At 34.8% G+C, this 274,245-nt stretch overlaps 35 protein-coding genes, 2 long non-coding RNA genes, 1 other non-coding gene and 5 pseudogenes across 60 annotated transcripts; 26 read left to right on the top strand and 17 right to left on the bottom strand.

Annotated features, from left to right (window-relative positions):
• Positions 1-7,553: 7,553 nt before the first annotated feature.
• Positions 7,554-9,340, bottom strand: LOC125219798 (adenylate isopentenyltransferase 5, chloroplastic pseudogene; annotated as a pseudogene). Its single transcript, XR_016130164.1, has 2 exons — positions 9,275-9,340; positions 7,554-9,160 (listed from the first exon to the last, which is right to left on the bottom strand). The product of XR_016130164.1 is annotated as an adenylate isopentenyltransferase 5, chloroplastic pseudogene (transcript).
• A 4,564-nt stretch (positions 9,341-13,904) lies between these two features.
• LOC125218035 (UPF0613 protein PB24D3.06c-like) lies at positions 13,905-16,387 on the top strand. Its single transcript, XM_048119632.2, has 9 exons — positions 13,905-14,145; positions 14,347-14,423; positions 14,593-14,698; positions 14,830-14,922; positions 15,199-15,264; positions 15,350-15,486; positions 15,595-15,703; positions 15,772-15,836; positions 15,934-16,387. The coding sequence occupies exons 1-9, from the start codon at positions 14,050-14,052 to the stop codon at positions 16,079-16,081; spliced, it is 897 nt and encodes a 298-aa protein (XP_047975589.1). The 5' UTR covers positions 13,905-14,049; the 3' UTR covers positions 16,082-16,387.
• A 3,804-nt stretch (positions 16,388-20,191) lies between these two features.
• On the top strand, positions 20,192-21,426 carry LOC125185692 (uncharacterized). Its single transcript, XR_007170211.2, has 3 exons — positions 20,192-20,335; positions 20,425-20,972; positions 21,124-21,426. It is a non-coding gene; the product is annotated as an uncharacterized LOC125185692 (long non-coding RNA).
• A 286-nt stretch (positions 21,427-21,712) lies between these two features.
• Positions 21,713-24,823, bottom strand: LOC125223995 (uncharacterized). 3 transcript variants are annotated; one of them, XM_048127323.2, is made up of 7 exons: positions 24,679-24,823; positions 24,575-24,603; positions 23,507-24,486; positions 23,112-23,302; positions 22,969-23,030; positions 22,737-22,850; positions 21,713-22,631 (listed from the first exon to the last, which is right to left on the bottom strand). In XM_048127323.2, the coding sequence occupies exons 1-7, from the start codon at positions 24,747-24,749 to the stop codon at positions 21,838-21,840; spliced, it is 2,241 nt and encodes a 746-aa protein (XP_047983280.1). In that variant the 5' UTR covers positions 24,750-24,823; the 3' UTR covers positions 21,713-21,837. The 3 variants fall into 3 exon arrangements, with proteins under 3 accessions (XP_047983280.1, XP_047983279.1, XP_047983281.1); XM_048127324.2 differs by having other exon boundaries at positions 22,054-22,156; positions 22,527-22,850; XM_048127322.2 differs by having other exon boundaries at positions 21,713-22,850.
• A 4,925-nt stretch (positions 24,824-29,748) lies between these two features.
• On the top strand, positions 29,749-32,332 carry LOC125224136 (uncharacterized). The gene is made up of 5 exons (XM_048127493.2): positions 29,749-30,072; positions 30,208-30,447; positions 30,528-30,771; positions 31,473-31,713; positions 31,796-32,332. The coding sequence occupies exons 2-5, from the start codon at positions 30,402-30,404 to the stop codon at positions 32,162-32,164; spliced, it is 900 nt and encodes a 299-aa protein (XP_047983450.1). The 5' UTR covers positions 29,749-30,072; positions 30,208-30,401; the 3' UTR covers positions 32,165-32,332.
• Positions 32,333-32,446: 114 nt separating this feature from the next.
• On the top strand, positions 32,447-34,847 carry LOC125224137 (UPF0613 protein PB24D3.06c-like). The gene is made up of 9 exons (XM_048127495.2): positions 32,447-32,744; positions 32,946-33,022; positions 33,192-33,297; positions 33,426-33,518; positions 33,792-33,857; positions 33,945-34,081; positions 34,191-34,299; positions 34,368-34,432; positions 34,529-34,847. Exons 1-9 carry the CDS (start codon positions 32,649-32,651, stop codon positions 34,674-34,676), a joined length of 897 nt encoding a protein of 298 aa, XP_047983452.1. The 5' UTR covers positions 32,447-32,648; the 3' UTR covers positions 34,677-34,847.
• A 1,775-nt stretch (positions 34,848-36,622) lies between these two features.
• Positions 36,623-40,534, top strand: LOC125219109 (uncharacterized). The gene is made up of 9 exons (XM_048120986.2): positions 36,623-37,067; positions 37,476-37,537; positions 38,388-38,442; positions 38,748-38,846; positions 39,038-39,124; positions 39,275-39,391; positions 39,519-39,611; positions 39,883-39,913; positions 40,207-40,534. Exons 1-9 carry the CDS (start codon positions 36,966-36,968, stop codon positions 40,392-40,394), a joined length of 834 nt encoding a protein of 277 aa, XP_047976943.1. The 5' UTR covers positions 36,623-36,965; the 3' UTR covers positions 40,395-40,534.
• A 3,571-nt stretch (positions 40,535-44,105) lies between these two features.
• LOC125218749 (putative E3 ubiquitin-protein ligase LUL4) lies at positions 44,106-48,333 on the top strand. The gene is made up of 3 exons (XM_048120490.2): positions 44,106-44,515; positions 47,356-47,860; positions 47,958-48,333. The coding sequence occupies exons 1-3, from the start codon at positions 44,127-44,129 to the stop codon at positions 48,069-48,071; spliced, it is 1,008 nt and encodes a 335-aa protein (XP_047976447.1). The 5' UTR covers positions 44,106-44,126; the 3' UTR covers positions 48,072-48,333.
• A 9,445-nt stretch (positions 48,334-57,778) lies between these two features.
• LOC125222964 (uncharacterized) lies at positions 57,779-60,138 on the top strand. Its single transcript, XM_048125881.2, has 3 exons — positions 57,779-58,101; positions 58,197-58,272; positions 58,349-60,138. Exons 1-3 carry the CDS (start codon positions 58,072-58,074, stop codon positions 59,767-59,769), a joined length of 1,527 nt encoding a protein of 508 aa, XP_047981838.1. The 5' UTR covers positions 57,779-58,071; the 3' UTR covers positions 59,770-60,138.
• Positions 60,139-75,521: 15,383 nt separating this feature from the next.
• Positions 75,522-76,780, bottom strand: MUTE (basic helix-loop-helix (bHLH) DNA-binding superfamily protein). The gene is made up of 3 exons (XM_048081924.2): positions 76,631-76,780; positions 76,142-76,525; positions 75,522-75,856 (listed from the first exon to the last, which is right to left on the bottom strand). Exons 1-3 carry the CDS (start codon positions 76,724-76,726, stop codon positions 75,749-75,751), a joined length of 588 nt encoding a protein of 195 aa, XP_047937881.1. The 5' UTR covers positions 76,727-76,780; the 3' UTR covers positions 75,522-75,748.
• A 1,159-nt stretch (positions 76,781-77,939) lies between these two features.
• On the bottom strand, positions 77,940-80,696 carry LOC125219924 (dual specificity protein phosphatase 1-like). Of its 5 annotated transcripts, none has more exons than XM_048122017.2 (6): positions 80,557-80,696; positions 79,833-79,982; positions 79,628-79,763; positions 79,224-79,344; positions 78,446-78,591; positions 77,940-78,347 (listed from the first exon to the last, which is right to left on the bottom strand). In XM_048122017.2, the coding sequence occupies exons 2-6, from the start codon at positions 79,932-79,934 to the stop codon at positions 78,289-78,291; spliced, it is 564 nt and encodes a 187-aa protein (XP_047977974.1). In that variant the 5' UTR covers positions 79,935-79,982; positions 80,557-80,696; the 3' UTR covers positions 77,940-78,288. The 5 variants fall into 5 exon arrangements, with proteins under 5 accessions (XP_047977974.1, XP_088913746.1, XP_047977975.1 ...); XM_089057620.1 differs by having other exon boundaries at positions 77,940-78,350; XM_048122018.2 differs by having other exon boundaries at positions 77,940-78,367.
• Positions 80,697-83,278: 2,582 nt separating this feature from the next.
• On the top strand, positions 83,279-85,455 carry LOC125217528 (uncharacterized). Its single transcript, XM_048119047.2, has 4 exons — positions 83,279-83,385; positions 83,842-83,930; positions 84,026-84,378; positions 84,508-85,455. Exons 2-4 carry the CDS (start codon positions 83,882-83,884, stop codon positions 85,198-85,200), a joined length of 1,095 nt encoding a protein of 364 aa, XP_047975004.1. The 5' UTR covers positions 83,279-83,385; positions 83,842-83,881; the 3' UTR covers positions 85,201-85,455.
• Positions 85,456-89,403: 3,948 nt separating this feature from the next.
• Positions 89,404-93,229, top strand: LOC148933127 (pectin acetylesterase 11-like; annotated as a pseudogene).
• Positions 93,230-93,232: 3 nt separating this feature from the next.
• LOC125221406 (glucose-1-phosphate adenylyltransferase large subunit 1, chloroplastic-like) lies at positions 93,233-95,354 on the top strand (the record flags this gene model as incomplete). The annotated part of the gene is made up of 12 exons (XM_089063459.1): positions 93,233-93,328; positions 93,457-93,540; positions 93,620-93,674; positions 93,770-93,845; positions 93,919-94,012; positions 94,084-94,193; positions 94,284-94,356; positions 94,432-94,512; positions 94,648-94,734; positions 94,845-94,949; positions 95,025-95,131; positions 95,210-95,354. Coding segments are annotated over 12 exons (1,098 nt in total), but the record flags the coding sequence as incomplete, so codon positions are not given.
• Positions 95,355-97,641: 2,287 nt separating this feature from the next.
• Positions 97,642-99,135, top strand: LOC125218965 (putative aspartic proteinase GIP2 pseudogene; annotated as a pseudogene).
• A 382-nt stretch (positions 99,136-99,517) lies between these two features.
• On the top strand, positions 99,518-101,067 carry NIP7;1 (NOD26-like intrinsic protein 7;1). Its single transcript, XM_048119597.2, has 5 exons — positions 99,518-99,704; positions 99,783-100,007; positions 100,217-100,414; positions 100,480-100,541; positions 100,623-101,067. Exons 1-5 carry the CDS (start codon positions 99,657-99,659, stop codon positions 100,816-100,818), a joined length of 729 nt encoding a protein of 242 aa, XP_047975554.1. The 5' UTR covers positions 99,518-99,656; the 3' UTR covers positions 100,819-101,067.
• An 11,764-nt stretch (positions 101,068-112,831) lies between these two features.
• Positions 112,832-115,349, top strand: AILP1 (aluminum induced protein with YGL and LRDR motifs). The gene is made up of 5 exons (XM_048125422.2): positions 112,832-113,120; positions 114,156-114,396; positions 114,494-114,614; positions 114,725-114,834; positions 115,027-115,349. The coding sequence occupies exons 1-5, from the start codon at positions 112,918-112,920 to the stop codon at positions 115,060-115,062; spliced, it is 711 nt and encodes a 236-aa protein (XP_047981379.1). The 5' UTR covers positions 112,832-112,917; the 3' UTR covers positions 115,063-115,349.
• Positions 115,350-118,330: 2,981 nt separating this feature from the next.
• LOC125223247 (nuclear transcription factor Y subunit C-3-like) lies at positions 118,331-121,441 on the top strand. 2 transcript variants are annotated; one of them, XM_048126303.2, is made up of 3 exons: positions 118,331-118,524; positions 120,102-120,910; positions 121,197-121,441. In XM_048126303.2, exon 2 carries the CDS (start codon positions 120,143-120,145, stop codon positions 120,902-120,904), a length of 762 nt encoding a protein of 253 aa, XP_047982260.1. In that variant the 5' UTR covers positions 118,331-118,524; positions 120,102-120,142; the 3' UTR covers positions 120,905-120,910; positions 121,197-121,441. The 2 variants fall into 2 exon arrangements, with proteins under 2 accessions (XP_047982260.1, XP_047982259.1); XM_048126302.2 differs by having other exon boundaries at positions 118,334-118,524; positions 121,194-121,441.
• Positions 121,442-121,876: 435 nt separating this feature from the next.
• Positions 121,877-125,246, bottom strand: LOC125219541 (pfkB-like carbohydrate kinase family protein). Of its 2 annotated transcripts, none has more exons than XM_089058150.1 (10): positions 125,067-125,246; positions 124,200-124,276; positions 124,037-124,092; positions 123,766-123,880; positions 123,274-123,336; positions 123,032-123,195; positions 122,743-122,804; positions 122,568-122,634; positions 122,206-122,388; positions 121,877-122,120 (listed from the first exon to the last, which is right to left on the bottom strand). In XM_089058150.1, exons 1-10 carry the CDS (start codon positions 125,158-125,160, stop codon positions 122,087-122,089), a joined length of 915 nt encoding a protein of 304 aa, XP_088914276.1. In that variant the 5' UTR covers positions 125,161-125,246; the 3' UTR covers positions 121,877-122,086. The 2 variants fall into 2 exon arrangements, with proteins under 2 accessions (XP_088914276.1, XP_047977508.2); XM_048121551.2 differs by having other exon boundaries at positions 123,983-124,092; positions 125,067-125,240.
• Positions 125,247-126,701: 1,455 nt separating this feature from the next.
• On the top strand, positions 126,702-129,521 carry TBL11 (TRICHOME BIREFRINGENCE-LIKE 11). The gene is made up of 4 exons (XM_048121937.2): positions 126,702-127,486; positions 128,122-128,511; positions 128,590-128,748; positions 128,829-129,521. Exons 1-4 carry the CDS (start codon positions 127,053-127,055, stop codon positions 129,193-129,195), a joined length of 1,350 nt encoding a protein of 449 aa, XP_047977894.2. The 5' UTR covers positions 126,702-127,052; the 3' UTR covers positions 129,196-129,521.
• A 715-nt stretch (positions 129,522-130,236) lies between these two features.
• On the top strand, positions 130,237-134,328 carry LOC125223467 (NEDD8-activating enzyme E1 catalytic subunit). The gene is made up of 9 exons (XM_048126630.2): positions 130,237-130,420; positions 130,673-130,836; positions 131,983-132,185; positions 132,619-132,851; positions 132,943-133,005; positions 133,099-133,155; positions 133,380-133,501; positions 133,602-133,719; positions 133,815-134,328. Exons 1-9 carry the CDS (start codon positions 130,325-130,327, stop codon positions 134,100-134,102), a joined length of 1,344 nt encoding a protein of 447 aa, XP_047982587.2. The 5' UTR covers positions 130,237-130,324; the 3' UTR covers positions 134,103-134,328.
• Positions 134,329-135,676: 1,348 nt separating this feature from the next.
• On the top strand, positions 135,677-136,598 carry LOC125223469 (uncharacterized). The gene is made up of 2 exons (XM_048126632.2): positions 135,677-135,951; positions 136,035-136,598. Exons 1-2 carry the CDS (start codon positions 135,823-135,825, stop codon positions 136,314-136,316), a joined length of 411 nt encoding a protein of 136 aa, XP_047982589.2. The 5' UTR covers positions 135,677-135,822; the 3' UTR covers positions 136,317-136,598.
• Positions 136,599-138,093: 1,495 nt separating this feature from the next.
• LOC148933128 (3-dehydrosphinganine reductase TSC10A-like) lies at positions 138,094-140,456 on the top strand. The gene is made up of 3 exons (XM_089062449.1): positions 138,094-138,692; positions 139,118-139,265; positions 139,866-140,456. The coding sequence occupies exons 1-3, from the start codon at positions 138,156-138,158 to the stop codon at positions 140,153-140,155; spliced, it is 975 nt and encodes a 324-aa protein (XP_088918575.1). The 5' UTR covers positions 138,094-138,155; the 3' UTR covers positions 140,156-140,456.
• Positions 140,457-140,703: 247 nt separating this feature from the next.
• On the bottom strand, positions 140,704-143,766 carry LOC148933129 (glucose-1-phosphate adenylyltransferase large subunit 3, chloroplastic/amyloplastic-like). The gene is made up of 15 exons (XM_089062448.1): positions 143,487-143,766; positions 143,305-143,418; positions 143,057-143,230; positions 142,895-142,987; positions 142,705-142,788; positions 142,569-142,624; positions 142,283-142,376; positions 142,100-142,212; positions 141,938-142,010; positions 141,782-141,862; positions 141,560-141,646; positions 141,345-141,449; positions 141,163-141,269; positions 141,023-141,083; positions 140,704-140,944 (listed from the first exon to the last, which is right to left on the bottom strand). The coding sequence occupies exons 1-15, from the start codon at positions 143,706-143,708 to the stop codon at positions 140,843-140,845; spliced, it is 1,566 nt and encodes a 521-aa protein (XP_088918574.1). The 5' UTR covers positions 143,709-143,766; the 3' UTR covers positions 140,704-140,842.
• A 1,901-nt stretch (positions 143,767-145,667) lies between these two features.
• Positions 145,668-149,055, bottom strand: LOC148933130 (pectin acetylesterase 11-like; annotated as a pseudogene).
• Positions 149,056-150,662: 1,607 nt separating this feature from the next.
• Positions 150,663-174,189, bottom strand: LOC148933131 (pectin acetylesterase 11-like). The gene is made up of 12 exons (XM_089063501.1): positions 173,605-174,189; positions 172,526-172,600; positions 172,059-172,172; positions 171,905-171,987; positions 171,422-171,563; positions 171,050-171,129; positions 152,091-152,177; positions 151,560-151,613; positions 151,411-151,485; positions 151,207-151,312; positions 150,965-151,122; positions 150,663-150,869 (listed from the first exon to the last, which is right to left on the bottom strand). Exons 3-12 carry the CDS (start codon positions 172,165-172,167, stop codon positions 150,663-150,665), a joined length of 1,101 nt encoding a protein of 366 aa, XP_088919627.1. The 5' UTR covers positions 172,168-172,172; positions 172,526-172,600; positions 173,605-174,189.
• LOC148933132 (glucose-1-phosphate adenylyltransferase large subunit 1, chloroplastic-like) lies at positions 157,197-163,326 on the bottom strand. The gene is made up of 9 exons (XM_089059611.1): positions 163,197-163,326; positions 163,026-163,136; positions 162,778-162,951; positions 162,616-162,708; positions 162,416-162,499; positions 162,197-162,336; positions 162,041-162,121; positions 161,720-161,824; positions 157,197-161,637 (listed from the first exon to the last, which is right to left on the bottom strand). Exons 1-6 carry the CDS (start codon positions 163,248-163,250, stop codon positions 162,271-162,273), a joined length of 582 nt encoding a protein of 193 aa, XP_088915737.1. The 5' UTR covers positions 163,251-163,326; the 3' UTR covers positions 157,197-161,637; positions 161,720-161,824; positions 162,041-162,121; positions 162,197-162,270.
• Positions 159,005-163,570, top strand: LOC148933133 (protein PUTATIVE RECOMBINATION INITIATION DEFECT 1-like). 3 transcript variants are annotated; one of them, XR_016130888.1, is made up of 4 exons: positions 159,005-159,451; positions 160,367-160,480; positions 161,408-161,466; positions 161,562-163,570. XR_016130888.1 is itself a non-coding variant. In XM_089059673.1 (3 exons), exons 1-3 carry the CDS (start codon positions 159,005-159,007, stop codon positions 160,564-160,566), a joined length of 564 nt encoding a protein of 187 aa, XP_088915799.1. In that variant the 3' UTR covers positions 160,567-163,570. The 3 variants fall into 3 exon arrangements, 2 of the variants coding, with proteins under 2 accessions (XP_088915799.1, XP_088915766.1); XM_089059673.1 differs by having other exon boundaries at positions 160,564-163,570; XM_089059640.1 differs by having other exon boundaries at positions 161,408-163,570.
• LOC148933134 (uncharacterized) lies at positions 165,138-167,283 on the bottom strand. Of its 2 annotated transcripts, none has more exons than XR_016130923.1 (3): positions 167,170-167,283; positions 165,457-165,614; positions 165,138-165,364 (listed from the first exon to the last, which is right to left on the bottom strand). It is a non-coding gene; the product is annotated as an uncharacterized LOC148933134 (long non-coding RNA). The 2 variants fall into 2 exon arrangements; XR_016130927.1 differs by having other exon boundaries at positions 167,174-167,233.
• Positions 174,190-174,947: 758 nt separating the features above from the next.
• Positions 174,948-180,862, top strand: PRD1 (putative recombination initiation defect 1). Its single transcript, XM_048122326.2, has 9 exons — positions 174,948-175,449; positions 176,389-176,498; positions 176,582-176,757; positions 177,190-177,507; positions 177,639-178,602; positions 178,690-179,401; positions 179,482-179,762; positions 179,845-180,508; positions 180,575-180,862. Exons 1-9 carry the CDS (start codon positions 175,003-175,005, stop codon positions 180,809-180,811), a joined length of 3,909 nt encoding a protein of 1,302 aa, XP_047978283.2. The 5' UTR covers positions 174,948-175,002; the 3' UTR covers positions 180,812-180,862.
• Positions 180,863-181,799: 937 nt separating this feature from the next.
• LOC125224391 (putative GPI-anchored protein At3g06035) lies at positions 181,800-183,177 on the top strand. Its single transcript, XM_048127789.2, has 2 exons — positions 181,800-181,967; positions 182,456-183,177. Exons 1-2 carry the CDS (start codon positions 181,895-181,897, stop codon positions 182,947-182,949), a joined length of 567 nt encoding a protein of 188 aa, XP_047983746.2. The 5' UTR covers positions 181,800-181,894; the 3' UTR covers positions 182,950-183,177.
• Positions 183,178-183,226: 49 nt separating this feature from the next.
• LOC125224390 (peroxisomal adenine nucleotide carrier 1-like) lies at positions 183,227-186,424 on the bottom strand. 2 transcript variants are annotated; one of them, XM_048127787.2, is made up of 7 exons: positions 186,295-186,424; positions 185,991-186,164; positions 185,182-185,413; positions 184,756-184,902; positions 184,507-184,667; positions 184,022-184,333; positions 183,227-183,535 (listed from the first exon to the last, which is right to left on the bottom strand). In XM_048127787.2, exons 2-6 carry the CDS (start codon positions 186,131-186,133, stop codon positions 184,057-184,059), a joined length of 960 nt encoding a protein of 319 aa, XP_047983744.2. In that variant the 5' UTR covers positions 186,134-186,164; positions 186,295-186,424; the 3' UTR covers positions 183,227-183,535; positions 184,022-184,056. The 2 variants fall into 2 exon arrangements, with proteins under 2 accessions (XP_047983744.2, XP_047983745.2); XM_048127788.2 differs by having other exon boundaries at positions 183,227-183,551.
• Positions 186,425-187,484: 1,060 nt separating this feature from the next.
• Positions 187,485-192,851, top strand: LOC125221402 (mitogen-activated protein kinase kinase kinase NPK1-like). The gene is made up of 17 exons (XM_089067117.1): positions 187,485-188,041; positions 188,147-188,185; positions 188,297-188,362; positions 188,446-188,556; positions 188,757-188,837; positions 188,917-188,994; positions 189,079-189,161; positions 189,458-189,539; positions 189,634-189,734; positions 189,891-189,930; positions 190,108-190,167; positions 190,255-190,304; positions 190,387-190,612; positions 190,731-190,958; positions 191,183-191,496; positions 191,579-191,646; positions 192,353-192,851. The coding sequence occupies exons 1-17, from the start codon at positions 187,604-187,606 to the stop codon at positions 192,451-192,453; spliced, it is 2,166 nt and encodes a 721-aa protein (XP_088923243.1). The 5' UTR covers positions 187,485-187,603; the 3' UTR covers positions 192,454-192,851.
• A 12,762-nt stretch (positions 192,852-205,613) lies between these two features.
• Positions 205,614-206,770, bottom strand: LOC125219700 (protein FANTASTIC FOUR 3-like). Its single transcript, XM_048121743.2, has one exon. The coding sequence runs from the start codon at positions 206,646-206,648 to the stop codon at positions 205,878-205,880; it is 771 nt and encodes a 256-aa protein (XP_047977700.2). The 5' UTR covers positions 206,649-206,770; the 3' UTR covers positions 205,614-205,877.
• An 11,755-nt stretch (positions 206,771-218,525) lies between these two features.
• On the top strand, positions 218,526-226,161 carry LOC125222251 (putative ATP-dependent DNA helicase CHR12). The gene is made up of 12 exons (XM_048124765.2): positions 218,526-218,946; positions 220,193-220,349; positions 220,703-220,767; positions 221,184-221,372; positions 221,507-221,656; positions 222,071-222,469; positions 223,133-223,392; positions 223,472-223,690; positions 223,976-224,183; positions 224,258-224,411; positions 224,577-225,179; positions 225,324-226,161. The coding sequence occupies exons 1-12, from the start codon at positions 218,686-218,688 to the stop codon at positions 225,950-225,952; spliced, it is 3,294 nt and encodes a 1,097-aa protein (XP_047980722.1). The 5' UTR covers positions 218,526-218,685; the 3' UTR covers positions 225,953-226,161.
• Positions 226,162-226,479: 318 nt separating this feature from the next.
• On the bottom strand, positions 226,480-230,164 carry LOC125222417 (RAN GTPase-activating protein 2-like). The gene is made up of 2 exons (XM_048125009.2): positions 229,988-230,164; positions 226,480-228,430 (listed from the first exon to the last, which is right to left on the bottom strand). Exon 2 carries the CDS (start codon positions 228,423-228,425, stop codon positions 226,797-226,799), a length of 1,629 nt encoding a protein of 542 aa, XP_047980966.1. The 5' UTR covers positions 228,426-228,430; positions 229,988-230,164; the 3' UTR covers positions 226,480-226,796.
• Positions 230,165-232,301: 2,137 nt separating this feature from the next.
• Positions 232,302-232,375, top strand: TRNAN-GUU (transfer RNA asparagine (anticodon GUU)). Its single transcript has one exon. It is a non-coding gene; the product is annotated as a tRNA-Asn (tRNA).
• A 1,510-nt stretch (positions 232,376-233,885) lies between these two features.
• LOC125224355 (uncharacterized) lies at positions 233,886-234,732 on the bottom strand. The gene has a single exon (XM_048127742.2). It carries the CDS (start codon positions 234,715-234,717, stop codon positions 234,055-234,057), a length of 663 nt encoding a protein of 220 aa, XP_047983699.2. The 5' UTR covers positions 234,718-234,732; the 3' UTR covers positions 233,886-234,054.
• Positions 234,733-240,739: 6,007 nt separating this feature from the next.
• Positions 240,740-246,100, top strand: LOC125222088 (cyclin-T1-3-like). Of its 9 annotated transcripts, XR_007176470.2 has the most exons (8): positions 240,740-240,928; positions 241,503-242,121; positions 242,279-242,360; positions 242,488-242,622; positions 242,990-243,165; positions 243,524-245,154; positions 245,251-245,329; positions 245,420-245,557. XR_007176470.2 is itself a non-coding variant. In XM_048124521.2 (7 exons), exons 2-7 carry the CDS (start codon positions 241,508-241,510, stop codon positions 245,802-245,804), a joined length of 1,185 nt encoding a protein of 394 aa, XP_047980478.1. In that variant the 5' UTR covers positions 240,742-240,928; positions 241,503-241,507; the 3' UTR covers positions 245,805-246,100. The 9 variants fall into 9 exon arrangements, 4 of the variants coding, with proteins under 4 accessions (XP_047980479.1, XP_088918698.1, XP_088918699.1 ...); XR_016134485.1 differs by adding an exon at positions 243,249-243,432 and having other exon boundaries at positions 243,524-245,559; XR_016134484.1 differs by having other exon boundaries at positions 245,251-245,559.
• Positions 246,101-246,452: 352 nt separating this feature from the next.
• On the bottom strand, positions 246,453-248,879 carry LOC125224280 (sugar transport protein 8-like). Its single transcript, XM_048127657.2, has 4 exons — positions 248,618-248,879; positions 248,223-248,542; positions 247,337-247,999; positions 246,453-247,028 (listed from the first exon to the last, which is right to left on the bottom strand). Exons 1-4 carry the CDS (start codon positions 248,727-248,729, stop codon positions 246,627-246,629), a joined length of 1,497 nt encoding a protein of 498 aa, XP_047983614.2. The 5' UTR covers positions 248,730-248,879; the 3' UTR covers positions 246,453-246,626.
• Positions 248,880-249,664: 785 nt separating this feature from the next.
• On the top strand, positions 249,665-251,948 carry LOC125224421 (sugar transport protein 8-like; annotated as a pseudogene). The gene is made up of 2 exons (XR_016137166.1): positions 249,665-250,076; positions 250,790-251,948. The product of XR_016137166.1 is annotated as a sugar transport protein 8-like (transcript).
• A 185-nt stretch (positions 251,949-252,133) lies between these two features.
• Positions 252,134-253,977, bottom strand: LOC125221533 (mavicyanin-like). The gene is made up of 2 exons (XM_048123648.2): positions 253,614-253,977; positions 252,134-252,703 (listed from the first exon to the last, which is right to left on the bottom strand). The coding sequence occupies exons 1-2, from the start codon at positions 253,777-253,779 to the stop codon at positions 252,351-252,353; spliced, it is 519 nt and encodes a 172-aa protein (XP_047979605.1). The 5' UTR covers positions 253,780-253,977; the 3' UTR covers positions 252,134-252,350.
• A 1,815-nt stretch (positions 253,978-255,792) lies between these two features.
• On the bottom strand, positions 255,793-259,660 carry LOC125221532 (sugar transport protein 13-like). The gene is made up of 5 exons (XM_048123647.2): positions 259,398-259,660; positions 258,676-258,998; positions 257,586-257,710; positions 256,783-257,074; positions 255,793-256,652 (listed from the first exon to the last, which is right to left on the bottom strand). Exons 1-5 carry the CDS (start codon positions 259,528-259,530, stop codon positions 255,969-255,971), a joined length of 1,557 nt encoding a protein of 518 aa, XP_047979604.1. The 5' UTR covers positions 259,531-259,660; the 3' UTR covers positions 255,793-255,968.
• Between the last annotated feature and the right edge of the window lie 14,585 nt (positions 259,661-274,245).

Genomic DNA, 274,245 nt, shown 5'->3' on the forward strand with positions numbered 1-274,245 from the left:
GTGCCTTTTTATGGTGAATTGAATCAATTGATTGTCTTGCTTTGATAGGGTTTATGTTTACCCTTTTCTTTGTTACATAATTGAGTTGAATTGAACGATGAATCGGTTTTGCAGCTTCAAGGAATGCACTCCGATGCATCTTGGTTAGAGAAGGCAAGCATATAGCGTGAGCCGAGAAGAAAGAAGAAATCAAGAAGTGTTTTTTATATTTTGGGTTTTTAGAATAACAATAATTAATTTGAAAATAATTAAAAATTCTAAATTAATGTTTAATTCGGTCAAAATCAGCTAAATAGCTGTTGACCGTTAGTTTTACACGGCACCGTCCAAAATGGACTGATTGCAGCCCGTTTTCAAATATGTTGGACCAAATAATTCAAAAGATAATGTTCTGGACCAAAATCGTAAAATCGTCATATGTTAAGGACCAAAAAGGGACTTTAATCTTTATCTTTCTGTTATGTGACTTTTAAGACTTTGTCGTGGACTCATGGCGTGTGGACAGTACATACACGATCAATAACAAAATTAATTTTTAATAAAATTTGAGGATATTGTGTACGGTTTGTGTTAAAATGACAACTCCTCTTAAAATGACATCGTGACACTACTTATACAGCAATATTATAAATGCTACACAGCAATATTCAATACGGTAGACAACAATCTATAGATTGCTGTCTAGCGTGTTGGATATGGATGTTCAAGAAAAATTGTTGTATAAGGTATTAAATATTGCTGCCCGTCTTTTTTTATCCTTGAAAAAAAAATTGGCTACGTGGCAGCTTATTATTCGTCCACATGTACAAATGATTGGCTAGGAATGGTGGTATGGTGTTATTTTAAGGGGTGGTGGCACCCTAACACTCCCCTATTGTATACACGTACAATTTATGTATATTTATTTTTTTCTCTATTTAAAATTATTACTGTAATTTTTTAATTCAGATAGCTACGCTACTCACTAAATCAATATCCACAAAATATTATTGCACATTCACTTTTGAGCAGAGACCATTTGCATGAGATAAAGACAGAGGAGAGAACAATGCAAAGAAAAAAAACAAATCATCGGCCTAAGCGGCAACAGAAGACGAGGATCAGTGACGTACCAACGAGTTCCAATTTCATGAATTCTATTTTCTAGATCTATCACTAAATAACGGCTATGAGTTTCGCCTTAGGACTTGTTTGTTTGGAATTCTCTTCTGAAAATTATAGTATTTCAAATAATATATATGGAGTAGTACTACTATATATTATCACTCCATTACAATTTAACTGAAAAAATCTGACTTTTATTATTATGTGTATCACTTAATCTAATTTAATACAAATTTAAAGTCCTATCAATTTATCTTAATTGTCATAAACATGTGATAGGTAATTGATAAAAAAAAATCACATTCTTATAAATCATAGATACCATATTCTTAGACACCATTACTTTCCTATGAAATAAATGGGCTATGCATACTTGTCCTAAGATGCTATCATTCAATATATGGCAACTTCCAAGCAACTCCACTGCTCTTATCACATGCAACAAACAGCAAACAATATCTTCAACAGTAAGACCCCATTTCCCCTAAGTTATGTGTCCACCTTTCAACCAGTGTGCTACTTCAAGGGGAATATTGTGATGGAGCTGTTTCAGTTAGTCACATCTTCATAAACTAAACTGCTTTTCTTGAATCATTATTGTACTTTTTTTGTAGGATAATGCAACAGATAACCACACCCCCACCACTATTGGATTATGTCTAAAAACAGGAGATGGGAGAAATAAATGTCCCAATGTTGTTAAGACAAGTGTTTGTTAGTCTTGGACAGTAACCACAACTTTCTAGTTCCTGTTTGAGCATGTGTACATGATAAATTTGAAAATTTATTTCAACAATGCAGTATTTGAGCTTATATTAGCTGGATGTATGTGTGTAATCAATGTGATGGGAAATTTTAATTTTATCATAAGGTCCACTGTTATCATGTCCTATAGTAGTTGAAGAGATATCTTATCTTTGATTCTTTTGCTTTAACTTGAGATAGCCTAATCTTCTTACTGTGCCTCTCTTTTTCCATGCTAAAATGGGACACATTTGTTTGGCAAGTGACAATGAAATTATGATATGACTAGGAATAGGGTACAAGCAAGGCTCTTTAGCTAGTTCATTTGAAGTTTCAACTAATACTAGGTCATGACTCATGTCAATTAACCTAACTCTTTTATAAATATCATATACTTAATAAACTTAGGCAATAAAACAACTCTAACAAGTACAACAATTTGATGCCTCGTCGCATCCGACCCTAAAGTGGGAAAGTCTGCCAACCTCATCCACCAAAGACGGTCAACAATGATTTGTCTACTCTAAGAAACTGTTCTTTGGCCCGTAGAACTTGGCACATGGTTAGAATTTTAGCTCTTTTAGAGTGACTATACAGTAAAACAATTTTCAATATATAGTATAATCGTAATCATAGAATAGAACTCAACGAATTTGAGAAGTTAGTAAGAAAATGAGACGAAGATATTAGTAGGACCTCAAGAAAGTTATTGAGGGCCAACACTCATCTAATCTTTAAACAAAGTGAAAAGAACCATGTTCAAAATAAGATAATGAGGTGGGGCTTAAGCTTTGAAATGATCACAAATGATTAATATCAAATTCTTTATAGGAAAAAGAAATAGAAAATTGGTAATAAAATCATTATGATATATGATTTTAATTTTATTTTTGTTAATTAGGTGTAAGAGCCACTTTTCTAGAGATATAGTTTGGAAGTTCACTCCAAAATAACAATGCATGATCAGTTGTGATTAGACAAAGATTGGCATACACTTGCCAACAAATTTGATAGAAACGAGTTAGGAAATGGTAGCCAACTTGAAACAGAGTGAAAATGACTATCTCCAAGAGAAGAGATAACTTGGTGGGGCTTTAGCATTGAAATAACACAATAATGATTAATTATCAATTTTTGGTAGAAAATCGAATTGTGGAAAAGTGGTTTAAATGTGTATTAAGATAGGGTTAGTGCACGTGATGTTTGTGTAATGTGAGGGTACAAACTGTCCCTACAATTTGAACTTCATTTGGAGTTCTTTTCAAACAGTTAGTTCAAACAAGTCTATTAAATTGGGAGAAGTTGTGGTTTTCATCATATCAAGAAAATGGGGAAGAGATTTGGGAAGTGGAGAAGAATGGTGAGAGAGATGAGAGCCAAATTCTACATCATTAGAGTTTGTGTTACTATGCTTCTTTGTTGGGACAAGTATTCTTAGTTAATGTAACTACTCATTTTTGTTGTTTTATAAGTTAAATACAGTTTGATCGATGTATCTTATTCTCCACTTAGAGAGCATGTGCGACGGTTGTGCCAAAGATTTACAATGTGTTCTTACAAAACGTGTCACACGTTGCACTGTGTAAGAACACAATCATATGCCAAAGAAACAAAATCACTCATTCAATGCAAAAACACCATCAAAAATATCACCAACAACACCCTACAAACATCATAAATTTGATTAATCAAAACACAAGTACACACAATAGCAAACTCCCAAACTCCCCACCCCTGATTTTAAGGGCTTCCGATACGTCCATTTCCCACACACTCACTTTGAGACAAACATGTGAGAATGAAATTTGTTGAGTCCCTTTCAATTGGAGTTTGGCACCAGGTGGGACACACTACAAATTGATGACTCTGCAGCATCCCCCGACGAAACCGGGCCCCGCGGCGAGCTGGCCTCGCCACCGCTCCAATCGCCCCCCGCCACCTGTCCACCACTATCCATCAAGATTGCTTCACCTCTATATATACACACACACATGAGTCATGACACACCCCTCATTATTTTCTCACATTCATCAACTAGTGGAATTCAATTTCTTTTCTCTGTTGCTACATTCATCATCTTAGTTCATTCACAACATTAATGGGCTTGGCGCGACAGAAGATCCGGGCATGGGAGAAGTGTTCGCGCTACTTCCAAGAGCAGAGGACGCGGCTTCACATCATGTGGAGGTGCTCGGTGATTCTCATACGGTTGAAGCTCGAAGGCGTGAGCTTCGAGGACTGACACAAGCAGAAATGTGTTGGGGCTGTGATGCATACAATGTGTTGCTCAATTGTAAAGTGAAATGGGAGTAATCTAGCTAGTAGTAAGTAGGAAATCATGAGTAGTACCAAAATTTTGTGCATTGAATAAGATTTGTATAATAGTTCTGGGAAATTCATGTGTCAGTGTCACTCTTGGATCTATCTCATCCAAGATCTGAATGAATTTCTGCAAAAATTGAATGATTTTAGTAGAAACCAGTCATTGAAACATCTCCACCAAAAATAATACTCCATCAATTCATCAAAATCAGAGTATTCCTATTGACTTGTAAACACAAACAACAGCAATTGAAATGATGAAAGATCATGACAAAAAATAAAATAAAAATTAAACCCATAGATCAAAATTCCACTTTTTATTTTACTGTCATCAAATATTCTTTCCTTTTTCATCAATCCCAGAATCACAACCTATATATACATGTTTTGTTGTACACAAGTCCATTTATTTAAAGTGAAAACTCTATTTTTATGCAAACAACAGATACAAAAAGGCATTATTAATATCACAATATAATAATTGGACTTATTACAATAGTATCTTTTCAACCTGCAGAACTATAGATTATGTTTTTAATGCTTCTATATCAAATGGACTCATGATCAGAATGAAGGCTTTTACTTCTTGAACTCAATAATTCTAACAAAACCTTAAACTATATGAAATCAGAGAAAAATGTTTAAAGAAACTCTATTCATCATGTAATGGCAATCCAAAAGATTAAATTTATTTAAAAGAACTTTAGGATTAGTTATATTCTTGATGATAGAAGCATTAACAAAAGCACAATTATCACAAATTCACGAAAATCTTTACAGATGACAATGGGATGAGAATCCAAGATTCCCACAGAAATCAATGTCTCCTTTTTCAATTAGGGATTATAGCAAATGGTGCAATGAGATTAAGCCACCACAAAGGTTGATTTTGACCACTAATTATGTGAACTTCTTTTCCACTAGTAGCATAAGAACAAATTATGTCTTTTTATCTTGTGCTGCTATATCACCCTTGTTAGTGAGTGGATATAATAAATAAATACATTAATCAAAGTTAAATCAAACTATTTTTAATTCAATTTAATCAGTTTGACAGGTGACAGCCATTATATAGTTCGCGCTGTATAATTATGTTTGATGAAAATATTGGACAATTAAACTTTAACAAATCTCCTAAATTTTAGTGAATCGAAATTTTAAGTTAGAATGTGGGCTAAAACTAAAAAATAACTAACTCCAACAATATATCTGAGCTTTAAAAGTGAGCTAGTTCGATAAAGTGTTAGTCCAACAGATTGGAAAAAAGTTTAGATTTGAGGGAGGGTGTAGGCAACTGAAATTAGAAATAAAATACTATAATGATCTCACATCGTTGTGAAGAGAGAACTAAATTGAAAAAATTCGACGATAAATATTGATGCTAAATTGCAACTTTTTTTAGATTATAAGGTTAAACAACTTGTAGGGGACTAACATGAAAGTCTCCAAATTATTTTTCAATTAAACTTTAAAGAAATAAGGAAATACAATATGTGTGTAGATGCATATAATGCTAGAATAATTTGGGCATTTCTTTTTGTGGATGGAACACTCACAATTACAATTGTTTTGTGTCTGTCCTTCGATTCCCATATTACCTTCACTTAATGGGCACAAAATTAATTGTTGTTACATGTTAGGTACCTAACAAAATATTCCATTTTTTCATCATTTGTATCAAAGGTCCATTTTATGTCCATTTCCGTACTATAGTAGTACCTGGGACTCGAAGTCGAATATTGTAGTACTATGATTTTACGAGTAATGTTGTCTTTTTTTTTTTATTACATATTCCATATACGTGGCTCAAATACTATATATACATAAAAATGAAATACAAACTAATGTGATTGTAATTTAAGGAAATAATTTCGATACTGGATATTTCAATTTTTTTTTTTTATAAATTAGTAATGATTGCTCTAGAATAAGAACAATTCTTAAGATAAGAAATTAAGAAGATTCGAGAGACACCCATTGGGAAGATTTCATCTTCAAATCTTGTTAATTATAGCCTTATAGGGCAAAGAATTGTGTGTGTGAGTCGAAGAATCAAAATTTCATCGCAAGCGCAAATAAAAATAAAAATAAAAAACAAAAACAAAATTCCATGGAAATTGGAATGGTAATCAAAGTAAAATAATTTAAAAGATGTTTATTCCTTCTTAATTAATTAATTGCTCATCAAATATAAGTTAAATTAAATATAATCTAATTATTATATCAGTTGATTTACTAAAAATGAGTGAAAGTTAAGAAAATAGACGTTCAGTCCTACTTACTGTAATTAATTAATTAGCCAATATAAGGGAAACTAGAATTATCTATATATCCGTTGATCTACTAAAAATGCATGATTGCATAAAAATTTATTTCTTACGTTCTGACAATAGTATATAGCTCGATCGATATGTGTGCGACGAAAATATTGTTGAGAACTCCTTCAAGTCTTGATCGAATGTCTTAGAAAATGTTTTTAAGATTTATGAAATTAATCAACAAAGACTAAATTAAATATCGAAACGAATGTATATTTTAAAAACGTGTTCCCTTCGCTTTTTTGGAAAAAGAATCCAACTTATTTTTTTTGTAATATTTGGCCTTCGGTGATTGGAACTCAAAAGAGAATCTTGAAATACCGAAAGACGATTGGAATAGATTTTGACAAGACATTTCAGCCGCTTGAAACTTAAAAATGGCTAAAATATTAGTAGTAGAAAAAATTAATGAGAGGATGCAGTAGCATAATTAATTTTTTGTAGACTTTGAGCCATGAAAAAAAAAGCAACAAATTAAAATAGAAATACTAAAAAAATTCAAAAAAAAAGTCAACAAAAATAAATATCAACATACTGGCGTAAAAATATGAAGTTTGGTCATTTTTATTCTGATCAATTACGTGACTTTAATTTTTTTTTTAATACACAATTACAAATACCCAATTTATTTGTATTTAGAGGAATTTGTTATATGGAAGCCGAAAATCAAAGTTTTTTTTTTTTTTAAATATTTGTTTATCACTAATAAAATAGCGCAACTTATGTTGAAAAGCAACTATTCTTTCCGCATGTACCTAAAGAATAATCTTACCGCCACGTCTCTCTGCATGTACCCAAAGAATAAACTTAGCGTCTCTTATGTTGATGAAAATCAACTATTCTTTCTGCATGATTCAATTACTACCAGTTAATAACTTAGTATTGTCTCCATGTTTAATTCATTTTAGAACTCTAGATATCCTTTATTCATTTCGTATCGTACTATTTAATAATATACTTTTGATGTGATAGAACTTGGGCAAAAGTCTAACTCCATAATATAAGGAATGTGATTCCCATAAAACTCTTCATGATTAAATTCTAACCTTCACCAATATGAAAATATTCACAGAACCACTGAGTCATTACATTCAAGATTTCAAGTCATACATATATTTATAAAATATATCCGATCGAGTTGTCATATCCGCGAATAATACAGCTCTTTACTAGAATACACAAATATACACCAAACATAATAATTAAAGAGAACCAAATAAACCGAAATTAAAAATAAAATTTTAGAAAAATAGTCACTTCCTCTTTTCCCCAAGATTTCCCAACTGTACGGCCGACCAAGATCGAACTGCTCAAACTGCAGATAGAGACAGCAACCTAGATTACGAAATTTCAGCCTAGCTAGATTCCACCCCAGCGGGCCCACAACCAGTGCCACGTAGATCTCGGAAAAAAATAATTCTAAGTACTAGAATTACTATCATACTTGTTCAATTTAAGATAGGCCAATTTTTTGAATGATAGTGCTAGATTTTAAGTGGAGCTATTAAATACTCCTTCGGTTTCGCGAATAGAAATTCCGATTCATTTATACTGTCCTACATTACACTAATTCATTCATTCTCAACTTTTTTTTCTCCTTTTTCTTAACATTTCTTTTAATTTGTACCGGAAAAAAAATGAGACTCTTATTCATAGATGGAAATATTTGAATCAGCTGAGAGAGTGTGACCATCTTAAATGGGACCGATAGAGTATTAGTATTTCTTTTTTCCTTTTTCGGGATGGGAGGGTCCCACTAGCGGCCGACGGCGGAAGTTATAAGTTGACCGGCGGCTGGCCGGTTTGGCCCAGCCGCAATCGCTGACACAAAGTCCACGTGATCCTCGCGCAGGAACTGCGCGACGATCCTGGCGCTCAGCCCCTCCACGGGCCTCTCCCCGTCGAGGCGGTGCATCCGCCGCTCGAGGTGCTCCGCCAGCCGCATAATGTTCTGCCGCTGGCGGCCCGCCAGAGCCCGGGTATTAAATTTTATCTGATCAATTCCCTTCTCGAGCAGCCTCTCCCTGTAGCCGCCGCCGCCGCCGCCACCCTCGCTCCTGAAGTACCCGTCGAGCTCCGGCACGCCGATGGCGCGCCGGGCCCCGCGGCTGTAGTCTCCAGCGGGGCTGAAGAATCCCCGCGCCTCCTCCACCAGGCCCGAGCCCACCATCCGGTCGACCCGACCCGACACCCGCGGGCCGAGCACGTGCGCCGCCACGTCGACCCACAGGAAGCAGTAGTCGTACCTCGACCGGAAGTAATGGTCGTCGACGACGAGCGCTTTGACGAAGGAGTTGGATCCCCCGGCGATGATGGGCATCCGCCCCCTCGCGGTGATGTCGTCGGCCGCCGCGGAGGCGTGGCGGACGAATTCGCGGGCCCCGAAGTCCGCTGCGGGGTCCGCGAATCCGAGGAGGTGGTGCGGCACGCCGCGGCGTTCGTCCTCGGTGACCTTGTTGGTGACGACGTCGAGCCCCGTGTAGACTTGCATTTTATCGGAGTTTATGACCTCGGCGTCGAACCGGGTCGCCAGGTCGATGGAGAGCCGGGACTTTCCGGTCCCGGTGGCCCCCACCACCACCACCGCCTTCTCCTTCTCCTTTCGCCGGTGGCGCGGAATGAGGTTGATCACCATCGGCGTTTGCTTGGAGAGTGAAATATTCATGCTTTACCTGTAGTAGTATTAGTTACTACTTTTATTTACATTAATAAACATTGAATTTAAGTAGTAGAAGGGAATGAAGTGAAACAATATTGTACTATAGTACTACTATTATTATATGCACCTTAGTGAGAGTGAGAGTGAGAGTGAGGTTTGTAGTATGAACAAGTGTAGTGGGATTATATTATATGTGTAGAATAGGTTCGAGTAGAGACGTATTTATAGTAAGGAAGAGGGGAATTGGAAGGCATGCATGATGTGCATGTAATGGGGTCAATTATAAACACGTCTCAACCGCATCTACTTGTATTCTCTCTGTCGTTTGAATCATTTTTTATTCCTTCGTTGTAGTATATTTTATTTTGTATATGTCCTATCATGGACATATATCATACATACATTGTTGTTGGAAAATTAAAATTTTGTGTTTTCCGTTAAGGAGAACTAATCATTGAAGTATCGGTTCCGCTATAGTTACGAACATTTAGCTAGGAATAGAAAAACAACTACTCTCTCCGTCCTCCGATACAAGGCTAAAAGCATCCACAATAGCATCGGATCAGCAATAGCCTAGCCAAAAACTCTTCTTGACACATCATCATGCTCTTCCCACAGCCTAGCCACTAACAATAGCCTAGCCAATGTCCTAGCCCAACAAATAAATTGACAAATACGATTTAATTCATTTTAATTGTTGGTGTTTATCAAATATTAAAAAAATGAAGTGCAATCAGTTGTAAATATAGAGTATAAATAAAAAAAATAGAAAAAAAAAATAATCGGACAGCGATCGGCTAGCCAGTTAGTCTACGCCCGACCTCTCATCCGCTCCGCGCTCGTCCTTACCGTTAGCCGATTGCAATAGTGGACTAGCCGTCCGCCCTAGTTGCTAGCCTGTGGCTAAGGCGGGCGCTAAGTTTAGAGTCTTAGTTTTTGTTGTTAGCTTAGTTGGGGCATGTTCTGGTGTCTCCTATTTTTAAGTCTCATTGTTTTGGTTTTTCGGGGGGGCGTTTAGGTTGTAGTGGCCTTAGTTGACCGTTTAGTTCTTTTAGCTTTGTATGGAGTATTTTATTTTCGATATATTTTGATATACTCTAGTACAGTAGAGTAGTAGTAATAAATTTTCATTGTTTAATCAAAGAATGTTTATTTATACATGTAATATTGTTATAACTTGTGATTTGTGTATAATCTAATTGGACGTCCCTATTTATATATATAATCATCATGTATTTGCTTATACAAAAAAATAAACTATAGAATTATACTTAGAATAGCTAGCTTAAATAGAAATTTCCTGAAAGGGCATTAATAGGCATATTAGCTTATGTTATATTTACTGGTTTACATACGAATAATTTTGTTTTAATTTGAAGATCTGTTACCCTACCTTAATGTTTGTGCTGTCCTCCTACCTATGGATACTTCTATTTTATGTAAGAATAAATCTAAGTATAGAAAAACGTTAAGCCCTAGTCTGTATATAGGAGTATTATACTATAAGTAGGTGGCAGGTGTCACGCAATAAACTAAGATTCCCTTAAATCTTCTTGCTCAAATTCTACAATTTTGAGAAGTTAAAATAGGGCTTTCATTTGTTAAGTTTTACCGAAATAGACCATTTCATTGTCGCACGCAATCCCAATTCAATTTTCAATCGTATTTGATCAATCATATGCAAAATTTACTTAAATAAGAAAAAAAATCTAAACTTTTTTTATGGATTACGATGTGGTAACAATAATACACCACAAAGTATCCACCAACTAAGCAGGAATTGACACAAAGATCTAAACACACGTACACAAAAGCATCGAATCACATAAATGTTTATTGAATAACTGCAAAAACAAGAGACATAAACTCACAGAAGCTCAACAAAATAACTAAACCATAGAAATACTTAACATCAAAGAAAATTAAAATAAACAAAGAATATCAACAAATAAATAAATAGGTAGATAATTAAACTGCTTATAATTAATTAATTAATTAATTAATTACCTTTATTTTGCAGTTTGTTAAGGTTTATCAATATCTTGCCATTTAACTATAAAAACTGATCACATTATCAGCAGAAGGTGGGCAAGTTGTTTTCCGAAAAGCAGCGCCGAGAATCATTTATAACCAATTATTAATTAGTTAATCACACTTTAATTATACTATATTAATCATAAGCCTCAACTTTTGCTCGACCATTATTTAGTTTTAGTTTCCTAATCAATAAAGTTGACTACTTAGGTTAATCTAAAAGTATTTTTCTGTCATTAGAAAGCTTAAATTGAATCACAAAAGAACTAAAGGTGCCTGGCTAGGGTAAATTGATTAATAAATGTTGTTAACCCTAAGAGAATGGGAATTACTAGATACTCTGCCATACACCAAACAAGGTAAATTGTGGATGAGAATCTTTAACTTATTTTATGAAAAAATGTGAGTTTTGTTATCGTTATTTATACAAAAGAAATTCTTAAAGTCATAGTAACTCATACGTTATCCAACATTAACAGAGTACAAAAAACAAAAGAAAAATATATATACACAGAAACAAACATTCTGTCCAAAATCATTACAGACTAAAAAAAAGAAGCGTACAAACATAAGAAGATAGAACTAAAATAACTAGCGCTAATCCTGTCCGTCGTTATCGGCCTACCTCATTCACAAAAGATGAGATGTCTTACAACAACCCCTAGTTAAGAAAAAAATAAATAAAACAACAATCACAAAACACACCACAAAACATCCATCAGTCGAATAAATAGTGATTCATATTTATTCTCGCAAGCATGTAATTTTCCCTAATTAAAGAGTAGTCCAGTGACTAGCATAGTAGTACTCAATATAAATATGAGATTATCTGAATTAACTAGAGAAGCTTCTGAAAATATATGATGAGTTGATGGTGATCACGTGAATTTTTTGTACGGAACGTTTCATAATATGCTTTCACACTAATTCTTTCTTTAAATAACTAAATAACATTTTTATGGGTATGGGTTGCATCAATAAATTAGTGCTTAAAGTTAATTAGCATAAATTCATCTATCATATCAGCACATCTCTTTATATAGGGTCAAAAGTTAGATTGAAATGTCAAGATCAAAAGGGATTGCAATAGTGCTTAATTAAGTATATATAATTAAGTTATTCTTTCGCTTAAGTATTTGTTGTTTAGGTAGTTAATTATATAACAGTCCTTAATTTTATTGGGATCATCGACTGCACATTAGTTTGATATGTGGGATAGGTTTGCACCCAACAAACCTCCCATCAAAGCGAGACCACATCGGGAACACATAATCGATACATCGAGAAATTACGAGCCCGACTCAAACTAGAGTCATCCAGGGCCCCACTCGATCATGGGTCATCCAGGCCTGACCCTTTGGTCACACAGGGCCCAACCCAAAGCCACCTTGGCTCTGATACCAGTTTGTTGGGATCATCGACTGCACATTAGTTTGATATTGTCCGTTTTAGGTGGAGCCAAGCCCGCACGGATTTGTTTTTGGGTCATCCCCAAAAGGCCTCAAACTAATTAGGGATGGATAGCACTTATATACTAATCCAACTTCCCTCACTCATGTGGGATAGATTTGCACCCAACAAATTTAGTATAATTAATTATTCTTCCTTTTAATAATTTATTGTTTAGGTAGTTAATTACCATCATAGTATATATATATGCTAGGAGTTTAAGCCCATTTACTAGGATTTTAAGTATATTTTAATACAGGTTGGCAATGGATGCAATATTATGCATGCGTCAATTAATCGTATAGCTAGTTATCACCATGTCGATGACCATGAATTTTGTCAATATGATAGTGATAAATAATTATGCATCTTATACAAATGTCATTATTAATTATTTTTAAGTCATTTTATTTATAATCTTTGGAATTAAGGTCATTTTTAGATATTTTAGGTAATGTTTGTAAAAATGACCCATGTATTTTTAGGAAGAATTATGTGGTAGAGATATATGCTAAAGCAATTTCTTTTTTCCATAGAGAAAATTAGTCATCTCAATCGGACTTTTTTTCCTAATAAAGCTTTATACCTTTGCTTTGATATTAATAAGCAATCATGATAAGAGTATCTGTTGGCGAAAAAACTTTTTTTTTTTTCTAAAATAAGGTAATGTAAAATTCTAATTATGACCCCCACTCCACATATGCACACTAATTATTTTACTACTTTAATTCCGAAATCAAGCATGCTGTCTTTTCACTAGATCATCATGCATTATTATTGTAATCTTGGCTGCTCCAATTGAATAATATTTCCATCATCTCAATGCTTATTCCATTCTGACTCCACGTCTTATTTTAGAACATAAATATGAAAGATAAAGCTTAGATTTAATTAATAGTATGAATTAATTAATTATAATTGGCCTGGGAATGACAATCATACTCCAATCATATACTATATATATGTAATATTTTCTCAGTATATATAATTTTGTGAGAGCGCATTTAATCGCTTGAGAAATATTCTAAATAATGTTGAGAGTTCTATGGTAAGTTCCTTAACTAATTATAATAAATTCTGTTAAGTTTGACTCAATTTTAGTTTTGACCATAACTTAAAAATATTCAAAAGTGTACAACAACCTTTTAAAATTGAACATTGATAATTTTCGATTTTTTTTTGCCGTTCAATTTTGCATGCAATCGTAGAATGAAGGGGATCTCTCCTACTAATAAATTGAATTAATAAACAATATGAAAGGATTAAACGGATCTACTTTGACAAGGAAATAACAGAAATAACGGAAATCACTCACCCAAAACAAACACTTAAAAAGGCAACAAGAAATGAAGACACCAATTAACACCAAGACACCTCCTCTCCACCCCAACCGCCGCCGTCAGCCGCTCCTCCACCGCCATGGCGCCCAACTCCCCAACCGGAGCCGCCGCAGCCGTTAACAATAAGTATAAGCTTAACGGGGTGATGTTCAAGTATGGCCCAAAACCGATTCAGGCAAGGAAATAAATAACATCTTAATTAATTGTTACTAAACCCTAGGAGTTTTTTTTATTTAAATATTACTCATATATTTTTGTTTAATTATTCATCCGGATCTAGTAATTAATGGAATAACTTTTCCAAAAAATAGGAAATACTCCATTTTTCTTTATGGTATTTTAATGATTGATTTAATTAGGTGAAATGTTGTTGCAGGTTGCATTTAAGGTAGGAAATTTCAAGCAGCAAGTTGTTTTTGTTGGTGGATTTAAAGAAGGAATTTTGGCAACTGAGTAAGGATATCCGCAACAGTGTGCTAAAAAATTTGTGTTTACATACATATAGTGCACAACATGCGTGTAACACGTAAAAACACAGCTTTGCACGACACAGCGATGTGTGTTGTGCAATTGCGCGAAATCCAACCAACCACACATCGTATCTTTAATTATAGTTTTGCAGATACTTGGAACCTCTGGCATTTGCTTTAGAGAAGGAGCATTGGTCGTTAGTTCAATTCCTATTTTCATCTTCCTACAGCGGATATGGCATCTCCACCTTGAAACAAGTTAAATAATTTGTTTCCGATGTCAAATTTGAGATTAATTAGTATATGAACATCTTGTGAGAAGATGATTAACTTTGTAGCCTTTTCTTGTTTCATAAATTAAATTTGGATTTGCTATATTTGTGGTGAAGGATGCCAACGAACTTGATCAACTCATAAGTTATTTAATCGACAATGAGGACTCTCATGGTGTCATCCTATTAGGACACGGTCATGGCTGTCAGGTTCGTTAGTTGATTTTTTGTCTTTTGTTAGTTTCTGTTTACATATTGTATATGTTGTTTCGATTGTCATCATTCTTGATGGACTCTGCTCGCTAATTCTTGCTTTGATCGAATTTTTGTGTTTTTTCAGTTTTTGTGTTGCTCTGCTGTGTTGATATTGTACTGTTTGGATGGTTATCATTAATCTTGGTGGATTCCTGGATTGTTTGGACAAAAAAAATATGGATGGAATATGAAGCAAAAATATGTTATAATAACGATTTTGAGGCTATGCAGGATATTGTATTTTACTTGGATAGTAATGCAGCATGGTCAAGAGCAGTTACAGCAGTCATTTTACAGGTCCATTTTTATACTCCCTCATAATTAATTTGTGTGCTAGTTTAAGTTTTGTTATCTCTTAATCTCATTATTAATTAATGTTTAGGCTCCAGTTAGCGACCGTGAATACTTCCAAGAGGCTGGCTCCATGATTGATCTAGCCACAACTATGATCAATCATGATCGACCGTACGATTTTATGCCGAGAAAAGCACATCCAGACGCTCCAATCACGGCCTATAGGTCAACAATTTTGACCTTTTTTATCATATTGTCCTTTAAATGTATACATGTATTTTTGACCTATCCTCTCGCTCAAATTAAATTGTCTACTCATGATGGCTCGCTCAGGTATCACTCTTTACACACGAGGAATGGTGAGGATGATATGTTCAGTTCCGACTTGAGTGATAAGGAATTGAAGGAGAAGCTCGGGCACATGTCCGCTACGCCTTCCTTGGTACACCCTCTTTCATTTTCTTGAATGTATTGTTGAGTTGTTGAGTCTGAAAGTACTATGTTTGAAAGGTCATCTACTCGATGGCGGGCGAGCACGTGCCACAACACGTGAACAAACAAGAATTTGGTGGCAGGCAAGATGTATTTTGTGTTTTAATTATGAGAGTTTTTTTTTTCAAAAAATTATTATAGTACTATATTTGATTTCGTGAGTGTTTTTTTTTTACGTAGATTATGTAGAGCATTGGGTGGAGCCGAGATGGTTGAGATTGAAAGTGCAAACCATTCTCTCTCTAACTGGATCAAGGAAGCCGTGCATGCTATAATGGAGTTCGTCAAGAGGGACGGACTCAAAGGTTGCGAAGATCCTTGGAGCTAAGCTCGTAAATGAGTCGAATCGAGTTGAGTCAAATTAAGTCCGACTTCGTATTTCTTTAATTTTACTCCACATGAGACATTATTTGGCACACACATTCTCTCACTATATTCTTTGCGCTAAAAGGCATGATGCCAAAAAAAATCCCCCAATATTTAATTCATTTTAGGCCTCAGCCCATATATATTGGGTTTCACCCGCTTTCCGAATAACAAAGTTTAGAAGGCTTATTTCATGGACCATTGGCCCATATATATTGCACTACCTAATTTGTATCGGTTATTTTTGGTTTAATTGCATTCATATATAAAATTTGGTCAAATAGGCTCTTTCCAAAATTTAATACTTCCTCCGTACCATATTACTTGAGTCATTTTCTTTCGATACGAGATTTAAGAAAGTTGTATTTAGTGAGTTAAATAAAGTATAAGAAAGAATAAAGTAAGAGAGAGAAGAGATGATTAAGTAATAAAGTAATTAAGTGTAATTAGATGTTTTGTTTTTAGGTAAAAAGAGGAAAAAAAGAGAAATGACTCAAGTAACTTGTGATAATCTAAATTAGCATATGACTGAAGTAAATTGGGACGGAGGGAGTATATAAATTATGTTGCTTCAAATATTCTTAAATTATTCCATGATAAAAAAAATTTAATGCAAATTTGATACTAAATTGGAAAGTGATCAAAACAAAAAATTCATCATAATACAAACACGGGCTAAATCCCGACCATAAAATTTGGTAATCTGATCGTTAATAATTATGCATCTTATATGAATATCATTATTTAAGTCATTATAATTATAAAATTTGGAATTAAGGTCATTTTTAGATATTTTAGGCCATGTTTGTAAAATGACTTACATTATGTCTAAAAATGACCTACATATTTCATATTTTTGATTCAGTGTTTGACAATAAGATAGAGTTGTGGGAGAGCTATATGCTAAAGCAATTTCTATTTTTCATTGAGAAAATTAGTCATCTCAATCGGACTTTTTTTCCTAGTAAAGCTTTATACCTTTGACATTAATAAGCAATCATGTTGGCGAAAAAACTTTTTTTTTTTAAATAAATCATCTTTATACAAACTTATGGACTATGATAATGTATTCTAACTATGACCCCCACTTCACATGTGTGCAAATAATTATTTTACCACTTTAATTCCGAAATCAAGCATGCTGTCTTTTCACTAGATCATCATGCATTATTAATGTAATCTTGGCTGTGGTCCAATTGAGTAATATTTCCATCATCTCAATGCTTATTCCATTCTGACTCCACGTCTTATTTTAGATCATAAATACTCCCTCCGTTCCATAGTAATAGAGGCATTTCATTTTGCATAGTAATAGAGGCATTTCATTTTGCGCACTTATTTTTAAAAAATAATTATAAATACTTAAAGTGGAGAAAAAGTAAAGTAAGAGAGAGAATATTGAAGATAAGACTCTTCTCTACATTATTCTCTCTCTTACTTTACTATATCTCCACTTTAACTATTTAATATCAATTTTTTTAAAATGAGTGTAGAAAATGAAATGTCTCTATTACTGTGGAACAGGGAAAGTATGAAAGATGTAGTTTAGATTTAATTAATAGTATGAATTAATTAATTGTAGTTGTTCTATAATTTAATTAGTTAATGTAATAATACGTAATGAGCCCATTGGCCTTGACATGACAATATTGCCCCAATCGATATAGTATATGTAACAATATATCTAAGTCAATGGAGATAATCCAAATAAGAATGTATCTAAATCAAAAATTGCAGCCTAAATTTTAGCTCTAAGATTAGGTAATCTAATGGTCAATAATTAACTAAAAAAACACTGAATCTCATTATTAATTACTTATAGGTCATTTTATAAAAACTGAGTTTGATGCCATTTTAAAATCATTTCAGATCATCCTTCATTAAAATTACCTAAAAATAAACTAACAATGACCTAAAAATAACATACGTATGATTTTATTCCGCGTTTATGTATTTAAATCTAGTTTGATAGCTCAAAACCCTATCTTTGTATATACTACAATTTTGCGAGAATACATTTAATCGCTTGAGAAATATGCTAAATATTGTTGAAGTTCTAGATAAGTTCCTTAACTAATTATAATAAATTCTGTTAAGTTTGACTCAGTTTCGGTTTGACCTTAATTTAAAAAATATTCAAAAGTGTAAAACAACATTTAAATTTGAACATTGATAATTTTCGATTTTTTTTTTTGCCGTTCAATTTTGCAATCGTAGAATGAAGGGGATCTCTCCTATATACTAATAAATTGAAGGGAAAAGATAAACTTACATGAATTCTACGTACATAACACTCTTAAATTTTTAATTAGACCGAACCGGTTTTATTTGAACCGGTTTAATTATTATTTATATTACTTATTTACTAAATTACCCTTTATTATATTTAATCTTGAAAAAATTAGTCTTGATATTTAAATATCACGTCCAACTAAATTGATCATATCCAATGTTCCTAATCTATTATATATATACATTTGCTCATATCACTCCCCTCCACGTCAATTTCTTTAAAAGTTTTCCTTTTCTTTTTTTCTTCTCAGTTTTATGATGGCACATTCATACTCTTCAAACTTTTTTTCAACCATTTCTCCCAATTTAATACTCTAATATTTTTTTTAATAAATGCTGTATGATATTAATTGCATAAACAAAAAAGCTTTTATTTAAATAAAATAAGAACTTTTTAATTAGCAAAAATTGTTATTGTATGCGCTATTAATGTTTTATAGAATCTTATTTAATATAAAAAGTAACAACAATAGATTATGTCGTTAGAATTAGCTAGGAACAGTTACATCTTTAAAGCAAGTGACTTAATAATTGTTATTTGTCCTGTAATAAGAATATGTTAGGATTTGATTACACGATATTTACACCCATATATGTATAGGTTTATGATTAACAAAAAAAAGAAAGAAATAGATTTCATCGCATAATCAAGACCAAATATCAAGCTTATGATTGGAATATCAATCGGCCATGATTAAATTCATTATACTATCTAGAAAAAAATACAAAAAATATTTGTAAAATCTTATACTATCAATCCTAAAAATTTAAGACTGAAAAAAAAAACAATCAAAATTCAAAACACGACATATAGCTAGTGGGACGCTGAAAATGAGATAAGGACGGACTCATGTGCCTTTTGAATTTGATGCTCAAAATTATCTATGCACACGACAAATATATTATACGGAGTGATCAATTGCTAACTAATCATTTAATTGCTAATTACGACTAATTTAAGGCCATAGAATTTTAGAAAACGTGTGGTCTACAATTTGCCACGTGTAATTTTCATTTTTATTAATAAAATCGAAAAAGATAAAAAAAAACTCCAAATTAGGGTTTTTGATGAAAATGTCAATATAGAGTTTCGAAAATATCAACACAGTATTTTGAGGATGTCAACACAATACTTTAAGAATGTTAACTCATTGCTTATATTGACATTCTACATGTATTATATTGACATATTTTATATAGTATATTGACATTTTGTTGTACGAAAAAATTAAAAATTTTGAATTTTTTTTTTTTAAATTTTGACGTCGGAACATATGCATGTAGGATATCGTTGGAATCCTTATAAAATTATCTTTGATTTGATATATGTTATATGAATTTAAAGTTTTGTGATTTCTTTTAAAAGTTAGTTATAACTAAACATGTAGTTAATTGACATTAATATCCCTATTGATATTTTTTGGAATTAATCATATGGCCTTATTGACGTTTTTTGTTGATAGTATTGACATTTAGCGATTAATGATCTAAGCCCTTAATTTGAATATCTAATGGCTATTATTTAGTTATAATTAACAATTAAGTTATGAGTTAGCAATATAACACTCCCATATACATACAATTAATAAACACCAATTAGAAATTTCACAAAGACGTATCACAATATTTACATTCAAATACACACGAATTTTTTGTGTAATGCCAATAGTAGTTTTTCAAGTAAACTGACAAAACTCACTATACAGGTGTCCATTTCCCATCTCTTTAAACTAATGCTGTTTCTTATCTTATGAATCTGAAATATGCCATCAAATCCTCTCTCACTCCTCACCCACATATATTCAACTCAAACAAAAATAACTAAAAACCGGATAAATATTTACATTCTATTCAAGAATAAAACAACAATTTCTTTTTTTTGGAGAGACATCGAAATGAATTCCTTCGCTACCGATCCGCTTTCGTAATTCCCGTTTCATTCATATATTCACTGAAAAATTTTCATCTTAATAATATTTTGTGACGCTTAATTAGTTACGTATTCTGTTTCAGATTGGATTACGAAGTGGCGGATCTGACGTGGGAAAACGGCCCGCTGGCCGCGTCGCGGGCTTTCAACAAGCTCGCGAATTGCGTGGGAAAAGTCTCACCTGCGCCCGGCCGACACGCTGGAGTCCATAGTTGGTCAGGGCACGTGCGGCCTCTCACGCGCGGCGGGCAAGCTCGTCCCGTGGCTCGACCACAGAGGCGGAGGTAAAAACACGTCCGCCTTTGCGGCCAGCATGGACGCGCTCGTGCCGTGCCACAAAGGGGGGAGCGACGGCCCCGAGAACTCCGCGGAGGTGCCGGGGTTCGGCGCGTGCACCGTGGGGTCGTGCAGCGGTGCCGGTGTGGGCCGGGGCTCGTGCACGTGTTACACGAGCGACACGTGCGGCGGCGGCGGCGGGAGTGACAGCGCACCGCTGACGATGGATTCATGCGAGAGAGACTTTGGCCTCACGTCCACCTCTCTCTGGTCGCCGGAAAATACCAGCTCCGGCGAAGATTACACCAGGACTTCCGGCGAGGAAAACGACACCATTTATTGCAGTAGATCACAGGTGGAATATTTTATTTTTGCATGCACTTTATGAAAATTTTATGTCATTTATTTTAAAATAAAATTTAATCAAAATAAATATACTGGGTACATTCGATAAAAAAAAATTTAAAAGTGAAGAGTGTTTTGTGATTTATTTTATTTTATTACAGGGTCAGGCAGGGAAAAAAGAAAACAGAAAATTTGGGAATTAGAAAATCCTCAATTTCAGCTAAAGTCAGGGCAGCTGCTAGGAGGAGTATATAAAAAGGATTTGCATTCAACTAACTTTTTAATCCACTTTCTGTTACTACATTTTATAGAACCTGAACGAATCAAAATGGACACACATTGAAGAACGATTGGAGTATAAAATTAATACTCCTTTTTGTAATTTCATTTGTTGACTTTTGTTATTTTCATATGATTTTGTAAATTTTAATTTTAATTTTAATAGTGGAACATTATGTATTTTACTTCTTGTTCTTTTCGTATATTTATATAAAAACAATCTAATTCATTTTTGCTTTAATCCTAAATTTCTGCAAGAAATTAATTTAATATTATAATACTCTAACTTAGAGTTGTTTGAATGCAATCTAAGAAACAAGTACACCCTGAATAAGATATATTTGCATGCTAAATAAGAATAGCAAGCAGATGGAATAAAATGAATAGGCAAACTATTTGATGGAGCTCTATCAAAATCATGGAACCATATTCTCTGTTTATCGCATTTAAAATGACAATTTATCCACAGAGTATGTAAAAATGAACATCAAACAAATGAATACTTAGATAAAAATACAAGATTTGATTGAATCCCTGATGTCCAAAGCAAGGCATTGAGAATGAGTCTGAGGCAACAATCAAAAGGAATTTCAAATTCAATTGAGTTGAACAAAGCTTTCAAAAAATGGAATCACCTTTGACATCCAGCAATCGACACCAAGATGGTTCAACTTTCCAGTGGAACGATCAAACATGACTAACTCATCATCCACGCTTGCAAAATACAATAGCTTACCATCCTGCGAAAACCATAACGGCTTGGAAACACCATGAACATGGAAAATAGATTCTCTTGTCCACGATCCAGCGCTCCTAATCCAAAGTTCATATTTCCAAGGTATTTCATCATCTAAATCTTCATCCCACCAGCATGCAAGAACACTTAACAACCCTTTATAGTCTAGAAAATAATGCCTGTTGCAATTTTTGTTAGGTAAGGATAAAGTGGATAGGGTTTCAGTATTAAAATCAAAGGAAAGGATAACTCCAGTCTTATTTAGAGATGCTCTGCAATAAAAAACCCCAGCTACGCAGACAGATTCATAACCACAGTACTTAAAGTCAGGGCATGGTATTCTCCTCCAGGAATTAAGTTTGAGCGAATACAAGTCAATGTAATAACTGACGTCCTCGGGTAACCGACCACCTCTTTCATTAGCACGAACAATATTCAACACTTTGTAATCTTCAAATCTATGGTCAGACCACACTCCATTTATATCAAATTCATGACTACTATGAGGACGGAGTTCTACAGAGGACTTAGGCAAGATTTTATACCCACCCGTTGTCGGGTTCCAAAGAGCTTGACCAACCGATCCCCTACGATGAAAATCTCCATCATGAAAATGAAGCACGCCATTACAACTAGCTCCAGTGAAGACATAATCTACAGTTGGAAAAGAGGGAGGATATATGAAATATTTGGGTGAGATGGTGTCATCCTCTTTAAGGGAAAATGCAACAAAATATTCCTCATTCTGATATTTATTACGATAAGAATCCCGATAGTTGACAAAAATGTCCGGCTTAGGCTTAGGCTTAGGCTTAGGGAAAATGTCGCATGAAGACAATGTTGTCTCGGATACGATGGGACCATTCTCACGGCCTACACAATAAAAATGAAAACATTATTATGATCCAAAATAAATATTCCTTGCATCTTTTTTTTTTCTCTTTGGTTCGTATGTTGCAATATAATTATTCAGAATGTTTGCAATACCTACCCAATTCATTTCCATTATTCCTCATAGGCGGGGCACCTTCAATTCTCGTATTCACCTCCACTCTAACAAAATAATAAATTCACAAAATTTTAATTTGTATAAACAAGTAAGAATATTTAATTTTTTTAAAAAAAAAATAGAACCTGGGAGCCAATTGAGCTCTGGACCCTGAAAAGGAAATGGCAGATCGAACACGGTTGCATAGAGGAAGTTGTCGAGTGGCGGATGTAACCAAGCGGAAAGCCATGCCATCCTTAAGTGAACAAAAAATAGGAGTCGACGAGGAGGAGGAGGAACACGCTGGGTTTACTTCTGATTTGATATTATTTCTCGACTTTGCAAAACAAAGAGAAACAAACAAGTAAGAAAGTTGAGACAATAGTTCATCTCCTGAAAGACACATATAAAGATAATAAATTACCAATAACTAACTAATCCCAATATCCAAAATTGATAAAGATAACTAAGTTATTTATTTCTTCATAGATTCATAGTATAATTACTCAATTTATATATAAGCAAATGAAAGGAATTGTACCTCCTCAATACATGAAATTCCATTGAGTTGAACAAAGTTCTCAACAAACGGAATCATCCCTGTATCAAAGTCTGACGGGCTATCCACACCGAGATGCTTCGACTTTCCAGTGGCACAATCAAACACCACCATGTCACGAGTCCGGCTTAGAAAATACAATAGCTTACCATCCTTTGAAAACCATAAAGGCTTCCGAACACCACGAGTATGGAAAACAGATTCTCTTGTCCACAATCCATCGTGCATAGCCCAAAGTTGATATTCCCTAAGTACATGACAAGCTGCATCTTTCGAGTATACAACACTTAATAACCCTTTATACTCTAGAATGTGAGGTTCATGGTAGGAGCGGCAACCCTTAGGCAAGGGTATGTTAGAAAAGGTTTGAGTAGAAATGTCAAAAGAACGGATAGCTCGAATTGCTGTAAAGTACAAAATCCCCGAAAGGCAAACACAAGTTGTACCAAAACCAAAGCAATGAGGGCATGGGCACGGTATTATCTTCCATGAATTAGTTTTGAGTGAATACAAGTGAATGAAATGAGAGGAGTCTGTTTTAGTTCCCAGCAACATATAAGTACGAACAAGATTAACCACTATGTAATCTTGAGATGTATGGTCATGCCACATTCCCGATGCTACAACTAAATAAGAAAGGCAGCGGGAGGGGTGCGCATAGGGCTCGGGGAGGATTTTATACTCGTGCGTTGTGGGGTTCCAAAGGACATGTTTCCCCTTCGGATAACGAAGATAAATTAGACCATCACAACTAGTCCAGAATAAGAAAGGATCTTCATCTTCTTCCAATTCCATTTTAAAGGAGGGAAGATATTTGTTATATTTGGGTGACCTGGTGATGCTGCCATCGTCTTCAAACAAATATGCACCAAACATCCCAAACTCTCTGTTATACCTCAAAAAATCAGGCTTTGCCTCTGACTCCGATATAAATTCTGTCTCCGCCCACTTGTACTTGTAACCTTCACAATAAAAACAAAGTTGTAGTATATCAAGTTTAATACAGTAGTAATTGGAGTAATTCATTTGGAAATTTCACGAATACATTACCCAATCGATTTCCATTGGTCCTCGCCTCTCTAATCAAAATAAAAATTTCATGACATTGCAACAAGTAACAATATTATTTTAATCAAATTATTTTGAAATAGAACCTGGGGATGAATTGAGCGCAAATTGTAGATCGAAGGCGTCGACTGGCGCATGTAACCAACCGGAACGCCATGACTTAGATGAACAAAAAATAGCTTGAGGTTTCTGTTTTATTTTCGTCAAACTTCCCTTAATTTTCTCTCTGAATTTACTGGAGTGATCTTCCGTATACTACAAAATCTATTGAAGTAGATCTTTCCATATATTTACTTTTTTTTCAAATTGAAGTATATCTTTCCATATATTTCCTTTTTCGGTTTGTCCTATACCACGTACTGTATTTCTTTTTTAGTTGTCGATATCACATTTAAAAATAAAAAAACTAATATAAATTATAAGTGCTCGTTTGATTAAAAATAAAAAAACTAATATAAATTATAAGTGCTCGTTTGATTAGAAAGATGAGATATAACAAGATTTGTTAAATATGATAAGAAATGCGGGCTTCGGGTCAAGATAAGCTTGGATGAAGATTTTTTCGTTGTTGTTTGGTAGACAAGAAATTATCTAGATTTTGTTTTAATAAATCATAATAAATGAGGTAGAAATGCTATCCGACCAAATTTGTGAGATAAGTACATATCTTTGTATTTTAAGGAAAAATTTGCAGGCTCGGATGGGCCATAGAGAAAACCACGGACTGACATAATAGGTTAACTATGATATCAAAACACTAAGAAATAGTCATATAATTATCTATATCTTGACATTACTAACTTATCAAACGGACCCTAATTATATTACAATATTTTTTCTTATGCACTTAATATACAAAATAACATCTTCTCAAATATCATATAATTACTAAATGTGTCATCTATTAGAGCATCCGCAATGGTCGGCTAGCGACCGGCTAGCCGATTCGTCGCGCTGGCCGATCGGCTAGCCGAACCATTGCAGTCGGCGAGAGCGAAATCGGCTAGCGCTTCGGCGTGGGCTGGCCGATCGCTCGGCGCTGGCCGAAGCGCTAGCTGATCGGCTAGCCGTAATTGTGGCGGCCCGATCGGCCAGCGCCCATTTTTGTTTTTTTTTAAAAAACCTATATAAACGCGATTTTCGTTTCATTTTCATTTGCACCACTTGTTTTAACGAGTTTTCTCTCTCTCTAACTTTCTGTACAAGAGTATCATCAAGCGATGGATCACAACAACGAGTCCAGTCCAGCGACGAGTGGATCTCAGACTCCCACGGTACCTGTGGGATCTGGATGGGGGCAGATGGGCCCGGGGTTTAACATCCCTTGGAATCAGATGAAGGATGATGGCCGGTGCGCCGGGGGGCGCGAGGGGTATGCCCGGCGGCGGGCAGTCAGCGCCCGGGTGGGGGGGGTATGCCCCAGATGCAGCAGCAGATGATGCTGCAGCAGATGATGGGATGATGTGGCAGGGCGAGGTGCCGGGGGGGATGCAGCACGGTATGCATCCCGGGATGCAAGGGGGGGTGGGGTTCAGGGGTCACCGGGAGGGGACACGGTATATCGGCCCTCGCTTGATTTTTTGACTGCTTCGTCTCACACGTCAACCCCATTGGAGACGCAGTTTACTGGCGATGACCTTCTGTCATTGCATGATATGGGGATCGATCTCGAGGATCCGGATACTCCCGTTCTGGCGAGGCGGGCCGCGCCGAAGAAGAAGACGAGGGGGAAAGGGAAGGCCAAGGCGGTCGGCGAGTCATCGCAGCCCGCTGTTGACCACACCCCTGGCCGGAGGAAGTGGACGGAGGATGAGTACGCCGGGGTGGCCAGGGGGTGGTTGGAGGTGCGCGACGATCCGCTGGTTGCGAACAACCAGCGGGTCGTCAACATGTGGTCGAAGATCAGAGCTGCCTATAGGAGGCACTGCCCGCACGGGAAGGACTTCAGCAACGAGGAGGTCCGGAAGGGGTGGGAGCGCACCAGGGCCGCGGTGGGCCGTTTTGCGAATTTGTACGCCAACGCCCTCCGTCAGCTCGGTAGTGGGCAGAATGAGGACGACGCCCGGAGGATAGCCGCGAGTCAGTTCCCCTTGGAGGGGAGGTATAAGGAGTTCACCTTCTGGGAGTGCTTCTTGTTGCTGAAGGACTCCGAGAAGTTCCGGGCCGGGTGCGACGCTGGGTGGCCGAAGAAGCAGCGACTGAACTATAGCGGCAGCAGCGGCGAATCCCACGACCTCCCCCCGGATGCTGAGCAGTTTCCATCCCCTCCTTCATTTGCTGGTCGCCCTCGCCCGGTTGGGCAGAAGCGGGCGCAACGGGCTGCGAGGGGCGGATCCCCCCTCTCGCCCCGATCGGTCCAGTCCTCCGCCCACCCACCCGCCCCACTCGAGTACACTCTCCATTCGCATAACCAAACGCGCGAGCAGATGTACAAGGTCTTCCAAGATTGGAAGGCCGCCACTGACCCCACGGAGAAGATGTTTCTTCACAAGATGCTCGAGAGCATGCGGGTTGATTTGGAAATCGCGCGGGCACGACTAGCGGGTTCCGACGTGGCCTCAGATACCACGGGTGGCGGCGGCAGCGGCAGCGGCGACGGCGAGGACGACGGCGACGAGGAGTAGAGAGTGGCGGGGCTCGTGTGTTGAAGCCCTTTTTTTTAAAAAAAAATCATGTACTTTTTTTTAAAAATCTTTGTACTTTTTTTTAAAAATCTTTGTACTTTTTTTTAATGGAGTGGATTATTTTTCCCGTATATGTCTCGTAAATTTAATTCCGTATTTTAATCGTAATTTTAATTCCGTAAAATGTAGTATATTTTGAATTATTTTTATTGCGACTGGCCTATGGCTGGCCTAAATCTGATGTGGCAGGTGGATTTTTTAGTGTTGCTGACGTGGCAGGGGAGAATATAGCTGGCCTATTGCTGGCCTAAGCACTATTGCGAATGCTCTTATAAGACGAAGGAAATACAACAAGTCACCAAAATTTATAAACAATTCTACCTTTATTTATTAATAATGTCTCGTCATACACAACATATCGTATTTTTATTATTATGAATTGTAGTACTAAAATAAAAACTCATTTATTGTAAATAATCTATATATAATACAAAAATACTGCAAAACACATATCAACAATATATAATTAAGAAAATATACACTCACAAAAAAATAAAAATACTATTGCCTTTGTCTCATTAAAATTAAACATTTATTTTTCGGTATGAGATTTTATTGTAATCTTTTTATTTAGTTATCTTTAGGGATGTCAATCGGGTCGGCCCATCGGGTTTCGGGCCAACCCTATTCAGGTTGCGGGTTAATCGGGTGCGGGCTAGTCGGGTTATGATTTCTTTCGGGTTATAAAAGTTCAACCCTAACCCTAAAAGCTCGGGTTTCGGGCTAGCCCATCGGGTTAATCGGGTTGCTATCGATAGAATTAACATGCGATCAATCCCATAAATAATGATGAAAATTAGTTATATTCATTAAATGTAAAATATTTAATAATGATAAATTTGAGATATATGCTTAAACTCAATTATAAACATAATCAAATACTAATATTTGAGATATTTCGTAAAATTTTAATGCATATTTTAGAAATTTAAATAATTTTTTAGTGAATTTAAAGTTTTTAGTTTATATATCAATTATTATATTAATAAAAATTCAATATATAATTTATATATTTAATATAAAATTGAAAGTTACTTTTTTTAGTTATCTATAATTAAGTCGAATTAGGAGCAAAAATTAGAATAATAAAAATTTTATCGGGTTTTCGGGCCAGCCCATCGGGTTTTCGGGTCTGGCCCTAATGGGTTGCGGGTTAAGCGGGTGCGGGCTAGTCGGGTTGTGATTTCTTTCGGGTTATAAAAGTTCAACCCAAACCCTATAAATTTGGCGGGCTATTCGGGCCAGCCCACGGATTGCGGGCTACATTGACATCCCTAGTTATCTTGCTTGGAAGAGGGGGTGATAGCGTCTTCAATTTAATGAATCTTGCTGAAGATCATCTCCAATATCTTTTATTTTAGTTAATTATCTTTATTTATGTCTTAGTTTGGAGATGAACTAAAATGGCATTGTAAATTTATTTATTTAGTTATTAATTCTTTGACGAGTGAAATTATAGCGCAGATTCTCAATTTTCATAATTTTAAACAAAAAAATAATTCTTTAACAAGTGGAATCATATAAAATTATAGTAGTGTTTAACGGTATTCATTAATGTTTCCCAAATCTATAGGCCTTCCATATATAATTATAACTATAGTGATAAGGATGCACTAATGTCCTTCTATCCTTGAGTCATTAGACATTTATAGGGATGGTAAAAAAACACCTTAAATACGGATTACTTTGCCTTTCTTTTATAGTTGCATGAGCTCATCAACCAAACACAAAATAAAACTCAATACTAATTCAATCAAAGACAAAGCCCATCTTACCCTATCCTATATTGTATCTCAATACTAATTAATTTAGTCAACCGAACACCATCATAGTATAATTTCGGATCTTGGTGTAGTTTATAATTTTGTAAAAGTAGTATAATTGAGGATCTTGGTGGATCTTGATCAAGAATGTCATTGAGCATAATGTCATAATAATTTAAATGATTATTCTGTAAATTCTTCTCCCTTGATGGTTGATTGTGCACAAACCATCAAATATAAATTAAATTATGAAAAAAAAAAGGTATGTTTTTGTTTAAAAAACAGAAAAAGGAGTAAAAACAGGGATATTCCCCACCGGCCACCACCAACCTATTATTCTATACTTCTAATCAAAAGAAAGAAAAAAGAAGTGGGGGTGGAGAGGGGTGAAACAAACTTAAATTATAACATAAATTAGTGTAACTATTATAAAATAAATCATTAAAAAGAATCCAGATTCGTTGATAAAATGGAGATGAATAATAATAATAATAATAATAATAATAATAATAATAATAATAATAATAATAATAATAATAATAAAGATACAGGATCGTAATAGTATGATTTCGCGATTTTATTGAAATTCGTTGCGTTATGGAAATAGAAAATAAATATTAAATACAAGCAAGCCAATATGGGCCTAGCCCAATTTAATTATCCGCCCTAAATCTCACTCCTTATTTATACCTAGATCTTACCTCCTCTCTCGCTCTCGCCATCTATCTCCTCCTCTCTCGCCATCAACCTCATCTACTCCTCTCATCTACATCTCTCCTCCTCCTCCTCCTCTCATCTACCTCTCTCCTCCTCCTCCTCCCATCTACCTCTCTCCTCCTCCTCCTCTCTCGCCATCTACCTCCTCCTCACTCGCAATCTATCTCCTCCTCAATTATTCAGATCTAGATCTATGTTTTGTCAATTGTTTTTTATTTATTTATTTAAAGTATGTGTTTTATATGATTTTACTTCCGACAGGACCGAAGATGGTTCTACGACGGCATTCATTCAACTGGGTAAAACTCGAAGTAAGGTAAAACTCGAAGTTTTCGCTGCTTATTGAAATTTCAACATATGAGAGTTGTCTGCTTATTGAAAATTTATTAAATGAAAATTTATAAAATGAGATTACATTGATTCTGAGTTTTCCGATTGATTTTCCTTCCAGCCCATAAGGATGGGCTTATGGGCTTATGGGCCCACCCCAGCCTATAAGCCCATCACGTATAATCCAGTCAATTCGCGCCCCTATTCCATTTCAATTCGATTAGCGCTTAACAAGTCAGTTCCTCACCAAGAAGAGCATCAATTGCTCTCAATTCGAAAATCTCTTCGCCTCACTCATTCCCCAATCACAACAACATGCAACTACGAGCAATGTCTGCTAAATTTTTCGTCAATGCTTCAGGTTTTTTTTATGTCATTTCTCAGTCTCTATCTCTCCCCCTCTCTATTTATTCCTAATTTTGGTTTGGTTGTAAATTACAGTGTTCTCTCCATGGAGAATGGGGCAGAATGCCCTATTCTCAAGCAAAGGGAAAGGGAGTAAAGGGGTTAACAACAAGAAGTCTGGTTCCAGAGGGAGAAATCCCCGCAGGACTGAGAAACGTGAATCTCGAGTTACACCTCGATCATTTGCAGAAAAAGTCCTGAGGAAAGAAAAGAAGGCCAAGGGCGCCACTACAAATGAAAAGATTTCCGAAGAAGAGAGGATGCTCCTTCAATACCGAAGGTACAATTTTTTTCATAATCTTGTTTTTGCATTTATACATAAATCTCTCATTTGCAGTCAAATCAACTTATGTCTTCTTGATAAATCTATGATCGTTGATTTGGTTCTTTCTTTAAATCAGATGTCATTCAATTTTTGTTCTTTCTTTAAATCAGATGTCATCCAATTGTGTATCCTCTTGATAAATCTTCTGAATCAGTCATTGAATTCTGTACCCTCCCTATGATCGTTGATTTGGTTCTTTCTTTAAATCAAATGTCATCCAATTGTGTGCTCTTGATAAATCTTCTGAATCAGTCATTGAATTCTGTACCCTCCCTATGATCGTTGATTTGGTTCTTTCTTTAAATCAGATGTCATTCAATTTTGGTTCTTTCTTTAAATCAAATGTCATCCAATTGTGTGCTCTTGATAAATCTTCTGAATCAGTCATTGAATTCTGTACCCTCTATATGAATCTTGTCCCTATTCTTGGCCCATATAAATCTTTGATCGTTGATGTGATTCTTTCCTTCAATCCGTTAAATCAACCTGATGTTATTCAATTGTGTAGCCTCCATTTAATTGTGTACTCTCTGAATAAATCTTGTCCCATGATTTTTTTGCATTTTGACAAATCTCTGGATAAATCTTGGTTGAATGTTGGTTGAATGTCTATTTATGATCTGTGAGTCACAGTCTTGCTTGTTTACTTCTAACAGGTTCTTCTGCAATCACGTTATATGCGGGTTTTGGAAGGAGCATAATGCTCTCTCATCTTTTACTAAGATGAAATCACATTGGATTGCTGTCCATTCTTACCTAGGGAAGAAACATTGCCCATTTTGTGGTAATGCTATCATAGATGAACTTCCTTGCGCCTCATTTGGGCTTCATTGCCCATTGTACAGCCACAACAGCCTCGATATGTTTTATAATTACCTGCGTGATGTCCGTAAGAAGGTGATGATTTAATATTATGCTTGTGGTTACAATGACAAAGGTACTAATTCATTTCTCTTTGATGTTGATGTGTTGCAAGCAGGAGCTGGAGGACCAGGGCCATGGGGAAGAGCAGGGCCATTGGGAGGAGAGGGCCTGGGCCAGGGCCACGGGGAGGAGCTGGGCCAGGGCCAGGGCCACGGGGAGGAGCAGGGCCAGGGCCAGGGCTACGGGGAGGAGCAGGGCCAGGGCCACGGGGAGGAGCAGGGCCAGGGCCACGGGGAGGAGCAGGGCCAGGGCCAGGGCTACGGGGAGGAGCAGGGCCAGGGCCAGGGCCACGGGGAGGAGCAGGGCCAGGGCCACGGGGAGGAGCAGGGCCAGGGCCACGGGGAGGAGCAGGGCCAGGGCCACGGGGAGGAGCAGTGCCAGGGCCAGGAAATTTGTCAAAAATAAGGGAAGGTTAACATGTTGAGTTTAGAAGTGTCTTGATGAGATACTTGATGAGATACTTGATGAGATACTTGATGAGATAAGGAATGTTAACATGCTGAGTTTAAACACATGTCTTGATGAAATACTTGATTACTAGCGTTTAGTAAATTGACTACTATTCCTTATTACATAAAATGGTTTTACTTCATGTCCTATTCTAAAATCAGCTAGTAATTTATATTTATTCTGTTTATATCTTGTTCATTGATTTTATATCCTCGTGAGTATGGGCTTTAATTCGTGAGTATGATATATTGATTTTATATCCTCGTGAGTATGTACTGAATTAATAAACAATATGAAAGGATTAAACGGATCTACTTTGACAAGGAAATAACAGAAATAACGGAAATCACTCACCCAAAACAAACACTTAAAAAGGCAACAAGAAATGAAGACACCAATTAACACCAAGACACCTCCTCTCCACCCCAACCGCCGCCGTCAGCCGCTCCTCCACCGCCATGGCGCCCAACTCCCCAACCGGAGCCGCCGCAGCCGTTAACAATAAGTATAAGCTTAACGGGGTGATGTTCAAGTATGGCCCAAAACCGATTCAGGCAAGGAAATAAATAACATCTTAATTAATTGTTACTAAACCCTAGGAGTTTTTTTTATTTAAATATTACTCATATATTTTTGTTTAATTATTCATCCGGATCTAGTAATTAATGGAATAACTTTTCCAAAAAATAGGAAATACTCCATTTTTCTTTATGGTATTTTAATGATTGATTTAATTAGGTGAAATGTTGTTGCAGGTTGCATTTAAGGTAGGAAATTTCAAGCAGCAAGTTGTTTTTGTTGGTGGATTTAAAGAAGGAATTTTGGCAACTGAGTAAGGATATCCGCAACAGTGTGCTAAAAAATTTGTGTTTACATACATATAGTGCACAACATGCGTGTAACACGTAAAAACACAGCTTTGCACGACACAGCGATGTGTGTTGTGCAATTGCGCGAAATCCAACCAACCACACATCGTATCTTTAATTATAGTTTTGCAGATACTTGGAACCTCTGGCATTTGCTTTAGAGAAGGAGCATTGGTCGTTAGTTCAATTCCTATTTTCATCTTCCTACAGCGGATATGGCATCTCCACCTTGAAACAAGTTAAATAATTTGTTTCCGATGTCAAATTTGAGATTAATTAGTATATGAACATCTTGTGAGAAGATGATTAACTTTGTAGCCTTTGCTTGTTTCATAAATTAAATTGGATTTGCATCTTGTGGTGAAGGATGCCAATGAACTTGATCAACTCATAAGTTATTTAATCGACAATGAGGACTCTCATGGTGTCATCCTACTAGGACACGGTCATGGCTGTCAGGTTCGTTAGTTGATTTTTGTCTTTTGTTAGTTTATGCTTTACACATTGTATATGTTGTTTCGATTGTCTTCATTCTTGATGGACTCTGCTCGCCAATTCTTGCTTTGATCGAATTTTTGTGTTTATTTAGTTTTTTTGTTGCTCTATTATGTTGATTTAGTTTGTACTGTTTGGATGGTTATCATTAATCGTGGTGGATTCTATTGTTTGGAAAAATATATGGATGGAATATGAAGCAAAAATATGTTATATAACGATTTTGAGGCTATGCAGGATATTGTATTTTACTTGGATAGTAATGCAGCATGGTCAAGAGCAGTTACAGCAGTCATTTTACAGGTCCATTTTTATACTCCCTCATAATTAATTTGTGCTAGTTTAGTTAAGTTTTGTTATCTCTTAATCTCGTTATTAATTAATGTTTAGGCTCCGGTTAGTGACCGTGAATACTTCCAAAAGGCTGGCTCCATGATTGATCTAGCCGCAACTATGATCAATCATGGTCGACCGTACGATTTTATGCCGAGAAAAGTACATCCAGACGCTCCAATCACGGCCTATAGGTCAACAATTTTGACCTTTTTGATCATATTGTCCATTAAATGTATACATGTATTTTTTTACCTATCCTCTCACTCGAATTAAATTGTCTCCTCATGATGGCTCGCTCAGGTATCACTCTTTATACGCGAGGAATGGTGAGGATGATATGTTTAGTTCCGACTTGAGTGATAAGGAGTTGAAGGAGAAGCTCGGGCACATGTCCAATACGCCTACCTTGGTACACCCTCTTTCGTTTTCTTGAATGTATTGTTGAGTTTTTGAGTCTGAAAGTACTATGTCTGCAAGGTCATCTACTCGATGGCGGATGAGCACGTGCCACAACACGTGAACAAACAAGAATTTGGTGGCAGGCAAGATTTTTTTTGTTTAATTATGAGAGATTTTTAAAAAAAAAATTATTATATTTGATTTTGTGAGTGATTTTTTTTTTTTTTTTTCGCGCGTAGATTATGTAGAGCATTGGGTGGAGCCGAGATGGTTGAGATTGAAAGTGGAAACCATTCTCTCTCTAACTGGACTAAGGAAGCCGTGCAGGCTATAATGGAGTTCGTCAAGAGGGACGGACTCAAAGGTTGCGAAGATCCTTGGAGCTAAGCTCGGAAATGGGTCGAATCGAGTTGAGTCGAATTAAGTCCGACTTCGTATTTCTTTAATTTTACTCTCCACATGTGATATGTACATTATTTGGCACACATTCTTTCTCTATATTCTTTGCCCTTCAATAGGCGTGATCTGGAAAAAAACCCCAGTATTTAATTCATTTTAGCCCTTAGCCCAACTATATTGGGCTTCGCCCTTTCCCAATAGCAAAGTTTAGAAGGCTTATTTCATGGACCATTGGCCCATATATATTGCACTACCTAATTTGTATTGGTTATTTTTTGTTTAATTATATTTAAAATTATGAAATTTGGTCAACACCTTTCAAAGTTTAAGTACTAAATTATAATGCTTCAAATATTCTTGAGTTGTTCCATGATACATTTTTACTGCAATTTCAATACTAAATTGGCATATACGGGTAAAATTTTGGTATTCCCATTGAATAACATAAATACTATACCATGTATTAATGTAATAACGTAAATGACTAAAAATAATACTAATACAGATCTGGTCAAATAAGAATAGAGATGCCCAAGATTTTCGGTTCCGGCGGTTAACCGCGGAACCGTGACTTTTTTCTTGAACCGGAACCGCCATATTTTGAACCGTGGGCTGGTTTCGGTTTCAAATTTTACGAACTGAAATCGTGTCGGAACCGTCGGTTCCGGACGGTTCCAAACCGGAACCGTGAAAAACCGTCGGAAAACCGTGAAACCGAGCCGGAACCGCGAAAAACCGCTGAAAACCGGTGGTTCAGAACCGTGCAAAACCGTAAAAAATCACCAGAAAACCGGCGGTTCCAAACCGGAACCGGAACCGGCGGTTCCGAACCGTGGGCACGTCTAAATAAGACATTTGAGAATTTTTTAAAACTTCGTCATTTAAAATTTGAAAAATACGGAATAAATTAGAATTTCATAAAACATTGTAATTTTATTTTTCTAATAAATGTTATTCTTGGGATACGGTGTGGGAGTAGGGGTGTAAATTCGGGTACCCGCGGGTACCCAAACCCGAAAATTCGGGTATTCGAACCCGAAATCTCAAAAATATCATACCCAATACCCGACCTGTAACCCAAATAATCAGGTACCCATAAACCCGAAATTATTATATTTAAAATTTATTCTTTTATATAAATTAAATTGTGACGAGAATAGAAACTATTAAAAATAACACAATACTTATAATATTTATTGATTATAATTCTATATTATATAAAATAGACATTAAACAAATAAACACTACTTAATTTTAAAATCAATTATTTTTTGGTATATATTGAAATATAAAAGAGATTAAAATATTTTTTTAAGATATTAAATGAAAGATTAAAATATTTTTTAAGACATTAAATGAACATGTAAATAAAATGGAGAAAGCATAATTAATTAACTATATATTTTCAAAAGATGACAAGTAAGAACATAAATAATGCAACAGAACCGAACACGAATATAAAGAAGTATTAAAATCGAGATAATAGAACAATAAAATGTCAAAGCAACCAAACATAATCTAAATAATGTCAAAGCAACCAAACTAATACAAATAGTAAACTAAGAACTTTATAACCCAAAATATTTATCACAAATACATAATTTATCGGGTTTAATCGGGTATTATTCAGGTAGTCTAAACCCGAAGAATCCTAACATTAACTACCCAAACTCGTACCCAAACCCATAATTTTGGGTTTCGGGTACCCAAAACCCGTCGGGTATTTAGACTGGGTCGGGAATACTATTACTAGATCTTATGCATATTAAAATTCACAATGAGCTTGAACTTTAAAAATGATGAGTGTGTAAATAAGTTAATATTTAAAATAATGTATTTTATATCAATGTCAGATCTAAGATAAGATTAGCCAAATTGCAGCAGTTTTTTAGTCTACGGATTATTTCAATATTTAAACAGTAAAGTCGGTGCACAGTGTAGAATTTGTTTGACGACAAAGCCATCAATTCACCAACTGCTAACACCAATTTTTTCCGCGCAGAATCATCAGAGGACCATTGTGTGTAAAACCTCCACGATCTTTCATACAAATGGGATAAATCCCCTTCACCTTCATCGTTTTCTTACTCACTAATCGTCTCATTTCTTCTCTATTCAATCAATCAATCCCCCAATTCAATCAATCTGGCAAATTTAGGGGGGATAAATTTGCGGCCTCGCTTACCATTTAAGCAAGCTCTGTCCTTTGACCCAGACGACGAAGAGTGCCGGCCGTGGCGCAGAAAGATCTTATTTTTATCGCCGCAATCGATTACTATGGCGTTCAAATTCAGTTGGGCTTCGCTGTGGAAGATTTCGCTACTTCTGTTGCTGATTGGGGCTATTTTAGTTGCTTGTTTTACTCTCCCTGTTGACAAGGTTGGCTTATTTTTCACTTATCCATCCAACATTAATGATCTGAGTATATTTTAGTTTAGTTCGCTTGACTCTGCTTATTTAGTTAGGGGGTTTGTCAACTGCTATTGATGTTGTAATGTGGGAAATCTTGGTTGCCTTTTTCGTGATTCATGTTTGTTTAGTGTTTACATTTGATTGATTTTGTTTTGTCATTTTCATGAACTGAGCTAACTATGTCAATGTCAGTTAGTTATAAGCTTCTCAATAACTGGAATGCGGCAAATTGTTTTTTTATTACTCCGTATTATATATTTATATGTGCTTCGAAATGTAGCAGCGAGCTTTCGTTCAAATGTGCGTTGGAAGTATGATAGTTTGTAAGTTATCTGTCATTGATCGATACCGGTTTTGCTTGATGATTTTGAACAGATACTGAAAGATTTCTTAGTATGGATAGAGCAAGATCTTGGTCCTTGGGGTCCCCTAGTGCTGTAAGTGCTGTTTTCATTTGTTCGTGTTGGGTGCATATTTTTATTTCGTGCCTGAATATGCAGGCATTTCCTTCATGCTTGTGAGTTGTCTTCTAATGTACTAGCATAGGACTAAATAACAAAGACAATTTACAGAAGATATGATTATTCAACTAGAATAAGAGCGAGCAAATTAAAAAATTGTTCTGGTTACATTAGTTCGGTCTAGGGTTATTTGCAGTTACAAAGAGTTGACTAGTCATTGTAATCCGATCATATTTCTATGTAGTATCTATACATACATATACACCTTACAGATGCTGGGTTGTTTTGTTGTCTAGTTGTTTATATGCTGAAGAAATACCATGCTTGATATGACTGAATTGACTTTTGTTACTCCAATTGGTTATTAAAGAAAATGTTGATGTAGTGGTTACTAGAATCATCAGAGACGAGGATCAGTAATGTAATGTCATGTTTCATTTCAAGTAAACTAGAGACTAACTTTGACCACCTAACCTAGATAACTAAGAAGGCTTAATAGCATAGCATATTTTTCCTTATACTTTTACTGATGAACTTCTCTGTGAATCAGTCAATTTTTGTATATGATTGTCTTCTTTATTGCTACCTAGGCCTCAGTACATGTCATGCAATATTCATGGCTTAGTCATAATTAGAAGCGTCCTTCATAAAACATTAAATCTATCCTATGATAGCTTTTGATATTAAAAATAATGTTTTAATAGTGGGAGAAATTTGTAGTTATTTGGTATTTGTACAAGGCAATGACTGATTAATTTCTTAAAAAATGCTTAAGAACTTTCAATCTACATGTTGATTTGGTTTCCCATTGGTTATGAATTTGCAGGGCTGTTGCATACATTCCTTTAACAGTGTTGGCTGTCCCAGCTTCTATACTGACGGTGAGGATTAGCATCTCTGATAGTAGTCTTTTCTCTGTTGTCCAATCATAAATTCCTTCAGTATCTTGAAGTACAGATTTATACTATGTTGACTGTTGTTCTAGTAAGTTAGTAATGCTGTTGTCCGTGGCACCTCATTTATATCTTATTTCTCTCTTGGTTTTAATTTTTTTTGTGTCATCTAACTTTACAAAGAGATGTTTTTTTGCTTTAATTCTTCCATAATATGGTGGAATAGTGACTCTTTAGATCTTAGCTTTGCTCGTTGAGCTAAAATTATTTTGCGAATTTATTATGTTTTTCAGCTGGGTGGTGGATATCTCTTTGGCTTGCCTATCGGTTTCTTTGCTGATTCTATTGGTGCAACATTAGGTGCTGGGGCTGCATTTCTTCTTGGGCGAACAGTAAGTTTCTACTATATTCTAATAAATCTATATCTTGTTTAGTATTATGTGTTTAACATTCAAGCGTAAGATGCAACTTTAGATTTATAATTCTGATGTTATACCTTTGCAATGTGGAGGGGGACTTCCTTTACTGGATGCTCATTACTGGTTTTCTGTTTGTGTGTTTTCTATCTGTTTACTCTAAACAGATAGGAAGATCCTTTGTTATTTCAAAGTTAGGTGATTATCCCAAGTTCCGAGCAGTTTCCATTGCAATTGAGAGATCCGGATTCAAGGTTTGTGCTTATTGTCTGTTTAGAATCCTATTCTTGATTTCCTAAGCTGGTGCTGGACCTGCTTATTATAGTCAGATTTAATTCTTTTACTTGCGTAAATATCTGATAATTACAGATTCATATTATGCTGAAACGGCCTTGCACTTGCAGATTGTGTTGTTGCTCCGTCTTGTTCCTCTACTTCCCTTCAATATGATGAACTACCTCTTATCCGTCACTCCAGTACCTATAGCTCATTACATGCTAGCATCATGGTTGGGCATGATGGTATGTAAATCTGCATTAGCGTTTCCATATTCATAGCTCCATTTTACTTTTAATTCATTTTGTTGAGATTACTGATGTCATGCGTGTTTCTCTATATTCACTCACGTCCATTCACGTCCTTTGGCAGCCTATCACTTTTGCATTGGTCTACGTTGGAACAACATTAAAGGATCTTTCGGATGTAACACATGGATGGCATGAATTCTCCAGAACCCGATTGGTAATGTTTCACAAATTATAATCTCTAGAACCTATTTTACAAAATTAACAAAAACTTGGTCATAAACTATGCTTATCCTTGTCATTGTGCTTCCTAGAATGTAAGAATGATTTGTTAATCTTGCATATGATATTTGAGCAACTACGTTTTGCGAGTCTAATCTATTTTACACTGGGCACTACGCTCATGTTTAATGATGGCTGAAGAGCTGGAATGCAATGGTCGTTGCTCGAATTCTGTTGTTTTGACTCCATCTTCTACTTTGATGCAGGCATTTATCTTCCTCGGTCTTGTGATGTCTGGTAAGTTTCACGTCACATTAGTCATTTCAATTTGACATGCCAATTGCAGAAACTAAGTGTTCGTCATGTGTTTACCTTTGGTTAAAGTTGGCTATCACATGAATTATTTGAAGCATGACACAATATATATATAAGGCCTTTTGAGTTATTGGGGTGCTTTTGAATCACGTTGTTCGTCTAGTAAAATTATGTAGTTGCAAAAGATACCCAGAAAGCTTGAATGTCATAAGCTTCTGCTTTTGAATCACGTTGTTTGTCAAAATTCATATATGGTCGATTTGCTATGCTTGCAGCGGTGTTGATAACATGCGTCACAAGAGTTGCAAAGGCTGCGTTGGAAAAGGCATTGGCTGAAACCGGGGAATGTCTAGAAGGAGATACCATGTCACAATCGTTGCCTCTCACATCGAACCCTTCTGTCAACCTCCACGAACCACTTATAATCAAGATTGATACTGATCAAGACAACCACGAACACTAGTTCGTCTCGTGTAAATTCTCTCTACTCCTAGTTGTCATTTGTAAATACTGCCTCTATGAGATGCTCCATATTCATCTGTACAGCTGGAATCTTTAGCTTTAGCTACATCAAACTTCATGGTTATTCCATGTCTACTTTTACCTTCACTTCATATAGTTATTCACGTCAGAAACTCGACCGTTGAACGATTGACCTTGCGTTCTGAGTCCTCGATTTTTGCCTGGATTGATTAAATTGCCTCCAACTTTGGTTTATGATCTCCAGTTGGATTGGTGTTATTAATCGAGGTCTGAGTAAATATTGATGCATGGTAAAACTGAGACCGTGTCGGTCAACATCGGTTTAGAACTGTAACTAGAACCGCAAACTAGACGGCCTGATTTAGGCTCCAAACTTTCTGACCCATGAACCGATAATTCAGTTCAAAATTGAAAAAAAAAATTAAAAATTGGGAAAAGCCGGAAAAAACTCTAGTTTCGGCTCATTAATCACAACCGCTAGGGCCCTTCATTGACCGGTTTTGGTTCGACCTACGTGGAACCAGAACTGGTTCCGGCTGTTTGGAACCAGAATTTGCGGTTTTCGGCCCGGCGGTATCACTAGGAGTGAACCCAATAAAGTGTCTTCAAGAGTGTATGACCTACTTTGAAATATCTTCTCAATTAGTTGTTACAAAGCACTTTGTTAGTGATGCTTTTTCCAGATGGCTGAGATAATGGTTGTGAAAGAGATATTTGACTTGGTAAAAAAGATGTTTGCGCTCTCACCAATTCTCCATTTTATAATGTTTATGATCATAATTAAATTCTTTCTTTAAGAGAGAGATTATGAGGTGCACAAAAGTATGATGTCCACTTACCTTACCAATTACCAATTATTGTTCACAATTTCTTCAATGTGCATTGGATATTTTAGTTATTGCACTTAAATATATCAACTTTAGATTTATTCTATTTTTTCCCTAAGCTTGCTCTGAGTTTGTAATTGATAATTGTATCGCTTATTTTGCAACAAAATAAATAAATAACCCTCCAACAAACACAACGAGCAGTTTAGTAATTGATGCACTAATTGCAACTAACGAATAAGGGACCAATACCTCAATTTGACAATTTGCAATTAACGGTAACCACTTAAAATATGGTAAAATGAGATTATTTTTCGTGGACAGATAGAGTAATTAACTAATGAGTAAAGACCTACGTAACTAGTTGACACCAAAATAATTATATAACACTTCAATTACTATAAAACATTATGTACTCAATAGTTTATATTAGGGGTGGAAAATCGCGTGGGATGAGTCGTTATCGGGTCAACCTGATAACGACCTAAGGGTCTAACCTAAACCTGGCCTGTTAAAAAAACTGTAAACCTGACACAATCTAATACCTTTAAACCTGACCACGACCCACACTTGACACAACCATTAACAACACATATTTGACACGATAACGATCTAAACATGATATATTACACTATTAAAACCCGATATTATACGATTAAACCCAATATTACATGATTAAACCTGATCTACACGATAAAAATCCGATTTACATAACTTGAACCTAATTTACAAGAGCTTAGAGAATAAAATTAATGCAAAACTTTTTAGAAAAATAATATGAATAATTAAAATAGTAATATAATTTTTTAACTGGTTACTCAAATGCCAAATCCAACCATTTCCAACCTGAACTCAGGTTAAAATTATCAAGTTTCTAACGGGTCAATTCGATAAAGACACGAACCAATAAAACTTGACCCTAACCTATTACTCCCTCCGTCCGCAAATAGGAGTCCCGGTTGAGTTGGGTGCGGATTTTAAGAAAAGTTTGAGTGTAATAATTTAAGTGTGTGATAGTGAAATGTGGGACCCATTTATATTATTATTTGCTTTATTCTTTGGAATAATGAAATCTAACATTAAGAGAGAGTGTGAGAAATTGCAATCAAAGTGGATTAAAATTAATTGCAGCTTCTAAATTAAGGGAAAAGTGGGGTCATTTCTTATACTCCCAAGATAAAATGTCTAACCGGGACTCCTAATGGCGGACGGATGAAAATGGCCAACCGGGACTCCTATTCGTGAACGGAGGAAGTAATTTTTTGTGTGTTCAAATTGGATTACCATGTCGTTTTAAAATTAACAACACTAGTCAATATGTTTGTGTGAGAGAGTGCTAACTTATTAAATCAATTACATTCATTCTCTCTTCAAAATCTACGTAAATAGGAAGGTTGGAATCTATTAAATATTTGATTTGCATTAGTCTCATATATCACTATTGGAGTACTAATCTATTTTAACAAATAATTGAATATGTGGGCACGCGTTGCACGCGTCGCGGAATCAATTATCTCTGCGCTGGAATATGCCACGCCTCCTCCACCGTCACCAATCGGGTGGTGGTCATGGGTCGTATGGGCATATAATGAGCATTTGCTCACTTTCTATCGTCAAAATATATGTAGATAGGAAGATTGAAACGTATTAAATCTATTAAATATTCAATTCGTATTAGTCTCATATATTAATACTCCTAATTTATTTTAACAAATACTTATGTGTGGCATGCGCTATACATAGCTCAAAATCAATCATCTCTCCTATGGAATATGCCCTACTCCCTCCACCGCCATCCATCAAGTGGGGCCATGGGCGGTATGGGCGTATAATGAGCATTCACTCTCTTTCTATCTTCAAAAAATATATAGATTGGAAGATTGGAACGTATTAAATCTGTTAATATTCCATTCATACTAGACTCGTGTATTAACATAATTTACTTTAACAAATATTTGATTGCATGCATGCACTGTACAAATCGTGCAATCAATCGATCTCACCATTGAAATGTGTTCGATCTCATCATAGGAGCGAACCTCAATTTTTTTTAATAGTCTCATATATCACCTTTATACCTTAATTCGCAATTAAACCAACCATACATAAAATTTGGAATCAATAATTGTTTACTTATTGTTTTATTTATCTTGTATTCTAATAACATAATTAACCAATAAGTAGTAACCTTCATAGTCAATTGACGCCAAAATGATTATACAACATTTCATTATAAACACATGAGGTACTCATTAGTCAATATGTGTGTGAGAGATAACAAGCTTATTAAATCAGTTACACTCATTGACATTCCCCATCTTCAAAATATGTAGATAGGAAGATGAGAACACCTTAAATTGTTAAATATCCGTATCAATCTGCATTAATTGGATACGCGTACATGCGCTGTACGCGCTTCAGAATCAATCATCTCTGCACTGGAATATGCCTTGCCTCCTCATCCGCCATCAACCGCGTGGGGGCCATGGGTCGTATGAGCGTACAGTGAACCCTCCCTCACCGGAATCGCACCTCAATTTTATTTAGACCCTCTCACATATCACCTTTATACTAATTACTTTTTTATTTACACTTAACTAATATACTTAATCACTCAACCACTTACCTACTAAGCTTCACTTTATTTCCTACCATGACCATTTCTCTTTGTTACATCATCGTAATCAACCCCAGTAATCATCACAATTAAAGCCTTAATCCACTTTTCCCACATAAAGAAAATTCACAGCAATAAAATTAAAAATTGACACCTGTAATATCGATTCCTTTTCCAATTGTAAAGACTCAATTTTTATGAGAGCAAAAACCATGAAATTTGACATTCAATTTGAAGGTCTCTCTCCGCTTTCCCCAAATCGAGAGAAATGGGCATTTCATTCAGCACCACCACCACCGCCACCGCCACCACCGCGCGGCGGAGAGCCCCCACCCACCCCTACCACCACCCCCACCCGGCCGACTACTACCCGGCTTACCCCCATGCTTACCCTGCCGCCTCTCCCCCAGTCTACTACCCCTACTACGAGTCCAACGGCTACGCCGTGTGCGACCACGCCGCCATGGGCCAGCCCTATTTCGGCCCCTTTGAGCTGCAGCCACCGCCGCTTGTTGCGGGGGAGCGCGAGGAGAAGCCCACCAAGGTTGTGAACAGCGATGTCAATGTGCATAAGGACACCTTGAGGCTGGAGAGTGATGAGCTCAACCCGGATCGCTCCTTGGTTTGTTTCGTGTTTGATGCTTTGCTTGATGGAAGGTGAGATTTTTGGTCTGTGTTTTTTCTGCAAAGTTTTGATTTTGCTTTTCTTGTTGTTTGATTGCTTGGTTTGTTAGGCCAAATTGATCTCGATATGGATTTCGAATGAGTTTTGCATGCCGAATTTCGATTAGGTTCTACAGTGGACTGAATTGCATAGCTCGATTTCTTAGGAGGGAATCAGGCATTTTGTTAAGCCAATTGAAAACTAGAAAGCTTGCTGTGTGATTAGTAATGTTGATGAATTTGCTTTTTTTTGTTACTTTCCATGTCAATGTTTTGATCCAGTAAAGTATGTTGTCGTAGGAGTGAAATCGAGTTTTTGGAATATAAGTGGTACCGTTTAACATGTAATTCGATTCTTCCAAGAAACTTGAAGGTTTATAATGAGGGACTCGGTGAGAGCTAGTATGTTAATGTATGTCAATGGCCATATTGTGATCTATCTGCTATCTGCTGCATTTGTCCTTGTTTCTGTTTTAATTGTTCCGAATCTTTTACGTTTGAGTTTTAACTACTTGAAAGTTCATATTTCTCACTTATGTGTAGCAGAGAGACCACGGTTCAACCCTACCTCCCCCGACTAACAAAAAAGAAGTTCAGTTTAGGCAATAAAGTCAAACAACAAAGTTAATTTTAGTTAACTGAAGGTTGCATCATAGACATTCTTATATGAAATAATTCACTTTTTGTAAACTTTTGCTGCGTGTGTAACTTTGATGTAGATTTCCCAGCTTTCTCTCTGTAGTCATGCTTTGTTTACATTGTGGTTGCATCCCTAGAGCTGTACAAATCCAATTTGTAAAGTTAGGTAGGATTGGCATGAGTGCCGGGATGCACTATAATGCTATGTAGCATGCTTCTTATTAAAAGCAGGCATTCACGGTTTCATATTAGACTTTGCAATATTTAGTTGTTGCGTTGAAGTTCTTGTGTGCTTTTATGCCTATGCACATAGTGCGAAAAATAGAATTAGAAGAGTGGGGGGACTGATTGGATTGATGATCTCATTTCATTGTGGTGGCTTTTCAACTGGAACAGTAGTTGTTGTGGCTGTTACTTGGTTTCAGGTCGAATTCTGTAAATCTGACCTGTTATAAAATACTTTCAAGAACATGCTAGTAATTTATATGAATACTGTGTGACTGTGCAATGCATTTGTTTTTCATCTCAAATGTTTTCGACTGATTCTGAATCCCTTTATAAAGAACCCAGCCACCTCATTTAAACACTATTTGGTCACATCTCTATTCATAAATAAAGTATCACTATCCAATGTTTTGAATGTTGAACTCTGTGTGAAACATGTTGATAAATTTGCTCTGAAAATTAATGAAATTATAAAAAGAGAATTTTTGTCATCCATGGATACCCAAGCCTTAGGTAATATATAGTAGTACTACCTGATTATGATCATTGATTGCGAAAATTTGGACGATCCAGACATGTGTATTATTCTAAATGTGTTCTGACTGTTTTGCAATTTTTTGTATTGAACTTTAGCGTAAAATATGGTTATACTCCGACTCCACGATGAAAACCCAGTCAAAGTAAAAGAGAGAACAGACCCAAAAAATATTACTCATTTGTTTAACTTACACACGCATTTTGTGCTTAACATCATGCCTTTTTCTGTTTTAAAGTATGCATTTGTGTACTTCTGTGTAGAGATAAGTTCCAGGAAATTGTAAAAAGTTTGAATTTACTTTATGCATATTTTTGTTTAACATTATGCATATTTGTGTTTAACAATATGTATACAGTTTTGTGTAAGCGTAATATTTTGCTAGTATCTGACGTTAAAAATCTGTGTATTGTTTAAATAACAAAATCCCAGCCATTTGATAAACAAGATCAATGGAGGCTTGGGTACTATATGATCATTCTGTCTCTCCATCCTAAGAGGGGAAAGTTTCTATTTGATCTTCTCTCTATAGAGATAGGAACTAGCAATTAGTGTGTGCATGTGTGTGTTGGCATAGTAGCAGAGTGGTTAATGCCCGAGGCCAAAGGTCACATGATCGAGTCCACTGTGACATGGCCTTTACAAATTTCTGTTTATTTATCCATTCAAAAAGAGGAGCGAGCATTTAGTTTGAACCATTGATATTTGATTATTTGTATATCGTTAAATGTAATAGTATAAAATCACTTTGTTTTATTAATAAAGAAGCATCACCATGAAGAAGCACTGTTATATATTTCATGTTTCCTAGTTCCTAGTAGGATAAGTTTCAACATTATCTCATCCCTGTATTTATATATGTAATTACACATGTGCACCCTGTGCATATATGTATATCAGTATATGTATGTAAATTAACATGTATACACTTGAATCTGTAGATGAGTTTACATTTTGTCTGCATATATTCATAAATACCACACACCATCACTCAACAATAATTTTACAAGAAATTACTCATATCCCTGCATACTCTCATCCTATATTCATTCAGCATATCTCTCATCACTATTCTTTTATAATAAAAGAAATGGAAGTTGGTTCTTCAATTGCCCGTGCATTTCAATAATTTACCTTTAGTTGTTTACTTGTCCCTGAAGACATACTATAAAGAATCATGAACTTCCTTTTTTTGCTTGCCTTTCACTTCTTGGTGAACCTTTGAAAAAGTTAATTGTCTCTTTGATTGCGCCATCCCGGTGCGGACATTTTATAGTGGCTTCTTTCTGGTATGTTATGTGCTCTCAGAATATTTATCAGACTTAAAAGACTAAAGGGTATTAGTTTGGTGCATATATATATAACTAGTGCATCCTAATGAGCCTATCTTCTTTCATTTTGAGAGCTTTTCTAATCGTCATGATTTCTATAACAGCATCACGATATATTACTTCGCCAAAGAAGAAGCCAACCGCAGAGTTGTCCCCTTATTTCCAGATGCATATGTTCCCATCAAAATTCCTTTCAGGAAAGGACTTCACCAGGAATTTCGTCAGCCTTCAGGAACTGGCATCGACTTACATTATTTTGCAATGGATGATTTGTCACATCCGTCGTCCAGACATGATGTTTTTCCAATTGTAATATCGGCTGATACTTGTGTAACTCCTTACATAGTTGAGGATAGAAGCTACCATTATGCACATACGTCGCCTCAGATGCAGGTAACTCAGGTGGTTCTGCCCAAAAATAACGAGGGACAATTTTTTCCCAAAGCTGTCAGGCAGTTGCTCTGGACAGATGATGATTGCTATGAATTGAGAGAGATATATGGGCTAGGAAAATCTGGCCCAGGTTTCAGTGATAGTGGATCGGGAAAAGAATGTGTTGTCTGCATGACTGAACCGAAGGATATCGCATTGCTTCCTTGCAGACATATGGTGAGGACAAATTCTAAATTATTTGTTTTCAAGCTCAAATAATATCCCTATCAAACCTCGCCTCGATCATTTGAATTGATTTTTCTTTATATTCCAGTGTATGTGCAGCAACTGTGCGAAGGCACTGAGACTTCAGTCGAACAAATGCCCCATCTGCAGAGAAAACATTGAAGCAGTCATTGAAATCAGGATCGATAATTTGGATCACTGAGAGGCCGTAATTACAAGATAATGCGTTCCAACGACCAAGCCATTCTATGTTTGGTATATTTTAAGTTTTTGTGCAACTGTCAATATCCATCCATGGTCCATTTTTCTTCTCTGCACTCTTATCCAGGATTATTTATATTCTATACATATCGGAAATCTCTTCAACAGAGACGTGCTGTCTTGTTTGTTAAATATCAATATATGTACACTCAATAGTCATTCATATAGTTTGCCTTATACTACTTTTTTGTTATCTTCTTAAATATGATCCATTTTGCTTTCTGCCTTCGTAATTTTAAGTGCGTATAATGTTTTTTAGCTAGTTCTTTGAGTTCCACTCTTCTCTGTACTTGCCTGCTTAAGAAGGAAAGAAACAGAGGATTTAGGGAAATTTTTATGTGTGCAAGTGGGCATTAGATACCCGAATATATCTAGATGTAACCGTTGGATACTAGGGGCTGCGTCATGAGCCGTGCAGGAACATCCCATGATAACAACTTAACTGCCTTGCTACTCGTAGTCGGACAACAATAGCTGTCAATAATGCCGCAATCACTCACCCCTCCGAAACAGCCAGAAAAGGGTGTGTTGGAAAAGAGTGTTTTGCCATAGAAGTTAGCAACAGCAGATAGAAAACTGGCCTCTTTGCTGTTGGGGCTGAGACTTGTGTTTTTTTCTGAACACAAAATTACAAAATTTGTCTCAGACCATTGAGTATTATATATATGGTTTGTCATTACTTGCCAAGGTTTATCTCCTCCATTATTACTCCACATTGCTTCAATTCCTCTAGTTTCTTGGGTGTGTTTGCTTATGAGGTCTTTGTATGTCGCCTAAAGATGTCGGTCTATTTGAGCTAGGAGTTTATCGGGAAATTTCTCAGTTTTAGGCTGCATTGACATCACGCATTTTAGGCTAATTAACTCGATTTTGGACTACATTGACATCCCTTACTTAGCACCAGACACATAGTTGGATTACTCTATCTCTATGGTAAAGAAATCTAGAGTGAAGGGTGAAAATTGATTCTTATTACTATAAGATGGTGATGGATACATGTATCTACAAAATGAGTAGACAATAAAATCTTGAAATGATGCATAAAAGTTGGCATATAGCAAAATATTATTGACAAGTGACATGTATATGATGTGAGATGAAATGTGTCATTCTCAAAAAGGGTCCATCCCACTTAGGCTGTCTATATGCAAATTTCCAATTTGTCCTTGCAGATTCCTTTTCCTGCACACCCACATTTTACCTTCAACTCTTTCATTTTCTAGTGTTTTTATGCAATTATGATTTTAGTTTTAGTTTATAAATATGTGATTTTTATTTGTTATGCGGTTGGATTTTACTTGCTTTTTAGGGTTTATTACCTTCTTTTGCTTTTATTATAGTAGTATTCACTTATGATATTCACTAGAGAATCAACAAAATTTCGCCCGTAATCCATGGATTATACGCTTTCATACATGAATAACCTTTCGGGCATGTGCATTTCACATAAATGGCAACCTATGCTATAAAAAAATACTCACTCCCGTCCGTAATTGTTTCATTTGAGATTGACACGAATTTTAAGAAATGCAAAATAGTATAAGAGAAAAATATTAGAGAAATATAAGTTCTATTTCTTCATAATAGTTGCACCCGAGGGAGCATTTAAGATTGAATCACAAATGTAGTTTCGTTGTTTCACCTTAAATTAAACCTAGTACACTATGATTTGTTTAATTATTTATGTCGGTGAAGTCGTTTGTATGAAGACAAGGGGTTAAAATAACATGAAAAATATTAAGACTTGGGAGATAAGATATTTCTTGGTCCAAACACATCCGTACGCCCGTGGATATCATAATTATGTTTCCCATGACTCTTGCTCATTTTACTATGCACACTAACAATTTTTTTCCTAAATATTCCTTTTGGATTCACACATATTATAATTAAATGTGGCATGTTCTCATAGAAAAACGATAAAACGAAATTATGAGTAAACAAATAATCCTTGAAGATTGAAAATTAAGACTATTTTATGCCATTCTAATCAAATCAATAATAATTGTCACGTGTTTTCGCAATCAAATTAAGCTGGCTATAAGTCGTAAGAATTAGGAGTATTTCTTCATATTCACATTAATATATATGATTTCGTATTGGAAAAATTAATACTAGTACGTATTTATAATTAATACTAGTAATTAGCATTTTGTATTATTTGTTACTATATATGTTTGTAAAATTTAACAATGTAAAAGTTCTTTCTTATAAGATAAAGACTCCTTTGAGTGCATCCTTATGGTGCTCGCGGGCCAGGCAGGCCCAACCGAGCCCGACACGGCCCAAACCTGACCGAAGCTAACACGAGTTTGACCTAACTGTCACATTAGCCATCTTATAAAGTAACACTTGCAATGAGTAAATGTAACTGTTGTGTAAGACGATATTTTTGTGAATAAAAGTGATTGTTCTTACACTTAAAAGCGACTATTTTTGTACAAAAACTGATATGATTAGGTTATGCCAGACTCGTATCCAGTCCGGGTTCATCGTGTACATAGTGCATGAGCTTTCACAGGAGCGCGCTCTTATCATAAAAGTCAATATCAGCATATTTGAAAGATTTATTATTAGATAATATCAAATACACTATAAAAAAATCGTGTTTTGCGAACACCAAAATGCTCAGTTGACAACCGAATGCACTTAAAAAATTATATTAGTGAACTATAAAAAAAACGCTAGTTTGCAAGCACAAATTTGCAAGCACATCATGTGCTTGCAAAATCTGGTAGAATTTCGACCAAATCAGCGACCAAAATGCAAAACAGATGGTTGCAAAATAGACGTTGTGGATGAGGCTTTGTGCTCGCAAATTTGGCGAGATACTTATGCTCATCATTTTGATTACTATAATTTAAAGTAGAAGAAAACTTGCGCATAATAATTCAAATATTTTATTTTTTTTCATGATTAAATTACTTACAAATATATTACTGTATTTACAATATATACAATCTTAAATACTATAATTCTAAATAATTTACTAAAATTATTTTTAAAATGTATTAATATTATGAAATATTCGTACAATTACATAATATACAAAAAAATGTTCATGTGGTTATAGATTTACTAATATGATCCTCGTCGGTTGATTGATGAACAACGAGGATTATGCAAAGAATGTGGTGGAAGAGATGGTAACATATAATATGCATGAAGCCACAAACAAGATGGATAGATCATTTGATAAGTCATAGATGGAATGATTTCTATCACAAACGTATGTGAAAGTTCATTTGATAAGTCTAACAAAATACTAAAACATAAAACAATAAAGAAATAAAATGATACATTAATTGATAGAAGGAAATAATATTTGAATTATTTAATAAAATTTTCAAATAGTACTTATTTTTCTGAGTAGGAAAGCAAATAGTAAATGTTAAAATAACTTGAGGAGCCTTCCAAGAAGTCAATTTTCATTTTCTATGTTAGTCCTAATTTCTTTGGGCTCCAATTTTGGCCAAACAAATCATATTTTTTAAAAAAAATTTGTCCACTTGCATATAATTAAATTATTGCAACTTTAACTACTCAAACCACCATCTCCAATAATCCTCTTGAGTAATTTTTTAGCCCAAACTTCATGCATAAATCGTGTTATTCATCTTTGAAGTTTTTAGCTCATCTCTTGTGATCAGTCCAATACGCATTTCATTTGGTTTGGGCATGTCGATCCTCAGGTTGTATCAATAACTACGAAAAAAAGCTGTCGATTGAGCTTGTATGGGTTGTTTTTTGAGCCCGTTGAGAATCCATCTTTTTAGTTCGGGATGACATCTAAGATTTCATTGCGGTTTTTGGGCTTCCAGCTCGCCGTATAGATGTTCATTACCAAAGTGCCCTAAATCTTATGATTTGTACTTATTATACATTTACTTGGTCCCATTTCATTAAAAATAGTGGTGATTCTAAGTTAAACTCAGGTTTGTACCTTATTGTAAACTAACCTACTTTTAATTAACTTCAATAATGCCACGACTTATCGATTTGAAGTAAATTCATCCCTTCAATTTGTTATATAGTTTCTAGTTGAGATTTAGACATTTAGTGTAAACATATAAATAACTAGGGACTTTTAAATCGATGGTTGAGTAAATTGAATCGAGACTACCATACCACTCTCTTGTTTTAATCAAAATATATTTCAAATAAAATTAACTGGTTTGATTTACTAATACGTTTCAAACCACTCTAGTCATTCCGAGCTATAACAATTTTAATTAGATTTTTCTAGAGTAAGCTCTAAATCAATCTGAATTTTTATTTTTTGAATGAGTTATGATTATGGCATATATTTACAATAAAAATCTTATTCAGCTAAATTAAACCCATATCACCTAAATGACCAATTAAACTTTTAAACTTTTTAAAAGCACCTACTAACCATATTAATAATAACAAACAACCCCTCTCCCCCCACTCCCAAAAGAAGAAAAAAAAAAATTATTAATTAAAGCCCCTTTATTTTTAATATGGGATAAGAAAAAGGCAAAACCAGTATCTGAGGGTGTGAGATGCAATCTTTTGAGTAAATAGTAAGCAAAAGTAGAATTTTGAAAGAAAATAATTATGAAAGCATCATTTTAGCAAAATCTTTTGAAAAATAAACCATTTCCGAAAGTAGAAGTGCATTATTATAGGAGTAAAAAGTTATTTTTGAGTTTTTTTTTTTTCCAACCATTTATGCATTTCTTTAATTGCTCAAAACTCACACGATTCCCCACCTCTCAAAGGGTACACTATTTTAATATAAGAATACAAACCCTTTTAACATGAATTAGGCTTTCAAAAATCACAACTACCTACATAATGCCTAAATTAATCTATTTCCAAAAGAGTTGATCATTATTTAATGAAAAAATCTAATCCATTGCACAATTTTAACACGATTTGTTATATACCCTAAAATCGATTTTAAAATGTTATAGTATTAATTTATACTATAATTATCTTTCAATTTGTTGCTGAATTATAAAAAATAATTAGGGATTTAATTGTTCTACAAAATGAAAGGTGGTGAATCTATTACAATATTTTAAATATTGTATATTATAATATTAAAATATAAAATGGGTTCGTGCATTTAATTTATACGGGTATGAAAACGTGTTGGGGATAATAAGCTAATTAATTGCAGATAAAGTCAAGTTTAATGAGAAAATATCTAGTCAAGGTAGAGTGTCTTAATGGTGAACTATGACTATTGAAATTCAAAATTTTAATTACTGATATGCATATGATTTCGTTAGCTTTTTATATATCAATACTCTATACACAAGATTTTATTTTGAAAATTAGAACAGCAAATTCCTCAACCATTTATTGTAAGAAGTTTCTTCTCTATTTAATAGTTCGAAAACTCGAGTCATCACCAAATAAATAATAAATCATTATTAATTATCTTTTAAAAATTTCTCACCTATTATATTTTCTTTTTAGTGTAAAATGCTCAAACTCGTGAGTAGGGCCTACCATGAGTGCAGATAATTCAAACAATTCAAAATCAACACAATATACCAAAACAGCATAACATAAAGTAATAAAATACAAAAATTAACTAACTTAGAGAAAAAGCACACAGCCTTATTAAGTCATTCCTATCTCCTTCAACAAATTAATGAATCAATCTCATAATAAAGAGCATACCCAAACAAAACAGCTCACACCCATTAATGATTTGTAAATCACAAAAAGTAATTTAAAAAAAGGAATAATGTGACTACCAATAGTTAAATAAATCATAGTTTAAACTATGTCAATTTTCAAACATTTAAATACAACCTATGCCACTAAAACTCTGGTAAAAACTAAGGATCTTAAAATGAAGATGATTTAGCCAATTTATCAGAGTGACGTTTAAAATAGGTGTTACATCATTGAACCAAAAGTCAAAATTAAAAATATTTTGGTTTATCTTTTATTATTGTCACACTATTGACGTTTGGGATGAGATGAGTTGGAACACGGTTTGTGAATATTTAGAAATACAAAATCTAGGTAAATTATTTGGTTTTATTTTGGAAGATTGTAGGTATAATAACATGCAAAAAGAGGCAATCTTAAATGCCATTTTCCATTTTGCATAAGAGGTAAATAAACTTTTCAGGATAAACAGGAAAGCTGTTCAATTCAGTCAAAAGAGGGTCACTCAAATTATGCATTTTACTCGAGTGCATCAATTTTCAAATTTGGCAAAACCATAAAAGCAATTTTTTGAAATGTCAAATTGAATGTCCAAATTTTATCTGAGAAAATGTGTGCACAATATCTAGTTCGGTGCACCAATTATTACAATATACTATGTGTATCAACTATAGAATATATATTAATATAATTATGCCATAATTATTTTTGAAATTGAAAATAACCTCACAGCCATAAATACTAATGATGTAATTAGCAAATTGGTAAAAGGAATTAAAGTTATATAGGCATTTATATTAATTTCAAGAAACTAGTATATAGGTACAAGGAAAAAAAGAATAAATTTGCACACGAAGCTAAGAATATTATGCTTTTATGAAGTGAAGTAGGATCCTAGGCAGATTTTAGAATAATTATTTGGAGTTACATATATTTACACTGTCCACGTTAATTTTTAGTCATCATAGTTGTGTCCCACATGAAATAAATTGGGTTGCAAGCAAACATGGCCTATAAATCAGTCAATGAACTTTTGAATTTCATCGTAGTAATTCGTAGTCCCTGCTTTTATATGCATTTTAAAAAATCATATACTCCATTTCTACATAATTATCTTTAACTTATTTAAAAAGTCAAATTACTAAACAGTTATACCGCATTCATTGTATTCTTATCTCAGTCGTCCTAGACCTATGTGCCACACCAACAATTATCTCTACTTTGTCATTTTCTTCCAAACAATTATCTTTACTTCGTCATTTTCTCTCTAAAAATTATCTTTACTTTGTCATTTTTGTGCCGCACCACCAATTATCTTTACTTCGTCATTTTCTCCACAATAATGTTATCCCACAATGAATATTAGTGTTTTCAACGTATCTATTCGATAGAGTAACTGATATATTTTGTGCAGTCAAGTGATAAATTCACAAGTTTTCATTTTAAAATAGTTCTCAAATGAGCCAATTCCTTTATAAAAATGAAGAATAATGTACATTATCAAATTTGAAAAAATTACCTAAATTACTTGTAATCAATTTATGATGAATTACTTTGATACATACTCCGTACTAATTACTTTGGAAATGTTATTTTTTCTTTGCTTTTTAGTCTTCAACGAGGAGCACACCATTTCAAAGTAAGACTAAAGATTTTATGTATAGTAAAATAATTATGCCAATTGCATTTGACGAATAGTTGTATTAAAGTAGTACTACTATACTAAATCAAAACTACCTACGAATATAGATGGTAGTACAAACTATAGTATTTCATGTGTATGTATATCCTATGTAGACAGTTTCCAGAAAAACTTTTTCCTAAAAGTTAAATATCGTTTTATAATACTTAAGAATTGAGTCACCCATCTTATGAAAAGATGTCTAGGGATATACTTGCACTTATCTACACATCTCCTTTTTAAAAAGTCAAATTATACAATGAGGTAAAACATAGGAGCGTATTTTAAATACTCGGTATATATCATTATATCTCATGACTTATTAGCCAATCACTACAATTTAACAAGGGTTAAATTATTTCACGAAATTATTAAACATATTGGAAAATCTAGTTTTAGACCGACTTAATTTTTTTATAGGTAAATAAATGGGTTTTTAAAGACCGTGCCATGGTGCACTCAACTTAATTAATTAGTTTGTGCAAGGTGCGCGCAAATAATTACTCGACTTAATTCATCAGTATGTGCAAGGTGCGCGCAAATAACTATTCAACTTAATTAATCAGTTTGTACAAAGTACGCGCAAATAACTACATTCCATATAAATCGATCCATAATGAAATGCTTATATATTTCTAAAGGTCAATTTTCATAATGGTCAATATAAATCGGTCTCTGTTTATTCAACTTTATAGTAAGAATTAGTCTTGTCGTTGGTTCTGGATCAAGGGAAAATGGAATAATAATTGGATTGGTAGCCTTATTCGTAGTTTCATTTTAAAATTGAAAACTGGCAATTTTGGTTATAGTTCACAATTAATAGTTTTCGCCATTTTTTCTCAGTTTTTCGATGTTTTTTTTTGATCTTGAGCCAAAACAACCGATCATTTCGGTGGTGGCTTTTCTGAATTGTAAAGATCGCCGATAGGAATTCTAGCACCAAAGAGTTAGGTATGACTTTGTGGAATATGAAATCAGGTACGGGTTTTACAAGGTCATCGAATTGTGTTGTAATTATGGAGTTGAAGGCAAGAATAGAGTTGCGACGATTGCCAGCATGAATTCCGGCATCAAAGAGTTAGGTATGACTCTCTTTGCAGAAGACAAAATAAGGGTTTTCAAGGTCAATGAATTGCGCCGCAATTATAGAGTATAAGACAATAATAAAATCGCAACGATCGCTGACTGGAATTCAGGCACCAGAGAGTTAGGTAAGACTTTGCGGAAGACAAAATAGGGTATGGGTTTTTCAAGGTCAGCGAATTGCAGTACATGCTAGATTGAAACAGTTCTTTAGTATTTAACGCTAACCGACAGGAATTCAAGGTCGACGAACTGCAGTAAATGCGGAAGACGAATTGCAGTAAATGCGACGATCACCGACAGGAATTCAAGGTTTGGGATATTCTTGAGACACTTCTTCTAGAGCTTTGTCGGATATTGATCTAAGATTGACACATCGGCTACTTTTTACCAATTACCCTCATGAAGAGGCATTTGTCTTTAAATGCTAAAACGACAAAATAAGATCGAATATTTACCTTATATTTTGTAATCCGATAGTCGATCAAGAAAAGTGCCCGTAAAACTTTTATTACCTAATAATTTGCCTATAAAATTTCTATTACCTAATAATTTTCAGTTTCTATTTCAATGCAGGAAATATTTCTCTGATTATAAGCTATATGATGACACAATCATTCCAGATCTGCAAATTCCATGAATGTTCATCACCCATTTAAGTTCAATTATAGTATAATTGATCTCTTCTTTAAACAAAATACTAAATAAATACAAAATCTTAAAATGAAGCAGTTTCTTAGATTTTAACTAGAAATTCATGAAATTGACTTTAAACTATATGTAATTGTGACTTGAGATATTGTAGATTAAAAGTCAATTTCACAAACTCCCCAATAGTTGCTATCTCAATTCTAAGAATTTACATTATTTTCTTCAACCAAAAGCAATATTTTTTTCAAATATTTAATTCAAAGATAAATTCCATGAATTTTCTTTCAATTCTCCATCTAATTTCTTAGTAAATGATTTTTCAAAAATTACAAAAGAAAAAATAAGAATGACCTAGTTTCAGATGTAGGCTGTAATTTTTTCTAAAACAAGGTATCAATAAACGAGTGAAATTTATTATACCAACCAGTTTTTAGAGTGGGAATCTCACTATATACCCAGGTAATAAATGTATTTTATTTTATTAAATTTTTTCCAGCTAACCACGGTTATTTATTGGTAAATCAGAGTCAAGCCAAGCCAAGAATGAGAAACCCTATAAAGCCAAGCTCCCCCACAAAATTGATATACTACTCCTAATACTATTATATGCTTGTATTCAAATCATCTTTGATAAACTGTGTATCAATGGCGATTGAATAAAGAATAGGCATAAATAAAGCCCCGAAACCAAGGGAGTGAGAGTGTGACACCCTTTCTTCTGCGCCACTCTGCACTTTGTTTTGCTTTCTCTCTCTCACAGACAACACACATTGGTCACTCCCTCTCTCTAATAGTCCAACTCTGAAATAGAGGAAACCAGACAAGAGTTTTCAACTTTAATTTCATCTCTCTATTTCTATTTCATTTCAACATGAGTAAAGAAGAGTTCTTGAAGATCCAGGTAGCTTCTTCAATTTCAAGATTCAATTTTTATTCAGTTTCTTGCTTTTGTTTGGCTCTTTTGAGTAATAAAGTTTGGATCTTTACTTCTCACAGACTTGTGTGCTCAAAGTCAATATTCACTGTGATGGGTGTAAGCACAAAGTGAAGAAAATCCTGCAGAAAATCGATGGTATTTCTTGATTTGTTTATTTAATTGAATGAAAGATTGAATTTTGATAGGAGATTCTGATTCCCTTTTTGATTAGGCGTTTACACGACCAACATAGATTCCGAGCAGGGGAAAGTTACCGTTTCCGGCAATGTCGACGCCGCCACTCTCATCAAGAAGCTTACCAAAAATGGAAAGCATGCCGAAATCTGGGGCGCCCCCAAGCCCAACGCCAACAACAACAACAACAACAATCAGGCCAAGAATGACAATGCGAAGGCTGCTGCTAAGAAGGGTCAGCCGCCGGCGCCGCAGAAGGGTGGTGGCGGTGGAGGTGGAGGGAACAATCAGGTGAAGGGAGGCGGCGGGATGCCGCAGGGGATGACGCCGCAGATGCTGCAGCAGCTGCAGCAGATGAAGGCGTTGCAAGATCTGAAGACGGGGCCGCAGTTTATGAAGGATGTGAAGGCGGCGGCGGTGGGCGGCGGGCCGAATCAGAAGGGGGTGAAGCTGCTGCCGGAGGAGGGGTTTAGTGATGGTGAGTTTGATGACGATGATTATGATGATGAGGATGATGATTATGATGAGGAGGATGATGATGAGGAGTTTGAGGATGATCTGGATGATGGGCCTCCGCCGCCGGCGAAGATGAAGCAGCCGCCGCCGCCGCCGGCGATGAATCATGGGCAGCAGATGATGATGCCCAACATGATGACTCCGCAGCAGCAGATGATTATGATGAAGGCCGCCGCGGCTGCCGCCAATGCCAAGAAGGAAGGCGGCGGAGGAGGAGGAAGCGGTGGCGGCGGTGCTGGTGGCGGTGGTGGGAATATCCCAATGCAAATGTTGAATCTTGGTGGTGGTGGTGGAGGAGGGAAGAAAGGTGGTGGTGGGAATGGAAATGGTGGGAATCAAGGTCAAGGTGGTGGTGGTGGAGGGAAGGGTGGGAAAAACGGTGGCGGGCAGCCGCAAATGGGGGGCGGGAACAAGAATGGTGGCGGCGGAGGTGGTGGTGGGGCTGGAAATGTCAACAATTTCATGGCAAATGGGGCCAAGAAAGGGGGTGGAATGAATGATGGGGGTCATGGCATGCCACCATCAAACATGATGATGTCCATGAATGGTGCTGCTGCTAATGTGGGCCATATGCCCAAATTGCCCCCCATGGGGAACCAAGCCGGCTTTTCGGGCCTCCCGCCAATGAACGGCGGCCCTGGTGCTCCTCCCGGCTACTTTCCGGGCGGAGGGCCCGGGCCGGATCAAATGGCGGGAAACCCCTACTATCAGCAGCAGCAACAGCAACAACAACAGCAACAACAGATGGCGACAATGATGATGAACCAACAACGCGCCGCGGGGAATGAGAGGTTTCAGCCAATGATGTACGCGCGCCCGCCTCCCGCGGTCAACTACATGCCACCGTACCCATCGTACCCTTACCCACCGCCTCCTGGCGAGCGGGCTGATCAGTACTCGATGTTCAGCGATGAGAACACCAATAGCTGCGCGATCATGTGAGCCGGCTCGGCTCCGGCTCAAAATGGCCGGAGTCCGGTGTGCCGGTGAGGTTTGATTTCATAGGCATGGATGAATGATGGTGGTGGTGGTGGTGGTGGTGACATGATATGCCATGCCATAGTATACCTTCAAATGGTTTTTTATATTTTTACTTTCATTTTAATTTATATTTCCCCCCTTATGAATCCCTAATTTTAGATTAGTGTTTCATGATAGGAAGTTTATGTCATAGAAAATAATATTATAATATTAAAAAAGCCCTTAGACATTGAGTTGTATGGCCGTTTTGATGATGGAGATGTTTATAGCATGTTTATATCTTCAGAAACTGAAATAAAATCATAGAGAAATTAATGGGGTTTTAATTAATTCTCTCTCTTAATTCCTTTTACTTTCTCATAATAGTATAATATTATTATGAATCTAGAGAAACAAAGAGTGTTAGAGAGGCAAGAGTGACTACTTTAAGACTTTAGATGTATCATAATTATGATAAGAAATCATGCTACATACTAAAAAGTTTCAGTTGCGTCTTGTTAATTATAAAAATGTATTTATGAAAATGTTGCATAGAGTAATAATTTACTCACTCTACGCAGAATCTATAAAACTAGGTGGGATAGCACTAGATCATTTAATCATAAAAATGGAATATTTCTTGAATTCTACACATGTGAATTAATTTTGGGATGTTTGAATTGAAGTTTGAGGGAATTTTCTTCATTACTAGTATTTTTTTTCTTAATAAGTGAGAAAGATGTGTACATGACTAGTTACTAGTTATTTGTTTTGAAGCAGATAGAGTGTATAGTGGTGGCCATTGAAATTATTGAATTGCCTTCCACTAAAAGAGTATGTGGAGAGTGATTGGAAATTATGGAGAGGGGGTAGGGTACAAATTTCTTAACATATTTGGGGTCCATTAATTGATGAAGAGTACCCACCATCCTTCCCCATTTACCTAATAGTTTAATGTATCTATATATTCATTATAGAGTTAAGTTTGAGTATTATTGGTTTTGGTGTAAAGCCAAATCTATGCATGTGAATATGTACTCCTTTGAAATACACCTTAGTCCACTACCTTATTCATTTCACAACTAATAGTATCAGTTTTTATTTTAATCCAATCTCCTAAAATTAATTCGACAATTCAGTTCATAACTAATAATCATGTTTCTCTGTCGCTTTTCTCCTATTTGTTCAATTATAATTCAAAATACTTCAAATTCAATCACTTTTTTACTCATTTTTATTATTAAAATTCGTATCGTTCCCTGTCAAAACAATTGATAGAGAAATGGGGGAGGATCATATTGCACATTAATATTAGAAAAATTATACATCCTTTCGTTCAACAGTATTTCCATCATAATCTTTTGATACTTCGGAATCGTTCGGCTGTCATCTTTATTTATTCTTAGTTCGGCCCGTGAAAATATATATTGGTTCGTTTCTACGGTGCCAAGATTAACATTGTATCTCATGGTCAATTGACCATACATTACACTTCATCTCCGATACTAATTTGATCATAGATAAATATGATTTTAATGTATTTTTATCTATTATTATCTTATGTAATAATGAGTTAATGGCGAATTCTATATTCGGAAAACTTTTTTTTTATGTTTGAGAAACGTGGTCAAATATTCATGTAGAGTTAAAGAATACTACTACTAAAATGTGTTATACGTGAATTTTGGATTTGGACTTCGCGTATTCTTTGGTTGACTCGTCGACTTTAATAGTACAATTTTTAACTCTAGGATGATTTTGAAAAAAATGGCAAAAATATCAAGACATATTTAATGTATGATATTGTCTAACCTCAGAAGCGGAGCCTCCACTCGATCTAATTTAAATTAATTCATGCTAGTATTTAAAAAAAAAAAAACTACATAAAAGAATCGTAAATTATCTCTCTCTCACTTCTTCAATTCATAATAAAAAAAAATGCTTATAATAATACACGAATTTTAATTTAATATCGTTTTACGTTTTTTTTTACTATTTTACTAAAATGACCACAAACTTTGGACCTTTTTACAAATTTAGTCACATCCAATATAGTCTATTTGAAATAAGTACTATCTTTAATATGAATTCGGTTATTCAAATTCTTTGAATTTAATCTGTGCATCAATGCATGTGAAAATTTACTTGATTACAAATACAAAAAAATTTTGGGCAACTTATTAGAAGAAAGGAGGGGGTTACTATTTTTATCAAAGAAAACTACATAAGTGCTACGACATTCAAATATTATTATATTTATTTTATGGGGTTGGAAACGCTAATATTAAAACAACCTAAAACATTCAAAAATAGGTCACTGAGCCCCCCCAAATACATGTATTATTGGAAATTTAGTGCATTCTTTTTTAGTGAAATGGAAATGGACGTCGTATATATATGTAGCATGTGAATTAGTTATAGGAAATGGGACCATTTATGTCGTATAAACCTATCTTACACATGCTCCCATAAATGTTAGGATGCTATAATTTCGATGGATCCTATGTGTTTAAATTTAGGTGGGTGAAATGTTTGTTAATTGAATGTCATGCAATGTTTGCTTTATTATTAGTTATTACTACCATGTCAAATTATTTCGATTGTTCTCCATTTATGTCAAAGTCTTCAACTTCTAGTTATGGTTGTCTAAATAGACATACAATCATCACAATCTATTCGCTCATTTAAACATAAAATATGTAAATAACACGATAAAAACAAACGTGGTATGTAAAACTTAATTTGGACAAATTTATCATTTATGATCCCGTTCTCTTATAAGTGTATGTACAGTTGCGGATGCTCTTATACTATCCAAGACAAAAGTACTAATATATTTTTATAATCCATTCCTAATTAAATGCTCAATTTTTAGGGCGTAGGTGTCAATAATATATATGCACTTTTTATCCATATATTGTATTTATTGTCTCGCTCCATCAGTAATTAGATATATTTACTATTTTAGCCCAAGAACGTTCGCATCCACGCGTTAATTGATCAAAACATTACTAGTATTTCGTGAATTATTTGTTCATGCTTTCTTCGTCGCTAGAAGACAATCTCTTTTTGTCGTTTTAGTAATAATCATTTTATTTTCATTATTAAAATTACCTCACAATAAATTGTACTCGATATATCACTTCATGGAGTGTCATTTTTACCGTGTGAATCACCACTTTAATTCATTTGCAATACATTTTTTACTTATTGTGAACATTATCCCTAATGCAGGACTCTTTCTTCACTAATATTTAATATACAAACAATTTTTATGAAAATTTGATCATACCACATCAGATCTATTACAAGGATTGGATTGTTAAAATTGTGGTGAACAGGGGGAGGTGCAACCGTGCAAGGCTAGGTGTGGATGCGGTCCGGTCCGATCACGACAGCGGCTAAATTGCATGGTGATGTGGAATCTTTTTTTTTTCTTTCTATAATTTACAAATTATGTATTTAAATTTATTTATTTATTCTTCTGTAAATACCCATCAAATAACATCAAACCAATCACAGTTTATCTTCATTTCTAAGACATAATGGTAGAGAAGCTTAAACTATGTGACTACTGATATTTAGTTGGAGTAGTATAATTTCAGAAATAATATGTAGTAATGCTTATTTATTTTGTATTTTATACTGTACATAACTAAAATTAAACCTTATATGTAATTGGAGAGTAAGTATAAAGTAAAAAAAAAAATTAAGTCGTGGTATGATTTTGGATATGAAATGAGGTGTGCTTTTTAATTGTTGTGCTAATGTATTAATTACTCCATGATTAATTTGTGATTTGAATGGAATGTAGATGTGCGAACTGAAAGTTGAATAGTATGATCTGAAATTTCAAATTAGATTGGACTGTCAATTACTACATTATACAGTTGAAGAATGTAGGTGAATATATATGATTAGCGTTTTGTTTTTATAAGAACCATAATCCAATAATTTGACAAAGACAATCTAACAGCTTATAGTAAATGTGACTATTTATTAAAATATTAACGGCCTTGATATACATTTTATTCGGGTACCAAATTGTCCTGACCAGTCTTTTCAATTGAAATAGCATCATAAAGAGTGTTCCAGTGTGGAGACCCCCACCCTTTCATTTGTACACTGTCCCTATCTATTGACCTCATTTGTCAGATTAAATGAGAGAATACTACATCCCTTGGGGCCCACCCAATGGGCTTCTCTCACATTTATAGAAAAAATATGGAGCATATCATGAATTTCAATGTACTACTCTAGTATTAATAAAAAGAATTTAAATAATCCATGTACTAATATTTAAATTATATTAAATGAATTTACATTACTCAACAATTACTTTGATATGTGCAAGATGATTGATTGTATGATGATAATTGATAAATAATGATGAATGTAACAAACTAATACTGTGATCTTTGACTCTCAAGTCTCAGTTATGAAGAGTTTTAGACTGTAGAATGTGACTGTGGTGTGATTCTTGTTGTATGATTATTCCTTCAAAACATGCTTCCCTTGATTTCTGGCATGATTTTGATTTAGAAATCCTAAGCAGGAAGTAGCATTTTTGCTATTGCTATTCATGTCAGTGATAATCATTTATCACAATCTTATTCAATTATTTGTAGTTAAATAGTAGTATTCATTTACATTGCCCATCTATCTTGAATTTATATGATTTCTATCAGCGACCTCTCTAATCTAATACAGTAAAATAAACTATATTTTTTAAAATATAATAAAAATTGCATAAATTATTTATATTTTAAATTTGCAAAATAAAAATAACACAAAACTTACGTACATATGATTTTTGTTTTTTCTTTGCGAAGGATTTTGTTAATTATTTTTGGTAATATTCACTCCTTCCTGCTTGAAGTGCCACATTTTTTTTAATTGTCTTACTCATATTATTGAAATTCTAATTATGAAAATTCTTTTCTCTAATTTATTTGTTCTCTATTTAATTAATACAGACGTCCTACCTCCGTTTCAACTAAGTAAAGTCATATTCCTTTGGGGATGTCCCAACTAAGTTGAATCATTTACTTTTTTTGATAAAAAATAAAACATTCAGTCAATCTTACTTTACTCTCTTTTTATTTTTTCTACTTTATTCATCTCTTTTAATATTTTTCAACACAATTTCTTAATATTCGTACCTAAAATTTTGACTCAACTTAGCTGGATAGAGAAAGTAGTATAATTTTTATACCGAAAAAAGTAATTATTCACTTTCATTACCTAACTTGATTTAGGGAGGAATTTTCCATTATGGAGTAATATTACTTACTATTTCATCTTTGACCTTTCAATCACAATTCGTACTACATTTTCCCTTTATATATGAGCGTCACTCAAATCAATAGATTATCCATTCTTCTGGTTCTACCATTGAAATCTACCCTTTATGAGTCAAATTATTATATAGTTGTGTATTTAAATTTGTTGGATTAATTATGATAGCATGCACTAAGGTTAGTTTTTCATTTTGCGAATAGGCTATGTATTCATGCACTAGCTAGGCACTTATATAATGAATTTTCTGTGTTTTTTCCTATATAGTTAAGAAAACAAAAATACACAAGAATATGATACACACGTACGTTGAGATTCAGAAATCAGAATTAATAGTTAGGTCCCAAAAGAATAAGCCAATCATATTATTGATAAAAGAAATGATGCACTTTCACAAATTTATTGCAAAACTATAAATTAGAAACAATTAGGCATTAACAGAAGAATTTCTGTGATTGCAACATGGATCTACCAAAATAAAATTATTAGTATTAAATAGTTTAGGGCCCTACAGCCATGAATACTTATATAAATTGAAGAGGACAAGAAAAAGAAATGTCACACTCAAATTCCATGTTCGCCTATTATTAATCAAATACCTAATTCTTATCCTTTGGAGTGAAAATTAAATGCAGCAGCTAACTCCAGATCCAATCACAACTTGGTTTCTTGAATAGTCCCAATTTCTTAGTAGTGGATGGTGGCTACATCCCCATCCTCATTCCTTTGTGGGCTAGCTACCTTAAATAATTTGCTCTACCATCTTAAATTACTTAGCTTCTTGCACTTTTGTTCCATAATCCATACTATCTAACGTTTCAAAATCTAGAAATGCCACAAAATTCAGTGCTAGATGACAATTGGGGCCGTACCTAGGTGCTGACGATCAATCCTATTGCATGCCGACTCATAATATCGTCATAAAATTCGTCTCTGCCCTAACCCTTTTCTTTATCAGAACTTCTTGATTCAAATAATTATGTCATTTTGCATACTAACTTTAAGTAGGGAGCTTTTCTACCTTGGGTGATGAATCGGTGATGACCTAATTTGCCTGATTTTTCAGTTGGCAAGTTATGTTTTCTAGATCCGTCACTGTATAACTATTCAAGATCATTTAGACAGACCATTAATTGGATCCAGACACCATTGATATTGCAAATATTTCAGTGGATTCGAATTCGGAAGATGTAGTCTGAATGATCTTTATTTATATGGAATATTTTATTATTTTATGTAATATTCTTATTTAAATTTTTTGAAGTATGTACTTAATTCTAATTGTTACTCCTACTATATGGTACACTTACATTTTCTCTGTCTTTGTTGAATGAAAGATGAAGAAAAGCTGCTCCAAAAACGACTTTAATAAGCAAATTGTAACCTCATTCACGTGTTTTTTGTACATGAGAAGTATAACAATCATGTTGTCTAACAATGATTATCTCGTTTAAAACCAGCTGCTACAAGAATGGAATCTTTGTTTTTCAGCTTTTTAGCTGTTGATTTATTACTAACAAATAATGTAACACCTGAGATAATACATCGTTTGTTTTCATAATTGAATTTAAGAAGGTTATGTTTAATGAATTAAACACATATAAACAATGGCGGACGCAGAAATTTATTAGAGTAGGGGCTATATATTCAAAATTTGTATGGGATAATAATTTTCTTATACTTTTCTATTTTGGTAGGGGCTTTTACACATTAATTCACACAAATTATTAACAAAATTATAAGATTTTATAACTAAAAAAGTAAAAAAAAAAAATTGGGGAAGGGCTTAAGCCCTCCCCCACCATAATGTGTGTCCGCCAGTGGATATAAAATAAAATAGGAAAGCAAAGAGAAAGAATAGAATGAAAAATAATAAAGTAAGTGAGATTACATATTTTATTCTTAGTTATAATGGAATAAATTTAAGTAATTTGAGACAACTGAAAATGGAATACGACTTAAATAACTTGTGATGGAGAAAATATATAGTAATGGTTTATACATATAAATTAAAGAGGTGCATGAATGAATTGAAGCATAACAAAATGATAGGTCATAGGAATTTCGAAAATATACAGATAAAGAGTGCATATTCAGTAAAAGCTTAACAGATTTTCATTACTTAGTCAATAGTAATATGGGGAAAAAATAGTAGTAGTAGTAAACAAAGTTAATTAGGAAAATATAAATTCACTTTTATATCTAGTACTACTTTTATAGTGAAATATGAGTATTCTGAGTTTGTGGAATGTTGGACTCAGTTATTAAAAATAATTAAATCAGATTGACACTTCTAAATTGGGATTAAAAAAAATAAAAATAAAATAAAAAAAATTACCCTTATTCCATTATAAAGCAATTAATCGTAAAAGGTATAAATGTCTACTTTATTTAATCTACTAAAATCGATCCATAAATTTTGAGCTATAATATTGATACTATCGCTTTTCTTGCATATCTAAAGACATGTTTGGACGAATCTTTTTGGCTATAACTAGAATGTAGATATCTTGTAATGGTTTCTCAAAGTGGGACAAAAACATGCACCACTAAATATGTATGGATAACCCATCAAATAATTAAAATTATAATACAAAGAGTGGAATTCCTTGCTTGCTTCGAAGCTATGGATAGATCACTTACATTTTTTATTGCCACACTTCATCGTTATCTATATATTATAAGATCGATCGATCATCCACTGTCGTTTTAAATTGAAAAGAAATAGTATTACAATTATTTGCATAATTCGTCAATAATGTGCGTGACTCCATTTAAAAATATTAATTCCATGGCTCTTTTTGCCAAATACAATGCTATCAACGATTAAATATTGGGTTGGAATTAAAGGAAAGTCTAAAAGGTGTTTAGATTAACTGAACTGTTTTCTATATAAATATATGCAAAAGCAAATTCCACAAACAATTCTTTATTTTCTTTAATACTACGATTTTGGCTGCGATGGCTACCTTATAAAATACTATAAAATCTGAAATTTAGTACTTTTTACTATCTATTTTGAACACTTGGAACTTTTATAAAAGTTTAAAGCTTCAAAGACTACGATAAAAAAAAGAATAAATAAATAATGAGTAGGACTAATATGATTTTATTAAAATCTAATCATCCCTTATAGTGAAGCCCAAATCTGAAGGAGTAATACATAAACTCTATAAACTGAACCATCGATTTTATTCCTATTTAATTTCATAGTAACAAACTCTTTTTATTGGTGAATATTTCAGTCTTGGACCCTAAGCGATAACATTTCTTATCTTGACTAATTATGGTCGGACCTATAAAAAAATATACAAATATTATTTTAAGCAAGTAAACCTTAATTTATAATAATACTGAGAGTCAGTTAGATACCCAAGAAAAACATGCATTATCCATTCAAGCATGATAATTGTTAAAAAAATTAATCGGCCATTAAAAAAATAGTGAAACGGTTAAAAAGAAAAACCACATACAAGCATAACATTTCACATGCTAGGAGAATAGGCTTAATTGAAAAATGATGCATACATAAATGTGTGTGGAAACCTAAAATGAAGTTGGTTTTGTGTCTCATTTGAGTTACAAACTCATAAGTCTTATTATTAAAATATAAACATTCTGTAATTGAATATACCAATGCTAGTTTTACTGGTATAGTTTTAAAGAACCAATGCAGTAAAATGTTGGCTAATTTGGTCAACTTTGTAGCAGCAAATAAAGAGAGCTAGGATGCTGCAGAGGATGTCTTAACTTCACATTGTAACCCCAGCTTTTTCTGATTTTGCGTAACTTGTTTACTCTTTTAAATTCATAAAAAATTGTGATGTTTAGTAGGTTGTTGCAATTATTAAATGTAATTATAAATATTAAATCCAATTAATTAGTAAACATTCGTCAGTAAGTCAGGATAATTCAACCTGCACAAATAGGTTAAAAAACTTAAATATTAGTAGTTCCAAATAATTACTTGTATACATTGGTCAGTAAGTCAGGATAAATCAATCTATAAGCTAAATTTTTTTTACCAAGTAGTTTAAAGAATTTTTATGCTACGTATGAGTACTTAATTTTTTATTTACTTTTATATATTAGGCTTGAATCTATATCTTAGAATTGTTATTACATTGTTAAGTTGATAAATTTTATGTAAACGAATATTAATCTCTATCTTAATTTTTTATTTACTTTTATATAATATTAGGCTTGAATCTAATTTTTTATTTACTTTTATATATTAGGCTAGATTGTTATATCATTTCTAAGAACAATAATAAATTTAGGTGTTATAACTTATAATCAAAATAAATACTCGGTGCATGTAACGTTTATCTATGTGAATATAGTCCTCCATGAGTTTGTAGGCTGACATATTTATACTTCTAAATATCTTAATATAAAAACCTTGTAGTATTTCATTAGTAAAATATCTGATATTTGGGATGATGTGATGGCACTATACTTTATAAAAATTTTAACTAGCCTTAAATAGTTCCTAAAACTCCCAAGTGTTCCAATGAATTGAAGTCAGACGACAATCATTATCATTTTCCATGATTCAATAGTGCTCTAAATTCAATTTCATACAAATGCACATGTAAAATCCTCAATTAGGCCTTGGAATAAGTGTTTAGATACCTATTGTTTCCCGCAAATTGAGTTTTAAATTTTTAATAATAAGCCAAACAAGACTATTAGCAGTATTAAATTATTATAGTACTGATAGACCCAATTTATAAAATAATGGAAGAAATAAATACTTAAATTCAGAATCTGAATGATAGAAGTCAAAAAGCGTGGTTAGATGGGGTTAATTCCGAGGGGAATTATTCATTCAAAGCTCAAATTCCAAGGTATTATTTTTAGCAGAATATCACGAGGGATATGTGTGGAAATGGTTGCGCCACCGCCACCGCTACCGCCGCCGCCGCCACCTCTCTTCTCCGCCGTGACCATACTTTGTTATATTAGTACTATAATTTATTTAATGCGATAATTTTGGGTTTAACCGTGTAAATTAAAGCTTAAATTCTCATTTAATTAATTACTAAGTGAGTATATATATGCAATCGGTTCAAGGAAGTGAGTGTTTTGGTTTGACACGATAGAGTATTAATTACAAATTCATAGTAATTATTCTAAGAACATAAAATAAGTGACATAGTCCAATAAAAAGTCTTGTATTTATGATTGAAATATAATTACTGGAGGCAGATAGGACTTAGGAGTCAACCACTTACATTGCAACATGTGAGGACCTGCACAAACTGCACTAAATAATGTTGCACAATCTTTCCCATTTTCATTTATTTACAATAATTATTGAATGCATGACTAGGAAAAAACTGGATTTAATATTTAATTGTATCTACATACCTATTGTCAAAATTCATTCTGCACAAGAACTAATTTTCCTGCCAAATTCCATTCCATATGTTACTCATCTTTGACCTTACAACCTATCAGTCTTATCCCCTCTCTCTCTCTGCATTAAGTTAGTGATAGACATTCAATTCTCTACATCTTCAATGTGGAATCATATTTTACTGAAATTATTTAACCTTATGTACCAAAATTTATTTTTAGTGTACTATATTTGTGTATGTCGTTGAAAATTGAAATGGTCATTTTTTTTCTTTTTGTTATTGACTTTGAGGTCCAAAATCAGGACAAAAAGTAGTACTATCTCAGAATTGTCACAGTTTTCCATTACATTGGATGTGCTTTTACTAGATTTTTTATTTATTTGTTACAGTTGGAAGAAAGTAAAATAATTTTCACTGATTGCTCATGAAATCTAAAATAAATGCTTAATAACAGATGGGAATGTGGTAGCACGCATTAAATTTTATTTTCTCAGTCTTCTTTTGTTATATACAAAGTTTAAATGAATATTTAATTTTTGGGCTAAAGTTGAATAAAACAAAAAAAAGATGGAGAGATTCTAAGTTGAAATTTCACTCAAACTCACTAGCAAAATTCATGATTGTTTTCACTCTTTTTTGGGCTCTTTATTAAAATCTTCCGAAAATGAACAGAAAAGAAAAGAAAGTGAGAAAAAGAATTAAATAGCTAGCCGGCTGGAAGCCGGTTGAAGCCGAGAAGAAATAAGCCGAGCCGAGCGAAATTAGAATGGCAATAATGATATTGAGAGAGTAAGTGAGGACAAAATGGGAAATTCGGAAGAGTGGGGGGTCAGTAAACGGCAAGAATTGTCCGTTAGCCTGTCACGGGTAAGTTATGCAAACAGTGCATTCGTTCGTTGCGGGTCCCACTATGCTATTTTTCAGTTTTATTTTTTTGTTTGTAAAAAATGTGAAAAAAATAGAATTATCAACACCATTTTATACATTAATTTTAGTATTTTAAATGAGATTTAAATTATAAATATTTTATAATAATAATAAAATGAGACATTATTTTGCGGACGAGAATTGTGAGACTATGTCTTCACCATAACTTTTATTTGAGTTTACACTTTGAATTTGTTTCGATTTTTATTACTTTTTTTTTATAATAGGTGTCGCATTTAGATGATGACATACAATATTAGAAGATGCTATTTTGTTTGTTAAGTTGAAAGAAAATATTTTTTATATATTGATGTATGAGAAAGAATTTTTTCAAAAATAAAAATGTGACGTCTATTTTTTTTAACTAAAAAGGAAAATGTGACATCTATTATGAGACCGAATAAATACCAATAGTATTATTTATCAAGTTAATTATTTTATATCCTATCTCTAAGGGGGTGTTCAGTTTGCAAGATTGTATCCGAGAATTAAATTTGTTGTGTGTTTAGTTTATGAGATTCAACCTCACAACTCAATCTTAGATGAATAATCATGGGATAATTAGTCATAGCTAACCCTCTATGACTAAAATAATCTCACAACTCAATCCTAGATTGTATCTTGACATTATTTTATCTTGCAAACCGAACACCACCTAAATGTATATTAATTTTATTTTAGTTTTATGTTATTCAATTCTATTATTGAATAAATAATATCTAGTCGTGTACACTTTTACACTAATTAATTCTAAATGTCGCATTGAAAATATAAAATTTTCACTAAATAAAATTATTGTTTATATTAACATGAAATTTACAATATACTATAATAGAGAAGTTATTTATAGAAACAGTGATTATAAAACTCCTATCGAGGACAAAATTCAAATGATTATTTGTGGAGATACTATATATAGTTATGGACCAAGTACGAATTACCATTATTTCTGTTTTACAAAATTATTGACATTTTATGTATTGTCATTGTGAAAAAACTCTCATCGCCAAATTGAATTGTAACAGAATGCGTTTTTGAAATTGTTAATTCGATATTAAGAAAATAGAGGCTCGCTTCCAATGATTTATGTATCATTATCGTATGGTAGGAAGGAAAATCAGATTTAGGAATAAAATTAGCCAAAGAAAGAATGGTGATATATGCATGTCCAAGAAAATATAAAAATGATGAGGTCACGTGGTAGTGATGGTCAAATTGCTAATAATACCACTTTCGTAACCGAATGGATGATGTTGCTACTGAGGTTTCTATATAAATCAGCGTGAGAAATAATCACGGTGGCCTATCAATCAGGCAGTGGATACTCTTGTTAAGTATATAAAAAATATACTCCCTCCGTCCCAAGGTATTAGACCAACTTTCCTTTTTGGGATGTCCCAACATATTAGACTCATTTCCTTTTTTAACAAAAAGCATCTATCTTATTTTATTCTTCACCTACTTTTTCCTCTCTTTTCTCCCCTACTCTTTCCCTCTCTCATACTTTACTCTCTCCACTTTAACTATTTAAATATCAATTCCTTAAATCATGTGCCCAAAAGAAGTGAGTCTAATACTCCGGGACGGAGGGAGTACAACTTAGTTGAATTCGACGTTTTTCATTCGATTAATTAAGAAAAAGTTTGAGTTATCAAAAGTACAGATGGATGAATAGATCACTATTATTGATTCACTTCACAAAATAAATACGGGTTGTGGTTATAGACTTATAGTACTAGTTTGTATGCATGTTTAATCTTCGAAAAGAACTCACAATCTTTAATTATTACTAATATTGTAATGTTATCTCATTGTTTATATTTCAAGTGCACTGGTCGAAATATAATGTTTTGACGTAATTTCGAAGAAAATAAACATGCTTCAAAATAACGACAAGCCTAATTTTAATAATTTCTGTTTAATTTCACAGTATCTATGATTCTAGAAATCTCAGATTCAATTCTCACAGCCTACAATAAATATATATGGAGTAGTATAATAGTAAATCGAAAATTAAATCTGTAAATTCTATTGTTTTTCATTGACAAAAATCAGCCCCCATATTAAAAGGGAGTCCTTACCCAGTTAGGTCTCGTGACTCTTCCTCATTTCTCTACTTTCTTTGTCCAAAATGAGGAGTTTGGGCCCAAAAATCTTTTATATCAGTAAATAAGATCTCAATATCTTATTTTATGTTCTTTTTGGTGCAGCACACTCCTAAGTGGTGCGGCCGGATCCAAAACTGTCGGTTTCGGTTCAATGAAAGGTGAAGTTGGAATCGACTCATGAAGGGTCCAAAAAGGTTCGTTTTTAAATTATTTAAAACCTTCATGATTAATGTATAAAATCACCCGACTTTTCGGTACGATTCCATTTTGGACCCGCATCTGAATTGTCTAGCTTTTGATTCCGGTTATGGTTCGGCCTGGAACCGTATGTACTGAACAGATCGGTTCCAAGCCGAACTATCGGATTCGGTATTGAAAATATTTAATTTAGTTGGATCTTAATTACAAAAATCCAAACATTAAATAAATCAACTCCAGCTAAAGTTGACTAGAGATTTTTTCATCTCATTTCACTGGTCATAGTGATATATGTATATAGGAGTAGTACTATATTAAAGCAAAATGAAGGATTTGACACCTCTCCCACAAATGTTACAGAGATTTTCCTGTTCTTTGTTGAGAATTAAAATCTAATGTGATTAGGTTTTGACAAAGACATTCATCACACCATTCTCACATTATACATAAACAATTATTTAGATAGATACGTGCTTGACTAACTAATAAAATATACTGTCAATTGCATTTTACTGTATAACATTAACAATTAGTCCAACCACAAACTAGCATCAATTCAAGCATTATTGAATTTGGTTCAATTAATTTAGACTTTGATTGGTTGTTGCAAATGAATTAACTTACTCCATAAAAATTATTTTGTCCCATTTGTTTGACCATAATATATATATGTATTCAAAATTCAAGTTACATCACCTGTACTCATCACTCGATAATATTTTCTAACAAAAATGTTTCACGAGTGCAATATACTATGTTTTTTAAAATAGGACATACCACATGCACTCTATTATTACACTATGATTTCTCATTTTGAATTATATATCGCTATATCAAATAAATCATTTTGTCATTTGTTATCTCTAAATAATTAATGACAAAATTGAGAAATAGTAGCAGAGGTCAATCACTCCTTATCCATTAGTAGACACAATTATTTCACACACGAAAATATGAGAGAGAATATATATTTTTGATATTTAGAAAGGGGATTTTGAACTGTTTCTACACAGAGTTATGAAGAAAATATAAATAATAGTCTTGCATGTGATGGACATTGACAAAGATAGTACTACAATTCATTGCTATTTCATGTGACACAGCAATCATATTGATGTGCAATATTCTAAGTAAATAAGATATGCATCATTGCGAAAGTAATTGTAAAATATAATTTGAATAATATATTTTTATATGTATGGATATTGCATATTGTGGGCCATAATAAAAGTAAAAAATTAGTACAATCTTCATAAACAAAAGTTCCTTGCTTTTTTTATAATTGTATTTCTTGTTGTCTCAAGTTGGCAAATTAATTTTTCAATTTAAAAAGTATGGGCTTGGTATTTTCTGAAGCCCAAGTTGAGACAATCAGTTGAAAAATAATTAAAATGGGCCATATTTATTTCTTAGTATGGGAAGCCAATATTTTAAATTGGGCTTTATCCTCTCTTCAATTTTGATAGTACACCAAGAATTAAAGTCGCTATATATTGGTCTTCATAAAGTCGTAATATATTGTAAATATTTGATTGTGGATGTAATTTTCATATTATCCTATTTAAAACTCAATTAAGGTTACTCAAGTTTGTTTAATTAGTAAGACCAGTTAATGTAAAGACGTGCGCTAACTCAAAAATAAATAAAATGTTAATTCTCTATTTGATTTATATTTTTATAGCTTTTTTAGAAAACTTATTAGTTATATAACCTTAACAACGCTCGTTTAAGCTCGATAATAAACTAGCTTATTTTAATTCAATGATCTTTATAATTCTTGAAAAGGAATGAAATAACGTAATTAATAAATACCACAATTTAATATGTAGTACTAATAAAAATATTGAGGAAGATGTACAAGAAAAGAACCAAGTACTCCATCTCATGTAACCCTTACATTTAGATAGTAACAACACATATGAAGTGAATATTCTCACTTTCTTTCCCTTCATACATATATAGAAACCTAGTTAACACACACATACAAACTCACTATATATATAGGGTTCATGTTTTAGGGTTTAGGATTACATTGATGAGTACATAGAAGTCTAATTTGTTAATTTTTCATGACAAAATTTGTGCATGTTCCCTAATGTAGACTTGTTGAGAGCAGAAACTTTGCTGAACTTCAAATGCGAGCTCCTCCACACTCACTTGGCACTCCAACCCTATCTGTCATCATCAAAAACAACTACTATAAATTCTCACACACATACACACATCAAAAGCATTTTTGCAATATTGTGAATCTTGAATAACATTTTATAGTATGTTTTTCTTGGATTTAATTTGTATCCCTATACAATCAAGTGTACATATATAGCTTTGAAAAATAGTAACTCAAAGGTGATCAAATTGATTCGAATTATTAGCCTCATTAAAAATTATAATCTTGATCAAAATTAGTATCTCTTAATTAGTGTGATCAAATTAAACACACACATATATAAATTATACCTTGACAACAAAGGAGTAAAGAACGGTATCTTCCATGGTGCTAATGTTCAAGTGAAGAATCTCAAAGGAAAGCCTCTCCAAGACACCAACGATCCTCACGATCTGCCCCGGGATTCGTTTCGATATAGTTCTTAGAATCACGTTGGATCCCGAGATCTTCGCCTCCACGTCAGCAACCGGGGAGTTGCAGCAAGCTCCCAACTCCTTGAAATCCCCAAAAAAGGGGGTTTCCGGCTGAGGAGGACTGAGCCTGAACTGCCTAGGGCTGGGGCCCGGGCTAGGGCTCAGGCTCTTCCTCCTCTTCTTCGTCTCCAACGACTGTACCACTTGATGCAGCTCCTTTATGAACTCGATCACTCCACCAATAATCGAGGCTTGATCACCCTAAACACACACGCAAGCGAAAACTCGTATTCAGTGGCATATTTGTAATATTGCTAACATTATTATGTTGATTTTTTTTTCAAAAAAAAAAAAAAAGAATCGGACCCGTTTGATGTAGAAACACGGTGTTAAGGAACGTAGGACTTTGAGGTGGTCGTTCATCTGCTTGCGGCGGTTTCTCTCGACAGCGATATGAGACATTGGATCAGGAACTCGACGACAACGATGTATCACGATGGATGATTTTGTTTTGAGTGTGTGTTGGAAAATGTGGTTTAAGTTAAGGGTATTTATAGAGGAGGAATTGAAGAAAGATGTAGCTAAATTAAATAGGTACGACGTCGTGTGTAGGTGGGAATGTGTTTAGGTATTGGCAACTAGGGTTGGTCAATAAATGCGATGTGTTACACTCTCGTGAGGTTAATTTATAGAGATTTTACTCTTTTACTTGTGTGTTTTAATTGTGTAGTAGGAGTAGTATGTTATGTGAATGTACGTGTGTAGGTAGTATTATACATCACGTTTATGAAGTTGGGATAATTACGTTGTACGCGTGAGATAAAATAAAGAAGGGGAGAGGGTATGATTAAACTATGGATGTTTAGTCATGAAAGATGAGTGCTCTCATGCATGCCACGCTCTACACCAAAACCTAGCTACATTCATTCATTGTCATCTCTCTATATTGGATGTGGCAAAACCTAAGACATCAAAAGACTTTTCATACTCGACCTAGCTTCATCAGATTATATATAGTACTATTTTAATAATTTGGGTACTAGTTTGATTACTAGCTAGGTGGATTTTTAAATACTAATTATTTATAGTAGCAAACCATGTGTAAGGAGTTTGATAAAATGGTTGAATATAGATCGTATTTTTGTATACTCTTTTCATCCATTGCCAATGTAAAATTGGAAAGTTGAAGTTGAAATTAAATAAACATGAGAGACGGAAATAAAGTAGGAGGAAGAGAAAAATAGTGGTTGGTCGTATTATCAAAAATAGAAATAGAAACAGTAGTATGAGTAATTTTTATGGATGAACCAAAAAAAATAATACTAATATACTTCCTATGTTCACGATTACAAGTCCATATTTGACATGATATAGTAAAAAGTGGGTAAAAAGAGGATAGTGAGGTGAGTATATTAGTTTTATAATGAAATGCGAGATAAAGTTAATAGAATGTAGGGCTCATTATCAAAAGTAGTAAAATGCAAATGGGACATTTATTGGTGGACGGACAAAAATAGCAAAATGGGACGTTTATTGATAGAGGGAGTAATAGATTTTGGATGGAGGCTAAGGTTTTAGTATAAAACTATAAAGGATGGTTTGGTTGGCCATATTTGAAATGCAAAGATAAATTGAACACTTTTTGAAGATAATTAAGGCATAATAAGATCCGAAATAAGACAATGCAACCTATGACTTTCATTTCAGCACCCAAATAAAAACAACAGCATAATCTGTTGGTAACTTTGATTTGAAATAAATAGAGCAAAAACAGTTATTACAGAATCTAAAATTCTAAACACAGGCATGATTTGATTAGCTCAACTAATTTGAGCTGCTTCAGACAGAATGAGTTTGGTCCATTGTAATCCATGTGGAAAAATGTGTCCTTATTCACTCCAAAGAGAGAAATGAACGAGCCTTGATGTCTATAGTTTACTGCTGCTTCGGAAACAGAGACAACAAGGAGCGATAAGAATGCTTCTGTGTATATACATCGGTAGCCATTGGAGGTGTCTTTGTAACTATACTGAGCTACCCGACTTTTCAGGCTCGTGTGCTGCTCTGTCTTTGTTTTTTGCATCTACTGGACAAATGGAAATGCTGAAAGTTGTGCCGTGGGAAAAGATGTCTAAACATTGGGTTAAATATCTATCAGTACTAAATGAGAGGAGAGATCACCTTGAAGAAATTTCGCATACTCCTCGAGTTGTGAAATGAATCCTTGGTTGGGACACATCGTTGGTCTTTTCACCCTCACGTGCTCCACAGCTTCGGATAAGCTCATGCCGTGTTTAAACATAAGATAAGCAATAATGATGGTAACGCTGCATTGTACATCAATAAATCAAATTCAGAACAACAAACAAACACAAGGAGATAAACTGCCCTATCCTTTAATGTTATGATTAAGCAAATAGATGCCAACGTTGCTGGTCGTAACAAACTTAAGATGTTGTAACCAGCATTGGAGATTTTGTTTTATCGAAAGGTACCTAAGATGCTTTCCTGAGAGTCTAAAGCAAGCCACCCTGTATAGTACCATGATTATGTTCGATGATGCCATGGTTTAGAATAATCTATACCACAGAGCGTATCGAAATTTTCTATAGCTCAACAACTAGGGTCTGCTTCAGCATGCACAAGTAACAGATTTGAACAGCTAATACACAAGGGCTTTAAACAAGTTTTGGCATATGTAATTAACAACATTGCTTATTCTGGCACTGACGGCACTATAACATCGACAAGTTCAGGAATTTATTTATTAGATATTTGGTCATGAAAGAGTGGAGACATGAAATGGATCTCAACAGGTATATGATAGTAATTAGTTTCATATCAGAAAAAATAGCAAATTAATGCAATTACCTTTAAAACTTCAAAATCCAAATTTTCATTAACGGATCAGCTCATTTATTAAGAGACACTTCTGTCAACTAGAAATCCAAAAAGATACCTTCTTGATCGTCCAAGAAAGCAGTGAACCAGTACACCACCTCCTGACGCCTTAGCTTCATCTATAAATGCAAAACACTCGTCGAAGTACTGAGATAGTTTGACATCTTCTGTGTCCCGAACTGTTCCAAATCAAAATGAAATTTTGGTTAATTCCTCGAGTCGAGTACCTTACACGCAACAACCTGGGCATATTGATTTAACATAATAAAAAAATGTAGTGCAAATGCCTTGAAATAAAAGGAGTGATTTTATGTTTGTAATATCCAGATTAACAGTCATAGCATCAAAGTTCTCTCCACTGTGATAGCAGATCCACAGATTCACAATCACACAACACAGTTGATTTCAAAATAAACCAAGCAGTGAAAAATGAAAAGCGCAAAATCATCTTGGAAAACCTGCCTTGGATAATTTTGTAAACAAAATCGTTAGGGTGAGAAGGGATCAGCGAATGGGCGACAGTCAAAATGTGTGTGACGTTCAATGCTTTCAGAGCAGTCTTATTATTGGCAGCTCCAAGAGATCCTAAAAAAAGGCCCTGCACGAGAGAAAAACAATCAGACTAGTTGGAAACAAAACATCACTAAACAATCTCAGACGTCAATACATCTTCAATTAGGCAAGGAATGTTGTCCTCTTTGACAATTTTCGAAGCTCGGATGACTTTCAATAGCCCTGCAACATGTTCCTTATATGCCTCACCAGCCATTGCTAATAAGGAATTTCTGCAGTACTTTAGTCGCCTTCCGAGATGAACCTGTGTTGCATCAGAGATTAAAGATTACTCCATATCATATTCCATCCAAAACTCAACCTCCTTCTACACACGAAGGATCGTCTACTCCTTATTCCTTCCTTTTCAAAATTCAATCCGAAAAGACTCTATCTCGTTACAGAAACAAAATTCCAACGAAACAGATTACAATCATTAGATGTAGTGATTTGCACAAATGTGTTTAATCAAATTATGAGCTAATAAAGCTAATGCTTAAGTAATTAAACAATGACACAACAAAGCTATATGCACACACACATATATAAGCGTAAATGTGATGAGAATTTGGGGTTTGAATGCATATTAAGGGCAACAGCAACAAAACAGAGTGTTATCACAAAATAATCAAACAGTGTTATCAACCTACAAACAGCCCAATTCGGAAATCAGAGGAAGGAGATCGCGCACAGAGAGGAAAAGGGCAGAATTGGTTTTCCTTACATTTGAACCCTCAAAGAAAAGGGGGCAGAAATAGTCCAATTTAAAGAAGAATTCGAATCACTGACGCAAGGAACAGTGGAGATTAAAAGATGGGAGTTGAGAGCGGATCACGTACCCTTTGAATGGAAGGAAATGATGGGAATTTCGTATGAGAAAAAAGATGTCTTCTTCCTTCCTTCCTTCCTTCTTCCGCAGTGATGTGAACTGTGAAGCAGTTGTTTAGACTGAACTGCCTCAATTTTACATTAATTTAATTTTGTTATAATAATTCAACACTTGACTCATTCTTTGATTTATTTTAATTGCACTTGGAACTCAGGCCCAATTTTGAGCTATGAAACACATATACTCCCTCCGTCCCGGATAATTCATCCCAATTTTCCATTTCGGTTCGTCCCACATAATTTATCTCATTTCATTTTTACCATTTTTGGTAGTTGAACTCATATTCCACTAACTCATTTTTACTCACATTTTATTATAAAACTAATATATAAAGGTAGGACCCACATTCCACTAACATTTTCAACCCACTTTTCATTACAATTCTTAAAACCAGTGCCCGATTAAAGTGACCCGAATTATCCATGACGGAGAGAGTATTCAGAATAGTGAAATTGATCTCAAACTCAAAACTTTTAGCATTAACCATTAACTTCTCTGTCATTAAACAAACTCATACACATCAGGTTCACTTTCGATTATGAATTTTGGAGCGTTTTGGTTCCCAGTGATTGATTTTCATTTTTAACTAAAAATAAAATATCTAATCACTCTTATTTTACTCTCTATCTTACTTTATTTTCTCAACACTTAATTTAATAAATAGTAGTATATTTTTATAAATGTAATGTTTAAAAGAACTCAATCATATATTTTGAAGTACTCCATATGAGAAAAGATATGCTGCGCAACCAATTTAAGCATCTGTGAGAGCGCCTTATTCCCACGTCGCCCATTTGCTGAGTGTCTCTTTCCTTGATCTACTTCAGCACATATCTTTTTTCCTTTTTTCTCTTTTCTGTCTCTCAAAGTATCTATTTTCCTCAAATATATTCATCTATTTTATTCTCTCTAGGTTTTACAAATTGAGCCGTTCTATTCATCATCTTCCTTTTCACATTGATTTTTGGAATTCTCTCATATTTTTTGCATCCATGCAACAAATTAAAAAACCATAAAAGCATGAAACTGGAATAAACCACAAAAACCATTTACACAAATTCATACAAAATTTTAAAAATAGAATAAGCCAATTACAATATTTTCATAATTCTGAGCAGGCCAACAAATGCAGACATTCATAAGCCCAAAATTGTTACTCTTATTATTTATACAAAACTTATTAACTTAATACTTACACTAAGTAGGGTAATTACATGTTTTTATACAAAATATTTTACCTTTGCTTCAATTTAGTACAAAAAAGTATTAAGTTACATGTTTCGTACAAAAGGTTTACTTAGTGTTCCAAAATAATACATCCCGTTAAGTCCTTACTAACACCGTTACATCCAATTACATTACACATACAAAAAGTTTCATCAATATTTCAAATTTGTACAAAAAGTTCTAATTAAAACTTTTCATTAATTATTTCAAACATAATTATTTTTATTACTCACAAAAAATGAAAAACACATAGAAAAAAAATCACGACTCTTCACCATCAAATTAGCGTTGCATTTTATTGTCGAAGCTTTCTCATGTAACAATGGAGATACAAATATTGAATCTTTTTTGTAAAAATTAAATATTGACTTATTGATTGTTTGAAACTCAAATTAGCCATTTTTTAAAGATGAAATATGGACTTATTTTATATTGGGTTCTATAAATAATACAATAAAAAAATAGAGTATATTGACATAACTTTTTTTTAAACCAAGATCATTTGCTGGAAGAATTGATATTGACTGTTATTTTTTTAGTGTGATAAATTGTAATAAATTTCTAATTATTCTTTTATGGGTTATTAGCCTATAAATACACGAACTTTCAATATTTTCTGGTTTTTCCTCAGAACTTTGCTTTTTGAATGTAAATACATGAACTTTGTACTTTTCTGATTTTTCCCCAAAATTAAAAATCAAAACTTATGTGTCAAATTGAAACCTACGTGGCATTCAAAACTATCCGTCGTTTTGATTTTAGTAATTTAAAATAAAAATGACGTCGTTTTGAATGTCACGTAGGCTTCAATTTGCCACATAAGTTTTGATTTTTAATTTTGGTGACAAATCAAAAAAGTACAAAGTTCGTGTATTTACATAAAAAAAATAAAGTTCAGAGGAAAAATCAGAAAATATTAAAAATTCGTGTATTTAACAGGCTAATAACCCTTCTTTTATTATGATGATAAATTGGACAAATTATAAACTAACTAACGATGTTTAAAATATTTAACAGAATGTATTAATTTAAAACACTAATGTAACTTTCGGTATGGAATAGATAAACTTAACATTCTTTACTAAATTGAAATAAAAATAAAATATTTTGTACGAAACATGTAATTAAACCTATCAATATATTGAATAAACAAGTTAATAACATAGTAAGGGCTTGTTTGATTGCCCTGATTGGGCTTTGTGTGATAGGGTAATCCTATATGATTTTTCATGATAATGATGATATAGTCATATCTCACTTTGATTTTTGGTTGCCCTGATAAGCTTCATTAGACTTCTTATAGTACTTGATTTGATTGACCTCACACAAACTTACGATATGAAAACGGAATGTCATTTTTATCCTGAAAATAATGACGATGTTAACCCTCCCAACCCTACCTTATACCCTGCGAAAATAAAAAATGGCTCCCAAACCCAAATTCGCCCAAATTCGCGCGCCAATACATCATATATGCGCTGAGGATGGCTGTGGAGTGAAATTAAAGCGGAACTTTGCCATTACCTAGTAACCAACAAGCAATTTCGCGACGGTGTGTAAGTGTTGTTGTAGTTTTATTATCGTTTCCGTAATAATCGAAGGATTGTTTTGTTCGGCCCAGAATTTGTTTTGTATGCTCGAGTTGTGGGTAGGTTTGCTTTTATGTATGCCGTTTTGTGTCTAGGTTAACAATTATCTACGCCATTTGTTAATTGAATGTTGAATGTGGTGGGACAAGATGTTGTATTGAACTCCCATCTGTTGTGTACATGGTTGATTTGTGTTATGTCGTTAGTGAACTCAATTTGTTCAGCCGTTTGTTATTATTTGAAGGGTGAAATTGATCTGGCCCGAAGGTGTGTTCCCCTCTCTGATTTGTGGAAAGTGTTGAGTATATGGTTTGCCCGTTTTGTAATGCATTATGATATTGTTTGGTATTGTATATGCTGGAAGTGGAAGGATAATGTGTATGTGGTGATTCAAATTACTTGAAAATTTGGTTGTGCAGCATCTGTGATAAAAAAAAAAGCTCAACAATCTTGGATGATATGGCCTCCACACAAATGGGATTAAGTGATGAAGATGGTAGCCCAGAGGGTAATCTTGTATTACTTTACACTATTTGATCACTGAATAAGGGTAAAATTCAATGTCATTTGATGTGAACATATTTGGTTTGTCCACTTGGATAGGTAGCAACGACTTGGCCTCAAACCAACACGTCAAAGGGGAAAGGTCAAGGCGTATCTGGTCGGTTCGGGAGGAAGAAATCCTAATGGCAACGCTAAAGGAGTTGGCAGCGAACGGTTGGAAATCCGATAATGGATTCCGTAATGGTTATCTAGTTCGGGCGAGGGAGGCCATTAAGCGTGAGTTTCCAAATACAAATATATTGCCACACCCACACATCTACTCAAAGATAACAACTTGGAAGATGCACTATGGTTCACTGAAGATGATGCTGAATCACAGCGGTATTGGGTTTAATTCTGACGGCACATATGAAATTGAATGCGATGATGAGCAGTGGATGCAATTCGTGAAGGTTCGTTGTTTTTCTCTGCCATCATAGTAGGATTGCATTTAACCAATTGAATTAATCTTGCATATTGTATCATTGCCAAGCGTTTTGGTTGTTGAATCTTGATAGATTGTTGTGAATTGTTTCCACTAGAAAGACAGACATGCGAAATACATGAGGAACAAATTGTGGCCTCAATTTGAGGACTGGAAGGAGATATTTGGAATAGATCGTGCCGATGGAGAACGGGGAGTTGACGTTGGTGCTGCTGTTGGCCAAATCTACGGTAATAAGGATGAGTTGCCAGGCGAGGATGGTATATCCCAACACATGACAGTAGAGGACTTGTTTCCAGATGAGGTCTTCCCGACTGGGGTCCTACCTGAGATGATGGACGAGAGTCAGTCCGTTACCGAGGGCGGTGTGCCTGGGGCTGGTTCTGGTGCAGGAGTTGGGGCAGGGGGGGTCCCAGTAACTTCTGGAGACGCTGTAACTGGGTCTGGATCAGGGGCAGGGAAGAAGATGGTAAAGAAGGTTGTGAAGAAGCGCAAAGTAGACGACAAGATGGATGGAATCCTAAGTCTCATGGGTCAGATACATAGCGACACAAACGAGCGACTAAAAGAGATTTCATCAAGGATTGGGTATGAGTTCGATCTTAGCACCAAGAGGTCCGAAGTGTTCGAGCAACTAAAAGGTATTCCAGGCCTATCTCTGAAATTGCAGTTCTATGTGTCGAAGCAGCTGGTGAAAGAACCCGAACTCATGGACCTCTTTCGAGGATTGCCGGAGACTGCACGGGCGGCTTTTGTGTTCGATCTATTGGAGACTGATCGCATGATATAACAATCAAAGGCACACCAACATTGTTGTTGTGGTTATGTTTTGTCAAACTTAAGTTAGTAGCTCTGCTTTTTGGACTGTTCGAACTCAATCTATTTGAATTGAGTCAACTAATTTGACATGTTAGGACTTATTGAGTTGTGGATGCATTTACATATGGAGATTGTATATGCTTCCCTGCAACTCTTAATTTTTTTATCGTGGATTCTCCTATTACTCGAACGCTTTGACGTTGATCTAGAACTCCTTTTTTTTGTATGACATGCTCCATATCTTACCCACATTCCATTTGATCTAGAACTCTTTTTTTTGTATGTGTAATTATCACTAATCTTAGTTTGTGGTCATAAAATATTCATTAAATTATGTCGAGCACCACTACATGTTACTCCATTATTTATCTGATGCACAATATGAATTTTTGCATTGGAGTTCAAAAACGTTGCATAATTTACGTCGTTCATATTCAAAGCACTATTCCAAACTCAATTACTAATAATTTATAATCACAAATAGCATTGTTTATACTAATCTTCCGTTCGCAATCCTTTCCTTTTATTTATTCATAAACTATAATCAAGAATTGTTACTTAGGGTCACAAATGATTTTATTTTAACACATTTTCGCACCCGTACTTGGTATTAAATTATTTAAATTGCACCCTACATTCCATACCCACAAGAAGCTAATATATTATAGAATTAAAGGTTGCAAATTTAAGAATAATACTTACGAATAATGCATAGCGCATAAAACAGAAATATAGAGTCCAAAACGGTAGTTTGATGTGTTGCATATTGTTTTAGAAATGGATAATAAGTAGTTAGAATGCTCTGCTCTGCTCTCTTTCATCTCGTATGAAATTTTTTGCAACCAGGGGTTGATTAATATCTCAACGATTCATCATTATAAACCATGCTAATTTTTCCAGCTATTTGGTTCAAATATAAATTAAAACCATTCAAAATTGGCAACCCGGGGATGATTAATAAATACACCTTTCATCATTTAAAACTATTCTAATCAATATTGTTCATGCTCTTGTTTCCAAATATAAAGAAACATCAATCAAAATTTGGGAACCTGAGGATGATTTATAAATAAACCATTCACCATTAAACCCAAATGAATCATGAAACCGTATGGAAGGTAAAGTACAAATCCGAATTGAAAGACTCCGAGTAAGGGGAAAATTGCAAAAGTTGTGAAGCTCAGTTCAAAGCAACCAGAGGAAAAACAAAAATTACACATGATATCGTTCGGCCCACATGGCGTTTGCCATATCATCCCGTTTCTTGGTCCATGATGCCGAAGGCTCGACGCTACTGATATGATCACCACCCACAATGTGTTCGTTGTCGCTATCGTCTTCAATGTCAGCCTCGTTCTCCAACTCTGCCTCGACCGGGTCAATCGCCATTTCTTTGCGTATGTAGTTGTGAAGTAGAAAACATGCAATAATCAGACCAGTTTGAACATCTATGGGGTAGAAGCTTGCAGATCTAAGAATCCCCCAGCGCATCTTCAAGACGGCAAACGATCTTTCGATGACATTCCGTGCCTTCGTGTGTCGTAAGTTGAACAATTCCTGCGGCGTTTGTGGTGCCTGTCTTCCGATGCCCCATTCTTTTAGATGGTAAGGCACGCTCTTATATGGTGTCAAAAAACCTTCTGCGTTTGGGTACGCATTGTCGCAGAGGTAGTAGCAACCTATAAAAGATTTCAAATATGTGAAGAAATTGTTTAATGAAGTCATTAGAATTTTGAAGAGAATCGTATGTAGTTCACCTTTAGGCACTTTGAGACCTAATGGTCTGGTTATTGCATCCCGTAAAATCCTTGAATCACCAGCAGACCCTTCCCATCCAGGTAGGAGGTAAATGAAACGAAGCTGTGGATCACACACAGCTAGAGTGTTGGTTGTGATGTGACCTTTTCTGTTACGGTATCGGGGCGTGTCTGCTGTCGGGACATATACATTGATGTACGTTCCGTCTAATGCGCCTAGACAACCCTATACAAACAATACAAAACTAGTCAAGTATATTTACAATTCAACAATGGGTACATAAAAGTTAATATACCTTGAACCAAGACCAACGTCGGTCAGAACATGCATCATCTATAGGCACGGGCTTCACCAAAAAAAGGTTGTGAAGCGTGAGCACACCGCGGAGCACAATGTGTATGTATCGAGAAACGGTCTGGGAGGATCTCATGAAATTATAACCAACTATAGGAACCTTTTTGTGGTGGGCAAGCACACATAAGAACATGGCAACTTGTTCTTCCACTGTCACCCTCTGATCAATTAATCCTACACGGTCACGGAGAATATGACACAGCCGCCCAAAAGTGTTCCTATCCATTCTTAAATTATCCACACATGCCCTATCTGTAACACGAACTAGCCTATCCAAATTACGTATATGGGCAGGTATTGAATCTAACACAGTTGACTGACCTAGTCTGTCCCAACGCTTACGCTTTCGGGTTTGCGGGGAAAGCAAGGTGATCATAAAAGAGATGAGGATCATGTTTATTTGATAGTTACGTATAATCTCCTCTAACAAAATCAAGACGGTTGTCATTTCATTTTGCATACCATCACCCTGATAAATCCAATGATATATTTGAGGGTCAGAAAGACAATTTAATCATAAAGACAATGTAGCAACAGTTATTGAAAGAGTATTCATTAATAAATTCCACATAACACAACATTTAGGCAAGCAAATACTAGAATCCCAAAGATATGAACTTATCAGAAATCAGTCCATCAAGGAATGTCGAAGAGTTTTGGAAATTTCAGTGCACTTTTGGATTAAAGATAGCATTTAAAATAAACAAAAAAATCACACATTGATGTAGAAACTTAGATAATCTGTGCGTCCAGTGAATACTCAAATTTATACAAATTTATACACACAGCCGCAAAATGTAGATTGATTTAATTAAATTCAGCAAAACACATAGAAAGTCACCAAGGCGGCCAATTAGTCGGAATTAAGTTGAACTATTTTAAATTAAATTGGGATTAATATTGGTTACCTCACGAGAATTATCTGGGTTATCCATGGAGATCTAAAGCTTGAACGATATTCCCGAAGAATATTGAAGCTACCCTGATTGCCGGACCTGCTAATTAATTGACGGCTTGATTAATCCACCGGAAAAAAACATCATTCAAAACAAAAGAGAATTACGCATGCGGCTAACCTTCAATCGGCGACGGTCATGAGATACCAATAAGCTTTGGCGACGAACAAAAATTGTGTAGAATGCAGACAACTTGCTAATCCCGTCGAATAATGTAGCCGATCAGATTTTCTGTGATGAAGAAGGGTGTTTTAGACAAAGGCGTAAGAATTCCACAAACTGGATCTCCAAGATATGGTGATATCGGAGGCTTCCGCCTGGGCAGGGTTATACAGTTTTGGTGTGGAGGTATCTTAAATGAAACCGGGTTGGTGGTTGTATACCGGATCTTTGGATATGTATATCGGGGCAATCAAAAACAAGATAACGCCTATATCTGGGGTCATATCTAGGGCTATCAGGGCAATCAAACGCCCCCTAAAGGGATATTGGTAGAGAAACCCTAGCGCTGCGCGTAATTTTAATCCCATCTCGCCTCCACAGAAGAAACCTTCAATTCCGTGACCGTCAATGGCGTCGAGGCCTCAATTGCACGAGACATCGCCGAAAACTCAAGGTAATGAACCGTAGGCATTCATTTTTTTCAAAGTTGTGGGCATCGCCATTCGCCGACGGCGTCACCATCGATAGCCGCTTGAAATCACCATCTAACACGAAGCAATCTCATACAAGCAATCTCACTGCGTGCGCCCACTGCTTCCGCCTACTTACACAGCATCGCCGAACTCGTCTCCGTCTCCGTAAGTATAATTATACTTCCCCTTTGTGTCTGTGTGTGATAGTAATCTGTTGTGAATAGTGAAAGTGATTTTGTTAATTTTATTCCAGTATCCTTTTAGTGTTGGATGATTATGAACTTGAGATATGGTATAAAGAATGATGTAGGGAAGATGTATGATTTTCTTGGAATTGTTAAAAAAAATTGTTCCGTATCTTTTTTGTGATTTATCTTATGAGTAGTAAGTGTGGTGACTAAATTCTACTATTATCTATAAAAACAACATCATAAACACACTTCAATTTTTTTTAATCATTGTGCAGAAGTCATGGCTAGCTTGCTACTGCTGATTACATTATTTTTGGTTGCGGTCGGAATCGAAGGAGCCCACAACGTCACGATATTTGTTCTAGAGACGGCCATTTCCAAGGGAGCGGGTACGTACATATATATGTACTAGTAATTCATTATTCCTTTAGCTAACTATTCAATTTCTTTTTGAATAGTCTGTCTAGACGGCACACCTCCGGCCTATGCCTACAGCCCCGGGTTGGGGAAGGCGTCGACAACTGGCACGTGATTCTAGAGGTATATAAATTTGAACAACTTCCTCGAATTTTTTTGTGAAATGTCATGGATAGATAGATTCAATTGAATGAAAACTTGTATCACTTAATTTGAATGTACACATATATGTGTAATATCAATCATTTGATCTGCACAGTATGAGAATTAAAAATAGTTCACAATTTATATATTGAGCTTGAGTTCGTAATTGGATTTTTATCTATATTTTAAAATTACATAGATTTTATCAGTTGCTCATGGCTTTATCATTAATTTTTAATGTTGTTGAGTTCATAAGTGCTAGTGTATTATTTTTGGCTTTATGATAATAAGACTAACTATTACGAGTTTCAAAGGGTGGCGCGTGGTGTGGGAGCACGGGTGGTTGCCTCGATAGATCCACACGTCCTATTGGAAGTAGTGCTAGGCTGATATCGTTGGCTAATGGCACCTATTTCTTCAATGGGATGCTTGATAATAACTCGACCTTGAATCCAAGTATATATATACATATATAGGTGTGCATGATCAATTATTAACTATTTTAGTGAAATAACTAATACCAAATTAAAAGCCATTTGATTTGAGTCATCTAATGGCCTATAGTTAATCCAGAGTTATATATACTAAACTTTCAAAAATCGGAAAAAATCACTAAAGGCTATTCATGTCGATCTATATTATATGTATATCTAAATTTGTCTCAAATCGCAGTTTGACTTCTTTGGTTTCAAGTTTATAGTAACTTTAATGTTGTATGTATGTATTCAGATTTCTACAATTAGCACGTGTTCAAGATCTTCTACTGTGACGGCTCATCCTTCATGTCCGCACGTGGACCCAGTAAGTTTTTAAATTTCTTCCGTATGTCCAATAAGAAAAATTAGTTAACTAATTTAACTTGCACTCTTTTAAAAGGACACTGAAAAGGACAATCACGGATAGCTCTTCAAGGAGAGGCTATTTTGTGCATAGTTGCTATCGACATGGCCACATGGAAGACACACGGGGTTTAACATGCTCTTCGTTGATTGGCAATGTACATGCTAACAAAGTAAGTGAAACTATTTAAGTATCTAACATTTTAATCTCTTAGACACAATTTGTTTGGTCACACACTACTAATTTAATTTTACTTGTATTTTTCAGACGATAGCACGTGCAGTGGGCGATTCGTACTATGATCGGAGCGGATTTCAGGAAACGGATATGCTCAACAATTTGCCAAAAAACTGTACTATCACTGTCAATGAAGCTACTTTTGGGGAAAAAGTGTGGCACGTGAATTACACGCACGCGTATCTGACTATGCATGCAAAGGATGCAAAAGAGAGGATCACAACCAGCTGGAAGATGTGGTTTGACGGTTTAGCTGACTAACCGACTTAGAGGTTGAATTAGGAACTAGTATAAAAAATTTAGTTGAAACAGTTTTACATTTAATTATTTAATGAATTAATGCAATTTACAACTCTCTCTCTCTCTGTGTGTGCCTTAAATCGTTCACTGTAGGCTATTGGGCTTAGTATTTTAGTTGTTGGCTATTTGGGCTTAGTCTTTTTAATTTGAGCAAATTGCCTGTAAAGTCATGAACTTTCAAGATAATTTGTTTTTCTCCGTGAGCTTTAATTGTTGCATGAAAAGTCATATAGACTGTGCAAATTTCCCATCCGACTGTGCAAATTTCCGACTGTGCAAGTTTCTGACTGTGCAAATTTCCCAACCGACCCAACCCGATAGTTTGGGAAATTTGCACAGTCCGGTAAAGTTACTATTATCTAATGTCTTGTTAAATTTCTGACTGTGCAAATTATCTAATGTCCGGTAAATTTCCCATACTATTACAACCGTCGTCTTCTTCGAAGTGCGAGTTGTGACATCCATTTTTTTCCTACAACTCTCCAATTTCCAGATTTTTCAGCCCCTTCAGCTCATAACACTCGACAATATACTCTGCTACGGTGAAATTTTAGGAAGAAATATTGATATATTTTGAAAATTATAAAAAAATTGAAGAAGATAAATATAAAGAAAAAACTTTTTGGAACCCTCACTTCCGCCTATTTATACAACATCGCCAGCTGTGAACTCGTCTCCGTCTCCTTAAGTATAATTCTACTTCCCCTTTGTATCTAAATACACATTGAAACCACTACACACGCTTATGATACACTCATCCTTCATGTCCGATATTGAGGACGTGGACCCAGTAAGTTTTTAAATTTCTTCCGTATGTCCAATAAGAACAATTAGTTAACTAATTTAACTTGCACTCTTTTAAAAACCGGATTGGACAATTTGACGTCTTTAGTCACGAACAAGTAGGCTGACTTGTCCAGTTTAGCCCTAAAATTGTACCATACCGATAGCTACATCACTTCACTAATTTTGTCGATTTCTAAAACATTTCGCAGAAGGACAACCTGACTTATAGAGGTCTACGAATTTACGATGCGATGATTGGATGAGTTGCTGCGAATCGGAATGGGAAATGCTAAAAATGTACGTATTATTAAATTATAGTAACTTTTGGATTAAATAAATTCTAATTTCTATTTGATCGTATTAGTTTATATTTTCTCTATAGGCATTATTGTTTGGCACTTCGGCAGGTGGACTAGCCACAATTTTACATTGTGATAGGTTTCAAGCCTTGTTTTAGAATACAACTAGGGTGAAATGCGTATCGGATTCGGGGATTTTTATACACGGGTAAAGACTATCTAAACTAATTACCCAATTATCAATATTAATTTATTAGAGTATAAAATTGTAAACTATGTCGTTGATTAATTTTATTTGGCTCACCAGAGAGCATTTTCTGGGCGCTGATGTCAGAGAAAGCCTATTCTTTGGTGTGGTATCATATCATGTATGTAGTCTTCTTATTTCATTTTACTTTGTTATATAATCTAGTACACATTTCATTTTACTTTGTTATATAATCTAGTACATATTGTTAAGACGTATATTCATATATTAATTCATCATTTTTGCTATGTGTATGTATAGGGTTTGGCAAATACGTTACCCACACCATGCACTTCTAAATATAGTCCTACTCTGGTAAAAATAGCTCCTCATTACTTTTTCAGATATTATAATTATGTATTCCCCATAATCATTATTTGTATTTGTAGTGTTTTTTTCTGAAAATTTGCTCCAAGATATCCAAACCCCAATGTTTTTGATCGAATCAGCATTTGACCAATATCAGGTATATGGGTAATCTTATAGTGTACGTAATAGTTATTATTTATATTAATCTTTGTTGTTTATATATATAATTTTTAATTTTTCAACCACTTGTCACAGTTATCTATTAATGTGTACCCTAAAAACACTAAAACTCCGAGATGGGCCAATTGCACCCGAGACTTGACTTCTTGCAATTGGACTGAGATAGAAATCATGAGAGGTATACAAGTAATGTTATTAGTAATTTAGACTCAATTTAATAAGAATCGATCTTTCATATTAACTTTTTTTTTTTGTTTTGTTTAGATTTTAGGTATACATTTATAGATACACTGAAAAGGACAATCACGGACAGCTCTTCGAGGAGAGGCTATTTTGTGCATAGTTAGCTGACTGATGAGTACTTACTATGGCAGGTTTTAGCTGCCACTCAAACTCCAGGACAGGCAGGTAAAAGTTGGTTTCAAGGCACTGCAGATGCTGTGGAGGCAATTCCACTGGCTTTTTGAGGTATGAGTATTATGTATCTAGAGTTTTTTCGGGTGGAAAGATGATCTAAATTCTAAACAACCTGCAAAATGTATGGTATTTATATGAAGAATTCAATGCACTGCAGGATCCAAGAAGTAAAGATATCGAAGATGTTCTCATTCTATCTGGTGATCACTTGTACATGATGGACTACATGGACTTTGTTCAGGTAAGCTGCAATACAAAGATGTAGCGCAACATCTATATATTTCAAGCATTAACATGGCATAAGATGGTGTTTTTTGCAGTCTACCGCCAGAGTTGGGCAGATATTACTTTATTGTGCTTACCTATCGATTAAAGGTATAACACTTTTTCCACAACATAACACTTACTAACAGTTTCCAAGCTAACTATAAGTAGATGCTAAGCATTACGTTCCTGTTAGCATGTTTCAGTTTCAGAAGTAATCGATTTCCATGGCCAAGCATCCTTGCATTTTGCATTTGTTTACACAGATATAAGTCCACATCAGTAACTGTCGACTTTGGTGTTTTCTTGTGCACAAATACAAGTATTTCATGAAATTCAACTCTTTTCATGATAGGTGTGCCTCAGATTTTGGTTTGATGAAGATTGACAATAAAGGAAGAGTCCTTTCATTCAGTGAAAAACCGAGGGGAAATGAGTTGAAAGGAATGGTAATTTTAGTTACATATACTTTGTCCTTTTCTAAGTTATGGATGGAAGCAATTACAGTGGTAAATTTCAGGCAGTAGACACAACAGTTCTTGGACTCTCGCAAGAAGAGGCGGAGAAGAAGCCTTATATAGCTTCAATGGGAGTTTATGTCTTTAAGGACATACTTCTCATTCTTTTAAGGTAAGGATAAAACTCACTTGAATACAATTATCTGTGTTATCAAATATGTCAAGGCTTAGTTTAGTGCTGTCTGCTGTTCCGTTTCTTAAGACAGTGTTTCCCAACTGCGAATGACTTTGGTTCAGAAATAATCCCTGCATCAGCTAAAGAGTTCCATATTCAGGTCCTCTAAAGATTCCTTCACTAACACACAATTAGTACTTCAAGAATACAATTTCACCATTACATGTGTCTGCAGGCTTATCTATTTAACGACTACTGGGAAGATATCGGGACAATACGTTCCTTTTTTGAAGCAAACCTAGCCCTTACAGAACATGTAAGTTTCCTGAAGTGCAAAGTTTTTCTCTATAAAGATGTCATCATCACTTAAGCTCTCGTAGATGATCGACATGGATGAACGATGTATAACTTAATATTGATGTTTTTCTCTTGCAATGTTTTGTCAATTCAGCCACCAAGATTCAGCTTCTATGATGCTACAAAGCCAATCTACACATCTAGAAGAAACTTGCCACCATCAAAGATAGATGACAGCAAGGTTTCACACTTTTTGCATGACCGGGAGTCTTAAAATTGCACACCACACCACTTTCAAAAGCCACTCCAAGGAGATTCTACTCTGTATCAACATCTATTTTTGTTTTGCAGATTGTTGATTCTATAGTTTCACATGGTAGTTTCTTGACAAGTTGCTTAGTCGAGCACAGTGTTGTTGGTATCCGTTCACGAATAAACTCCAATTGCCATCTACAGGTTAGATCTTACCTGTTTCAGAGTTCGGTAATTTTGTCCACATAAAGTGTTTGCTAAGCTTGGTGGTTATTGCAGGATACAGTGATGCTCGGGGCTGACTTCTACGAAACTGATTCAGAGATTGCCTATGCTTTATCAACGGGAAAAGTACCTGTAGGAATTGGAGAGAATACAAGAATCAAGTACAGACAGTTTGATTTATGAGTAAATCCTCAAAAATTCTTTCACATTATTTCATTCTCACATTTCTCCATTTGCAGAGAATGCATCATTGACAAGAATGCTCAAATTGGTAAGAACGTCGTCATTGAAAATTCAGAGGTAAGTTTCTCTCAGAATGCTTACCAGCAGTGTATTCTCATATCATTCATTTCAAACTTCATTCAATAATTGTATTGGTTATCGTATTGGTAATCAAATTATATGAGCATGAGATTATATAATTAGTGAAAGTCTTTTAATCTTATGTTTTATTCATAACAAACATTTTAGACAGTAAAGAATATGCAGATTAATTAAGGAGTAATTACAAAATGTGCACTTCAAGTTTACCTATTCAACACATTTTGTGTAAGGTGAAGCAAATCGCTTCTTGATTAACAGGTGCTTCTTGATTTAGCTGACTACCAAACTTAGAGGTTGAATTAGAAACTACTCCTCTGTCCCCCAAATATTGTTCTACTTCGACCCGACACGAGCTTTATCTAATAATGTGTGATGACCAAACCAATTGTCTGCCAATTCCAATGCCATTAATTTATGTCAACCTATATTATATGTAGAGAAAAGATATGCTGCACAACCAATTTAAGCGTCTGTGAGAGCGCCTCATTCCCACGTCGGCCATTTGCTGAGTGTCTCTTTCCTTGATCTACGTCAGCACATATCTTTTTTCCTGTCTCTGAAAGTATTTATTTTCCTCAAATATATTCATCTATTCATTTATTCTCTCTAGGTTTTACAAATTGAGCCGCTCTATTCATCATCTTCCTTTTCACATTGATTTTCGGAATTCTATCATATTTTTTGCGTCCATGCCACAAATTTAAAAACATAAAAGCATGAAACTGGAATAAACCACAAAAACCATTTGCACAAATTCATACAAAATTTTAAAAATAGAATAAGAATCAAATTCTAATTTGACAAAAAATTGTTGTCAATTCATTAATTTGATGCTTTCATCTTCAAACTCATACTAGTACTAATAATCTCCAAGCCACATAAACTTAGGAAGTCGCGTATCCAAAAATGTTTGCACAAACTAGTGGATATCTTTCATCTTTATACTTGTAGGAGTATATTAATAGAGAACAAATTTAGGGAAATTATTTGTACAGTCCGAAGCAACGAGGAAGTGTGTTGAAGCTGTTGTGCAAAATCATTTGCAACAAATCGAAACCTAGCAAGAGAAGAGTCCGAAGAAAAAACATTGATGCTCCGGGGAAATCCAAAGCCCTAAATGAACGAGAAAGATGAAATCTAGTAAGGCTATATGTGAAGAATAAGAAGACCGGTAGGAAGAATCAATCTATTGGAATTCGAATACCCGCTATTTTCGACATAATTAGGGAGACATGACGGATGTAGTTATTGAAAAAATAAATACTTGGGTACCAAGTATTCCAACACCTGATCGGCTATATTCGATACTCAATGAAGTGCAACTCACTTAATTTTTTCAATCATTTAATGAATTAAACTTGATAATCGATATAAAAAATTCTTTTTAAAATGAAATATAATTTTACATGGTCTTTATCCAAGTCGTTCGAAATTGAATTAATTCAACATTATTTGAAATTAATTATGTCAGATGGGATAAGATTTATAAGTTAAAATTAAATATAAATTATAGTATATAATATAATAAAATACTCCGTATTAAATCATTTTAAATCGAAATCGAAATTGAAATCGAAATGAAAATGAAAATGAAAATGAAAAGCAATGAAATCGAAATCCAGATATCAAAGATAGGTGTTTCATGGATGATATGGTGTGCTGATGTGATGGCCCAGATAAAAGAATTGGATAATTGGATATGCTATTATTCTTGAGCATATCTTCTTTCAAATATTAACATGATTCCAAGTATATGCTCTCGTTTAAAAATAATAGCCAATTCCCCTTTTTCCCCACTCCCACATTTAAAAATAAAAAATATATTATCAACTCATTTAATCAACGTGGCTTATCTGTGATGGGCTGCAAACACTTAATAATTCAAATAAAATAACTACTACCCCAATTTATTTGTCTCACTTACCGTAGCCCTCTTTTATTAGTAGTAATTTTTATTTCAATTGCAGGCTCCAGACATAAGTTTATTTAATCAGATTACTAGTATTCAAAGACCTTCAAAGTAAGTCAATATTAAGAACTAATTAAGTCAAGTAATGCTCCAATATTTATAGTACTTCTGAATATTCATTTCAGAGTATTATACTACTTACACTTCTTTTGAAGTGGAGTAATTATATATCTCACAATAAGCGTTAACAAATTAACATGACATACACATGTGAAAACCGTGATGGTAGTAGTCTAGCCACTAAATTCATGGAAAATATCGCAAATGTCCCACTTCTTTTCTTTACCAGAATAATTCATGAATTTTCGTAATTTAATTCGTATAATATTAATGTACTATACATATACTGATATACACATAAAAAAAATGACAGTTAACTTTAATCTCAAGACCTGAACTGCGGCCTTTCGCCACAATCAAACTGATATTCAGACCTCTCTCTCTTTCTCTCTTTCTCTCTCTCTCACACACAACACAGACATGGCTTGCTCTGCTCAATTCTTGCTTCTTCTGCTTCCTCTCATTCTACTCATTTCGAAAGCCACCTCCCTTCCCCACACTCCCACCTTGCCAAAAGCTGCAATCTTTCCCGTTTCCAAAGATCCCTCAACTCTTCAATACGTAGCTCATCTTTCCATGGGAGAAAATCTCGATTCAGCCAATCTCGTGCTTGACCTAAACGGCCCTTCTCTTTGGATGGCCTCCGAGCTCAAATCAGCTTCCCAGTCTCACCAGCCCTGCTCGCTCAAGTGCTCCATGGCTAAGTCAATTAAAGGCGGTGGAGCAGAGTACAACTCCAAAGGTTGTACCTTGCTGGCAGAGAATTCAATTTCAAGAACTTCCACATCTGGAGATCTGACTGAGGATGTGTTAGCTATGGAGTTCTGGGATGGGATTGGGCCTTCTTCATTTGCCAAGACTGAGAAATTCTTGTTTTTATCCTCTCCAAACTTGCTGCTCAAGGGCTTGGCTCATGGTGCTAGAGGCATGCTAGGGTTGGGAGACTCAAGAATCTCACTCCCATCACAATTCTCCACTACTTTTGGATTCTTTGAGAGGAGATTCTCAGTGTGTCTGTCCCCTCAAAAAGGTGCGGTCTTCCTCGGTGGGAGCCCCCAAATCTCAAGCTCAATGTTGTTCACACCTCTAATCTCCAAGAAAGGTGAAGGCTTTTATTACATTGATGTCAGTTCAATCAAGGTTTCTGGCAAGAAACTCCCTTTGCTGCAAAAAGGGATTCTTGGTGCCAAGATTAGTACCATTGCTCCTTACACTACATTTGAGAGCAAGATTTATGCTGCATTTGTTGAGTCCTATGTTAGTGCTGCAATCTCCATGAATCTGAGTTTAGTGCCACCCGTGGCTCCATTTGAAGTGTGTTTTGGTTTATCACATATGGAGAATGTTCCGATTGTTGATCTTGTTCTGCAAAGTGAGTTGGTGAAGTGGAGGATTCATGGGGAGAATTCAATGGTGGTGGTGAATGATGAAGTGATGTGTTTGGGATTCTTGGATGGTGGTCCGAATCCTAGGGAGTCAATTGTTGTTGGTGGCTATCAGATTGAGGATCATCTGCTTGAGTTCAACTTGGGAAACTCCATGCTTGGATTTGCTTCCTTGTTGAAGGGAGAGAAGAAGTGCTCTGATTTTGAAGCATCTTCTATGGATAGGGAGATTTTTTGATGCTTTGTTTAGGAGAGGGAACTCATTTTTGGTTTAATTCTCGATTAGTATAGTTGTGGGATTGTAGTTCTAATCTTGTGAGGTTTTCTATTTTACATTTATAGGTTTCCTTCTTTTGTGTGATGTAACAAGCATTCTTGATGTAGTATGATAACTACTACTCCATTAAGAGTTGTGGAGTAGATGAAATTATGTCTATTAATGGATAGGGAGATCTAGAATTTTGTTATATGAAATGGGATCATAATCACAAGTATGTGAATTATGTCATTATTTGACATTAAATGTGTCAAGAAATAGTAAAAGATAATGATCCTAAATATAGTACACAGAAGATGATGTTAAGATACAAAAACCAATGGCAGATTCAAGCGGAGTCGGGGATTAATGTTAGTTGATCGATCCCATCGCACTCTTTATGCCTTCTAACGCCGTCGTCGACCTACCAAGTTGGTGAATGATAAGGAGCAGTTAGAAGGCTCCTTTTGTTTAAATGTGACATTCAAGAAGCATGAGTCATTTTTAAAGGTGAAAAGTTATATTATGGGAGCAACGCAAGAATTGCGTGCCATTTTTCCACTTAAAATCCTAACAAATATGTATCAACAAAATACTGATCCACACCAAAACTTCTATCTTCCAAAATCTTGAAAAAAATATGTTGTAGGTCCGATCATCTTCACCCCCAACTCTAATTTAGATAATAAAACATGTCTTCAGCCGATGGTCCTCCCACAAATCTCAGCCTTGTCCGAATGGTAAAAGCGCGTCATCTTTTTGGCTTGAGCGTTTTGTACCGCGTAAAAACAGTTAGCTAAGTTATATATTTAGTGCAGGTGGCGGCCGAGGCTGTGGGGACGTTCGTGTTGATGTTCTGCATTAGTGGGATAATCGGAAACCTGAATTCGATGGGGATTCAAACCGGGCTTTTGGAATATGCAGCGACCGCAGGTCTTACTGTGGTGGTGATCGTCTTCTCGATAGGCCCCATTTCCGGGGCTCATATCAACCCTGCAGTCACAATCGCCTTTGCAACGGCCGGCCCCTTCCCTTGGTCTAAGGTTAACACGAACGTCACTTGTCCCACATCGGTTGTGTAAGACAACAGATGTTAGGTTTAATTATAATACCAAATGAACTTTCTCTCTCTTTATTCGGGCAGTCTGCTTTTTTGGGATGAGTTCTCTTGTTTTGGTATGTAACATGATAAAATAAGACTAAAATATCATAAGAATAACTAATTTGATGTATAATGTTTGTGTGTTTTAAGGTTCCATTGTATGTTATTGCACAAGTAGGGGGGTCGGTTCTGGCGACGTACGCAGGGCAGTTCGTGTACGACATCAAGCCGGAGCTGATGCTGACGACGCCAGCCCGTCGGGGGTGGATCGACGCCTTCTTGGTGGAGCTCGTCGCGACGTTCATCGTGCTCTTCATGACTACATCGTTGTTCAACGAATTGCAATCGGTAAGACCAACATTGTCATTTTTTTTGTTTGGGATTTTGTCCTAATTAGCAAGCCATTTATGCAGCTCAAATATGTGTCTGGATTTGTTGCTGGAGGGGCTATATGTTTGGGAGTCCTTGTCTCGGGGTATAACATATTTAAATCAAATAGTCGGAAAAATCATGAAGTTTGGTCAGTATAAAAAATTTGGACTAATTTATTGCGTAGGCCCGTCTCAGGAGGATCAATGAACCCGGCAAGATCACTAGGACCAGCACTTGTTACATGGAGATTTGATAGATTGTGGGTATATCTTGTAGCCCCGACGGTCGGAGCCATAGCCGGTGTTGTTTTTTATCGAGCCTTGCGCCTCCAAGGCTGGTCTTGCGACATCATCCAAGGCACCCATCCCTCATTGCAGTAGGGTGTGTCACTCCAGTTATAGTGATGTAGTAGTACAGAAATTCAAATGCATTGCTTGGCTTTTTTCACTTCTCTATATTCATCAAGATTGCAAATGTAATGTCACAATATATGTTGTCTAGGCTTGATAAAAGTTAGTAGGAGTTCAGTTGCCAAGTTACTATTTAGATTGTTCGTTGGCATACTTTTTTAAGGTTAAATTGAGTACCTTTATTCTAAATCCGATAACTTAGAATCGTCGGTTTTGAAATCAAGTTCATACTAATCGATTCCCCTTGAGTTATATACACTCCCTAGTTACTTGTTTGTGGCGTGACAATGTCAATGATAGAAAATAATTGAACGAATAGAGTGGTGCTAAATGGTCACATTATGGCTACCCACACAAGGTTATATAAGTAGAAGTTAATGGACGAACTAAAAGGACTTATATACCCTTGACCTTATCTTTTGTTTTTTAAACTTAAGTTGTAGGAGTACACTAATTACTAGTCTTAAAATCATTAAATTTACTATAAGAGTCTATTCTTTTTCTTTCTAGGTCGATGGGGACATAGGGTTTTATATATGTGGAGTAATTATTTTTGGTTCTTTTATCTTGTCGTTTTTTATTTTTTTTCCTACATCACTTAGGTATATATTACATATTTAACATGTTCGATATAATTAAAATCGTAGTTATTTACTATCGATAGTTTATTGTTCATCGGGTATCTTAGACAATAGGCAGAATCTGATTCCTTAAAATGTGTTTGTTTTTGTGAATGAAAGCGGCAAATGTTTGGAATAATTCATGATAACAAACACTAGGTCCAAAAGGTTGGAGAAAATTTAGATTATTCTGAAATGACAGCCCAGCCCAATAAAAAACTTTTCAAAAATTTGTATGCCGTGATGATCCTAGTCGAATATTTTTTTCCCACGAAAAAAAAAATGAGTGTTTTACAAAGTTAAATAGAAAACTAAAATAAAATTAAAAAATAAATAAAAATAAATTAAATTAAAAAGATTAAACATTTAGTACTGTTTGTCTTAAAGGAAAATTATTCAAGTACATTGAGAGTTGAGACCACTAAAATGAGAATATAACTCAATTATACTAAAACAAAGACGAAGGAGTCATATTTAGTTAAGCCTTGAGGAAATATGTATAATTGCATATAAAAAAAATCAAAGTATACTAGTATAGCTGGTATATATAGTTTTACTATTTATGTTGAAAACAGTAACATGGTATTTGTATTTAAAAAATTAGTAGTGTGTATGGTAGTATGTCTCTGTTACAAATACTATGCAGTATTATCCAATATCGATTGAGGAGTACAATATTTATGATGTTTATAGATCAAATATGTTCTCTCATATTTGTTCAGAGTAATTTGCAAAATTCTAGTAGTATTTTGAAATTGGGCTCTTCTGTTAATAATGTGGCAAACAAGATTTATTATATGTACTTCAATATCAATCAATAGACAAAATCACGTTTTGCAGAAGTAATTTAAGTATGAAGAAATATTTTAAGTAGATTATACTCCCTCTTATTAAAGTGAGTTATAATTAAGAAATTTTGTTAGAAGTTACGTGTACATAGTTTCAAAGTAAATTTCTACGTTATCCCCCTCCCTTCACCCAAATATATAATAGTGGACAAATTACCAAGAAAATCATGTTTTTCTATGTGTTAAAACACATCAAAATTCAAAAGGATGACGAACAACGTGGTGGTAGTAAATGCATAACTTTAAAACTATAGATAATTAAAATATAATTGTGATCCAATCAAACGGATATATAGTTACTCCATCTCATTGAGTTGGAAAATATGGTGGCAAAATACTTTTTGAAGAATAAAAAAATGATTGTCTCCTACTCCATAACTTAGGTACTAGTATAGTTTAGTAAAAAAAATCCCATCTCTTATGATCAAATAACTTTTTACTAATATTTTAAGTGGGGTGTCGCAATATTGATGTTGAGTGTGTAAATTAATTATATCTGTTGTAGGGACAAAGAAAGGGACTAATAAACTCTTCCTTGAAAAAAATAAGAGAAATCAAGAGTATTTTTTTATTGAACTATATTCTACTCCTAGTTTACTATATTAAAATTTGTTTGAGAATTCGTGAGACTTATAATACTTCTTAATAGAATTAATATATTTGAAAAAATATGTTGTTCATGTGTAACATAAAATATAACTGGAATATTTCATATGTCAATTCACCTATTTCATTAAGGAATTACACCTTTATTCCAATAATACGTAGATATTCTTCAAATGCTATTCCACGTAAAATAAAGAGTTGCACTTGCACACTTCATTTTCTTTATCAAATTTCCATCTTCCTAGTAGAATATTTTCCACTAATTAATTATTCTAAATGAATATATCATTGGTCATGCGCCATGGGCCATTCATGACTCCACTTCCATAAGAATATTATTGATACAGATTATTACGTCATAGTTTTTTTCTCTTTTCTTCTAATCAAAATTAATAAGTTGTCACGACTCACTAATTAAAACAAAATTAAGACAGTTGATCAGTTATAAAATTTAGAACTTAATTTATTATCTCGCTTTAATCATACGATGAGATCACTGATGTATGTGTGTATTTTATAAATAAATAAATTTTTTCGTAATAAATATTTTAAAATCTAATACTATCGTGGAACGTTCAAGCCAATGATATTCGAATCTAATTGTTGAGCTGAGTCATATCCTACAAAACCACGCAAAATTTAACTTAGACATTGACACATAAATATTCTAATGGTCCAAACCTCCAATGACTATGGGAACATCTCAAACCAACCACCAAGATAAATTATTAAAAAAACATGTGATTTCATTTTCCAATTCATCAATTAAAGCTCGTCATTTTTTTTGGGCTCGAGTGTCATGCGCAATTTTTACTCTATATAGGAATAAATTATTTATTATACTCCTACTATATATCAATGAACTAATTGCTCCTCTTGACTTGAGGTTAGTTATATATAGAAATAAATTTTGTATTGTGATGTCACTTTTTTCTAGTGGTATTATATATAAAGATTACATATAAGATTAGATAAAAGAATTAAAAATAAAATCCATAATTTAATGAAGGCTTGCTCCATTATTGGGACTTGGGAGGCCATGGATAGGTCAATGGATAATGTGTGGTATGCATTTATAGAAAGTGACAAGATAAGTTGTGGTGGTAATCTCAATCGTGATTGTGCTTCACTATTTTCGTTTTTTTAAAAAAAAATTTAAGATTTTTTTTGGGGCAACTAGATTTTTCTATGTTTATCAAGATGGTTAATTTTTTATTTTTATTTTTTATTTTTTATTTTTTTAATTTGGAGTTAATTTGTTTGGCCGTGTTTTTTAAATTGATCCAACGTCGAACAACTTAGCTTAGATTTTTCCAATATTGTTTCAACGCAATTAATTGTTTGCTGTACTTTGTCTTTGTGTTATTTACGAAAGTACTACATTTTTCTCACTTTATTATAACGTCAACTTTTCTACCTATACTCTACTCTATGATACATTATTTAGATTTGGACCAGGAATTGGAATACAATTGAACATAAATAAAATCACTAAATTTAAATTTAAGTAAAATATCCAACAGACTTTGACACGGTACATAAGTATATAATTAAATGTTAATAAAATTGCAATGTGTAGATGTCCAACTATCTAATGCTAGCTTAAGACCAAAATGTAAAATTATATATTCATAAGCATATTTTAAACCCAAAAAATCTCGTAGACTCGTCGTTATATATTCATATTGGTCTTTTTCTTTACGAAAAATACAGCTACCTATACCATAACTATTTCATTTATTATGTCACATTTAGACCAAGAGAATTAAAGTTTTAAGCAATAAATGTTGCTTTTTCCCACTACCACACCAATAATAATTGAAGGGCCACCATATTCCAATTGAATGGAAAAAAACATATAGATAGTCTTTTTTTTATTTAATTTTCTGTAAAGATAGTTCTTTTTATTTTTGATAATTTTTTTCTTTTATATAATATGTCTCATTTTCTTTTAGTAATATTAACATTATCTTTTTATGTTATTTACGTTTGTATCAATTTTATATTAAAACTTATAATTAAATTAATACTACTAACTACCAAGATAATTGATACTAGCATGAGACATTAAAATAAAGCAATTAAAGATCTAAGAGATAAATATGAATCTTAATTTGCTGACAAGGCAATTAGAAACTGCGGGCCACTACAAAAACTGTGGGCGTCAAAATCAACACTTATTAATTATTTATATAGAAATATCTCGTATTTTTCCCACTAAAGTCGTCAACTTTTTAATTTTTTTAAAAAAGTTATTAATAATTGTTCTTCATATGATACCTCAAAAATATAACAATATCATACTCACAAAACTTTGTTTTATTATCATATAAATTCAGCATCTTTTGGTAAAACAGTTGATAGTGATGGTATAGGAAATAAACAATAAACAGAAGGCGTGTTATAAATTTGGGAGTTAATTTAGCCATTCAATCAATTAATCTGAGGGATTATTTCGCTATTAAAGATAATATTTTCAAACAATGTTTGATTTCAGACACGCTGAGGTGCGGTCGTCCACACCATGGGCCCCAATTTAGGACTTAAGTGAAATTATTTGGACCTAATCAAAATTGAAACAATTGTATAGACTTGTAAGAGATTCAGATGATATTGTATATATAGAGTGATAGAGCTATTTACGCGGTTCAACTCTATTTTACTATTTAAAAAGAATTGATAAAGAAAACCTGAAAATGAATTTATAGTTACTCTCAACTCAATACAACAATTTGATTGCAGACATAATCGATAAAGTATAATCTTTTCAAATGAAATAAAAAAGATGTCACTTCATTATATATTCATTATATATGATGTTTTATTCGTAATGGGGTTTGTATGCTATTTAATTAATCAGAATTTTTAGTTGTTCTTTATTGTTCTATTTTTATCTCAATATATGTTGGTTTGGTATATATATTTTTTATTTAAAAGGAATAGATAATGGTTCTCTATTTATTCTATAGTAGCTCAGTTTTTAACCTAGTTAAATAGAGAGAAACATTTTATCAACTTAATAGCGGTGTACAAGGTGGGTCGAACAAATTATGATGATGTCACATTTACTTTTCACAGAGAGAATGTAAGAGCACTCCCAATGGAGTTCCCTAAAAACTCCCTTATTTCTCCCTAACTCCTGCCACATCAGCGCCACATCAGCACCAAAATTTATCCCCAGTTTTTAGCCAAGTGCTACATTGGTTTCTCCCTTATTTCTCCCTTATTTCTCCCTAACTCAACATTTCATTTTTACATCATTATTTTTTATATTATTTAATTTTCCCTACAAATGTATTTAATAAATAGACTAATAATGAACAATTCATCGTTGTATTAATCATTGGAAAATATAATACAACGAGAAAAAAAAAACTACAAATAAAAAACGCAAATAAACAAAGATTTAAAAAAAAAAAATCTAAGACGGAGGGGCCGGAGGGGCGTCGGGATCGAGCCCCAGCGTACTCTGCAGGTGTTGGATGCATTTCCAGAGGGCCGCCTTTTCTTCAGGGGTCCCGCCGCCGGTGAAGTACAGCGTGTACATCTGGGTCAGATTGGCGACATTGCTCGAATAAGTGGCTTTTTCTAAGTCGATGACGGATTCCGACGCGACTTCCGACGTTGCGCCCTTCCCCTTCCGCCTCCCCTTCGCCTTCTTCACTCCCTCCGGGCGCTCGTGCGGACCATCCCCACTCAAGTCGATGTGGGCCGCGCTCCCCTCGCTCTCCGAAACGCTAAGTCGCGAGCGCACCGATTTCCCGTGCAGCGCGTCGTGCATTCCCGTCCGGAATTTGGGGAGATCCTTCAGCTTATCGTAGATGTTCCAATACTTGAAGCCCTTCGTCGACAAGTACTGGCTACTATACATCCGGATGGCCTCATCTCGGACCATGTGCTCGTTCTGGCCACTCGTCATGTGAGTCATCAAGTTAGAATAAATACCGTTGAAGTGCCCGCAGTCCCTCATGAGGCGCTCCCAATGCCGACGGATCGCCTCGCTGCCATGGTCCTTCATTGAGGCAGTCTTGTGGCTCCTGTACTTCGCGGCAATCCGCTCCCAGAATATGATCTCAGTCTGGTAGTTGCTGCGCTCCGCGTCCTGTGACGTGTCCGCCCAGCAGTCGGCTATCAGCTCGGACTCTTGCAGAGTGTAAGTAGTCCTTACCCGCTTCGGCCTCTCATCGGAACCCGTATCAGTCGCAGCCGACGACGCCGGCGCCTTCCCCCTCCCGCTCCTAGAAGGCGGCTCGGTGGGCGTTTCTTCCACCTCGAAGTCCTCCGCGCTCAGTGTCGCGGCCTGAGATTCTTGGTCGCCTGGGGTTGATCCGGGGGTGTCGAACTGGGGCCGATACACATCGTCGGCTGGAAAGGGCATTCTGCCGGCAGAGTTGAAGTACGGAGAAAGTCTCCGCGCCGGAGGAGTCTGCAAAGGAGACGGACCCCCGTATGGAAGTTGGCCGGGAGGAGAACCCATCGCCAACAACGACTGCATCCACTGCTCGTTTGCTTCATCCGTGTTGGGAATTTGTGAACTCGACTCTTTCCCCTTACCCTTATCCTTACCCGATCGGGAACTTTTCTTCCAAAAGCTCATAATTTTGATGAAAATTGAAGATTGGGAGAAGAGATTGAAAATGGAGAGAATGAAGATTGTGGGTGATGAATGGAGGAAGTGGAGGAAATATTTATAGGGGTGGAATGTAAAATAGCCGTTGGGTTCAAAAAAAAAAAAAAAAAATTTTAATTATCGCCGATTATCGCCGAGCGTCGCCACAGTGGCCGGCGATCGCTCGGCGATAATCCGGCGTTAGAACGCCACTCGGCGAAGCAACGGCAACATTATCGCCGAATTATCGCCGACTTCGCCACAATGGCCGGCGATAATTCGGCGATAACCGGCGATTTATCGCCGAGAATTCGCCACCTCCATTGGGAATGCTCTAAGAGCACTCCCAATGGAGGTGGCGAATTCTCGGCGATAAATCGCCGATTATCGCCGAATTATCGCCGGCCATTGTGGCGAAGTCGGCGATAATTCGGCGATAATGTTACCGTTGCTTCGCCGAGTGGCGATTTATCGCCGGATTATCGCCGAGCGATCGCCGGCCACTGTGGGCGACGCTCGGCGATAATCGGCGATTTTTAAAATTTTTTTTTTTTTTTTTGGCCGAACGGCTATTTTATCCCACCCCTATAAATATTTCATCCTCTTCCTCCATTCATCACCCACAAACTTCATTCACACAAATTTTCAATCTTTTTTCTCTCCATCTTTATTAAATGAGTTCTGATTCATCGTCTCGTGCTCAGTCCGACGAGGAAATATCACATTCTTCTTCCGAAGAAGAGGTACCTCCCGCTCCCACCGGATGGGATGTAGCGGGTTTCGCCAACAACCCAATCAACAACTATATCTCCCGCTGCATACAAAGCGAGATCGCTCGAATGCAGCAGCCACCCCCCCAACGGCCAATCCGCCGGCGGCGCCGATACATCCCTCGCAACCACACTGGTGCGCACGATCGGCTGTTCGCCGATTATTTCGCGGAGGAACCACGTTATCCGGCAGATGTATTTCGTCGCCGGTTCAGAATGCGCCGCTCCCTCTTCCTGCGCATTGTTAATGCGTTGTCCGCGCGTTACCCCGAGTTCCGGCTCCAGCGAGACGCAGCAGGGAAGCCCGGACTATCGCCCCTACAGAAATGCACTGTTGCCATCCGGCAGTTGGCATATGGAGGGTCCGCCGACATGTTCGATGAGTATCTGCAATGCGGCGAGACGACTGGCAACGAGTGCCTGAAGAATTTCTGTCAGGGCGTGCGAGAGATATTTGGGGAGCACTACCTTCGCTCGCCGGACGCAGCTGACTGCCAGTTCCTACTGGATTGGCACTGGAGGACCCACGGCTTTCCGGGGATGCTCGGCAGCATCGACTGTATGCACTGGCAGTGGAAGAACTGCCCAACCGCGTGGCGAGGCCAGTTTACTACCGGCTACAAAGGTACGCATCCCACCATCATTCTTGAAGCCGTTGCCGACCAACGGCTTTGGATTTGGCATGCTTATTTTGGTATAGCCGGGTCGAACAACGACCTAAATGTTCTCAATTCCTCGCCCCTTTTCAACGAGCGGATCAACGGATTAGGCCCCTCCATCGAATTCACGGCCAATGGCAATGTGCATAACATGGGGTACTACCTGGCTGACGGCATCTATCCGCAATGGCCCGTGTTTCTGAAGACGATCAGATGCCCACTCGGAGATAGAAGAAGGTATTTTGCCCGAGCGCAAGAGTCTGCGCGCAAGGATGTGGAGAGGGCATTTGGGGTGCTCCAATCGCGATTTGCACTGGTAAAGGGTCCGACGCGCTTTTTCTACCAGGGGGATATTGCCGATATCATGTATGCGTGCATCATCATGCATAACATGATCATCGAAGATGAACACGAAGGCGTCCTCGACGTCACCAACGACCCAAGTGTTGCATCATCGAGTCACGGTGTCTCAACCGAGTCCGCCCGCCAGGGTGTACCGCACAACGAACATGAACGGTTCCAGGCGTTCATGGACATACACCAGAAGGAGGCCCATCAAGCACTACAACACGATATCATCGAAGAATTGTGGGCAAATAGAAACCGCGCCCACCGCCCTTGAATTTTTTTTTCTTTGAATTTTTTTTTTGATTTTTTATTTCCATTCGTGTACTTTTTTTTTTTTTAATTTTCTTCGTTGTAATGTGTACCCGTGTTTAATACAACGAACTTTATTACTATTTATTTGATTTATCTTTATAAATTAAATAAGCTAGCTTTATTATATATAAAAATAAAACAATTAAATTAGTGATGATGTAAAAATGAAATGTTGAGTTAGGGAGAAATAAGGGAGAAATAAGGGAGAAACCATTGTAGGGGTTGGCTAAAAACTGGGGATAAAATGTGATGCTGATGTGGCGCTGATGTGGCAGGAGTTAGGGAGAAATAAGGGAGAAATAAGGGAACTCCATTGGGAGTGCTCTAAGCCTCGTTATTTAGGACTCTATTTGTAGTTGTACTGTTACTCAGTGTTTCGTCCTGAAAGACAATAACATACTTTAGTAAAAAATAAAATGATACGGCCAAGATTTAGTTTAAATTTGGTTCTATTGAATCGGAGCCGTCCATCTCTGTTATTCCATTTGTCCACAAATAGAAGTTCTTATTCATTTTTACATACTCCATGGTATATAGGCCCCACATTCATTTAGTATAAGTACATATATAGGCTCATATTCCATTTATTATAAATGGTATATAAACTCCGCATTATATTAGTCCATTCAATTTATATTTTATTTAAAATTATTTCCTCCATCCGTGAATAGGAGTCATTTTTAAAATTTGATAATGCAGTTTTTTTTTAATTAAGTAATGTACTCCCTTCGTTTCTTCATAGTTGAGTCATTTTTTTCATTTCAGGAAGTTTCTTCATAGTTGAGTCATTTCCAAATATAGTACTCCACTTTTTTCTCTTTTTTACTTTACTCTCTCTTACTTTTATTCTCTCTACTTTATTCACTTTATACTTTATTCTCCCTACCTTTTCTTCTCTCTTACTTTTTTATCTACTATTTATTTAACACACCCAACATTTATTTCTAAAACTTCGTGCCGAAAAGTTTCGCCTCAACTATTAAGAAACGGAGGGAGTAGTTTTTTTAAAATTAATTATTGTAGGTCTTTGTTTAAATTTGTTGTGTTTAAGTATAATCTATTTTGGTAAATGAAAATAAAAATAAAAAGCAGTAACATTACAATTTAAATGAAAAATGAGTTATAATGATGCGGCGGACACTAGTCCGAAACCACTGCAGAAGAAAGAGCTGGATTAAGAAATGCTATTGTAGCGATCACTGTGGATGGCATTGCTTATGGTTATGGTAAATTAGCCCGGACCCATCCATTGATGTGAGACCGGCTCTATCTATCAGTCCAACCTGCCCATAACTACATAACTGGATGATAAATTAAAATGCAAACCGTTTTCAAATAAAAATTACTAATAATTATTTATAATTTTATAATTATTTTTTTCATCTGTAAATACTACACGAAACCATCAATAAATAAACTCCTAGTAGTACAAAAATAAAGGCAAGGCAAAATCGAGGAGAAAATCAGGATAGGTGGCGGAATCTGCGTCGTCGACTCGTCGTGTAGAATCTAGAATGCACCCGACGCTACACCCGATTACCTCTCCCCTAGACTTTTTTCACCTATAGTGCGTGTCACTGAACACACAAAAATCCAAAACCTCCGTTGCTTGGGTCCTACAAAATGTCCCCACGGGAATCATCGCCAACCCTCCTTCTGTGGACCCCACTTCGTCCCGATATTTCCTGGTGCTCCATTTCTTACGTCTAATATCAATTCTGCCCCAAAGTTGCTTCTTTTCTTCCTTTTCGTACCACTAAAAGTTGAGGGAAATGTCTTCATAACCCTTGAATTTTGGCTTTTGAATTATAATTTGCCGTCTCAATCAACTTTTTGAAAAATACTTGTTCAAAATTGTAATTGGTGAGATGATGAAGTGATCCAGAAGATAATCCTTATGGTATAAAGTGATATGATTTTTGTAAATACACTACTAGGTTATTAACTCTTTTCTAATCCATAACTCTTTATAATAAATAACATAAATTATATATTTTGAAAAATATTATAAAATGAGAGCTATTTAGCAAGTGTTATTAGGCATACTATGCACATTAAGCATGATTGTAATATTAAATTGAGTGAAATAGCTTTTTTTAAAATACAATCATAAAAAAATAACTATTTAGCAAGTATTAGTTATAAAAAAAATATACTCTCTCCGTCTGCCATTAGGAGTCCCATTCATGAAAGACACGAGTTTTAAGAAATATTAAGAAAAGTGAGTGGAAAAAAGTTAGTGGAATATGAGTCTCACTTGTATATATTAATTTTAAATAAAATGTGAATAGAATGAGTTAGTGAAAGGTGGAACCCTATTACCATTTATGGTAAAAATGAACCGGGACTTTTATTCATGGACGGACTAAAATGGAAAAACGGGACTCCTATTCGCGGACGAAGGAAGCACTTATTAAACATGATTGAAATATTCAATTGAATGAATTAGCTCTTGTTTTTTTAGCTCTTGTTTAAAAAGTGACATTTTTGATTTTACTAAACTTTTTGTACAAACAAATCATATCATTTTTTAATAACTCATTTCATTAACGTACTACCACATAACTATTATCTCTAGTCCAAGCAGATTTTACACTTTTTTTTGTTTTGTCAACTATAAATTGTCATATTTCTATTTTCAAAAAAGTACTATATCACCAATTTAATACATTCTCAACTACATTGTTATCTCTTCATTATTAATTTAGCTGTATTTTTCTTTTTATTAATACATTCAACTCTATTATCTCTCTTTTTTAATACTATTACTGAAACATAATTTTAGTAGAATGCATATCTTGAAATCTCATATCCTCAATCAAATGTAACATTTTCTCAAAAACAAATAAAATATTATATAAAAATGAAATATGCATTCTACTACTAATATTTTCAATTACATTCTCATTCGACTCATTATACATTCAATGGTTTTTATTAAAATTCATGCCAAATGAAATTAAGATTCCATGGTGATTTTTCTTTTTTCATCATTTATTTGTAAGTTGTAACTAACTTTATCCCTATCTTACGTAATTTTCAGTAAAAGTAGGGAGTAAAGTGTAAGACGGCATTAACCGGGGGAGGTAAGATTCAAGTTGTCTAATTCTCCAAATTATTCTAAAAAATAAAATAAAGGATTCAGTGATGATTTTACGAAAACACCCTCACATTTCTCTCTATAAATCCAAATTGTCCCTCGCTATATTTCCTCTCCATTTCATTTTGCATCACTGTAATTGAAGCATACATCCGTATTCTGTGTGTATATCCATTTCTAGAGAGAGGAGAGAGAAAATGTTGGGAATATTCAGCAGCTCGATCATGTCGCCGCCGGACGAGCTGGTGGCAGCAGGCAGCCGGACGCCGTCGCCTAAAGTGACGGCGGACAAGCTGCTGGCGCGATTCCTCGACGCCAATTCTTCGGCGATTTCCGTTAAGGTTGGCGATGATGTCCAGCTGGCGTACTCTCACCGCAATCAGTCTGCTCTGCTGCCGAGGTACTCAATCAGTGATCATCTGTTTGATTTGATTTGATTGCATCATAGATTTAAGTATTATGCAGAGATTATGGTTATTAACAGCACGTTACGATTTTTTATATGGAGGTTCGAGTTTGTTTATTGGCTGCATTATTATGATATTATTGATTGATTAGCTATGGTTTAATTTGGATTGTGCAAGTTATTTGGAGTATATGATATTGTTAAATATTTCGTTGTTTTGCAATTTTGTTAACCGTTTATTTATAGATTTATCAAATACTTATGATTCAACTGAGCTGATGGAGGAGAAGTGGAGAAGGAGATGGAAAGAATTTTGTGAATTTTCGCTCGCCACTTTTTGTAGCCTTGTTGATCACGATCGTAGTCATCAGACGTTTAAAGGAGCTGATTAGAAAATTAATAATCCTGGTTATATTTTTTTAAATGGAGTAGGTCATAGGTGTTACTGAAATTTACTGTATAATTTATTGTATCGAGGTGTGTAATATGCCTAACAGAATACGAAGATGATGCCGAATGAATTCTAGCCAAGACTAGATGATGTGCACCAATAGCCATAGGAAAAGTAGATCCATAAAGCAAAGATAAGATTAGTTGACTTTTTTTTTAATTCCAGAAATTTCTAACAGATTAGAACTCCTTGTGCAACTTATGTGTTATTATGTTAAGTGAGATGAAGAGTTTAATTCATCCATATCTGACTTTATAGATGAGAAATAAGGTTTAGTTTGGTCTATTTTTCTGACTGCTATGGAGTGATGCAAAGCTTCACGATAAATATTGACAGATAGGTGGTTGGGATATAAATGAAAATTTTAAATTACCCCTTAATGTTTGATGGCCCATGTCTATTTTCTGTGTTAGGTAGATCCACTGTTGACTTCTAGAGTGTCTATAATTGTGAGAAAAAAATGGCTCTAATGTCTAATCCTTGTTTATCACCTATGTTTATCAGTAGTAATTTATGCTTAGTTTATTGATTGATTGTGTGATACTTGAGTGAGCCTGATTTTAGATGAAAACTTGCAGATCTTTTGCAGTGAAGGATGAAATATTCTGCTTGTTTGAAGGAGCACTGGACAACTTGGGGAGCCTGAAGCAGCAATACGGGCTTGCAAAATCTGCAAATGAGGTTCTTTTGATGATCGAGGCATACAAGACGCTTCGTGACAGGGCACCTTATCCTCCAAATCATGTTGTTGGACATCTTGAAGGGAACTTTGCTTTCATAGTGTTTGACAAGTCCACTTCGACTTTATTTGTGGCCACGGTGAGTGACCGTGACTGAACTTACATTTACCTAACTGGATCATTAGTCTTATCGATCTATTGGCTATATAACTTTGAGTTGGTGGGTATTGTGACAGGACCCAAATGCTAAGGTTCCTCTCTACTGGGGAATCACTGCTGATGGATATGTTGCATTTGCTGATGATGCCGACTTGCTCAAGGGTGCTTGTGGGAAGTCACTTGCTTCTTTCCCACAAGGTAAAAAGATACTACTACATCATCCACTTCTAGCATGTGGTATTCAATATCCGATGAATAAACTCATGCTCGTATTTAACCGTGACTCACTTCGTTGCTCCATATGTCAGGGTGCTTCTTCTCCACAGCAATTGGTGAGCTTAGAAGCTACGAGAATCCGAAAAATAAGATAACAGCTGTCCCTGCTCAGGAGGAAGAGATCTGGGGAGCTAAATTCATGGTATGTGATCTAGTGATCTATCTCTCCCCCTACCCCCCAATTATTAAGACAACTCCTTTTGATATATGCAAGAGAATCTATTGGCTGAGATCCGAATAATTGTGATTTGTTGAAATTTGAGCTATGAAAATCAATTTAAAGTAAGCTGTAGCAGCCACATCTTATTGTGTGTGTGGTGATGTGATATTTCAGGTGGAAGGGCCAAGCATTGTTGCAGCCACAAAATAGACAAGGCTTTGAACTCTATGAGTTGGCACTTGAGATGGAAGTAGTGGGCATGTTAAGTGATGAAAGGGAGAGACTGAAAGAGAGAGAGAGAGAGCAGTGTAAATAAATGGAAGAGTTTGGTGTCAAGAAAGTAGGGGCAATTTAGCTTTTACATGGTATTTCCAAACAAAAGTTGGTGTTATTTCTAGGTCTTGTTTTTTTCTTTCACAGTGCTGTGTCCAATCCTTTGTGTATTTTGTACAGTCCTGTCTTAGTTGTTTAATAGTAATATGGTTTGTGAGTGGCAATTCATCTAGTAATCAAAACTGAACTTATATGATATCATCATTGACATGATTGCAAGATTAATTGCATAGCATCAATAAACAATTATATTTTTGCTATCCATAATGTGAGTTATGGGCTACAATATATCAACTTCAATGGGAAACAATATCATTCCCTTTGTACTTTGTAGAGTTGATAATGTTCTATTGATAAGATGGGGCATGGGACAATTAGTGTGGTGGGTTTCTATTAATTTAATTATTTGTTTGTAGCATATTATGAAATTTGCTTTCTTTTTATAATCTCGTTTCTGTGGGTTTCTGTGTGTTTTATAACATATCTTTCTAATCTAGTTTCAGAACTCCACATGGATCAATTTCAATATAAATTTAGGAATGGACGTTTAATTTTTATGTCATTGTTTGGTTATTACTTTATTAAAACGTGAAATTCAAGAATATTTTGTTGCATTTATATGAAGTCTTGTGGTCAACAAAATTCCTGAATATAATAGGATTATTATTTAGAGAAGCCTGTACACCAACTTTATTACTCTCCCTACTTTTTTTGTCAACCGAAGTGTTTTCTTTTCACACAAAAATTAAGAATAGTGTGTTAAGTGAATGGTCGATAAAGTAAGAGAGATGGAATGGAGAAATTGAAAATAATAATATAACTCAATTAATATAGAAAGGAGGAAGTACTATTTTATACCATAACACTGCCTAGTGATATTTATTTATTTATTTATTTATTTTGTAGAATTCTTATTGGGTCATTTGTATAACTTCTATCCACGTTGTTGTTCATTTATGGTGATCTAATTGGGCTCAATGGGCTAAGCAGGCCAAATTTAGTTTATTTTTGCGATTCGAGAAATAATTAGTTTTATGCTTTGGGCCAAATTTTATTTATCCGGGTTATAGTTATATGTTTCTGATTATTTGTATCTCAGCATACCGGCAGAGAATTTATAAATTAAAAAGAATATAATTAATAACTAAACGTATAATTCGATCTAAACATACAAATATTCCAAATGAGAAAAACATAATTCATTATCCTTAATATTATCTTCTAGATTTTTTTGCTTTCTCTCCCGAAAATAGAAGTGACTATCTCTATCTTTTAGTAATTTAATAAGTATAATATATCAATAGTATAAATTTTTTAATGGGTACAAAGTATTTTAAAAAATCAAAAGCATATAATCAAAGGAAATAGAATGCAGAAAATAAAAGACTAGTGCATAAAACAATAATGTTTGGAGACTGGATTTGTACGATGATTTTTGATCGAACGTGCAAAAACACATATTTACTCGACTAAACCAATGTTTTTTGGACAAGCATATTTAAAATTGATTTGTTGTTAAGTTGTTACGTTGTGAACTGACTTTCTCCTTAAAATAGTAAAGTAATTGGCATACTGTGATTTTTATTGGGTATGTGTGAGTTTTTAAGAGATGTTGAATCGACTTTAGCCTATTTTGGGTGAGTGATGCATGTGGAAAACATTTGAGATAATGAAATAAACACTTTGCTCGTCCAATAATTTGGTTTTAATTTGAAATGCCGATCTGTGTATTATTATAACATATAAGTATTCATTATTACCAAACCGTGCATTATTAGTTACTTGATTGATGAAAATAGGCCCTTTTACCAATACGAGCTACTCACTCTTTCTGCGAATAGGAGTCTCAGTTCATTTTTACCATAAATGGTAATAGGGTCTCACCTTCCACTAACTCATTCCACTCACATTTCATTTAAAACTAATACTCCATCGTCCCGTTAAAAATGCAACATTTTCCTTTTATGGTTGTCCCATTAAAAATGAAACGTTTCCTTAAATGGAAACAACTCTATCTCTACTTTTTCATCTCTCTTACTTTACTCTCTCCTCATTAACTCACAAAACAACATTACATAAAATCTCGTGCCGATTCTCAAATGTTGCATTTTAAGTGGGACGGAGTATATACAAGTGAGACCTCTATTCCACTAATTTTTTTCCACCCACTTTTCTTAACATTTTTTAAAACTTGGGCCACCCATAAATGAGACTCCTAATGGCGGACGGAGGGAGTAAACAATAGCACTATTATTCCATTCTTGTCTAAAAATAAAAACACTTTATTTTAGGAAAGTTCTTTCTCTATAAGAGATGAGACCCTTTTATCCACTGAGACACTTTTTTTTTCTTTCTAACCCTCTTACTTTACTAATTTTATATTAAAATTCGTGTAGTTTTAAAAGTTCCTTATTTTTAAGAAAGGAAGAAAACTTCCTACTTTATTAATTTTGTATTAAAATTCGTGTCATTTTAAAAATTTCTTATTTTTAAAAAAGGAAGGGAACATAGAGTTATGACAGTGAACATATCTTACTTGGTAAGAAGCTTTTCTTTTATTTAATATAGTACTAGTAATATTAGGTTTGGAGTTATCAAGGTTAAATGTAAAATAATTATTGATAGTTTTTCATATGAAAAGTGCAAAACTCGATTAACATATTACCTCTGTCTATAAAAAATAATTTTATTTTTTTAAATTTTAACGTGTCCATTAATATTTTACTAATTTATACTTTATCCGTGCCATAGAAATATGTTATATTTCATTTTTCATCTATCACATAAAAATAGTCCATATGGATTTACGACAACATTTTTCTAATTTTCTTTTACTTTATGATTTATACGTCCCACCAACCACAACACAGTTTAAACTACTTCTTTACCTTCTCTCTCACTTTACCAATTTTATATTAAAATTCGTGAAATGACTTATTTCTATGAGACGGAGGACTAATAAATATGTGTTACTACTATTTACTACTCCTATCAAAATCATTTTACAGGTATTACTATTATTATTAGGAAAACTAAAAGGTAAAAAGAAGAGTTGGGTAGGGTCAGTTTGGGTAGAGCAAAATTATGGAGTTTGGCCAACCAAACTTCCGAAGCTAGTCTCAGTTACACCTACACACATATATACATACATCGCATATGTACGTATATATATGTGTGTGACTGTACACATGCCATCATAATTAATCACTGAATTGATCGGTGACGAAATTTGTAAGGACTCTACATAAAATTAATTTTCCCCCAATTAACCTAGTTTTGTTGCTTTCACCTTCTACTCAGATTCCTTCTCCCCTTTCAACTTTCAACTGCATCTCAAAGGTATGCGGTTGTGTGATTTCATTTGTTAAATTCGCTTTGCTATTTTGCTCGCTTGTTTTTGCTTCAAAATTCAATCTGTGCCTCAACTCGTAAGGTTTTTTGGTATCGCTTTTACTGTTTTATTTTACTTTTTAAGTGTTTCTTTGAGGTATATGTGTTGCTACTGGCTAATTGTTTGCCTGTTATGTATGGTTCGTGATTGGTAGGAGATGAATTTTGTATGAGCTTGTGTATGATTTGGTAGATTCATGGTTTAAATCGGTGGATGAAAGGTTAAGGAGCAATTTCAGACATTTTTTAGTAATTTGAAGGTAGAAGATGGCAAAGGTGGAAGTAGGTTTCAGTTGCTGTATTTTTTTATTTTTTTATACTAGTTTTAGGTTTGGGATATAATACATATGCCATGAATCCATGATATGATTAATTTATGAAGTTTGATCTTATTCGTGTTGGAGAACATATGATAAAAAAAACACTTGTTATATGTATTCATGGTGTATAAAATTTAGCCTATGACTTTCGTGGGATTTCTTGAGGGACTTAATTTTGAGTCATGTAAGCAAAGGTATAACATGAAAACATTCAGTTAGCATTTTATGACTCAAACCCTAGATTGACTGTGAATCAGAGAGTAGAATCCCTTTCGGGGTTGACGTGGTATTCTTTATGATTTGGCTGTTTTGCGTAGCTTGCTATTTATTGGTTCCGCTAAGTTAGGCTTGTTGGAAAGCGACAAAATGAATATATGCAGAGTAACCGAACTGCTGACGTTGTTGATGAAAAACACAACGAACCATTATTAAACTAAAAGTGCGATAACATTATAACACTCTGTTATTCTTTCTTGTTTGAAGCCCCCTAAGCAAAGTTATAATGTAAGGGTCCTGCAGTCTTAGGTAACATTTGACAATTCAAACTGTAGATTGATGAATCAGCCATGTGTTTTGTTGAACTGGTGATGATATTTGTGTATCAAAAGATTGGCGGTACATTTGGATTTATAATGATTCTTTTATTCTCTTTTTATTTCTGGCTGTTATTGTGCGTGGCAAGCTGTCATTCGTTGATCATAGGTCCGTTAGTTAGCAAGTGATACGTGGCTGTGTTAGTGTACGTGATAGAGCTGCTAAGGAAACTTCCCTTTATTCCTCCGCTCTTAGTTGCTATAAACTTTTGAGTAGATTGATAACTGGTGTCGTAAGTCACGTGACATAACCGTGGATTCATCAAGTTCATTTTGTGAGTTGGATTGTTCATTTTGTTTAATTTAACATCCAAGTTCATACTTAATATCAATGATCCTTTTTCTATACAAGTAGCAATATTTGGGTTTAATACTTATGTATCATGTGATTATTTTCTTTCCTTTTCTCCCCCTCTTTTCTTCTTATAGAACAAACTTTCCACATGGATTCACCGTTACTATATCAGTTAAGGCTCATTAAATTTGTAGAAAATGTCTCTAATTAAACTATGCACATATCATAAGACACTGTCTGTGATTTTTGTTGACTCCTTCGTGTCATTTTGTCCTCTGGATTTTGATGTTGTTCCTGTTTTCGTTATCTCTTACTCAGTCAGTCAAAAGCCTAAACTTTTCTGAAAGAGCTCGTAAGTCATGGACCAGCAAGGAAATGGTCAGGCTCAAGGTATGGGAAGCTCTGCTCAGATGCCGTATCCTGTGAATCCGTATCAAGCTAACCAAATGACGGGAGCCTCTTCTCCTGCTGCTTCATCTCAATCTCCCCGAGCTGCCGGTCTCTCTGCATCTCCGGCTCAGATGGCGCAACACCAGCTTGCATATCAGCACATACAGCAGCAGCAACAGCAGCAACTGCAACAACAACTCCAGAACTTCTGGGCCACCCAGTATGAAGAAATCGATCAGGCGACAGATTTTAAGAACCATAGCCTGCCGTTAGCCAGGATCAAGAAGATAATGAAAGCAGACGAAGACGTTAGGATGATCTCAGCAGAAGCACCCGTTATCTTTGCACGAGCCTGTGAAATGTTCATTCTCGAGCTGACTTTACGAGCGTGGAACCACACTGAAGAGAACAAAAGGAGGACGCTCCAGAAGAATGACATAGCAGCTGCCATAACAAGGACGGACATATTCGATTTCTTGGTCGATATCGTCCCCAGGGAGGATCTGAAAGATGAGGTGCTTGCCTCAATGCCCCGAGGACCCCTTCCGGTCGGAGCTCCTTCTGAGGGGCTTCCATACTATTACATGCCACAGCAACCTACTCCTCCTGTTGGAGCTCCTGCGATGTACGTGGGAAAGCCTGTGGATCCAGGCATGTATGGTCAACAGTCGCGCCCATATATGGCTCAGCAGATGTGGCCACAGCAGCCACCACCGCCTTCGGATTCTTAAGCACAGGTTAGGCACCCTGAATTTTACTGCTTTCCCTTATTCGAAAAAAAAAAACATGTGTGCATTTGAACGTTACGAAATGTATGGTGTGTCCACCTCAACTGAATACAATTAGGGTTCATTGCCCCCCCGATTAGAATTTAATCGAGGTGGATGCACCGTCCATCCGGATGAACCAAAGAAGCATGTGTTATTTTGGGTATTTGATGATTTTCTCTCTTATGATATGCCAACATAATACATTTGTTTTGATTAATTGTGAGCAATATTAATGAAATTGCATTTGCAGAAGTTATCAAAGGGATCCTGTGTTGTAACAAGGGGGAATACACATGAAGATCTCAAGGGGGGAATACATGAAGATCTCAAGCTATATGAAATATCTATCCTAGTGTAATATGCAACCAACCGTAGATTGAATTGCACTTTTTTTATTTTGGAAGATTTTACTTTTGTTATGCATACTGAAATCCAGATTATCAACTTTAAACTTTGTGATTTATAATTTTATGCTATGTACGTTATAATTTAACATTATTGCCTCCACCTTTTAAGCATACAACTTTAGTTATCACCGCTATTTAGCATAGATGCCACAGGATTTATAAAGAGGAGACTAGGATTGCTTATTTCATCTCGGATTTTTAAAGATTTTTTTTGATAGGCAAATGAATTTAAATTTAAAGACCGCTTCGCTATGAGTTTGAACTTGGACCTTTATACTTAGACAATTACCATACTAGATTAGTTTAACTTGCACACTACTTGCAAGAACTCTTTATTTCAAATCTTCTTCGTTTCCCTATGTTTTTTAGGTATTTATTTGAACCGTGTTGTTTCAATTCTCTGGTGCACAATTATATTGTAGAAGTATTTTATATTACATTAAAAGGTATTATCGAGATTTTTACAATGGCTCATTGGACCAAAAATCCCGAGCTGTTAAATAATGAAATGTAGATACAAACTAAATTTCGAAAGTTTAAAAGCCAAAAAATTATATGATAATAATTGGTTAAAGATCAACATTTGGTTAAACGTATAATTAGAGATAGTGTTGGATGCCGCTTGCACAAACATAAATGTGGTTAATAAAGATACACACAAAATTAAAGACTTTAGGGTTTAGGGCAGGAGGAAGCGCCTTAGAAGTCGAACCAGTGTCCCGTGCAACCTATTTTATCAACTCACGAGCACGGGGCACAACTCCTCCAAACTGGACAAAATGAGGTTGAGGAAAAAGAAAATTAGCATATCTGGACAAGTGTTGAGAAAATGCAGTTTACTGTATAAAACACCACCTTCTTCCCAAGTGTTCGATTATGTCGGTGGTAAGTGTAGATCTTCTATTGCTCTCGAACGCATGTGAAGCAGCCTTTCTCAGCAAAACAGAGCCTGCAATGCACCCCTTCACTGTAGGACTCATGCTTGGCTCGCCTGCTTTAGCAGCAGCTTGGCGCGCCCATGACACGAATACAGCAACGCTGAAAGGAAAATGGGGAACGGCTCTTAAAAAGCACGCTGTGTTCTTCATGTATAAACAAGACAAACATATTCACTCGTGGAAAACATGCAGCTCATTTTGAATAACAAGTTGCATTTTATCAAACGTGAGGGCTCGAAGCTTTGAAACAACGAACAGAGTCCAAAAGGAAAGTGTTACCTTCCGGATAGTATATCACCCTGGCCACCACAGCGCCTTGGAGAACCGAAACTGCTCACTGCATGAACTGTAAAGTTCATAACAAATTAGCATAAGAACTGAACCTTACTAATGCACTCGAAAACACACACACTAGTAATGTGCAATGGGTATCGAATATGCAAACATTATTTACCTGTTTCGCCATTGCTAATGAAATCAGATCCACCCTTCCTCAAAACGGTCACACCTCCTATTCTGGTCGACAAGATTATTTCAGTGATTAGGGTGTTACAACACCATTAATCTCGCTGAGCCAGAACATTATCATTATTTCAGAAGGCTAGACCACAAATGCAGGCGACCACACTCTTACGATTCTCTTAAATGGCTAATATGTTAGTAGAATATTTTCCCAAGTTTAAATGAATAGTTTTTAATGAAGTGTAAACTGTAGTAAACAGTGAAATATACAAAGATTTTACCCTTTTGCAAGCGAAAGTAGTTGCTGGGTTCCATCTTGATCATTTACTTCACATTGCAAAACCTTTTGCACGAGGCGCTTATACTCATTGACATTGGGTGTTAGGACAGCCAGGGGACAACCGCTTATCAAATCAAGAGAATTTGTAACAAGAAAAAGCCCATCCTGCGAAAAAGAGGAGAATATAAGAATTCAAATGTGTGTCAGAAAGAGTAATTTTTATGTTGTACTTGTACACCTCACCCCATCAATAACCATTGGAACATTGGATTGTCTCGCGCGCTTCATTATATTGCTTACACAGTCCTGGACACAAAAAAGTATTTACAAATGATTTTATATTTTTTTGGTAGGTCAGGAAAAGAATATCAGTTAGCAGCCAACACCGCAAGAGAAGAAAAGAGGAATACATACGACACAAAATACCTCATTATCCGATAAAGATACTTGTATAAATGCAAATGTGCTTATAACCTTACATGGGTGACATAACACATAATCAACGAAACTCATCACTAATAATAGGATTGTAGCATTTTCACCAACAACCATTGTTACATGAGTTTTATCTTGGATTATATGGGTATGCGATGGTTTTAAAAGCCAGAATTTCGTTATTCACTACCACATATCAATACTTCCGTCGTCAATTCACAAATTCAAAACTATATGTTAAACCAAAAACCAACCCTGCAAACAAACTTATGCATAGAATAATATTCTTTGGTCTTTTACCAGGAGAAAAGGGTCCCTTCCAAGTCCTGGACCGATAACTAGACAATCGAATCTCTCCATCCACTTATCAACCTCTTCAATGACTTTGTCTGATATTGATTTTTTATCTTCATCCCTGAAAATCATTTCGGAATGCTACAAGCAATCAGGGTGATATGTATTGAAAATATAGGTTGTTAATAAGCAATAAAGCAAGAATTTTAAGAGTAATCTTCACCTAACACTGTATGACTCTTCTAGTATAGGGTGCACAATTAACTCGGGACTGTACCCTTTAATAACAGGGGCAGCATCTTTTGTGCAGAACACGTGCGACAAATCAGCACCCTGCAAAAATGTACATGTTCTTGATTCAGACTAAAGAAGCTTAATCGGAAGGGGAAGAGGAAATAGAAGAAGAAAATGGAGATTAATAAAAACAGAGGAAAACTAACGATTTTTAAAGCTGAAATGGCAGAAAAGTACGGTGCACCAGTGTATTCACGGCAACCTCCTATAACTGCGATCTTCCCTGGTACAAACACCAGCATTCAGAAAGCATATTTAGATACAAGATAGCTGATGACCATAGTTGAGTTTTCTGAAATCCAGAGTAGACAAGTAGTTATATTCACTATGTTCCTCCTTAATACTTGTACAAAGTTCCTTTTTATGATATTTCCGGAGGCGTAGCTCGATATTAACCAGACATTCCACCTTCTTTGCCACTAATAAATATCCATGTCTCTGCATTTTTGTAAAATGCATTGCAGCAAACTGCCTACACCTGAATAGAAATTTTCATCTGGCTCCGATTACAATCGTTCAAAATAACCAAACAGTTATGCCTGCTAAGATCCTGATACTAAACTGACCATTTTAACATTCCTTTAGGCTTTAACCCCTAAAGGAATCAAGTGAACTACACTAGCTCTCATATTTTCCAAAACAGTCAATGTCAATTATATCAACAAGAGCATAGAAATCTAAATCTCAATCTAGAAATTACAAAAAAAGCTTATATGCAAGTAGTCCTAACACCCAAAGTTACATTTTTTTGGCAATAATGAACTATTTCTCCCTCACAATCTATAGACAACAAAAGCAAAGACTAATATGAATCCATATACCAGCGCACATATAGACAAAAAGGCAAAAACTAGTGTACAATCAGCCTATTAGGATTCACCAATCCCTAATTAGGGTTTATTAAGCACCTCTTACAAACAAAGGACTGAAGCAAACGAAATCAAAGATATAATCTCAAACAAGAAAAGGGAATGAGTGTATCAGTTGAAGTAAAATAGGAAGAAAATTATCACCAGCTTGGCCTTTATGCTTGGACGATTGCAGAGATGGAGTGATTGATTTCAAGATGGAGACAGTATCAACTTCCATTGAAGGGCAAGATTGCATTTTTATGGAGCTAGAATTGCAAATATTGTTGTTCGTAGTGCAGCCAGTGATCCCACCATAGACTTACACCGATTGAATAATATTTATATTATTATTAATTAGAATCAAACTAAATAAATAAATATAAACATGTAGTAAACTAGAATTATATTCAGAGATTATGTTCATATAATATAAGTACAGCATAATAATTCTATGTAGGCCGATCCATTAACATTAATGAATACAACTACTCCTATAGATGGAGGTCAAAACTCTGATAATTTCAATAGTCGAGTAGGAAACGTTACTTTGAGATCGTATCTTTATTGCTTGTCATTATTGAATTGATATTAATTTAATTTAATTTAATTTAATTTAGTTACGTTCTTCAATAACATTGAAACATACTCGTATAGTACTATTGTTTTCTATTTAAATATTGAAAAATGAAACGAGAAAGATTTAGTTATTGTGAATTGCAGGCACAAAATTCCATCCCGAGACATTGTTCCTAGTGACTACGTGACCAAGATTTATAGTTATCTCACAAACTTTCTCACTATTTCAACTATTTTCTTGTTCTTTTTCTCAGAAAAAAGAAATAATCATATTAACCTCTATCGAAGATGTACTTTTCTTATTCTCCAAAAATGCTTTCAATAACAATAGTGGTAGTAATAGTAATATTCTAAAAAGTAGTAGTACTATTTGGTTGACAAGATTATATCCCGAGATTAAATATATTATCTGTTTGATTTATAAGATTTAATCTCACAACTCAATTACTCAATCCTAAATGAATAATCATGAGATAATTAATCATAGCTAACTCCACGTGACTAAAATAATCTCACAAATCAATCCTAGATGGATAATGATGAGATAATTAGCCATAGTTAATTTCATGTGACTAAAATAATCTCACAAATCAATCCTAGATTATATCTTGATACCATTTATTCATAAAACCGAACACCACGATAGTATACAAAACCCTAGTGCACATAAATTTTGAAGCTTAATTTATTATTATTTGATTGTGATTTATTAGATATAATAAAGTAAATAAAAATTTTAATGCAACATGCCAGCGGTGGTAAAATACAATAATAAGATTTAGTCTTTTTTTATCAACTTCATATCTTGATTAATTTTAGTTTAAATTTAAAAGTAATAATTAGTTTAGTATTTATAATCATTTTTCACATTTCTTGAAAATTTATAATTTATTTATTTATTTTTAATATGTACTACTACTACTAGTATTAATCAGCGTTGATTTGTTATCAAAGTTTATTAACCTAACAGAATAAGTTTGTTTTTACTAGATTAGATTAGATTATAGATTAGATATCTCAATAAAATAACATAAGTACTAATGTGGCGTTGGAAATCTTAAACCGCAAATTTTGATTCCATTGAAACCGCAGTTTGAGACTCTATATTTCCCCTCAGTTCAATTAAATTAAACTTTTACTATCATATTTTTATTTGGGGGTTACTGTTTTCTTCCAATATCAATAATGGCTAATAACTGTAATTAAAATTTGAAATCCACTCTCCTCGCCACCTTCCCCACTTTCGCCATCATTACCTTCACCACTCTCTCTCTAAAATCTTCCATTCTTGCTACCTTGCTTTCCAGACACCCCTCTCCCCCTTACTCCCACATTTTCAACTAATCACAATACTTAATTCCCCACCATTACTCCTCCATCAAGTAAACACACACGCACACACACAGTCCATGAACACTCTCAGACCAAACTTGCTATGATTGCTCAGTTGTTGTTGTTGCTGTCTTGCTTGAATCAGACTCTTCACTGATTCCTCTTTCCCTCCTTATTTAAACACTTTGAAAAAAAAACCACCCACAAAATAAAAATCGAATCTTTATTCACAAATTCAAAATGTGCAACGCCCCATCTGCTGAAGCCTCGGAGGCCATGAAATTCGTGGACTTCTGCAAGAAGATGAAGCGTTTTCGGCCTTTTGAGCCGTCGGTTGGGGTTCTGGGGTTGACGGTTGGGGTTATTTTTTGCTTCTTTCTGTTGGATTACAGAAGTGTGAGTAAAGGGGCGAGATTTGCTTCTCAGAACGAGAGGTTTCTGTGGCTGAAAAACGACGGCGGCGTTGTGGGTCGGAAAAAGATTGATTTTTTGAGCGAGGGTGGTGGTGGGTGCGACGTGTTTGATGGTGATTGGGTGTGGGATGAGAGGTATCCGCTGTATCAGTCGAGGGATTGCAGATTCTTGGATGATGGATTCAGGTGCTCGGAAAATGGACGGCCGGATTTGTTCTACATGAAGTGGAGGTGGCAGCCTAAAGATTGCAATTTGCCCAGGTTTCATTTGTTATTTCTCAGAATTGATTGGATTGGATTGGATTATGTTATGTTGTCTTGATTCCAAGTTGAGTGGATGTGAATTATGTTGAATCAATCTGATTGTGTTTTTGTGGTGCTTTGATTCATTGACTAGATTTGTCGAATAAGTTCATGTTTACCTTTGCTATGTTCTTGAATATTGTTTACTTGTTTAGAATGGGTGGGAATTTGGAAAATGGCAATAAATGTCTTTTCCTTTTGTTACTAAGTTTACAATTTTTGGAGTGTTGGAGGATGTAGATAGCATCTATCATAGATTCTTCTTGCATCAGCATTAGCAACTTTTTTTATACTTTTCCCTATTTGAGAAGTTTCATTTTATATCTGCAATTCAAATGGTCTTTTTCATCCTATTCTTCTGGTTTGACCTTTTCATCTATCTTTTCCAATTTCAAGTGGTCTTTTTCATCTTATGACAAAGTTGTCATTCAGTTGTGTTTTGTGGTAAATATATGCACTAAACTTGTAGAAAAGGAGACTTTCAAGCACCTTCATTTTCAACTCTATTTGATTTACACATTCAATCAATGTTGTTTACTAGATTCTGATGAATTTGGTCTTTGAAGAGTTGAATCTTACATATGGTAAAACAGATTTGATGCAAGGATGATGCTAGAGAAACTGCGAAACAAACGAGTTGTGTTTGCAGGAGACTCGATTGGAAGAAACCAGTGGGAGTCTCTGCTATGCATGCTGTCTTCGGTGGTTCTTGACAAGACCGCAGTGTATGAAGTAAATGGAAATCCCATCACGAAACACAAGGGCTTCCTGGTTTTCAAGTTTGCAGACTACAACTGCACGGTGGAGTACTACAGAGCCCCGTTTCTTGTATTGCAAAGCCGGCCTCCTCCCAGAGCCCCACCGGTTGTCAAGACTACGCTCAAACTAGGGGAAATGGATTGGATGTCTTCCAAATGGAGAGACGCGGACGTCCTCATCTTCAACACCGGCCACTGGTGGAACTATGAGAAGACCATCAGAGGGTAAATAAACTCTCTTGCTTTGCATTTGTTCGTTCACCATTTTAGTTATGTTACTGAACTTTTTACGTGGATGGTCAGTGGCTGTTATTTCCAAGAAGGACCGGACGTGAAGATGGATATGGAAGTCGACAGCGCGTACCAGAAGGCCTTGGAGACCGTCACCAGATGGATTCATCGCGAAGTGAACACCACCAAGACACAAGTCTTCTTCCGCTCATACGCTCCTGTCCACTTCAGGTCTGCCCTAATTAAACACGCGTTTCTATTCACACTATCCATGAACGCAACGAAGATGGTAAGCATACGTTTCTTTTCAGGGGCGGTGACTGGAGAACCGGGGGAAACTGCCACCAGGAGACGCTGCCGGAGCTTGGAGCTTCACTCGTGCCATCTCACACGTGGACTAAATACACCATTTTCTCCCAAGTCATAGCGAATTCATCCGAGCTCAGAGAAGTTGATGTGCTTAATGTGACTCACATGACGTCGAGGAGGAAAGATGGACACTCTTCTCTGTACTACTTGGGACCGAAGGGTGGCCCCGCGCCAATTCACAGGCAAGACTGCAGCCACTGGTGTCTGCCGGGGGTGCCTGATACGTGGAACGAGCTGCTGTACGCCCTCCTTTTGAAGCGCGAAGTGGCTAAAGCATCGAACGTGTCGCGTTTTCACGCACAGGCATGATCAAGCATGGCTTGTGTAAATAGTAGTAGTATATATAGAGAGAGTTATCTATGGTGCAAGAAGAGGGATCAGTTTTGGGTGAAAGAAGAAGTGGCAAAGCCATGATCATCTGACATAGGAATAGCAGAATCATAGGTACATGTTTTTTATTAGTATTAGTATTTCATTACTATAGATCTCAAGTTTATTGGTAAGTTAGCAAGATGGAGACAGTAATTATTCCTTACTTTTAAATATTTTTATTTATTTTGGGGGCTTTTGGCCCCTCTTATTGCAAAAGTAAATGTATGTAGATGGTAAATTCTATGATTATTTATTGAAATATGAAAGCCATGTTATGAGATTTATGATATTAGTATTAGTTATCTATCAATATTTATAGTTTTTTGTTTTAATTTTAAATGTCTAAATAGCAATGAAAACATAACAAAGTGTGAAATGGTTTTTCCCCACTGCAAATTAAACCTAATTTTTTGATAGAATGTTCAAATTTTGTCCACTTTCAATTATCACAGTTTCAATTCAATTTGCCATACAATACATTTATAATAGATGACTAAAATTGTTATATCGAGGCACACTATGGTCAATAAGTGAAATTTTATTAAAAAATCAAAGTAAATCTTAGCCTTGAATCCTTAGATTGGATGACTGGGATAATAATATCCGAGTTACATTATTACACTAAAAACGTTACATTATTAGCCGAGCTACATTATTAGACTACACAATCTATATTATTAGACAATACAATCTACTTCATTAGATGACGTGACATTAATCTAACGATTACATTATAAGATTAAGTAGATGAGATTTATTTTGATTTTTGACAGAATTTCACTCGTTGATATGAATAGATCCCTCGTTTATTATACACATTTTTCATAATTATATAAAGTCAAATTTGGATGAAATTGAATATTCTGAACTAGTAACGCTTCAGCGTAAAATTGAAGCTATTTGCCAAAACTAAAGTCGCTTTGGTTGGAAGAAATTTTAAATACTGTAAAAAAAACATAATAACTGCACGCAGAGTATAAGAAATCACTGCAGAGGGACTTTATATTTGAAGAACTTTGTTTTCAATTTCGCGAAGAGCAGAAATAATCAAGGAAGCTTTGCAACAATGGCGGTGCCTCAGCCCAGCAGATCAAGAGACCTCGATAAGCTTCTCCTCCGCCCCGGTCACCTCGTTGGCCCCAATTTCGAGCCCGGCCAAGAAGTAAAACCCTTCTCTCTCTGTATATATATTATATTCATATTCGTGTTGCTTGTGCGAAACTTGCCACATTGCGATACTTGTTTGGCTGTTGACACGTATCTTCATGTTAAAGGAGGAAAATTGGGCGTAGGAACTGGAAGATTTCTCTTAATTTTGTTTTGTCTTAGTTTAGCAGTTTCGTCAAACAGGCGGAGTGCGTTATTTTTCAACCTTTTGAAGTATCGCTGATGATGAAATTTCCGATTGTTGCAGCTGAGAGAGGATATAAAAGAGTATGTGAAGGTGTTGGTGGTGGGGGCAGGTGGGCTGGGCTGCGAATTGCTCAAGGACTTGGCTCTAACCGGCTTTCGGAATCTTGATGTAATCGATATGGACCGGATTGAGGTCACCAACCTTAATCGTCAGTTCCTCTTCAGGTGTGTTTGATGCTTCTTGTTTATTGGAACAGTTTTGTGCTTGTATTGATCAAGCGCGACAGTAAAATCTTGATAATTACCTCCCTTGATGATTTAATTCGTTAGTTTCTTTGTAATTGTTAGAATTGTATAGGTAATCTATCTGCTTTCCTAGTTCAGTTAGGACTCTTATGTATGTATAGCCGTATAGGTGCTTTGCTCAGCAGATAAATATAGTGAAAAGTTTTGCCAACATGTTTTCATCCTTTGAATTAACAGAGTTTCATATACTGAGTAAATACCACGTAGTGCCTAGTGTGGAATATGTGTTTTCTCTGATTTTTGGTTTTTTTATTGCTACAAATGAGGTGACGAAGCCGAACTCCTCATCATGGATTTGAAACTTAACACTAGGATTTAATCACTGCATCGTGTATCCTTTGCTTTTTTAATTATTACCCAAACTCTTGTAACTCAATGTGAATGCAAAACTTTTACATAATATAGACTTTCTCTTTGATTTATAAATGCTAGTTTTGACATTTAAATTCTTTCAATGCATACAAATACTGTTTTACTATGATTTGGAAATCAAAGTGAGGGTTTTTTCCCCTATGATTTGGAGTATTTTGTTTGCTCTTCAGGTGAGGTAATCTTAACTAGCTTTAGGTTGTTAGAACTGGTTATGTGACATTGAGTGCCTGTTCCTGTTTAGTTCATTTTGCAGCTGAGATTGAATAATCTGTTGGCAGATAGAAAGGACTCAACTTTTAGTAGATTGTTATGGTTACCTTGTAATGCATGCACTAGCTGAATCTCTTGGAAAACAGATGTTACAAGCTGAAGGGTTGGTTGGTCTTTGCTCTTCCCAGTCACTAACCTCTAGCTGATTTCAGTTGCTCGAGCTATAGTGATATGCTAGTTATAAAGATCTTCACAGACATAGTGAGGTTTATCTGGATTTTGAGCTCCAGATTGGGTATCAACTGTCAGTTGACATGATCTAAAGGGCTCATTTTTATTGTTTATATGACGCAAAGTAAAAAAATTTGTTATATATTTTTGCTAATTTTCCATCGTCTCCGTTCACAATATCTTCTATTCACAATTGTTTCTATCTATTTTTTTTCATGCTGAAAAGTTGTCCTGCATGTATCCTCTGTGTAGACTTGAAGATGTAGGAAAGCCAAAGGCTGAAGTAGCTGCTAAACGAGTTATGGAGAGAGTTAATGGTGTAAATATTACACCACATTTCTGCCGCATCGAAGACAAACCATTGGACTTTTATAGTGATTTCAGCATAATTGTCCTTGGGCTCGATTCTATTGAGGCTCGGAGCTACATAAATGAAGTAGCTTGTGGCTTTCTAGGTTAGTTTTCCATGCAATATTAAGGACCTGGAATAAGTTGACCCAAAGTTTTCTCTTCATTTCCTTAGTTGGAGGAGGCTATTTTATTCATTTCATCTCATACCTGTACCTACTTATATGTATCTACCTTATCTGTTTCACTGCCAGACCATCCTTTACAAATTGTATTTTACAGTCGGTTGTTTGAGATTTGCTATTTCGTTGAATCTTATTCAGAAGTACTAAATATCACACATACAAATTGATATGCTGAACTTAATTTGCTATATATTAGTTCCCATTCAATATAAGCCAATCTTTTAACCCTGAAATACAGATGCGCATTGAAAAACATAATTTTGTGTATTCTTCTGGCATTGAATATGATCAGAGAATCCTGTTGTCTATTTGAAATTCTGATGTACTTAAGTTTGTGTTCTTTCTCTTTATCTAGAGTATGATTCTGATGATAATCCTCGAGAAGAAACTGTCAAACCTATGGTGGATGGTGGAACTGAAGGATTCAAGGGCCATGCCAGGATTATAATTCCAGGAACAACCCCATGTTTTGAGTGTACCATTTGGCTATTTCCTCCGCAAGTGAAATTCCCTCTATGTACTTTGGCAGAAACTCCAAGGAATGCTGCTCATTGTATTGAATATGCCCATTTGATTAAATGGAATGAGGTTAGCATATATCTTAATAAGTATTTGTCTATATTTTCTTGCTTGGTGGTGCCTTTGCATTACGTTTTTCATCTGGATAATATTTTATCAGGTCCATGGTCGCAAAAGCTTTGATCCAGATAATCCTGAAGACATGCAATGGGTTTATTCGGAGGTACTTAACAATAGGAATCAATCTTTCAATTGAACAAATTGGAATTACTGTTTTCTTATTGCTCCTGTTTTCGATTCATCTGTTTCTCAAAAGGCTGTCCAGAGAGCTGAACTTTTTGGAATTCCTGGAGTTACATATTCTTTGACTCAGGTGAGAAACTTTCGGTTTTTACCTTTGAGCTGTTTTCATATAGCTATGTATTTTTGTGTAGCTTGGTGCATCTTTTTAGCTAGCAATAGCTTTCGAGTTGTTTAGTGAAAGGTTGCATCATCAACCCATCAACTGTAATATGAATATCCATGTTTGTGCAAATAGTTTACATTAGATGCTTATGACCATATTGTTAATGAGATAACACTTTGCTTTCTTTACAGGGTGTGGTCAAAAATATTATCCCCGCTATAGCTTCCACGAATGCTATTATCTCAGCTGCTTGTGCTTTGGAGACCTTGAAAATTGTTTCTGGATGCAGCAAGTCACTGTCTAATTATTTAACGTATATCTCTGACTTCTGGATTTTGTTTACGTGCAAATGGTCTTGCAGATATTTCTAATTCCTTCTATCTTTACTAATATTACCGCAATTTTGTTCACAGGTATAATGGAGTGGAAGGTCTTCATATTAAAGTTACAGAGTTTGAGAAGGACGCAGATTGCCTTGTTTGTGGTCCCGGTGTTCTAATCGAGTTGGAGAAGTCTGTTACTTTAAAAAAGGTACTTCAACACTTATTCTTATAACCTGGATTGCTTTTGCATCAGTAATTTTAACTGCTGTCGCATACTGATTTTTTAATCTTATCCTGCAACAGTTCATCAATCAACTGGAAGATCACCCTCGTCTACTCCTGACTAGAGTGAGCGTCTCATACAGGGGGGAAAAGTTATACATGCAGGCACCTCCTGAATTAGAAAAGGAGACTCGACCTAACCTGGATATTCCTTTATTTGATCTAATGAATGGAGTATCGAGGGATATTGTTAATGTTAATGGCATGGCAGGCAAGGGTGACAAGAAGCAGTCTTGTATGAGGAAGTTACGCATTGCATTCAAGGGGGTTGACGGGGTTGCAGATATTGATATGGCCGGTGGGGCATAACCTCACATTCCACTTTCAGGCATTCCATCTCAAGAGGTATCGAAATTGTTCATCCAGTTGCATAGTAGTAGCATAGATGCCCCTTTTCGATCTCATAATTTGTAGTCAATATATGAAGAATTCATGAAAAGCAGGATGCTGATTGCTTAGCATCCTCTCATTTTTCTTATACCGTGAACTTACTTCATCAACTGATACATCAATGAAAATTGAGATTTTGCTTCGATTTCTTATACGAGCACGTATTCTGGCTCCCTTCTTTTGATCTTGTAGTACCTAGCTGTGCTGTGAGCCTGTGATGGTCCTTTTGTGTAAGTTTGTGACCAACATAAGTTATGGCCACAATTTCCACACATCATACCAACTCTGGAGATGAAAGTCACTAAGTTGGTCTGGTAATTAGCTGTGGTCTTTGTGGCTAGAATTTATTGCAACTGGAATTTTGTTGTTATATCTGATATACACAGTTCTTCTGTATAAAAGAATTGTCTTTATATATATTTTGGACCGAACCAGTGTGGCACTGGACCACTGGGTTATCTTCATAGTATTATATATGGAAATGATGAGTTAGTTTTATTTTTATATAGAGGAATGACATGCTACACACTATTTGTAAATAGAGGAGTTTTATTTGGCTATTTTTCGGACTAGAAACTTTCGCCCCTAGCCCTCCTTTTCCATCTATCGGAATCAAATCCGTCGATTTTGATCTGGATTGATACTCGTACTTCGTTTGTACGCAATCTTAGCTGGACAAGGGGGGTCATAAATTAGCATATGGCCTAAGATGCATCATTAGTCAATTATGAAGATCTAAGTGGGTAGATGTTAATTGCTCATTTCCTAATCTTTGGTTTGGTGAGTATGATGGAATTACAATCATCAGAAATCAAGAATGTGGACTAATTCTAGCAAAAAGTTAGATACATATATACAATCATCATCTCAGTTGTCAAAAGAGATGATTCCATTTCTTTTCTTTTGAAGTGTGGGGTTGCGATTGATTTTTCTAGTGTCCATTTTGAATCAATGCATATCTAGATTTGCTTTGAAGTCAGATAAGGAAATGAAGTATAAAACAATTGTTTATGACTTACTAGTGTGATGCAACTTAAAATATTTAAATTGTTCCCAAAGAATAACATGTGAAATGTAAGAAGTGGATGAGAGGAAAAAGTGCTTGTACAATCATAACCAAGTATATATGGCCCTCATCACATTCAAGTCTATATCTGGATCAGATAATCTGGTTTGTGGGGCTTTATCTATCCCACAACTGGATAATATCACATCACACATACAGTACTAATAGTATACGATATACTTATATCGTTGGCCTATTGGTAAAATGGTTAATGTCTGAAGTCAAAGGTCTCGGAAGTCGGGGTCGAGCCCATCGGTGATCTGATGGTCGAAATTAACGTCTAAGAAAATAATTGATGGAGTATTTTTATACTGGTAGGGTAAAATTGTTAATTTGCCTACCTATAGAGATATAAATATAGATATAGTGTTGTGAGACCCCACCAATTCACATGCCCCATCTCATAAACCCTCTACTAGGATCCCATCATCCATTTGCCTTTTTCCAATTTCTCTCCCTATTTAAATCAATTCAGCATCTGATTCAACTGGAGAAAAGGAAAGAAAAAAATTTCTCAGATTTCAAGAAAATAAAGTGAAAAAAAAAACACACACAACACATACTAACTCAGACATGGAAGCAACTCTTGAGTTGGAGGATGATGTCTTCTTCAAAGACTTGAGCAAGCAAATCTCTCTCCTCATCATGGATGATGATGATGATCTTCTCTCCCTCTCACACTCTCCACCCCTAAATCTTCAGGTATTCAATCTGAAATTAACTAACTAACAAAATCAAGTTCAAACTTGAAAATTACTAAATTCAAATTCTTGATTTTTTTTAAGGCTTTGAGTACTCAAGCAAAAAATCCAGCAACACAAGGTGCATCATTTTTTAGCTATGATCATCAACACCAAAGTAGCAAGAGGGAGAGCAAAGGCACCGGGGTTTTCATCCCTCGTTCGACGTCGAATTCGAGACGAAAGAGTGCGAGACAAGCAAGATTCATGGGGAACAAATTTCAGAACCACCCTTCTAATGATCATGGCTCAAGAGGGCTGCAGCCTCATGACACCATCATCATTAATCCTTCTTATGATCATTCATTCAATTGTACAAGATTTTGATCTTGATTGTTGTGGTGATGTTTCAAGAAATGTGATGCATAATTCAAATAAATAAGAGGTTGTGGAATTTGTTCATAGATGAAAGATGCATAGTATTGTTTGGCTACTATTTCAGTAAGTCTAGAGGAAAAGTAATTTTTTTATTTTCATTGTCTTTTTTAGTATTTTCGAATTGTATATGTAGTCCCTAATTTTGTACTACTGTAATTTTTTTTTTTGTGATTGATATGAATATTTGGAATAAGATGTCGTGGCAAATGACCAATGAAATACTTTTGTTAATATCTTTTGGGGATATTTTTATTCTTTGAAATAAAACTTACAAATTCTGGAATTAATAAAAATGACTCGGATTATGAAATTAGTAATACTAGCATTTTATGAAGGTACCAACTGGCTAGACAACTTTGTCTAGTAGCCTATGAACTGTATTCTACATTAGCTTATATATGTAATAATTAATGAAACTGACCTACAAACTACAATAATAATTCAATAATACTATGCATTATAGTACTAGCATTGTAAACCAACTTTTGTGTACTGTTTTTTGGTGGAGGTACAAAGAAAAATATGAAGATGGATATGATTGAGCCCATGAATTTATTTTGGGATATTTTTGTATTGTGGCAGGAATCTAAATTTAGTGAAAAAGTTAATTGAGAATTTCCAGCCAGCATTGGGCTCACTTCGTGGCATATACTCAATGATTCATTCCTTACATAAAAATTAGAAATCATGTTATTAATCAATTTATTCGAAATGCTTTTCGGTTTATTTTACACAAATTTCACCGAACAAGAATAGATAATGAGTGTTTTTGTTGTAATTTATTCTAGTCAATTTCTTAAATCATATAGGATCTATGGCGATGACCAAATCTACCTCATTTTATATATGTGAAATTATTTAAATTCAAAGCCGGGAATAATTTTGGTTAAAGAAAAAGAACGCCACTTGAATGACATCTTGATCTAATCCAAAGAAATATGATGTTGATGTAAGTGAGGGCCACTAACTTAAACTTAGATCCAAGATTTGAAAATTGGACAATAAAGCATACTATAAAAAATGCAATTCGAATAAAATAATTCATCCCCATAACATGACAACCTCTTTTACATTTCATATTTGGCTGATTGATTAAAAGGTCGCAAATAGTTTTAGTGCCATAAAGATGCTAGTACAATATACATAATGTCGAGATGGGTTCCACAATTTGAATTTTTAGACGTGAGTTGAACTCCAACCCCACTATTAAGATTAAACATGTTGAAAGTAATGTCAATTTTGTGGCGCACTATGTCAATAACGCGAACTACGGAATTCGTGAAATCAGATATAGTGAAATAGACCGTTGCTAGAAGGAAAGACGGTGCAAAAACAATGGATAATGAAAGTCAACCTCAATTTTGAAGGGTTAATGGAATTGCCACATCGTAGAATCTACAATAGCTCCAAAAGTCAAATTTAATGGAGTTTTTAGACTCCCGGATCCACCATTGTGTATGTAAAGATCATATCCGCAGATTTATTATATAACCGAAACTTTTCCGCCCATAACCATATGAATTCGACAATCTCACAAATAACTGTCCAAAACAAATATAAAATGGAGTACAAATAAAGAAATACAACAACTAAGCCATTATATTTCCCTCCAATTTCTAAAAAAAATAAAAATTCTTTCCATTTTAATCCATTTCATTAAAAAAAATTAAAAGTTTCCATTATAATTTCTCTCAAGCACTTCACCTAAACCCTTCTCCTAACATAAATCTCAATTGGATTTCACTGTTAAAGTTTTGATTTTTAACCATTTTCATCCAAACTCTCCCAATGGCGGAAGTGTACTTCTCCTTGTTCTCACTCCTCCTCTCCATTCCACTCCTCATCCTCCTCATCCTCTTCCTCATCGTCCGCCCCAAGCCCGTCCGCGTCCCAATCAAGAACCGCCACGTCTTCATCACCGGCGGCTCCAGCGGCATCGGCCTCGCCCTCGCGCGCCTCTGCGCCCACCGCGGCGCCCACGTCACCATCCTCGCGCGCAACGCCGCCCGCCTCGAGGAGGCGCGGCGCTCCATCAGGCTCGCCACCGGCCGCGATGTCAGGGCCCTCAGCGCCGACGTCAGGGACTACGGCGCCGTCAAGCGCGCCGTGGAGGAGGCCGGCCCGATCGACGTCCTCGTGTGCAATCACGGGGTGTACGTGCCGCAGGAGCTGGAGGAGCAGGATGTGGAGGAGATCAGGTTCATGATCGATGTGAATCTCACGGGGACTTTTAATTTGATCAAGGCCGCTTTGCCCGGGATGAAGACCAATCGGGCCGAGAAAGGGCCCGCTTCCATTGCCATTATGTCGTCGCAGGCGGGCCAGGTGAATTTCCCTAATTTAGTTGTCGAAAAGGCTTCCTTTTTAATAAAAATGCGATCTTTGATTGAATGGATCTCATGTTTCAGATGTGTGTGTGTGGAACTATGATTTACTGTTGCTCTATTCTGTGTAATGTATGTAGTTTAAGTGATGAACTGATATGAACTGTTTGATACTTTGATATGAAGTTAAAAGAGCTGATGTGTGTGTGTGTTTGTGTGAAACTAAGAATTACTGTAATGTATGTAGTTCAAGTGATGAGCTGATTTGGGGAAGTTGGGCTATTTATAAACTGTTTGATACTTTGAGGTTTGATATGAAGCTAAACGAGCGAGCTGATATGTCGTTGTTTGCAGTCCATATATTGTAATTGGTGACTGATATTTGTAGTATGTTTATTCTCACCTTGGCATAGCTCATTATTTCAGGTTGGAATTTATGGCTACACGGCTTATTCGGCGAGTAAGTTTGGCCTCAAGGGTTTGGCTGAAGCGCTGCAACACGAGGTTATAGCAGACGACATTCATCTCAGCCTCATTTTCCCCCCGGACACTGAAACTCCTGGTTTTGCAGAAGGTGTAGAATTTGTCCTTATATTCCACTTGGAATTGCTCAGCGTGAATAATCTACTACTTGTTATTTCTTGCTTGCACAACATGCATCTCGGATTTATATTTCGTATGCGTTATTACTTGCAGATTCTATACCATAGATGAAATTTGATATGGTTATACAAGAAGGTTTAGTTATGATTTTAGGAACAGTATTTGTTTCGCTTGGTTAAAAATGGCTGTATATGGAGAAATTTCTTTGGATTAGTCCCCTAGCTCTCCAAGTTCACTTCCTCTGGAACAATTTTATTGCTTGGCGAAAAGCCTTACTTGTTTTATGCTGGGATTGTAATGTTGTTTGACAAAAAGTAAAGAGCAAAACAAGAAGTTTGCTTCCTCCAGCACAATGTGTAAATTCAATTAATGAATGAATGTATCAGAGGGTGTGTAAATTTAAATACTGAAGAGCTATTATCATCTTGTGGTAGAGGTTCTTGAGCAAAACTTCTTATAGTTGCATCACACTATTGCAACACTAAGTTCTTAGTATTTTTGTAAATTTACCTTTTTCATTATTTGGACATAGTGTATCTCAACCCTCATTGACATTTTCTCCCGATGACAGAGAACAAGAGACGCCCACAGCTGACTAGTATAATAGCAGCTTCCTCTGGCGCAATGAAAGCTGAGGAAGTTGCTCTAAAATCTCTGAAAGGAATCCAGTCAGGCTCGTTTATGGTCCCCTGCAACTTGGAAGGCAAATTACTTACTGTTGCCACGGCTGGTTTATCCCCTCAGAGATCATATGTGGATGCATTTGTGGAGGTAATGACCGCTGGTATTATGCGTTTGGCCGGCTTAGTTTTTCAGTGGAATTGGTTCAGCAGCATCGCAAAATGGCATGCAAAGAAGTAGTTGGTTTCATGGATCTCTGAGTTTTACACACCGTGCCCACGAAGGGGTACCTTGGCAGCGAAAGACTCAACTTTTGAATTCTTGATAGTCATGCGTCTTGTTTGAGTGTTTTCGCTTGCTGCAGTCGTCTCACTGCACCTCCGTTCATCATCCGGAGAAGAAGCTAAAACTCGAACAACTGCATGCTCCCGGTGTTTGTATCACTTAAAAATCTTTCTAACTTGTTATGGTAGGATGAAATGATTGTATTGGCCAAAATTGACCATGATATTTTCTGTTATTTTTCTGGATTTCTGTCTAATGGTTGTGCTTCATAGTAGCTTTTAATATCCCAGAATTCAGGATCTTGCCAAAGTCTGATTACATTCAGTCTCTTTCTCTCAAATTTATATCTCGATTTCTTTATAGAACAGATTACAACAAGGATAACAAGGGTCAAGTTCCTGCAGTTATTCAAGAAAAAACAGTATGCATTCTGTTAAACAGTGATCTATGTTCCTAATCTTGATTGGATAACATTTACGTAATAATTAGGGATGATTGTGACGTTGAAACAGACATAAGTTGCACATTTTTATTATATGAACAAATACACAAAATGGAAATGTAGCTCTGTTGAAATCTGAATTTTGTTGCTGAATACTTGCTTTGACACTCTTCTTATGTAACAGAAAAGAGACAAAATTGTTATATCACTGTGCCATCTTTGATTATAGCGTTTTTCAGTATAATTGTAACGCCCGATCGGATGTAAAATCCGTCTGAAGTTCTGTCAGCCTCTTGAACACCCTGCAAATAATGAAGACATGGTGAGTGCTTGATCAAGAAAGGCAATAGCTGCTGGTAAGCATTCTGAGAGAAACTTACCTCTGAATTTTCAATGACGACGTTCTTACCAATTCGAGCATTCTTGTCAATGATGCATTCTCTGCAAATGGAGAAATGTGAGAATGAAAATAATGTGTGAGAATTTTCGAGGATTTAATCATAAATCAAACTGTCTGTACTTGATTCTTGTATTCTCTCCAATTCCTACAGGTACTTTCCCCTTTGATAAAGAAGAAGCAATTTCTGAATCAGTTTCGTAGAAGTCAGCCCCGAGCATCACTGTATCCTGCAGTAACCACCAAGCTTAGCAAACACTTAATGTGGACAAAATTACCGAACTCTGAAACAGGTAAAATCTAACCTTTAGATGGGCATTGGAGTTTATGCGTGAACGGATACCAACAACACTGTGCTCGACTAAGCAACTTGTCAAGAAACTACCATGTGAAACTATAGAATCAACAATCTGCAAAACAAAAATAGATGTTGATACAGAGTAGAATCTCCTTGGAGTGGCTTTTGAAAGTGGTGTGGTGTGCAATTTTAAGACTCCCGGTCATGCAAAAAGTGTGAAACCTTGCTGTCATCTATCTTTGATGGTGGCAAGTTTCTTCTAGATGTGTAGATTGGCTTTGTAGCATCATAGAAGCTGAATCTTGGTGGCTGAATTGACAAAACATTGCAAGAGAAAAACATCAATATTAAGTTATACATCGTTCATCCATGTCGATCATCTACGAGAGCTTAAGTGATGATGACATCTTTATAGAGAAAAACTTTGCACTTCAGGAAACTTACATGTTCTGTAAGGGCTAGGTTTGCTTCAAAAAAGGAACGTATTGTCCCGATATCTTCCCAGTAGTCGTTAAATAGATAAGCCTGCAGACACATGTAATGGTGAAATTGTATTCTTGAAGTACTAATTGTGTGTTAGTGAAGGAATCTTTAGAGGACCTGAATATGGAACTCTTTAGCTGATGCAGGGATTATTTCTGAACCAAAGTCATTCGCAGTTGGGAAACGCCATCTTAAGAAACGGAACAGCAGACAGCACTAAGTAAGCCTTGACATATTTGATAACACAGATATTTGTATTCAAGTTAGTTTTATACTTACCTTAAAAGATTGAGAAGTATGTCCTTCTTAAAGACATAAACTCCCATTGAAGCTATATAAGGCTTCTTCTCCGCCTCTTCTTGCGAGAGTCCAAGAACTGTTGTGTCTACTGCCTGAAATTTACCACTGTAATTGCTTCTATCCATAATTTAGGAAAGGATAAGTATATGTAACCAAAATTACCATTCCTTTCAACTCATTTCCCCTCGGTTTTTCACTGAACGAAAGGACCCTCCCTTTATTGTCAATCTTCATCAAACCAAAATCTGAGGCACGCCTATCATGAAACAAGATGAATTTCATGAAATACAGTTACTGATGTGGACTTATTTCTGTATAAACAAATGCAAAATGCAAGGATGCTTGGCCATGGAAATCGATTTCTACTGAAACTGAAACTTGCTAACAGGAACATAAGGTTTGCTTGAAAACTGTTAGTAAGTGTAACGTTGCGGAAAAAATGTTATACCTTTCATCGATAGGTAAACACGATAAAGTAATATCTGCCCCACTTTGGCGGTGAGACTGAGAAAAACACCATCTTATGTCATGTTAATGCTTGAAAAAATATTGACGTTGCGCTACATGTTTTTACTTTAGTTTACCTGAACAAAGTCCATGTAGTCCATCCTGTACAAGTGATCACCGGATAGAATGAGAACATCTTCGATATCTTTACTTCTTGGATCCTGCAGAACATTTGTACATTTTGCAGGTATGTTGACATGGAGCTGGTCATCTTTCCATCCAAACAAACGCTAGATACATAATCGTCAAGAAGCAGAATTCTCGTACCTCAAAAAGCCAGTGGAATTGCCTCACAGCATCTGCAGTGCCTTGAAACCAACTTTTACCTGCCTGTCCTGGAGTTTGAGTGGCAGCTAAAACCTGGCATAGTAAGTCACTCATCAATAATCATACTTGACTACATTCATCTGCATTAATTCTCACATTTACCTCAACATAGCCATCTCCAAATGAGACACCACTTCCGAAATTGTAAGCTCTTGCAAGATGCCTGTTGAGTGATGCTGAGTTGAACTGAGTGAGAATGTACACTTTGTTGATCCCACTGTTGATGCAGTTACTCATTGGCACGTCGATTAGCCTATACGCTCCTCCCATTGGAACCTAAATCACGCATTATCACAATCCATAACCACTGATAAATGCATTGTTGATGTGCAAGATAGTGTACTACTCACAGCTGGCTTGGCACGGCGCTTGGTGAGTGGGAACAAACGCGTGCCTGCTCCTCCTCCGAGTATGATAGCGACAACAGTCCTCGCATCCCTCTTCTCCACCTCCATGTCCCTCAACTGTCAAAGCCTCTCATAATCAGTCCCCATTAACCAACAGTTTCATCGATTAAAACCAAGAGTCTCACCTTGGCCTCACCTGCCAAGTCAGCTGTGAGTGAGCTGCAGACATGGCTCCTAATAGCATTGCCATTCCTCCTCTGCTTAATTGGTGCAAACTTGAGCTTCTGCCCCATGAATTCTCCATTGCCGGACTTCACTAGCCTCCTGTTTCGAGGATAAGAGGTGGCGGGGCGGTGCAGCTGCCCTGTGGCGGACAGGGATACGCAGCCGTCGGCAGTGACTGCCATTGTAACAGCCTAGTTTCTGCAATGGAGGTGAGATTTTGATGTATATATGAAGAAACAAAGAAGAGTGTTTTGTTTGTGTGTGTTGCCTTGCATGCCATTGATGCAGTGAGCCACGTTATCCACATTCAATTGAGTCCACCAATTTTTCTTTTGTATTCATGTGAACCTTTTAATTGCATACTTGTGATACCATTATTTTATAAAACTGATTACTACTACTATAACATTATTTTTGTTGAATTGGTAAACTTGAAGTGCACATTATGTAATTACTCCTTAATTAATCTGCATATTCTTTACTGTCTAAAATGTTTGTTATGAATAAAACATAAGATTAAAAGACTTTCACTAATTATATTAATCTCATGCTCAATATAATTTGATTACCAATATGATAACCAATACAATTATTCAATGAAGTTTGAAATGAATGATATGAGAATCAGTCAAAATTACAAGATCTCCAATTATCAAAAGCAAAAGGGAGAGCCAGCTCTGGAGTTTTGCAAGGGTAATTCGTTCTTAAGTCATCAGCAATTGAAAAGTAGCAATCCTCTTTAATCTTCTCAGTAGCAATGGGATAACAACAAATATCTCGGTGGAATTCTCTGCCATTGCATATCGCATCATACAGCTTAGATTTGCAATCATCTCCCCAAACCTTGTAGCACTCCTTCAAATCCACTATTATATTCGACAATTTAATTGGCTGATTACTGACATCATTAATCACTGCCGATTCACTCATTAAAATTAAAACCAAACTACTTACCATAATCACTATCACCCTCACCTCACTATCACCCTCACCATGTTTGATTTTTGAGGACTCATGATTCTAAGATATTATATAACCCGAGTTACATCTTGCTTTCATAGGTGTCATATCACTCAATTGATTCATTTCATCCCTCCATCTTAAGTAACTTACTTGTAATTAAGAAACCAAATATAACCGAAAACTTTAACCCTTCATTCATAACTGAAAATATAAATTCAATTAAAATCTATCAATTTTTGACAACTTATGTTGCACATTATGACTACATTTTGGAAAGGCAACAGAGAGAGCACCTACCGTTATGGACGGAACCAAAAATCTGAATTAGCCAATGTGGAAATTTAAAAACACGATAATAACAATAATAATGTTAAAATATTCAATTTTATACACAATTTAATATCCTTATATATAACGTTAAGAAGACGTGAGATAATAGTAACAGTTTATTGGCGAGTCTCCATGCCTTGGAACCCTCAAAGAATAGTTTTATTGTCAACACTTATAACGTTTATTCCTTCTTAATTCTAATCACTCACAACTGAAATACTACTTCTTCCGTTTTGCTTTATATAGTTGTAGTGCTTTTTTATACAGTTTCAACATAATACTGTAATTTCTAATTTGGCAAAAAATAGTAATAAACATTTTATATCTCATAATTTTTTCTTTCCATTTAACATGCTAAATATATTTTTTTTAATTTCTGAGTCGAAAAAAATTGCCTCTGTTAATAAGAAACAGAGGAATTACTATTATTTGAAGCATCAAGCACTTGAAATTGGATTATTCTTGAACTTTTGAAAAATGATCCGATACATAACTACAAGTAAAAAATAAATATATTATTATTATTATTATCAATAGTCCAAAATAAATAAATAGTTATAAAGGAAATTGAACTTTAAAGTGGTTTTAATTTTACACAGTGAAAAATATTAGTTGTATGAGTAGGGATTGGAACAAATATTGGCTATAAAATTAAAAAGACTAATCCCAAATAGCCACCAACTAAAATACTAAGCCCAATAGCCTATCGTGAACGATTTAGGGCATAGAAAGATAGAGCTGTAAATTGCATTAATTTATTAAATAATAAAATGGAAAGCTGTTAACAAAATGGAAAGCTGCTTCAACACAATGTTTAATACTAGTTCCTAATTCAACCTCTAAGTCTGTTAGTCAGCTAAACCGTCAAACCACATCTTCCAGCTGATTGTGATCCTCTCCTTCGCATCCTTTGCATGCATATACGTGTAATTCACATACCACATTTTTTTCCCGAAAGTAGCTTCGTCGACATTGGTAGTGAAGTTCCTAGGCAAATTGTTGAGCATTTCCATTTCCTAAAATCCGCTCCGATCATAGTACCAATCGCCAATTGCCTGTGCTATCGTCAAACAAATACGCGTAAAACTAAATTAGTAGTGTGTGACCAAACAAATTGTGTCTAAGAGATTGAAATGTTAAATACTTAAATAGTTTCACTTACTTTGTTAGCAAGTACGTTGCCAAACAACGAAGAGCATGTTGAACCCTTTGTGTCTTCCATGTAGCCATGTCGATAGCAACTAAGCACAAAATAACATCTCCTTGAAGAGCTATCCGTGATTGTCCTCTTCAATATATCTATAAATGTATACCTAAAATCTAAACAAAGAAAAAATAAGTTAATACGAGGGATCGATTCTTATTAAATCGAGTCAAAATTAGTGATAATATTATTTGTATACCTTTCATGATTTCTATCTCAGTCCAATTGCAAAAAGTCTGCAAGTCTCGGGTGCAATTGGCCCATCTCAGAGTTATAGCGTTAGTAGGGTACACATTAGAAGATAACTGTGACAAGTTGTTGGAAAATTAAAAACATTGGGGTTTGGATAACAACAAAGATATTAATAAATAATAACTATTACGTACACTATAAGATTACCCATATACCTGAAATTGGTCAAATGCTTATTCGATCAAAAACATTGGAGTTTGGATATCTTGATACAAATTTTCAGGAAAAAAACACTACAAATACAAATAATGATTATGAGGAATACATAATTATAATATCTGAAAAAGTAATGAGGAGCTATTCTTACCAGAGTTGGACTAAATGTAGATGTACATGACGTGGGTAACGTATTTGCCAAACCCTATACATGCACATAGCAAAAATGATGAATTAATATATGAATATACGTCTTAATAATATGTACTAGATTACATAGCAAAGTAAAATGAAATAAGAAGACTACATACTTGGTTTGATACCACACTAAAGAAGCGGCTTTCTCTGAAATCAGCGCCCAGAAATTGCTCTCTAGTGAGCCAAATAAAATCAATCAACGACATAGTTTACAATTTTATACTCTAATAAAATTTATATTGATAATTAGGTAATTAGTTTAGATAGTCTTTATCCGTGTATAAAACCCCGAATCCGATACGCATTTCACTCTAGTTGTCATTTGAAACAAGGCTTGAAACCTATCATAATGTAAAATTGCGGCTAGTGCACCTGCCGAAGTGCCAGGCGATAAAGCCTATATAGAAAATATAAATTAATACGATCAAATAGAAATTAGAATTTATTTAATCCAAAAGTTACTATAATTTAATAATATGTGCATTTTTAGCATTTCCCATTCCGATTCGCAGCAACTCATCCATCATCGCTTCGTAAATTCGTAGACCTCTATAAGTCAGGTTATCCTTCTGCGAAATGTTTTAGAAATCGACAAAATTAGTGAAGTGATGTAGCTATCAGTATGGTACAATTTTAGGGCTAAACTGGATTGGTCAGCCTACTAGTTTGTGGCTGAAGACGTTGAATTGTCCAATCCGATTTTTAAAAGAGGGCAAGTTAAATTAGTTAACTAATTGTGCTTATTGGTTATATGAAAGAAATTTAAAAACTTACTGGGTCCACGTCCTAAATATCGGACATGAAGAATGAGCCGTCACTGTAGAAGATCTTGAATACGTGCCAATTGTAGAAATCTGAATACATACATACAACATTAAAGTTACTATAGACTTGAAACAATGGAAGCCAAACTGCGATTTGAGACAGATTTAGATATACATATACACCCTCCGTCCATAAAAAATATGACACATTTACCATTTTTGGACGTCCACTAAAAATGCACATTCACTTATAGAATGTTTTCAACAAAATAATAACCCTACACATCATTTTATTTACCACTTATGTCATTAGAATTAAAACTTCTCTCTTACACTAACATTATCATGGGTATATCGTACATTACTTTCCGTCTCGTGAATCTGTGAATCTACATCCACAAATTCACAAATTCATTAGACAGAAAGTAATATGCGATATACTCGTTATAATGTACGATGTACCCATGATAATGTACATTATCATAAGTATATCATACATTAATTTCCGACTCATGAATTTGTGGATGGAAGCTCTACTATATAGCATCCACAAATTCACAAATTCATGAGACGGAAAGTAATGTTTGATATTATACCTATGATAATGTATATATTATTCAGTCACATACGTACATTAATGCGTGGGACTCGTACATTAAAATACCATTTTCATACATTAACATCATGTACTAATAGAACATGATGTACAAATATAACTCCATCATGTAGTGAAATCATGTACAATTGTGTGCTTCACCATTTTTACCCTTTTCGATTATTTTATTAATTTTTAAATTCCAAGTGGCTTCCATATCAACCATCAGATCACACCTAATCAATGGATGAAATTAGTTTTCCTTTTTAACAGTTTTTTACACATTAATATGAATACATCCCTATGTATATATATATACATGGATTCAATGTCGAGTTATCATCTAGCATCCCACTGAAGGATTGTATACCATTATTCACCGATATCAGCTTAGCACTACTTCCAAGATAACTTTTGGATCTATTGAGGCAACCACCCTTGCTCCCACACCACGCGCCACCCTTTGCAATTTCAAATAGTTAGTCTTATTATCATAAAGCCATAGATAAATTATACACTAGCACTTATGAACTCAACAGTATTAAAAATTAATGATAAAGCCTGAGCATACGGAGATAACCAATGTAATGTTAAAGTACAGATAAAAATCCAATTATATACGAGCTCAAAATATTAATTGTGAACTATTTTTAATTCCGTGAAGATCAAATGATTGATTTAATTTACTTATTACTAAGTGAATATGTGTACATTCAAATTCAAAGTGATAAAAGTTTCATTTAATTGAACCTACCCATGGCATTTCACAAAAAATTCGAGGAAGTTGTTTAAAGTTATATACCTCTAGAAATACGTGTCAGTTGTCGATGTCGTCCCCAAACCCGAGGCTGTAGGCATAGGCCGGAGGTGTGCCGTCTAAACAGACTATTCAAAAAGAAATTGAATAGTTAGCTAATCAAATAATGAATTATAGTACATATATATGTACGTATGTTACCCGCTCATCTGGAAATAGCCGTCTCTAGAACAGATATGGTGACGTTGTGGGCTCCTTCGATTCTGACTGCATCCAAAAATAATGTAATCGCCAGTAGTAAGCTAGCCATGACTTCTGCACAATGATTAAAATATTTGAAGTGTGTTTGTGATGTTCTTTTTATAGATAATAGAATTCTGCGCTCGGTTACTATTCACAGCAGATTACTATTTTACTCTAAAACTTCACAAAACAAAGGTGAACATGTTTGGAACACCTCTACTCATAGTCATGTAATCAAATCATCTAATAATAATGCATATCATACAAAATAGCAAGAACTCCCAATTTTAGAATAATAGCAAAAGAATCTTTACTTTCTCACATTCTCACAATAAAAACACATTTATTCAAAACAAACCCACAATTACTAACTTAGAAGATGATATAATCAAGAAGTAAATCAATTCCAACCTTAAATTGAAAGAAACTTGAGTTGGGAAAAAGCTTCAACCTTGAATCATACTTTAATGGAGGTAAGAAAAGATGAGGATGAAAAAACCATGTGGAGGAGAGGAAGTGGGGCTGCTGGCAGCCAAGGCGTCGCCAGAGAGGGGGCGGGCAACGGCCGAAGGTGGCTGGAAAAGGAGCTGCACGTGTGGGTTTGTGAAAAGTAGAGAGATATTTAGGTGTGTGTGTATGTCGGTGCTAGAGTGTATCATAAGCGTGTGTAGTGGGTTCTATGTGTATTTAGATACAAAGGGGAAGTAGAATTATACTTAAGGAGACGGAGACGAGTTCAGAGTTGGCGATGCTGTGTAAGTAGGCGGAAGCAGTGGCAGACACAGTGAGGGTTCCAAAAAAAATTTTCTTTATGTTTTTCTTCTTCAATTTTTTTATAATTTTCAAAATATATCAATATCCCTTCCTAAAATTTCACCGTAGCAGAGTATATTGTCGAGTGTTATGAGCTGAAGGGGCTGAAAAATCTGGAAATTGGAGAGTTGTAGGAAAAAAATGGATGTCACAACTCGCACTTCGAAGAAGACGACAGTTGTAATAGTATGAGAAATTTACCGAACATTAGATTATTTGCACAGTCAGAAATTTAACAAGACATTAGATAATAGTAACTTTACCGGATTGTGCAAATTTCCCAAACTATCGGGTTGGGTCGAATGAGAAATTTGCACAGTCGGAAATTTGCACATTCTATATGACTTTTCATGCAACAATTAAAGTTCACGGAGAAAAACAAACTATCTTGAAAGTTCATGACTTTACATGCAATTTGCTCAAATTAAAAAGACTAAGCCCAAATAGCCAACAACTAAAATACTAATCCCAATAGCCTACAGTGAACAATTTAAGGCAAAGAGAGAGAGAGTTGCAAATTTCCCAAACTATCGGGTTGGGTCGGATGAGAAATTTGCACAGTCGGAAATTTGCACAGTTTATATGACTTTTCATGCAACAATTAAAGTTCACGGAGAAAAACAAACTATCTTGAAAGTTCATGACTTTACATGCAATTTGCTCAAATTAAAAAGACTAAGTCCAAATAGCCAACAACTAAAATACTAATCCCAATAGCCTACAATGAACGATTTAAGGCAAAGAGAGAGAGAGTTGTAAATCGCATTAATTCATTAAATAATTAAATGTAAAACTGTTTCAACTCAATTTTTTTATACTAGTTCCTAATTCAACCTCTAAGTTGGTTAGTCAGCTAAACCGTCAAACCAGATCTTCCAGTTGGTTGTGATCCTCTCCTTTGCATGCATAGTCAGATACGGCGTACGTGTAATTCACGTGCCACACTTTTTTCCCGAAAGTAGCTTCGTTGACAGTGATAGTGCAGTTCTTGGGCAAATTGTTGAGCATATCCGTTTCCTGAAATCCGCTCTGATCATAGTACGAATCGCCCACTGCACGTGCTATCGTCTGAAAAATACAAGTAAAATTAAATTAGTAGTGTGTGACCAAACAAATTGTGTCTAAGAGATTAAAATGTTAGATACTTAAATAGTTTCACTTACTTTGTTAGCAAGTACATTGCCAATCAACGAAGAGCATGTTAAACCCCGTGTGTCTTCCATGTGGCCATGTCGATAGCAACTATGCACAAAATAGCCTCTCCTTGAAGAGCTATCCGTGATTGTTCTTTTCAGTGTATCTATAAATGTATACCTAAAATCTAACCAAAAACAAAGAAAAGTTAATATGAGAGATCAATTCTTATTAAATTGAGTCAAAATTACTGATAATATTACTTGTATACCTCTCATGATTTCTATCTCAGTCCAATTGCAAGAAGTCAAGTCCCGGGTGCAATTGGCCCATCTCGGAGTTATAGCGTCTTTAGGGTACACATTGTTAGATAATTGTGACAAGTGGTTGAAAAATTAAAAATTATATATATAAACAACAAATATATTAATAAATAATAACTATTACGTACACTATAAGATTACCCATATACCTGATATTGGTCAAATGCTGATTCGATAAAAAACATTGGGGTTTGGATATCATGGAGCAAATTTTCAGGAAAAAAACACTACAAATACAAATAATGAGTATGAGGAATACATAATTATAATATCTGAAAAAGTAATGAGGAGCTATTTTTACCAGAGTTGGACTAAATTTAGATGTGCATGATGTGGGTAACGTATTTGCCAAACCCTATACATACACATAGCAAAAATGATGAATTAATATATGAATATACGTCTTAACAATATGTACTGGATTATATAACAAAGTAAAATGAAATAAGAAGACTACAAAAATGATATGATACCACACCAAAGAAGAGGCTTTCTCTGACACCAGCGCTCAGAAAATGCTCTCTGGTGAGCCAAATAAAATTAATCAACGACATAGTTTACAATTTTATACTCTAATAAAATTAATATTGATAATTGGGTAATTAGTTTAGATAGTCTTTACCCGTGTATAAAAAACCCCGAATCCGATACGCATTTCACCCTAGTTGTATTCTAAAACAAGGCTTGAAACCTATCACAATGTAAAATTGTGGCTAGTCCACCTGCCGAAGTGCCAGACAATAATGCCTATAGAGAAAATATAAATTAATACGATCAAATAGAAATTAGAATTTATTTAATCCAAAAGTTACTATAATTTAATAATACGTACATTTTTAGCATTTCCCATTCCGATTCGCAGCAATTCATCCATCATCGCATCGTAAATTCGTAGACCTCTATAAGTCAGGTTGTCCTTCTGCGAAATGTTTTAGAAATCGACAAAATTAGTGAAGTGATGTAGCTATCGGTATGGTACAATTTTAGGGCTAAACCCTACTTGTTCGTGACTAAAGACGTCAAATTGTCCAATCCGGTTTTTAATAGAGTGCAAGTTAAATTAGTTAACTAATTGTTCTTATTGGACATACGGAAGAAATTTAAAAACTTACTGGGTCCATGTCCTCAATATCGGACATGAAGGATGAGTGTATCATAAGCGTGTGTAGTGGGTTCAATGTGTATTTAGATACAAAGGGGAAGTAGAATTATACTTAAGGAGACGGAGACGAGTTCACAGCTGGCGATGTTGTATAAATAGGCGGAAGTGAGGGTTCCAAAAAGTTTTTTCTTTATGTTTTTCTTCTTCAATTTTTTATAATTTTCAAAATATATCAATGTTCCTTCCTAAAATTTCACCGTAGCAGAGTATATTGTCGAGTGTTATGAGCTGAAAAATCTGGAAATTGGAGAGTTGTAGGAAAAAAATGGATGTCACAACTCGCACTTCGAAGAAGACGACGGTTGTAATAGTATGGGAAATTTACCGGACATTAGATAATTTGCACAGTCAGAAATTTAACAAGACATTAGATAATAGTAACTTTACCGGACTGTGCAAATTTCCCAAACTATCGGGTTGGGTCGGTTGGGAAATTTGCACGGTCAGAAATTTGCACAGTCAGAAACTTGCACAGTCGGAAATTTGCACAGTCGGATGGGAAATTTGCACAGTCTATATGACTTTTCATGCAACAATTAAAGCTCACGGAGAAAAACAAATTATCTTGAAAGTTCATGACTTTACAGGCAATTTGCTCAAATTAAAAAGACTAAGCCCAAATAGCCAACAACTAAAATACTAAGTCCAATAGCCTACAGTGAACGATTTAAGGCACACAGAGAGAGAGAGAGTTGTAAATTGCATTAATTCATTAAATAATTAAATGTGAAACTGTTTCAACTCAATTTTTTATACTAGTTCCTAATTCAACCTCTAAGTCGGTTAGTCAGCTAAACCGTCAAACCACATCTTCCAGCTGGTTGTGATCCTCTCCTTTGCATACTTTGCATGCATAGTCAGATACGCGTGCGTGTAATTCACGTGCCACACTTTTTTCCCAAAAGTAGCTTCATTGACAAGTGATAGTGCAGTTCTTGGGCAAATTGTTGAGTATATCCGTTTCCTGAAATCCGCTCCGATCATAGTACGAATCGCCCACTGCACGTGCTATCGTCTGAAAAATACAAGTAAAATTAAATTAGTAGTGTATGACCAAACAAATTGTGTCTAAAAGATTGAAATGTTAGATACTTAAATAGTTTCACTTACTTTGTTAGCAAGTACATTGCCAATCAACGAAGAGCATGTTAAACCCCGTGTGTCTTCCATGTGGCCATGTCGATAGCAACTATGCACAAAATAGCCTCTCCTTGAAGATCTATCCGTGATTGTCCTTTTCAGTGTATCTATAAATGTATACCTAAAATCTAACCAAAAACAAAGAAAAGTTAATACGAGAGATCAATTCTTATTAAATTGAGTCAAAATTACTGATAATATTACTAGTGTATCTCTCATGATTTCTGTCTCAGTCCAATTGTAAAAAGTCAACTGCAAATCTAGGGTGCAATTGGCCCATCTCGGAGTTATAACTTTAGTAGGGTACACATTATAAGATAAATGTGACAAGTGGTCGGAAAATTAAAAAATATATATAAAATACAAAGATATTAATAAATAATAACTATTACGTACATTATAGGATTACCCATATACCTGAAGTTGGTCAAATACTGATTCGATCAAAAACATTGGGGTTTGGATATCTTGGAGCAAATTTTCCGAAAAAAAACACCTACAAATACAAACAATGATCATGAGGAATACACAATTATAATATCTGAAAAGGTAATGAGGAGCTATTTTTACTAGAGTTGGACTAAATTTAGATGTACATGATGTGGGTAACGTATTTGTCAAACCCTATGCATGCACATAGCAAAAATGAGGAATTAATATATGAATATACAACTTAACAATATTTACTAGATTATACAACAAAGTAAAATGAAATAAGAAGACTACATACATTTGTTGATACCACACCAAAGAAGCTTCCTTCTCTTTAATCAGGGCCAGAAAATGCTCCTTGGTGAGCCAAATAAAACTAATCAAGGGCCTAGTTTACAATTCATACTCTAACAAAATATATATTAATAATTAGGTAATTAGATTAGATATTCTTTACCCATGTATAAAAAACCCCGAATCCGTTACGCATTTAATCCTAGTTGTATTCTGAATCAATGCTTGAAACCTATCACAACGTAAAATTGTGGACTATTGAAACCTATCACAATGTAAAATTGTGGGTAGTCCATCTACCGAAGTGCCAAACAAAAAGCCTATGGAGAGGACATAAATTAATACGATCAAATAGTAATCAAAATTTATTTAATACAAAAGTTACTATAATTTAGTACTAGGGAAAATTGCCTAGAAAGTCACAAACTTTGTGGAAACCTGTCACAACTTTACATTAAGAGCATCCACAATAGCACGCCCTAGCGAATAAGCTAGCACTAGGACTAGCCAAAAACACATCCTGCCACATTCTAGGACTCCCCACAGCCTGCCACATCATCAAGACTTCCCACAGCCTAGTAATATGCTAGCACTAGGACTAGCCGACACCCTAGCCAAGCAAATAAATTCACAAATATGTAATTCAAAATTCGACACGAATACGGAGAAAGTCCAAACATTTCACCGGTGTTTCTGCCCATTCCACCGGCGTTTCCCCAACTTCAACTTATAAATGAGAGTGGAGGAGGAGAAACTCGTTAATATAAGTGGTGCGAATGAAATGAAATGCAACGAACCGTATATATAGAGTTGATTTTTTTTTTTTGAAAAAACCGCTCGCCGATCGAGGGTCCACAATAGTGGACAAGTGATCGGCTAACGCCCTTTGACCATGCCCGACGCTTGTCCATGTTTTTCACGTCTGTCCCTTTCGCCGAGCCCAATAGCGGACATCCGCGAGCCGCGAGCCGGTGACTAGGGCGTGCGTTCGTCCGCTATTGCGGATACTCTAATGAATGGTACAACCTTATAAAATAACTCAATAATGTATCTATTACTGATTTTGACCCATTTTTGTAAGGATTCACGTGATTTTGTATTCATGCATTTTGATTTGGCTCATGTCCACATACTACTATTACTCCTAATTATTACTACTAGAGTTGGGTAGAATTTCCTCATCTAGCTATTTTAAGTGTGCTAGATAAATATTTTGAAAAACTTCTTAAACTCTTTTGTAAAATTTAATTGAGTAAAACCGTGTAAAAGTCTTCAAACACTACATATCTCATCACTGCTAACATAATTGCTAATACTGTAATACATGGGCATATGTTTTGTTGATACAACTATCATTCACATGCACTACGTATCTCATCACTCCAACAATGTGTCGTCTAAATTCCATCAGCACCTCTATAAATACCTTTGAGGCTTATCAGTCCGTTTTCCCCACAAATAGTATGATCTTGCGATCTTTAAATTCACAAACAAATACACATGTGATCTTAGCTCCACCCGGTTCTAGGGATTGCTAGTAATGATGATTTGATAGTTGTTGTCCACACCAAAGCAATTGGCTCTCTATTGTGACCAACGGGGCTTCTAGCCTTAGTATCATGAGCCTCGTTGGGTTTTCACTCATTTGGTTCACCTTTATCATTCATGTTAACCAAAATTTGTAATTATCATATATGAGTTTTGTTATGTTGAGCGTCATATTTCAGCGTCTCTCATGAGCGTTGATAACCTGGAGCCCATGTCATCATTTTTTTTTTCATATTTATTACTCTCTCCATCCCAACTAAGTTGAGATATAATTTTTGGAAAAAGCTTCAGGATGAAGAAACCATGTGGAGGAAGAGGGAGCGGGGCTGCTGGTAGCCAAGGCGTCGCCAGAGAGGTGGCGGCAACGGCTGGAGGTGGCTGGAAAAGGAGCTGCTCGTTTTGTGAAAAGTAGTGAGTGTAGAGAGATATTTAGTGTGTGTATGTCGCTGAGTGTATCATCATTGCAATGTTTAAGGTTCTAGTACTTTAACAGAGGGATGGAGAAAATGGTAAAGATTGAAGGGAACGGTGGGAATTGCTCCTCAGCACATTGCATGTCAGAGGTATGGGGTTGAAAAGTTAGGCTTAATTGCTTCTTTCACCAAAAAATATCTGGATGGAAACCAGAATTATATTAGGCTTGTGATTGAAAAAAGAGAGAGAATAGCAATGAAGGATACCAAATTCAAATCAGTAGTGGTAGTACAATAATGCAACTCCAATTTCTAAAAACAATGGGTGCTCACTCTTGATACCTCATTAAGAAAAATATGATGACTTGTAAATTAATGGCATTGGAATTGGCAGACAATTTGGTCATCACACAATCATGTTTAGACTATATAACTAAATTACTTTTATTCTTATGAATAGTTCTCTTTTTTTTATGCTTAGTTCATTAATTTACTATGATTAATTTGAATACCTAAGTTTTTCTATATACTGTACTATTCATTTATTAATTATGTCAAATGGATTCTGCTTAGGATAATGCTGATCAACTTAATGGATGCACAAAAATAAGGAGTAACATGTATGGACTATGGAGTGTATTGAATTGTAAACTTAGCTAATTATCCAATGGACTATGGAGTGTATTGAATTGTAAACTTAGCTAATTATCCAAAATAATCGAAAGAATCATAAGAGCATCACAATAAGAATATGTCAGCCATAGGCCAGCCACTGTCTCTCTCTGCCACGTTATCAGCACTAAAAATCCATCTGCCACATCATCATTTTACTCAAATAGGCTAGCCTTAGGCCAGCCATACGCCAGCCGCAATAAAAATAATTCAAAAACAACTACATTTACGGAATTAAATTTACGATTAAATTACGGAATTAAATTTACGAGACATATACGGGAAAATTCATTAATTGCATTAAAAAAAGTATATTCATTTAAAAAAAATAAATTACATAATAAAGAAAAAAAACTATCGCCGTGCAGTCTTCCGTGCCCACAACTCTTCAATTATATCCTTTTGGAGTTGAATATGAGCATCCACTTGGCGCATGTTGGCATATTCCTAGAGGCGGCCGACTTCATCATGAGGTACCCCACGTCGTACGCTAGGGGTGGCTGTTCCGTGGCTTGGACCGGCTTCATCGTCATTGGCCCAACTAGTCAGTTGTACGCCTTCGTCTTCGACGATTATGTTGTGCATGATAATGCAGGCGTACATTATATCAGCAACGCATTTGACATCCCACAAACGCGTTGGACCCTTAATTGCCGCCCATCGAGACTAGAGCACACCAAATGCGCGCTCCACGTCCTTGCGCGCCGACTCTTGCCGTTCCGCAAAGTAGGTCTTCTTGTCATCAGCCGCGTGCCTGATCGTCTTCACAAAGACATGCCACCTAGAGTATATCCCATCCGCCAAGTAGTAGCTCATATCATGCCGGTTGCCGTTGACCACAAATGAGACGGCTGGACCGATGCCCTGACACTTCTCGTTAAAGAGGGGCGACGAGTTGAGGACGTTGAGGTCGTTGTTCGACCCGGCTATCCCAAAATACGCATGCCAGATCCACAGCCGGTAATTAGCTACGGCCTCGAGGATCATCGTGGGATTCTTTCCCTTGTAGCCAGTCGTGTAGGCCCCTTTCCAAGCAGTTGGACAGTTCTTCCACTCCCAATGCATACAATCTATGCTGCCTAACATCCCGGGGAACCCATGCTGCTCCTCGTGCATCTGCATCAGATCTTGACAATCTTGGGGAGTAGGACTTCGAAGGTACTGCTCACCGAAAATTTGAATCACACCCTGACAGAAAAACTTCAGACATTCTAGAGCAGTCGTCTCACCGATGTAGAGGTACTCATCCCACATGTCTGTCGCGCCTCCATAGGCCAACTGCTGATTGCCGTCGTGCACTTTTGGATAGGGGTGTGGCCAGGTCTGCCAGCCGCATCGTGCCTGAAGCGGAAATAGAGATATCAACGCTCCAAAGCGTCAACGATACGCATAAACAACTCCCCGCGCATTCTAAAACGCCGCCTGAACATGTTTGCTGGAAACCGCGGGTCCGGAGCCAAGTAGTCGTCATATAGCCACTGATGTGCAGCTACGTGATCCCAATCAATCACTGCTCGACGGTGGACAACCGGTGGAGGACGAGGTACCGCCTGCTGTTCGACCCTTCGCATGTACCGCTCTAGCTCGCGGTTCATGTAGGCCTCCATAGCCTCGTTCATCTGCCGTTCGTACTCCTCAATATCCCCACCACTACCACTGCTACCACCCGCGTTACTCATCGCTTGATGTTGCTCTTGTACAGAAATTTAGTGAGAGAGAAAACTCGTTAAAACAAGTGGTGCAAATGAAAATGAAACTAAAATCGCGTATATATAAGTTTTCAAAAAAAATTTAAAAAAAAAAACGAAAATTGGCGCTGGCCGATCGGCACGCCACAATGGCGGCCAGCGCCATCAAATCGGCTAGCCCACGCCGATTTTTTTGCCGATTTTCGGCTGGCCGATTACAATAGTTCGGCTAGCGACGCGAATCGGCTAGCCGGTGGGCTAGCCCCTATTGTGGATGCACTAATAATAGTATCAAAATAAATTCCACATCTATAAAAAAAATCAAAACAGAGTATTGATTGTTAAAAAAAACAGTCCCTTTCCCGCCTTCCATTTGAAAATATCCGTCGAAAAAAGTATGTACTGCACCACCGCAGCTCCACCGCCGCAGCCGGTGCCGGATACTTGCAGTCAGGGCCACCGCTCCGTCCTCATTCTCCCAACAGAGGAGGGCGGCTCGATCTGCCTTCTCTGCCTTTCTGAACTCCTCTCTAACCCCAAATCCCCCACAATTCACGTCTCCTACGCTCTCTCCCAGCTCTCTCAAGCCTTTGATCAACCTCAATTCTTCCGCTCTCTTCTCACATTCCACTCTCACTTCCTCGTTTCCCCTCTCCTCGCTGTCTTGTCCAGCTTTGACGACGAGCCGATTGCCAAACAAACCATTGATTTGATCCAGATATTATGCGATGCTTCGAGAACTAATTCTAACGGAAATCAGGATTTGCGTAAGGAGTTCGTGGCTAGGGTTTCGGATTGTCTTTCCAGCGGCTCGTTGGCTTGGAGTCGTCGCCAGCTGTACATGGTAGTAGCTGAATCATTTCCCTTCTCTTTTCTCCCTTGGTGTTTGTAAAGCATTCTTAGCAAATAAATAGTTTCTCACTGTCATTTATTGCAATTCGATACTATCAGCACTTTTAAATACCCCTGTATAATTCAGGTAAGTCATGGTTACCAATTTTCCAGAGATATTCTTATGCTAGGTAACTGATTATTGAATATGTGGTTGTGTGTATTCAGACATTAGTGGTCTAAATACTTCAATTGATTTCTTATCAAACCCTCGGTTGATTTATAAGCAGGCATTATCTGTCAAAATACTTATACCGTGAAGTGAAGAGTTGAGACCAACACACAGTAATTGGGGTGGTTGAATACTATACAACATGTTGTTGAATGCTGAAAGGGATTGCTTAAAGAGAAGAGGAGTGATAGGGAGGCTTGGGAATTAAATTACCAATAGAATGGGAAGGCATTAGGGAGACTATAGACTCAAAATGGGTCTCTCTACTTAGTTCTAGAGATATCTATAATAACCCATATTTAGAAAATGGCATCGTGTAGAATAATGGTTCAGGGATCAGTTTCGATTGTGGGACAAGACTATTACACTTGTTAGGGCTTGGGACAAGGCATTCTATCTTGTGTCATCCCTTAGGAAGAAGACATTCTATCTTGTAGAGGAAATTGATTCTGTGTTCTAGTTTCATTATCTCCAATAATATAATACTATAATCGACTTCTCTCAACTAACATAATGAATCTTTAGATGCATTATTAGAGTAATTTCATGATGATCCTTCGTGATCTCTGAGAATTTTCTCTTGCAAGGATGGTATTGATTCCATCATCATTTGCGAATTACAACTATCTTACACATGACATCTCTATTCTAAATGTATATGACACTTGTTTGCGTGATCATAACATTTTGATGCAGGTTCATTGCTTCGGTGTTCTCTTGGATAATCTGGATTTTAATCTGTATATATGCATTAGAAACAAAGACACCCTCATTCATTCTCAACCTTTTAACAGGGCTTCAGTTGTCAAAGTAAGTTCAACTGATACACAAGATATTATATCCCTGCCTTAGCATAAACTCAATTCTAAAATACTTCTTTTGTTGTCTTATAGTGATACTATCCAGGGGGAATTTATGTTTGCTTTATACAGATTTTCCCTCCTCCATTACTCACATATTGATGGTTGTGGCACTGATGTTTTGCTTGCCTACTGTCCCAAGATTTTGCAAATGTCACTTAATATTCTTATGAAAAGCCAAAGTGATGATGTTCGGCTTAACTGTCTGGGTTGGTTTCTAAACTTTCCTTTCTATTCACAACTTATCTCAGAACTTCTTCTTTCCTGTTTTTTCCTTTTCATCTGTTCTCTCTATCAATGGCCATAATCTGCAGCAGAATTTTTTTTATATGATACTTAGAAGCTAATCAACATTTCAATGACAGCAATTCTGATTGGCCTTTTTTGGGTTCTTTGTACACAAGTTTAAAAGTTGAATTTAGCTTGTCTCGATTGAAATGGCATGGGACAACTAAAGCATCTTGTATATAGTGTAAAATAACCGTGTTAAGTAGTGGAATAGCCTCGTAGAACACAAGCTTTCAGTCTTCAATCTACACTAGGACTATGGTTTTGACACGCGGAACATCATATCGCGACAGTGATTGTCACATAACGCTAAGTGCTTGTTACATATGAAATGGACATCTCTTAATTTATTTTATTTAACGTGAGAATTTACACAAGCATGTGAAATGGACACCTCTTAATTGGGTGGATGGATTTCATATTAGACAGAGAAAAGTTGCACGATTTTATTATATGAACAGATACACAAAAAAGGAAATGTAGCTCTGTTAAAATCTGAATTTTGTTGTTGAATACTTACTTTGACACTCTTCTTATGTAACAAAAAAGAGACAAAATTGTTATATCACTGTGCCATCTTTGATTATAGTGTTGTTGAAAATAATGAAAACATGGTGAGTGCTTGATCAAGAAAGGCAATAGCTGCTGGTAAGCATTCTGAGAGAAACTTACCTCTGAATTTTTAATGACGACGTTCTTACCAATTCGACCATTCTTGTCAGTGATGCATTCTCTTCCTACAGGTACTTTTCCCGTTGATAAAGCAGAGGCAATCTCTGAATCAGTTTCGTAGAAGTCAGCCCCGAGAATCACTGTATCCTGCAGTAACCACTAATCACCAAGCTTAGGAAACACTTTATGTGGACAAAATTACCGAAATCTGAAACAGGTAAAGTCTAACCTTTAGACGGGCATTGGAGTTTATGTGTGATCGGATACCAACAACACTGTGCTTGACTAAGCAACTGGTCAAGAAACTACCATGTGAAACTATAGAATCAACAATCTGTAAAACAATAAATGTTAAGACAGAAGAATCTCCATGGAGTGGCTTTTGAAAGTGATGTGATGTGCAATTTTAAGACTCTCAGTCATGCGAAAAGTGTGATAACCTCAATATTAAGTTACATCGTTCATCTATGTTGATCGTCTGCTTCCAAAAGAGAGCTTAAGTGATGATGACATCTTAATAGAGAAAAACTTTGCACTTTAGGAATCTTACATGTTCTGTAAGGGCTAGGTTTGCTTCAAAAAAGGAACGTATTGTCCCAATATCTTCCCAATTGTCGTTAAATAGATAAGCCTGCAGACACATGTAGTTGTGAAATTGTATTCTTGAAGTACTAATTGTGTGTTAGTGAAGGAATCTTTAGAAGACCTGAATATGGAACTCTTTAGCTGATGCAGGGATTATTTCTGAACCAAAGTCATTCGCAGTTGGGAAACGCCATCTTAAGAAACAGAACAGCAGACAGCACTAACTAAGCTTGAAATATCTGCCCCACTTTGGCGGTGAGACTGCAAAAAACACCATCTTATGTCATGTTAATGTTTGAAATGTATAGACATTGCGCTACATCTTCATATTGTAGCTTACCTGAACAAAGTCCATGTAGTCCATCCTGTACAAGTGATCACCAGATAGAATGAGAAAATCTTCAATATCTTTACTTCTTGGATCCTGCAGTGCATTGAACATGATTCTTCATATAAATACCATACATTTTGCAGGTTGTTTAGAATTTAGATCATCTTTCCATCCGAAAAAACGCTAGATACATGGAGTAATACTCATACCTCAAAAAGCCAGTGGAATTGCCTCACAGCATCTGCAGTGCCTTGAAACCAACTTTTACCTGCCTGTCCTGGAGTTTGAGTGGCAGCTAAAACCTGGCATAGTAAGTCACTCATCAATAATCATACTTGACTACATTCATCTGCATTAATTCTCACATTTACCTCAACATAGCCATCTCCAAATGAGACACCACTTCCGAAATTGTAAGCTCTTGCAAGATGCCTGTTGAGTGATGCTGAGTTGAACTGAATGAGAATGTACACTTTGTTGATCCCACTGTTGATACAGTTACTCATTGGAACGTCGATTAGCCTATACACTCCTCCCATTGGAACCTAAATCACGCATGATCACAATCCATTACCACTGATAAATGCATTGTTGATGTGCAGGATAGTGTACTACTCACAGCTGGCTTGGCACGGCGCTTGGTGAGTGGGAACAAACGCATGCCTCCTCCTCCGAGTATGATAGAGACAACAGTCCTCACATCCCTCTTCTCCACCTCCATGTCCCTCAACTGTCAAAACCTCTCACAAATCAGTCCCCATTAAAACCAAGAGTCTCAGCTTGGCCTCACCTGCCAAGTCAGCTGTGAGTGAGCTGCAGACATGGCTCCTAATAGAATTCCCATTCCTCCTCTGCTTAATTGGTACAAACTTGAGCTTCTGCCCCATGAACTCTGACTTCACTAGCTTCCTGCTTCGAGGAAAAGATGTGGCGAACAAGGAGAGGCAGCCGTCGGCAGTGACTGCCATTCTAACAGGCTAGTTTCTGCAATGGAGGTGAGGTTTTGATGTATATATGAAGAAAGAAAGAAGAGTGTTTTGTTTGTGTGTGTTGCCTTGCATGCCATTGATGCAGTGAGCCACGTTATCCACATTCAAGTGCATCCACCAATCTTTCTTTTGTATTCATGTGAACCTTTTAATTCAAAATCATGTTATTTTAGCATACTAGCTTATACGTAAAATAATTATTTTATAAAACTGATTAGAGTTATAGTTATAAATTATACTACTACTACTACTATAGTAGTACTAATATTTAAAATAATTTCCAGGCAAATCAAGTCTATTGTTTAGTTTTTAATGCTTGTTGGATAATTTGGCTGTAAATTAATTTGAAAATTAACATTTTGCTTCGTTTTCTTGTTGCGTTAATTAAGAGAGCACCTGTAAATCAAGAAGCTATTTGCTTCACCTTACACAAAATGTGTTGAATAGGTAAACTTGAAGTGCACATTTTGTAATTACTCCTTAATTAATCTGCATATTCTTTATTGTCTAAAATGTTTGTTATGAATAAAACATAAGATTAAAAGACTTTCGCTAATTATATTAATCTCATGCTCATATAATTTGATTACCAATACGATAACCAATACAATTATTGAATGAAGTTTGAAATGAATGATATGAGAATCAGTCTAAAGTACAAGATTTCCAATTATCAAGAGCAAAAGGGAGAGCCAGCTCTGGGGTTTTGCAAGGGTAATTCGTTCTTAAGTCATCAGCAATTGAAAAGTAGCAATCCTCATGAATCTTCTCAGCAACAATGGGAGAACAACAAATATTCCGGTGGAATTCATTGCCATTGCATATCACATCATACAACTTAGATTTGCAATCATCTCCCCAAATCTTGTAGCACTCCTTCAAATCCACTATTATATTCGACAATTTAATTGGCTGATTACTGGCGTCATTAATCACTGCCGATTCACTCATTAAAATTAAAACCAAACTACTTACCATAATCACTATTACCCTCACCATGTTTGATTTTTGATGACTCATGATTCTAAGATATTATATTACCCGAGTTACAACATCTTGCTTTTATAGGTGTCATATCACTCACTTGTTTCATTTCATTGCTCCATCTTAAGTAACTTACTTGTAATTAAGAAACTAAATTTAACCGAAAACTTTAACCCTTCATTCATAACTTAAAGTATAAATTCAATTAAAGTCTATCAATTTTTGACATCTTATGTTGCGCATTATCACTATATTTTGGCAAAGCAACAGAGAGAGGACCTACCATTATGGACAGAACCAAAAATTTAAATGAGCTAATGCTGAAATTTAAAAACATGATGATGATGATGATGATGATGATGATGATGATGATGATGATGATGATGATGATGATGATGATGATGATGATGATGATGATGATGATGATGATGATGATAATAATAATAATAATAATATAATAGTAATAATAATAATAATAATAATAATAATAATAATGTAAAAATATTCAATTTTATATACAATTTAATATTCTTATATATAACTTTAAGAAGACGTTAGATAATAGTAACAGTTGGTTGACGGCAAAGTAAAGTTGGCAAGAAAAATGATTTTTGGGAAAATGAATCTCGGGAATATGGTTTCTAATAACTTTATTTTCTTGTGTTTAGAAAATATCAAGATTTTAAATTTTGTATTTGATATAAACACCAAACTAAAAATATACTTATTATTCATTAATAAAAAAGAATAATAATATAAATTTTTTATACAGTATTAATTACAAATGATAATAATTATATTATTGAAACTTTAGCTAAACCATCAAACCACATCTTCCAGCTGGTTGTGATCCTCTCCTTCGCATGCATAGTTCAAGTACGCGTGTAGTTCAGGTAGTGCAGTTCCTGGGCATATTGTTGAGCATATCCATTTCCTAAAATCCGCTCCGATAATAGTACCAATCGCCAATTGCATGTGCTACCGTCTGACAAATACACGTAAAATTAAATTAGTAGTGTGTGACCAAACAAATTATGTCTAAGAGATTGAAACTTATACTTAAATAGTTTTACTTACTTTGTTAGCAAGTACGTTGCCAACCAACGAAGAGCATGTCGAACCCTGTATCTCTTCTATGTGACCATGTCGATAGCAACTATGCACAAAATAGCCTATCCTTGAAGAGCTATATGTGATTGTCCTTTTCAGTGTATCTATAAATGTATTCCTAAAATCTAAAAAAAAAATAATACAAGAGATTAATTCTTATTAAATTGAGTCAAAATTAATGATAATATTACTTGTATACCACTCATGATTTCTATCTCAGACCAATTGCAAGAAATCAACTGCCGGTTTACGGTGCAATTGGCCCATCTCGGAGGTATAGCGTAGCAGGGTACACATTAAGAAATCAAATTTAACCAAAAACTTTAACCCTTCATTCATAATAGAAAATATAAATTCAATTAAAGTCTTCATTCATAATAGAAAATATAAATTCAATTAAAGTCTATCAATTTTTGACATCTTATGTTGCACATTATGACTACATTTTGGAAAGGCAACAGAGAGAGCACCTACCGTTATGGACGGAACCAAAATTTGAACTAGCCAATGCGAAAATTTTAAAATGCGATAATAACAATAATGATGTAAAATTATTCAATTTTATATACAATTTAATATCCTTATACTCCATCCGTTCCATAGTAATGAGGGCGTTTCTTTTCGGCACGGAGATTAAGAAAAATTGTGTTAGGTGAATTAAATAAAGGGAGAATAAAGTGGAAAATAGAAAAGATAGAGAGATGAAGAGAAAAAAAAGTAAGAGAGAGTAAAGTAAGTATGGAAAAATGTGTTACTTTTACTAAAAAGGGAAATGACTCTATTACTATGGAACGTACCAAAATGACAAAATGACTTTATTATTATGGAACAGATGAAGTATATAACTTTAACAAGACATTAGATAATAGTAACATTTTTTTGGCGAGTCATACCTTGAACCCATCAAATATATATAAGTGGGACCCCTATTCCCTTAACTTTTATCCACCCACATTTCTTAACATTTTTTAAAATCCATGCCACCGAGAAATGAGACTCTTAATGGCAGACAGAGAGAGTATTATATTATCAATAATCCAAAATAAAGAAATACTAATAAAGAAAATTGAACTTTAAAGTGGTTTTGATTTTAAACAGTGAAAAATATTAGATGTATGAGTAGGGATTGGAACAATTAGCTATAAAATTAAAATGGCAAATTGCCAGTAAAGTCATGAATTTTGAAGATAGTTTGGTTTTTTCTGTGAACTTTAAATGTTGCATGAAAAGTTATGAACTTTACTTGACTGTGCAAATTTCTCAAACTATCGGGTTGGGTCGGATGGGAAATTTGCACAATCTAGTAAAGTTCATGACTTTTCATGCAACAATTAAAGTTCACAGTCTAGTAAGCTAGCTATGACTTGAGCACAATGCTTAAAGAGTGTTTATGATCTTGTTTTTATAAATAATAAAATTTAGTCAACTAGCGTCAGATTAAGAAGCACCGGTCTACAATGATGGAATTCTGTGGAAGAGAAAAAGAAGATATGTACTCAGTAAGAAGATGAAGATTTCTTCCAAAAATAAATTATGCCAAAAATCAAATCCAAGGAAGAAAAAAAAATGCAATAGCAAAATATGACATAAGTAGATCGAAAGGCCGCAGTGGAGCAAAGAAAAGTGTAAAAAAAAAGGCAAATTACTGAAAGGAAAGGGTAAGTATAAATAAAATCATACATACGGAGACGGAGACAAATTCAGAGCTGGCGATGATGAAATTCGAACTGTGTATGTGTAAGCAGGCGGAAGTGTGTTTGAGCGTGAATCTCCAATCTTATTTATGGAGATTAAGACTACTTTTATCCAGCTGCAAATATTTCCAATAACTGCATAGAATTGGAGGGTTGGGATTAGTTGTATGATTTTTCATTATTTGTCTTCGCCTCCTGTCATTGTCAACGTACATACAAATGAAATTGATTTGCCCATCCAACTTTACATTAAGAGCATCCACATTCTATGACTTCCCGCAACCTGCCACATCATCAGGACTTCCTATAGCCTAGTAATAGGCTAGCACTAGGACTAGCTGACGCCCTAGCCAAGCAAACAAATTCACAAATACGTAATTAAAAATTCGACACGAATACGGAGAAAGCGCAATCATTTCACCGGTGTTTTCTCCCATTCCACTGGTGTTTCCCCCACAACCATTGGGGAACATCAACGTTTGTGATTCGCTAGTGATAGGAAAGTCACTGTCGCGATCCATTATCTTCAATAGAAATGAGAGTGGAGGAAGAGAAACTCGTTAGTACAAGTGGTGCGAATGAAATGAAGTGCAACGAGCCGTATATATAGAGTTGAATTTTTTTTTTTAAAAAGCCGCTCGCCGAATGAAGGTCTACTATAGCGGACAAGTGATCGGCGAACACCCTTCGACCGCGCCCGACCGCTCGTCCATGTTTTTCTCATCCGTCCCTTTCGTCGAGCCCAATAGCGGACGTCCGCGACGCCTAAGCCGCTAGCCGGTGGCTATTGCGTGCGTTCGTCCGCTATTGCGGATGCTCTAATGAACACCGATTTTGAGCCCGTTAATTTTTTGGATTATGAAACAGTATTTTTAAAGAAAAAAATTGGTACAGCCTTATAAAATGACTCAATAATGTATCTACTACTGATTCTGACCCATTTTGTAGGGATTCACGTGATTTTGCATTCATGCATTTTAATTTGGCTCTTGTCCACATACTATTATTACTCCCAATTATTACTACTTAGAGTTGGGTAGTATTTCCTCATCTAGTTATTTTTTGTGTACTAGATAAATATTACTCCCTCCATTCCACAGTAATAGAGGCATTTTATTTTGCGCACTCGTTTTGAAAAAATAATTATATATAGTTAAAGTGGAGAAAAAGTAAAGTAAGAGAAAGAATAATGTAGAGAAGAGTCTTATCTATAATATTCTCTCTCATACTTTACTTTTTCTCCACTTTAACTATTTATAATTATTTTTTCAAAACGAGTGCGCAAAATGAAATGCCTCTATTACTATGGAACGGGGGGAGTAGAAAATTAGATGTTGCTCTCGCTTCGCTTTCTTTGTTTTTGACGGCGACTCGTGCGCAACGACATAGAGAATACGCCTGTGACCTCAACTTAAACCTGCCCAAGGTTTACTGAACCGCCAGTTAAAACTGAAACCGTGAGAATATACCCGAACCGAAACCATCGATTTTTGAACCGTGGTTCGGTTCAGGTTAAAAAAATTTCGAACCAAAACCATGTGGGAACCGAAACCAAACTGGAACCGCGAAAACCCACTAAAAAACCGTGAAACCAAGCCAGAATCGCAAAAACCGGCGATCGGAACCGTTAAAAACCACCGAAAATCTGTCGTTTCAAAACCGGAACCGGAACCGCGAAACACCCTCTCGCGGTTCGGTTCCAGTTTGGCAATTTCCAAAACTGGAACCGGCGGTTCCGAACCGTAACCGCCGGATCCAGAACCGTGGGCACCTCTACCTCAACTCCACCCGATTCCATAATCTCGGGATTGCTAGTAATGATGATTGGATAGTTGTCGTCCTCATAGACGCATTTGGTACTATTATGTCATGAGCAAGCTGTGTTTTCACTCATTTGTTTCTTTATGCTTATTTAAATGTAAATCTCAAATAAGTAATAACAATACAAATAACTAGGGGTGTCGAAATGGGTACCTGTGGATACCCAAATCCAATTTTGCGAGTACCCAAACCCGAAAAGTTCAATATTATACTATCTAATCCTGACCCGTATGGTAATACGGTCAACCTGATACTCGCATCGGGTATCCCGAACCCAGAGCTACGGGTACCCAAACCCGCTGCCGTCATTTGAATTGTGTACTTTATGTGATAATATATGTGTATCTTAATATACATGTGTACTTGTATATGTGTGTATATTAGTATATGTATGTGTTATGTACATATAGTAATATCAATCACATAAAACCGTGAATCCCATTGTATGGTTACTGTGCTCTACTGTTGTGCATAAAATGAGAAAAGTAAAAGAAATATACTCACCTGAACTCCTCCAAGTGGAGATATTGTAGGTAGCGGGGATGAAATTAATTATAAGAGAGGTCACAATTGGGATGAAAGTGCATCGGGTAGTATAATTTGAAATTAGTTAACTAAAATAAAAAAAATTGAGAACCCTAATCCTAAATATATCGGGTATTATCGGGTATACCCATACCCGCGAAAATTTAAAACACATTACCCGTTCCCGCCCCGTTTCCCGTTAATATCAGGTAGCGGGATATGAATTACCCCTTACCCACTACCCGTTTCGCCACCCCTACAAATAACGTTGCCAACCAACAAAGAGCATGTCAAACCATGTATGTCTTTTATGTGACCATGTCGATAGCAACTATGCACAAAATAGCCTCTCCTTGAAGAGCTATTCGTGAATGCCCTTTTCAGTGTGTCTATAAATGTATATCTAAAATCTAAAAAAAAAAGTTAATACGAGAGATTAATCATTATTAAATTAAGTCAAAATTACTGATAATATTACTTGTATACCTCTCATAATTTCTATCTCAGTCCAATTGCAAGAAGTCGATTGCAAGTCTTGGGTGCAATTGGCCCATCTCGGAGGTATAGCATTTTTAGGGTACACATTATTAGATAAGAGCATCTGCAATGGTACTTAGGCCAGCAATGGGCCAGCCATTCTCTCCCCTGCCACGCCAGCAACACTAAAAAATCCACCTGCCACATCAGATTTAGGCCAGCCATAGGCCAGCCGCAATAAAAAAAATTCAAAATATACTACATTTACGGAATTAAAATTACAATTAAATTACGGAATTAAATTTACGACACATATACGGGAAAATTCATTAATTGCATTTAAAAAAGTTACATAGATAAAAAAAATTACATGCATAATAAAGAAAAAAAACTATCGCCGTGCAATCCTCCGTGCCCACAACACTTCAATTATATCCTTTTGAAGTTGAATATGAGCATCCACTTGGCGCATGTTGGCAAATTCCTGAAGGCGGCCGGCTTTATCGAGAGGTACCCCATGTCGTACACTAGGGGTGGTCGTTCCGTGGCTTGGACCGGCTTCATCGTCACTGACCCAACTAGTCAGTTGCACGCCTTCGTCTTCGACGATCATGTTGTGAAGGATAATGCAGCCGTACATTATTTGAGAAACGCATCCGACATCCCACAAACGCGTTGGACCCTTAATTGCCGCCCATCGAGACTGGAGCACACCAAATGTGCGCTCCACGTCCTTGCGCGCCGACTCCTGTCGTTGCGCAAAGTAGGCTTTCTTTTCATCACTTGTTTGTCGGATCGCATCATAAATTCGTAGACCTCTATAAGTCAAGTTGTCCTTCTGCGAAATGTTTTAGAAATTGACAAAATTAGTGAAGTGATGTAGCTATTGGTATGGTACAATTTTAGTGTTAAACTGGACTGGTCAGCCTACTTGTTTGTGACTGAAGACGTTGAATGGTCTAATCCGGTTTTTAAAAGAGTACAAGTTAAATTAGTTAACTAATTGTGCTTATTGGTTATATGGGTGAAATTTAAAAACTCACTGGGTCGACGTCCTCAATATCGGACATGAAGGATGAGCCGTCACAGTAGAAGATCTTGAATACGTGCCAATTGTAGAAATCTGAATACATACATACAACATTTAAATTACTACAGCTTGAAATTAGAGAAACTAAACTAAGATTTAGACAGATTTAGATATATATAGGGTATATATATAGATAGAGAATATATATAGATTGACATAAATAGCCTTTAGTGATTTTTTCTTATTTTTGAAAATTTAGTAAATATAAATCTGGATTAACTATAGGCCAGTAGATCACCCAAATCAAATGGCTATTAATTTGGTAGTAGTTATTTCACTAAAACAGTTAATGATCATACACACCTATATATGTATATACATATACCTGGATTCAAGGTCGAGTTATTATCTAGCATCCCATTGAAGGAGTCGGTACCATTAGTCACCGATATCAGCACAGCACTACTTCCAATATAACGTCTGGATCTATCGAGGCAACCACCCGTGGTCCCACACCACGCGCCACCCTTTGCAACTCGTAATAGTTAGTCTTATTATCATAAAGCCAAAAATAAATTATATACTAGCACTTATGAACTCAACAGTATTAAAAATTAATGATAAATCCATGAGAAACTGATAAAATCTATGTAATTTTAAAGTACATATAAAAATCCAATTACGAACTCAAGCTCAAAATATAAATTGTGAACTATTTTTAATTTTTCATACTGTGAAGATCAAATGATTGATATTACTATGTGAATATGTGTACATTCAAAGTAAGTGAAAAGTTTTTATTCAATTGAATCTATCTATCCATGACATTTCACAAAGAAATTCAAGAAAGTTGTTCAAATTTATATACCACTAGAAATACGTGCCAGTTGTCGACGCCTTCCCCAAACCCGGGGATGTAGGCATAGGCCGGAGGTGTGCCGTCTAGACAGACTATTCAAAAAAAAATATTGAACAGTTAGCTAAGCAAATAATGAATTACTAGTACATATATATGTACGTACCCGCTCCTCTGGAAATGGCCGTCTCTAGAACATATATTGTAACATTATGGGCTCCTTCGATTCCGACCGCAACCAAAAATAATGTAACCAGTAGTAGTAAGCTAGCCATGACTTCTGCACAATGATTAAAAAATTTGAAGTGTGTTTATAATTGTAACGCCCCCATTCCTAGTGGACAAGAGACGCTACTAAAAATACTAAATACTAAATATAAATTTCATCCTTAAGCTAAAATAAATGATTTGATCAACTATAATAGAAAATATAAAATGACCATCAATTTAGTTCGGTTCATGCATGCATTTTTCAATCTGCACGATCATTTACCCAGCATCGAATATACCTATTTTAGCAAATGATAGTTTTTGAAAAATTAACCCGTCTATTACGCTATCCAAAAGTAAAGATCTTGCTTAGTCGGGTCACAACCATGTAACCACTATGCTTACAGATAAAGTAAACCCCACCTCGAAAGCTGCAATCCAAAATAACCTCTTCACGCTTGGTCTAGTTGTCGTCTTCGAGCCTCAGATGCGCCTCTCCTAGCATTTAAGCATTTTAACTTAGTTTGTAAACTTTCAACTTGACATTCAAACTTTAGGACATCTAAAGCTTTTATTCTCAATCATAACATCAGTTAAAGCATAAAACTACTCAAATCATCTAGTACAACAGCCACCACACTTACTACTCATATGATCTACCAAACTACCAAAGTAAATCACAAAAAAAGATACGAAACGATTTTTTTTTAACAATTCCAAGAAAAATCATACATCTTCCCTACATCATTCTTTATACCATATCTCAAGTTCATAATCATCCAACACCAAAAGGATACTCAAATAAAATTAACAAAATCACTTTCACTATTCACATTCACTTCACAGTAGATTACTATTCACAGCATACATATTTCACCTTCTTTGATTTCTTTTGTCTAGAATTGAAACTAGATGAGAAATGTGGCTGGGTGGCCCACATAATTAAACCAATAACCCATTGTTCAGTGTTCTAGCAATAGCCCAAGTTTTAATATTTTGGAATTTAATTTTGCATTTAATTTTTTCCTTCAATTTTTGGTGGCCGATAATACCCCTTACTCTGTGTTTTTGTCTCTCTCTCTCTCCTCTTTGAAACACAAAATAGCAAAAAATAAAAAAATTATCCCAATCAGAATAGTCTAATGGCGGAGTGTGCTAGAGCATATTTTTTGTTAATTTGAGATCTATGCAAACTAGTTGTGGAATAAAAAGGAAATTAATGAATGAAAAATTGGCTCATGGAAGTTCTTGGCAGATTTCAACGAGAAGAAAAAACCCCACCCCTACCCTTTCAATTCTTGTTTTCCTTTTCCAATCAAACAAACATCTGCAATCTCTAAATTACTAGTTTTGTAAATAGACATCAACAAGGAGCTTTCTCATCTTCTTCACTCAGTTCCCCAATGTTAGCCACTTTTCCTCACTTGTTTCATGACACATACAGAGGCGGTTTATGAACTACAAAAATCGATCCCAACATCAAAAATACAAAAATCGCATACCATGTAATTTACATAAACTGTAGCCAAATCGTTGTTTCACAACCGGAGCAAAATACGTCTGCGGTCTGACGGTGTGTGGGCAACGTCTGGTGCGGCGTGGGCGTGCGAGGAGAGTGCAGAGACGGTGGCGACCTTCGTTTGTTTCTTTGAATTTGGTTGCATTAATTTGAGAGAGGAATTGAGATCAGGGAGGAGGAAGAAGAAATCAGAGAGAGAAGAGTGGAGAGAGAGTGGCGGTGGCTGGTTGCAAAAGGAAATTCACAGTGAATTCGGGACGACGACGATGAGTAGTGAGTGTGGAGAGATATTCAGTGTGTGTATTGTATCATCATTGCAATGTCTAGGGTTCTAGTACTTCAACAGAGGGATGGAGAAACCGGTAAAGATTGAAGGGACGGTGGGAATTGCTCCTCAGCACATTGCATGTCAGAGGTATGGGTTGAAAAATTAGGCTTGCTTCATTCACCAAAAAATATCTGGATGGAAACCAGAATTATGTTAGACTTGAGAGATGAGAAATGCGGATACCAAATTCAAATCAGTGGTAGTACAATAATGCAGCTCCAATTTTTAAAAACAATGGGTGCTCACTCTTCATACCTCGTTAAGAAAAATATGATGACTTGTACATTAATGGCATTGGAATTGGCAGACAATTGGTTTGGTCATCACACATCTCTATTGTTAATGATTGCACTCATGTTTAGACTATATAACTAAATTACTTTTATTCTTACGAATAGTTCACTATTTTTTATGTTTAGTTCATTAATTTACTATGATTAATTTGAATACCTAAATTTTTCTATATACTGTACTACTCCCTCCGTCCCGTTTTAGGAGTTTCAGTTGAGTCGGGCACATGTTTTAAGAAAAAAGTGTTTGAGTGTGTAATAAATAAATATGGTAGTGGATGTTGGGACTCACTTTTAACACTTTTTTATTAGTTATAGTGGATGTTGGGATCCACTTTTAATACTTTTTTATTAGTTGTAGTGGATGTTGGGACTCACTTTTAACACTTTCTAGACATTTTTTATTAATTTATTTCAACCATGACTCTTAAAGCGGGATGCCCAAAATTGATCAACTGAGACTTTTAAAGCAGGACGGAGAGTGTTTTCATTTATTAATTATGTCAAATGGATTCTGCTTAGGATAACGCTGATCAACTTTATCGATGCACAAAAATAAAGAGTAACATGTATGGACAATGGAGTGTATTGAATTGTAAACTTAGCTAATTATCCAAAATAATCAAAAGAATCATAATAAAAGTATCAAAATAAATTCCACATCTATAAAAAAAATCAAAACAGAGTATTATTGGACTTGGATTGTTCAAAAAAAACAGTCCCTTTCCCGCCTTCCATTTGAAAAAAATCCGTCGAAAAAAGTATGTACTGCACCACCGCAGCTCCACCGCCGCAGGCGGTGCCGGAGACTTGCAGTCAGGGCCACCGCTCCGTCCTCATTCTCCCAACAGAGGAGGGCGGCTCGATCTGCCTTCTCTGCCTTTCTGAACTCCTCTCTAACCCCAAATCCCCCACAATTCACGTCTCCTACGCTCTCTCCCAGCTCTCTCAAGCCTTTGATCAACCTCAATTCTTCCGCTCTCTTCTCACATTCCACTCTCACTTCCTCGTTTCCCCTCTCCTCGCTGTCTTGTCCAGCTTTGACGACGAGCCGATTGCCAAACAAACCATTGATTTGATCCAGATATTATGCGATGCTTCGAGAACTAATTCTAACGGAAATCAGGATTTGCGTAAGGAGTTCGTGGCTAGGGTTTCGGATTGTCTTTCCAGCGGCTCGTTGGCTTGGAGTCGTCGCCAGCTGTACATGGTAGTAGCTGAATCATTTCCCTTCTCTTTTCTCCCTTGGTGTTTGTAGAGCATTCTTAGCAAATAAATAGTTTCTCACTGTCATTTATTGATGATGATTAGTTTCTCACTGTCATCTATTGCAATTCGATACTATCAGCACTTTAAAATACCCTCTGTATATGCAGGGAAGTATGCTTACCAATTTGCCGGAGATATTCTTATGCTAGGCAACTGATTATTGAATATGTAGCTGTGTCTATTCAGACATCAATTGATTTCTTAGCAAACCCTCGGTTGATTTATAAGCAGGCATTATCTGTCAAAATACTTATACCGTGAAGTGAAGAGTTGAGACCAACACACTGTAATTGGGGTGGTTGAATTCTATACCTATGAAATGTTGTGTGACAGCCATGCATAGTCTTTCGGCTAACATGTTGCTGAATGCTGAAAGGGATTGCTTAATAGAGAAGAGGAGTGATAGGGAGACTTGGGAATTAAATTACCAATAGAATGGGAAGGCATTAGGTAGACTATAGACTCAAATCATGGGCCTCTCTACTTAGTTCTAGAGATATCAATAATAACGCCTATTTAGAAAATGGCATTGTGTAGAATAATGGTTGAGGAATCAGTTCAGATTGTGGGACAAGACTATTACACTTGTTAGGGATATCATCCCTTAGAGACAAGACATTCTACCTCATAGAGGAAATTGATTCTGTGTTCTAGTTTCTTTATCTCCAACAATATAATACTCCATAATCGACTTCTCTCAACTAGCATAATGAATCTTTAGATGCATTATTAGAGTAATTTCATGATGATCTTTCATGATCTCTGACAATTTTATCTTGCAAGGATGGTATTGATTCCATTATCATTTGCGAATACACTTGACATCTCTATTCTAAATGTATATGACACTTGTGTGCGTGATCATTACATTTTGATGCAGGTTCATTGCTTCGGTGTTCTCTTGGATAACCTGGATTTTAATCTGTATATATGCATTAGAAACAAAGACACCCTCATTCTCAACCTTTTAACAGGGCTTCAGTTGTCAAAGTAAGTTCAACTGATACACAAGATATTATATTCCCAACTTAGCATAAACTCAATTCTAAAATACTTATTTTCTTGTCTTATAGTGATAATATCCAGGGGGAGATTATGTTTGCTTTATACAGATTTTCCCTCCTCCATTACTCACATATTGATGGTTGTGGCACTGATGTTTTGCTTGCCTACTGTCCCAAGATTTTGCAAATGTCACTTAATATTCTTATGAAAAGCCAAAGTGATGATGTTCGGCTTAACTGTCTGGGTTGGTTTCTCTACTTTCCTTTCCATTCACAACTTATCTCAGAACTTCTTTCCTGTTTCTTCCTTTTTCATCTTTTCTCTCTATCAATGACCATAATCTGCAGCAGAAATTTTTTTATATGATACTTAGAAGCTAATCAGCATTTCAATTACAGCAATTCTGATTGGATTTTTTTGGGTTCTTTGTACTTTAAAAGTTGAATTTAGCTTGTCTCGGTTGAACTGAACTGAACAACTAAAGCATCTTGTATATAGTGTAAAATAACTGTGTTAAGTAGTGAAATAGCCTCGTAGAACACAAGCTTCCAGTCTTCAATCTACACTAGGACTATGGTTTTGACATGTGGAACATCATATAGCGACAGTGATTGTCACATAACGATAAATGCTTGTTAAATGCGTATTTTGACCGCATGTTATCATCTCTCTGTAGCATTCTTGACGGTGTTGGTTCAGCGAGGGTTCTTTCAAAGTGCATGCTCAAATACTTTGGAGAGCAATAGCACACATTTCTTTGAAGCTGATAGCTTAATGCAAATAACTGAGGATGCGGACAATGGCCCATCTCTAGAAATCTTGTTTGCTGAGGCAGTCAAAGGGTCCCTGCTTTCTTCTGATAGTCAAGTTCAAATTGCAGCATTGGATTTGATCTATAGATATCTTTCATCTGAAAATGTGTCACTCAAGGAATGTCAAGCTCTCATTGAAGAAAATATCGCAGATTATGCATTTGAAATACTTAGATTATCAGGTAAACATGTAGAGAGAACATGCTTTTACAGAGCCATTCTACAGAAGGTGGAAGATGATGCATTCATGAAACTAACTATTCATATATAGATAAGTATTTTCTTATATTTTCCTAATTGGGTTATTTTGTAGGTTGCAAGGATTCCATTGTCACCTCTTCAATTCAGGTTATTTATTTATTATCGAATGCCGAGGAAGCCTTCAGACATCGACTGGCGATTGGATTCTCTGCACTAGTTCCTGTTCTGCGTTATGTAGCTGAAATTCCTTTTCACCCTGTGCAGTGCCAATTACAGAATCTCATATTAAAGTGTGTGCTAAACTGTCCTGGAGTAGTATCAACCTGCAATGTTGAGGAAATAAGTAGTATCTTGGCAGGGATGTTTAAGAAACATACAGCTGGTGAGATTGGCATTCTGTCAGAGACATTCACTTTGTCATGCTCCATATTTGTCACCATTATGAAATGTTCATCTTCTCGTGGGAGTTTAAGCTTTGCAGCCTCAATTAAAGATGCATTAAGATCTGCTGTTTCAATTTGTTTTGGAGACAACCATGTAAACACAGATCAAATATTGCATTTTCTTTACCTAATGAAGGAAGCATATGCCTTTGGCCAGCAAGAGGAATTCCTAGTTTCGTCGGAAATGAAACTGCAAAATTTTATAATTGACATATGCAAACTGAAACTTTTACCTTGGTTTATGGGGGTGATCAATGTCATGCAAGAAGAAGCTATTGCCTTGGGAGTCATAGAAACATTTCACTCAATACTTCTTGATCCTAATGTCGGTGCCAAGGATTTTGCAGAGAGTCTAGTTTTGTCCTCATGGTTCAGTGGATTGTTCGGATGCTTGGGTTTATTTCCCATGGAAAAAATGAAGCAGATTGTGTATGTGATCTTCAGTTCAATTGTAGATGTACTCCTAGGAAATGATTCAGGGCAATCTATTAGGGATGCTGCTCTCCATTTGCCATCTGATCCTACAGATTTGCTATTCCTTCTTGGTCAGAAGAGCTCCCATAACCCTGAGTTGTTTTGTTGCCAATCTGCAGTGCTGCTGGTATTATATGTTAGCTCACTCTATAATGATAGGTATCAAGCTGCATAAAAGTCAAACTTCCATCCAACCTATGTTAAACATTCAGTTGATTTTAGTTTTTTCCTTTTCTTTGTTTATAGGTTGGCTGATGAGAGGTTGATACTATCTTCCCTGGAGCAATTTATTTTACTCAACAGTGGTGATATCTTCTGCGGAGTCCCTGCCTCAGTAACGGTAGAATTGTTAGTAAATCTTTATGGATTTTACAGGGGTTTTGCCAAAATGCGATACCAAATGCCTTACAGTCCAGAAGCTGAGAGAATCCTTTTTCAGTTATTGGAAGAAAAGGAATGGGACTCACTGTCTACGAAGATTCATTTGACATCACTGATGTGGTTATTTCAGCAAGATAAACTCTGCAAGTCCTTATGTGATCAGATACTGAAGTTCTGCACACGGAACAGCTCTATTGGTAAAAACATGGTTCTTGATAAGGAAACTAAAGAAACAGTGGATCTTCGTGTCTTTGCTGAGTTGATAACATCCGGAGATAACTATGTTGCAATAATTTTTGTTTGCTTACTGGGAGATCTTGTCGAAAATTCTTGCCAAGATTATGACATCATTGCAGTTCTAGAGGCATGTACAGAGATGATCGAAATTGCTCCAGCTGCTTCAGATCACTTTTGCATGCATGGAATAGAAGGGGTGTTACAGAAAATTTATAGTTATTCGTCTTGCTCTTCCCCTGAAATATTCATATGTACACATCAACTTGTTTTTATCATTTTAAAATCAGTACAGTCTGAATCACTGTCCAGTGATGATGCTTGGATAGGAATCACTGTAAAGGTAAAAGAATTTTCGCTAATTTATTCTCGTTTGTTGCATATGCACATTTAAGTTAACTAGACTGTTTTACTGTTTTAAAGTTGATAAACTGCCTGATCACGGTCGTGGAAGAAGATGGATGGACTGAAGAAGTTATCACAATAATTGGAATTCTTTGTCTGATTTTGCACCACTCGACAAAGCAGGCACTAACTGAGGCTTCAAAGACCATAGTTCTGAATGTTCCTTTGATCTCAATTATTAATTCCACAATCTTTGAAGCTTGTTCCAAGGGGCACGCATTGTTTGATCATGATGAGGGAACAAAGACAGGGGAAGCTCTCATATTCGTGCTCTTACTACTCTTTTTCTCTCTGAAAAGGTAACCATAGTAGTATCAATTATGCTTGTGAAATGCACTATGCTTTTTTGCTTATTGAATGCTAACTTCACTTGTATTTCAGTGCACGGGCTACTCTTCCTGGTATCGTAGATTTGCAAATATTGCTTGCTGAAGGTATTTCAGCCGAGCCACTATCCTATCTCAGCATCCGTTGCCCTGATTTATGCAAGATGATGCATTTTGGATCTGCTCAAGTAAAAATGATTGCTTCATTTTGTCTTTTGGAAATGTTCATGGGACTCGAAGACAATGCAACTGGAAAACCAGCTGATTTAAACTTCAGAGAAGGCTACCTATCATCAATATCAGCAATCTTAGAAGGTCTAATATTTTTTGATGACATCAAAGTTGCATTGAACTGCTCCCAGTGTTTGTCAACTCTCATGACATGGGAAGTTCACAAAATAGAATCACTGTTGCCAGAAAAATATGGATGGTGCAGATTGATAGTAGAGGAGCTGGTGATGTCACTGTCTGCTCCAACTCTGACAAAATCGTTGATGATTCATCACAAGCCCGCTTCTAACATTGCCGTTGCTTTGCTAAAACACAGCAACGGATCTCCTTGGATGACTCAAGTGTTTGATGATTCTTCCATTAGAAGCATCATTAAAAATTTAAGCGCGAGCAATCTAACCATTGAACTAGTGACTTTGTTTCGCGAGCTTCTGTGTTCTGGCCTTCTGAACTCTTCCCATGTTGCTGATCTCACTCGAGTTTTCCAGGTACCAATACTACACCCCCTTTAATGATTCCATTTTTGTGTTCTAACATTGCATGAGCCTTTTCAGGCATTTAGAAATCATGCATACATTGACGAAATCCAAGATGGCGGCGTCACAGAAAATCAGTTGGAAATCAATGTAGGCGGCAACCAAGATCGTGTGGGCAGATCTCGTACCTTTCTTATCGGTCTCGTGTCTTCTATGTCATATCCTGACTGTGAGAGGTCACAGAGTAGAAAGAAGCAGTTGCTAGAAGAAATAGATTTGTTTAGCAGATGTTTGATGGAAAAGGAGGGTCAATGATGCATATGTATTTTTCTTAAGACACTGAATAGTAATAAAATCATAAATATTAGTAGTTGAAATTTAAACAGGACATTTGATCATCGATATATCAACTAAATCTGATCAAGATCACAATCAAGCACTAATGTCCAACAAAATTCATCGACATATCAAACAATTAATTAATCAATTAATTTTCTAGAAGGGTGGCGCTTAATTTCTTAGTTGAATTTTCCAACTCGCTACAAAATTATTGTTGACGATAATGCAACAATTTTGTGAAAGGTAATCCTTAATATAGTAGGGGTGAGAAATGAGAATTCAAACTGTGTTAAAGCATATAATTTTGTTGAGATTAATTTGTGGTGTCTCAGTTTTGCCACTTGAATTATACATCATCATCTACGAATAATATTCAATTGCACAAATTCTTGAGTCTAAACTCTATCGAATCCTCCAAACACTAAATCTTATACGTATTCGTTCCTTCGATGCAGAAGTTATGACCAATTTGGGAAGTGGATTGCAACTAGTCAACCTCCACTAAAATATATATTACTTACAATATCTTTTTGTAGAAATAAAAATATACTATTGTAATAAATTCCAATTAACATTATTACCTAAACTGAAGCTTAAAAGAATTATCTCTAGCTATGAAATAATCAAATCTAAAATATAAATACGAAACTAAACTAAAATCTAGAAAATTAATACCAAGACTCACACATACAATACACCTAAATAGTTGGATTATTTCTCCCTTTTTTACAAAAAATAAGGACATGTAATGGATTTTTTAGTATTTTTAGATTTTATTGGGCAATGAGGAAAGGTCGGGTCTTGCTCACTTGGCCAATGTGTATTTTGATAATCTTTTGTGGATATATTTTTGTTTGATCTACACCTAGAAATTTTATAATAAAAGCACGTCACCTTGATATTAACGTGACATTTCTACGAAAGCACATTATGAAAATGAAACGCTCGATCAATTCAACAAAGTTCCACTATATGTATTACACAAATCCAGAGATATGATAATATTTCAAACATTGCTCACCCCTTCAATTTGCCTTATCTAAACCAAAAGCATAATTAATGGCGTCTACTATTCCATGTTTGCTGTTTCTCTCTCTACTTTCTCACTCCTTTCTACTCAGCAAATGTAATGGTTAGTAATTTTTATTGATTTCAATTCTTGCATGATCATATCATATGAAGTTTGATTTGCAAGTCTTGGGAAATCTATCCTTACATGTATGGTTTTATTTGATTTTAGGCTTCAAGGATGGCTATTCTTTGTCTAGAATGATTAAAGTCGTGTTTATGCTAATCCCTTGTTAATTTTGGAAGATTAAAATTTTAAAGATATCTTAGTTTTTTATGACTATTATATTATTTAAGTTAGTTTTTTTTCATTCATATCTCATTAAAAATTGTTGGGTTGATTTCCCTTTAATTTAATTATTTTATTTAACGTGAGAATTTACACAAGCTATGAAATGGACATCTCTTAATTTGGTGAAAGGAATTAGAGAGAGATTTGATTTTTGCAAGAAACGATGTGGTAGTTGAGCTAAGATTTGAGAATTACTTCCATAAATTGTTTTTACTTACCTATTTTTATCAATTTTATTCTAATCTTTTCGTGTAACGCAGAGGATGATGATCTTCTAAACGGGATCCAACAATACAGATCAACCTTGAATCTCACGGCTCTAGCCACGACACGCGAGGCCGAATGCATCGCTGATGAAGTCGCCGATACTTTCCAGAACCGACCTTGCACCAACGCTACGAATCTCAATGCCACAGACCTATCGACCATTCCCACCTATACCGCCATTATGACAAAATGCGGTCTGAATGCAAATGCAACCAATACCTCCGTAAACAGCCAGATCTTACCTACCTGCATCCCCAACCAGCAGAACCTCGTGATCTCTGATTTCACGTCAAGATACGCAACTTACCTCAACTCCACAGGGTTCTCCGCCATCGGGGTTGGTTCTGAAGATGACTGGTTGGTCGTGCTCCTCACCAACATGACTGGCACTGCCATCAACGGCAACGGGAACGGGGCTTCTGGCCTTGCCCTCACCGCCATAAGCCCTGTCGTGCTTTCACTCATCTCCCTTTTCATGTTAGTTTGAACTAGAGTGTTTGATGTCTATACAGTGGAAGCATTAAACAGTGATACTACTAATAAGTTTCTGTAGAAGCAATAACTCACATTTCTTTGATACAGTCACAGATTATACTAGAGACCTAGAAAAGTGATACATGTATTGCATCTTTATATATAGTCTATATACAGATTGATGACAATAATACTATTCTGTTTTAGTCTCTTGAAATCAGATTACCAGGTTTTCATGACAGTATCTGGATAACTTTCAGATTTTATTGCTCAATTAAAAGAAAAATTGCTAAATATAAAAACTCCAACATTTGATTAATGACAATGATAACATCTACTATCATACAAAACTCATCCTAATAATACATTGCTTTATTTTCCCAACAATATGCATCAATACTTTATACTCTTTCAAACAACAAACAACAGATCCGGAACACAATCTCCGTGACTGAACACGAAGATAAAACCATAGTGACAACAAACATCAGGTGGGCCGTGGGGGCTTGCATTGGTCGGAACCGCTTACTCAGACTAGGACAATAGAGACCCTATCCTTCATATGAAGAGCAGTAACTCCAAGCACTAAACTTTTTGTGCTGCATAAGGATAATACTGTTGGAAAACATTTCGATATGTTGAAATTGAGAAATCATTAGTATACAATACGATTTGTGCTAACTGCCAAATATGACATTCAAGTGGTCTATAGCCCAGAAGACTGGTAGAGCCTGTGATATATATATTAAGTAGTGTTTTTGTTAAGAGTATTATTTTTAAAGTCGTACGTGCAGTCCATTGATCATCTTAGTACCAGTAAAGCAAGGCAAGGCAATCTTGCCCTAAGGTGATTAGATCAAGGGTGAAGGATATTCTCACAAATCTCATGTCCACACCATCAGATAAAATTTCCCTCAATCTTATTCAAATCGGATTCTGTCATGTTGATACAGATACAATCAACTAGGATCAGCTTAAAGGTCAGAGTTAAGAATTTGGACGTTTTCAATCTATTACACTCACACAATAGTTTGCTATATTATAGACCCTAAAAGTCTGATTTGTTTCATATTTATTGTACTTACCAAGATGAACATCTCACTGATTCAACGAGATTTCTTCAAGAACTCTTTAAGTTGGGTCTCGTCAACATAAACCTCCTTAGTGCGATCATTAGGACCCACGTGGTCTTCGTAACTTTCTCCTTTATCATCAAAAGCAGTGCTGAGGTCAGGACTGTTTTCAGCATTTGTGCCTGCAGCCCTTTGAAGAAGCCAAGTATCCCTTCTCTTTCCCAGATAGAACAGAGTGTTCCAGATATGGATTTACGGGGTCGTGCTTGGGGCCTACCATCTTCACTCTCATCTGATTTTGCTGACTGAATCACCACTTTACACCTGTGCATTATTCAGATGAGATCTATGTCTGTACAGAAGCACTAGCATCACAAACTATAACAGATAACAATCTATGCAACAGGAAGTCCTCGCATTAACGCTGATGATGGAAAGCCTCAAGTTGGAGGCTGAAAAGTGTTTCCTGATGAGAAAGGACAAAGACAGACATTTACCTTATAGCTGGATAAGTTAAACAGGTAGCAATACACTTCGAGACTGCACCATAAACAAAAGCAGAGAAGGCAGAGATAGCTTCTGGAGATGACACCTCATCCGTTTGTTTATTCACATTACTCTTTAGAAGCCTATTTTTTAACTGATCAAATACTGTATACTGCATGGCATTGCAATTAGCATAAGAATCTGTTGGACCTGTCTAACAAATATTTACAAAGTACAATTCAAATAGAAACTAGATATACCTGTATAGATGGATTTGCAGTAAGTAGAAGGGAAATTCCTAGACCATCAAATGCATCACTGAAAGAGCCTTCTGAGAGAGATTGCCACAAGCCTTTTGATTTTCCAAAATCACTTGTTTGCATTCTTGAAGATGCTGTATCAAGAGGCTGTAAAAATAAAATTCAGGCAGATGCTGTGACCATAAGAACATATTGATCCACAACAAGCAGGGTCCGTACAAAGTATTTGAACACGAGACACCCATTGAAACAAAGCTCTAAGCCTTGCATTTCTATTAAACTTCAGTGTAAACTTAATAAACCAGCAATTTGTAGTTACATTTATAATCTATACCTATTGTTAACGTAACAGCAATATTTTTATAAAACACAGTTAGCTCCAACATTCAATACAAAATCTGAGCATCAAGTGAAGCTGTGACTTGCCTGTGTTGCTATGGCTGTGCATGCACCAGCAGCAGCAGCAATTAATAAGTTAGCAGCAGTACCTATGGATTTAGATTTGCTTTCTCTTAAGTACAGCCTCTTGAAAAAGCTATACCCATAGAAGTAGATAAACTGTGAAATGAAGGACTGCAGATTCTTCGTGCCCAGGCCCTGATACAACGACAGGACTTGACCTTTGGATATTGCTTCCAACAGAACATCTGAAATATTCCTGTTATCGCATGAAAAACGATTCATATTTTCCTTTTAAGAACTGACATTATATGCATCATGTAATTAGTTACTACACCATCCTGCTCAGCCAGACATTGGACAAGACAAAGATAACAAGATTTTAAAGATGAGCCACAATCTTCATCCACCGAAAGCACGTTATGGTAACTTAGTAGTGTAATCATATACTGCTAAATTCACAAAATATTTGTGAAACAACTAAAGTTCATATTTTTATCATCAATTTTGTAACACAGTTTTTGTATCTATTTATTCATCAAAACACTACATTGAGAATAAATGAAGTCAATATGCACACACCATGCTAACGACTCTGGCGGAGACAACAAGAATCAATTTTTATTTCAGAGATTTCAATACTATACCAATAAATCTTGCATCTATTTTCCTTTCAATCATCCAAATCTCTGGATACACTATTGCTATTACGATAGACCATACAGGATATAAACGAATCCAATACTGCTAGACTGGTATCAATTGATTGAGAGCAAGATTCGAAACAAGTTCAAAATGAAAACAAACTAGATGTTCACGAAAAAAAATATACCTACCTATATCTTTGGTGATGATGAGCTCGATTCTCAGCTTGATACCTAGTTTTACAGGTGTCGAGAGGATACAAGACGGTGGTGCTGACCAGTGCACCTACCGCACCCGACGTCGCCTCCACTAACGACTCCATGTCAAGCGCCATCGGTTAATCCCAAACCTTTTGAGTTTTCCACCTACAACAACCAACAGAGGAAACAATTGAATTAAATTAAATGACTAGAAATTAAGAGTTGGGGAAATTCAGATCAGTTGTTCCGCCAACCAAACAAAATCAGCAGCCAAATATTGAGGTGAAAAACAAACCTGCAGACTTGCGAAGAGCGGCGTAGGATAAATTCGCCGGCGGTGGGCGGAGATTGATGAGTTCGTATTGTGATCGCGGTCAGAGCTGACCTGTCTGTTAATCTTTTTGGGATTCCAAACGTGTTTCTTATTTTAATTTGTTTTCAAAGCAATAAATTTATTAGGCCTCGACAGTTGACACTAAAAATTACTAAATTATTTTATTAAAAAAAATTCAGATTATAATTATAACATTAAAATTAACGTAAATTTTCAAATGCCAGCTAGTTTTTTATTTATTTTATGTACTTTTTAGAAATTATTTTAAATACTCTATTACCATATTACTGTTTTTGTTTCATATTGAACGTGCACATCTTTATATTATTCCATATTGAACAAAACAAAATAATTTCATAAAAACTCTAGTATCTTATGTTTCCAATCAAATTAACAAGGCCTTATCGATAAAATTACACTGTTTTCCTTATTTTAGGATTTTTATCACTATTTTGTTAAGTCAAATAAACATATAATTTTAAACAATGGAATTAAATTACTTTCTAACGTCAAAATCCTAACAAATATATAGATCTTTACTGAAAATTATCGATCTCATTCTTTTCCTACACCATCTCCTGCTGCACTCATCATAAACATAAAATATGACGGTGGATTCATTACTTATGTTTGTGAGGGATGGAACAGAGTAAAGGATCACCTAATCCGAATCCTAATACATTTCCTACTTCACCTCTCACAAATATGATAGTGGACTCTACCTATTTTATGTTTGTGAGGAATGGAGTAAGAAATGTATTAGGATCTGAATTATGTGATCTTTTATGATGGGTTTAGAGTTTATGGTGTAGAAAAAGAATTAGGTGATCCACACCGCAGATGGACTCTCAAAATCGATAATTTCATAATTTTTGTTGCATAATTTATCCTATATAAATCTACTACTGCATTTTAAAATAAAAGAAAAATCTTAAAATACGTGGCATTGAGTTGGGCCTAAAAGCCCAAATCTAATCATAGTTTACTAAATTGCGTTGACGAATTGCTGATGAAATCACAACGGCTCCATCGTCAAATATTTTCAAAAGTACACGGGTCAAAACGAAAATAGCTAAAATTGTCGGGGTCAAACTCGTATTTACCACACTCTGTTCCTCCATTATTCTAGTTTTCAAACCTTCTTTTCCCTCTCTGCCTTCACTATCTTCACTGAAATGAATTGGAAGCCATAAATAAGCCCTAATTTTTCTCCTCTCACTACACTACAATCCTTGGTTTCTCCCTCTCTATAATCCGTATCTCTCCGGCGATGCAGGACTTCATCGGCTCTGTTCGCCGATCTCTGGTTTTCAAACCTTCCGGCGAAGAATCGGCCGGGTTTGGGGGAATTGTCGAGAAATTAGGGTCAAGCATCCGGAAATCTCGAATAGGTATATTCGCTAAGCCTCCGGTTCCCGCGCTGCCGTCAATTGCGAGGAGAAACGCCAGAGCAGAGCCGTCGGTGGAGGAGGAGCAATTGCCGCCGATGGAAGGATCGACGGAGGATGAGCCGCCGGTAACTCGGGGAAGAGACAGCAGAATGCTGACGCCGAAATCTAAGAAAGAGGAAGAATCGAAGAAGAGGAAAGAGGTCGGTGTGCCCCCACTGATCCGGTGGAGGAAAGGGGAGTTGATTGGCTGCGGTGCGTTTGGGAGAGTTCACATGGGAATGAACCTTGATTCCGGGGAGCTGCTCGCTGTGAAAGAGGTTGATTCCTTCGACTCCTTTACATTTTCGTGATTGTTTGTTTATTGCTGGGATTTAATGTGTTGATTGGTGTTTCTCATGGTTGTTGTAACTTCACGAGTGCAGGTTTCAATTGCGGCAAATAGCGCTTCAAAAAAAACGCAAGTATGCATCTGTTATGAGCTGACTTTAGTGTTGACGATTCCACTCTTTTTTTGTAATTTAATTGATCTAGCTCGATTGGAAGATTAAATTTGATTGATCACTGGCCTACAGGAATACATAGGGGAACTTGAGAAAGAAGTTAATCTATTGAAAAATCTTTCACATCCAAACATTGTGGTGAGGCGACACATCTTCTGCATTTTGATTGATCACTGGACAGCTTAACCTTTGATCTTACTGCATTTTGTTTTGTTGCTCAGAGATATTTGGGAACTGCTAGAGAGGATGATTCACTTAACATATTACTGGAATTTGTGCCTGGTGGATCCATTTCATCTCTCTTGGGAAAATTTGGGTCTTTCCCAGAATCTGTAAGTGATTATATATCTCTGTGTATCACATTTTGAAATGACTGAGATTGTAGTTGATTTGCTTTCAGGATTACCTGCATCAGAGTTCTTGTATTAGTCATATTGGTTTTTGTCTATAACTAGCTAGGAACTTAATACAGTTGTGGAGTCTCATAAGTATGTCCTCAGTATTCTAATCTATACTTTTACTTTGCATTCAGGTTATAAGAATGTACACAAAACAATTGTTGTTAGGACTAGAGTACCTGCACAACAATAAGATTATGCACAGGGATATCAAGGTAATTTTTCCCCTTGCAATGTGAGCTTGTCAATCTGAAAGTCATAGACTCCTAATTCTAGCAATTCTACACTCATTAGGGAGCAAATATTCTTGTTGACAACAAGGGATGCATTAAACTTGCCGATTTTGGGGCATCCAAGAAAGTTGAAGCATTAGTATGATTTCTATCTTTACAAAAAAAGAATCTCTTATATTTCATGTCACTGGAAGCTGTATCTGAACTACTATTATGACTGCAGGCCACAATCACTGGTGCCAAATCAATGAAGGGTACTCCATATTGGATGGCTCCTGAAGTTATTGTTCAAAGTGGTCACAGCTAGTGAGTAGAAAATATACTGTTGCTCTTAATTAGCATGGAAATTTGATCCATTATTGAACTATAATTTGAATTGAACACTGGAGTGAAGTTATCAGTGGGTGAAACATTGTTTCAATTCATATTTATTCTTAGCTGATATTGTGTCAAAAGCGCCTCTTGTACAACGTGTGTTGCTTGTTCTTAGAGAACCTTCTCTACCCAAAAAACATGATTTTTCTCTTCTTTGACCATGTAGATTTTGTATTTTTACCACATGAAGTCAAGCTAAGCTCTTCTCTCTGTGTAAAACATTGCAGCTCGGCTGATATATGGAGTGTCGGATGCACAGTTATTGAAATGGCCACAGGAAAGGCTCCTTGGAGCCAGCAGTATCAGGAGGTGTTTTTTGTTTAATACTACAGAACATGAAGCTATTAAATTAAAACTCAACTAAGTTGCTTGTTAAGGGGTGCTAACGTTGCGATAATTTCAGGTTGCTGCTCTCTTTCATGTAGGGACTACTAAATCTCATCCACCAATACCAGATCATCTTTCTCCTGAGGCAAATGATTTCTTGTTAAAATGTTTACAGAAGTATGTCTGGTGCATATTAGTTTACTATTGCCTATTTCATTTCCTGGTAGTAGTTAACCGGGCATTGAAAAAAAATCAAAATGATTGTGGAGTTATTTTATTCTCTTTCGTTTTCCTTACTTGACTATTCATATTTGGTTTCATAACTAATTGTAGGGAGCCAGAGCTGAGGGCGACTGCATCAGAGTTGTTAAAGGTAGGATAAAATTTTTGAATCGTGACATATTCATCGATGCCTTTCCACAAGAGTCAGCGCCTGGAAAATACACGACAATTTTTCATGCTTTAGTGCAACTCCATATTTTCCATTCCATAGTTGCATTGAGATCTCATGATTGTTAATATAACACTGTCCTTTGCTTGTAATGTTCAGCATCCATTCGTAACTGGAGAAAGTCAGGACTCCTATGTTGCTCTTCGCTCTTCACATCTGGTTAGAAAATGTGCTTGTCTCTCTGTATATATGTTTTCCACTGTTTTGGTAAATTTGATATAATAAGTTAGGTATCTGGATCAACAGGAAAGAACTGGAAAACGGACGGCAGCATATGGGGCTGAAATTAAGAAATCGTAAGTATCCTTTTGGGAGAATTCCTGATGTATCTTGTTAAATTACTTAATTATAAAACTTGAGGCGGTATTCATGCTGCAGAATGAACCTAGAGGCAAGGAGGTCATGCAATGGTCTGAAGGACATTGGTGATTTGGGTGGTGCCTCTTGCTCAACAGTAAACTTTAAGCAGTACTCAGAAGGATCATTGTGGCAACCTGTCAATTTTGACGATGATGATATGTGTCGAATTGATGACAATGATGATCTTTTATTCGGCACATCCACGAAATTCAGACATAGTCTACTTCCTAGTGATTGTAATCAGGTTAAGAAGTAATCTTTATGATCATCTTGAATTCCATATATACTCCTAAATATGGTAGTTGATATTTTTGTCCATGAACGATGCACAATTGACATTGTGCCGGGTCTTCTTCATACAGAGTTTTAACCCAATGTGTGAACCCAATGATGATTGGGGCTGCAAGTTTGATGAGAACCCTGATTTGACCAAAAGTGGAATGGAGATTCTTCCTAGTCAAATTGAGTCTGGAAACAGGTCTTTAGGTTCTGTTGAGGTGGACTGTGGCTTTACATTTCCGAGGCAGTCTGTGTCTGAAGATGACAACATTTTAACTGAAGCAAAGATCAAAGCTTTCCTGGATGAAAAGGTATTTACTGATGGAACTATACTATTACATCCCAGCCCGTCTATGGAAATATGAATCTGAGTTTCACATATTGTCCAATTTGCCTAGTTTGAATTTGGCATCTTCCTGTATAATTCCTGTATACCAAAATTCGAGCTCTTCATTTTTACCCCCCTCTCCCCCCACACCCTCTTATTTTATCGGAACAGAGCAGATTCTTATTTGAATTTCTACTGTATATGTAGGCTGTGGAACTAAATAAGCTGAAAACACCTCTTTTTGCGTTCTACAATTCCTTGAATGTTGCTGGACCTCCAAGTCCTGTTGGTGGAATAGGCAACAAGGAAAATGTTTCAAGTATCTGCAATCTACCTCCTAAGAGTAGGTCGCCTAACAAAATGGCTAGCAGGAGATTTTCTACTGCCCTTGATGCTGATTACTGCTTGAGTCCACAGAGTTTCTCCAGACGTGCATCGAATATTGGTGGTGAAAACTTTCGAACTTCTCAGGGCGCCAAAGAGCTTCCCTACGATTATCAACCGGAGCCACTTACTCCAAAGTATGTTATATTCTTTAGCATATTATTTGCAACTTTCTTTCTCCTTTAACAACTTTGATACTAAGAAACAATGTCTTTGTAGCTCTAGGTTCGGTGATATACAAAGGAAATGGAAAGAAGAACTTGTTGAAGAGCTTGAAAGAACCAGAGGCAAGTTGCATTTCGTTTCCTGTGTGTATTAGAACTGCATGTACACCTCTTTTAATGTGTTAGTCAATATCTTTTAGTTGCCTTGGAAAGCAACCTAAAGAATGAGAAATGCATTTACTTAGTGTAGTTGCTCTTCCTCAGCACAGTTTTCATGTGGAAAAATTGTTTTGCTCTAAGAAGAGCTAATTTAGGTGCTGCCAGATGGCAACTGAAGTCAAATGAGAAAAGCTTGTTAGCAGTGTCTAAATATATTGTTTACAGCCGGTAGTGGTCGCGGTCACTTCATTCTGTGCCTAGTGTGTTTATATATATGTAACCTTTAGGACCTAGAACTCAACTGTGAATCTAGATACCAGTCACTCTATTATTAAGTAGCTCACGTCCCAACCTCTCTTTGTAATCTGTACTAGTTGGTGTCAATGAACTGTTTATTTTCTATGGAAATCTGTATACTGGAGTAACTCGGACAAAACAAGTTGCTTAAGGCTTTACTGATGCAGGAAATATGTTCGGCAGTCATATATGCTGCTCTTATAAACGCACGCATAGAAAAACTTTAGTACAGAAATTTCTCTTCTAGCTTGATACTGTACAAAACAACCAGTGCTAAGCATTTTGTTGATGTTTTATATGCCATTGCATGTATTCTACATTTCTACTTCCTTGATATTATGTCACTGACCCGGGTCCTATCACATTTTCCCAGAACTCATGCGTCAAGCAAGCACGTCCAAGACATCATCGCCCAAGGATCGAATTATGAACCGACAAAAAGATCGGTTAAAATATGCATCTCCTGGAAAATAAATGTGTGAAGTTGCTACCATCTCTCCTCTCAAGAGAGCATGTTTGAGTTGCTACCATCTCTCCTCTCAAGCAATGTATGCCGTTGGTGAGACGCTGAGAAAAATGGCTTGTGATCCTGATGATGAATAGATTTCTTTTGGCATGCGTTTGAAAATGTCCAAAAGAGAGAACTAAAGCTTTTGAGTGAAAAAAGAAATCAAAAGTTTAGGCACACTACTCTATGGTGTGTAAACTCTATATCATCTTGTTTTATTGCCATATTTGTGCATAGAGAGTTGGCATCTTTGGAAAAATTTTACACTATCATACTACTATCATGTACGAACCAGATCGACCACTTGTAGTTCATCTGTCTTAACATATAATATGAAATAACATGTCATATATGGTTCTCTCTCTCTCTCTCTCTCTCAGAAGGTTGAGGTTGGTTTCTTTATCTTGTTGCAGACAACAAGAATTACAGAGGAAAGAATTGAACGATGCAGGTGTGAGTTTGTTCTTTTTAGATAAAGTTGTGAGGTTATTTTACCAAATCAACCAACTTTATTGATTGAGTTTTTAGGTATTTTCCTTTTCCCAGTTTTATTAAGAATATCTTCAAGTTTTGAGCTTCCAGATCATGTTTGTGCTTTGGAAAATGCCTTCATTTTTACTATTTGATTTTCCTCTGATTTTGATTTAGTGGGTTTTTATTGATGTTATAAAATTAGGAAATCAGTGTCAAAATGGGCTGTAAATTTGCAAAGGTCCTCTTTTTTTCACCCATTTGGACCAAATATTATTGCAATTTGCATTCAAGCCCAGTTACTATTTCAATACACCCACCTTTAGCCCAAATGATATTTCATGAGCAATAAGAATGGAAACATAGTCTTCATTTTTTTTCTTATTTTCTTTTCTGGCCACTGTTATAATCAAAAGCCTATATTAATTCTTAGAATTTTGTTTTCATATCTGTTTCACTCGTCCATTTTACCTTGATGGATTAGTGTGAAACCAAAATTGTATCATTCAAGATATTACTCCATCATAGACTATAGAGGGGGAAAACACAAAACAAACAAACAAGGAGAAAATGATGAGATATATCCCACTTGGGATTGCCATCGATGCCAAAATATTCGTGGTTTGAATTCAAAGAAACTCATCATGTTGGCAGAGGGGAACATGGCTGCTGCTGCTGGTTTGTGAGTGAGAATGCCTCCCCTCTCTCTCTCTCATGTTTCCTACAAATGTACATGATAAAACCATATATTTAGACAGGAATGATGGCTAAGATTCTTTGAGATTTGTGGTTAGTTGGTTGCTCTAAAGTCAATGTAAATGTTTGTTGGGAATTGATTGATCCTTTGAATGTGGTGGGATAGAGAGGTCATTAAGGAAGAAAGTTTTCTTTAATAGTGTGCTACAGAATTTGGATGTGGATTGGTAATGGTGGTTTAGGTTTTCTTCATGGATGTTCAATAAAGTGCAGTTCTTTTACTTCCTTTTCAACCCTTTTCTTGATGTGGAATGACACGATGAATTTTAAGCCCAAAATAATTAATAGACAACAAAGTAGTACTATTAACAATTTAATCATGAAATGCATATATGAAATGACAACTATTGGTTAGAATAGAAAAGGGTAAAAAGGTTTCGGGTTCGAGTCTGACACGACTTTTAAATTTATATTCATTTGCCTATCTAAAAAAAGTTAAAAGGGATGAAAAATAAATCTATTGTTTCACTAACTTTGTGCATTTATCATACATGCATTGACGTATAAATGATTTATTGATTTCAAGAAAGATTGTGTTCCCAACACATGGATCTTGATCTTGTTTTTACCCGAGCCATGAATGTGATTCTAGGGCCTATTTGATTATAACATTTTACATTTAAAAACAATTTCCACTCTGTCATCTTGAAGAGTAGTACTACTAAATAGTCTTAATTCCTCTCATAAAAGCAAATCTCTAAAAATCCAGCATATAGTGAGCAATCCCTTTCCTTTGGCCATGCTTCACACAAAAAAAGGTTTATTCCTTAGAGAACAAGTGAATGAGCCTTTGCCCCATCTACATTATAGACCCAAATGGATAAGCATTAACATTTCTAGTGGACATAAGTGAAAACCACCTAATGCATAAAAATAACCCACATGCATATACGTCAACTAATTCCTCAATTGCATAAATATCAACAGCCAGAGAAGCAGAAACTATATAAATATATACTCCTATAAAGAAATGAAAAAGCTTTAGTAAATCTTCAATGAATAGACAAAGACAAAGTTAAAACTTACTACTACGGTAGATGTATGTAAAAATGTAACTTCTTGAAAATAGAGATGTGAAAAAAGGTTCACTAATTTGACCAGAAAAGATGAGGTTTTGAGAGATGTAAGAATTTGAGAAAATTGGGAGACCACTCATTTTCTTCTACCGGCAATAGAGATTTTGTTGAGACAGAGAATTTTCTGCAAGGATTATTCACAAAAAAAAGCATAAATAATTTTTCTTGTTTTGTCTGACAATGGCATTGCCTATGTCAATTCATAATATCCTGCAATTTCACAAGAAATGATTTTTTCTTGGAAGTCAAAATTGAAATCAACAATACAATTTCTGTCCCTTGGGATACTCTAGAGATAATATGGATATTTAGGTCACTGAATTCTGAATTGGAACATCTATATATTTATTAGTAGTCTCTTTTTTTTTATCAAAATCATTATTGATATCATTAATTTTTATAAATTGAAAATAAAATTGGATATATTATGTTAATCATTTATTTGAATAACAGAAAGAACTAATTTAAAAATAACGAGAAAAATATTTGAAGATGATGCTCACTCAATACACAATATAACATACATATATACACACACCACACTAGAAGAAAATGTATGTCTTCTTGCCTGTGCCTATTTATTTGAATTAATACAGCAAGCTGTAACCACTTTGCTTTGTTTTGTATGCTCAACTTGCAATTTATTACCTTATAGTATTTGTGTTTTTTAGGTATAGTTAGATATATGTTACTTTAGATATAGGTAAGCAATAAAATTAAATGCTCCAAGCCCAAAATTTTTATTTTTTAATTTGAGAAGTAAAGCTCAACTTGTTTCTGAATACAAATTGGGTTTTCCAATTTCCATGAAAGTACTATCTACAAAGCTCATACTCCTATATTATAACTTCTCATATCACCCTCAAGAGAATTATCTCAAAAAAATTCTTCCTTAAATTTTTTTAGTCACATCACAATATTACAATGCGTCCATATATATTTAGATGTAGATGAAGGAGGCCATATTATTGTAGTAATGTTTTGCATTATCCACCTAATATTTCCAAAGCTTATTTTACACGTGTTCAACCGTACAACAAAGACTAGAAAGGGGGGCCTTCTACTCCAATAAATTCGAAAATACTTGTCTATAATTTTAATACACACACGTATATTAATACTTATATAATAAAAATATATGGGTGTGTGCATTTTCAATGTTGTTTTCAAAGCTCATCTATTTATGCCTTTTAGTGGGGTCCAAGGAAATTGATAATTTTGTATAGACAAATTGCAAACACCTTTTTTAAGTGTCAATTGTCATCTAAGGCAAGCAGTTCGATGAACAAAATGAAAGTTGTTTACCTAATTTTAAATATTTAGACCCATATTTATGTTGATTTTGACTTAATGACTCATATAAATTTTGTGCATGTTTCCTACTTTGATTGGGCACTCTTTTTCGTAAGTTTGACAGGAAGTTATGAATGTCTCAATATATTTCATGGTCAATTTAAAATATTCCAGGAATTCGAACCAAATTGTGACTAGCTTGTAAAAAAAATGATTAGTTATTAATCTTCGCTCGTGAATTAGAAGCCGGTGCTCCAGACTACCACTCCCAAGTATCTCATCGACGGAAGATTTGAGTGATAAAGAACTGCGGACTAAGAATAACTTCTTTACTGTTCGCTGTTATTTTTTTTAGTTTTATCTTCTCATCTCTATTGTTGGGGGGGAACAAGGGTTGTCCTTTAGAATTAGGCTTTTTGTGTTACCTTTCTTTTGCCCGTTAAATCTTTGTTTACGTTTGATTTGAGTTGTTCTCTTGTTCTTTTTATTGAGGGATTCGTCTTATTTGAGCTTTTTTTTATATATAAAAAAAATACTCTGATCTTATAACTCAACTTATCCATGTATGTTGTTTTTCTTTTGAATAAATCATTTATTTTTATCTATAAATTGTCGACATTTTTTCATCAATGTTTCTGTCACTGCTCGTCAGTTTTTCACTTTGATTATTTTTCATAAGAGAAATAAACTTCAAACCACATGGAGTATTATATTTTTCTTTTATAAAGTCACATTTTTTACTTGTTTAATCGCATTGTCCCTAATGACGTGTCTATGCGAAAATCACTAACTTTGTGCTTAAAACAGAAGAAAAATATCGAAATATTGCTTAAATAAATTAATGAAACATATCAACTAGTACCTACTAGTATTATCTAAAGCCATATTTCTTTGTTGGACCATATCCAAAAAATAGCTCAAATTGATGTTGCTTGCCTAAATGACACCTATGCTGCTAACTGCCATTTCAGATTCTTAAATTTGTATTTTGTATTTATATGTCGTGTAATTTTATTTTATACCTCTACTATATTCCATATAGTAATATAATGAAATATATAAGATAGGAGTATCAATTATTTATATAGGGGCATGTTAGGGTGCCACCACCCCTTAGAATAACACCATACCACCATTCCTAGCCAATCATTTGTACACGTGGACGAATAATAAGCTGACACGTGGCAAAAAAAAAAAAAACCCCAAAAAAGACGGGCAGCAATATGCTGGCCTTTAAACAGCAATTTTTCTTGAACAGCAATATCCAACACGTTAGACAGCAATTTAAATTGCTGTCTAACGTGTTGGATATTGCTGTGTAACGTTTATAATATTGCTGTATAAGCGTTGTCACGTTGTCATTTTAAGAGGAGTTGTCATTTTAACACAAACCTATTAAAATATATTGCATTGATTAAATCATGTTCTATTATCGATCGACTTAACGTTGAATAATCAAAACCTTAATGCTGAAGAAGAGTGTGGATAAAGACAGGATGGGCACTAGCTAGTGATGTTCCTTTAATCTAGAAAGAATTAATATAATCTTTTATATATTTTTTGGTAAAAAATGAAAAAAAAAAAAAAAAAAAAAAGAGTGTGATTCAAATGGAGAAAAATACCTATCAAACAAGTGCTTTCTAGTAGTGGTTTCAACATTTGTTTGTTCAACTTTTTATTGCTACTTTTTTTTTTCTTTTCCTTGCTTAGTTAGTAAGTATATATACACACTAATTTCCAATCAATGAGCCCAATTTCTGTGGATTAGTTGAATTAGTCAGCAATTACCTTATTTTGTCAAATGTATAAACTTTTATTTTTTTACATATTATTTCAAATCATTATTTTTATAAATCAGCCGAAAAATTTATTAAGCTTAAATTTGTTCACAATTATCCAATGGAAAAAAATTTTATGCTGTATTTATATAACATCGAGAAACCTTAAGTGAACATCATTGTTGGTGATGAGTTAAACAATGTTGTCTATTTATATCGTATATGATGTAGTTTGACTAAACAATATCAACAAAATATTAAGGTTTCAACTGTGGATAAATAATTGCGAACGAATCCAGATTTTATGGTTTTTTCGAACCATAACCGAACTTTTTAAAACATTTTACATTGAAAATCATTTTATAAACATTAATTGATTTAAAATAAATTTCATACTAATCATTTTGCAACACTTCAAGAAAGATTTAAAATTTATACTTAAATATTTGTATATTTAATAAAATATATATTTTCTACTAAATATTGTATATTAATTCAAATCATAGTCGAAATCATGCTACGATTCGACATAAAATTTCTATATCACTTCTTTGTTATTGCTACATATATTACAATAAATAACAAAATTAATTTTTAATTAAATTCACTTAAATCTAAAATTTTTTAAAATATTATGTACATGTACAATTATGTACGTTTATCTTTTCCCTTTTTGGATTGGTTCTTAAAATTATGGGACACAATGAAATCTAAGCAAATTTTATGAATTTTAATTGCCGACAGTTTTCCTTTTCATACAAAAGGAATATCCATAGTAAAAAAAAATTAGGTATTACTAATAGAATAGCAATACAATAATTTCAAGAAATGCAAATATTTGCCTTATCCCCTTTTTAACTTTCTTTTAAAGTTTGATGATCGAAAATATTTGGGAAATTTCGTTGAGCTATTTCGAAAAGAATGCTTGAAAAGTACCTTTCTACTATTTTTTTTACAACTTTAACACAATGATGTCATATTCAATTTATTACTTGCATGTTAATTAATTAATTATCTATCCCTACCCGACCAAACCGTGATGTATCTATTTCACATGATTTCCACGTGCGCAAATGCTTCTGGATAATTATGCATAAAGTTTAAAGATGTTCGCATAAAAGCTACTGATATTTTATATTTTCGAAATAAAAATCACGTCGAATTTGATTTTTTTTTAGTAACTTATATCCTTGTTAGCGTTCACTAGATGTTCATAAAACATGGAGTGTTTATTTATAATAAATATATATATATATAGGGTTTTGATCTATGAACACCAGATTTAAATACAGAAACGCAGAACACGATCATACACAAGGCATTTTTAGGTCATAGTTAGTTTATTTTTAGGTCATGCTAACAAAGCATGACCTAAAATGATCTTAACATGACATAAACACAAATCTTATAATATGACCTAAAACTACTTAATTATGACCTTCCGTGTTTTTGGTTAATTATTAACCATTAAATCATCTAATCCTAGGGCCAAGATTTGGGCTGCATTTCTGGGTTTAAGTGCATTCTTATTTTGATCATCTCCCTATATATATATATATAAGCATGTTACGATAGGATTGCGTTAAAATGACAACACTCTTAAAATGACAATGTGACACTACGCTAGACTGCAATAATATAAACGCTAGACAGCATTCTACAGCAATCTATAGATTGCAGTAATGTATTGGATATTACAGGCCGCGTCACCTTGCAGTCTAGAATATTGGATATTGCAGTCTAACGTATTGGATATTGCAGTCCGCATAAATTCACCCTTGTGAATTTTTTATGATTGCCACATGGCAGCTGATTATTCGTCCACGTGTACAAATGATTGGCTAGGAATAGTGGTATGGTGTTATTTTAAGAGTGGTTGTCATTTGAACACATCCCGATATTATTTATTTTTTTAGAGAACAACTATTTCTAAAAAAACGACTACTTAAATTCATTTTTCTAATTAAAAATAGATGGAAAAATTACCGCATTATATTATTAATTTATTTTTTAATCGTCAAGTAGCACATATCTGACTGTATATCATCAGATCCAAAGTTGGAGGAAATAACTTCGAATTTGCTGGATTTATTTATTTTCATACTATAAATTAATAACAACTTTGGAAATACAAGTGTTACAGATCATAGAGTGGGCTTGACAGGAACTACAACTATGATAATGGATACATATGCTCCACCATCCAACTAAAATTTGGATAATTCATAATTATTTGGTGGATTTTTTTATAGTAGAAAAATGTTCCAACCCATTGAAATGGCTAGACTGAATTTATTTTTCGTCCAAATTGTATTTCCGTTAAAATTCATCAAAATTATAATTTTGCTTTATGTGTGAGTTAACTGAATTAATAAAATTCAACTTATTAGAGGGTAATTAATATAGTGTTAAGTACTATATATACATTCTACGAGAAAAGTTGGAAATGGTGAACGAAAAATTATTGGGAGAGAAATATCTAAGGTAATATACTCAGAAAAAAAATAAAGAAATACTAGATGGAATGGGCATTGGAGTGAATGGATGATCTAAGTCCACGATCGTCATCTGCCTTCCTCTTATAATGTATATGTGACAATGACTTATACATAAATGGTTAAATTCCAAATTATTTGCATATCTAGCTAGGTATGGGTAACGAATCTATACAAATTTCAATTGACTGATAAAGACTTTAACATACGTATTTATCTTTTCTTGTACATAATGATCATAGCCAAAATTTGGCTAGACAGAAGAAGTTTGTTATAGTAAAAATTAAACATGTTATACAATTTTTTTTAATAAAAATTAATACTCACATAAAATAGCAAAAAAAATAAAAAATAGAAAACTCAAAAAGATTTTTTTTTTTTTTAACTAGCCATAAATTAAAATTTCAAACTAATTAAAAAATAACAAGGTAGAATATAACACCAATAAAAACAATAAGACAGCTAAACCGAAAGCAAATAAATCACCAAACCAAGCGCAAAGTTACAACACAACAAACGCAAAACTGACTGAACGAGAAAATAATAACAGGCTAAAACCACGACAAGCTACAAAAGAAAACTCATAAAGATAAACAATTATTAAATCATGTATATAGTTTTAAAATACAACATTGATCATTTTTGAGATTTTAATTCGTAAAATACATCTATAAATATATAGTCTCAATTTCTCAATTTTCACTATCAAATGTAGAAGCCGTACACCAAGTTGCAAGTTTTCGTTGTCGCGATGTCCACTGGAATCAAATTGTTTCTTAGTGTAGAAAAAGACGAATTCGATATACTAATTCGGAGAAAATTAATCTTATTCTACTTATTAAATTTGAAATAATTAGATTAGTCATTGATATTCTAGCATCTAACACATTGAAATTCAACGTGATCATTTGATGTTTTAACTTTATAATAACACTAACACATACCAGAATTTATACCCATTGTTTGCCCATTAAACTATTCTTAGATGTGAACTATCTTTATATTAAGATAGGTAAAAATTTATATAGAGGATCGCAATTTAAAAAGTAAAAATTATATATCTGGCTAGGGAATCATTGGGTTTTAATACTTATTGTCGTCTCGACCGGCAATAATATCACTAATTACTCAACTATTTTAATTTATAGATATATTATTACAAATTACAATAATTCCTTATTTGCATGAACATTACAAAGTAAACATTGATGATAAATAAATTAAATAAAAAATTAATGTGAGTGAAGTAATTTAATTAGTTTAATGTACATGTGTGAAATAATTTAGTTTACTATATAAAATTCGTTTTTTGATAAGCATAAGTTACTTGGTCCATAAAGAAGTGGAATGAAGAGAGATAACTTAGGTAGCAAATAACTAGACAAGAGTAAAACAATCTTACAAAAAATAATAACATGCAACTAAAATAGCAATGAAACGATATCAAAGTAGTCACCAAAAGCTACACATTATGACATGAATGGGATAAGCCAAGTAAAAAAACAAGTAAGAACTAGCAACAAAACAATCCAATCAACAAGCTAAATAGCATATCGATTAATGGAGTACTATAATTTATCAAAATAATTAATTATATTGGCTTAGTGGCATCACTTGTCGGTTAACTACACTAGTGTAGTAGTTAACAATTTCATATTTTAACGATAAGCATGATTGTGACTTATGCTTAAAGTCTACTAAAATTCTAATATTTCTACAATTATGTGGATTCCAATCTAAGTGAGGTGGGCGGCTTCCACCCATTTTTAGGACATAGCAAGAATCTTGGAAGATTATTTTGTCTCCAATAAACATTTTAGACAATTTGACAAATTTCATGTCTTTCACTCTAAAATGGGCCTACAAAGCATGAATATCATGCATTTCCATGCTTCATGCATCATTACTTATGTTTCACCAAACTTCTTAACTAAGGTAATTAATTAAACTCCCCAGTTCCGGAATTAATTGCCACTTTCATTAATTAGTCAAACCAATTTAATTATTTAATTTAATCATTTTGATATTTGAAAATAATTTATGAGATTTATGTGAAAAACAAAATAGAAAATCAAAATTAATACCTACCGGCGACCATTTACGGCAAGTGCTAACAAATGGTGTGTAGCATATCACTTGTTCAAATTGAAAATGATATAAATAGTTGATTTTAATTAAATTGAAAATGAGATAAATGGTGGGTTTTAATTGAGTCGGGCATGAAATCATGCCCCGCCAATATAGAATATATTAAGTAAAGACAAAAAAGTTGTGATGCAGACTTAATTAGCTAAATTAAGGACAAAATGTCTAGAAAAAGGTGACTATTTCAGCACATTTTGCTACGATCGAGTATGATTCATAAATTGACTAATTTCCCGACAAAAATAAAATAAATAAAGTTCCAAATGTTAAGGATCAGATTGAGGGATGTTTCACTATTTGGCTTGATTAAGTGTATTTGTGATAAAGTTGTTGTCACTCTCAAATTTCAGTCACGTTAAATGAGTGTTATCAATAGATGGTCTCATTTGAATAGTATCTACCTACATGTACTATTATGATTTTATCAACCAAAAAAAAAAAAGACTCGCATAGCCAGCGCAGTTGGCAACGGGCAGATCTTGCTACCATGATTTTATAAAAAAAATATTAAGGGCTTGATTCGTAATATTTACTACAAAGTTACGTTATATTTATAGTTTGAGACTTAGGGTAGTGATAAAATGTAAACTTATATATTGTACAAACTCAAAACTCCTCAACACAGCTTCAACACAGTTTCAATACAATATCAATACAGTGTAAAATTTCAAGATTTTAATGTCAACACAGTATCAACACAATATCAACACAGCATCAATCATTGACTACCGTTGAAATTCTGTTGATATTTTCCTGCTGATGTTTTTTTTGATCTGTTGACATTTTTCAATGGTCCAGATCATAGTTTTGAGTTTGTACAATATTTAGAGTTTTCATTTGATCACATCCCATGGAGACTTAAATATTCGATTTGTCGACCAAATTCAAGGTTAAACACAATGTATACACATTTTTCGATTATTTTACAAGAATTGTCAATCATTTCAAATAAAATACTGTAAAAATCAGCATTTAGGGAGTCGACTACTTTTATCATATTTGCTTAATTCATATTGCAATCCGTTATCAGTAAACAACGATTGGTTTAAACCCAATTAATTCATATAATGTCATTCGTTTCTTCCGTCTTTGGTTTCGATAATTGGTTTGACATTTTTTTAATATATCAAAATTTATTATTGGTTATCTTCTTATAAAATGTAACTTATTTTAGTTTTTAGTTTTTAGTTTTTGTAGCTATTTTTTTAGTTATCAATTGTTAGTTTAAATCATAACTATTTAAATTTTTCTAGTTTTTAGTAAATTTCACAACCGTTGTTTTTATCCAACCACTCGTTGTGCATTTAAAATCTTATGATATTGATAAGGTGTTAAAATAATTTCAATAATCGAATAAAATAATTATTTTGTCAAATTGCTAGGATAATCATATATATTTTGATATGTTTTAGCTGGAAAAAATCCCGTATAATTATAGTAGTAACAAAAATAAGGAAAACGGAATTTCAAATAAATCGTCTAGCACAAACTAAATTTTACCGGGAATATTATAAATAATTATTAGTTGATAAAAAAGAATAAATTAAAGATATTTCAATTTGAAATTGAATTTATTATGTTCATTTATGATGTTATTTAATAAACTAGTATGTATTTGTATTTTATTAGTACAATATTACCATTCAGCAATTATTATTCCACTGCAAACATAAAACTTCCTCTATAATAATATAGATACAGATTTTAGTTGTTCTTTTGAGAAGTGAATATTTTTTTTATTGATGAATGAAAAAAAATTAAAGATTAAATGGTGATAGACTCGAATCCGAGATTTTTAATTTCAAGCATTAAATATATTTGCAATGGCCACAGTCATGCACCCAAAAATTAACATTACTATAAAATACTAATAATGTGAATTTTGTTTTTAGGAATTGGAAAATATGGTGTGATGGACTTTCATTGTATTTTGAAGCCACACAAACATACCAATTTTGACTTTGCTAAGGCGTGACACCAGCAACCGAATATTCCCCGACCCTACTATATATGTTAATCAAGATCCATTTCTTTTGCGTCACCTTTAATTCTTCCAATCTACACTGATATAATTGCAACTTTTCAATTCTTTTGTTGGATAGATTTTTTATCTTTCCGTTTTCTTAGTGCATATTTTTTTTATGTTACATTGTTACTCATGTAGATTATTTTTTATTTTATTTCCGCCATCAAAATTAGTAAATTTATTTATTTATGGTAAGTTTTCCCCTCTCTCTATTAAATGTTGTTCATATTTGATTTGGTGCAGATTCTAAAAAATGTGATGAAAAAATAATTGAAAAGTTTTTTTTATAGTAATAGAATGCATATCTTTTGTGGGGGTGTTGTTGAACTCTTTGTCACCATCTTTTGGTTTGAGCCTTTCGTTTATCAAAAAAATAATACTAATAAAATGCAAGTGTAATGAGTTTATGGAAAAAGAGATCCACTACCAAAAATTGAAACTAGCAGAGTGGAAAGTCTTTGTGGACGAACTGAAATAATAAATGTGGGTAACATTTGGTAGACTGAGAGACTACTGCCGAATGAGGCGAGCCATATTTGTCATTAATAATATTTCATTCATTTTTTATTTATTTATTCTTTACTTTATCAATTTTGCATTAAAACTTATTTCTTTATCTACTGAAGTATTAAAACTATCTTTTCTTTAGGAAGAGAGAATTGATTTTCTTAAGTTATAAGAAGCATATATAGATATGAAAACTTGACACTGTAGTAGCGGATTGAAGTTAACATGAGCCAAATTTTTGTCACGGGATGAACTTTTAGTTTATTTTACCTAACAAACAATAGATTTACACTATTGAGCAAAGGTTAAATATTAGGTATTTAATGCACCCATATACGCCTTTATTAAGGTATATATTTGTGTGTCGTTGAGTTTATGTTGGTGGAGAACCACAAACACATTATATATATGGAAATGCTTTTGGAACAATAAATTAAACAATGTTCACACATTTAATTATTCGAATATAACGCTTATAAGTAATGAGGTCAACCTCTTTTTTGTACTAGTCATGAAAGTGACCTCTCCTATAATTCCATATCGATTTTAATGACATCTTTTTCAATTGAATGTAATCCGTTTAAATGAAAAATGTAAATAATATCACATTCATTGTCGAGGGATTTTAGGGTGGTAAAAACATGCAAGATCATGTTCAAACTCCAACGTCCAATCATAACAAATGATTGCCAAACCACACCCCATAATTCCAATCCACCCAAAATCATGAAAAATAATTAATTAAAAAAAAAAAAAAACTCAAACCACCCCAAGAAAAAAGATCTAACAAAATTAAAATCTGTTAGATCCAAAAAAATCTTAGTAAAAAAATTTAGTATTTAATTAAGAAGTTGCCACCCAAAGCGTTGAAGGTTTCCAGTTACTGCACAATCCTTTGCTTCCATGGCTGTTGCACCTTCTAAAACTCTGAATTCTCTCCAACACATTCATTTCCACACCCAATTCCGATTCAAATCCGTTTCCCTTCCCCTCAATTTCCCCCTCCTCCGCCTCCGTCTCCGTCTCCGCCGCCTCCGCCGCGCCGCATTCCTCTTCGTCGCCGTCGCTGCAGGCGGCGGCGGCGAAGGAGAGCTTGAGGCGGCCGTCGGTCCTCTCGGCGTGGAGGTAGGAGTTCCGGAAGGGGCCCTCCACCGCGTCGATGATCAGGCGGCCGCCGTCGCTGCGGCGGCGGACCTGCAGCGAGCTCGCGCCGCTCATTGTGGTGAGCGGCGGCGGGAAGTTGTTGATCTTCCGGGAGTATTTATCGGCCGGCGGCGGGATTCGGGCGGCGGTGGGGCTGGGCGGCGGGGAGGCGGAGAAAATGCTGCTGCAGTCGGAGAAGGTGTCGGAGCCGGATTCGCTCCCCAAATTCTCGGTGCATAATTGGAGGGATTGGGGGCTCAATTTGGAGTTCTTGGATAAAGGGTGTGTGTAGGGGAAGTCTCTGTTGATCATGGTTGATGATTCTTGGGAGTTGTTTTGGAGGAATCCCCAGCCTCCGAGGTCGGCGTTTGTTGGGGGCGGCGCCGCCGCGACTCGCAGCTTTAGGGTGGTCTCGGAGAGGTGAGGCTCGTAGATGGAGGCCTGATTCTGCTGATACACTATAGTGGACATGGTGTTGATTGACTTGAGAAAAGAGTTGAGTTTTGATGGTGATGAGTTTCTTGAAATTTTATGGTGAAGTTTGAGTATTGAGGGAGATGAGAGAGGAGAGGATTGGACGAGGGATAAGTGAGGGGATGGGGGGCAATTTGTAGTGTGGAAAAGTGCTGTGGAGATCTTGTGTGTGTGTGTGAGGTAGGGGGGTAGGGTGGGGGGGGGTGCTTTTTACACCACTTGAATTATATAACTATTAAAATGCCACGAACAACCCTAAACATTTTGAGAGGGAAAAGGGAGTAAGGGGAAGTCACTAGTTTGGAATTTAGGCTATGAGGGGGAGTAATATTCCTTCTCCCCATTCAGAAAATGAAATTCGTGGATCGGAAAAAGTTATCGACTCGCGAGCGTCGTCTATCATTGTTAAGACTGTGGAAGGATTTTTTTTTCTCTTTCTGTAGCTATTTGTATCATGAAATTGTCGTTTCGTGAACACGGAAATTGCATGACGAAAGGAGAGATTGCGGCTGAGGCAGAACTGAGCTTGACCTCGCACAACCCCATCTAAATCCATACATAAATGCTTTATACTTCATCCGTCTGCCATTAGGAGTCCAATTTCTTGGCGGCACAGATTTTAAGAAATGTTAAGAAAAGTGGGTGCGAAAAAGTTAGTTTTAAATGAAATGTGAGTAGAATGAGTTAATGGAATGTGACCCTTTTACCATTTTATGGTAAAAGTGAACCAGGACTCATATTCGCAGACGGACTAAAATGGAAAATAGAACTCCTATTCGCAGACTCATTCCCCATTTGAGTTCGGCACGAGTTTTAAGAAACGTAAATAAAATTTGGTGAAAAAAATAGCGGAATGTGGGTCCTACTTTTATATACTCCGTACTAGTTTTATGATAAAATGTGAGTGAGAAAAAGTTAGTGGAATGTGGAGCCTATTACCATTTATGGAATATTCTAACTAGAACTCCTGAAGTGGGACATCCAAAAATACTAAACCGGAACTCAAATGTGCCGGGAGGGAGTAGTAAACAATTATATTTTGTGTGACATGAGTTTGTCTTTATTAGTTCTATACTCACATTACGCATTATTTTGTGTTTTGACTTGCCCTATCTAGGACATCCAAAAATAAGTATTGATACTGAATTAATGACGAAATACATGTGGGAAGTTAATTTATTTAAAAGTGCGTTTTGTTTTGCCTTGGTTTGGGAAATTTAAACGTTATTAGTAGTATATTTTTGAACGGAATAAAAATGGATATAAGTATTTGCAGTATAATTTATTAAAAGTGATAGTGTGGCAATGGTTTTTCTACTTTTCAAAGTTTGTGTTGACTACAAATTAATATGTATACGTGATATTAGAGGAATTATCGAGTCAAAATCGAAAGGGGAATAAACCTATATAAGTTCATTATTTTTCACATGGTATATATATTGACAAATACAATAAATATGTAAAGGATATTTCAATATTCCCCAGTAACGTACGGTTGATACTTTTCTAGGCCTAGAAGGTACTATAATGGAAGAGCGTGTTCACTTTAATTCAATTATCAATATGGATAGATAATATAAGTCAATATGATCGTATATATTATTGCGCGTACTATAAAGCCAAGAATCGCTTAAATTATTTTAACTAATAATCTTATAATAGAGTTCTCCATGATTAATCTAATTGCAAATTTATTTGGTGATTATAAATGTAAATTACATGGAGTAATAATCAAAGGCAAGATTTATTGTTTTATAAATTTCTTTAAAAGGTTAAGGGCGGAAATGAATGAATTAAATAGTCTCCGAGTTTTATGTATTTTATAAATTTGATTATAGTAATTGGTCCAAGAAAAAATTCATCAGCAATAAAATAATTATTGAACTTTTTCCCACTCTATTATTTTTTTTAATAGAAACCATCAATTAATGGTAGTCAAAATCCATTTTGGATGACAATTACTCCATAAAGAAGTAGACATCACAGCCCACAAGCTTTGAAAGGTCTTGAATTACGAAAATGGACATTTAGGTAGCATCAAAATCCAAATTTAATTTGTGTCGAAATAGAGATTAATGTAATATGCTTGTCTGAGAAATTTTATGTACACGGTTGATTTGATTTCAGTATATTTAAATTAATAAATGCGAGGGCAATTATGTCACTTCACATAAGCGTGTTGGTCATAATGCTAATGGAGTCCACACTACTTGAGAATTTCATCGTATAACTTCGAAATAAAATGAGATGACAAATTGATAATTGGAGTATATAGTAACTCAAATATTCATTATACATATAATTATGTGTTATATTGTGATGTTTGGGTTTGAAGATTGGCGCATAAATATATGAATTTATATTGTATTTTGATTTTGCACATAAACCATGAAAGTTATCAATAAATACATAGGTTTTTAACCATTATAAGTTTAGTATTAGTAATTACCGGTGTGGAAATTAGGATAATTAAAAAAATGATAAAGTAGTGTAAAAATATTTATTGTTTAAAATTATGTAATAATATAAAGATCTAAAAATTAAAATAATAAATTTGCCCACTATCGATATTCAGAACCGTGGACGACAAGATTTTCAATGTAAAATCGATAAAATAAAAAAAATAAAAGTAAAAAAAAATGATTGAATTATTGCCTCACTATAAAGATAAATTTACTACAAATATAAAATAACTAATTCTTGTGGATGATCTAAAACTAAAAATTCAAATTAATTATAGACTGATTTAATATAACTCTCTCTATCCCATAAAAATATTATGTGCATTTTCTATTTTCGTCATTCCCATAAAAATATGAGTATTTCCATATATGAAAAGTTGTCTCTAATTCATTATCCATATATATTAATTTATTTTCAAGATATATCAATGTGATCCATCGTTGCAACTCACTAAACACTAATAATAATGTGGATCTTACTATACATTGATATTATTTTAACTTGTCTTATTTTCCTTTTTCTTACTTTATTAATTGTGTATTAATTTATATAATATTTCAAATGCTCATATTTTTGCGAGACAGTGAGTATGAAAAATGAGATAGAGAATACTAGACACACTAATATAAGATTTGAAAATCCAATTGCATCACAAAAAGCTTTCCCACGATTGATGAAATCATCCCCCACTAACCAAACTCCCTTTTTGGTTTGTCGGCTATATGTAGCCTATGAAAAATTAACCCCCCAACTCTCTATATGTACCTATATTATAATTTACAATAGTACTATGCTAGCTAATTGCCTTTTTCATCTTTTTAATTATTATTTTTACTATTGAATTAGAAATTTCACAAAAGAAACTTTTTTATGTGTGATGCTCTCACTTTCCATTAATTTTAGAATCCATGTGAGTAGACATCAAAATATGACTGTGACCTACCCTATGTCTACTACATCTTCATGAGTTTGTATTCAATTTAATTCCATGTATAGTAATGCTGAGTGTGTACACACCTTGGTGATGTACAAATTAGCAAAAGCTAAAAACAGCATATATGTGACCAGCATAATATATTTGTTCTTCTAGTACTATATATTGTCCTTGTAACATGGATATATATTCATCAAAATACACTTTTCTTGATTTTATGTTCTAAGTTCACAACTTGTTCAATTTTCTAGTATTTCTTTTGTGGATTTAAGTCCTATAGAGTGTGCCTGTGGCTGGCATGACTTGTCATAGATACTATATTATATCGATTATTTAATTAGTTACTATATATTATTTCCATTTGTAATTTCTAGTCCATTCCTTTGTGCCCAAAAATATATAGATTGTGATACTCGACTTTAATTAATTAAAATTGGATCATAATTAACTTAATTAACAGAATACAAGCTCAGGGATCCAAATTTATGGAGCAATTAATACCTATCTCTATTAATTGTAAAATAATACTCTTAATTCAATATGGATTTCTTAGATTTCTATATGGAAGGGTTGTAGCAAAAACTGTTTATGTATTAGATTAACATAGACATATATATCAAAAGTAGTGGATTCACTTGCAAAATTCAATCAAATCGATGAAGCGAATTTCATGGCAAGCAAATATTTCTTCTGGTGTGTGATTGCATGTTCAACTTACGATATCAATTACGAATCTAGATCACATTCTTGATAATGCCAAGAATTTCTAATAGTTTTGAAATTTATTTATTAAGACATGAGCATGAGTTGGAAATATCCAATGTCTTTTTCATCTAAATTTCCTAACTTGATTCTTGAAATTGGGAGTTTTTATGATGTGTGACGGTTAATGTCGTTGTCTAAGGGATAATTAGGTTGGATCATCTGAGACGCTATGATTTAGTGTGTAGTCCATTTGATTCTATGTTTACATCAAACACTGTCTCTTCATGAATTGGAACCTACTTAGACGTTGTATTAGTTTCACCAATTATTGGAGAGAATATAGAATTAATACACTAAGATATTCGTAGATTGCATCAAAAATTGTTGTAATAAGATTACGATCACCCGATTTTATATCTTGATAAGATTTAAGCATGACGGTGACAAAAAAAATGAGCACGAATCTAATTCCGTATCAATAAACCAATGGGATTTGTTAACTAACAATTAGTTAAAAAAAACTAGAATATAAAAACACAATTATCTTTAGTAAAAATAACAATCATATCGTATTTGCAATTATCAATTTTAAATTAGCGTCATTTTTTGGAGTATGATCTCATTTAGATAATTGAAACTAATTAACTAAAAAATCAAGAAATAAATAAAAAATAACTTAATATAACGCAATTACTTTTATTAAAAAAAATTACTACTATTACTTTTAATATGATTAGCGTCATTTTATTCTTTTGGGATACAAATTCACTTTGAGATAGTGACTTTTATGTATTGCAATCACTTTTTTCTTCGTGACACCGATTGGGACAAATTTGGTTAATTGAAGGTAATTGAAAGATGATGGATGGAAAGTGAAAAAAAAGTTACCCTCTATATATAGGGGATATTTTGTTGTAAATTATAAAAATAGATTATTATATCTGTCCATGTATACCATGATTGAGTTTATATATTTGGATATAGGCAGCTTCGGATTTCCATAAATTTGAAGAAAATATAAAATTATCATATACTAGTCGATAGGGGCATATTAGGGTGCCACCATCCCTTAAAATAACATCATACCACCATTCCTAGTCAATCATTTGTACACGTGGACGAATAATAAGCTGTCATGTGGCAAAAAAAAATATAAAAAAAATATGAAAAAGACGGCCAGCAATTTATTGTTCTTTATACAACAATTTTTCTTATCTAGCAATATCCGACACACTAGATTGTTGTGTAGTGTTTGTAATATTGCTGTGTAGCGTTTATAATATTGTTGTATAAGTGGTGTCATGGTGTCACTTTAAGAAGGGTTGTCATTTTAACACAAACCCTACGTGATATTATTATTCATATAAATAGAAAATAGACATTGAGATTAGTGAATGAAAATAGTTGCCATAAATGTCAATGTTTCTTTAGTCAAGAAAACGAAATTTAAAGTGGGCAACCAGACATACGTATGCGGACACCAAGTAAATTACTACTACCATTTTCTCTATAGTTTTAGTCAATATCAAAACACACACACATTATATCTCGACATCATCATCTACAATTAGCCATTGCACTTTGTGACATATCACGTAAGTGTTTTGCTAAAAGCATAAATTTGATGTTACTATACATCTTAATAACAAAAAGGGTGAACTAAAAGAGATAGAAATCTGGTTTGTTTGATTTATAATTTTTTCTTCATGAATGACCCAATATTGAAAAGAGATTCTTTAGAGTATGAGTTAGTGATATTAAATGTGAGTGGTGTACTTTTCCTAAGAAGGAATGACCCCTAAACCACATTTTCTTCGGCTAGCTAAGATCTCTTCAAGTATTTGATACTATTGTTGTAACCAATGGATTATGTTCTTATATTAAAAAAAAACTAATGGTATGTATTATTTCTTGGTCCGGAGCTCCTTTCAGAAGGTTTGATATGAAAATTTAGTTATTCTTGTTCTCTGTTATTTTGTGGTCAATTTGGGATATACGAAATATAGTGACGATTCAAGGTGTCAAACCTAGGTGCATAGTTGGTTGCTAGTGTTTCCTTTTCTACTAGGACAAATTATAGAAAACTTGAACAATGTTAGAGAGTGATCGGACTCAAGGCTATAACGAGTAGGGCGCATTAACTGATAGAGTATCATTTGTTGTTGTTGCTTGGTTTTCTCTAGTTTCTCTTTAAATTGTTGGCATTGATGGCTTGTATTTTGTATGTTGTTGAGTGATTTAATTTTTGCTCTAAGTGATCCTTAGACCACCATTTCTTGCGATTAGATGCATTTTTATCTTATAAAAAACATGCAGGTCATGACTTTATATTAGAATTTATGAAAATTAATTGTTCTACAAGATTTAATTTATAAATTTATTTTACATCACATTAAATTACCCAATATTTAACTCAAGATGTATCTATATATTAACTCATCACTTTCTTATCTAAATGGCTAAAACTCATTGAGGAATTCGCATATATTAAACAAAAATAAAAAAAGACAGAATATGTCATAAAACTTCATACATTACTAAAATCTGTGGATAATCAAATAAGTCCAACTATAACTTTTGAGGTTCAAACAAATTCAAAATAATAAATAATTAAAACAAGACCACACAACATAAACTAAAGTATTAAATTTTGTGCAGTGGTGGTTGGTCATAAAAGCATGTGAAAAGTATATATTGATGAGAAGGACCATCACTGAAATTAATAGAAATGTGGTCCTATCCACATTCCATTAACATATGAAATAAAGCAATTTAATTAAACCTGATTTAACCCTTGGCGACTCTAAACGAGCATGCTTTTTTAGTTCCTTAATTAATTAAGCAAAGTCCAAATACAAAAGCTTCTTCATCAGCAAGCTTAAGCATAATTTAGGTCACCCCACTTAATTAGAGCTAAAGGACAATTTATTTAGCATCAAATACCATCTGTCTTTGATTAATTATCATATTTTAAGCACAAAAGAACGGTTAAAGGAGTTTGCGTCATGTTTTTATGTATCTTTTTTTATTTAATTACATAAATTGTGATCACATCACATTTGAAATTTAGCCCGAGCAATCAAGAGGGAAGCCTCCTCCCCTAAGATAAGTTTTTGCTTACAAGTCAAATATTCAATTAGAATCTTGTATGAGATCGTTTTTCGCTATAGAAAAATCCTTAAAACGAGCCGCGGTCTCAATTTCGATAAGTACTATAAAATATGAACATGATTTTTCGTTGTTTACAAAACAATATCATTTTTATTTATGAAATTAAAATAATCATCCAAATACACGGCTTCACTCAGTCTCGCCTTCATGGCTGCCATTGCACCCCACTACTAAAAAGAACTCAAGAAAACCCCCAAAAAAATTCATTTTTTGGCGAAAAATCATAATTTCAAATACTTTACAACGATTAAAATTGGAATTACTCATTTAACGATTTCTTAAATTTCCATCAAGAAGAAAAAATTATAGTACTACTAAATCTTATAATTTGATGACATGGAACAAACTCAATATGGATATGGATGGGCGTGGACATGTTACGTTAGGTCATATGTATGGAGTATTTTATTGTATAGTATAATTTTAATTAGTTTAGCACTAAAGGTATATCACATGGAGGAATATTTAAATTAGAATACGTCATCTGGGGATGTAATGTGATTGGGCTTAGAAAGTTGGCAAATTGAGATATTTTTATTTTTGTATGTGGGATTAATTTGTAGTGCAGAAACAACAGAATCCAGTTCAATTGTTGACTACCATGTTACAGCCGTTTTTCTCTTTCTATTATTGGTAACCTATTTTCACATTATATTTATTTGAGATCACAAATTCTACATAGTGATATTAATGTGTTTTAATTATTCAATTTAAATGATCCAGCAGCATATACCAATAATGAAAAATCTGTATCTTTAGATAGGGCAGTAATAATGTACTGCCAGAAATAGAATTTCACAGTTTTTTTTTTTTTTGACAAGGGAGAAAAGGCTCACACCACTTAGAGATCGGTGAACAAAGGAACCACAGTTCGGTATCAACAAATTAGTCTAAAAAAACAAGCAAAATACCTCAAACTAAAAAAAGCAAGCTAAGCAAAGGGAAAACACCCTCCAAACCAGAACCACAAAACTAAAAACTAAACAAACATCAAGCAAAGCCACCAAGCAAAAATACATTGCACCTTTATGTTTATCAGAGTTGCTTATGTGATTATGCTTCGTCCATCTTCTAGCTTTAAGTAGGTCCTCACACATTTGGCCTGTTGAGAAAGGAAATTCCGGGCACCACGCTTTAGTCCATGCTCCAAGCCTCCAAATAATGAGTCTCTTCTCAGTTTCCCAGTTCGGTTCCATTTTTTGAAATATAACTTTATTTTTGAGCCACCAAATAGACCATGAGATCACATAGAATAAAGAACTCCAAATTTTAAAATCAAATCTCGTGAAAGGTGCAGTCATCCATGCAAGGAAGCAAGTCATCGGATCTTTGGGGAGACAAAAGGCAAGGTTCCAGCAGTTGCATCCGAAATATCACAAGCTACTAGAAAACCTGCAACCAAAAATAATAGTATGATACACTATTTCAGGTTCCTCCCCACAAAATACACAAAGCTCATCCTCAACTCCGGAAAATCGGAATCTGTTATTAGACAAAGGATTTTATAGTGTTTCTTGTTATTAAGATTATATGACTTGAATCTTGATATATAATTGTTATCTATATTTTGAATAACCATATGGTTTTTACTTATCATTGTTGTTTTTTAAGTAATTCACATATACACAAGTCTATTGAAGTGAAGGGAAGTTTGCAAAAATAATATACCAACACTGAGGGCAAGAACAAAGAACCTAGGGCTAAGACTGGTGATTTTTGAACATTTTACTTTGATTTCATCTTTATAGTGTCTAAGAGTAGCTAATGTAATGCATAAACATTAACCTCTAATATTGCATATGAGAATGACTTTTGTTGGAAAGGGAAAGTGTCGAGATTGAAGAACCGACTATTTGTGACTGTTAATGGAAAGTTTAATTCTCGAGCCAAGGAAAATTAACAATTAAATCAAGTACTACTATATTAATATAAGTTGCAATTGAGGTACTAGGTTGTAGCTTTTCCAAAGACAGGTCATCTAGACGTACTTTGAATCGCATCTCTAAACAAAAAATATTAATTAATCTTCATCATTATCATATGACTAATTAACTCTGTCATTTTCATTCCACTTAAACAGATTTTCGCAGTTTAATGTTGGCCTCAACAAGATATAATAATATAATTAGTTTTTGAAACTTAGTTAAGTACTACTAGTATATTTATGAAACTTATATACCGTAAAGCGATCAGACAAACAGAATCTCGAGATAAAAAAAGCATAAAGAAATTAAATTGTTTTAGTTTAATAAGATAAATTAGAGGCTAAAACAAGATGCTATAATTTATGCATCCTTATTTTAGCAAAATTAATGATTAATTATAAATTTAATAATTGGACGTGTGAATGAATTTTTTTTTTTTTGGTTTAATCACAGGTATGCTGAGCCCGTCTTTTTGGCGGAATTCGATTAATCCTGCTGGACCGGGCTTGCAGATTAAGGCCGAAAGTCTTCCAGCGGGTGACGGTGACGGTGACGGGGTGTGAATGATTTTTTTACTAAAGGCATTCACAATTAATTCCAAGAGCTTTATTTATTTTTAAACGTAGTAACCAAAAAAAAAAGTAAATATATATTTACCATAAACCACATTCAACACTGACATCTACCGAAGATTATGGGCTAGACCAACTTGATCGTCTCCTTACATCATCTTATTGATTGGTGATTTCAACTTTACTATAGGGAAAAAACTAGATAAAGAATCTACATACATATCCATATACTATAGTTAGTTAATTTGGAAATTCTGTTTGCAGATTGCAAATTCCGATAACCTTGATTGCGCGATATTCATTTTTATATGTTTGTTTTTATTTTTGTTGATGTGTCTTGAACTCTTGATTAAACTGTTGCTTGAACAATAGGAACATGTTGTGGCAGTGATTGAGCCAAGATTATGATTATAATGAAAATATGATGCATTTTTTTTTCTGCTTTTTTGAAATAATTAAAATATTTCTTAATAAACTAAAAGATTTTTTTTGAAAAAAATAGTACACATTGCAAAAGATAGTAAATTCTCCATTTTATATAAATCAAATAACTGCATTTTCAAATAGTGGAAGCTATCCAATGACATTAGTGCGTAATTCATTTTTTTCTATACAATGAAGTTTTTAATGAAAATTTTAAAAAATAATTGAGATGATAGAAAAAAAAGTTCAAATCGCTTAATTATTCAATATTTATCACACCACAATCCAAAATATATGGATGCACCTCTATCCATCGTGAAAAAAGGAAAGTTTGAGAACCAACTTCAAGCTATTTAAGTATTTAACAAATTTTTTTCCTCCACACTAAAACAATGTGAATAGGATTTTTAATTTTAAATTGCTGATTAAATAGAAATTTTAATTGTGATTAATCTCCACACTAAGAAGAATTGAAACAAACCATTCCACTGATTCCCACGTTTTCAAACATTGACCATTGGATATAGCTTATTTAAGAGAACATCTTCATTAACCTAAATATAAAATACTAGACTTTTTTTTTAAAATGGGAATGTGCCACTAAATATAAATTATTTAATACGTATGTTGGGGATAATTATGCCAACACCTTTGACTCGGCTCGTATAGATTCGGACAATAATTATCCTTAAAAAGAGAATATATTGCCTTATGATATTCTTTTCATTTCTCATCAATTTTGGTGTACTAAATTCTTATACTTGATGAGTTAAAGTCTGAAATACTCCTATAATATTCTTGTAACACGTTCTATTTTACTTTTGTTTTTACAACAATTTGTAAGTTTCTTATGCCCAATTTTATTTTAAACCGAGACTACTACAAAAGTCGATCATTTTTATATTGGAGGTAAAATCTAATAATTTTAAATTTTAGATTTTAAAAATAGTATTGACACACAATATTGAATTAACATAAAAATATCGATTTTTTAATTACTTGTATACCATACTTGAATTTTAAAAAATGTACACAAAAAATTCAGAATTGAAACATCTTCTAATTAGAATATAAAAAGGATAAAAAAATGAAACTACGTTAGGTCGACCAAATGATGATTAATGGGCTTTCTTTTTGAAGTACGTGGCCGATCCACAATTACGAAAAATGAGGTGCAATCACAAATCCAAACAAATTTTATTATTTCTCATTACTTTTCATCATAACCCATAGTTTAATAATAGTAAGTTGATACGCACAAACCATTATTCTACTTTTCTCTGCGTATTCAAATTTTCATCCTATGTAGACAAGATAAGGCTTATCGTGTTCAGCTACTTTAAATTAAGTTAAAATTAAATTGACATAAGCTTATTTGAAATTGAAATTGTCACAAGAAATCCAACAAGACTCATAAACTAAATTTAGTGTTGTAAATGGGCCTAACTAGATTAAACATAACTAGATTGGGCTTATACAGTGTAAATGGGCCTAGATATTGGGCTAACCTTGAGCCCACAACGCATTTATTTGGATACACCTTGATTTTTTGATTTATTTTAATTGAGTCTTTGACAAAATAGACGCCGGAGGGCTTTTTCGTAATTACATGTCGAAAAATCGGTCAAAAATAAGTAATCGAATTGCAGCTATTTACAATAACCTTAGAATTGCAAATCCTAAAAATAAAAAGAAAAAAAGGATTAAATGAAAAATAAATTGAAATCCGAATCGATCGATTTCGGATTCTAGATCCGCCAAAACAACCCGTTAGAAATCACAGCTCTGAGCCCAAATTTTGAAACGACGCCGTATCCTGCTTCCCCTTCCCCCTTCCCGCCATGGTCGCACAGGTGGCGGAGCCCCAGCCATCTGCCCCCCAGCAATTTCAGGCCGACGCCGACCCGCCGCCGATTGCCAGCGCCAAGACGCTGATATGCGCCCTCAATTTCATCTCCCGCAATCTGCCTCTGCCGCAGCACGTATACGACGCCGTTTCCTCCATCTGCGAAGCCGACGCTGCTCCTCAATTGGCTGCTGATGGAGCTGATCGCGACGTCGGCGCTGATGCCAGCAACGGGTCGACATCGCCGCTGCCAAAGGTTGGTTTCTGGTGCCTGAATTGGGTTAATTTTGGTGTTGTCGGTGACAATTGAGCTGTTGGGTTTTGTATTTGCTGTTGAATTTTACTGAAATGTTGGTTTTGCTTTTAACTGACAATTCGATGTTTTAGTTTGATATCGGCCTCTCTGCTGCTCTACTTGTGTTCTGTCTTTTTGACTTTTCCGAAATTTGGTATCTTGTGATTGTTGATGAGGCGTAATTGGGCTACACAGTTAAGAATTTGGGACTTCAGCGATTATGGCATTGTATTGTTCAAGAATTTGGAACTTCGTGTTTTATGAAAAAGTTTTAGATACAACTTAACAAGATTATAGATTTTAGGTTATTGAGTCCCTCCTTTCCCCTCCCAAACGTAAACTTTGAAGAATTTGATAACACCTGGGCTCGGGCTATTGTTGCGAGGACTTCCTTGATGATTAAGCATATTTCCATCGAAATTGATTTACTTTATCTGTAGCCATTTTCCAGTAAACTGATCATTTGTTCAACTTGGTATCATTACCTATCTATCTTTGTTCACCCTTTCTATAAATGCATGTGTAGTGTGATGTTGTACGCATTTGTTTCGGACTTGTTCCTAGTTTGTTAGTGTTCTTGACATCTTTTTTCTAAGTAAGGATCTTTTCATTATATATTAGTCATTACTGTGATAATTATATTTACTTTCTGGAATCTTCTAAGATAGTATTGTATTTTAGTTAGCCATGCCCCTTTTCCTTAACAGCCTGCATTTATTGGTAAAAGTTTGTTCCTTTAGCTTTCTTAGCTATGTTTTGACCTCCATGTACTCACTCCTATATCAAGCTGATGCAGCAAAACATTCTTCCTTTTTTCTCTGGCTCAAAATCAACTGTTTTTATTTCCTTTCTGGGTATTGCACGTGTACACACACACACACACAATGTCGAATACCTACTTTTAAGTATAAGGCCACTCTAACTCAAGAAAAGTGCTATGACAAGTCAAATTAGACCCACAAAGTTTGGCATAAGGCTATAAGCCAAAATTATTTTTACATCAACCTCTTCTCTGGGTAAACTAATGTCCGTTGATGGGATTCTATACCGATGCGGTATAACTTTGTTGTGATTAGTTTATACTTTTGTAGTTTTGTTAAGCTGGCTATCCTTCTTGGGATATCCTTCTTACAAACTTACTTTTTAAACTTTTAGCTTATTAATTTATCTGATTAGTTATGTGGTCAATCTTGTTATAATGTTACAGGAAAAATTGGGCCATTCAACTTACAATGAGTTAATGTTGGATTTTGAGGATGCAGTGTCGGACCAGAGATCAGCTTGTTTGCCTAGTTCCAAATTGTCAGACTTAAAGGAGACTAGGTTTCAGAGCCAAGTAAAGCATCGGTTAGCCGAACTTGAAGGTAACTATCTTCAAGAAAAAATATATTCCATTCGCATGTCACTTGCTTTTCCGAATTGTTTTTAGTCACGTGATTGCTTGCATTCATCTTCTATCTTCCTATTGCATCGGGAATTGTAGATGATTCCTGGATGCTTACCTGGTAAAAACAATGCCATGGTGAATCTTAGTTTGGCTATCTTTAGCTTCTTCTTTGTTTCTTTTTCTCTCTGGCTTTCTGCACATCTCTTATTTACTATGGTTGGTTCACGTACATATGCACAGTGCTAAAAGGCTGCTTATTCTTTATTCATCTTGTTTTACTTTCTTGCAAATGTCATGCAATATGCTTATTTCTCCTTCTATTAAAAACAGAATTACCTACAAGTAGGGGTGAGGACCTGCAATCCAGATGCTTGCTTGAACTCTATGGACTTAAGGTACAATTCACTTATTTGACGACAGAGGTATTTTGTGAATCTAGTTAAGAAAAGCTTTGATGTTTTGACAAGTGTGAAGGTGGGATTAATCATTGTCCTCACATATATGGACCAAAGTAAAGTTCATTTTTCTCTGCGGAAGTATCTTCTGGTGCTAGCAATAAACTCTTCCTATTGACTGTGTCTAGTTCTTAAAAGTAACTATAAACTGATGTATTCCTGTTGACTTTCCTTTACGGATGTAACTAGAAGGAGGGTGTGGGATTAGATTTATCAAACTTTACTTTCATACCCAAGTATATCAAAATACCCCTTCCACATTTGTAGCACTATTTTTGTTTCTCTGTGCCTAATGTCAGAATATCATGGTCTAAATTCTAATATTTGCATGGTGATAAATTTCTTGCTGCCATCAGTTAGCTGAGCTCCAGAGCAAAGTCCGTTCTGAAGTGAGTTCTGAATATTGGCTTCGACTGCATTGTGCAAATCCTGACAAGCAGCTTTTTGATTGGGGAATGATGAGATTGCGCCGACCTTTATTTGGCATCGGGGATGCTTTTTCTTTGGAAACAGATGACCCATTGAAGAAGAAACGAGAGGCTGAGGTGAGGGTTGTCCCTTATGATTTTCCACAGTTTTTGGGTTCTAAATATGGTCCATGCCTTTAAAGCTCATATACATTGAATATAGAAAATGATTTCGGCTGGATTATGCTATTTTATTGGTTTTCCTGCTGCAGAGGTTTTCAAGATTTGAGGAGGAAGAGAAGAATCGGATAGAGACTAGGAAAAGAAAATTCTTTGCTGATTTACTTAATGCTGCACGTGAATTGCAATTGCAAGTACAGGCTGCCCAGAAACGGCGAAAACAGAGAAACGACGGTGTTCAGGTACAAATTTGTTATATATGCCTTTTCTGAAGCAGCAATATGGCATGGAGCAATTAAGTATGTAACTATCTATATGGGTGCTTATATCTCGAAATGGCTGATAACATTTGAAGCTAATACGCTAATGTCATACTTTATTTGGTTATCTTCCCTGTTTTGATGACTATATATTCCTTTTTAGTTTTGAACAGAAAGGCTAAGTTATACGGTTTGAGGTTTGAACTTTTAGGAAAAATATTAGACTTCAAATCCGCCTGATTCTGATAATTTTGTGTCGGGAAACTGCAATATATCACTTAGTTAAGAAAGGTTGCATTTTAATAATGCCATGCTATATGTTGTTAAGAATTTAATCTTGGTTTACATTTCCATTTTGATGCCTAATTGACAATGGAAGTTTGCCACAACTCTCAGGCTTGGCATGGAAGGCTGAGGCAACGAGCTACACGAGCTGAAAAGTTGAGGTTCCAAGCTTTGAAAGCTGATGATCAAGAAGCTTATATGAAAATGGTTGAGGAGAGCAAGAATGAGAGATTGACAATGCTCCTTGGAAAAACTAATGATCTTTTAGTTCGTTTGGGTGCTGCTGTTCAACGTGAAAAAAATGCTACCTATGATGATAGCATCGAACCCCTGGAAGGTTCAGATGCTGATTTGCCTGAGTTATCTGCTTCGAGGACTGATACACCAGCACAATCAATTCCTGAGGAAGATGAAGAGATTGATGATGAGTCTGATGATAAAGCAAAGACTGGTGATTTATTAGAAGGGCAGCGGAAGTATAATTCTGCTGTACACTCTATCCAGGAAAAGGTAATCTTTATTTCCCAATAATATTTTAGATTGGAGACTTATTATTTACGCATCAAGTCCATCTGGAAGGTCTTTCGTGTGTTTCCTCCTGGGCATGTGTGATTGTCGGAGTTTCACTGGGATTCAGCAGCTGAAACCTAATATTAAAGTTCTCTTACACTCATAGGCATCTCATATGTCTTATCAACAAATGAGGTCTATATGCTTAATATTTGGGATAATAAGGATGTAAGGAAAAAAAACGTCATTAGACATAAACAGGAAAGGAAAGGCAAGAAAGCATGTATCTTGCCCTTTTTCTGCAATTGCTTTCCATAAGTCCTGCACTTGTGTAGGAAACTTTGCAACGATATTAGTCTGACTCTGTGTCTATTATGCAAGTTGTTTTGTAAAAGGGGTATGGTAAGGAAGTGGGTTTTTTGCAAGTTCTCTTTAATCATGTTTTTAGTTTAAATGAGTATCACACGCATTAGGTTATTGATGATATTATTCACCTTCCCTCTACTCCTTTTCTGTGCCAACACACCTTATGTATAGGATATTTAAATTGGATTGTGGTGCTACTCCTTCTCTATGCCAACACACTCTTTGATGTTAAATTTTGCAGTTCGTATCCACTCGATATTTTTATATGTTGATCTAACCAGACAAGAATTCTTTTAGGTGATGGAGCAACCTTCCATGCTTCAAGGTGGAGAGTTAAGAACATACCAAATTGAGGGGCTTCAGTGGATGTTGTCTCTATTCAATAACAATCTAAATGGAATTTTAGCTGATGAAATGGGCTTGGGAAAAACAATTCAGACTATCTCCCTGATTGCTTATCTCATGGAAAACAAAGGCGTGAATGGGCCACACTTGATTGTTGCCCCAAAAGCCGTTCTGCCAAATTGGGTTAATGAATTCACTACTTGGGCTCCTAGGTACGGATTGAATTTCCTATTAAACAAGTAGTTTGTTAACGGAATGCTTTCGTTCTGATGGACATCCTCTGTGTATCAGCATTTCTGCAGTTCTTTATGATGGACGTTTAGATGAACGAAAGGCCTTGAGAGAAGAGTATTCAGGAGAGGGGAAGTTCAATGTTTTGATCACCCATTATGATCTCATCATTAGAGATAAAGCATTTTTGAGGAAAATTCACTGGCACTACCTGGTTGTTGATGAAGGACATCGACTTAAAAATTATGATTGTGTTCTTGCACGGACTCTGGTTTCAGGGTATGGTCTCTAACAACTTATAGCTATGTGTGTAGTAACTTCCACAAATGTCCATGCTGTTTTTTTTTTATTTATATACCTCATGTTGTCTTGGAATCACATTTTCATCTCCTGTTTCTGCTGGGTAGTTGTGCACATGAATTGTTTTGCAAATTGTTATGCAATGAATTTCTATCGTATATGAGTATCAGATAATCCTCATTTGATTGTATAGCAGGGTTTTTCGATAGTGCTTTTAGATTACTCAACCTTTAATGATTCTGTATTGGGTAATTGAATTGGCAGATACCGAATTCGACGGAGACTTCTTTTGACTGGAACTCCTATCCAGAATAGCTTGCAGGAACTGTGGTCCCTACTTAACTTTCTCCTTCCTAATATCTTCAATTCAGTCGATAACTTCGAGGAGTGGTTTAATGCTCCCTTCGCCGACAAATGTGATGTCAGCTTAACAGATGAAGAACAGCTGCTAGTCATCCGACGTTTGCACCATGTATGTATCTCTCCTTATATACTCGTGACTCACCTCCTTTAATTAGTTCTTATATCCCTCGTACATTTCTGCAGGTCATTAGGCCATTCATTTTGAGGAGGAGGAAGGATGAGGTCGAAAAGTACCTACCTAGTAAAACTCAGGTCATACTTAAGTGTGACTTGTCCGCATGGCAGAAGGCCTATTACAAGCAAGTGACCGAACAGGGAAGGGTTGGTCTCTCTCATGGTAAGGGTCTCTTACCTAAAGATCTGGCTGCTCCTGCCACATATAACTCCTGCCACCCCAACTTATGTCATGTTCTTATTGGTTTTCTCTTGGTGCTTGCTTTCTTTTCTTTCCCAGCATAACAAACATCACTGACGACAAATGTTTCTTATAATGAAAACACAGGTAGTGGTCGCTCCAAAAGCCTTCAGAATCTGACAATGCAGCTCCGGAAATGTTGTAACCATCCATACCTGTTTGTTACGGATTATTATATGCAGAAGAGTGAGAACATTGTTAGGTCATCAGGAAAATTCGAGCTTCTTGATCGCCTACTCCCCAAACTTCATAGAGCCGGGCATAGAGTCCTCCTTTTCTCCCAAATGACTAAGCTCATGAGCATACTCGGAGATTATCTGATGCTGAAAGGCTATCAGTTCCTTAGACTTGATGGCACTACCAACACTGGTGACAGGGGTGAACTACTGAAAAAGTTCAACGCACCTGACTCACCTTACTTCATATTTCTCCTAAGCACTCGTGCTGGGGGACTTGGTCTCAATTTACAGACCGCAGACACAGTCATCATTTTCGACAGTGACTGGAACCCTCAGATGGACCAGCAGGCGGAAGATCGTGCCCATCGTATTGGCCAGAAGAAGGAGGTCAGAGTTTTTGTGCTCGTCAGTGTTGGATCTGTCGAAGAAGTTATCTTGGAAAGAGCTAAGCAGAAGATGGGTATCGATGCCAAGGTCATCCAAGCAGGACTGTTTAATACAACTTCCACAGGTTTGCCAATTGCAATAGAATTGATTACCTCGATCCTTTCTTGTCTATTAGAGTAGGATCTACAGACCATAAATTTATTGATTTTCAGACTTATACGCTTGAATGTAAGACAATATTGATGTTATTTTTCATTTTGATTTACAGCTCAAGACAGGAGGGAGATGTTGGAGGAAATCATGCGTAAAGGCACAAGTGCGCTTGGAGCAGATGTGCCAAGTGAAAGAGAGATCAATCGCCTGGCAGCCCGGACAGAAGAGGAGTTTTGGCTATTTGAAAAGATGGATGAGGAGAGAAGGCAGCGAGAGAACTACAGGTCCCGTCTCATTGAAGAACACGAGGTACCAGATTGGGTCTTTGCAGAGCCAGAGATAAACGGCAAGGGTAAAGGATCTCTAGACCAAGACTTGCCTGTTACTGGGAAGAGACACAGGAAGGAGGTGATTCGTGAGGATGCCATAAGCGATTCACAGTGGATGAAGGCTGTGGAGAACGGAAATGATGGGTCTAAACATGCTGCTAAAAGGAGAAGAGAGAATCCTCCCATTGAACTACCCATATATAATGTTGCTGTGGAGAAGAAGGTGGTGGAGCTCAAGAGTGAGACGACGGCATCCATGGCAAGTGAGGCCAAGAGTGAAGAAACCTCTGGCTGGACCTCCCAGAGGTCCAAATCCGAAGCCGAAAGTTCTAGAAGTGGGTTGGAAGCTTCGGAAACTGGGTTTAATGGTTTGACATGGAAGGCACATAAAAGGAAGAGGTCGAGCTTGGTGTAGACTATGGGTAGACTGTTTCTTTGAAGCATTAGAATCTTTAGGGATTAGATAAGTTACTTTGATAAAATTGCAATCGTTATCATTGATATTATATTTTCTTGCAGATTTGTTAAATGTTTGAAGCTGTAAATCTACTCTTTCTTCAGCAGCTCTGCAAATTGAACCTAGTACTAATAGCTGTTCGTAATTTATTCAGTGTTTCAAAGCAATAGCGATGAACATCGATATAGTTTTTCATTACAGATTTCTAGTTGGTGTGTCAATCCTTTCTTAACTTTTCTGTACTAGTGTGGAGTATATAAGAAATTGTTTTCAAATTTGGTTTAATCAAGATTCGAAATATCTTCAATCAAATACTAGTACTTAAAAGTCTAAATTATGGCCACAAGTGAACAATCATTCTCAATTAGAATTTTGCAGGTTCAACTGCAAAATTGAAGGGGAAAATCAAGCAGGTGTGCTGGCAAAAAACATAACATTTTCATGCTGATTTGAATTCAAAATAAAACACAAGAGAAAGCAAAAGGTTCAAAGAAAGTAAATATGATTGAAAAAGCAGAAAATGATCCTAGCATGGGGTACCAAAAGTTACAAGTCTACAGGCCAAGTTGAAAATAAGATTACTGAAAGTACCTTCAGCTGATACATAATGCTAAATAATCTAAAGCAGATTAAGGGGAAAAAAGGTCCCACTAAACACAAACTCATAATGGTGAGCAGGCATGGCATGGCTTCATCAAGAATCAGCCCCATCTCCTGTTCAAATCTAGCACGCCCGCAAAAGATAATAAACTACAACTAATGATTGGCACTCTCTGCATGAGGACTGCAAGACTACCTTCTTCTAGTTTTCTTGATTGACATCAAGCCTTTTGAGTTTCTCTTCCAATTCATCCTGGCTGCCTTCATCTTCATCATCACCCTCCTTATCATCATAATCATTACCCTCAGGGTCATTCTCATCCAAGGGTCCAAGTTTTTCCTGGCATTCTTTAAAGATACTCCTCAACTCATTAATATCTTCCTCAGAAATGAAGTTCCCATTTACATTTAGGAGCTTAAATTCAGGCAAATGCACCAACACCTGAGCCAACTTCCTAGCTGTGGTTGTTAAAGAATTCTGGCTCATATCAACTTCCTTGAGCTGAACATGGTCTTCTCCGAATGCTTTGCTTATCTGAATTGCACCGTCGTCCTTAAGATCATTCTCTGACAGGTTCAACTTCACCAGAGACTTCTTACTAGCGATGCAAGCAGCTAAGCTGGGAGCAGCTTCAGCAGTTATATCATTTCCAGCCATCTCTAACACCGCAAGTGAAGGTGCTGACTCCTTGAGAGTATTAGCTATTGCTACTGCTCCATCATCTTCCAGATTCAAGTAGCTCAAGTAAATCTCGGTGAGATTCTCATGTTTCTTGAGAGCCTCACTCAGCTTGACACCAGCCTCTACACCAAACATGTTGTCCCGAAGATCCAGTTTCTTCAGATTCCTACATTGTGCAAGTGCTTCAGTCAAGGCAATCCCCCCCTCGGAACCAACTCGGGTGGATGAGCACCGAAAATCCTCCAATAAAGGGCAACGCTTTAGAATTTCGGAAATAGAAATAGCCCCCTCATCTCCTGTCATGTTATTATGAAAATGAAGTACTTTAAGCACATCTGTTGAAGGTACCAACTCACAAACAGCTTGTGCAGCTTCCTTTGAAATTCCATCATTCATCAGGTAAAGTTCTTCCAAGCTAGTTTGAGATCGTAATAACTTTCCAAATGCCCTTACTCCCTTCTCACCCAAGGCATTGTCAGAGATATTCAGATATTTTAAAAGGGAACCCTCCAGAGCTTCAGAGAAGATATTCATAACATCAAGAGCTTCAGCCTCTGGTCTTCCAGCGACAAAATCTGATAGATCCACTTCCTTGAGTTGGTTCTTAATGGAAGCCAGGATTGGTCCGGCAACATTAGCTGCGCCTAGACCAAAGCTTCGATTGCTAAAGCATATTTTAGTGTAATGATTTCCAGGCTCTTTTAAGGGATTCAACAGCACTTGGGCCTCATCTGCTTCAATAAATGCTCGTTGGCCTTTGGAAATATCGAAAAAGGTCTCACGAGGAGCAGATTCAACCTCGGAGTTTAATGCTTCTTTTTCCTCTGGTTTGGCACCCCCCTTAAGAACTTCCAGTATCAGCTTACTGCATTCTTTGGCATACAACTGCACAGCAGCACTTCCATCGCCAGCAGTCTCTTGTTCATACTGCTGATTTGCTGAAGAAAATGCTGATTCCTCAATTTGTTTAGCATATTTTGCAGCCTCCGGTTGACCGAGACTGCCGTACTTCCTGGTGAAAATTGTAGGTGTGGAGAGATTATTCGTCATCCGCTCAACTAGCATCACCCGAGTGTTTTCGCTAGGGGGCCAGAGCTTGATGGTGATTTGGCGGCGTTCTCCATTTGGTAGTTTGGTGGCGTTCTCCATCTCAACTAAAAACAAAATATCCAAAACCAGTAATAGCGTGTCAGTTACAACTTATGAAGTCGAAATCATGAGATATTATCATAGCCAGAAGCACGGACAGAGTAAAATTTAGCATATATTTTGACAATTGTCTGCTTATAGTGAATCTTCTAGGAAACATTGGTTTAGAACTCAACCTAAATCCAACAATATTAACACTTAAGATATTTGTACATAAGATAACAAGGTCATTTTTGGAAGTAGTAAGCCATAAAATATCGAAAGTGATTTTGAGATGCATTGTCCAAAACATCATAAATAGAGCAAGTAGCAACTTATGCCTCTCATGACTAATGCTAATTCTGAGCAAAATTTGAACATGTAGTACGCAACTTATGTCCTTGGAGATGAAGTACCGAAACAATCAAGAGATATACATAAAGGAGTCAGTAAGGGAACAAGTTCATCTATCCAAACACATTAAAATGGTTTGTTGCGTTGATAGACCTACGAAGGTGAGTAAGATACTAAACATGCAAAATACTCCCATAGTCCCATGTATGTTACGTATCATTTGAAGTTTTTGCACAAGTTGTTAGTCCTGGTTAGGGACATCTAACCATCTTTAAATAGATTAAACAGCAAAGATTAACCATATTATTAGCCATGGTTAGGAACATCCTACAGTAGTGTTACATATCATTTGAAGTATTTTCTTCCTGCAGGTCATTACCTAATTTGGTGGGTATTATCTTTGGGTTTTAGAATAGTTTTCGTGTTTTCCTGCAGATATCAAAGATATAACCTGAATTATGAGTTAACTTATTATTAAGACACCATCTTACCCATGAAAGCAGAAAACTACACAACAACCAACCTCTCTACCTTCCTCATCAGAGTAGGTACAGTTCTGCGATATTTTATGAACACAATTTATCGTAAGATTGTCCAAAAATATGCCCACACGTTTACTTTAATTCACTAGGCAAGGCCGCAAGGGAGCATGTGAAGCTAAAATCTTCAGCCGACAACATATAACCATGCAAAACTAAGATAGCATAAGAAATGCCAGAAAAGGCCAACGCTTTCCACGATATTCCAACAACTAAATTTTCATTAGCTTCTTAGAAAGTAAGAAAAAGCAAATGCTTTAAGAAAAAACATGACTTGCACTTAATTACTAACTTTACGCAACAACATTCCAAAACTCGTATTCCATAGACGTTCATTTCTGTTCCAATAAGAACAAAATCAGAAAATAATTTTTCAAATTCCATTATCATTCCTAGATCCAGCAGAAACGTTAGCATCATGACATAACAGATCCACGATAGAAATCAAACCTCTAAAAGGAAGTTCCAAGCATCAAATTCCACAATAAAGAAATAAAATCTCAACTGATCCACAGAAAAAACAAAACACACGTATACATCTGCTGATATATGTATGCATATGTGGGTTTCACTGTCAGAAAGTAGAGCATGAAACAGAAACCCTAAAACCCTAAGACGAAATAGGGCATGAAATATTGTGCGGAGGAAGAAGCAAAACAGAAATACGGATAGAATGTGGAGTGGAATTACCTCGTTGTCGCGGTTTCTGGAGTTGCGCCCTGTGAATTGTGTAGCTATAGGCCTATAGCACAGATAGAAGGGGGAAGTGAGAGAAAGCGAAGTGAAATGAATGTTTTGTTGAAGAACAGCGATGGTGGCGCGATTCGCGAATGAGGGTTTTTCAATTTGGGAATTTTTGAGTTTTGAATTTTGCTTCGTCTTCCGCTTTTTTATTTTTGTTTTGTTTTTTTAAACGTATTCCAGCTAGTTCAAATATTTTTTGTTTTTTTTGCTTAAAAAATGCAACTCAATTTTTATTCATTTTAAAGATTATTTTTATAGGATAAGATTACAAATAAAATATTTTAGTGAAGTATTTTATTTAGTCGATTAAATTATAACATAACATTTTTGTCCAAACAAAATACTTATCACACTTTTGTTAAAAATAAAATAATAATATAAATCAATAAATGCTTATATACAGTTAATAAGTTGTGAAAATTTTGTTTATTTTGTTCCTTATATTATAGAGGTGATCGACTAATTTGTTAGAAGGAATGAAGAATGTGAGCTGATCGAGTAGATCTTTCTAGATTGTTTCTGACCGTGAATCATGTACATAATAGTTAGAAGATTTATGACTTTGCATTCGATGAATAATATATTCTGGGGGTGTTCGGTTGATAAGATTAAATCTCATGATTAAATATGTATCATGTTTGGTTCATAAGACTGACCCCTTCAATTTAATCCTAGATGGATAGTCTCATGATAATTAGTCATGGCCTCTCCCTCCAACTAAAATAATTCTACAACTTAATTCTAGATGGATAGTCTCATGATAATTAGTCATAGCAACCGAACGCCACCTAAGGATATGTTCAGTTTGTCGGATATACCTAGTTATGATTCTAAAATCTGGATATTTCTAATTGTTCACTTTACATGTTTTTAAACAGGTCCGCCCTCGATATCCAACATGGCCCGCAATGTTCGCATGCAACTGCCCCAAATTTCAAACTTACAAAAGAGGTGATATTTATTGTTAAGGCATCGAGCTTAACCCATAATAGCTTGTGAATTGACTACTTTACCCACACCAATTTTGATTCCCTCAAATTTTCTCGTCAAAAAAAGCAATTCAATCATAACTCTCTCTCTCTCTCACGCATCTATGTTGCGTCGACCTCGAGGTCTAGATGCCATTACCGGGCACGAAGATTACCTTTGGTACATACATCGCTCTATTGTTAAACCAAACCAATCTTCTCTTCCAAATCAAAATCTCAATCGACTCAAAACAATTAGCATCTGATTCATTGTGTTGGTTGTTTCCTTACGCAGGATTTCCGACCGAGATCTTTGGAGACGATTCTAGACGCCATTACCGGGCACGAAGATTACCTTTGGTACATAGATCGCTCTATTGTTAAACCAAACCAATCTTCTCTTCCGAATCAAAATCTCAATCGACTCAAAACAATTAGCATCTGATTCATTGTGTTGGTTGTTTCCTTACGCAGGATTTCCGCCATCAAACATCTTTCTGACACAACTTTTCACATTTAAGGAGAATTGTCTCAATGGGGAAAAAAATGCCCCAAAGTTCAATTATAAGTCACGTAAATTTAGCTTCTGTAAAATTATTATTGATTTTTAACGAAAATTATAATTCTTGACGTTGCTGAGAGATGTATCATCTTCTGTTACCATCATATAGTATATATCTCCTCAGTCCATTAAAAAATTATTTTATTTTGAGATTATTAGGACGACATCCACGATTTAAAGACACATTTTTTATGTTTATTTTTATTTTTTATTTTTGTTAAGTAGATTTCACACAACACTAAATCTTTACACTTACATTTTATTACAAAATTAGTAATACGTACTAATAGTATATAAAAGTGGGACACACATTCTAATTAAACACATGACTGCCATTGTTCTTATATAGTATATAAAAATGGGACACACATTCTAATTAAACACATGACTGCCATTGTTCTTAAGAGAAGAACATTGCATTTGTATTTTTAAGCTAAGATTAACAATCTAGCTTGGTCTGATTAACACACTCGTATCGTAGATTCGTAGTAGTAATTTTCCTTTTGTTAAATATTTTCACATGAACTTATTTTTCGTTTTAGGCATATAATTACACCATTGATGGAAAATATAGTACTACTACTTAGTAATATTTGTCGAGTTATAAAACATTTAATACCGACTTTGATCTAAATCTATTACTACTTTAACTAGTCAGATTAATCATTGTCGTTTTTAAGTTATAAAGATTTCAAGATTAATCACTATAAGTCGGAAATACTTTCAAAAAGCTGGAATAGCTCAGTTGGTTAGAGCGTGTGGCTGTTAACCACAAGGTCGGAGGTTCAAGCCCTCCTTCTAGCGATATTTTTTAATACTCCATTAATTATTTTTCTTTGTTCATTATTGATAATTTTATACTCCTTAATATTTTTATTTCTAATGAAGTTTAGAAATCAATCGAACTAGTAGTATAGAATTTATTTCCTTTCTTTTTCCAGTAATTTATTTTCTACTATAAAATAAAAGAATAAAATGTTTAACATGGACTATATGATTTTTTTCTTTTTCAGGTAATGATAATTTAATGTTTTCTAACAATAGTAACGTAAGCGTATGAATCTCGAGCCAAATAAAATTATATTACTCCTATATCTTTAATTGATGTGGTCTTCAACACTATTTGATCAGATTTGTTTCAAAAGAAAAGTTACTCCCTATATAAGAGCATCACTATTTTACTATAGTATTTTCATTGTTACTTTTGTTTAATAATGATGGATGTTAGCTGGAATTTCCAAATATAGTAACGGAAAATGCAGAAAAATATATATAGTTGGGGGAGTAGTTGATGGGAAAATTCATTTCAAGCTCAAATATAATAAATGACATTTACTTGATGCATGCATGCTAGACGCCCGTTGATACATTAGACATTAAAAGACTCATTTTTTTGGTCGGTCTAAAAAAATGATGAAATAAAGAAACTGTACTAATATACTAATATAGTATATCCATTTAAATTATTCTTAGATTTAAAAATAAAGAAATAAATTATACAAATAGGAGAAGTAATTCGAATAAAGTATACGGTATTACGGTTAATACAACTCCCTGGTTGAATTAGTGCAGATTAAAGTATTCTCATTCACTATATATAACAAGATTTTCTTTAACCCACCTAGCTATATATATATCTCTCAAATTAATTTCATAAAAATATAGTATTATACTACCAATCAATTACTGTATAACATTAGTTTTCTCCATCTTGAACTCGATAAATAGAATTTCGCAGTGAAATTTATTCTTGTAGTAAAATGTATATTTGTGCTGATCATATTTTGGAATCACATGTAGTACATAAAACTCTTTTAGTACTTGAGATTTAGCATCCCATGATATTTAATTTACCGTACTCCACCCATGAATTATTCTTTTTTTATATATATTTGGTCAAAACATCACAATTAAAATTTAATTAAGACTTGAAATTTACTAAAACTTATGCAACCCTACTTTTGAATTTATCAATTAAATATGATACTCCATATATAAATATAAGAAGCAATCATACATTCTAATTTTGTAGTACTTCTGCAATAGATAATCGCATAAATTATAGTAGTACAGCTTTGGAGTTATTATAGATTATCGCAAAAGCAGTCAATGGGTAACTAGTACTTAATTAATTATTACACCAAAAAATTACAACAGTGAACAATTAAAATATACAACAATCAAACCTGGAAATAATCATATGCTTCATCACTCTTTATGCAATAATTGCAATATTTGGCCCCATAAAACTAAAGGGTTTCCAGGTTATCTGGATCATGTTTCTCCACATTCAAACTTAATCAATCAACATTAATAACATAAGAAGAGATCAAGATTTAATTAGAGATTGAAACAGTTACACATCAACCAAATCATACAACCAGATTCAGTTGTCAATTCAATTCAGTTATAACAAACCCTAACAAAATAACATGAAATCAATGCAACCATAACCATTAAACCAAACTCTCTCTCTCTCTCATCTATGATCTACCTTTTCTGGTGGAAAACAATGGCGGCAGCGCAGCATTCTTCGCCTGAATGCAAATAGGCACATTCAAAACCGGCCTAATTCTTATACTAAACGATCCTTTCTTCAATTTATTGCTACTTTTCTCATTATTCCCCACTGCCTCTCCCCGAACTTTAGCTACTGAAGTTCGGGAAGAGGAAGAAGAAGAAGAAGAAGAAGAAGAATTTGACGGTGAAAGCATGGAAGGGCGTTGCTTCTTCAGCCTGAGCAACTCCTTCCACAAAACGGTACATTTGGGAGGTCGAGGAGACGGATCCTCGTCGAGGAACCACGCCATCCTGGCCTCCCGATCCTTTTCACCGTGTTCGACTCTCACCAGCGCCTCGTCGGGTTTCAGGCGGATCCCATTGGCGGCGTGATGGATTGGGCGAAAGGGGAGCAGCTTTCCTTCGCTGAAGAGCTCGTCGGCAGCGATCATGCTGGTTAGGTTTCCGGAGAGGAACTCGAAGTCAACCCCGGGCCATCGCTCCTCCCTCTCCGCCCGAGGGCTGGGGCATATGGTGATGAAGTTGCTCTCGTCGAGAAACTCCGATGAGAAGGATATCCGGGAGCTGGATCCCGTCTCGTCGGAGTCGGAGAGGGAGAGGGAGCGGAGAGGCTCTTCGGAGAGCATCTGAAAAATTGGAGGATGTAAGAATCGTGGAGATTGTGATAGTTTGTGAGTCATGTAGTAGAAAAAATGGTTGTGCTTGAGTTTATATATAGTGTGGGACATAAATTGTTGAATTAACCTTTTATTAAGTGATCTAAATTTGTTTTTTGTGCTTATAACACAAATTCGAAAATATTGGAACAAAAATCTACCCTATTGAAAAGTTAATAGTCGAAACACCAAAATTGGAATCAAATATTGAATTCGTTTTTGACCTAGCTATAGCCTATATATATAATAAATTTTGAAAGCATCTGCATATGCTGTCTCTATGCATGTATCATTGATCTTCTCTATTGTATCTAATGCTTATTTATATTTTATTTTTTTATCTATAGTATTTTTAATAGGAGTATTTTGTAGTGCTTTGCCGTGTTCAATTTTAATAGGAGTATTTCATTTGTAGTTTTATTTTTTGTGTTTTTATTTAGATTAATAATTTGGATTTATTCTAAATTATTTTTTATCATTTAATCTTGATTTCAAAGTTAATAAATTACTAGCCTACTAGGGAATTGGTTATTTGATAATCAGGGATATGAGTATTATTTTAACCTTTATTTTTACTATATTTATGCTAGCTAGCTAGCTTGAACATGGCAATGAACATGCTTGGTGTAGAATTAAGGGGCATTAAGATTGGCATTTAGTGAATAAGAAAAGGAAATGTGATCCATGAAAAAAGAAATAAGATCATCTAGCCTGGTTATATCATCTATGTTAAAACAACTAAATCTTTCTGTCAATTTTCTCTTAAATAAAATATTAATGGAGTATATAATTGCATTACATGACATGACAGGTGGAATTACCTTCTTTAAAGAAACATCCACCAATGACATAACAACCATAAAAACCATTGCTGGAATGAGCATACATATATATAAAGATAAAAAACACTTCATTTATGGGTAACTAGTGTCTTTCTTAACCGGCAGGTGTATGACTGGTCATGGATTAAAGAGAGAGAGAACTTGATCCTTGAGGCATGTGATCACATGGTCAGTTGAATGCCATGTGAATCAACCAACTAAATCAACCAGCATATTTATTGGCAAAATTATCCTTGATAGTCTACAATACAATATCAATGCTAAAAAGTAGAGATGTCAATCGTACACTTTTGGCCAATCATATTCGGATTGCGGATTAATCAGATATGAACTAGTCGAGCTGGAATGTTTGGTTTACAAATTTTAAACCATAATCCTAAATCGAGCTGGCATGGGAGTAATATTGTACTACCAATTTCATATCAATAACTTTCATTTATCAAATATATATCAATGTTTATAAATTTTTACTATCTGAATTTTGGTCCAATGCTTGAGTCATGATAGAATATGTCCGATGACAACCTATTATTTTCTCGGAGAAAATTGAATATGAGGATAATGCTATTTCAGTTATTATCTTTTAGAAATAATCATATTAAGAAATTCATAAAATCGATTTAAATTGGAAAGATGAGTACAATCGATAAATTTAAAAAATCATGACAGAAATGATGCAAGCTTCTGAAAATCAATTTGAAGCTCAATTAATGTAACAGAGATTCTAGACTCAACTAATTGACTCATTACTAATAAAATGTGCAATCATCTTGAGTTAACATATTGATATCATATTTGACTGGAATTTAATGTAGTATTTTCTAATCGTTATTAATGATATAGTAATATAGAATTATTTTCAACACTCGTTGTATATATTAATTACATTTGACCTTAATAATAAGAAAAAATGGTAGTCAGATACAATGGCCTCCAAATTTTAAATTATAAACCAAATTTTGGTCTCACAACGACTTTTTGTCGAATTTATAAATTTTAGACTTATAATTTATGATTATCTTTATTGTTTTTTTAATACTCCGGTTGGAATAAAAAAAATTCAAACAGTACGTTGAAGTTGACAAGCATTACATTATATTGCAAAAAATATATAAAAGTGTGTTATTTTATGTGAATAAACATGATGTAATCATCGTATATAGCCTCCGATTTAATGGCCCATGTTTCTCTCAATATTATGTTTTACATATGATTAAATTAAAGAAAAAACTCAAATTATTGCAAATTAGGGTCGTCCACCTATAAATGGGTCGGATCTTACCATGTGTGCCTGAGTCATTACCTCGAAGGCTCAAACCATGGGCTTCTCTTTTACCAATTTAAGGCCCATTTATGGCTTTTGACTAGTATAAGGGGCCCGAACTTTAAATGAAATTAATTACGAATACCATTATTTATGTAGTTATATTTTTATATTTATATCACCCCATGCTTATCCGAAAATTTCAATTAAAGCATCCAACCATGGGAAAAGTATTATTGTACGATGCAAACTTAACCGAAAGAATACGAGGATATGAAAAAAAACTACATTCATATTGCGATATTGTGAAAATGTTTATAAAAATTGGGTGTATATAGTTCATAGTTCAATTGGACTGAGGAACAAATATACGTTTACATAATTAATTATATCTTATTCAAAAAATATTAATGTAATTTAGGCATATGGAAAATGATAAATAAAAAAATATTGTACTAAAACATAGTAGGTCTTAAATATTAGAGTGAACTTTAAAACAGAGTATTATATAGTAGTACATGTAGTAATCTATATCTATATCTATATATTTATATCTATATCTATATCTATATAAAATGGGAGTTTTGGGGATATTTATGGAATTACAATTTTGAACTCTAGAATGATTAGAATAAATTTAATTTTGTTATCTATACATATATAAAAGGGGAGTTTTGGGGTATTTATGGAATTACAATTTTGAACTCTAGAATGATTAGAATAAATTTAATTTTGTTAATTAATTTGTAGTATATATCTCAACCGGCAGATTGTGGACTATTTATTATTGCACATGCACATTATTATTTCAGGTATATATTATAATTAAAAGGCTCCAATTGAAAATGAATATAAAAAGTCATTATTCACAAAGAATATGGAAAGCCAACAGACTCCAATTAAGCAAGAAACGCATGCACTATTATTTTGGGAATTAAAGCTAAAACTTTAAATCTCTACACCATCTTGGCTCTATATAAATAAATGGATTCAGTATTGAAACAGAGAGTACCCAAGAACAAGCACAAGTAGATAAAGAAAAAAGATAAATGGCGAATTCTAAAGTGAGCAGAGGCAGCCGAAAACAGCTATGTTTGCTCATCCCTCGACCACCGGCTTCATTCCGAAGATGATGAAGATCAATTTGTTTTCTTCCATTTGTGTGTGAATGTGCATAGCCGGATTGTAAAGGCTTCAATATTATTAGTATGTTTGTACAAGAGTTGTAATACTATTCAAATACGTTGTTAGACTGTTATAGACTTGAATACTATTCAAATACTATTAAATTTTTGTAGATTATCATTGTAGTTAATCAAATTCAAATACTATAAATTTGGTCTTTTTTTAACATTTTTGTATTTAAACTCAATTTCTTGGCACTAGAATGAAATTCTCACGAAAATTAATTAGCTTCTGCCACATGAAAAAGTGCTATAATTTCTTATATTCTTTGACATAAATGACATTTTTTAATTCTTAGTTTGCTTAGTTTCATTCAGAATGTGTAGTAATAATAGTTCGCTCTTTTTAATTATTATTTCATTTTTTATTTGTGGTCATTATTAATTTTAATGGTTAATTCTGATTTATTGTAATAAGCAACATATTTTTATTAAATTTATGGTAATTCATGTATTTTGTTCAAATAATACAAGGGAAGTTTTGAAAATATTTAAAAAAGCTGCCTAACTAAATTTAAAATTATAATCTAATTGAGTATATTTTAAAGTTAAGGGTTTATGATTTAGGTTTCAGGGATTGGGTTTTTAGTGTATAGGGTCACTATATTGCAATGAAATGAAGCTCGACTAAGAAGTGTCTCACCGGTGCAATATTATTAGTATGTTTGTACAAGAGTTGTAATACTATTCAAATACGTTGTTAGACTGTTATAGACTTGAATACTATTCAAATGCTATTAAATTTTTGTAGATTATCATTTTAGTTAATCAAATTCAAATACTATAAATTTGGTCATTTTTTTTTAACATTTTTGTATTTAAACTCAATTTCTTGACACTAGAATAAAATTCTCACGAAAAATAATTAGCTTCTGCCACATGAAAAGGTGCTATAATTTCTTATATTCTTTTACATAAATGACATTTTTTAATTCTTAGTTTGCTTAGTTTCGTTCAGAATGTGTAGTAATAATAGTTCGCTCTTTTTAATTATTATTTCATTTTTTATTTGTGGTCATTATTAATTTTAATGGTTAATTCTGATTTATTGTAATAAGCAACACATTTTTATTAAATTTATGGTAATTCATGTATTTTGTTTAAATAATACAAGGGAAGTTTTGAAAATATTTACAAAAACTGCCTAACTAAATTTAAAATTATAATCTAATTGAGTATATTTTAAAGTTAAGGGTTTATGATTTAGGCTTCAGGGATTGGGTTTTTAGTGTATAGGGTCACTATATTGCAATGAAATGAAGCTCGACTAAGAAGTGTCTCACCGGTGCAATCTTAAATTATATCTTTTGATACACAATATCTTAAATTAATTTTACATTTCATATGCTACAAAGTTGGGGATTTTCAGTTTTTTGGTAGTATATTTTAGTCATTTACCAAAAATGTTCTAATTTTTGAAATAATTTTATAAAATAATTATTATTGTTGGATATTTAGAATATATCTATATATACATATATAAAATGGTAGTTTTGGACAATTTTAAAATAATGTTGTTTTAATTAAAAATTAATTAAAATTATTTTTATTATTTGAAAGGTCAAATAATTATAACTCCATATATAAAAGGAGAGTTAATTTTTTTTTAAACAATGTCATTTTAATTACAAATTTATATATCAATTAAAATTATTTTTATTATTTGAAAGGTCAAATAATTATAACAATGTATGATTTTAACCCATATAATAATATTATTATTTTTATTTCAAATCAATATTTTATATTTTGAAGAAAATAAAATGGACCGTGCATAGCACGGGCGTAATACTAGTTTTTATCTAACATAGAAGATTCAATTTCTTCAAAGTTATACTAACATAGTAAAATTTTAAAAATTATTTTTAATTTTATTTTTTATTAGACTACAAATTAATTTATATACTATTTATTAAACCATTAAAAAAAGTACATATTATAGTGTTTTATGTATACACCCAGATAAAAAAAGATTGCATTAGTTTTGCATATACATTTAATATATTATTAGTAGTAAATATGTTGTATATGCATCTATTATACAATAATTATTTATTATTAGTACTAAATTTATTGTGTATGCATCTAAAAATATGTATCATAGTACTAATAATTTTTAAAAATGTAAAATGTATTTTTTAATTATTATTTATGCATATTATATTTTATATAAAATTAAAAGTTAAAAAATATGTAATGTAAGATTTGAATTCTTAAAATAATGAATTTAGATTAAATAAGCTCTTAAGGATTTAAAGATAAAATGAGAAAAAAAAATAAATTGAGAAGAACTCAAACGTGATTAACGATTTTTTCCAAATATTCGTGGTTATATTTTTCAAGTTCAGTGACCTAAAACGTGCGAACATCATTTTCACGGAACCAATTTTGAAGTTCACTTTAAATATTAATAAAAATTAAGATAACATTAAATACTAATTAGTCTACAATTTTATTTTTATAATTTTATTTTTTTAATACTATTAAATAAAAGTATTTAATCAAAGTATGTACACCCAACGTCAACTACAAAGTTTTAAACGCAAAAATCAAAAGTAATTATACTCCAAAATTTTTTATTTAACCAAAAGCATGTTCACAATTGATTCGGTTGATTTTTGATTCACTACATTGCGACAGTGTAAAAGAGGTTAATCAATTTATATGTTCTAATCTGACCCGACCACGCATCGATTTGTAGGCGAATACTTTTCAAATCTTATTTATTCTTTTCAAATCTTGTTTATTTTCTCTCTCTTCTCCCTCTCTCACAATCTACAATTCACAAAGACACAAACCCTAATCTCTCAATCTCAATAGGGAATTGCGTATTTCCAGCTCGGAATTAGCGATCAGTCTTTCCAGATCTTACATCCCGTGTTGCCTATCAGGTATTATTCCTATACGTCAATTACCTTCTGAATTATTTTTGACGGGTTTAAAGAGTTAATTTTTTAAATCGTTATGCAGAATATTGGATCTTATTGCGTTGGATGTCGATTCTGTGCTTTATGTTGCTGTTGTTTATGTAAAAGTTGATAGGATTTTGGAAATTGAACTCTCAAATACTAGGTTTGAATTTTGATACATTTTCAAAATCTATGTTTCTTTTAGACCAATATAGCTAACTGAATTGTGAACGATTTTGTCCTTCCTAGATTTTTCAGTGCTGAAATTGTTATACATTTGATTGTTATAAGTTCATACACAACGGTGTGTAATGTTGTTTCAGTAGGTTTAGAATTGATGGGTTGATGGTGATCTATTATGAGAGAGAGGCATATAATTTGAGCAGTCTCGAAATAACTTTTGTTGTTAAGAACTTAAGATGTATTTCCATTATCATGTCATGGGTGATTGAATTGGTTGTTGGTCTTCCTAAGTGCATAACAGATATCACTAAGAGAATGCCTTTTTCTGGGTTGTTGCATTTTGTATGTTCTCTTACTTTGATTAAACGAGCAGGAATTATGTCTTTTGTGCGGCCTCAGCAGCCACGAGGTGGCAAATTTCACAGAGATAATAGATCGTCTTGTGCTAGAAATAGCAATATGGCTGTGAGGGCCACTGGTGCAGCTCCTCCTAATTACCACGGGAACTTTGGCACACATGACTACAACAACTACCATGACTTTACTCAAACGTATAGGTTGGATGGACTCATGTATGACCGCCGTGGGCCTGATTTTGCACCATCTCCCAAAAGGAGAAAGACTTCAGCTTTCTCTGCTGAAAACACTGGGTTCATTTATCAGCAGCAACAGACATACCAATATGATCTTGCAAATCGTGCTGACTCATTCAAACCTTCCAGATACTATAATGCTTGTGCAGATGCCCAATTAGTCTGCAAAAGTTCTTCTGCTGTTGCTGAAACCAGGTCTGGTGGTGCCAATCCGAATGCTTCTTCTGCATCAAAGTGTGACCCGTTAAAGTTTGAGGATGAGGAAGTGGTTTTCATGTCTAGGGATGATATAGAGAAATCATCTCCTTCAAGAAAAGATGGCATTGATCAGCTGCATGAAACATATCTGCGATACTCATATTGTTCCTTCCTTCAAGATATTGGGGTTAGGCTTCATTTGTAAGTATCTTACCTTGAAAAATACATTCCACATGCTAAAGGAGACATAATTTAAAAGTCCATCCTTCTATAACTATGTTGGTTCGACTATTTTTTTGTCTTGCTATGTTTTATGTTAATTATCCAAAGATTCAGATGCAATACTGTTTAATTTCAGACCTCAAACAACCATTGGGACTGCCATGGTGCTCTGCCATCGTTTCTTTGTACGCCGATCTCATGCCTCTCACGACAGATTTGTGAGTTTCCTTTCATTTATGTGGCACTTTGTCTTTTGTAATTTAGTTAATGCTTTCTAGTATCTTCTGGTTTGCTGAAATTGGCCTTTGGAGGTAATTAAGTGGTACTTTTATCATTGGCTTGCAGCTGATAGCTACTGCAGTTCTTTTCCTGGCTTCCAAGTCCGAGGAGACACCATGTGCTCTGAATGATGTCCTAAAAGCATCTTGTGAAGTTCTCCACAAACAGGATTTCTCACTTCTTTCATATATTTTACCCATTGTTAGTATCCTCTTTACTTCTCTCGCTCTTCATAGTCTGACCTTGGCTTACTTCCTTTTATGAGATGGTGTAAATTGATTGATTCAAACTGTAAAAAGATTCAATTCTCAAATTTGATTTCAAGTGTATGGTTCTCAAATTGATTATTGAAGATATAATCAGTATTTATTCCTTCTTGAAGAATTCAAGACATACTAGGAACTTGAATTCTTTGTTATGGTTTTGGCCTATTGAATTGTGATCAAGGAAAGTTCCCTTTTCTGATTTAACCTAGGTGAACTGGTATTTGTATTTAGTCTGTTGTTTCTGTTGAGTAAGACGTGTACTAATTTAGTTGCTTTTCTCTGTGACTAATTTCCTTGAACAGGATTGGTTTGAAAAATATCGTGAGCGGATGACTGATGCTGAGCAATTGGTCTTAACAACTTTGAATTTCGAGCTTAATGTGCAGCATCCATTTGAATCTCTGACTTCTACACTTCAAAAACTAGGCTTTGCACAGTCTGTCTTGGTGAATATGGCGCTGGACTTTGTCAGAGAAGGGTAAGTTATATTATTTCAAGTATTGCTATTCTCAGTTGTTAATTTGAAATGATACCTGCTATACATTCTGTACATGTAAGTAGAGCCTTCTGATATCGAGACTGAATATAAATGGAGTGAAAAAGTTACCAGTACCTGAACTGTAATTGACACTCTGATTGGTGGCTTCTCTATTATTTGGATAACCAATGAGGTCAATAATATCATTCGGGAGGAGGATATACACGATTTATTTACCTTTTGGTCCTCAGATTGAATCTTTCTTTTGTGAGTGACAGTCATCTGATTCATCTCTATATTTACTTTGATTCAATCTAGAATTCAATATTGATATTTCTGGAATGCCATATAATTGCAGGGTTTATAGAAGATTAGCATGCACCCATTATGATATTAATAGCCGGAGGTTGATCTGCTGATCATCAAATGTGTTTTTCATCTGAAGTTGAACTTGCTATATCTTGTGGATTCCTTTCAAATTCCAACATCTTATTAGCATGGGCATTTGCTCTAGAAGATAGTTCGTGGGTTAATTATTTTATACTCCATTTAGACATTACTATGTCTTAGACTCTTACTCAGTTTCAACATAGGTTGCTTATAATAAATCTGAAGAATACCTCAGATTTTTGTTTGGGCATGATGGAACTAGTAGCTCATCTTCCATATGTGGTGACCAATTCCTTTTAAACACTTTGATTCCCGAAACCATTTGCGATCAGGTGACTGAATCCTTTACATTTCAGATTTCACCCATCCATATATTACCCACCAAAATACTCCGTGTTTTTTTGACCTCTCATCTGTTTTCTTTTGCTTCCCATTTCCTTTTTCTTCTATTCTTTGGTGAGCACATCTTCCAGCTTCAATAAATTTTGAAGGTCTTCATATGCTACTGAGCTTTGATGGGTAAGAGTTTTGTATGTCATGTTCTGAGAAACTTCTATTCAAGGGCTCAAACCTTAGTCCTTTGTCCAGTCAAATAAGAACAGAAAAGGTAGGAATACTTGCCAGTTACCACAATAGTGGAAGCATGCCCAGGAGAGATGGGGAAGTCCCTACTTTAATTTTAATTATTATTGACCTGTTTGAGTATCCATTCACAATGATCATCACTGTTCAACTTCTACATTTTCTGCTCAAATTTGGGCTGGGATGTTGGTGGGGTGTAACAGTTGTCATGTGTTCTATAGAGTTCGAAAAAGAGTTGCCTAGGTGATTCTGTTTTTTTTTCCTTGCTGTATTGGGGCTTCATCTAGTGGGCGTCATGTCACCATACACCATACGTGGTGCATGCTAAGTGTTGTCGCAGAAAGAAGTAGTAATATAGTCTTTTGCACTTGGTTTTTTAAAATATTAGGAAGACCATCTTTTCTTAACATCCATGGAGGGAACATCACTTTGATGTTCTACATTTACTTATCATAGGTTTACATACCTATCCATACATATATGTATATTTACTACTAGTTGTTGTTCCATTTACTTATCCGTAGGGAATTATCAGACCATATTTACATATACCACTGTAGCTCTAGTGATACTTTTCTTTTAAACTTTGTAAAGAGTGTAATTAATAAAGTTATGTGGATATTATGTCTGAATTTGTAACTTAGTCAAGAATATAATGTCTGATCCAGCAACCCTAATGCTTGAAGATAGTCTAAATTTTCTGAGGACTCGACAAAAGCAAAGTATAATCTAATTGGTCGTGGAGTGATAATCTGCTAAAACTAATTTATGAAGTCACAGTGAGTCTACGAACATCGGAGCATTCATGCTGCTAGCCTTATGTCTTACAAGGTGACCCGAGCCTGTTCCTCTCTTTTATGTGCATCCACATCAGCATTCTTGTTGGTAGACTGGCAGCAGAGACTGGAGTTGGAGTTTTGTTCTATAGATTGTTTGACATGTTTTATACTGGGATATCAATCAGCATTTCCCAGAGGAATCTGGGTATATCCGACTTGGATGCTGCCTTATTAGTTGGTAAGGGATTCAATTATTGGCTTTTTGTTTTTTGAAGTGTCAATTTGTTTAACTATTAACTGTTTCTGGCCATGGCAACTGCTCTCCGAACATAAGATTTTTTAATTGTGGCGAATACATCAATGAGAATAAGATCATGCAAGTTGAATTGTTGGTGTTGCTTCTGCTTCAAATGGTTTGGTTTTATAATCTGTTTCATATGTATTAGTCTATCATCATATTTTGATCACAGCATTTATTCTGAAATGAAGTTTCTTTTTTGCAGACTCAGAAGTTCGCTATGGCTTCAGTTTAAACCTCACCAGATAGCTGCTGGTGCTGCCTACCTTGCTGCCAAATTCCTAAATATGAATCTTGCTTCATGTGATAGCATCTGGAATGAGTTCCACACGCCGCCATCTGTACTAAAAGGTATCACAGTCACAATACTCTGTTTCTTGATATTTTTGTCTGATTTTAACTTGAATTAAAAAAAATGGTATTAAACTAACTGGATTGTCTAAAATTGTTCTTGTTTGGGATGGTGATTAGAGTGTTATTGCATACTTGTCAACTTTTATACATTCAGATATCTTAGCTCGTCTATCGTTATAACCTGCTTGCAACTCTATGATGCAGATGTTGCCCATCAGCTGTTGGAACTATTGTAGAAGATCCAAGATGAACTCCATAAGATCCCAGCTTACATTAGCATACACTCCCACACTACTCATGATCATCGCGATTTTATAGAAGTAAGCATTTGTTAGTGTCAACAGAATGCTTCCCTATGCTACATTAATAGTAGGTATATATTCTGCACAACTCCTCTTGTATCATTGTATGCGCCAAAGATTGAATCTAAATCACTTAATGTTAAGTTTTTCTGCATTAAAGATAATGTAACTTCTTGGAGTGTATTCTTATGTTTATACGTATCACCTAATGTATATTTATATTTTATTCAGCTTTAGGTTACTTGGCTTTATGTATTGCTATGTTTTTTTATTTTTAATTTATTTTGTTTGCCCCCCAAAAATATGAATGGGTTATTAAAGAATAAAATCTAGATCTAGTCTTTTTTTTGGAGATAATTTGAGATTGTACTCGTGCATTACTCTATCTACTAAAATCCATTGATTTTCTTTAACAAACAAAAGTTCAAATACATAATTAATATACTAAATGAACTTACAATTTGTGTTGAGTAATTGTTATTTTTACATTCTTTGGTCAATTTTAACTTGCTACTATTAGATTGATTGAAGTTATAAGTTGAGGTTGGTATATAAAATGTAACAGGCTAACGATGAGACCTAATTCAAATTGTGAAATTGAGAGCTTTCCTCTTGATGAAATCCCAATTGAAAATTGAAACAATGGTAGAAACAAGCTTACTTGTATGGCACATACAAAGATTCAAAAGAAAATAGAAAAGAGAAATGAAAATGAAGGAACAGCATGTGCCAAAGCACTACTAATAAAGAGTGGACTCAAGCCATCCCATACTCACTCCCTTCCTCTTTGTAGAAGCTGCTCCACACAGGATGCCTCTTCCATAGCCTCTCCTCCACCTGATCGATCGGAATCCCTTTCGTCTCCGGCAACAGGTAGAGCACGAACACCCCCATCGCCATAATCCATGCCGAGAAGAAGAAGAATATTTGAGCCCTCATGTGGCACAACATCGACAGGAATGCCTGGGCGATCACGAACGTGAATATCATGTTCGTGCTCACCGCAAAGGCAAACCCCGCCACCCTCGTCTCTATCGGGAATATCTCACTCGGGATCAGCCACCCCATTGGCCCCCACGACCACGCGAACGACATCACAAATGTGCACACCAGTATCACCACCACCACCGCCATCCCTTTGCTCATCGTCCCCGTCGCCTGCAATTCTTAGGCTCAGTTTGGTAGAGTAGATAAGTCAAAGATAGAAGAATTATCCGAACTAAACAGTCATTTGGTAGTACAGTTAAGTTAGCATAATGACTAACAACCATTTATTATACTAAGATTATGTTTGGCAGGATAGATAACTTAGTATATGTTTGGAATTCTATGACTAGAAATAGTCATTTCTGATCGTAGAATTCCAAGCATAGATGAGTTACAATGAAGTTAGCACATCTTACCTACTAACATGTTCCTTATGGAGTAGTAACTGTTATGCATCTTAGTAATAGACTAATACCTACCTGGAGGTGTGTGGACAAAATCACCCCGATCGCCATCTGGGACACGAACATCTGGCACGACGCTTGCAAAAGCAGCTTCCGCCTGCCAATCTTGTCCACGGCATAGATGGAGACGAACGTGGCTCCTACGTTTACAAGGCCGGTGACGACAGAGGAAAGCAAGGAGGCATGGGAGTTCAAGCCGAGCGTCCGGAAGATAACCGGGGCGTAGAACATGATAGCGTTGATACCGGTGAACTGCTGGAACACTTGTATTATGGTGCCCACAAACAACGGTGGGAAGCTCGAACGCATGAACAATCTCCTGAAGTGGTGCTTCCCCTGCTTCGCCTGCTCTGCCGCCGCCAATATCTGGTCAAACTCCGCGTCCACGTCATCAACCCCGCGGATTATCCGCAGGGTTTCCCTCCCTTCTTCCTTCCTCCCCATCTCCACTAGACTCGGTGGAGTCTCCGTTATGAATAGGGAACCGCCGAAAAGGACTAGGCCTGGCACCGCCGCTAGGCCTAGCGACACGCGCCACCCGCTCGGGTGGATCATCACCGTGGCATAGTTAATCAGGTTGGCGACGAAGATCCCTATCGTCACAAATAGTTGAAACAGGATGTTTACCGCCCCCCTATGTTGCTGGGGGGCGATCTCTGTTAAAAACAGAGGAACAGCCTGCATTCAGTAGTTTTGCAACCATCAGTCTTAACTACTGAGTGCAGACAAAATCCTCCATTTCCAAAGTACTGTTTCCATGTGAAACACTATTTTGAAACAGACAGTCTAGCTATGACCTAGATGTCTGTTTCAAAATAGTGCTTCATGTGATCACTATTTTATGGAACGGAGGAAATTCGAACATGACCTAAAACTAGCATAGTTACTCATTGTTACCTACTTCATTTGCGAACCCGACGCCAACCCCAAAAAGGATCCTCCCCGTGATGATCATCCACTTCTTCTCCGCGGCTGCACAGATGATGGCGCCCGCGATGAAGAAGGTGGAAGCCATGGTGATGGTGGGCTTGCGCCCCAACTTGGTGCAAGCCTTGGACGCGAAGAAACTCGCAATGAGGGCTGCCAAGTACAAAGAAGAGGTGAAAAGCTGGAGCAACTCGTCATCGTATCGACAGTAATTATCCTCTTGCGCGTGTAGCTTTCTCTCGTGAACATGAGGGAAAAACTTCACCAAGAAATCATCCATGGACGTCACTCCACCTAATCCACATCAAATAAGATACACATACTTATTTCAAAATTTTCGATTTTTTTTTTAAATTAAGAATTTCATACCCGAAATTCCAATGTCGTAGCCGAACATAAGGCCGCCGAAGGCAGCCAGAATCCAGCATGCGAACACATAGGGTGTGATCTTAGATTTGTAATGAGGCTCGCGGCTGGCCATTTTCTTGATTTATGTATTGCCAAAATAATGTTTTTTTTTCTTCAAAAAAGAAAATTATTCCTACTAACAAGATGTGTAGTGTTGTCTAGTTCATGATAGTAGAGATGCCTAAATCATATTGATCAGAATCTTTTTCCATTGTCAGTTGCTGTTGATGATGTGAAAGATTAAATGCTCAATTTTTTTGATCTTATTTTTGGTTTTATAGTCTAACTCGAAACTAATCTTAGGCACTTTGAAGTCGGACAAAAGTAGGGGAAATTGATGGATGAGAAGAAACAAGTGAGAGTGTGACTCCGATTATTCCTCCTCTCAAAATTCAAACATTTGAAACTTTATGAAAATTAATGAATATCATAGCGCGACTTATTAGCTATATGGTCTCCGTATTATCATACCATAATCCTCATAATTTCTATTTATTAGATTTTAAAAAATAAAACCATCAATATATTGATTCGAATTTTGATTGGAACATAAGATTTTTCAGTATATTGGAAAATATTCTTAATTGATTAATCAATTAGTAGTAATACAATTGAATTACAAAGTTAGGGTATGACTTATGTATTAGATTTCACTTTTTATTAAACGTTGATAATTACCAAATAAATTTTTGTGACTTATTTGATTTGTGTTATGAATTAATGCCGTTATTCTAAATTTGTTAACAATTGGTAAGAAATCCTCTAAAAATTCACATTATCCTCAATCCCTTTAATTAGTGAAAACTTGCCGTATATCTTTCCACATTACCTTATCCAAATTTATAATTAAGGCTATAAAAACTGGCTCTTACTCATCATCCATATCTCCATGATTTCTGTGTTTTCTAGGGTTTGCAAATTAGTATAAAACCCCCATTCCACCATCAATTGCAACAATAATCCAATCCAATCAAACATGGCAGAGCCTTCTTCAATCAACCAAATCAAAATAAAATCGAAAACAACTCCATATGTGGTGATATGCTGGATCTTCGCGGCCATGGGGGGCCTCATGTTCGGGTACGACATCGGCATCTCCGGCGGAGTTTCGGCGATGGACGATTTCCTCCTCAAGTTCTTCCCCAACGTGTACGCAAGAAAATTGATCGCGCACGAAGATAACTACTGCAAATACGACGATCAGATGCTTCAGCTCTTCACGTCTTCGCTGTATCTCGCCGCTCTCGTCTCCAGCTTCGGGGCCTCCAAGGCCTGCTCCGTTCTCGGCAGGAGGCCTACTATCAGGCTCGCTTCCGTGTTCTTCGTCGTCGCTGCGCTTATCAGTGGATTGGCCCCCAATAAGGCCGTCCTCATCGTCGGGAGAATCCTCTTCGGAGTTGGCGTCGGATTCGGCAATGAGGTTAGAGTTACACCCAATTTTTATTAGGGTTGTTCATCAATTTAGTATCGAATTTGCATTCATAAAAGTTACGAGAGAATTTTTTGAAACTTTGTGATTTATTATTCAAATTTTCTAAGCAAATAACCCTTTTTATTATGACTGATATTTTGAACAAATTTCGAGATTTTTTCGTTGATTTATGAGTATGATCACCAAAGTTTTCAAACATCATGTTTCTTTAGTTAGTACTTTTTTTTTGTCATGAACTCAGTACTGTACAATTTTACCAAATCTTTTATCGTGGTAATATAAGGCAATTTATATTCATGACTTTTTTGGCTGATTTTTTAAATTTGACTATACTCAATGTCAATTTATGATATACTTAATTAGGAGTATTAAAGTAATTAATTGCATTGACAATTTACGATTTATGACTAATTTTTAAAAGTTGACCAAACTTTATGATTTTGTCATTAATTTATGAATTTTTTTTTCTAATTGCTAATAAGTCCAAACTTCATGTGTATTTGACCAAACATTATACACAAATCCAAATTTTATGATGCCTAACCAAACTTTATTCAGACTTTCTTAGTGATTTTTAAAATACAGCATAAGTTTTTTTTTTGCAAATTTAAAAAATGTGTTGTATTATAACTGATTTTTAAAATTCGATCAAACTTCATGATTTTTCCGTTATTTATTAATTAATAAATTAATTATTGCAGTCTGTCCCCCTCTTCTTATCCGAGGTGGCGCTGCCGCACCGGAGAGGAGCCGTGAACATCATGTTCCAGCTCTTCGTGACCATCGGGATCCTCATCGCGAACCTAGTCAACTTCGCGGTGGCCAACATCCACCCCTACGGGTGGAGGATCGCCCTGGGACTTGCCGGAGTCCCAGGGCTCGCCCTCTTCATCGGCTCGTTCGTGATCATGGAGACCCCCTCGAGCCTGATCGAGCGCGGCCACGAAGCCGAGGGCAAGCAGTCCCTCCAGAAGGTCCGCGGCGTTGACGACGTGGAGCACGAGCTCGAGCAGATCAAGCACGCCTCCGAGCAAGCGAAGAAGGTGAAGCATCCCTTCAAGAAGCTGATGAAGCGGCAGAGCATCCCTCCCCTCACCATCTCCATCTGCGTCCAGATCTTCCAGCAATTCACCGGCATCAACGCCATCATGTTCTACGCGCCCGTCCTCTTCCAAACCATGGGGTTCAAGAACGACGGCGCGCTCCTCTCCGCCGTGATCACCGGCGTGGTCAACGTGGTCAGCACCTTCGTCTCCATCGTGGCGGTGGACAGGCTCGGGAGGAGGAAGCTCCTCCTCCAGGCCTGCGTGCAGATGCTCATCTGCCTGGTGGGGTCCGGGGTCATCCTCGAGCTCCACCTCAAGAGCGTGGGGACGCTCGACAACAAGCTGGCGACGATCGTGGTGGTGCTGGTGTGTTTGTTTGTGATGTCGTTTGCGTGGTCGTGGGGGCCGATGGGGTGGCTGATCCCCAGCGAGGTGTTCCCCATGGAGACGAGGACGGCCGGGTTTGCCTTAATTTGCGGTGAGCACGAATATGCTGTTGACGTTTTTGATAGCGCAGGCGTTTTTGTCGATGATGTGCCATATGAGGGCGGGGATCTTCTTCTTCTTCGCGGCGTGGGTGGTGGTGATGGGGGTGTTTGTGTGGTTTCTGATACCGGAGACGAAGGGCGTGGCCATCGATGAGATGGAGGAGAGGGTGTGGAAGGTGCACCCGGTGTGGAAGAGGTTCATGCCAAGGGATGATGGTAAGGGGGCTGAGTTGACCTAATTAGGGTTCTATTCTTCAATTTTAGATTCTTTATTTTTAGTTGATTTTAGTGGAAATGGAATGATTTAATACTATTTGATGGATTAAGATTATATATCGAACATTTTACAATCAATATTATGGAATAGTAGTTTACTGTATTTTTTAGACAAAACACATCTAGAGGTCCTTGTATTAATACATTGTGTTTTGTTTTGTTATAAGGATCTAATGAAATAAACTGCATTAGTATAATTAAGTATCTAGTGAAACAAAAAAATTGAATGAGGATCTAATGAAATAAAATGTACTATTAGTATAACGTGTTTTGCCATTTTTTATCTAACATGTAGTGTATATATAATTTCCAAAGTAAACTCTAATAATGAACCACAAAATGCAGTTACAATTAAATGCAATTGATAACAACATGTGCATGAGCATCACTAGTTTGAGAAAGAAGTAAAAACTGGCACTCCTAATACATATAGTACAAGTGCAATTTTGGCATTATGCAAAAAGGGTAATGAACAAGTAGAGCAAAAGAAGATTGGGAAGAAGGCATCGGAGTTGGAGAGAAGGAGGTGCGGCGCTGGGTGAGGGTGAAGGGGTGAAGGGTGGGGGGAGAGGCGCGGAGAGGGAAGGCGTAGGAGAAGGGGAACGGAGCACGTTGATGTCGACTTTCTGGCCGGATTGGCAGTGGCCGGGGACACCGCAGACGAAGAAGTGGTGGCCGTGAGTGTCGATGGTGATGGAGTCGTTGCCCGTGGTGTGGGTGGAGATGGGGGACGATGCGTTGCACGCCTTGTACTCCGAGTGGATCACTTGCATCACGTTGTGGAATTGAGGGTTGTACTCAAATACTGAAATTAAACAAACTCTTATGAAATAAACGCAAGTAATCACGAATATAAACGAATAAATAATAAATTGTTTACTCAATTTGATACGATCGATGTGTATTTGTTTTTGGGTCACACCCAAAAGGCTCCAAACTGATTGGGGTTGGAATAAATTGTATACACCTTCCAACTTCACCCAGACTCCAGATGTAGGATGAGTTTGTACTCAACAGTTACAATGACAGAACATATATAGGGAGTATATGCAAAATAACCAAACTATAAATCTTGGTACCAATAGGAATCATATTGGAAACTCACAATCGTGCATACATGATTAAAGCGTGCGATCTTCTTGAAAATTAGGGAGTTGCAAATAAGAACGTGTGAAAGTGATCAATAATGATATGTTGGAAGACTCTAATGTGCACGCGGGGTGACTATGATACCATTTCTAATCATAATGTCGTCTTACGTTTCTTTTAATAGCAAGGATAAATTTTTTTTTTTTCTAAAGCGTTATTTGTAAATCGGTAAACCAGAATTAAAAAACCCATCAATCTTAACCGACGACGATTCTGATTTAAAACCGGCAGCATGACTATTCATTAATTAAAATCACAATAAATTGTTTAGTGCTAAACGAAACAAATTTGGTCTGAAAACATTGATTAAGTATAACAAAATGGAAGTAACTGTTTTATTCTTTATGTATGTATAGATTATGCACACACATTTACTATTGTTGAACTCAAAATTAAAGAACAGTGAACCGGCCATCTTCCCAATCATTATTTAATTTGTTTCATAATGTCAATGAAATTATGAAAAACGATATCAATTTACAATTTATGTTAGTAATAAATAAACACACCTCCACACACATACATACATATATATATAGAGTGTAGAATTGAGAAAATAAAATTACCAATAACATCTCCAAGTTGAAATGTTTTAGTGGAAGACCAAAGCTTGTAATCAACATTGCCAATGGTAGTCCAGCCTGCTGAATCTCCCACCTTATAAACAGCTCCTTTTGTTACTTCAAACCAACCTAATACTACTATCAAACACACTGCCATTCTCATTGCCATGCTCTCGCTCTCTCTCTCTCTCTCTAACACTTTTTTTTCAAAGGAGCATATGAAATTTTGGATTTTTGGGAGCTTTCAAAATGGGGTCTTTTGATGGTGATGAGTGATGATATTGTTGATGACAGCAGTGTTTGGGTGAAAAAAGTGCTCTACTAAAATAACGCCCTTTTCATATACTAGTATTAAATTCTTTACTTTATATGTGATAGAAATGGCGGATAATGGAAAAGTATAGCTTTATTATAAACTAATTTAGAGCAAGAAGTGGCTGTTGGTTAGCTCTCCATCTTAATAATTACTAGCTTTTAGTATACTCCACTTCTACCGTAATAAATAATCTTGAATACATATGTAGTTGAGCAATTAATTCTTTGGTGGAAGTTGGAACAAATTAAATTAGTCCAATTCAGATTATCGGATTGTAATTTGATTCAGGGAATGGGTTTCTTAGAAATCAATTATTTCCACAAACTCTAATTGGGCTTTAATATTTGGGTTTCTAGGTAGGTGGTACTGAGCAGTTAAATAAATGAGACCATTTAGCATTTACAATAACTGATAGTACTACAAAAAAAAAAAACAATATATGCCTCAGTTTTTATTTTTGATTAAAAAATTATTAAATTAATAGTTTTATTTGGGTATCCGTCAAAGTATCTTATACATAAGTTATAATTATAAAATTAAAATTTGCGATAAGTTAGAATAGGAATTTGAGAATAGTTCCTATTGAATTAGTATGAATTATTAGGCATTGTGACCTATGTTCATACACCTGATTATGAAAAATGTATACAATTAATGGCCACCAAAACTGATATCTTCACTCTTCAATGAAAATTGAAGTTATGTTTGAACATGATGAGTCCAAGATCGGTCAAAAACATTCATTAATGAAATTGATTTGGTCAGCTCACGAAATTGGTTAGCTTTTAGTACACTCAATTTCATAACGTAATAACATATATATACATAATTGATCAGTTTATATTATTGCAATGAGTATTCCAAAGAATCAACTTCCCAATTTGTTTAGATGTCTAGGTAGGCAAGCATTAGGCATCAGCTAAAGTATAGCATAAATTTATTTTACACTTATTGCAAGAAAATGATTACTAGCCCCTTTACTTTATTAATTAATTTTGATCATACTATCTTTAACTTGGCTAAAAGTACACATATATGACACTTATTATTTATTTATTTATGTGGCCGTGATGGCATGAGTCTGATTTATTAATATTGAAACTAAAAGTGAGTGGATGGAGTAGTCACTAAAACTAAGTCTTGAAATACTTGAAAGCAAAGAATGATTGAATGCATATATGTAGTGGCGACGGGTAATATCAATCATGATACTTAGTTGTGTTGGGCTGTTGGCGTCCTTTCTTATTAATCTCTACTAATTCATTTATTTTGTATTCTTGTTTGACAGTCTTAATTAGTTTAGTAATAAAAAATATGAAAAATTATAGATGAAAAATGTTAAGGATCTAATGGCTTCGAGTCTGCAATCGATCCTCTTTTTCCAGAGAAAATTGGTGTACTGGAGTTATTTAAAGTTCTAAAAATGCTCAGTGCTAACTGCTAAGAATGACCAACATAGTTCTCCGAAAATGGTAACAAACCGAACAATACAAAATCAACAAAGCAATTCAAAAGAACGATGCACTAACAACAATGTACAAAACTAGCTGCGAAACAGCAAAAAACGCACAACGATTATGTCCGTGTATCTCATTTAGGCACAACTTCTCGAATAAGACAATCGAAGAATGGATCTGATAACCACAAAAGGTTGCAAAAAGAAAACCATAACGACAAAATGAAGAATTAGTGAGGCTAATGCTTGAGGCCAAAGGTCGAGTCCTCCGTGGCGCGGCCTTTAAATTTAAAATTATTTACCCATTAAAAAAAGAACAAAGCACTAAACTACTCCTGTTGGAAAATATAAGGCACTAGGACATATTTTTTTGGAAATTAAACTTATAGGAAGCAAATTATATAACAAACTAGGACACATAAACACTCCTTTCATATGCTATTCAATTTTATCCCTATATTCCGAAGATTTCCACAATGGATTACAATGAAATAAAAGCAACTTTTATGCTATTTCACAACATCTATCTATAGAATATTTATGTAAAAAAAACCCCTCAAACCCAAACAACAAAGGAAAAATATCTTCACAACTGAGAATGTGGATCAAACCCTTTATCAATTCCATTTTTCTCATTATGATCATCATCCATGAACCTCTTCCACACCCTATGCTGCTTCCACACCCTCTCCGTCATCTCCTCGATGGGCACGTTCTTCGTCTCGGGCACCAAGAACAGCACGAAGAACGACATCACGAGCACCCATCCGGAGAAGAAGAAGAAGATCCCGAACTTGAAATGGCAGAGCATCGAGAGGAAGGCTTGCGCTATCACGAACGTGAAGAGGAGGTTGACGCACACGGTCACACTCTGCCCGGCCGACCTCGTCTCCAAGGGGAACGTCTCACTCGGGATGAGCCACCCGAGCGGGCCCCAAGACCACGCGAAGGCGGACACGAACGTGCATATCAAGATCACCACGAAGATCGCGTATCCACGGCTGAGATCCTCGGAGTGGTCCTTCACCTTTATCCCCAGCAGCACGGCGATCACCACCTGCGATATGAACATCTGCACCCCGGCCTGCAGCAGAAGCACGCGCCGCCCCACTCTGTCCACGGAGTAGATTGAGACGACCGTGGACAGCACGTTGACCGCGCCCGTGATCACGGCCGAGTACAGGGCTGCATCATTCCCAAATCCAACAGTGTCAAACAGGACAGGAGCATAGAACATTATTGCATTGATTCCTGTGAACTGCTGGAAAACCTGCACACAAAAATCCAACATATTTCCTTTAAACCAATCAAACAAACACAACAAAAAACATAAACAAATCCAACAAATTTCATTAAACAAATACTAAAAAAACAGAACATAAACAGAATGTTGAGCAAACCTGCAAAGCAACAGCTATGACCAACTGTGGTCTGTTCCTCCTCATGAGAAGGTTCCGGAAAGGGTGCTTAACGAGCTTGGCAACGCGGCTGGCCTCACACAGCTCCAAGAACTCGGGCTCTACATTATCCGTGCCACGGATCCTCTTGAGCACGGCCTTTCCTTCATCTAAACGACCGCGTTCTATTAAACTGTTGGGAGTGTCAACTACCATCAACGCGCCTACGGTGAGGAGGGCGGCCGGGACGCCTGCCAGCCCAAGTGACACCCTCCAGCCCCATCCTCCTTTGATTCTGTTACATACAATGCCCAAATTTTGAAATTGCAACACTAAATTTATAGCTACTTAGTACTATTAATATTTGCATAAGCTCCATTTAGTATCAGTCGTCAGAAAATAAAGTTCACAAATTACAATCTTAAAAATTTTAGCTACATATATGTAAGAAAATATAACTATTTCAATGGCAATACAATTTCAAGAAAATTTCAAGGGGGGATAGATGGTCTAACAACATACTCTATAGCTTTTTAAATCAAATATTTATAATATTGAAAGTAGTCATTGATTTCAGCAGTTCCCTTGAAAAGGGGGAAAATCAGATTTTCAAACTTAGAAAATTGTTATCTTCGATCTTGAATCATCCACGTTGTGGGATTTTTATCTCTTTTTCTTTCTATGAGATTAAATAGTTTTATTAATTGAATTATGTGGTGATTATTGGATCGAGAAATTAATAAACAAGTGGAACATGAATAATTAGTCTAAAAAACCTTAATTATTATTGAAGAAATGGAACTTACTTGGCAGTTCCATAGTTGACGAGATTAGCAAAAAGAATTCCAATCGTAACATTAAGTTGGAACAAAATGTTGAGTCCTCCACGTATTCTGGTAGGTGCAATTTCTGATAGAAATAGTGGGACAGCCTGAAATAATATTTATAAAATTTTTATTGCTATTATTTCCAATAACAAAGTTCCAAAATATTATAAAATGTATAAAATACTGTAATGCACATGACAGATGATTGAATTGTGTCACATGGAAATTGGTTGAAATCTTTAAGATAAGATTTAAGGTGAAGAATATTCAAGTGGTTGCAAATAATAGACTTTTGGAAAAAGGACTATAAAAATTCCACACAAAAAAGAAAGTTGGAAAATAAAAATTATTGATGGGTAAGACATTTGATGAATAAAGTTGGAAAAATGCATTTTTTCATACTCCACCATGCTAAAAAGGTGTAGATTCTTTCATATCATCTCACACTGCGTGATAAAGGTGTCACAATCCCCATCTATATCCAACTTAGTCAATGTCCTAATATTTTTAAACAAGAAAATTGAAGCCATTCGGTATTTTTTCGTGCACTTGCATACGTATGTAAATTATACTACGTAGAATCAAAATTCCAGTTATAGGCCGACACGTAAATTTTTCTTGTGAAAAATTGATGAAAATAAGTTTTCTAAGAGGAAACAAATCAATTATGTATTTTGAAATCAATTGTCTCAAAAAGTAAAGATAGACGTCCATAACAAAAAAAAATGTGCAAAAACCTTGCAAATTTGATTTAAAATCAAATCCCTATAATAGTATAATTTCCTATGTTGAGACCTTATGAATTATTTGTACAATATTGACTATTTGACTCAAACTAATCAAAATTACCCAAAATGACTGTTAAAGACTAATAACTGAAGTAGTAGAAAATATGACTACAACTACTAGATAGCACTCCTAAAGTCCAAAACCAATAGTACTACTAAACTACCAACAATAACAACTAGTAGAGTAGGAGTATATTTTTTCTCGATTTAATTTATCCTATCAGTCAAAGTAAACGCCTCGTCTCGAGTATCTCACAACTTGAAACAAACACGTCTCGTACCTGGTTGGCGAAACCAACGCCACAACCGAGCAAGATCCTGCCAATGATGAGCATGGCAAGATCTTGGGCTGCGGCATTGAGAACAACTCCAACAATAAAGAAAACACCAGCAATCAACATGGTCAATTTTCTCCCAAGCTTTCTTGTTGTGTAGGAAGCAAAGAAGGTTGCAGTTAAACCAGCCAAATAGAGTGATGATGTGAATAATTGCAGCCCTTGATTATCATATTTGCAATAATTACTGTTTAAATTTGGGTCATTTGCCCTCTTAGCAACCTCAGGAAAGAATTTTTCCAAGAAAGGTGTCATTGATGTCACACCACCTGTTCATTTATTACAAAATTAATACTTTCAATCTATAAAAAAAATTTAAAAAAAAAGTAGCTGTAAAGGTTAGGATGGATCGTGAAACAATGCAATTTTTATAATAATAAAACAAATAGTTGTCAATTTAGAATAGTCATGAAACAGAAGATCACGAGTGTCAAATTAATTAAATTTTATCAAGATCTTGGACATGATTTCCTTCAATCATATATATATAATTAATATTTCAGTTAGTAGTATTTTCCAACTATTTAATATTTTCTGTATAATGAAGAGTACTAAAAAAGGATATTTTTTAAGTATCAAAACTAATGTACATAGATGAAATGTTTACCAAACAAAAAAAAAAAGTGTAAGAATGAAATGAAATGATTTAATGAATGAATAAAACTAACCTGAGACACCAACGTCGTAGCCGAACATCAGGCCGCCGGTGGCGGCCATTATGCAAGAAATGATGACAATAGGTGTGATCTTCGCCTCGAATTCCGTGCCCCCACCCGAGGCTGCAAATCCGCCTCCGGCCATGTTTCGTAGTCGAAGTTTGATCTATCTCTCTATATATCTATCTTTATATTAACTCTTTAGAAAATCCTCAAATTTGAGGTAGGAAAAGAAGGATAGTAGAAAGAAAGAGTTGTGATTGATGAAAGCTATAGGACTTACTAATGTGTAAATGGAACAAAATGAATGAAGTATATATAGAGGAGTGAGAATGGGGTGTGAGGCAAGATGGGGGGCAAACCAATGGTGTCATGACACGTGTATATCAGTTGTGTGAGTTTTAGACTTTTAGGTGTATTACTTTTGGATAAGAATATGGAATATAAGGTGTTGTTGAAGACCAGATAATAAATACTTAGGGAACATATCATTTTTATCACAGATTCATAATGTTTTATCCTATTAATTAATACTAAAAAAATATTGCTGAAACAGAGCTGAATTGATTAGAAATGTATTTTGTCGAAAATCAAATTGAATCGTAATATTGGTAAATGGCAATAATATTATTTGTATAATACTATAAGTGTTTGTGTGTAACTTCACATACATTTAATAAACAATATCCAGATAGAGGTGATATTTATTCATAAATTTTCGGTTTATCCAAAAATTCAATTGTGCGGTTGCTGACTTTTACGTCATTAATACGTGTATCGTCATAATGCATGAATTCTCTTAAAAATATTACTATTGTATTGGATAAGTGTAGAGTGCGAGAGCGATTCATAACAGATAAGAACAGATATGCCACTTAGATATATTGTTTGTGTCTACCTCACGAATATGGAGTATGCATGGTGCATTTAAGTTTTTTTTTTTCCTTTTTAAGCATATTTAATCTTTTTTTTTCCTTTCTTTAAGGTGCATTTAAGATTTCTTTTCTTTTTTAAGGTGCATTTAGAGTTATTTTCATTTTTTAGGAATTCTTTTGAACCCTAAATTACTCATGTTATCTTATTACTATAATTGAATCTTTCATTTGATCAACTGATATTTGTAATTTTAATTTATAGATTATATTTTTATTTTTACTTGAAATTTATTTTAAAAAATATATCCGTGTCATGGCGCCCATGCCCGCACCCGCACCCGCACTCGGCAATCATGGAACATAGGTGTAGAGTTAGCCCACTTCTCAAAGGGATTGCGCCATACATTTGACTTTTGGTGAGATTTTTTTTCTTTTTTATATAAATTCTTAATTGCGCCATATATTTGAATTTTAGTGAGATTTTGGTAATAGTACTGTATAAATTTTCGAAAAAAGAAATAGTCGCCATATATATCTCAAAATTCTCTATATGTATCTTTATGCGTTTGTAGTAAATCTTATCCGTCGTGGTTGCTTACTTTAGTCTAGATACCAAATTTAATTAAATCTTTATTTAAAAGGATTGGATGAACACAAATTAATATGGATAAAATTAACCGATTTTTGGTGATAAATTGTACGGATTTACGCTCTGATTATAACATATATTTCCAGGTTTTTATAAGTGTCCACACAATCCAGCCATCAAATCTTACATATTACTAAAAAAATAGGAAATTTATATTTGACACAACTTATTAAGTAGGAATAATCACTCTCACTGAAATACTCATATAATTGTACTTATTAAGAAAAATATATAAATATGACATTAATCTTTTTTATGTTACCAATTTCAATGAAAGTCGGTAGGAATGTTCCTTCTATGAGTTTATATACTAGTAGGTATTTATTAAAGAGTAATTTACCAGTAGATATGTATGGAGTATAATATTAATCAAGCTAGTGTTCAAATATATACCTAAAGTCGTTACTGTCACGTCAGCGGAGATTAAGAAATAAAATAAATAAATCTCGTGGTAGACTAAATAAAAGTAAAGTAATTCGATTAGTCAAAGTTTTCACCATTTTAAATTGTAAAATTTGATTTATTGATACGAAGGCAAACGTTGGTGCGACATGTGTTAGTAATTTTGTTACGATATTAGCTGTGGAATCTTCAACATGTGTGGACATGTGACCATATATTCAGTTATTCAAACATGAAGTCACCATATATTTATAACCACAGATATTAATATTGTATACATACAAATCAACTTTTTGTATATTGATCGTTTGAGCACACAATTAATTAAATTTGAAAGCTGTACACTGCTAGAAGAAATACAGTAGTACTAAACTCTTATCTGTGGATTCATATGAGCATATAGAAAGAGAAGTCACATTTTTTTGGTAAAGGGAGATGTCACATTTTAATTCTTCATTGACTAACAGAAATAGATGTAAAATTTTACTACTTCAGTTGACTTACCGATAATATCAATAAATGGTTAAATAATTGAAACTAAATTATTAACTTCTATAGTCCTATTTATTAAATACTCCTATCTTATTTTTTTCATTTTAAAAATATCGATCATTTACATTTATTATATTTTATAAATATATATTGCATTTTATTCATTTGATTCAAATTTAACTACTAATTAGTCTAAAAATAAATAGTATATAAAAGTTGGTTACATATCTCACATTCTCAGATTTTTTTTTCCATTCATAATTCTTTTATTTCTTAAAATCGTATCGATCTAAATTGGACACTTAATAGCTGACGGAGGAAATATTTTATAAATTACTACTCCATAATATTTAAGGGAATTAAAGCATTACATATGCTGGGTGAAAATAAGGACATTTTCCAAATTATAGATAAATGAGTTGGGTGCAAAAGTGCAATATTCTTCAAACGTTGTGATATTTTATAAACTTCAAACAAACAAACACTGATCATTTTGGAATTTAGTCTGAATTTGGACTAATTATATTGAAAATGAAACAAAAAGACATCCAACAGTATGTCATAGTCAAAATAATAAATAAGAAGTTATTTTCAGCCAAGTGGCCAAACACTTTTTTCATATGCCAATTGATTTATGTGCCCGCAGCAAATAGATTTGGAATCGATTCTCTCTACGATACTACCTTTTTTTATTATTAATTAGGTATGCTTTGGCGTCGAAGTGCACAAACTAAAATCGAATTCAAATTTGACATTTTTTATGCAAACGGTCAATCCAACATTTTATAGATGCTTCTAAATTGTGAAAAATCAATGGCAAAAGAGTTATTCGAATTAAGAATACTCACGTATTTGTGGACTTCGTAGCTTCATATAATAAAGTTTGAGGATTCCAAGACTTGTAACCCATTTGGGATGTTGAAAATAAGAAATTACATTAGCGATTGTGTTCTTTTTTTTATTTATTTAAAAAGGCTCAAACAGCAGGTGAGCAGAGGTCCAATAAAAAAAAAAAAAAAAATTAAAAAAAAGGAGAAATAAAAGCTAGTGATTGTGTTCATACATTGGAGACTGATGTCCAATTTTCCCCTATCATCAGGCTAAATGACTGGCGACTATATAAAAGAATGCTTCTGGTGTGTTATCATGGTCTTATTTTTGGCGTTGATGTTCTGTTTGTTAGATGATGTTTTTCAGTTATTCTTTTAGTTGTTTTCTATTAAAAGTTATTTGTATACGTTCATCTTGAAATCAATTAGTTACAGGGAGTGTTATAGTAATTTCAATTCTCTTTTTACACTGGTGTGTGATATTATAATAGTATATTTATAATTATTTCAGTTGTCAACATCCTATCTCAAATTAGTTATAGTGAATCATAGAGGGGTTGGACTTATTTATCGTATTAGATCAATTGTTTTTATCAAACTGGTCTAAATTTAAAAACCAAAATATAATGTTAGGCCAATCATTTTCCAGTTTCAATCTAAATACACTATTAGATCAATTTAATGGTCCATTTTCTTAAGTACTTGTATCCGGTGCACGTCACCCTCGTATGCCCAAAACTTCAAGAACATGACTAATTTCCAATGATGATTGATCTTGACTGGTGAATGGTGATATTTTATTAAGTTTTTGTTCTTACACACTTTAAAAGTGACAACTGCCATAATAAATCTTAAATTTTGAACTTTTATATCAAGCATATAATATCACTACATGGAACAGCGAAACACACAGTAAATTTTTTTTAGTAAAATACTCACAATTAATACTACCAAAGTGAGACTATGTAGAGGATAATATAGGTCTTTGTTTTAACTATTTTAAATTATAAAAATCAGAGTATGTGGAGTATTAATTGTGGGGTCCAAAACAAGCCAACCGTTTGGAGTATTAATTGTTTGGTCAAAAATCTAACTCACCATATTTTTGGCCGGTCCCTTAAATTGAGAAATTTGTATTATAAAATTTAAGATAAGTTTTCACATAGAATATTTATTGTACGTACTACTTTAGTCTTTATAAATATAAAAACAATAACCATTAATATGTACCGGCACATACCATACATTGATTTTTTTGTTTGTTTAATTTTATATTTAGAGTGGAAGAACGTTGTAATTAGAATACTACAAGCCAACACTAATAAAACGTGGACTAATAAAATTCTTGTAAGGAATAAATAAGAGAAAGTAAAATTAGTATTTAATTGGGAAACATGGATTTGGATAGGATTGGCTATAAAGTTAATATTAGCACACTAATCACGAAAGATCCTTGTCACCTTTCCTCAGAAGAAAATTCAAAGATACAGTATTCTACAATTTGTAATTGTAACTCTTTTTCATTTTAAGCTATAGCTACTGATTTGAAAAAAATTATTGACCACTCTGCTCAGCTAATAGTGGTTGTTTTTATTTGTATTGTTTTGTATTTCCACGGGTTTTTTTAATTTTTATAAAGCTATATACCTTTATTTTTAAATGATATTAGTATTTATTTAATAGACTCATGTTTTAGATAATATAGATGCATGATTCATAATTGAAAGTGTTACAAAAAATTACAAAAATATGAGCTCATTAGGGACAAATACCATAAAACCCACTTTAATTTCTGTACCTCTTGATAAATTTATTTAGTTATTGGGCCTTGCTATTTTTATTAAGGTCGCAATTTAACTGGGCCTTTGGTTTTTCTTCAGCCTACATCGAAAAGTGAATATTTTTCCGAAATTGTGTCAAATTTAACTAAGGGAGCCCTTAGATTATACTCCCTCCGTCCCCGATTAAGAGTCATACTTTGATCTGGCACGAGTTTTAAGAAATGTAAAGAACATTTGGTTGAAAAAGTTAGTGGAACGTGAGACTCACTTTTTAATATTGGTTTTATAATAAAATGTGAGTTAAGTGAGTTAGTGGAATATGAGACATACTTACCATTTATGGTAAAAATGAAGTGTGACTCTTAATTGGGGACGGACCGAAATGGAAAAGTGTGACTTTTAATCAGGGACGGAGGGAGTACTTTATAGTGATCAAAATTTAACTAATTTTGATGATTAAGCGTAATCTATAGTGTTGTAGATTCAGTACTGAGACGACTTATATGCAATGTTTATAATGAACTCGAATCATTGTTATAATGTTGTGATAGTTGAAATCTTTAATGTCATATGCTACTTTCAATAACCATTAATTGTAGTAATATACTTAATGTTATACCGTATAATTTTCTCAATTAATTTTTTTTTCACTTGCAGATTCATTGTAATAATGCATACTGAACTCAATTCATTGTTATAACATTATCTTTATTTACATATTTAATGTTACATGTAATTTTATTTATTTATTTAAAGTTACTATTAAAAAAAAAAACTGGACTTTAATTTTTTCAAAAATTACAAACTAAAAATATTATTAGTAATAAATTTTAATGTATTAGAACCAAACAAAATGTACTAGTATAAAATAAAATAAATATACGCTAATCGAATGTTAAACAAGAGTGTTGCGTGTGTGAGAATATGTATATGTGTGGGTAATAAAGACTCATATCTAAATATCTAATCATATAATGTGTATAGTAAATTAGTATATGGTGTAATTTATCCGATGTAAAATTAATAAATAATCGGATCAACACATATCAATTCCCCATAAATCCTGTGATATTTATTAGGAGATTTAATATTTTTCACATTATAATGACGTAAACAAATGTCACATTTAGTAAATGTACAGAATTTGGTCGTGTTCATTTTCCAAATTTTCAATTTCATATAAAAATAAGAATGGGCTGATGTCTACCTATAAAAGCCCATTATTATGAGAAACCTAGAATAGACTATCCATTTTATTAAGAAAATTACTAATCAAGGGAGTACTTATTAAAGTACAGTATTTTTTAAATCCATCTGATGAATAAATAAATTCTCAGAAACCATAAATATTTTATTATTATTTTGTCTACAACCTTATAAGTTTGGGATCTGATGACTAAAATATGCATACTTAATTAATTACTGTGTCTTTATCCCACCTAATTTTTTATAATAATATAGCCAGATTGTCTGGTTCCATTATCAAAGTGGAGTAATAATATTCTATACTGCTGCTATTTAAAATAAGTAAGATCAAAATGGCCACAGATTTCAACACAATCTATAAAATAAAAAAAGCAGATAGTACAATAATATTTAAATGATACGTATATTTTAATCAATTAATAATCAATTTATGCATTCCCAGATGGAAGTGGAGATGGGGCCTAGATCAGTCTAAGGCTAGTGCCCAATTTTTAATACATTGGATAAATACTGAATATTTAAACTAAATTATGATTAAAATAGTGACGCTTGGTGTTAAAGTCGCTGTATCGCATGCCACGCTTGTCGCACTTCATGTCCATTTTTATAGTATTATTACATCTATATTTTTATATTACTAGTACTATTTAATTCAATTTTTGTGCATTGTTAAAATAGTTCAGCGACAATATTGTTAATCAGTTAAATCAAATAGTTAAGCACAAACAGAAAATAAGAAGGTATTTGGGCCTATATATGTTTGGCTATTTAATCCATAAGATTGTAAATATATATATCCACAACCAAATACTATTAACTAATCATTAAGAGCAGTGATAAACGTACATAATTGTACTTGTATAATCGAACTTTTTTGAATATTTTATATTGAAAATCATTTTATAAATATTAATTGATTTAAAATAAATTTCATACTAATCATTTTGCAACACTTCAAGAAAGATTTAAAATTTTTACTTAAATATTTGTATATTTAATAAAATATATATTTTCTACTAAATATTGTATATTAATTCAAATCATAGTCAAAATCATGCTACGATTCGACATAAAATTTCTATATCACTTCTTTGTTATTGCTACATATAATACAATAAATAACAAAACTAAATTTTAATTAAATTCACTTAAATTTAAATTTTTTTAAAATATTATGTACATGTACAATTATGTACATTTATCTTTTCCCATTAATTAGAGCATCATTATGTGATAAAAATAAATCTTAGCATTTGATTCACTTTTTTAACGGTCTCTTTTATTGGAGAAATTAAGTTTGATCCTAGAGAATCTGATCCATTTAAACCCATACCCATTTATATCATTCATACTCTCAAAATATAATGAAATAGTAAGCCTCAATCATTGAATTGTCTTATGAGATAGTATAAATAAGATTAACAAGTCAACATACTAAATAAGATTGATTCTCTTCTATAGAAAACCCAGTTCTAGAAAAGGTATAAATTGATTGGATGGATTATGTATGATACTCAATTTGGCATTGCTCTCTTTTATCTCTAATGGGTCATACCCATTAACAAAAAATAGTTAAAGGTCAACCTTTTCATATTTTTTTCTGAATTTGATTTTATTTTATCTAATAAATTCATGAATATGAAGCAACTAATAAAATGCAACTAATTCGAGGATGACCTGTTGTGCGTGTTGATGCAAACAAACATCCTATTAAAATATTAATCAAGATGATGAGAGTGATTAAATGGTAGCAATAAAATAATATAAAGTCCAACTCCCACATAAGCTTTGCTTGCCAGCCATGTTTAATACTGCTACATGTAAAAAGGGGGCATCATCTCATCTCCACTTCCACTAATTAAAAAGGAAATTGAATTAATCATATTATATTACTCCCTCTCATGAATAAAGTAATTTATCATTTTCAAGATACATTCTTTAAATAGCTAAAGCAAAAGATTGGCAAAGAACCCTATATTCTTCGATATACTCAAGACAAATTGCATTAGTTTATTAAGTAAATTAACCATCACTTTTTAAGTAAAGGGTCTGCATTATTCTCATATTCCCAATAATTTTTTAGTGCTAAATACTAAATATATATATAAGTTTCAAATCTTGATTCGCTTATAAGATTTGTTTATTTAGCATACTAGAAAGAAAAAAAAATCAGCACCTCCGAAGTTCTAATTTAGAAAAGAAAATTTCGTATGAGTACCATATATTGCTAAATAAAAAAATGAATCAATTTTGATTACCTTGTGTTGAAGTATGAAGGAAAAGTTTAACTTTGATTTTTATTACAAATGCATGCACCCACACGCGGTTATAGGAGGTGCCACGTAGGAGGAGACGACGTCAATGCTGTTGGACACGTGTCGCGTCGCGGGTGATTTTGAGATGATAAAAAGTTCACAAGCGACAAAATTAAAAGCAATGGTGGGCCCATTACCGGTGTGGGCCCGACAAATCCGACGTGGCTGAAACAGTATCATAAATAATGGCATATTATTTTAAGCGGATTTATTAAAGTGACATGCTCCATTGTGTATAAAATTACCTAACTTGTGTATTTAGTTAACAATAGAAAATAGATATGGGTGCGGGTCCCACACACCTCCGGAGAGTTGGCCCCATCTTCTCCATAAATGTAGTCCGCAATAATCAAGGATTTATAGTAGGCATGATTGTTCTCTTACAAAATTCTTTGGATAAACTCAATTTATAAGATGGATAATTGAAAGTTAAATTGGATTAAGTCGAATTATATTATGCGTGTATTCTCAAAAGATTTATCAATTTTAAAGTTATAATGATTAAGAAAATAAAATTTCAATATAATGTAATACCTCCGCTCCACTCAAGATGTCTATATTATTGAGTGACACAGAATTTTAAAAGAAATTGTTAAATATAATAAGTAGGGAAAAAATATAGTTGAATATTGTAATTGGGATAGAGGAGAGATGCGAGAGGAATTAATTTCAAATATAGAAAATGGAATGAGACTAACTAAAAATGAAATGTGAATAGCTTGAATGAGGCAGAAGGAGTATGTTGTCAATGTTACCATGTGTGTTATGGTTCTTTACTTTTTATGACGTGGAAATTATAACTAGCGACTTAGACCATCTCCAAGGGTATACTAAAACTTAAAATGTGATAGGTATTTAGCTCCAATAGTACTCAAAAACCAATCTCATTTTTGGTTTTTGAGAAAAAAATACCTATCTTTAGGTTTACACTAAACTCAAACCCAAAACTTTTTCAAATTTTGTGAGTAAAAAGAGCATAATAGAGAGAATATTCTTTTAAGTTTGAGTTTAGTGTAAATGGTTGGAGTAAAATCATATTTAGTGTGACATTTACACTAAAATGAGTTTGAGTTTAGTGTAAATGGTTGGAGATGCTCTTATACCTCCCAAATAGTACATTAAAACCTAAAATAAAATAGTCAATTATCTTTTATGATACTCCAAAATCAATCTCATTTCGGACCTTTTTTAACAAAATATATTTATTTATGGTTTTACACTAAAACAAATTGAAATCACTTTTTTAAATATTGCGAGTGGAAAAAAATAATGAATATTTAATTTAGTGTAAATGCTTGAGAAAAAATTACTATTGAATATAATATTTACACTAAAATTGATTTTCTTGAATCATTTGTTATTTAAGAAAGAGTTACTAGTCATTTAACATGTGTTTATTTATTTATTTTTTTTATTTGAAACAATGTCAGTTTAAACATCATCAAATACCCTATTTTATATAAGAAAAGATAATTAAAAAAATAAATATCATAATTTAATATTTTAATTTCAAAAATTAGGTTTGATGAATGCAAACTAGTAGGAGTAGTAAAAAGTATAGATGATATGCAACTATGAGATGCCCCCTCTGAAAAATACCTACTCCACTGATAGGCCATTCCCAACGTCCCATAAATTCCACATGCTCAACAACAAATAATTAGATATACTTGTGTGGAGTACTTCTTGTTTAGTTAATAGTTCCTCCTAAGTTGATTCTCACTAATAACAAAATATTTATTCAAATAAATAATTTTCACCTCTTTTATTTTTGATTCTACATTTTTTCCATCTCCATTTTTTTTCATCTACGTTTGTCCAGTATCTTATTGTGAGTGATTTGAAAAATGAATATTTATGTATATCAACTAAACTAAAAATGGTGTTTGCACGTGTGATCTTCAGTGTCTGTCACGTAATGGGGTGGGTGACACTATCATTCCCTTTAGCAATTGTGAAGATATTTTTGAGCTAAAGATAAGAGGTGAGAGATTCACAAGAAAAGCGAAAAAAGGATGTAGCCAATAACATCACCCAAATGCAATCAAGTAGTAGTTCAAATTCAATACCCTCTTTCTTTTTGTTTATTTTAATTCTATAAAAAAATGGTTTTCAAAAACGAAAGAATAAATAATACTCTTGCACACGTGTCTGGGAACAAAGTAGCCACGTAAGATAACTGACCACGCCACGTAGGATAACACGCAATAAATGCGACATATGTGGGGCCTACCAGTTTGAGGTAGCATACAAGTTTTGGTAAAAAATATAGCTCAGATTTTTCTGGTTTCTTTTAGTTTCTTACTTTTACTTTTTTAGGTAATTTTTAATTCCTAAAAATATGCTCACAAAATTAATTTTCCGTCTGTTTTGTGGGCCATGTTTGACTACGATTGGAAGTAGATTGAGAATTTATTATACACATAATTAATTATTTTCAACAAAAACATTTTTGTGGTTCTCTTCAATTATACTCCTTATACTACTATTTCCTTTTCTTGATGAAATAATGTTATTGATCATTTTGAACTTTAAAGATCATCAAATTGGGTTATGTTATATTAATAATGTTATCGAAAGGATTGATTTTGTAACAGTTACACCATATATTAGGAGTTGAATAATCAAGCGGTAAGCACTTAAACCTAATGTTTATGGTTTAAACAACCCTTTGGTCCTATACTCCTATTTGATTTTTTAAAGGAAAAGTCGATTATAGTTAATTTTATTACATTTGTCTTTTTGGATATGTACTAAGTTATAGTATCAGTAATAAAAAATTTAGATCCACCAAATCAAAACTCAAACTAATTTTAATATAAATATTACATCAAATAGTGATTTACTCCAACCATTTACATAAACTCAAACGTAAAAGAATATTATTTATCTATTAACTTTTTATACTTCAAAAATTTCATAAAATAATTTGGGTATGTTATAGTGCAAACTCAAAAATAGATAATTCCCTAATTGTTTGTCAAAAACCAAGATTAAAATGAGTTTGAGATACCATTGTAAGTAACTATCTTCTTATTAATTCTATCTTAAATTTTGAATAAAAATATTGATATTTATGAAAACAATTACGGGGCACATTTCTTTTAATCGTCCGATATAAATATTTTGTTACTAAACTAATTCCATTGAATATCGAAATGTAATAGTGGCGCCTTAATTTCACTTTTATCATGATATCGATATGATTATGTATGTACATTGGTAGTCATGGCAGAACTTGAGAAGATATTTACATAGTGATATAGTATTAAACAAAACAAAACATAAGATAAAGTAAATGAAGTTAACTATGTAGATTATATTATAGGTAAGGAGTAAAATTATGTTAATATATTCATTTAACTTTAATAATGAATAATTATTTGATTATTAATTTACTAAACTACATTATTTATTTATCAATTAAAAATAAGATTAACTAAATAATTAAATCAAGCTATAAATGTCTAGTTAAATAAATAAGCAATGCTTATTCTAATGAATTGCTATGATTAATTTAAGCTAAATTGAGGATGAATAAATGTACGATTAGTTATCAAATTGAGAATAAATTAAGGAATATATCAAATTGAGGATTATTTACTTAAATCAACATCTTAGTTTAGAGTTTTTTCCCAACGGAAAGTTATCGCAGCTTCCGGGGTAATATTTTGCCGGGAACCATAATTGAACTTTAAGTCGAACAACCTACATTTAAACATAAAAGTTAAAGAGGAACATATTAACAATAAAATCGAAACAAATCTTCATTGCTCATATTAATATCGACAAACTATATTGAAACCCATGAACCAAAAATATGCCAAAAATCAAACCCTAACATTAAAATCGAACCCCTGCAAACCAATTGCGACGACAACGTCATTCGGGTTTGCCCAACCAAGCCACTGATCGTTAACAATCTTACCAAATGTGCCCTTATGTTAGATTTGTTAAGAGTGTTTATATTATGTGATGTCTTCTAATCTAGTGACATGAAAAAGAAATAATGACACTTTGTGTATGTGGGGTAAATGGCAATATCATATACTGTTAAATTTTGTCTTGTTTATTGGATAGACATATGAAAGTGGGCAATACCCAAAGCTGAGTGTTACACTCTAAAATGCACTAAGATGAATGTGGGTGCACCCACCACATGTAGAGCTCCATTCGCATAAAGTTTACTTTTTAATGATCTCATTGCAAACAATTACAAGCAAATGGTTTTGTGGATATTTTATAGGTGTAAATAACAAAATATGAAAATACTTAAACAATAAATTATTTTTATTCTTTCACTGTTGGACATAATATAATGTTTTGCACTGTTGCTACATCATTGTACGCCGATGGCTATTCGATACTGACTGATCCAATGCGTGGTATGTCAACATCTTTGAATAAAAAATTCGGGTGATACCACTGAACTGAAATAATATTGCCCCAATGTTAAAAAAAAATTCGAGATCCACATATTTTTATGAGCGAAACAACTTCGAACGTCGAGTTTATTGAACATTCTCAAAATTTATTCCCTAACATAGACATATAGTTGCAATGTATAATTGATTAATATGATTTATAACCATATGTGCTGATATTAGCCTCATTAATTTTCTAACCTTAGCCTTAGGCATGTTTTTCATTTTAGATGCATAAATCCAACGTATCAAGTCGTCAATTGTTTGTGAAAAAAAATCTTAAAGAGGAACCAAAATATGTCAATTGAAGTAATTTTTTAATAGTATAAGTGCCTAAGTGATTACTAAAATCGTCTCCAAGAGTTAATTTCGAGTATTTATATGAAGATTCAAAGGTAATGGATTAGGACAAGTCACTTATCCGGTATAAAGTCATTAACTTTCAATGAACTATATTAATTATGTAACGTACATATATTTAAAGATTCAATCGAAAAGTTATCAGCATTCAAATATGCATAGACGCAATTAATTAGAGTCATAAACACAATCAAAATAGTATCTAAAGAAGTGATACGCAATTCAATAGTATTTCCTATAAAGAATTTATTTTATAAGCCTACTTTTTTCTTCATACGGTAACATTTATTTATTTTTACCACATTTAAAAACATCATCCAGACACAATATTTGAGTTGTCGTATGTAAAAGTGCCAACAATTTCTCAAATATGAAAACAAAATATTATTTCTTTGCATATTGAAGCGGCGGTGGCATGAAAGAGAATAATTTTTTGACTTTAGTGGGACTCATTACATTTTAAAAAGTTTTACCAATTTTTCCACCGCAACGTGACGATTAAGCATAAAGGAATAGTAAAATAAAATTAATAAATTATTTACCAATTAAATTAAACAATCATAAAAAATGAAAAAGAAAAAAGACAACTCGGCGGGCCCACTCACTTCTCGGAAGTTCCGTGACCGCGACTTCAGTTTTATTTGCTCGGTCTCGATTCACCACCGTCCGATATCCGGCAAAGAAACGGACGGCCCAGATCCGCTCCAGCCCCGCCACTGCCCAACCAAATATGTCTGCATCAATATGCCAGCTAGGACATATTTAATTGCCGAACCCGCCACGTCGGCACGCGATCGGACGGTGGAGATATTTCAACATCCATCCGCCAACCAAATCGCAGCCGTTGAGACTGGGACCCACGTGTCACTTCTATCAAAAAAGTAAGTACTAGCTGCTAACATACGCCCCGGTCCAACCCCAGCTAATTAATTCCACCTAAATATCGAAATCTGAGACAATAACTTACTTCTACAACTCCTACTGTATAAAAAAATGAGAAATGCATTATTTTATTATTTCGGCGAAGTTTTGATTTATTTAAAATTTGTTTTCACCTAATCAGTCTGGGCCGTAATTCTTGGGACCTTCAATTTTGTTCTTTATTTAATGGAAATGAATTTTTTATTAAAATTATATTTTATTAATGTGAACCGAAAAATAATAAAATTTGACCAGGCTTTTGCGATATTTTCTCGGTCACACCTAGATTCCTTATGATCGTCATGTTGCTTTAAATAAGGTTAGCAACCGGATATAGCCGGTCACTCCACCCTCCCACTCAATGCATGTATTTAGGCTTTTTATTTGCTTAGACATTTAGAAAAACAAATATTATTGGAGTATTTTATATTTCAATTAAGAATATCAAATTTTAGTTTTGATAAATTCGTTCTTTAATGGGATTGACTTAACAGTCCTGTACTATAAAGATCATTTACCATTTCCATGCTTCATTTTTGATTTTATATAGTAGTAAAAATACATATTTGTAGAATTTGATTTTATTATATGCTAGAGACGTAAGC

This window comes from Salvia hispanica, chromosome 1 (genome assembly GCF_029641045.1).
Source record: "Salvia hispanica isolate PSC_SH4W2 chromosome 1, Shi_PSC_v1, whole genome shotgun sequence".
Lineage (NCBI taxonomy): Eukaryota > Viridiplantae > Streptophyta > Magnoliopsida > Lamiales > Lamiaceae > Salvia > Salvia hispanica.

What these genes read in the sequence shown, in the direction of transcription:
- LOC125218035 (XM_048119632.2), top strand. Translation starts at nt 14,050, where the DNA reads ATGGCGCCCAACTCCCCAACCGGAGCCGCCGCAGCCGTTAACAATAAG. An exon ending in GACACGGTCATGGCTGTCAG is followed by an intron (nt 14,923 to 15,198) that starts GTTCGTTAGTTG and finishes GAGGCTATGCAG; the next exon opens with GATATTGTATTTTACTTGGA. An exon ending in GCTCCAATCACGGCCTATAG is followed by an intron (nt 15,487 to 15,594) that starts GTCAACAATTTT and finishes TGGCTCGCTCAG; the next exon opens with GTATCACTCTTTACACACGA.
- LOC125223995 (XM_048127322.2), bottom strand. Translation starts at nt 24,749, where the DNA reads ATGGCGTTCCGGTTGGTTACATGCGCCAGTCGACGCCTTCGATCTACA. An exon ending in GACCAATGGAAATCGATTGG is followed by an intron (nt 24,487 to 24,574) that starts GTAATGTATTCG and finishes TTTATTGTGAAG; the next exon opens with GTTACAAGTACAAGTGGGCG. An exon ending in GAATTTCATGTATTGAGGAG is followed by an intron (nt 23,303 to 23,506) that starts GTACAATTCCTT and finishes TGTTTTGCAAAG; the next exon opens with TCGAGAAATAATATCAAATC.
- LOC125224136 (XM_048127493.2), top strand. Translation starts at nt 30,402, where the DNA reads ATGCAACTACGAGCAATGTCTGCTAAATTTTTCGTCAATGCTTCAG. An exon ending in ATGCTCCTTCAATACCGAAG is followed by an intron (nt 30,772 to 31,472) that starts GTACAATTTTTT and finishes TACTTCTAACAG; the next exon opens with GTTCTTCTGCAATCACGTTA. An exon ending in TGCGTGATGTCCGTAAGAAG is followed by an intron (nt 31,714 to 31,795) that starts GTGATGATTTAA and finishes TGTTGCAAGCAG; the next exon opens with GAGCTGGAGGACCAGGGCCA.
- LOC125224137 (XM_048127495.2), top strand. Translation starts at nt 32,649, where the DNA reads ATGGCGCCCAACTCCCCAACCGGAGCCGCCGCAGCCGTTAACAATAAG. An exon ending in ATGGCCCAAAACCGATTCAG is followed by an intron (nt 32,745 to 32,945) that starts GCAAGGAAATAA and finishes ATGTTGTTGCAG; the next exon opens with GTTGCATTTAAGGTAGGAAA. An exon ending in GAAGGAATTTTGGCAACTGA is followed by an intron (nt 33,023 to 33,191) that starts GTAAGGATATCC and finishes ATAGTTTTGCAG; the next exon opens with ATACTTGGAACCTCTGGCAT.
- LOC125219109 (XM_048120986.2), top strand. Translation starts at nt 36,966, where the DNA reads ATGGCGTTCAAATTCAGTTGGGCTTCGCTGTGGAAGATTTCGCTACTT. An exon ending in CCTTGGGGTCCCCTAGTGCT is followed by an intron (nt 37,538 to 38,387) that starts GTAAGTGCTGTT and finishes ATGAATTTGCAG; the next exon opens with GGCTGTTGCATACATTCCTT. An exon ending in CCTCGGTCTTGTGATGTCTG is followed by an intron (nt 39,914 to 40,206) that starts GTAAGTTTCACG and finishes CTATGCTTGCAG; the next exon opens with CGGTGTTGATAACATGCGTC.
- LOC125218749 (XM_048120490.2), top strand. Translation starts at nt 44,127, where the DNA reads ATGGGCATTTCATTCAGCACCACCACCACCGCCACCGCCACCACCGCG. An exon ending in GATGCTTTGCTTGATGGAAG is followed by an intron (nt 44,516 to 47,355) that starts GTGAGATTTTTG and finishes TTTCTATAACAG; the next exon opens with CATCACGATATATTACTTCG. An exon ending in TGCTTCCTTGCAGACATATG is followed by an intron (nt 47,861 to 47,957) that starts GTGAGGACAAAT and finishes TTTATATTCCAG; the next exon opens with TGTATGTGCAGCAACTGTGC.
- LOC125222964 (XM_048125881.2), top strand. Translation starts at nt 58,072, where the DNA reads ATGAGTAAAGAAGAGTTCTTGAAGATCCAG. An exon ending in AAGAGTTCTTGAAGATCCAG is followed by an intron (nt 58,102 to 58,196) that starts GTAGCTTCTTCA and finishes TACTTCTCACAG; the next exon opens with ACTTGTGTGCTCAAAGTCAA. An exon ending in AATCCTGCAGAAAATCGATG is followed by an intron (nt 58,273 to 58,348) that starts GTATTTCTTGAT and finishes CTTTTTGATTAG; the next exon opens with GCGTTTACACGACCAACATA.
- MUTE (XM_048081924.2), bottom strand. Translation starts at nt 76,726, where the DNA reads ATGTCTCATATCGCTGTCGAGAGAAACCGCCGCAAGCAGATGAACGAC. An exon ending in CGTGTTTCTACATCAAACGG is followed by an intron (nt 76,526 to 76,630) that starts GTCCGATTCTTT and finishes GTGTGTGTTTAG; the next exon opens with GGTGATCAAGCCTCGATTAT. An exon ending in TTTACTCCTTTGTTGTCAAG is followed by an intron (nt 75,857 to 76,141) that starts GTATAATTTATA and finishes TGATGATGACAG; the next exon opens with ATAGGGTTGGAGTGCCAAGT.
- LOC125219924 (XM_089057620.1), bottom strand. Translation starts at nt 79,934, where the DNA reads ATGGCTGGTGAGGCATATAAGGAACATGTTGCAGGGCTATTGAAAGTC. An exon ending in TTCCTTGCCTAATTGAAGAT is followed by an intron (nt 79,764 to 79,832) that starts GTATTGACGTCT and finishes TCTCTCGTGCAG; the next exon opens with GGCCTTTTTTTAGGATCTCT. An exon ending in GTATGCGAAATTTCTTCAAG is followed by an intron (nt 78,351 to 78,445) that starts GTGATCTCTCCT and finishes CCATTTGTCCAG; the next exon opens with TAGATGCAAAAAACAAAGAC.
- LOC125217528 (XM_048119047.2), top strand. Translation starts at nt 83,882, where the DNA reads ATGGCCTCCACACAAATGGGATTAAGTGATGAAGATGGTAGCCCAGAG. An exon ending in TGAAGATGGTAGCCCAGAGG is followed by an intron (nt 83,931 to 84,025) that starts GTAATCTTGTAT and finishes CCACTTGGATAG; the next exon opens with GTAGCAACGACTTGGCCTCA. An exon ending in AGTGGATGCAATTCGTGAAG is followed by an intron (nt 84,379 to 84,507) that starts GTTCGTTGTTTT and finishes TGTTTCCACTAG; the next exon opens with AAAGACAGACATGCGAAATA.
- AILP1 (XM_048125422.2), top strand. Translation starts at nt 112,918, where the DNA reads ATGTTGGGAATATTCAGCAGCTCGATCATGTCGCCGCCGGACGAGCTG. An exon ending in CAGTCTGCTCTGCTGCCGAG is followed by an intron (nt 113,121 to 114,155) that starts GTACTCAATCAG and finishes GAAAACTTGCAG; the next exon opens with ATCTTTTGCAGTGAAGGATG. An exon ending in ACTTGCTTCTTTCCCACAAG is followed by an intron (nt 114,615 to 114,724) that starts GTAAAAAGATAC and finishes TCCATATGTCAG; the next exon opens with GGTGCTTCTTCTCCACAGCA.
- LOC125223247 (XM_048126303.2), top strand. Translation starts at nt 120,143, where the DNA reads ATGGACCAGCAAGGAAATGGTCAGGCTCAAGGTATGGGAAGCTCTGCT.
- LOC125219541 (XM_048121551.2), bottom strand. Translation starts at nt 125,160, where the DNA reads ATGCAATCTTGCCCTTCAATGGAAGTTGATACTGTCTCCATCTTGAAA. An exon ending in CAAGCATAAAGGCCAAGCTG is followed by an intron (nt 124,277 to 125,066) that starts GTGATAATTTTC and finishes TGTTTGTACCAG; the next exon opens with GGAAGATCGCAGTTATAGGA. An exon ending in TTCCAATGGTTATTGATGGG is followed by an intron (nt 123,196 to 123,273) that starts GTGAGGTGTACA and finishes TCTTTTTCGCAG; the next exon opens with GATGGGCTTTTTCTTGTTAC.
- TBL11 (XM_048121937.2), top strand. Translation starts at nt 127,053, where the DNA reads ATGTGCAACGCCCCATCTGCTGAAGCCTCGGAGGCCATGAAATTCGTG. An exon ending in TATGAGAAGACCATCAGAGG is followed by an intron (nt 128,512 to 128,589) that starts GTAAATAAACTC and finishes GTGGATGGTCAG; the next exon opens with TGGCTGTTATTTCCAAGAAG. An exon ending in TACGCTCCTGTCCACTTCAG is followed by an intron (nt 128,749 to 128,828) that starts GTCTGCCCTAAT and finishes GTTTCTTTTCAG; the next exon opens with GGGCGGTGACTGGAGAACCG.
- LOC125223467 (XM_048126630.2), top strand. Translation starts at nt 130,325, where the DNA reads ATGGCGGTGCCTCAGCCCAGCAGATCAAGAGACCTCGATAAGCTTCTC. An exon ending in TGCAATGGGTTTATTCGGAG is followed by an intron (nt 133,006 to 133,098) that starts GTACTTAACAAT and finishes GTTTCTCAAAAG; the next exon opens with GCTGTCCAGAGAGCTGAACT. An exon ending in AGTCTGTTACTTTAAAAAAG is followed by an intron (nt 133,720 to 133,814) that starts GTACTTCAACAC and finishes ATCCTGCAACAG; the next exon opens with TTCATCAATCAACTGGAAGA.
- LOC125223469 (XM_048126632.2), top strand. Translation starts at nt 135,823, where the DNA reads ATGGAAGCAACTCTTGAGTTGGAGGATGATGTCTTCTTCAAAGACTTG. An exon ending in CTCCACCCCTAAATCTTCAG is followed by an intron (nt 135,952 to 136,034) that starts GTATTCAATCTG and finishes ATTTTTTTTAAG; the next exon opens with GCTTTGAGTACTCAAGCAAA.
- LOC148933128 (XM_089062449.1), top strand. Translation starts at nt 138,156, where the DNA reads ATGGCGGAAGTGTACTTCTCCTTGTTCTCACTCCTCCTCTCCATTCCA. An exon ending in TGTCGTCGCAGGCGGGCCAG is followed by an intron (nt 138,693 to 139,117) that starts GTGAATTTCCCT and finishes TCATTATTTCAG; the next exon opens with GTTGGAATTTATGGCTACAC. An exon ending in AACTCCTGGTTTTGCAGAAG is followed by an intron (nt 139,266 to 139,865) that starts GTGTAGAATTTG and finishes TCCCGATGACAG; the next exon opens with AGAACAAGAGACGCCCACAG.
- LOC148933129 (XM_089062448.1), bottom strand. Translation starts at nt 143,708, where the DNA reads ATGGCAGTCACTGCCGACGGCTGCGTATCCCTGTCCGCCACAGGGCAG. An exon ending in TTGGAGATGGCTATGTTGAG is followed by an intron (nt 142,988 to 143,056) that starts GTAAATGTGAGA and finishes TTACTATGCCAG; the next exon opens with GTTTTAGCTGCCACTCAAAC. An exon ending in ACCTAGCCCTTACAGAACAT is followed by an intron (nt 141,647 to 141,781) that starts GTAAGTTTCCTG and finishes TTGTCAATTCAG; the next exon opens with CCACCAAGATTCAGCTTCTA.
- LOC148933133 (XM_089059640.1), top strand. Translation starts at nt 159,005, where the DNA reads ATGTACTGCACCACCGCAGCTCCACCGCCGCAGCCGGTGCCGGATACT. An exon ending in GTCGTCGCCAGCTGTACATG is followed by an intron (nt 159,452 to 160,366) that starts GTAGTAGCTGAA and finishes ATTTTGATGCAG; the next exon opens with GTTCATTGCTTCGGTGTTCT.
- LOC148933132 (XM_089059611.1), bottom strand. Translation starts at nt 163,250, where the DNA reads ATGGGAATTCTATTAGGAGCCATGTCTGCAGCTCACTCACAGCTGACT. An exon ending in TTGGAGATGGCTATGTTGAG is followed by an intron (nt 162,709 to 162,777) that starts GTAAATGTGAGA and finishes TTACTATGCCAG; the next exon opens with GTTTTAGCTGCCACTCAAAC. An exon ending in ACTACATGGACTTTGTTCAG is followed by an intron (nt 162,337 to 162,415) that starts GTAAGCTACAAT and finishes TGTTTTTTGCAG; the next exon opens with TCTCACCGCCAAAGTGGGGC.
- LOC148933131 (XM_089063501.1), bottom strand. Translation starts at nt 172,167, where the DNA reads ATGGCTAGCTTACTACTACTGGTTACATTATTTTTGGTTGCGGTCGGA. An exon ending in ACTGGCACGTATTTCTAGTG is followed by an intron (nt 171,564 to 171,904) that starts GTATATAAATTT and finishes CGAGTTGCAAAG; the next exon opens with GGTGGCGCGTGGTGTGGGAC. An exon ending in GAATGGGAAATGCTAAAAAT is followed by an intron (nt 151,614 to 152,090) that starts GTACGTATTATT and finishes GTGTATGTATAG; the next exon opens with GGTTTGGCAAATACGTTACC.
- PRD1 (XM_048122326.2), top strand. Translation starts at nt 175,003, where the DNA reads ATGTACTGCACCACCGCAGCTCCACCGCCGCAGGCGGTGCCGGAGACT. An exon ending in CTCTTTTTCTCTCTGAAAAG is followed by an intron (nt 179,763 to 179,844) that starts GTAACCATAGTA and finishes CTTGTATTTCAG; the next exon opens with TGCACGGGCTACTCTTCCTG. An exon ending in ATCTCACTCGAGTTTTCCAG is followed by an intron (nt 180,509 to 180,574) that starts GTACCAATACTA and finishes GAGCCTTTTCAG; the next exon opens with GCATTTAGAAATCATGCATA.
- LOC125224391 (XM_048127789.2), top strand. Translation starts at nt 181,895, where the DNA reads ATGGCGTCTACTATTCCATGTTTGCTGTTTCTCTCTCTACTTTCTCAC. An exon ending in TCTACTCAGCAAATGTAATG is followed by an intron (nt 181,968 to 182,455) that starts GTTAGTAATTTT and finishes CGTGTAACGCAG; the next exon opens with AGGATGATGATCTTCTAAAC.
- LOC125224390 (XM_048127787.2), bottom strand. Translation starts at nt 186,133, where the DNA reads ATGGCGCTTGACATGGAGTCGTTAGTGGAGGCGACGTCGGGTGCGGTA. An exon ending in CTGCAAATCCATCTATACAG is followed by an intron (nt 184,668 to 184,755) that starts GTATATCTAGTT and finishes AATGCCATGCAG; the next exon opens with TATACAGTATTTGATCAGTT. An exon ending in TTAACTTATCCAGCTATAAG is followed by an intron (nt 184,334 to 184,506) that starts GTAAATGTCTGT and finishes AATAATGCACAG; the next exon opens with GTGTAAAGTGGTGATTCAGT.
- LOC125221402 (XM_089067117.1), top strand. Translation starts at nt 187,604, where the DNA reads ATGCAGGACTTCATCGGCTCTGTTCGCCGATCTCTGGTTTTCAAACCT. An exon ending in CCAAGAAAGTTGAAGCATTA is followed by an intron (nt 188,995 to 189,078) that starts GTATGATTTCTA and finishes TTATGACTGCAG; the next exon opens with GCCACAATCACTGGTGCCAA. An exon ending in GTTCAAAGTGGTCACAGCTA is followed by an intron (nt 189,162 to 189,457) that starts GTGAGTAGAAAA and finishes AAAACATTGCAG; the next exon opens with CTCGGCTGATATATGGAGTG.
- LOC125219700 (XM_048121743.2), bottom strand. Translation starts at nt 206,648, where the DNA reads ATGTCCACTATAGTGTATCAGCAGAATCAGGCCTCCATCTACGAGCCT.
- LOC125222251 (XM_048124765.2), top strand. Translation starts at nt 218,686, where the DNA reads ATGGTCGCACAGGTGGCGGAGCCCCAGCCATCTGCCCCCCAGCAATTT. An exon ending in TTCACTACTTGGGCTCCTAG is followed by an intron (nt 223,393 to 223,471) that starts GTACGGATTGAA and finishes TCTGTGTATCAG; the next exon opens with CATTTCTGCAGTTCTTTATG. An exon ending in TCATCCGACGTTTGCACCAT is followed by an intron (nt 224,184 to 224,257) that starts GTATGTATCTCT and finishes ACATTTCTGCAG; the next exon opens with GTCATTAGGCCATTCATTTT.
- LOC125222417 (XM_048125009.2), bottom strand. Translation starts at nt 228,425, where the DNA reads ATGGAGAACGCCACCAAACTACCAAATGGAGAACGCCGCCAAATCACC.
- LOC125224355 (XM_048127742.2), bottom strand. Translation starts at nt 234,717, where the DNA reads ATGCTCTCCGAAGAGCCTCTCCGCTCCCTCTCCCTCTCCGACTCCGAC.
- LOC125222088 (XM_048124521.2), top strand. Translation starts at nt 241,508, where the DNA reads ATGTCTTTTGTGCGGCCTCAGCAGCCACGAGGTGGCAAATTTCACAGA. An exon ending in ATTGGGGTTAGGCTTCATTT is followed by an intron (nt 242,122 to 242,278) that starts GTAAGTATCTTA and finishes GTTTAATTTCAG; the next exon opens with ACCTCAAACAACCATTGGGA. An exon ending in CTGGACTTTGTCAGAGAAGG is followed by an intron (nt 243,166 to 245,419) that starts GTAAGTTATATT and finishes TCTTTTTTGCAG; the next exon opens with ACTCAGAAGTTCGCTATGGC.
- LOC125224280 (XM_048127657.2), bottom strand. Translation starts at nt 248,729, where the DNA reads ATGGCCAGCCGCGAGCCTCATTACAAATCTAAGATCACACCCTATGTG. An exon ending in CTACGACATTGGAATTTCGG is followed by an intron (nt 248,543 to 248,617) that starts GTATGAAATTCT and finishes GATGTGGATTAG; the next exon opens with GTGGAGTGACGTCCATGGAT. An exon ending in GCGTCGGGTTCGCAAATGAA is followed by an intron (nt 248,000 to 248,222) that starts GTAGGTAACAAT and finishes TACTGAATGCAG; the next exon opens with GCTGTTCCTCTGTTTTTAAC.
- LOC125221533 (XM_048123648.2), bottom strand. Translation starts at nt 253,779, where the DNA reads ATGGCAATGAGAATGGCAGTGTGTTTGATAGTAGTATTAGGTTGGTTT. An exon ending in TCAACTTGGAGATGTTATTG is followed by an intron (nt 252,704 to 253,613) that starts GTAATTTTATTT and finishes GTTTAATTTCAG; the next exon opens with TATTTGAGTACAACCCTCAA.
- LOC125221532 (XM_048123647.2), bottom strand. Translation starts at nt 259,530, where the DNA reads ATGGCCGGAGGCGGATTTGCAGCCTCGGGTGGGGGCACGGAATTCGAG. An exon ending in CTACGACGTTGGTGTCTCAG is followed by an intron (nt 258,999 to 259,397) that starts GTTAGTTTTATT and finishes ATAAATGAACAG; the next exon opens with GTGGTGTGACATCAATGACA. An exon ending in TCATAGCTGTTGCTTTGCAG is followed by an intron (nt 256,653 to 256,782) that starts GTTTGCTCAACA and finishes TTTTGTGTGCAG; the next exon opens with GTTTTCCAGCAGTTCACAGG.